Source organism: Balaenoptera musculus, chromosome 14, assembly GCF_009873245.2.
Source record: "Balaenoptera musculus isolate JJ_BM4_2016_0621 chromosome 14, mBalMus1.pri.v3, whole genome shotgun sequence".
In the NCBI taxonomy this organism is placed as follows: domain Eukaryota; kingdom Metazoa; phylum Chordata; class Mammalia; order Artiodactyla; family Balaenopteridae; genus Balaenoptera; species Balaenoptera musculus.
The window spans coordinates 69584555-69872912 of record NC_045798.1 but is presented as its reverse complement, the minus strand read 5'-3'; the positions used below and the strand labels follow the sequence as shown (position 1 = coordinate 69872912).

Below are 288358 nucleotides of genomic sequence, written 5' to 3'. Positions count from 1 at the left end.
TGTCTTGGATTACTTGGGTTAGCTTAACCTCAATTAAGGAAATGGGGCATTCACCTGATGAATTCACGGTGGGCAGATGGAGCTGACACAGCTGTCTGGGACGCCAGGTGGAGAGAGGGAATTGAGACCCAAGCGAGAGCACCGTCTTCTCAGGGAGCCACTGTGCCATATGGTACTCTACGATTGTGTTTAAAAGGAAGCGCTTTCACTCTTTCAGGGAACAGCTTTCCAGGACAGACGTTGCTATGCAAATCACCTGAAGGGGTGTGAACGTTTTTAAAGGAAGGGGAGCAGTTGACTCCCTTCCCCTGACAAGAGCAGGAAAAGAACCTGGAGCAGTGTGTGCACGTGGGACGTTGTCAAGACTCACTTGACGCCTGTGAAGAGGCCAGAAAGAGTTGTCTCGTTTTCAGATGGGAAGCTGGGGGAGCTGAGCCAGAGACGTGGTTGGTGTGTGATATAAAATGGAACACAGGGGAGCGGAGAAAAAAAATAACCAGGTGGTTTTAGTTAACTCTGGAGAGTCATAATGAACCAATGGCAGTGCACTTCTCATTTTGCTCCATGGATATGTATGGCTGCTCAGCATTACGGAGTGGAATTTCCCACCTGAACCAGTAGATTAACTCATGTTTATTTTCCTAATCCATTTTGCTTTTGGGTGTCACCTGCTCTTCCATTCAGCAAACTGAGTATTTAGATAAAGCTTCGTGCTGGGTATTATCAAGGATACAAGGACAGATAAGATAAAGTTCCTGCTTGTTTAGGCTGCTGGAGGAGTTAGAGACATGCATCAACAATTCTAATACACAGTCAGATTTTGGTAAATTCTATGAGAGGTCCTTCTTTTTGTGTGCTTTGAGGTTGTCTGAATCTGGGCTAAAGAGTGAAGTGTGAATTCTATTCTTTTCTGATTGAATTTACCCCTGCCATCCCAAATTAAATTCTCTAAGAAACTTCAACTTGTCTAACTCCCAAGTTCCCTTTTTAATAGCTAGAATAGGAAATAGGTAAGTTCTGGGGGAAAAGAACATGGCTGGCTTTGTTGGTGGGGAAGAAGGGAGGGCCAATTGTGAAGAGAGATATGGAGGGATGTTTATATAGAAAGACTAGCTAATATAAATTAAGAAGGGGAATCTTAAAGCCATTTAGTCCTCAGGGTGATTCTGGGGAAACAAAGATGGTTGTGCTGTGGAGGGGACTTATGGGGTGAGCCGAAGATGTGTAGTCCAGGGAGATTGTGAATTACAGGGAGGAGGAGCAGGTCTCCGATCAGTTCTCTGTCTTGCGACAGGGGCTTGGCTCACATGAATCCATCTTTCTGTCTACTGGCTCACAAAGTAGTGTGGAACTGACCAATATAGGCACTCAAGTCCGATGAGCCCTGTTCTGAAATTGTGGACTCTCATGGCAAGCTGGTGAAGGGAGGGTGGGCATGGTGGGTCCCGTCCTTGGGAACCACTGCTTGTAGGAAGTCCAGTAACACAATATACCATAAAGATTTCTGTCACCAGCCTTCCTTCCCTGCGAATGATTTTCCGTTCTGTTTGTACGAACCTCACATCCTCCCTTTGTTTCCTGTGTTTGTTTTCTTCTCCCATGTGTGGTATTTCCCATGCTTTGGTCATGGAGATGGTTTTTAAAAATTTGTTCCTGTTGTCAGACCAAAGCCTGAGCAGAAAATGAATCTCCCTTTAGGCAGAAATATGGATGCCACTTTGCCTTCTATGTAGCACTTTTAAATCATCCTCTTGTCAGCAACTGAGTTTACTGTTTATCCGATTTTCTTCACTTTCATTTGAGCCACATTTGAAAAGTCAAAATGTTTATAGATACAGGAGAAAGGTGGTAATAGAAAGGCCTGCACTTACATTTCCCAACTGTTACCCTACGCTTTGTACTCCATTTTCAGATATGGAAAGCTCCAGAGAACAGTGACAACATAGACCTGGCCCATGTGATTGGTTAGGCTGCAACTTACTAGGGTATATTAGCATCCCAGGATTGTGTCTCTTAAAACATGGGGTTCGGTCTCTATTCGCCCTTACCTTGCCCAGCAGAATGTGGTTGATTGATTGTTCTGAGCTGGATATCTGGCCAAAGTTAAGGAAATATGAATCTTTCTCTTGGAAACTAAAGTTCATAACAATAATCCTCTATTAGATTAACAGATGAGTCATCTTTATAGTTCTCGGGAGGGTCTAGGAACTTCTGCCCCTGAGGTCCCATAGGGAAAAGTTGACTGAGGAGATGAATGATGGAGAAAGGAAGAGAAGGAAGAGAGGCAAGTAGAAAAGGAAAAAGAGGTCTGAGCTTCTGTTGTGTTTTCCTGCTCTCCCTCCTTCTTCTTCTGCCCTCCTTTGCAGTCCCCTTTCCCCTCCCATCTATTTCCTTCTAGCTGACCTCCTCATCTGTTATTATATACATAAATCTGACCTCTCTTGGCTTCTCTAGTTTGCCAGTTCTGTCCATTATCACCAGTCAGCCCAACTGAAGCAGACTGTTCTCTCGGTATGGTTTCCTAGTCTTTTTTGTCTGTCCTTTGGTGGAAGGGCACCTTCTGCACTCCTTGTAGTGTTGGACGGCTGTAAATCATTGGAACCTCCTGTCCCAGGCTGATCAGTTAGACTTACCCATCCCCCTGGCCAGAGATTTTGGCTCAGAGTGGATGTATGATCATTTTGACCCAAGCAGAGCTGTCAAGTCTTCCCTGGGAGTGACTGTAGAGAGAGAAAAGATAAGGTGTTTTTTTTTTTTTTGAGGTGGCTAAAACTGGGACAGGTGAGAGCCTGTCATGGCCATTTTGCCTGGCACATAGGAGGTTGCTCTGGAATGTAAAGTCAAGATTTAAGAATAGAGCTATGAGATGGAAAAAGAGAAATAGTTCTGACACCATGACATCACTGTCTGAATTCCTGGATCTCCGACCATGACTAAAGCCTGTTCAACACCTGAATTCCCCAGATACAGGATCCAAGAAATGTCCTTTTTCTTGCATGACATTTGGTCCTGTCCAACACATCCATAACACATTTGGTCTATACCAAAAGGTCTTTGACATTTGGTTCTGTCCAAAACCACTCAGCATGGACCAAATGTCTTACGGATGTGTTGGACAGGACCAAATGTCTATGAACCATCCTTTTTGTTTAAGCTGATCTGAGCTGTGTTTCTATTGATATTATGAACTGATTAGCACAAGAAGGAGCAAATGGCCGAGGAGTACAGAAGGCTTTCTACATGTTTCCTCAGGTTAACCAGAGTTGGTTCTGGTTAGTTACTACCAATAAAATCCTAACCAATACTTTAGGAAAGTAATATATTTGGAGACAACCACCTAAACTACCACAGCCAGTGCTCTGCTTTGCCAGCTGTCCAAGATTTGAATACAGTCCCACGGAGTTGTTTATAGAGATTGTTTAACTGGCCTCGTGTCCCCTCTGGTTTTCATTTACATAACTCATTATTTGTGTCAGACTTGGTCTGTTGATCTCAGCATTGTCCCTGCTCTTCTTCTTTTCCTTTTGTATTCCAGGGGCTAAAATCCTGGAAATTAAATTTCTCGAATTCCTAACCAAAAGGGTTCCCATTAGATTCTGCAAATAAGAGTCACTTTGGTGAGGTCTGGAAGGCACATCGAAGGGACAGCCATTCTTCTCCAGCATCCGCTGTGGAAAGGTGTGTAGGTGTCAGCAGATGGCAGATGTGGGGGTTTGTGGGTAGTTTCTGGGGTCTTCCTGAAAGTCACTTCATTACTGCAGGTAACCGACATGACTGGCAGCAGCTTTGAGCTGCTTCTAGGCATCTTTCCAAGGACTACCTGTTGGAGCTACAGGCAGCTGAAATCATTGGCAGCAGCCGCACTCTGATTCTTGACTTTTCTGATTTCCCGAGAGCCAGCAGCCCTCCGGACCATCACTCCTACAGCCCTCCCAATGTCTATGTAAGCCTCCAATTTCCTGTATTTAATCCCTTCTTCCCTGAGATATCTAGGGTGGCTTCTGTTTGTCTAAAAAAACCCTGACTGAATCATTTTCTCTTGTATCGTGGTAAGGAGAAGGATCAAGAAAGATCATGCAGTGATGGTCAAAATGATCATCCTTCAACTCTGAAAACTGGGAAACCACTACTGTCTCTCCTCCTGCTAGAGTGAAAGTATTTTTCAAATCCAGTCCACTCTGAGAGGGCTCAAGGGGAATGATCTGTTCTATTGTACACTCAGAAGGCTGAGTCTATATTTTTTATTTTTAACATCTTTATTAGAGTATATTTGCTTTACAATGATGTGTCAGTTTCCGCTTTATAACAAAGTGAATCAGTTATACATATACATGTGTCCCCATATTTCTACCCTCTTGCATCTCCCTCCCTCCCAACCTCCCTATCCCACCCCTCTAGGTGGTCACAGAGCACCGAGCTGATCTCCCTGTGCTATGCAGCTGCTTCCCACTAGCTATCTATTTTACATTTGGTAGTGTGTATGTCCATGCCACTCTCTCACTTTGTCCCAGCTTACACTTCCCCCTCCCCATATCCTCAAGTCCATTCTCTAGTAGGTCTGCATCTTTATTCCCATCTTGCCCCTAGGTTCTTCTGACCATTTTTTTTTTTTTTAGATTCCATATATATGTGTTAGCATACGGTATTTGTTTTTCTCTTTCTGACTTACTTCACTCTGTATGACAGTCTCTAGGTCCATCCATCTCACTACAAATAACTCAGTTTCGTTCCTTTTTATGGCTGAGTAATACTCCATTGTATATATGTGCCACATCTTCTTTATCCATTCATCTGTTGATGGACACTTAGGTTGCTTCCATGTCCTGGCTATTGTAAATAGAGCTGCAATGAACATTTTGGTACATGACTCTTTTTGAATTATGGTTTTCTCAGGGTATATGCCCAGTATTGGGATTGCTGGGTCATATGGTAGTTCTATTTTTAGTTTTTTAAGGAACCTCCATACTGTTCTCTATAGTGGCTGTATCAATTTACATTCCCACCAACAGTGCAAGAGTGTTCCCTTTTCTCCACACCCTCTCCAGCATTTATTGTTTGTAGATTTTCTGATGATGGCCATTCTGACCGGTGTGAGATGATATATCATTGTAGTTTTGATTTGCATTTCTCTAAGATTAATGATGTTGAGCATTCTTTCATGTGTTTGTTGGCAATCTGTATATCTTCTTTGGAGAAATGTCTATTTAGGTCTTCTGCCCATTTTTGGATTGGGTTGTTTGTTTTTTTGATATTGAGCTGCATGTGTTGCTTTTATGTTTTGGAGATTAATCCTTTGTCAGTTGTTTCATTTGCAAATATTTTCTCCCATTCTGAGGGTTGTCTTTTTGTCTTGTTTATGGTTTCCTTTGCTGTGCAAAAGCTTTTAAGTTTCATTAGGTCCCGTTTGTTTATTTTTGTTTTTATTTCCATTTCTCTAGGAGGTGGGTCAAAAAGGATCTTGCTGTGATTTATGTCATAGAGTGTTCTGCCTATGTTTTCCTCTAAGAGTTTGATGGTGTCTGGCTTTACATTTAGGTCTTTAATCCATTTTGAGTTTATTTTTGTGTATGGTGTTAGGGAGTGTTCTAATTTCATACTTTTACATGTACCTGTCCAATTTTCCCAGCACCACTTATTGAAGAGGCTGTCTTTTCTCCACTGTATATTCTTGCCTCCTTTATCAAAGATAAGGTGACCATATGCACGTGGGTTTATCTCTGGGCGTTCTATCCTGTTCCATTGATCTATATTTCTGTTTTTCTGCCAGTACCATACTGTCTTGATTACTGTAGCTTTGTAGTATAGTCTGAAGTCAGGGAGCCTGTTCCTCCAGCTCCGTTTTTCTTTCTCAAGATTGCTTTGGCTCTTTGGGGTCTTTTGTGCTTCCATGCAAATTGTGAAATTTTTTGTTCTAGTTCTATGAAAAATGCCAGTGGTAGTTTGAAGGGATTGCATTGAATCTGTAGATTGCTTTGGGTAGTAGAGTCATTTTCACACTGTTGATTCTTCCAATCAAAGAACATGGTATATCTCTCCATCTGTTTGTATCATCTTTAATTTCTTTCATCAGTGTCTTATAATTTTCTGCATACAGGTCTTTTGTCTCCTTAGGTAGGTTTATTCCTAGATATTTTAATCTTTTTGTTGCAGTGGTAAATGGGAGTGTTTTCTTAATTTCCCTTTCAGATTCTTCATCATTAGTGTATAGGAATGCAAGAGATTTCTGTGCATTAATTTTGTATCCTGCTACTTTACCAAATTCATTGATTAGCTCTAGTGGTTTTCTGGTAGCATCTTTAGGATTCTCTATATATAGTTTCATGTCATCTGCAAACAGTGACAGCTTTACTTCTTCTTTTCCGATTTGGATTCCTTTTATTTCTTTTTCTTCTCTGATTGCTGTGGCTAACACTTCCAAAACTATGTTGAATAATAGTGGTGAGAGTGGGCAACCTTGTCTTGTTCCTGATCTTAGTGGAAATGGTTTCAGTTTTTCACCATTGAGGACGATGTTGGCTGTGGGTTTGTCATATATGGCCTTTATGATGTTGAGGAAAGTTCCTTCTATGCCTACTTTCTGAAGGGTTTTTATCATAAATGGGTGTTGAATTTTGTCGAAAGCTTTCTCTGCATCTATTGAGATGATCATATGGTTTTTCTCCTTCAATTTGTTAATATGGTGTATCACATTGATTGATTTGCGTATATTGAAGAATCCTTGCATTCCTGGGATAAACCCCACTTGATCATGGTGTATGATCCTTTTAATGTGCTGTTGGATTCTGTTTGCTAGTATTTTGTTGAGGAATTTTGCATCAATGTTCATCAGTGATATTGGCCTGTAGTTTTCTTTCTTTGTGACATCTTTGTCTGGTTTTGGTATGAGAGTGATGGTGGCCTCGTAGAATGAGTTTTGGAGTATTCCTCCCTCTGTTATATTTTGGAAGAGTTTGAGAAGGATAGGTGTTAGCTCTTCTCTAAATGTTTGATAAAATTCGCCTGTGAAGCCATCTGGTCCTGGGCTTTTGTTTGTTGGAAGATTTTTCATCACAGTTTCAATTGCAGTGCTTGTGATTGGTCTGTTCGTATTTTCTATTTCTTTCTGGTTCTGTCTCGGAAGGTTGTGCATTTCTAAGAATTTGTCCACTTCCTCCAGGTTGTCCATTTTATTGGCATAGAGTTGCTTGTAGTAATCTCTCATGATCCTTTGTATTTCTGCAGTGTCAGTTGTTACTTCTCTTTTTTCATTTCTAATTCTACTGATTTGAGTCTTCTCCCTTTTTTTCTTGATGAGTCTGGCTAATGGTTTATCAATTTTGTTTATCTTCTCAAAGAACCAGCTTTTAGTTTTATTGATCTTTGCTATCGTTTCCTTCATTTCTTTTTCATTTATTTCTGATCTGATCTTTCTGATATCTTTCCTTCTGCTAACTTTGGGGTTTTTTTGTTCTTCTTTCTCTAATTGCTTTAGGTGTAAGGTTAGGTTGTTTATTTGAGATGTTTCTTGTTTCTTAAGGTAGGCTTGTATAGCTATAAACTTCCCTCTTAGAACTGCTTTTGCTGCATCCCATAGGGTTTGGGTCATTGTGTTTTCATTGTCATTTGTTTCTAGGTATTTTTTGATTTCCTCATTGATTTCTTCAGTGATCTCTTGGTTATTAAGTAGTGTGCTGTTTAGCCTCCATGTGTTTGTATATCTTACAGATATTTTTCTGTAATTGATATCTAGTCTCATAGCGTTGTGGTCAGAAAAGATACCTGATATGATTTCAATTTTCTTAAATTTACCAAGGCTTCATTTGTGACCCAAGATATGATCTGTCCTGGAGAATGTTCCATGAGCACTTGAGAAGAATGTGTATTCTGTTGTTTTTGGATGGCATGTCTTATAAATATCAGTTAAGTCCATCTTGTTTAATGTATCATTTAAAGCTTGTTTTTCCTTATTTATTTTCATTTTGGATGATCTGTCCATTGGTGAAAGTGGGGTGTTAAAGTCCCCTACTATGATTGTGTTACTGTTGATTTCCCCTTTTATGGCTGTTAATATTTGCCTTGTATATTGAGGTGCTCCTGTGTTGTGTGCATAAATATTTACAGTTGTTATATCTTCTTGGATGGATCCCTTGATCATTATGTAGTGTCCTTCTTTGTCTCTTGTAATAGTCTTTGTTTTAAAGTCTATTTTGTGTGATATGAGAATTGGTAGTCCAGCTTTGTTTTGATGTCCATTTGCATGGGATATCTTTTTCCATCCCCTCACTTTCATTCTGTAGCACACATTCTGTGTCCCTAGGTCTGAAGTGGGTCTCTTGTAGACAGCATATATACGGGTCTTGTTTTTGTATCCATTCAGCCAGTCTATGTCTTTTGGTTGGAGCATTTAATCTATTTACATTGAAGGTAATTATCGATATGTATGTTCATATTACCATTTTCTTAATTGTTTTGGGTTTATTATTTTAGGTCTTTTCCTTCTCTTGTGTTTCCTGCCTAGAGAAGTTCCTTTAGCATTTGTTGTAAAGCTGGTTTGGTGGTGCTGAATGCTCTTAGCTTTTGCTTGTCTGTAAAGCTTTTAATTTCTCCGTCAAATCTGAATGTGATCCTTGCTGGGTAAAGTAATCGTGGTTGTAGATTTTTCTCTTTCATCACTTTAAATATGTCCTGCCACTCCCTTCTGGCTTGCAGAGTTTCTGCTGAAAGATCAGCTGTTAACCTTATGGGGATTCCCTTATGTGTTACTTGTTGTTTTTCCCTTGCTGCTTTTAATATTTTTTCTTTGTATTTAATTTTTAGATAGTTTGATTAATATGTGTCTTGGCGTGTTTCTCCTTGGATATATCCTGTATGGGACTCTCTGTGTTTCCTAGACTTGATTAACTATTTCCATTCCCGTATTAGGGAAGTTTTCATCTATAATCTCTTTAAATATTTTCTCAGTCCCTTTCTTTTTCTCTTCTCCTTCTGGGACCCGTATAATTCGAATGTTGGTGCATTTAATGTTGTCCCAGAGGTCTCTGAGACTGTCCTCAGTTCTTTTCATTCTTTTTTCTTTATTCTGCTCTGCAGTAGTTATTTCCACTATTTTATCTTCCAGGTCACTTATCCGTTCTTCTGCCTCAGTTATTCAGCTATTGATCCCTTCTAGAGAATTTTTAGTTTCGTTTATTGTGTTGTTCATCATTGTTTGTTTGCTCTTTAGTTCTTCTAGGTCCTTGTTAAATGTTTCTTTTATTTTCTCCATTCTATTTCCAAGATTTTGGATCATCTTTACCATCATTATTCTGGATTCTTTTTCAGGTACACTGCCTATTTCCTCTTCATTTGTTAGGTCTGGTGGGTTTTTGCCTTGCTCCTTCATCTGCTGTGTGTTTCTCTGTGTTCTCATTTTGCTTTACTTACTGTGTTTGGGGTCTCCTTTTCACAGGCTGCAGGTTCGTAGTTCCCATTGTTTTTGGTGTCTGCCCCCAGTGGCTAAGGTTGGTTCAGTGGGTTGTGTAGGCTTCTTGGTGGAGGGGACTAGTGCCTGTGTTCTGGTGGATGAGGCTGGATCTTGTCTTTCTGGTGGTCAGGTCCACATCTGGTGGTGTGTTTTGTTGTGTCTGTGGTCTTATTACGATTTTAGGCAGCCTCTGTGCTAATGGATGGGGTTGTGTTCCTGTCTTGCTAGGTGTTTGGCATAGGGTGTCCTGCACTGTCGCTTGTTGGTTGTTGAGTGGAGCTGGGTCTTGACGTTGAGATGGAGATCTCTGGGAGTTTTATGCCATTTGATATTACGTGGAGCTGGGAGGTCTCTTGTGGACCGGGGTCCTGAACTTGGCTCTCCCACCTCAGAGGCACAGCTGTGATGCCTGGCTGGAGCACCAAGAGCCTGTCCTCCACACGGCTCAGAGTAAAAGGGAGAAGAAAAAAAAGAAAGAAGAAGCTAAAATAAAATAAAATAAAGTAAAATAAAATAATTACAATAAAAAATAATTATTAAGAAAAAGAATTTTTTTTAAGTAATAAGGAAAAAAAAAAAAACAAAAACGGACAGACAGAACCCTAGGACAAATGGTAAAAGCAAAGCTATACAGACAATATCATACACAGAAACACACACATACACACTCACAAAAAGAAAAAGGGGAAGAAAAAATATATATCATTGCTCCCGAAGTCCACCTCCTCAATTTAGGATGATTCATTGTCTATTCAGGTATCTAGAGATGCAGGTACATCAAGTTGTTTGTGGAGCTTTAATCCGCTGCTTCTGAGGCTGCTGGGAGAAATGTCCCTTTCTCTTCTTTGGATTTCGACCCGCCTCTGCGTGTAGGTCGCCTGAGGGCATCTGTTCTTCGCTCAGACAGGACGGGGTTAAAGGAGCAGCTGATTCTGGGGCTCTGGCTCACTCAGGCCGGGGGGAGGGAGGGGTACGGATGTGGGGCGAGCCTGCGGCGGCAGAGGCCGGCGTGACGTTGCACCAGCCTGAGGTGCGCTGTGCGTTCTCCCAGGGAAGTTGTCCCTGGATCACAGGACCCTGGCAGTGGCGGGCTGCACAGGCTCCTGGGAGGGGCCGTGTGGATAGTGACCTGTACTTGCACACAGGCTTCTTGGTGGCTGCAGCAGCAGCCTTAGCGTCCCATGCCCGTCTCTGGGGTCCACGCTGATAGCTGTGGCTCGTGAGAAGGCTAAGTCTCTTTAGAGGGAGGTAGGATTCTAAGTGTTGCTTGTCTGGATGGGAAGAACTCATTGTGTATATCTATTGAATTCTAGTTGTAAATGAACGGGAGAGTGGGCCATTGGTTCAAATCACAAATTAGAAAGACTGTGCTCTGGGTCTGCGAATTTGCTTGGTCCAACTGCTTGGAAAAGTGCAGTTTTTCTTGCTTCTCTTTGGCTTTGTTGAATTTTGCCTTTGAATGTCATGAACATCCCATTGCTATCCCTTGGTGACTTCTAGAGTGTGTTAGTCAGGGTAGGTTAGGCTATGTTGTGGTAACAACTTCACCATCTCAGGAGCTTATGGTTTTTCACCACTACTCCTGGTCCACATCTGCCTAGGTAGCTCTCCTGCACAGCGTTCCTTCAAGCAGTGATGTGGGGATCCAGGCTTTGAGCATAGTGCGGTGATGCCACTCTCAGTCTTTCCACCATCACTGCAGAAAGGGGTGAGAGAGGACCAGGGTCACACAGGGGTTTTGTTTTCAAGCCTGGATATGGCAAATATCCCTGCAACCTACAATTACGTTGGCCAGATCCCAGTCATAAGGTCCCAATTTAACCTTAAGGGGGGCTTGGAAGTGTGATCTTCCTGTGTTATTAGTAAGCATTTAGCTAGCCTCAGCCAAATTCTGCCAGAAAGCCATCCCTTCCATGTTCCATTTTGCACTCTACATCACAAACATGACCATACTTTAACAGTCCCCCCCAGCCCCCCTGAAGAGTTCTTTGACTTGTGTTGTTTTCTTTATCTAGGTCGATTGGCCCTCCTTCTTCTGATTTGGATGAGGTCAAAATGAACACAGTGTTTAATCATACTGTTTATAACAAGCAGTGATTAATTTTCTTTTATCATCTTAATTGCACTGGGAGAGTAGGAAGTCTGACCCTGCTGCCTCCTTGATGATGTGTTGCCTTGTCGCTCCATCTTCAGCAATCCCCTTAGACTCTCCAGAACCACTAGCATTTGTAGTCCACACCAGAGGTTCTCAAACCTTCATGTGCGTCAGAATCACCTAAAGGGCTTACTAAAACACAAGTTGCTGGGCCTCAGCCCAGAGTTTCAGATTCCATTTGCTATGGAGTGGGGTCTGAGAATTTGCATTTCTAGTAAGTTCCCAAGCAATGCTGATAATGCTGGTCTGGGGATCATCCTTTGAGAACCACTGGTGTATACCAAGTATTTTAACATGAAATTTTGTATCAAATTATTTGCTGTTTTTTCACATTCAAATCAATACATTTTGAGTATCTACTGTGTGCAGGAGCTTTTGCCAGCTGGTGTTCATGGTTATCAGTTATGTTTCAAGGGCATAATTTGAATGTATTGCTCTTTTTTGTCATGTTAGTAGGTAATCACTTCACACTTACTGATTGGTGTGAACCAATGCAGTTGACTTCTATTGTCTCATCTTTACTTAAAACAGTAAGTGATTGTCAAAATGAACATAGACAATGTGCAAACATGGTGATTGGGATTGATTATGAAAACCTGTGATGTAGTCTTTTGACCTCTCAGGTCATCTTTTGGGAATAGACAGTCTTACTCTGTTAACATCATCCTGGAGATTCTGTATGGTCATTTGTCCCTAAATAATGGTCTGGAGCAAGTGCTCTGGTTGGTGGAGACTAGGTCATATGGTCATGCCCTAGCTGCAGAGGAGTCTGGGAAAGTGATATCTTGCTGCTTCAGCTTCTGAAAAGGGAGGGGGCTTTGCCTTCCACCAAGACTCAGTAGGTGTAGAACCTGCCAAACATAGAAAGTGGGTCAGATGCTGGAAGGACATAATGTTCAGGAAAATGTTCAGAAATAGTGACACATATCCACCCACCTTAATTCTTTTGGAGAGTACCTCCCATTCCATATCACAACAAGAGCCATTAATGAAGCAAAAGACTTTTCTTCTGTCACCAAATTTTATTCTCTTTGCATACAACCATCAGAATATTGGAAATGTCAGTTTCAAGAAGAAAATAATTTTTTCTTTTGCTTATTTCATTGTCTATATATTTTTTACAGGTCTTAAAAATGTTAGGTTAAGCAAAATAAGCACTAACCTTTTTCTTATAAAACTAGAATCTAGTATGAAATAAGAGGCACTCTCTGTACTTATGACCTCAAAGACTGTATCTACAGATTTAATGCAATCCCTATCAAAATACCCATGATGTTTTTCACAGAACTAGAGAAAATAATCCTAAAATTCATATGGAACCACAGAAGGCCTTGAATTGCCAAATCCATCTTGAGAAAAAAGAACAAAACTGGAAGATCATGCTCCTTGACTTCAGGCTATACTACAAAGCTACAGTTATCAAAACAGCATGGTACTGGCACAAAAACAGACACATAGATCAATGGAACAGAATAACAAGCCCAGAATAAACCCTTGTGCCTATGGTCAATTAATCTATGACAAAGGAGGCAAGAATGAAGAAAAGAGAGTCTCTTGGGAAAGCTGGGCAGTTACATGTAAAACAGTGAGATTAGAACATTCCTTCACACCATATACCAAAATAAACTCAGAGTGGTTTAAAGACCTAAATGTAAGACCTGAAATCATAAAACTCCTAGAAGAGAACATATGCAGAACACTCTTTGGCATAAATCATAGCAGTATTTTTTTGGATCAGTCTCCTTAGGCAAAAGAAATAAAAGCAAAAATAAACAAATGAGATCTAACTAAACTTAAAAGCATCTACACAGCAAAGGAAACCATGAACAAAATGAAAAGACAACCTACAGAATGGAAGAAAATATTTTCAAATGATGTGACTGACAAGGGGTTAATGTCCAAAACATATAAACAGCTCATATGACTCAATATGAAAAAAAAAACCCAATCAGAAAACAGGCAGAAGACCTGAACAGACATTTTTCAAAAGAAGACATACAGATGGCTAATAGGCACATGAAAAGATGCTCAACATTGCTAATTATTGAAGAAACACAAATCAAAACAATAATGAGATATCAGCTCGCACCTGTCAGAATGGTTATTATCAAGAAGTCTACAAATAGCAAGTGTTGGTGAAGATGTGGATGAAGGGAATCCTTGTACACTGTTTGTGAGAATGTGAACTGGTGCAGCCTCTATGGAAAACATTATGGAAGTTCCTCAGAAAAACTAAAAATAGAACTACCATATGATCCAGCAATTCCACTCCTGGGTATATATCTGGAAAAAATGAAAACACTAATTTGAAAAGATACATGCACCCCAGTGTTCATAGCAGCACTATTTCCAATAGCCAAGACATGGAAGCAACCCAAAGTGCCCCTCAACAGACAAATGGATAAAGAAGATGTGAGGTATATTTATAAATGGAATATTATTCAGCCATAAAAAGAATGAAATTCTGCCATTTACAGCAATGTGGATGGACTTAGAGAATATTATGTTTAGTGAAATAAGTCACACAGAGAAAGACATTTACTGTATGATCTCACTTATATGTGGAATCTAAAAGATAATACAAATGAATGAATATGCAAAACGGAAAAAGACTCACAGATATAGAAAACAAACTGGTGGTTACCAAAGGGGAAAGGGAGTGGGGGAGGGACAAATTAGGGCTATGGGATCAAGAGATACAAACTACTATGTATAAAATAGATAAGCAACAAGAAAATGTTGTATAGTTCAGGGAACTATAGCCATTATATTGTAATAATTTATAATGGATTATAATCTACAAAAATATCGAATTACTGTGCTGTATACCTGAAACTAATATAATATTGTAAATCAGCAAAAAAGTGATGTGTAAAAGCGACATGTAACTAAAGCTGCCATATGGAAGAACTTGCATCTGCAGTTATATGTTTCATTCTATTTAGAAAATTATTGAGGACAAGGAACATTTTCTTCCCAAAGGAATCTCCACTTGAACTCTAAATGAAATGGATTTCCTAGAACACTGATCTCATGGATGATTCAAGAGCTCAATCACTTGTGTCTCGCAGATGAGTCAATGGAGCTTTTCATAATGTTAGTTCTTCCATCCATTCCATTCTCCACTGAGCATGTGCTAAGGATTTGAAAGAAACATTTACTAGTTGATCACAACGTAGAAAGCTTTCGCTTATTAGGTATACGACCATAATTGTGAGGCCAGGAGAATTTAAAAAATAATTTTGTTTCATATTCTGTTGTTGTTATTGTTATTATTTCATAATCCAAATTTCATTTGATCCACCCATATATTTACCAGGTTCATTGACTTCTATTCTTGCTGAATCCCTGACGCTCTGTTTTTTGTTGTTGTTGTTTCCAGCCTGAAGAAATTAAGCCATTAAGAACTACCATTAAGCATTGGTTTTAGATAATTCTGCATGTAGCAAATTATCTGAGATTTTACGTCTGAAATGTCTTTGTTTTATCTCCATCCTGCATCAAAATTTTCTTTCAACAGCAAATTCTAAATTGACAATTAGTTCTGTTAGCACCTTACAGATATTTCACATTGTTTTCTAGCTTCCATTGTTGCTTTTAAGAATTCAGCTAGTTCTCTAATTCTTGTTCCAGTAGGGTAATCTGCCTTTTATTCTCTGGCTGCCTTAGTATTTTATTTTTGTCTGTGATTTTTCTGTAGTTTCACTGCATAGGCAGGAGGTTTGTTGGGCTTCTTGAATCACTGGGTTGATATAGTTTATCAGTTTGGGGAATTCTCAGTCATTATTTCTTCAAATATTACCCCCTTCTTGCCTCTCCTTCTAGGACTCCAATTAAACATTGATATATCTTCTCATTATATTGACTATGTTTCTACCTTGCATTATGATTTTACTGTTTTTTGTCATTGTTGTTTTTCTGAAATAACGGAATGGATAGTCTCCTTTGACCTACCTTAAAGTTCACTAGTTTTCTCTTTTCTTGTGTTTAATCTGATGCTAAGCCCATCCAGTGAATTGTTAATTTTGTCTATTGATTCTTTCCATTTTGTAAATTCAGACCGACTCTTCTGTAGCTCAGAAATGTTACTTGTATAGCTTCCAATTCCTTGTTGGCATTTTAATGTTTTGCTTTTATTAGTTATGAGCATAACTAGTACAGTGTTGTTTACAGTTTAAATCAAATGATTCTAATTGTCCACTGAATTCCCACTGGACAATTTTTTTGTCTCTTTTTTCTGTTGATTATGGCTTATGTTGTTTTGTCCAGAGGGGAGTAGTTCTTTGATTATTTCCTGGACATACATTTGCGAAGTTACAAATATAAATAATGTGATACCAAGAGTGATACCGGCTTTCTCAAGAGAGGATTTTTCATCGCTTCTTCCAGGTATCTGAGGGTGCTCCTGTTCTATGAACAAGACTTGGGTTCCTCTGGGTCACCTAGATGATCTCTGGAATTTTCTAAATCCATAACTCCATTTCAGAGTGGAGCCTTTGAGGGATTTTGTGTTAGGATTTATACCTTGGCAGAGTTAAATTCTGACCTCCTCATTCATCCTTAGGGTCAGTCAACCAGCTTACATTTATCATCTCAATCATTTTTAAGGGTGCAGTTCAATAGTGTAAGTACATTCACATTGTTGTGCAGCCAATCTCCAGAACTCTTTTCACCTTGCAAAACTGAAACTCTGTAATGGTTAAACTAGAACTCCCATTTCCCCTTTACCTGTTAACCACCATTCTCCTTTCTGTCCCTATGAATTTGACTACTCTAGGTACCTCATGTAAGTGGAATCATGTACTATTTGTCTTTTTGTGACTGTTTTCTTTGACTTAGCAAAATGTCCTCAAGGTTTATCCATGTACAGCGTAAGTCAGAATTTCCTTTCTTTGTACAATTGAATAATATTCCACTGTATGTATATACCACATTTTGTTCATCCATTCATCTGTTGATGGACATATGGGTTGTTTCTACCTTTTGGCTTTTGTGAATGGTGTTGCTATAAACATGGCTGTTGGCTTTATTTCCCTGACATCAAATGCATGGTGTCTTTCCAACACCAATTCTGTCTTATTCTCTGGCATCAACCGGGTATCCAACAATTTAAATCAGTTCTGACACTAACTACTCAGAATTAGTGCAGATTCCACGAGTTAAGCAGTTCAGTTTTACAAGAACGTTCCCACTTCAGATGCCAGCCTAAGCAGGGTGCCCGGGCTACCCACATTTTGCTTGTCCAGAAACAAACTCAGGGTTTCCCATAACCCCCTCCTCAGGTTCAGTACTTTGCTAGAATGACTTATAGAACCCAGAAAATCACTTTACTTACATTTACCAGTATATTATAAAGGATACAACTCAGGAACAGCCAAATAGAAGAGGTGAATAGGGCAAGGTATAAGGGTCCAGGGGGAGTGGAGCAGAGCTTCCATGCCGCCATCTCAGTATCAGTGTGTTTGGAAACTCCCCGAGCCCCTGTGTTTAAGGGTTTTTATGGACATTTCATTATGTAGGCATGGTTGGTTAAATCATTGGCCATTGGTGACTGAACTCAATTTCCAGCCCCTTCCCCCTCCCTGGAGGTGGGGAGAGGATAGAGCTGAAAGTTCCCACCTTCTAATCAGGGCTTGGTCTTTCTGGTCCCCATCTTGAAACTACTTAGGGGCCTTCTGACTTTGGTCATCTCATTAGTATACAAAAGAGACGTTATGGCTTATGAAATTCCCCAGGGTTTTAGAAGCTCTGTGCCAGAAACCAGAAACAAAGAACAAATATGTATTTCCTATTATATCACAGGTGTCCAACTGTCTCTTCAAGACCCTGCTTCCAGTTCTCTTGAATATGCCCAGAAGTAGAATTGCTGGATAATATAGTAATTCCATGTTTAATACTTCGAGGAACTGCCTACTGTTTTCCATATTTAGCTGCACCAATAACGCACAAGGGGCTTTTGTTTCTTTGTTTTCCTATGTCAGTGGGATAGTTGGTCCTAATCACCTGGTCAGGCATTACTGGACGCCATTATAGATTTGATGTTTTTCCATATGACATACACAAGTTTCTGAGATGAGAATGTTGTTGGTTCAGTTGGCTTCTGAAAGAGCAAGAGTACTTGTGAATTTTTTCAAATGTCTTCTAAAGATCTAGAATCTTACAATCAGCAGATAATTTAAGGAATAAAGGACTCCAGGCTTTATCTAATTTAAGGTCTTTATTTTGAAGACCAGAAAACAAACTTCATGAAGGAAAAGATGAAGAAAAAAACTTTATGAAGGAATTTAGGTTTTATGTGCTCACTAATTCTCCTTAGTAAAAAGTGCGGGGGAAGTTAGCTGATAGTTTTCACTTGCTGGCTCTATTTGTTGGTCTTAGACACTCAACAAACACTGTACAAGCTACAAGCCAAAGGGAACATAACCTGTGAACAAAACATTCTGCTAACATGATTACAAAATATTGAAGTTTATGGACCAGGCCAAGCCTGAGATAAAATATTTCCACTTCTAATACAAGCTCCAAAATAGACTATCCTTTAAAAGGTTTTGATCTACTTTGGGATCATTATGTAGACAAAGTCTTAAAAGGAGACAAAAATGTTTCCTCGAAGTTTCCCTTTGTGATGGATATGTTAGTCAACCTCCTAATGTGTTTAGACACAAACACCTTAAAATCAGGAAGACTTTATTCTTACTTATCTTTCTAGATGTAATGTAAATCCCATTTAATGCATGTCCTAATGTTACAGATGAGGAAAGGGAGATCCTGAAAGAGGGCAAAAAATTGGTACCAAAGCAGGGCTAAAAGCATTTAAAGTGGAGTTAGGTTGAACTGGCTTTGAATTATCTACCTTATATAATACTTTCTATTTTAAAAATCTGTAATGTGTTTTGTGTTTACCACGTAGCTCTGCAACTTTTCAATGCATTCTTCCTATAACAATAGCAACAACAAAATTTAGAAATCACTTGTAGGGGAGCACAATTTGCCACCCCAATATGTCTCTTTGGCATATAGATTCTTTCAAGCTGAAAAGAATCAAGGCCCAAAAGACTCAGGAAGAAACTTTGACCTTTCCCCTAGCTGCCTAAAAGAATTAGATAGAGGGACTGTTCCAGGAAGGGAGTTATCACCAGAGATAACTATAGTTATGAACTAGGTGTGTAGACAGGGAGGAACCTAGCAAAGTCTGTTTGTTAAAATTCCTTTCTGTGTCCCATTGTCTCTGCCTGGCTCAGCAAACGTTTGTTTATCAATCATCTGCTTTTCCATCCCCTTCTAAATTGCCTTCCTCTTCTTTGAAGTCCCAGGCCACTACCCTCAACATCCTCTTCTGTCTTTAGCAGAAGATGGTATTTAAGGTGAGGGTTTTGGCCATTTTGGTGAGTTATTCAGTTTTACTGGGTCTCTCCCATGTGTACATGTTATTAAACTTTTGTTTCATTTTCTTCTATTAATCTGTCTCATGTCAATTTAACTCTTAGACCAGCCAGAAGAACCTAGAAGGGCAGAGGAAAATTTCTTCCTGACACATTCCTTTCTCTCCATTGTTCCCCTTCATGGAATGTCTTCTTTCCTTCACTTTTTCAAAATGACAGTAACGATTATTAAACAATATGACAGTATTGAGCAATTCTCAGGCTATTTACAAGTAGAAAAGATTTCATTACAATCTGGTGTAGTTGCTCATAAACTAGAAAACAATCTGAAAAAAAATAACTTATAGAACTACAAAGTCCCAGTGATACTGTGTATGCACACAGGTGTGTGTAATATTTACATTTGTGATAAAAACAACCCCAAGTTGGAAAAAGATTAAACTTTGTTTCCTTCTCAGAGATATTAGGGCTGAATTACTCAAAAACTTCAACCTGCTAGGGTCCCCCTGTGTATTTATAAAACTGTAACGTTAAGGAAAATTGCTAAGCAACATGAAAGCAGCATGGTGCATCTGTGCTGTCATTAATGGGGTGCCATGGTTATTCTGAGGGGAGATGATGGGCAATTCCACCAGAGCAGGACAGTTAACCAGGGCTTTTGAACTTTACACAGGGCCTAGGAAGTCAACTTTCAACCTGAAACATCCAAAGTGTGTATCCCCTGGTTCTTGGACGAGTCTGTGCTCATTCTTTCCAATTGATTCATAGCAGCATTTGCCAGGTACATGCCACTTTAGGGGGCAGACAGAAGAAGAATTTTTTGGAATAAATATAAATGCTCCAGAGTCTGGTCAGAATAATCCATAATTAATTTCGGTGCCATTCCCATGCAGAAATCCAAGCCCTAAGGAAGTAACATAAATAGTTCAGTGTAAAATTATTCAGCTTTTTAAAGCCATGGTTGGGTAATCAGCACAGGCTCTCTTGTAATGGTGTGTTAAAAAAAGTCAGAGGCTATTTCCCAGGATATTTTCTTTTTTTTAACATTTTTATTGAAGTATAATTGCTTTACAATGGTGTGTTAGTTTCTGCTTTATAACAAAGTGAATCAGTTATACATATACATATGTCCCCATATCTCTTCCCTCTTGCATCTCCCTCCCTCCCACCCTCCCTATCCCACCCCTCTAGGTGGTCACAAAGCACCAAGCTGATCTCCCTGTGCTATGCGGTTGCTTCCCACTAGCGATCTATTTTACATTTGGTCGTGTATATTGTCCATTATATACACTACCACTCTCTAACTTTGTCCCAGCTTACCCTTCCCCCTCCCCATGTCCTCAAGTCCATTCTCTAGTAGGTCTGCGTCTTTATTTCCGTCTTGCCCCTAGGTTCTTCATGACCTTTTTTTTTTTTTTTTTTTTTAGATTCCAGGATATTTTCTTTTCAGTAAAATGAAATAGAAAAAATGGAAAAGATATTATGGGTCTCTAATAATGTACACTATCCTTATAGGAAACAGAAAAATGTAGTGCTTCCCAATCCCCTTTCACATCCTGACATACAGAGAAATTTAGAATTATTTGAATGGCATATCTGGCCAGAGGTGATTGGTCTGGGTCTCTTCTGGCCACCCTAAGGGGTAAGGGATCAATATCTCTGGCATTACTGCAACTTTTTCTCTGTTCTAGAGTCCCACGACTGTGGTGCGAGTTATTAGAAAGGTCTCACCAGAGTTAACACTATGTAATTCTATGTGCCAGGCACTGTTCTAGGAGCTGTATATATCTTAACTCATGTAATTTCCACAAGGCCTACAGCACATGTAATATCATTATCATTCCCAAGTAGCTGAGATGTAAAGAGACTAAAGAATTTGGTCCAACTGCTGGTAAGTGTGGAGCTGGGATTGGGACTCAGTCTTGCTCCCGAGTTTGTGTGCTTTGCCACCTCTTTTAATCTAAACTAGAAGGGATTAAGAAAGACCTCACTGAATCTGTAATTGGGATCTCAGCAGTCATAAAGGGATCTACACTTCTAGAACCCAGTAGTACTTGGATATTTGTCTACTTTGTAAATAAACTACACATCACTTCTGACAGCATTGTTCATTGTGGTGTCAGGGCTATGAGAAAAAGGGTGATTCAGGGAAAAGTATCCAACAAAGTAGTTGTGACAGAGAAAGCAGGAGTTGGGCAGAGAAGAGAAGGATCCACAAACTTAGGAAAAGTTTACTGTAAAGTTTGTTGCCACTGAAATAGGTTTAGAATTTTAAGGCAACTTCTGGAAATTGGTTACTTTTTGTCAGTTATAATTTTGTATTTATGGTAGCTGCCCATTTGGATCTGCTCCAAGCAGTTTTGCCTCTTTAATTCCACAATCCCTGGTTTAGATCACTAAGAATTGAGATTAAATATAACAGCAGACTTCCAGTTTCTGGTCTGACATGTAAGAAGCTTAGAAGTTGTCACTCTTTCCTAACAACAAGGAAAAAGCTGAACAAACTTGAAAATTCAACAGCTCTTCTCAGATCTGTCAGAGAACTGACATCATGGGCTAAACTGCTGCTTCCCAAATTGGAGAGACTGACAGGTGAATACAGAGAGTCACAACTTACCAGAATAGAAATCCCTGCAGGAACCAGTGCTGGGGTAGGAAAACCTGAAATGTAATTGACAAATAACAGGGGGCTCAGTGTGGACACTTTCAAGAGTTAAAAATTCCAAGGGGACTCAGTAATGGGGGAGGTCCACACTTCTGTGAGTTTTACCTCCAGGAGCTTTATTAGGTCCTTATGGTGTCAGAGGAGACACTACCCATGTCAAGACTTACTATAAAGCTACATTAATTAAGACAGTGTGGTATTGGTGAAAGAACAGACAAGTAGATCAATGGAACAGAACAGAGAGTCCAGAAACAGACCCACATAAATATAGTCAACTGATCTTTGACAAAGGAACAAAAGCAGGGCAGTGGAGCAAAGATAGTCTTTTCAACAAATGGTACTGGAACAACTGGTCATGCACATGAAAACAAATGATCTAGATAATCTTTACACCCTTCACTAAAATGAACTCAAAATGGATCATAGACCTAAATGTAAAATGCAAAACTATAAATTTCCTGGAAGATAACGTAAGAGAAAATGTAGCTGACCTTGGGTATAGTGATGACTTTTTAAGTACAACACCAAAGGCACGATTCATGAAAGGAATAATTTGTAAGCTTAACTTTATTTAAATTAAAAACTTCTGCACTGTGAAAGACAAAGTTAGAAGACTGAGAAGACAAGCCACAGACTGGAAGAAAATACTGCAAAAGACATGTCTGATAATAGACTGTTATCCAAAATATACAAAGAACTCTTAAAATGCAAAAATAAGAAAACAAACAACCTGATTAAAAAATGGGCAAACACCCTGAACAGAAACCTTACTAAAGAAGATAAATAGATGGCAATTAAGCATATGAAAAGCTGTTCCACATCATATGTCATATGGAAATGCAAATAAAAACAACAGTGAGAGACCACAATGCACCTATTAGAATGGCCAAAATCCAAAACACTGACAACACCAAATGTTTGTGAGGACAGGAGCAGCAGGAACTCTAATTCATTGTTGGTGAGAATATAAAATGGTACAGCCACGCTGGCAGACAGTTTAGCAGTTTCTTACAAAACTAAACATCCTCTTACCATATGATCCAGCAATGATGCTCCTTGATATTTCCTCAAATGAATTGAAAACTTATGTTTACATAAACAACTGCACTTGGATGCTTATTGTAACTTTATTCACAATTGCCACAACTTGGAAGCAACCAAGATGTCCTTCAGTAGGTAAATGGATAAATAATCTGGTACATCCAGACAATGGAATATTATCCAGCACTAAAAGTAAATGAGCTATCAAGCCATGAAAAACATGGGGGAGACTTATAAATGAATATTATTAAGTGAAAGAAGCCAACTGAAAAGGCTACAAACTCTATGATTTCATCTGTATGACATTTAAAAAAATTATGGAGATAGTGAAAAGACTAGTAGTTGACAGAAGTTAGGGGAGAGGGAAGGATGAATAGACTTAGCACAGAGATTTTTTTAAGGCAATGAAACTACTGTGTATGTTACCGTAATGATATCTTGTTATACATTTGTCAAAACCCATAGGAAGTACAACACCAAGAGTGAACCCAAATCTAAACTGTGGACTTTGATAATGATGTGTCAATGTATATTCATCATTTTTAACAAATGTACCCCTGTGGTATGTCCATGCGGGACATGTGGGATGTCCATGGTAGGGGAGGTTGTGTGTATGTGCATGAGGGTATATGAAAACTTTCTATACTTTCAGCTCAACTTTGCTGAGAATCTAAAACAGCTCTAAAAAATGAAGTTTATTAAAAACAAAACAGAACAAAGAAAGAACAATCCAATTCTTATGTTGCTTTTCTGGAAAACAGGAACTCTCTATTAAAAGAGTAAATATATATGTGCTAAGCATTCATTATCCATATTTTAAAATTTTCATCAGTAGCTACAAAAGTTATTCTCTTTCAAGCAAAATTGAAGCAATACAACAATTAGACATAAAAGACATAAGTTAAAATCTGCTCTTTAAGTTTTAGAGTAGGGATGCCAAATAAGGTTCATCTTTAGTACTAATTCTGCTGGACTAAGAGGGGCAACAGGAGGCTATGTCCAGGCTCATCAAAGAAAAAAAGGAACTAGTTACATCTGTTCTGGAATGGAAGGATGGTGGTATTAACACTTTTTATGGTGAATGTAATCTCTAAGTAAACACTTTGTTATTGTAGAGGCCAACTGTAGCCAATACACTATGCATAACCACTCTCCTCTAGACTGGAGATGTCTTTCAGCTCCTAAGCTCCTTTGCTCTGGGTCACTTGCTCCAGAATATTGGATATCAAGTGACAGGTTTTCTTTCTCTATTTGTCTTCTTGGAGAAAAGGCATTTGTATCTCTTTGCAATTTCAGTTGTTTTTCTAAAATGATCTTGACTTCCAAGTTGATTTCTAAGTGGCTCCTTTTAATTGTGGCCTGATCTTTTTATTTAAGTCAGAATAACTTTAAGGGAAAACCCACACTGGGTATATTCCTATAGGGAGAGCAAGTGAATAATTATAGACAGTATGAAATCTACCACACTGATAGATTGTTAGTCCCCAACTCTGCTCTCCCCTTTGTGTTCATCATTTATATGAAAAATATTTAGAATATAGTAAAACAATTCACTAATTTATTTACCTCTGAATTTTTAGTAGGTGTTCTCAAACTTGGATTTATGAATAGACTTTACTCCTTTCCTCTTCCTCAACAATGTGTGTGTGTGTGTGTGTGGGTGTGTGTGTGTACACTATTATCCTTTCGTTTCATCATCAGTACTTACCTGACAACAGCCCAGGGGGGAGGACACGGGAAATGCTGCTGTGCTTTGATGCAGTAGAGAGAAAAAACATTGCGCAGGCTTCTTACAGACAGCATGAAACATTTTATCTTGCTTGTAGAGTGCTTAATTTTGGTTTCATTAAATTTCTATACCTGTACCATCTTCAGTAACTCAGGGATGCTTTATAAAAATAATCAATTAAAGCATATTAGATGAAACCAATTTCAGCCATATTCTCAGCTACTGGCTTTGCCTCACATGCTCATTAAAAATAAAAAATTATTATTTTCTGTTCAGCCACAAGTGGTTAGAACAAGATTTTGATTGTACTTACTTTACCCGAACCACCTGAATCTCACAATTCCCTTGGGATGAAAGCTGGAGCATTCCAAGTTATGATAAACCTGCTGTAGCTCTGTTAGGGGCTCATACTAGGAAAATATCAGCTAGGAGTTTGCAAGGCATCTATGAAATTTACAAGTACATAGATAACATTCTCCAAGGATGTTTGCACAGTCTTAGTACGACTGCGTATTTTCTGCCTTTATACTGTCTTCACCTTTCATTCAGTATCTTTGAAAAAGTGATCCTGAAATCACTCAGTCAGATTAACAGCTTGACTGCTGGTGTGTGCTCAGTTCCTCTCGGGGTATTTTCTTTGGAAAGCAACAATTTTCAATGTTCTGCAGGATTAAAAAAATCGCTTTCAGGTATGAAACATTTTGGTTATCTAATTTAGATGCCATATATATAGACACACATATATATATATGATCCCCTATATATTTCATAGTTCACATTTCCATATGTCTCTCTCTCTATGCATCTATGTATGGTGTGTATAATATATGTAAATATATATATTATATATAAATATATAACTACGTTAAGTATCTCAAATTGTGTTTTTGTGCTGCAAATAGATTTATAGAATGTGATATGTAATTCAGAGGTGATTTGTTGTGACTCATTCTTTTCAGTTTAGACCAGGACCTGAGGTAATGCTGAGTTCTGATGAGTAGATGTTTGGTTAACAAGTTCCAGTTATAGAGTTTATTCCATTCTTTTTATCCAAGGTTCTGTTCTGGCAGCCTATTTTAAACTCAATGTCACTGTCTCTGTCGCCTTGTCACCTCCACATCTTTGACATGTATGAAGCGTTCTCCTCTTTACCCCCTCCCACCATACTTGCTCTTTGTCCGGGCAGTTGCTACATGTTCAGTTTTCAGCTTTGATACCACTTCTCTGTCGTCTTCCCGGACAGTCCGCCCCAGATTGGGATGAGTGCTCCTTCTGTAGCTTCCCAGGGTATCTCCTGCTGTCCTTTATCTTGGCACTTACCACACTGCATTGTAATTCTCAGTTCATTTATTAAGATAATCTCCCTTCATTAGACCAGTAGCTCCTCTAGAACAAAGACTGACTTGTTCACCATTTTATCCCACAAATCCAGCAGTTTGGCATAAATTCAGTGCTCAGTATATATTTGTTGAATGACTGAACGAAGAATCTGGTTTCTATTAGGCCCAACCTAATTTTTTTACCCTATCAAATTCACAGTACTTTAGGAACACAAGCCAACCAATTTATACTTTTGATTTTTGCCAAGTAGATTTTGAGATGATTGAAAATGTTATCTGTTATTTTTGCCTATTGACGTTCGTGTGTGTCACTTCCATGAAAACCTGAAAGAAACTGTACTAATGTTTGGAGTGACTACTCCTATCTGTTCTCGAAACCATATGCCTTGATATCACAGTTAACTATCTTTCCCATCTGTTCAGCAGACAGGGCTGTTTCTGATGAAGGGAGAACAAAATCATTTCTGAGGGCAGGATCTGCACTGAACCAAAATCAGACAGACCAGGATGTACCATTCAGGGACAAACACCTGACAATATTGACGATGGGATGGTAGCAGCCATGAGCATTGCTTCCCACCTCCAACTCCATATCATACTGGTACCTAAAACCTAGCTTGTTTCTCAAGACTAGGTTCATGTTTGCTTTAAAAAAGGAAGCGCTCGATTCATTTAACTGCAACTAATTGTTTATTAAAAGACAAAAGTATTTGATGAAACTGTTAATGTAATTAAACAAGGAAGCCATTAGACTGAGGTGGCTCCAATGCCTTGGTCGTCTATGTGAGCAAACCAAAGCCTGAAGTCAGTCAATGCACTCGTATCCGAGAAAATGAAACTTAAGGACAACCAGCCACAAACAGCCAACCAGCCTTTGCAAAATGAGGCAACTGCTTAAGCCGAAGCCAATCAAATAATTTACTTGCTTTGCTTCTGCGTCTTCTCTATAAAACCCCTCTCCCCAGCTCCTGTTTGTGGAGCGTACCTAACCACTTTTAGATGGACGCTGTCTGATTTAAATCAACATACGTACGAAGGATCTCTGGAAAATTTCAATGGGCCACAGTTTATCTTTCAACAAAACTAAACCTGGTTTTCTTTTAAATTAACGAATGGATGAATGTGGGCATACACCATACCATGGGTGGTCCCTGAGATGCGGCTCTAGAAACACTTGGCCATGAGTGTGAACAGAGGTGATGGTCAGGAGTCATGAGTGACTTAAGAGGTAAAAGTGAATCCGCCTGCCCCAAAGTTTTAAAGATGTGAAGGGCTTGAAGGATTTATGAAAATAAAATAGCTACCTCGGACAAAAAGGAGTTAGTGAGAGTAAAACAAGATATGACTGGTCATTCACCTTGGTTGAGTTTAGCTTATTAGAAGAGCTAGGCATTCTTGGATTAATGAGACATTGAAGGTGTAAGTTTTGTTAGGTTTGGGGAGGCTTGGTGATGCAGGCTAAGAGTTCCCGGGTTCCCAAGCCCTGGGTACTTAGAAGGGGTGCGGAGGGTGGGTGGGATGCTGCTATCAAAAGGGCAGATGTGGGCACCAGGAAGGAAAATAGGCTGAGGATGAAGAGGGCGTGATTCCTTGGGTTTCGAAAGGCCAACCTATGTGATACTTTACAGCCCAGTAGGCTGACGTTCTAGTTTCTTGGCAACAGGCACAAAGGTTTCCATAAGCACTTCTATTATTTTAAAGCATCTCTGGACATTGTTATGAAAATGGGGGAAAAAATAAAGGAAACACTGACCTTCCGCACTGCACCCTATATAGGCTTGAAGCAGAAATAATGTTTTGAATTTTCTCTTTCTGATTAGATTTCAGGTTTGTGATTATGCTTTCCAGTTCTTTGTATAGAGTTGCCTTTCATGAAGCATGTAGGCTGGAATTAAAGATAGCCATATCTCACAGCCTCACTTCTCTGCAGTTACAAAAGTGTGGCTGTTCAGAATAGATGCACAGACATTTTGCAGTACACAAATTCTGTCAACATCCCAAACTCTCTCAAAGCTCCTGCCAAGAAAATGCATCTAAGCAGGCTGGGTGGGCCCACATGCCAGCTAAATGCTGTCACTGGTCCAGTTTAATCAGACATCTTGCTAATTTGCTAATTTACATTCAGAGATTTTTTTTTTTTTAGCTCATTAAATAAATTGGAATAAAAACCTGGCTTGTCAATTCTTCCATTCTGTGTTTCTGCATAACCACTTGAAGAAAAATGTAGCTTTGCAAACAAGGATTATTTAAGTTTTGATAATTCACAAGTGGGGATGTGTGAGTTTTTAATGGGTTAGTTTAGTCATCATTTCTATTTTTTTCAACCAGGGTTGAAGATGTATCTGTGTGTGTGTGTGTGTGTCTGTGTGGTGTGTGTGCTATTTGTGTGTGTGTTGAAGTGATTGTCTCAGAATATGAGGTGGAAGGTGCCAGGAAAATGGGCTTCCAGGAGATCCCTTGGAGAACTTTATATGTGTCCTATTGACCTTGGACCAAAAGGGGTTGACTGTTACGGCAGCAGGACAAGGAACACGCACTGCCCTGGGAGTGGACCCCCTGCGTACGGGCCTCACTGGGCCAGATGGGGCCACAGGTGCAGAGAGATGACCTGGGTCTTACCCACGAGAGCCTCCTGTTGGGGCGAGCAGACCACAGCAGAACAGATTTGGAAGGTCTCTGGGAAGAGTAAGAGACTAGCAGGAATATAGATGCAACCACCCAGGAATTGCTGGGTGAGGAACTTCCAGCAACTGAGGCATGAAGAGTGCCTTAGAGGAACCCCTAGGAGGGCCCTACCACTGTAGTGTCAGTAGATAGTGTTAATAACAAATGAAAATACCTAAATAGATACAGAATGCGCAGTTCAATTTGATAACTGCGCAGATAAGCAGTGAATGGTTTTCTGAAGTTCAGTTTTAACTGGGTGTCCTGTGTTTTATCTGGTAACTTTGGCTATCAGAAAAAGTCAGATTTCAACATCTGCCAGGCTAAGAGAGCACAACTCTAGCTGAAGACCGTATTTTTCAAGAACGAAATTTACTGCCATGGCTTTATGATCTGGAGGGGTCAGAAGTTGAGTTAGAAAGAAAAGCGAGGTAAATACACAAGGAAAAAAGAGGCTCAGCCGATTGCTGCCTCCCCTCCCCCTAACACAACAAGTTTGAGTTGGGAAGGTGACCTGGCATAGCCTGTCTGAAGGGCAATGGTGAGAAAGAAGAAAGTGTTTTTTTTCTTTTCTGTCCTGTCATATCCGTCTTGCTCAATAAACTGGTCACCTGTTTCTTTCATGCAACCAAGCTGGTTGTCTCAAGCAAAAACAAAAGGAAAGGATTTGGGAATTTGTTCTTTCTGGCTCTTTCTGTTCAAGTGCATAACTAAGACTTAATTATATTGTTCAGGTTTCAAAAAGAAACAACTCATCAACTGAAAAGTCATACCTTGTATTTTGAGGGTAAAATGCTACTGTAGAATAAATATGAGAAATGGCATTCTAACTGATTTCTCTTTCAAAGTAATTTACAAAGGCTATTTCTTGGCCAACGTCATATTAAAGCGACTGTCAGAACTTTGTTGAAGCTGAGATTTAGCATGGACAGCATGACTTTCTACTCACTACTTATACATACGAAATATGTATAATAAGTAGCTATAATAAAATAGTATAAATGATGTTATATTTTATTTCTGTATAGTAGCACATTTATGAGAAATAGACATAACAATAATGATAATAATTCATGTAACATTTTAATTATTGCATTACTGCATTATATTTGAAGAGCACTTTATAGTCTTATGAAAGTTCTTTCACTGTATTCTCTCAATTGTCGCTCACAACAAGCCCATAGGACAGAAAGGACCAGGATCATACTTATTTGAAAGATGCAGAAATTGAGGATCAGGGTGAGTTAAGTGATTCATCCAATGTTGTCATATAGCTGGGAAATAGTGGAGTTTGGATCAGAACCCTTGTCTTTTGATCAGGCTAATATCCTCTCTCTCTCATGTCCTATGGTTAAGGAATATCCCTAAATAAAAGATTATGTGCAAAACTGAGGAAACTATCTGAGTATTTAAAGCAAAAATAAACCACTAAGTTTTGACTGGCTATTTTTGGTTCTGAAACCTAAATTATTGCTATGATATTGTGATTTGGAATTTGGGAACCAGAAGGGACTTTAAAAGTTATGAAGGGCAATTCCCTTGTTAAATGAATGCATTAGTAAATGATATTTAAAGAGGAGTGTAACATGCTGGGTTCTAGGCTGCAAAGAATCATGAGCTGAGGTCACTGACCCTTGAAGGCTAGTAGAGCACAGAAGAGGAGCTCCTGATACGGTTGGGACCAGGTTGGCTTCCTGGAGGAGAGGACTCCCCAGTTAAGTCTTCAGTGATGAGAAAGACTGGTGGGTGGGAAGGGCATCCCAGGTGGGGGACACAATGGAGGCTACTATCCAGAGTGTTTAAATGACTTTCCAAACACTACACTGTTAGTGACATATTAAGACCTGAATCCAATTTGGCTTTCTAAGTTCACTGTTTCTCTCTATTGCTCTTCTCCGGTTCACTTTGCAAACGTAGAAATAATTTCATTCACATCAAAATTGTCTCTGCAGATATTATAAGGATGCCCACTAGAGGTGCTATTCTTTAATGTTATTCTGAAAATTTTAGCAAGTGCCATAAGGCGAGGTGAAAGAATAACCGACACAGAGGAGTCTTATTTAACAAGTATTTAAGTTATGTGAATTCAGCTCTACGTGCTCAGCAAAATGGGAGAGAAGAAAAATGGAATACTGCTATCTATCTCATCCACACTGTGAGTTGAAGTTGAGAGACAGAGCCTGTTGTTTCTTTGCTCGGTTTCACTTACTATAATCCTATTAAAGCATGAACATCTTCCCTGATAACTGTGATTCTAGAGTTTAAAGACACATACTTTTTGAGTCGTGGCACCATGGCTTATGTAGGCTATGGTCAGATTTTTCTTCAGGGTCAAAACAGTTGTTACTTCCAGATGGAACAGTTATCTTGCTCGTAGTGGTGATGTGAAATTCATCTGGAAAAAAAAAATGGTTGAGAATAGTTAAGAAAATATTGACAAAGAATAATAAGTTGGGAATACTTGCATGGCTCAATATAGAAGTGTCACATCAATAAATGAAATGGAATAAAGATGCAAATATATACAAATATTTGCATATGAAAAAACTGTCACTTCAAATCAGTGAGAAGCAGATGGATTTTCCAGCAAATGTTATGGTATAACTAGCCAAATATGTGAAAATAATGAATTTTGATTGCTAAAGAAAAGATTGGTAGGCATGACCACATCAAAACTTAAAGTTTTCCACTGTCAGAAATACTGGAATGTGAATGCAAATGAACTAGGAAAAATATTTGCAGCATGTATGAGAACCATAGGGTGCATAGGATGTTTATCAGTTGGTTTGTGAGGCTGCCCCTATTTCCTTCTCTGAAAATGAAATAAATCGGCAGAGGCCATTTGAGCTTCTTCTGCCCTTCATCCCTCCCCCACCCCAAACTCTGCAGCCATGTCTAATTTCACAAGAAGTGTGCGTCTAGCTCAAAGCAAGATAATCCAGGAGTAAGGTTCTCAGACTCGCATATTTGAATGTGGAGACACAGGTATGTAGCTGGTTATAATACACTCAAGGGAACATTCATGCTTTAATTCCTTGGCGAATAGGGCTCAGAGTTGGTGCTGTACAACCTCAAGGCTCATGAATATATAACCCCATGAATATATAAATGAAGTCTTATCAAGAGAACTAGTCTATGAAAAGCAGAAAGGAAGCGCTGTGTAGAGAGAAGTAGAAGAGGCTAGTAGTCCGAGAGAGAGGGAGAATATCTAGATGCCTGATAGCTTTCCAGTTCTTGGGAGATCTTGTTCTACTTTCTGGTTGTGGGTTCTATGAGATTATCCTTTTCTCTAGCTATAAGTTCTCTGCTTCCCGAAATAGATTGAAGAGATTTCTGTTTCAACAACCACATTATTCCCATGAAATAGGGCTAATATATAAACTATTACTTTCTATCACTACTGTTTTAAAGTGAAATGGGCAAAAGTTACAAATAGGAATTTTTCCAAAAAAGCAATACAGATGGCCAACAAACATGGAAAAACTTCAACTTCATTAGGGTCAAAACATAGAAATGTTAAAGCAATCTAATATATTTTTAGCCTATTAAGTTAACCAAGACTTTTTTTTAAGGCTTCGGTATTGAAGAAGGACAGGAACAATAGGTATGTAAGAGTATAAATTGGCTGAACTTTTCTGGAAGTAAGGTTTACATGCTCTTTGATAGAGCCAGTCTACTTCTAAACACTAAGATTAAGCACTAATTAAGTTACAATGATATAAAATTTTTATAGAATCTTAATGATGAAAATGTGTATATACATATTTCTGAATTTCTTTTTAATAGTGATTATCAGTGACAATATTACAAGTCATTGTTCAAAGGTAGAAAAAAGTTAAATACAAGAAAGTAAAATGCGAAGATAAAAAATCCATAATTCTACTACTCAGAGGTTTCCACTCTTGTTATATAAGTCAGACATAGTTCAAGTTATTGAGCTGGCCATCTGATAGATGAAACCAAAGACCATCTCCTTGGATTCTTATCCTGATCTTGGTCACCCAGCAGTGTGTGATAGAGTGTGACACATTCTTGACTGCTGTGCCCCATTCCTTTCCTGATTCCTTCTGAATTTCAGAGTTGTCCCTCTCATTCTCACTGACAACAGACTCTTCTTCTGCCATTTAAAAAAATATTTGTTTTAAGCAAGTTAACCTGTGTTCATCCTACTTGTCTCATTTTTGAAATAACTTCCTTTATAATTTCTTCTTTCTGATTTCCTTTCCTCTCATCAGTTCTAGGCTCGATCCCCACTGAACTGATTGTTCCTTGAATGTGTTGTGCTTTCTCTCCCCTTTGATGGCTGGTCTCTCTGCCTAGAACTCTTTCCTCCTACCTTTCTTTTCTCATCATGGACATTGCTATGGAAGATTATTGCAGTAATGGTGAATCAAGCCTCTGTCCAAACTCTTCTGCAGTGGAATGCTGCAATTCCTCCTATCAAGAGGTGGCATCCGCAGTTCCAACTCTGTGAATCTTGGCTGGTCTTATGGCTTGCTTTGACCAGTAGAATATGGCAGGTAGTGACGTTATGTGAACTCCAGAGCATAAGAGTTGGAGGCTTTGTAACTTCTGCTTTCAACTTCTTGGAATACTGATGCTACCTTGCTGTGAAGCCTGGTCTAAGCTACTGGAGGATGAGAGGCCAAGTAGAGAACTGGGCCACCCCAGCCAATAGCCAACAGCATTTGCCAGACACATCAGTGAGGCCATCTTGGATATTCTAGTAGGGAGGTTGGATTACCATAGTCATGTGTGTGATTCCAGGATAGAGCAGCAGAAAGACTGCCAGGATTGCCAACTCAGAGGATAATAAACCACAGTTATTTTAGGCCACAGAATTTTGTAATGGCTTCTTAGACAGCAAGAGGTGACTGATATAATCACTTTCTTCAAGGGAAGCATCTTTAAGTGTCAGTCCCCATCCTCCCAGCCACTAAATCCCTGTCCCCTCTGTCCCATGTAATCTGGGTTTAGTTAGTTTTGTTTTACTTCTTGACATCTCTGCTGCCCCCTCAACAAATCTTACACTCTATAGTTATTGCATATTTACTTGCCTGCATCCTTGACTAAAATAAATCCCCAAGAGGGGCAAAATAACTGTGTCTTATTATTGACTGTTGTGTCCCTAATACCTGGTAGGATGCCTAACAAATAACAGACACTCAATTAAGTTTTTAAAATTTATAAACAAATATTCTTGAATTGTATTTTGTGAACCTGCTTTTATATTAAATAGTACAGCATGGACATATTTCCAGGGCTATCATTAATCTTCTGCAACATTATTTTTAATAGTGCTAGGCTATACTTTTGTTGGGATGAATCATAATTCATCAAAACTAATACCCTAGTTTTGACATGTAGGTTTTTTTAAATCAATTTTTCACTATTATAAAAAATACTGCTGTGAACATCTTTTAAACAAGTCTTTGCCCACATCCTTAATTCTTTTCTTACAATAAATTACTAAAAGTGAAATTGCCTTGTCAAAGATTGTATTCATAGCCTGTTCACTATCGTTACAAAAGAAAGAAAAATTTTGGTGAGCAAAAAGGGAAAATAAAAATTGTGAGGATTATTGGTGATTTTATTTATCCATAGTTTCTCCTTTTTCTAAAATAAACACTACTTATGCACTTTTGGTAAAAAATATCAGAAAGTACAAAAGAATATAAGGTAAAAAATAATTCTTCCTCACATGCCTATCCATCAGACTCCTGATTCACATTACAAGTCTTCTGTGTACCATCCAAGGTATTCTGTGCACACATACATTTATATTCAGTCCTTTCCTCCCTTCCTTCCCTCTTTCTCTCACCCTGTTTCCTTCCTCCCTCACTCCCTCCCTTCCTTCCTTCCTTCCTTTCGCACAAACAGAAGTGTTTAATACACATTTTCTACCCTTCTTTTTCCCCTTACTATATCTTGGGAGATAATTTTGTATAAATATATAGAAGTAGCTTCATTTAAAAAAAATCATCCAAGCTTGATTTATTTTATCATCCTATATAATCCTCTGTATATTTCTCATTTTGTTTCTTTTTACTTGTTCTTGAAGAAGATAATACATTCTCATGGTTTAGCAAGAGACCACCAAAAGGTTTTTAGTGATTAATCTTGCTCCTACTTCTGTTCTCCATGACCTATTGAAGGTCCACACTTAGATTGCTTTCTTGTGTATCCTTCCAATATTTCTTTATGTAAATTCAAGCAACCACTAATCAATTTTTTTTTTTTTGTTCTTAAGTAAAAGATCGTATACCATGTAAATCAGAATCCCAGCAGGAAACAAAATTCCACTAAGATAGTTCAACTGAATAGATTTAACCAGACAAATTTTTACAGAGGTTGATAGTGTTAATGGAGAAAAATGGAGGCTGATGCCCCTGGAGACTAGTGGGAAACCTTTATTGGCCCTAGACCTGATGGAGCAAGGGGATTAGAAAGGGTTACCAGCTCTCCAGCAAGGGAGAGCTGGAGCTCAGAGGCTTGTTTTCCAGGCAGGAGTCACAGTCATGGTGAGCTGTCAGAAGTTTGGTAGGCAAGTGAAGAGGAAGGTGGGGAGGAACTCTTTTGGTCTTCTCTCACCCCTGTCTGTGACTCCACTGGTCAAACCCACCCAAAATGAGACAATAAAGGGGCCCTGTTGATGCAGTTCTCAGGCGTCAGGCTTTCAAGGCCCAGAACAAGGCTGAGAAGCGTGGAGTGTGAATTTTAAATCTGGTTAGGGATAGACGGAGAACAACCCAGATGCATTCTATAGATACTGTTCTCAACCTTGCTTCTTTCCATTTCTTATATCTTACAGATCTTTCCATATCAGGGTGTAGGGAAATTTCTCATATTTTTTTTAACAGATGCAGAGTATTCCATTTTTATGAATTTGCCATAATTTATTTAGGCTGTCCTCATCATAAACACTTAGGATTTTGCCAGTCTCTTGGAACGCTTCAATAGAAAACCTTGTACACCCATCATTTTGCATATATGCAGCGATCTCTGAAGGATACAGTTTCAGAATATGATTGTGGAGTCTGTCATTTTGGGAGATATTGCCACATTCTCCCCCATAGTGATTGTACCACTTTGCACTGAATGAGTGGCCTCACAGAATGTTGTTGAACTTTGGTATATTTGCCAAAATAATGGGTGAATTATGTAATCTCAAGATAATTTTTTTTCGGCATTTCTCTTATTCTGAATGAAATTCAGCATTTTTTTGTAGGTTTAAGTATTTCTCTTCCTATGAGCTATCTGTTTATGCGATTTGCCTTTTTTTTATTGGGTTGTCATTTTCTTTTTGATTTGAGAAGTTTTTTTATCCATTAAGGATATTAGTCCTGGGTGTATTAGCTAATGATATTTTATCCCAGTTTTTTTTTTCTTTCTTTCACTTGGCTTTTTTTAAAATATAGAGTTATTTTTATTTTTAGCATCACATTTATCAAATTTTTTATGGCTTCTAGATTTTTGAATCATGATTAAAAGGCCTCCTTTATTCCAGTGTTATAAATAAAATTGCTTCAGCTTTTTGTCTAGTGTCTACGATTTTATTGATTACGTTTAAATCTTTGATCTATTACAGTTTATCTTACTACCTCCTCAGACCCCCCGATTCTTCTCCCAAGGCAACTTCATTGTCCCAACACCCTCAATTAAATAATCTACATTAACACCACTGATTTGAGGTTCCACCTTAATATTTACTAATTCCTTTATGTCTTTGTAACTATTTCTGGACTTTCTAATCTATGCCACTGATTTGTCTAGTCATATGCCAGAACTGCGCTATTTTAATTATGGGGACTTCATTAAATATTTTAGTATATGATGGGGCAAGTCTCACATCATTGTTCTTCTTCTCGCAGAATTTCCTTGGCTATCCTTCTTTGTTTATTTTTCTATAAGAATTTCATAATCCATCAGCTTATGTAATTCCAGAAAACAATTTGTGGTGCATATATATATATAGGAATGGTGTTAAATTCATTAATTAACTTAGGGGAAATGGACATCATGATCTGTTGCTGATTGAGAGCACTGAATTAGAATTCCCAATTACCAGTTGTTGTTTCTTATTATAGCTCCTGTAATTTGTTTTAGGAAGTTGCTTATATATTATTTTGTGTATGTGTATCCAGAACTGTGTGAGTGTCATTGTGGGTTATACCCATTATCCTTATAAAACACCCATCTTTGTGCTTGTTTTACCTGAATTTCATTTTGCATGGAATTAATATCGTAACTCCTGATTCTTTCTGTTTACATTTTCTTGAACACTTTTTCCCCATCTTTTCTTTTTCATTTTGAATGACTTGTTTTGGGTGTGTCTGTTGTATACAGCACAGAACTGAGTTTCCAAATGTGATCTAATTTGAAAATTATTTCCTTTAAAAGATGAGTTATGCTTATTACATTTGTTGATATGGCAGATATATTCAGTGTGAATTATATGTGCTTATTATTTTTAGATAATGTAAAGGTCTTACACTATATAGTCTGTTTTCTTTGCTTTTGAAACTTGTAATTTTTCTGATGTTTAAGATTTTTTTTTATTCTAGCTATAAATGCATATTTGTTTATAAATATACCTTAACATAGTGGCTTTAGTTCCTTCTTTCTTTAAACAGATTCAATAAGTTCACTACTCTGAGCAATGATTTTACTGGCTTACATAATTTTTCTTTGGCCATACTCTCTTCTATATTACCCAATTTTAGTCAAGAGGATGGTCTAAGCTGAGCATTTATCTTTGTATTTTGAAATATGCATATTCTTTTATTCTTGATTTCTTACTTTTGTCTGGTATACTCTGACTGCCATTAGGTGGAGAAGAGGCAAGCAGTGAGCTTATTTTACCTCTCCTCTTTCCCCTTTCTTTCTTTTTTTTAAGTCATACATTCCTACCTTGTCAGATTATTTATGACCCCCTTTCCCACCTTTGTTTTTGTCTTAGTTTTGCACTTAAATATATTCACTTTAACTGCCAAGTCTTTTGCCAGAGTTTTGCCCACCATTTTGATGGGCTGGGGTTTTCTCTCTAGTGGTAGTTTTCTCAAGAAGGATTCAAGGAAACAGTAGTCCCTGATTTATTACATGTTCAAAATTCTCAGCAGCCTTTATGCTTCATGAACTAGAAGTGAGAAATACTGTCTCATACTTTGAGGGATATAAAATCCTTGGCTGTATATAAATTCCTTTACTCACACTGTCTTGTTTCAAGTATATTGTAGGTTTCCCTCCCTTGATTTGTGGTATTGAATTTGCTGGGTAGAAGCCTGATGCCAGCTTAATTTTCTTTTTCTTATACATGCAACTTGAACATTTTGCATGACTGCCCAAAGAAGTTTCTTTATAGCTGAAGTCCTTTATTATGATGGTATGTTTGCTAGCATGTTTTTTTTTTAAATTTAATTTTATTTATTTTTTTATACCGCAGGTTATTAGTTATCTATTTTATACATATTAGTGTATATATGTCAATCCCAATCTCCCAATTCATCCTACCACCACCCCACACCCCCCACCACTTTCCCCGCTTGGTGTCCATACGTTTGTTCTCTACATTTGTGTCTCTATTTCTGCTCTGCAAACCGGTTCATCTGTACCATTTTTCTAGGTTCCACATATATGCGTTAATATACGATAGTTGTTATTCTCTTTCTGACTTACTTCACTCTGTATGACAGTCTTTAGATCCATCCACGTCTCTACAAATGACCCAATTTCATTCCTTTTTATGGCTGAGTAATATTCCATTGTATATATGTACCACTTCTTCTTTATCCATTCATCTGTCGATGGGCATTTAGGTTGCTTCCATGACCTGGCTATTGTAAATAGTGTTGCAATGAACTTTGGGGTGCATGAGTCTTTTTGAATTATGGTTTTCTCTGGGTATATGCCCAGTAGTGGGATTGCTGGGTCGTATGGTAGTTCTATTTTTAGTTTTCTAAGGAACCTCTATACTGTTCTCCATAGTGGCTGTATCAAGTTACATTCCCACCAACAGTGCAAGAGGGTTTCCTTTTCTCCACACCCTCTCCAGCATTTGTTGTTTGTAGATTTTCTGATGATGCCCATTCTAACTGGTGTGAGGTGATACCTCATTGTAGTTTTGATTTGCATTTCTCTAATAATCAGTGATGTTGAGCATCTTTTCATGTGCTTCTTGGCCATCTGTATGTCTTCTTTGGAGAAATGTCTATTTAGGTCTTCTGCCTGTTTTTTGGTTGGGTTGTTTTTTTTTAAATATTGAGCTGCATGAGCTGTTTATATATTTTGGAGATTAATCCTTCATCCGTTCATTGGTTTGCAAATATGTTCTCCCATTCTGAGGGTTGTCTTTTCGTCTTGCTTGTAGTTTCCTTTGCTTTGCAAAAGGTTTGAAGTTTCATTAGGTCCCATTTGTTTACTTTTGTTTTTATTTCCATTACTCTAGGAGATGGATCAAAAAAGATCTTGCTGTGATTTATGTCAAAGAGTGTTCTTCCTATCTTTTCCTCTAAGAGTTGTATAGTGTCTGGTCTTACATTTAGGTCTCTAATCCATTTTGAGTTTATTTTTGTGTATGGTGTTAGGGAGTGTTCTAATTTCATTCTTTTACATATAGCTGTCCATTTTCCCCAGCACCACTTATTGAAGAGACTCTCTTTTCTCCATTGTATATCCTTGCCTCCTTTGTTATAGATTAATTGATCATAGTTGTGTGGGTTTATCTCTGGGCTTTCTATCCTGTTCCGTTGATCTATATTTCTGTTTTTGTGCCAGAACTGTATTGATTACTGTAGCTTTGTAGTATAGTCTGAAGTCAGGGAGTCTGATTCCTCCAGCTCCTTTTTTTCCCCCCAAGAGTGCTTTGGCTATTCGGGGTCTTTTGTGTCTCCATACAAATTTTAAGATTTTTTTGTTCTAGTTCTGTAAAAAATGCCACTGATAATTTGATAGGGATTGCATTGAATCTGTAGATTGCTTTGGGTTGTATAGACATTTTCACAATGTTGATTCTTCCAATCCAAGAACATGGTATATCTCTCCATCTGTTTGTGTCATCTTTGAACTAACACATTTTTGTATTGACTGATATGAGTCAGTTTTCATTGATACATGGTATGCACTTTTGATCTATAGATTAAAGTCTTCTTTTATTCCAGGAAAACTTTCTTGTGCTTTAAAACTTTGTGTTCTGTTGCATTCAGCTGTTTTTTTTCTTCCAGGAACTCCAAATATGTTCAATGTTAGAACTCTGTTTATTGTCTACTATATTATTGTCTCATTAATCGTTTTCACTTAAAATTTTTTGTTTCATTTTGTTAATTGTCTAATTTCCATCTTGTATGTCTCTTAGTTGTCCTTCCAAGCATGTTTTCTCCCTTGTTCACTTTACAGTTTTGTCTTTAAATCTGTAATGATTTTCCTTTTATGTTTTCCTGATGTCTGTTTATTCCTATTTCATTTCTTCCTGTTGTGATTTTCCTTCATAGCTATAGTTGCTTCATTAAATTTTTAATAAGTTTGTGGTAGACTATATTAAAATTTTGTTCTATTTCATGACAATTTTTTTTTTCTGGTGAGTTCTCATCACCGATAGGAAAGTTGGATAGTCATTTACACATATTTTTCTTTCTGTATGGAGTTTAAGTGTATAAGATTTTTGTTACCCATATCCAAATGAGTTGAAATTCCCTGGACTCGTGTTTATAGGATATTTCTATGGTGATAATAGAGGGAGGGGACAGAGAGGGTAGCCTTTCTAGTTTTTAAATGACAGGTTCTCTCTGCTCTTGCTACCATGATAGACTATTTCTTTTATATATGGTGCATTGTTTAGGTATGTCTTCTTGGCCTCTCCAAACCTAACTTTGGGAGGATTTTCACCACCAGTGCATTCCACTGGTATCTTTTACTGGCTCCCTCTACCAGAGGACACAGATATGCCATTCCGAGGTTATTCTCTCACTTTTAAAGGTATGTTTGTGCTGGTGCTATCTGAGATCTCCCGTTCTATTTCTTCTGCTGCTGTATATTTACTAGTGATTTCTGTGGCTAACCACAGCTAGCTACTCTGAACTCCCTGTTTTCTGTTGCCACGTTTTCGGAGTCTTTCTTCGTCATAACATCTCAGTTGCTTTTGGCAGCACTTGCTATAATTTGGAGGCTGGGGTTTTCTCTGCCTACTTGTTCCATTGAAAATGATGATTATTTCCATTTCCCTTCTTCCCTCTGAATGGTTTTTGGAAGTCAAGTGGGATAATTTAGAACCAAGTAGTCCCCACTGATGGATTTAACTCTTTAAAAACCATCCCAACAAAGTTGGCTTTTGAGAAGCCTGTAAAAATACTGCAGAAACACAAACAGATGAATAGAAAGACCATTATAACATAAGTAACAGTGTAAACATATATAATTATGGTGTCAATTCCAGAAACATAATTAAGCAAGCAGTTATATATGCAAAATCTTAGAATTCTGCTTTGAATGAATAGGGGGAGTAAATAGAAGCTGGTTTCCCTTGATCCCAGAGACTTCTGATTTCATGAGGAAAATTAATTTGTGGATTTCCAGAAAAATAGACGTTCTGTAAGAGAGAGCTGTGGTTTTTTGGTTACCTTCAATGTTAAAAGGAAGTAGTCCAAAAAATATGCCATGTTGAAGTCAAATTTATGCTGAAAGGAACATGGTGGCTAGATCAAACCATGCCAGAGCTGTGCCCACCTTCTCAAAGAAATTCAACAAGATAAGTCAGAGGTGCATGAGTTACTGCCTTTTCATGTAAAGTTAATAAGCAGGTCATCAAAAAAGAATGATCATAAATGTTAGAAATGTATCCCATTCAAATCATTTAACCCATACAGTAGTTGAATTTTATGGATCTAGAAATTCAGATGTTTATATCACTGTCATTCTAGAAGGTTGCTTGTCTCTGTAGCAGAGAAGGTTTTTCCCATGAAGCTCATGAAGCTTTAGCTCTAGAGACCCTCAAAGTTGTGGGACCATTCCACAGCTCAAAGGAGGGACCTAGTAATGTGACTACATGAATATATGGTTTTGTAAGGTTTGCAAAAGTAAGATATTTTAATTTCAATGTATTAAGATCAGATTTCTTTCCAGTCCAACTTCCCCTTTATTATAAATACTTACCATTATATCAGATGGCTTTGGGTGCCCACAGGTATTCTGAGATGAGGCTGAGAGGAACTTGTGCTGGTAATACAGTTAGTTTGTATTCACTGGGATATATTTATGTAGTTTTCCATACAAACTCTCTCCCACTGTGCCAATCCCACCAGTGTCATGGCAAAAAAGTGATGGACCAGAGGTCATATTATGATACGACTAGAAATGTATGCATAGTAGAAGACAAAGAAAGCTTGAAATGTATGAAGTTGGAAGTCATCAGATGTGTAAAAGGTTATTGTAAATGGAGGATTAGGTTCCTTATCAACACCTCGTCCATTCAGAAGTTCTCTCTGCCAGAAATATTTGATAATGGATGTATATAATTACATACCACTGGGCCTCAGGGATCCTTCATAGTGAAGAACTTTTCTTAAAATTTTCTAAGTCTCTTTCCAGTACATAGAATGGGCTTCAGCCAGAACTTCAATTCAGGCAGGAAGATCCAAGTCCAGACCTGATCGTGTATAGGTTCCAGTCTCCAGAAAAACCTACTTCAATAATTTGTAAATCTCTTTCTGGTGGCTGGGTCTGACCAGGGCTGGCAATACCATCTGGGTAAGTTTTCCTGAGCCTGGCCCTGGACCCATGTGGCCTTTGGTCTCCATTTTTCCTCTCCATGGTTTACTCCCATCCTCTACCCCATGGTTTGATGGGATCTTCCCAGGGCTCCATGGATGAGCCCCAGATGCAGGAGGACAGTTTGGCAAGATGGTTGCTCCTTCTGGCCAGTGCAGAATTCCTTTCATAGAATCACATGAGACTGGACTACCAGAATGGTGCTGATGTGCTGATTTTGGATGATTCTCACTCACCCTTGTATTTGAGCCTTGGGTGTGTGTGTGTGTGTGTGTGTGTGTGTGTGTTTATGTGCATGCAGTATGGCCCCTGAGTCCATAGCATCTGAGGATGGTGGGAGGGGCAGCAGCCCTCCTTTATCCTGAGGGTCCTTAGCACTGGCACTCAGGGCAGTGACCCACCTCCTCTGCCAGTTCTGTGCCAAGGTCAGGCAGTCCTCCAGGGGACTATCTTCTCCAAGGGCTTTCCAGATCATTGCTCCCCCAAAACAAGAGGCCCTTTGGATAAATGTCCTCTCAGAGTTACCTCTGACTGATATGGTAACATCGAGCTTTCCTGGCTCAGTCTAAACTGTGCTGGACAGGAATAGACTCCTATGTGAATGGGAACCACTTTCTCCTTCCATTCATGGATCTAGTGGCAATATCTGGAAGATTGGGGCTATATAGTCAACTTGAAAGAGATTACATTCTAAGAGTGCAATGCAAATGGTATAAAGAGCTCAAAAAGAGACATGGTGGAAAATGGGTTGTTTTACATGCACACTATAAAAATTTGAACTGTAAGTTCAGTATAACTAGACAAGGAATTATTCACATTTCCTACATATTTTGGATGTCTTGAATTTGCGTCTCTCATCAACTAGCACAGTAATAACCTGAGAGAGAGTTGTATGAAGCCAGTATTCATAGATAATGCAGCACCATGAGTAATGATGCAACCGGCATTGTATAAAACTTATTATGGGCTGGCCCAGGCAAGATCAATATTGTTTCCATACAAATGGTTCCAAAGAGCCATAGGATTTTGAGGAATAGCAACATTTTTACCTCATTATTGAGGTGAGAGAGAGAAATTAGCCAAGAATGACACACCTGACAAAACCCACAAAGGAATAGTTCCTGGATCTGAAGAAGAAGAGATGGTGTCTGGACACTATAAAGGACCTTTTCATTTACTATTGGGCACTAAACCTCTTTTTTTCCCACTATTCCAAATCTTCATCAATATATCACTACATATCAAAAAGGTTCACACGTTTTAAAGACACTATTCAATCAAATTGTTCATTTAGATAGAAACCCCACAAAATTATTTGCCTGTGGCCTCATACACCCTAGGGGTGGCCCTGGTGGAGGAAATGTATAAGATTTATAAGACCCGATCTCTGCTTATAGACAACTTTGAATCAGCCTGCACATATGTAATCCAAACTTTTGTAATTCATCTCTCTCAGGAAGGCTTCTTCTCTTAAATGAAATCTTAGCCTGCTTGATCATTCTCTTCTTAATTTCATTCTATCATACAGAATTAGAAGCTTATGAAGTGTGATGAATTATTATCATATTCTCTAATTGTTTATAACTGCATTTTTACTGTTTATGAATTAGCACTGTTTCATATACCATAGTGCTTGCGTGTTTATAAATTATTTCATACATATTTACTTGCTGTCTCTGAATAAATGATCAAATCCTTCAAATCAGATACTATGTTTTAAGTCTTTGTTTCTCAGTGTGAAGCAGATATTTAATAAATACTATGTTTATATTGTCAGAATAAAAATGTAAATAATAAATTGATGTAAGTGATAATGCATTCTGTAAGAATAATTGTAATGAAACATGAAATCTAATTTCAAATACAGTTTGGTCAGTTTGAATGTGCTTTTAGTAAACGGTATAAAGTGAGTCATTAAATGTTGATCTAGTGAAAAAGAGGATGATAAGGTCTCTTTGCATTAAAAGATAGTAATTTCATCCTCTGCTCCTACTGACTTTGAGAGTCTTGATGGAAGGTAGAAAGATCCCCACCCTCTCCAGCTCAGGGAAGCCACCATCGCTTATCATGCAGCTGGTTTCTGTTCTGGCACAGTCAGTCAAGTTAATGTCAAGTACCACTGACAAGAGTGTTCATGATTCAGTCACCTGGAGGCATTCGAAGGTTTGGTGCACTGATTTGGATTAGAAAATAAACAGAAATAAAAGTCCTTTAGTCTGAACTTTCCTGCAAGCTAAATGGCTTCCCTGGAGCTGTGACTCAGAGACACAGTCGGTGAGGTCCTTTTCATTTGAAGATGACATCTCGGACCCACCCATGGTGGGTGGGTAGCAGTGATCCATGCCTGGATGGAGATGAGTACTCTGTTTTCAGTTTTAGCCCAACAGGTTTAGTTACATGTTCATGGCCTACCTCCACTGTCCCCTCTCCCCTCACCCCTGACTCATCCTAAATTTCCCGTGGGGTCGGCACTATATCTGTCTTCTCATTGACCATTCATGTTCCCCTCACACCTACTGCAGGGGCGTCTGGCTTGTAGAGGACCTCACTACATGTTTAATGACGGTCTACTGACATGTGGCTAAATTCTTTAAGGGGCTTATTTGAAAGTTATTGTTATCACACTTCATGACATGAAAAGGCCTCTAATGATATTGCTGTCCCTGGGATGAAAAGTGCTATATCACTTTCATGTCCATGAATCACTGGAAGTGAGATAAATTCATTTAAAACTGTTTCCTGGCTTCAGATGGCTAACTGAAGACTGTGCAAAAGAACATATGGTATAAGAGGACATAATTTTCTTTTTACCTTATGGTGTATTCTTTTTAATTTTATTTTTTATACAGCAGGTTCTTATTAGTTATGTATTTTATACATATTAGTGTGTATATATCAATCTCAATCTCCCAATTCATCCCACCACCACCCGTACCCAATTTCCCCCCTTGGTGTCCATAGTTTGTTCTCTACATCTGTGTCTCTATTTCTGCCTTGCAAACCGGTTCATCTGTAACATTTTCCTAGATTCCACATATATGCGTTAATATAAGATATTTGTTTTTCTCTTTCTGACTTACTTCACTTTGTATGACAGTCTCTAGGTCCATCCACACCTCTACAGATGACCCAATTTCGTTCCTTTTCATGGCTAAGTAATATTCCATTGTATATATGTACCACTTCTTCTTTATCCATTCATCTGTCGATGGGCATTTAGGTTGCTTCCATGGCCTGGCTATTGTAAATAGGGCTGCAGTGAACATTGGGGTGCATGTGTCTTTTTGAATTATGGTTTTCTCTGGGTATAAGCCCAGTAGTGGGATTGCTGGGTCATATGGTAATTCTATTTTTAGTTTTTTTTTTTTTTAACATCTGTATTGGAGTATAATTGCTTTACAATGGTGTGTTAGTTTCTGCTGTATAACAAAGTGAATCAGCTATATATATATACATATATCCCCATATCTCCTCCCTCTTGTGTCTCCCTCCCACCCCCTAATCCCACCCCTCTAAGCGGACTGAGCTGATCTCCCTGTGCTATGTGGCTGCTTCCCACTAGCTATCTATTTTACATTTGGTAGTGTATATATGTCAGTGCTACTCTCTCACTTCGTCCCACCTTACCCTTCTGCCTCCCTGTGTCCTCAAGTCCATTCTCTATGTCTGTGTCTTTATTCCTGTCCTGCCCCTAGGTCCTTCATAACCTCTTTTTTTTTTTTTTTTTTTTTTTTAGATTCCATATATATGTGTTAGCATACAGTATTTATTTTTCTCTTTCTGACTTACTTCACTCTATGTGACAGACTCAAGGTCCACCCACCTCACTACAAATAACTCAATTTCATTTCTTTTTATGGCTGAGTAATATTCCATTCTGTATATGTGCCACATCTTCTTTATCCATTCATCTGTAGATAGACACGTAGGTTGCTTCCATGACCTGGCTATTGTAACAGAGCTGTGATGAACATTGTGGTACATGACTCTTTTTGTATTATAGTTTCTCAGGGTATATGCCCAGTAGTGGGATTGCTGGGTCGTATGGTAGTTCTAGTTTTAGTTTTTTAAGGAACCTCCATACTGTTCTCCATAGTGGCTGTATCAAGTTACATTCCCACCAACAGTGCAAGAGGGTTCCCTTTTCTCCACAACCTTTCCAGCATTTATTGTTTGTAGATTTTTTGATGATGGCCATTCTGTCTGGTGTGAGGTGATATCTCATTGTAGTTTTGATTTGCATTTCTCTAATGATTAGCAATGTTGAGCATCCTTTCATTTGTTTGTTGGCAATTTGTATATCTTCTTTGGAGAAATGTCTGTTTAGGTCTTCTGCCAATTTTTGGATTGAGTTGTTTTTTTGATATTGAGCTGCATGAGCTGTTTGTAAATTTTGGAGATTAATCCTTTGTCAGTTGCTTCATTTGCAAATATTTTCTCCCATTCTGAGGGTTGTCTTTTCGTCTTGTTTATGTTTTCCTTTGCTGTGCAAAAGCTTTTAAGTTTCATTAGGTCTCATTTGCTTATTTTTGTTTTTATTTCCATTACTCTAGGAGGTGGGTGAAAAAGGATCTTGCTGTGATTTATGTTATAGAGTGCTGTATGTTTTCCTCTATGATTTTATAGTGTCTGGCCTTACATTTAGGTCTTTAATCCCATTTTGAGTTTATTTTTGTGTATGCTGTTAGGGAGTGTTCTACTTTCATACTTTTACATGTAGCTGTCCAGTTTTCCCAGCACCGCTTATAGAAGAGGCTGTCTTTTCTCCATTGTATATTCTTGCCTTCTTTATCAAAAATAAGGTGACCATAGGTGCATGGGTTTATCTTTGGGCTTTCTGTCCTGTTCCATTGGTGTATATTTCTGTTTTTGTGCCAGTACCATACTGTCTTGATTACTGTAGCTTTGTAGTATAGTCTGAAGACTGGGAGCCTGATTCCTCCAGCTCTGTTTTTCTTTCTCAAGATTGCTTTGGCTATTCGGGGTCTTTTGTATTTCCATACAAATTGTGAAATTTTTTGTTCTGGTTCTGTGAAAAATGCCATTGGTAGTTTGATAGGGATTGCATTGAATCTGTAGATTGCTTTGGGTAGTAGAGTCATTTTCACAATGTTGATTCTTCCAATCCAAGAACACGGTATATCTCTCCATCTGTTAGTATCATCTTTAATTTCTTTCAACAGTGTCTTATAGTTTTCTGCATACAGGTCTTTTGTCTCCTTAGGTAGGTTTATTCCTAGGTATTTTATTCTTTTTGTTGCAGTGGTAAATGGGAGGGTTGCCTTAATTTCTGTTTCAGATTTTTCATCATTAGTGTATAGGAATACAAGAGATTTCTGTGCATTAATTTTGTATCCTGCTACTTTACCAAATTCATTGATTAGCTCTAGTAGTTTTCTGGTGGCATCTTTAGGATTCTCTATGTATAGTACCATGTCATCTGCAAACAGTGACAGCTTTACTTCTTCTTTTCTGATTTGGATTCCTTTTATTTCTTTTTCTTCTCTGATTGCTGTGGCTCAAACTTCCAAAACTATGTTGAATAATAGTGGGGAGAGTGGACACCCTTGTCTTGTTCCTGATCTTAGAGGAAATGGTTTCAGTTTTTCACCATTGAGAACGACGTTGGCTGTGGGTTTGTCATATATGGCCTTTATTATGTGGAGGTAAGTTCCCTCTTTTCCTATTTTCTGGAGGGTTTTTATCATAAATTGGTGTTGAATTTTTCTGAAAGTTTTTTCTGCATCTATTGAGATGATCATATTGTTTTTCTCCTTCAATTTGTTAATATGGTTTATCACATTGATTGATTTACGTATATTGAAGAATCCTGGCATTCCTGGGGTAAACCCCACTTGATCATGGTGTATAATCCTTTTAATGAGCTGTTGGATTGTTTGCTAGTATTTTGTTGAGGATATTTGCATCTATGTTCATCAGTGATATTGGCCTGTAGTTTTCTTTCTTTTTGACATTTTTGTCTGGTTTTGGTATGAGGGTGATGGTAGCCTCGTGGAATGAGTTTGGGAGCATTCCTCCCTCTGCTGTATGGCGGAAGAGTTTGAGAAGGATAGGGGTTAGCTCTTCTCTAAATATTTGATAGAATTCGCCTGTGAAGCCACCTGGTCCTGGGCTTTTGTTTGTTGGAAGATTTTTATTCAGTCTCAATTTCAGTGCTTGTGATTGGTCTGTTTATATTTTCTATTTCTTCCTGGTTCAGTCTCAGAAGGTTGTGCTTTCCTAAGAATTTGTCCATTTCTTCCAGGTTGTCCATTTTATTGGCATAAAGCTGCTTGTAGTAATCTCTCATGATCCTCTGTATTTCTGCAGTGTCAGTTGTTACTTCTCCTTTTTCATTTCTAATCCTATTGATTTGAGTCTTCTCCCTCTTTTTCTTGATGAGTCTGGCTGATGGTTTATCAATTTTGTTTATCTTCTCAAAGAACCAACTTTTAGTTTTATTGATCTTTGCTATTGTTTCCTTCATTTGTTTTTCATTTATTTCTGATCTGATCTTTATGATTTCTTTTCTTCTGCTAACTTTGGGGTTTTTTTGTTTTTCTTTCTCTAATTGCTTTAGGTGTAAGTTTAGGTTGTTTATTTGAGATGTTTCTTGTTTCTTGAGGTAGGATTGTATTGCTGTAAACTTCCCTCTTAGAACTGCTGTTGCTGCATCCCATAGGTTTTGGGTCGTCGTGTTTCCATTGTCATTTTTTTCTATGTATTTTTTGAGTTCCTCTTTGATTTCTTCAGTGATCTCTTGGTTATTAAGTAGCACATTGTTTAGCCTCCATGTGTTTGTGTGTTTTACAGATTTTTTCTTGTGATTGATATCTACTCTCATAGCATTGTGGTCAGAGAAGATACTTGATACAATTTCAGTTTTCTTAAATTTACCAGGGTTTGATTTGTGACCTAAGATATGATGTATTCTGGAGAATGTTCCATGAGCCCTTGAGAAGAAAGTGTATTCTATTGTTTTTGGATGGAATGTCCTATAAACATCAATTAAGTCCATCTTTTTTAATGTATCATTTAAAGCTTGTTTCCTTATTTATTTCCATTTTGTATAATCTGTCCATTGGTGAAAGTGGGGTGTTAAAGTCCCCTACTATGAATGTGTTACTGTCGATTTCCCCTTTTATGGCTGTTAACATTTCCCTTATGTATTGAGTTCCTCCTATGTTGGGTGCATAAAGGTTTGCAACTGTTATATCTTCTTCTTGGATTTATCCCTTGGTCATTATGTAGTGTCCTTCTTTGTCTCTTGTAATAGTCCTTATTTTAAAGTCTATTTTGTCTGATATGAGAATTGCTAGTCCAGCTTTCTTTTGATTTCCATTTGCATGGAATATCTTTTTTCCATCCCCTCGCTTTCAGTCTGTATGTGTCTCTAGGTCTGAAGTGGGTCTCTTGTAGACAGCATATATATGGGTCTTGTTTCTGTATCCATTCAGCCAGTCTATGTTTTTTGGTTGGAGCATTTAATCCATTTACCCTTAAGGTAGTTATTGATATGTATGTTCCTATTACCATTTTCTTAATTGTTTTGGATTTGTTATTGTAGGTCTTCTCCTTCTCTTGTGTTTCCTGCCTAGAGAGATTCCTTTAGCATTTGTTGTAAAGCAGGTTTGGTGGTGCTGAATCCTCTTAGGTTTTGCTTGTCCGTAAAGGTTTTAATTTCTCCGGCAAATCTGAATGAGATCCTTCCTGGGTAGAGTAATCTTGGTTGTAGGTTTTTTCCTTTCATCACTTTAATTATGTCCTTCCACTCCCTTCTGGCTTACAGAGTTTCTGCTGAAAGATCAGCTTTTAACCTTATGGGGATTCCCTTCTATGTTATTTGTTGTTTTTCCCTTGCTGCTTTTAATATTTTTTCTTTGTATTTAATTTTTGATAGTTTGATTAATATGTCATGGCATGTTTCTCCTTGGATTTATCCTATATGGGACTCTCTGTGCTTCCTGGACTTGATTGACTATTTCTTTTCCTATATTAGGGAAGTTTTCAACTATAATCTCTTCAAATGTTTTCTCAGTCCCTTTTTCTCTTCTTCTGGGACGCCTATATTTCAAATGTTGGTGCATTTAATGTTGTCCCAGAGGTCTCTGAGACTGTCCTCAATTCCTTTCATTCTTTTTTCTTTAATCTGCTCTGCGGCAGTTATTTCCACTATTTTATCTTCCAGGTTACTTATCCATTCTTCTTCTTTAGTTATTCTGCTCTCGATTCCTTCTAGAGAATTTTTAGTTTCATTTTTTTCTGTTGTTCATCATTGTTTGTTTGCTCTTTAGTTCTTCTAGGTCCGTGTTAAACGTTTCTTGTATTTTCTCCATTCTATTTCCAAGATTTTAGATGATCATTTACTATCATTATTCTGAATTCTTTTTCAGGTAGACTGCCTATTTCCTGTTCATTTGTTAGGTCTGTAGTGTTTTTACCTTGCTCCTTCATCTGCTGTGTGTTTCTCTGTCTTCTCATTTTGCTTAACTTACTGTGTTTGGGGTCGCCTTTTTGCAGGCTGCAGGTTCTTAATTCCCATTGTTTTTGGTGTCTGCCCCCAGTGGCTAAGGTTGGTTCAGTGGGTTGTGTAGGCTTCTTTTTGGAGAGGACTGGTACCTGTGTTCTGGTGGATGAGGCTGGATCTTGTTCTGGTGGGCAGGACCACATTTGGTGGTGTCTTTTGGGGTGTTTGTGACCTTATTGTGATTTTAGGCAGCCTCTCTGCTAATGGGTGGGGTTTGTGTCCTTTCTTGCTAGTTGTTTGGCATAGGGTGTCCAGCAGTGGAGCTTACTTATTGTTGAGTGGAGCTGGGCCTTAGTGTTGAGATGGAGATCTCTGGGAAGGCTTTCACTGTTTGATATTATATGGAGCTGGGAGGACTCTGGTGGTCCAATGTCCTGAACTCAGCTCTCTCACCTCAGAGGCACAGGCCTGACACCCAGCCGGAGCACCAAGACCCTGTCAGCCACACAGCTCAGAAGAAAAGGGAGAAAAAAAGAAAGATAGAAAAAATAAAGTAAAATAAATTTATTAAAATAAAAATAAATTATTAAAAAAATTAAAAAGTAATAAAAAAAGAAAAAAAAAAGCAAAAAAGAAAGAAAGAAGAATGGGATGAAACCAAAAAACAAATTCACCAATGATAACCAGTGCTAAAAACTATACTAAAAAAAAAGAAGATGAAAAGGACACACGGAACCCTAGGGCAAATGGTAAAACAAAGCTATACAGACAAAATCACACAAAAAAGCATACACTCACAAAAAGAGAAAAATGAAAAAAATGTATATATCTATTTAAAAAAAAAGAGAAAATGAAGAAAGCAACCAAATCAATAAACAAAGCTACCAATGATAATAAACTCTAAAAACTAAGATAAACATAAAACCAAAAATGAATTAGATGCAGAAAGCGAATCCCAAGTCTACAGTTGCACCCAGAGTCCACCGTCTTAATTTTGGGATGATTCGTTGTCTATTCAGGTATTCCACAGATATAGGGTACATCAAGTTGATTGTGGAGATTTAATCCGCTGCTCCTGAGGCTGCTGGGAGAGATTTCCCTTTCTCTTCTTTGTTTGCACAGCTCCCGGGGTTCAGCTTTGGATTTGGCCCCGCCTCTGCATGTAGGTCGCCTGAGGGCATCTGTTCTTTGCTCACACAGGACGGGGTAAAAGGAGCCACTGCTTCAGGGGCTCTGGCTCACTCAGGCCGGGGGGAGGGAGGGGTACGGATGTGGGGTGAGCCTGCAGTAGCAGGGGCCAGCATGGCGTTGCAACAGCCTGAGGCGTGCTGTGTGTTCTCCTGGGGAAGTTGTCTCTGGATCACGGGACCCTGGCAGTGGCAGGCTGCACAGGCTCCCAGGAGGGGAGGTTTGGATAGTGACCTGTGCTTGCACACAGGCTTCTTGGTGGCTGCAGTAGCAGCCTTAGTGTCTCATGCCTGTGTCTGGTGTCCGCGCTGATAGCCACAGCTCGCACCCGTCTCTGGAGCTCGTTTAGGTGGTGTTCTGAATCCCCTCTCCTCACGCACCAGGAAACACAGAGGCAAGAAAAAGTCTCTTGCCTCTTAGGCAGTTCCAGACTTTTTCCTGGACTCCCTCCCGGCTAGCTGTGGCGTACTAGCCCCTTCAGGCTGTGATCATGCCACCAGCCCCAGTCCTCTCCCTGGGATCCGACCTCTGAAGCCCGATCCTCAGCTCCCAGCCCCCACCCGCCCCAGCGGATGAGCAGACAAGCCTCTCAGGCTGGTGAGTGCTGGTCGGCACCGATCCTCTGTGCGGGAATCTCTCCACTTTGCCCTCTGCACCCCTGTTGCTGCGCTCTCCTCCGTGGCTCCAAAGCTTCCCCCACCACCATCCTTCCCCCTCCCCGTCTTCACCAGTGAAGGGGCTTCCTTGTGTGTGGAAACTTTTCCTCCTTCACAGCTCCTTCCTGGAGGTTCAGGTCCCATCCCCATTCTTCTGTCTCTGTTTTTCCTTATTCCTTTGCCCTATCCAGGTACGTGGGCAGGTTTCTTGCCTTTTGGGAAGTCTGAGGTCTTCTGCCAGCATTCAGTAGGTGTTCTGTGAGAGCTGTTCCACATGTAGATGTATTTCTGATGTATTTGTGGGGAGGAAGGTGATCTCCACGTCTTACTCCTCTGCCATTTTGAAGGTCTCATAGTTTTTAGTTTTTTAAGGAGCCTCCAGACTGTTCTCCATAGTGGCTGTATCAGTTTACATTCTTATGGTATATTGTTTTACAGTTCCCTGAGTGCTTCTCCTGTACCTTCTACCTCTCCCGTCTTATCTCTTCCTGTTGGCTATGAAATTCTTTAAGCCAGGTCCTGCCACATTCCAAATCATGCCTTGTCTAGGTTTGTGTATCATTACTTAGGTACACAAACCATCACCCAGAATGAGAGGGGAAAATCAGAGGGGCAAATGTAGATGGCTGAGGATTTATTTTAGCACTCTCTCTGTTCCCATCACTAAAGTTCTCTTTCTCTACCTCTGTATATTTGTGCCTTTGGTAGGAGTACTAAAATCTCATTTTGGCTTCAGTAACCTCATTCTAAATCCTGTAAATGCTCACTGATTGAATGAAGGGATACATGCATCGAGCAGAGCGTATTATTTCCTTTGATACCACTTGGCATCACATTTCCTTGGTTTTCTATCAAGAACTTTTAGCAACAAATTCATTGTTGTGTGAAATGGCCTTTGAAGAGACTTCTCTACTTGAAAGACTGTGTACCTGACACATTTTGACCAATTACTGATGCTTCTCCTCACTGGGCTGTGCTGAAGAAGCTTCTGGGCAGAGAGCATCCTGTAATTAGGTAAATTGGAGCAGATTTGTCTGAAAGCAGCCGAATAAATGACACTCTGCTTGTATTGGTGAAATCTCCTTTAATCAAGGGGAGGCAAGGGTTTGTATTTCCTTGTCCCGTTAATCAGAAGCAGTATGGATGTGCTTAATTTGACCTTTAAGCAGACAGAGCTCAGGCTCAACTGTTTTTTTATATAACTATTTGGCAAACTCTGTCTCTCTTTTAGCTAGCAGGGATTCCTGATTTCCTAACAGCTTCAGTCTTTAAACAATGGTGAGATTTTAGGGTGTCCAAGCTGTGAAACATTTAATGAGTACCAATACAGTGGAAGGAACAGGGCCAGTTGGAGCTATAGTTTTCCTAGAATCTTATTCCTAACTTCAGGCCAGTCATTCACAAGCGGGTTTGGCCATTGTGTACACAGTGTGATTTCACAGCTATCTCAGGAGAGCCCTGATTTAGTTCTCTTTCTGTAAGGCCCCCCTCCACCTGCTGGCTGCTGGGGGAAATTTCACTTCAGCTTTTGTTGACTCAAGTATCCCGGGGAAGGATCATGCAAAGATATCCTCCAATTTTGCTCGGTCAGAGAACAGATTTTTGGAGGTATAGGAGAAAGAGTATGGGGCTGATATAAGAAACATAAGCAGGGCTTCCAAAGTGGTTAAAATGAGGCAGAAGTGGAATTATGGGGGCAGTTTCTACTAGAACCAGTCCTAGCAAACACAAAGTAGAATCGAGATTTTCTAGATGCCTCCATGAGACAGTGATGACCGAGGCTGTAAGTCACAGAAAGTGACACCAGGTCACGTGTATCTTTTGCACTCTCACCATTGTCCCACTCTATGTAGGTAGAATGAATATGCGTGAGACAGACAGAAATGGTCTCCCTTAACAGGATGTTCTGAGCAGCGCTAATAGCATGCTTTTTCCTCTTTTGGTTTCCAGAGTATTGAGTGCCCAGCAATATTTAGGTGATGTAATTTTTCTAGATATCTACTAATAGTAATAACTAGAGGGTTGACCTATGCTATTATGTGTGGTGCATTCTTCTCATTTACGTACATCATTCTTGGTGATGTTTGTGTTGGAGCAACGTTTTACCCTTCCCACCATTTGGAGAAAAGAGTGTCTTTTTAATAGCAATACAGGGATAACACTGAACAGCACACCGAGCAGAACGAATGAGGTAGTGACACTTCTTCTGATACTAAACATATCCTCGTAGGAGTAGTTCTGTGTTACTCCTTAATCCTTTACTCTTCAGAATCAGGCAGAACTTAAGTTCAGAATACCTCTGTGATTTGTGCAGTAAAGAATAGGAAAGTTATCATATGAATTTCTCTCAAATGTCTTGATGGAGTGTCTATGGATATCAGAAGTAGGGCTTTCATGATCCCAAAAGGATCATGACAGTTTGCATCAGGGTCCTTCTTGCTTCATGATACTTGGAACAATGGTTAAAATCTGCTTGTACACAAATACTTTTTTGAGTCTTGAGTAAATAACAAAATTATCCCCACAATTGTTACTCTGTTTACTAATCACAAATAAAAAGGACTTTCCTGGCATCATCAGCTCTATTTGTCTGAACCTAGCAATATTTTATGATACATGTCTTGGATCATGGAGGAGTGTTTTGTTGATTCATTATTGAATCAGCCCTTCAGGAAGTAGCTAGAATTGATCAGGTTTTCAAGGGTCATCATTTAACTGCCTCACTGACATCAAGGAGGCTGGAAATTACTCTCAGAATGATGTGAAGGACGTGGAAGGGGAATGGAAGGTATTTCTTTTCCTGAGCTTCTCCAGGGAAATCCAAGTTGTTTCTTTGTGAAGACAGTTTGCAGAGATGAGTGAGGTTGCCCAGCATACCAAGGCAAAAAGAGACCTCCAGAATCTTAAGAAGGGGACTTCGAAGTCATTGCTTTGAATTCTTGAGGGAAGTTGGTAATAAGGGACTGACAATTTTATGAAGAATTATCGGAGTCTTTTTAAAAATTTTTTTTATACAGCAGGTTCTTATTAGTCATCAGTTTTATACACATCAGTGTATACATGTCAATCCCAATCGCCCAGTTCAGCACACCACCATCCCCACGCCCCCTTGGTGTCCATACGTTTGTTCTCTACATCTGTGTCTCAACTTCTGCCTTGCAAACCGGTTCATCTGTACCATTTTTCTAGGTTCCACACACATGCGTTAATATACGATATTTGTTTTTCTCTTTCTGACTTACTTCACTCTGTATGACAGTCTCTAGATCCATCCACGTCTCAACAAATGACTCAATTTCATTTCTTTTTATGGCTGAGTAATATTCCATTGTATGTATGTACCACATCTTCTTTATCCATTCATCTGTCGATGGCCATTTATGTCACGGCCATGACGTGGCTATTGTAAATAGTGCTGCAATGAACATTGGGGTGCATGTGTCTTTTTGAATTATAGTTCTCTCTGTTTTTGAAGTATAGTTCTCTCTGGGTATATACCCAGTACCGGGATTGCTGGATCATATGGTAATTCTATTTTTAGTTTTTTAAAGAACCTCCATACTGTTCTCCATAGTGGCTGTATCAATTTACATTCCCACCAACAGTGCAAGAGGGTTCCCTTTTCTCCACACCCTCTCCAGCATTTGTTGTTTGTAGATTTTCTGATGATGCCAATTCTAACTGGTGTGAGGTGATACCTCATTGTAGTTTTGATTTGCATTTCTCTAATTATTAGTGATGTTGAGCAGCTTTTCATGTGCTTCTTGGCCATCTGTATGTCTTCTTTGGAGAAATGTCTATTTAGGTCTTCTGCTCATTTTTGGATTGGGTTGTTTGTTTCTTTAATATTGAGCTGCATGAGCTGTTTATATATTTTGGAGATTAATCCTTTGTCTGTTGATTCGTTTGCAAATATTTTCTCCCATTCTGAGGGTTGTCTTTTCATCTTGTTTATGGTTTCCTTTGCTGTACAAAAGGTTTGAAGTTTCATTAGGTCCCATTTGTTTATTTTTGTTTTTATTTCCATTACTCTAGGAGGTGGATCAAAAAAGATCTTGCTGTGATTTATGTCAAAGAGTGTTCTTCGTATGTTTTCCTCTACGAGTTTTATAGTGTCTGGTCTTACATTTAGGTCTCAAATCCATTTTGAGTTTATTTTTGTGTATGGTGTTAGGGCGTGTTCTAATTTCATTCTTTTACATGTAGCTGTCCAGTTTTCCCAGCACCACTTATTGAAGAGACTGTCTTTTCTCCATTGCATATCCTTGCCTCCTTTGTCATAGATTAGTTGACCATAGGTGCGTGGGCTTATCTCTGGGCTTTCTATCTTGTTCCATTGATCTATATTTCTGTTTTTGTGCCAGTACCATGTTGTCTTGATTACTGTACTTTGTAGTATAGTCTGAAGTCAGGGAGTCTGATTCCTCCAGCTTCGTTTTTTTCCTTCAAGACTGCATTGACTATTTGGGTTCCTTTGTGTCTCCATACAAATTTTAAGATGATTTGTTCTAGTTCTGTAAAAAATGCCATTGGTAATTTGATAGGGATTGCATTGAATCTGTAGATTGCTTTGGGTAGTAGAGTCATTTTCACAATATTGATTCTTCCAATCCAAGAACATGGTATATCTCTCCATCTGTTGGTTTCATCTCTAATTTCTTTCATCAGTGTCTTATAGTTTTCTGTATAAAGGTCTTTTGTCTCCCTAGGTAGGTTTATTCCTAGGTATTTTATTCTTTTGTTGCAATGGTAAATGGGAGTGTTTCCTTAAATTCTCTTTCAGAGTTTTCATCATTAGTGTATAGAAATGCAAGAGATTTCTGTGCATTAATTTTGTATCCTCCAACTTTACCAAATTCATTGATTAGCTCTAGTAGTTTTCTGGTGGCATTTTTAGGATTCTCTATGTATAGTATCATGTCATCTGCAAACAGTGACAATTTTACTTCTTCATTTCCAATTTGTATTCTTTTATTCCTTTTTCTTCTCTGATTGCCGAGGCTAGAACTTCCAAGACTATGTTGAATAATAGTGGTGAGAGTGGACATCCTTGTCTTGTTCCTGGTCTTAGAGGAAATGGTTTCAGTTTTTCACCATTGAGAATGATGTTTGCTGTGGGTTTGTCGTATATGTCCTTTATTATGTTGAGTTAGGTTCCCTCTATGCCCACTTTCTGGAGAGTTTTTATCATAAATGGGTGTTGAATTTTGTCAAAAGCTTTTTCTGCATCTATTGAGATGATCATATGGTTTTTATTCTTCAATTTGTTAATATGGTATATCACATTGATTGATTTGCGTATATTGAAGAATCCTTGCATCCCTGGGATAAATCCCACTTGATCATGGTATATGATCCTTTTAATGTGTTGTTGGATTCTGTTTGCTAGTATTTTGTTGAGGATTTTTGCATCTATATTCATCAGTGATATTGGTCTGTAATTTTCTTTTTTGTAGTATCTTTGTCTGGTTTTGGTATCAGGGTGATGGTGGCCTCATAGAATGAGTTTGGGAGTGTGCCTTCCTCTGCAATTTTTTGGAAGAGTTTGAGAAGGATGGGTGTTAGCTCTTCTCTAAATGTTTGATAGAATTCACCTGTGAAGCCATCTGGTCCTGGGCTTTTGTTTGTTGTAAGATTTTTAATCATAGTTTCAATTTCATTACTTGTGATTGGTCTGTTCATATTTTCTATTTCTTCCTAGTTCAGTCTTGGAAGGTTATACCTTTCTAAGAATTTCTCCATTTCTTCCAGGTTGTCCATTTTATTGGCATAGAGTTGCTTGTAGTAGTCTCTTAGGATGCTTTGTATTTCTGCGCCGTCTGTTGTAACTTCTCCCCTTTCACTTCTAATTTTACTGATTCGAGTCCTCTCCCTCTTTTTCTTGATGAGTCTGGCTAATGGTTTATCAATTTTGTTTATCTTCTCAAAGAATCAGCTTTTAGTTTTATTGATCTTTGCTATTGTTTTCTTTGTTTCTATTTCATTTATTTCTGCTCTGATCTTTATGATTTCTTTCCTTCTGCTAACTTTGGGTTTTGTTTGTTCTTCTTTCTCCAGCTCCTTTAGGTGTAAGGTTAGATTTTTTATTTGAGATATTTCTTGTTTCTTGAGGTAGGCTTGTATAGCTACAAACCTCCCTCTTAGAACTGCTTTTGCTGCATCCCATAGGTTTTGGATCGTCGTGTTTTCATTGTCATTTGCCTCTAGGTATTTTTTGATTTCCTCTTTGATTTCTTCAGTGATCTCTTGGTTATTTAGTAACGTATTGTTTAGCCTCCATGTGTCTGTGTTTTTTACGTTTCTTTCCCTGTAATTGATTTCTAATCTCATAGCATTGTGGTCAGAAAAGATGCTTGATATGACTTCAAATTTCTTAAAATTACTGAGGCTTGATTTGTGACCCAAGATGTGATCTATCCTGCAGATTGTTCCGTGTGCACCTGAGAAGAAAGTCTAATCTGCTGTTTTTGGATGGAATGTCCTATAAATATCAATTAAATCTATCTGGTCCATTGTATCATTTAAAGCTTCTGTTTCCTTATTTATTTTCATTTTGGATGATCTGTCCATTGGTGTAAGGTGTTAAAGTCCCCCACTATTATTGTGTTACTGTCAATTTCCTTTTTTATAGCTGTTAGCAGTTGCCTTATGTATTGAGGTGCTCCTATGTTGGGTGCATATATATTTATAATTGTTATATCTTCTTGTTGGATTGATCCCTTGATTATTATGTAGTGTCCTTGCTTGTCTCTTGTAACATTCTTTATTTTAAAGTCTATTTTATCTGATATGAGTATAGCTACTCCAGCTTTCTTTTGATTTCCATTTGCATGGAATATCTTTTTCCATCCCCTCACTTTCAGTCTGTATGTGTCCCTAGGTCTGAAGTGGGTCTCTTGTAGACAGCATATATATGGGTCTTGTTTTTGTATCCATTCAGGCAGCCTGTGTCTTTTGGTTGGAGCATTTAATCCATTCACGTTTAGGTAATTATCGATATGTATGTTCCTATGACCATTTTCTTAATTGTTTTGGGTTTGTTGTTGTAGGTCCTTTACTTCTCCTGTGTTTCCCACTTAGGGAAGTTCCTTTAGCATTTGTTTTAGAGCTGGTTTGGTGGTGCTGAATTCTCTTAGCTTTTGGTTGTCTGTAAAGCTTTTGATTTCTCCATCGAGTCTGAATGAAATCTTTGTCAGGTAGGGTAATCTTGGTTGTAGGTTCTTTTCTTTTTTCACATTAAATACATTGTGCCACTCCCTTCTGGCTTGTAGAGTTTCTGCTGAGAAATCAGCTGTTAACCTTATGGGAGTTCCCTTGTGTCTTATTTGTCATTTTTCCCTTGCTGCTTTCAATAATTTTTCTTTGTCTTTAATTTTTGCCAATTTGATTACTATGTGTCTCGGCGTGTTTCTCCTTGGGTTTATCCTGTATGGGACTTGCTGCACTTCCTGGACTTGCGTGTCTATTTCCTTTCCCATGTTAGGGAAGTTTTCAACTCTAATGTCTTCAAATATTTTCTAGGGTCCTTTCTCTCTCTCTTCTCCTTCTGGGACCCCTATAATGCGAATGTTGTTGCGTTTAATGTTGTCCCAGAGGTCTCTTAGGCTGTCTTCATGACTTTTCATTCTTTTTTCTTTAATCTGTTCCGCAGCAGTGAATTCCACCATTCTGTCTTCCAGGTCACTTATCCATTCTTCTGCCTCAGTTATTCTGCTGTTGATTCCTTCTAGTGTAGTTTTCATTTCAGTTGTTGTATTGTTCATCTCTTTTTGTTTGTTCTTTAATTCTTCTAGGTCTTTGTTAAACATTTCTTACACCTTCTCGATCTTTGCCTCCATTGTTTTTCCGAGGTCCTGGATCATCTTCACTATCATTATTCTGAAATCTTTTTCTGGAATGTTGTCTATCTCCACTTCATTTAGTTATTTTTCTGGGGTTTTATCTTGTTCCTTCATCTGGTACATAGCCCTGTGTCTTTTCATCTTGTTTATCTTTCTGTGAATGTGGTTTTTGTTCCACAGGCTGCAGGATTGCAGTTCTTCTTGCTTCTGCCCTCTGCCCTCTGGTGGATGAGGCTATCTAAGAGGCTTGTGCAAGTTTCCTGATGGGAGGGACTGGTGGTGGGTGGAGCTGGCTGTTGCTCTGGTGGGCAGAGCTCAGTAAAACTTTAATCCACTTGACTGCTGATGGGTCGGGCTGGGTTCCCTCCCTCTTGGTTGTTTGGCCTGAGCCAACCAAACACTGGAGCCTACCTGGGCTCTTTGGTAGGACTAATGACAGACTCTGGAAGGGCTCATGCTAAGGATTACTTCCCAGAACTTCTCCTGCCAGTGTCCTTGTCCCTATGGTGAGCCACAGCCACCCCCCTCCCCCCCGCAGGAGACCCTCCAATACTAGCAGGTAGGTCTGGCTCAGTCTCCCCTGGGGTCACTGCTCCTTCCCCTGGGTCCTGATGCACACACTACTTTGTGTGTGCCCTCCAAGAGTGGAGTCTCTGTTTCTCCGAGTCCTGTCGAAGTCCTGCAGTCAATTCCCACTAGACTTCAAAGTCTGATTCTCTAGGGATTCCTCCTTCCATTGCCAGATCTCCAGGTTGGGAAGCCTGACGTGGGGCTGAGAACCTTCTCTCCAGTATGTGGACTTCTGTGGTATAAGTGTTCTCCAGTCTGGGAGTCACCCATCCAGCAGTTAAGGGATTTGATTTCACTGTGATTGCACCACTCCTACCATCTCATTGTGGCTTCTCCTTTGTCTTTGGATGTGGGGTATCTTTTTTGGTGAGTTCCAGTGTCTTCCTGTCAATGATTGTCCAGCAGCTAGTTTTGATTCTGGTGTTCTCGCAAGAGGGAGTGAGAGCATGTCCTCCTACTCCGCCATCTTGGTTCCTCTCCTGGGGTCTTTTGCCACTTGGCAAATCTAGTTATTTTTTTATCCTATTGATGTGATTATCCTTTTCACAGTTTAACATTTGTGTCCTGGGGAGACAATGCCGTATGCAAATCAGTGCTTCTTTAACTGCACTTCTTAAAGACAAGTTTTTCTTTTCTTCCTTTTGTAAGTTTACCACATAGTTCAGTGTGTAGAACACAGTTATTGCTTAGTAAATGGTGGTCAAAGGAATTTATGTTAGAAAGAAATTATGATTTAATTGTGGAGCAAGTCAAAGTATGCAAAATATCAAATTAACAGTTCAAATTATACAGGCTAATGCCCAGTGAGATTCATAGAATGAGAAGGTTAGAGGTTCCAAAGGGGAAAAGGTCTGAGAGGCTTAAAGAGGAATTCGTGGAGGGAACATACCTTGAGCTGAGCCTTGAATATAGTTAGAATTTAAAGTACTAGTGGCGGGAACAGACTCCTTCTGTATCCCCTTTGCTACTTTTGTAGTGCTCCCTTTTCTCAGGGTGCAGGATTGACCAGAATGAAAATCCAACAGGAAATTTGATGGTCTGGGAGGAAACAAGGGTATTAAGGCTGGTGAGCAGAAACATTGAGGTCAGTAAATTCAAGGAAACATATATACAAGTCACTGGTACGTTTTTGGAGAGACTGACAAGTTGGAGAAATTAGCATTCTTTTGACTTTTTAGACAGGGGAGCCGAGAACACAGTTATATTCGAGCTGAGTTAGGATTTTAATAGAGGTTGACTTGTGTATATTCCCATCCAGGTTGCCCTGGCAATAGGGTTCCCAACCTTATGATGATGATAACCTAATGGGAAAAAAAATCCTACATGTTCATTAAATATATTGTAATTAGAGACAAAGCAACATGTGGTCCAAATAGCTCCACCTTTGGAAATGGTCTAGGGAAGAGTTTGGGGGGTGGTTCATGAGCTGAATAATTTGTATAGGGACAAAAGGATTAACTTAAGCCTGCTTACCTGAGTTCACTTTTGAGCTATTGCAGACCTGCTTTGTGTTCGCTGGTTTAATCATAAACAATTAAATCGTAAGTCATATAGTGGCGTGCCCACCAGCATTGCTCTTTGGAAGGAACTTTAGACAGGTGAAAGCTAATTTTCTGACGACCAGAATAAATTGGTTTGGAATCAGTGCCCAGGGATGGGGATAAAGGAGTCTCTGAAGATTTGGGCCATGGACAGATAAACAGAATGCTGGAGAACTGCAATAAATCATCGCTGAGAGTTGTCTTCCACACCCACTCTGAAAGCAAAAGCAAAATATCTACAGCGATCTCCTTCGAAATGGGAGCTAGATATTTCCACAAAGAATATAGAAAAAAGGAAGGGCTTCTGCTGCTTTTTTCTATTCCCCAAAGGAAAAATAATTGTGAGGATATGGAGACTGTGAAACTTGAGAGCTTGATCTCCCTGTCAGTAAGTCATGGTCACCCTGTACCTACCTGCTTAGTCATCTACTTCAACACGATTAACTGCGTGCTGTGGGGAGAGTGAAAACCACCTGTTCTGGAAGGTATTTTCCTACCTGAAGATCATAATCTCTGACAAATAATTTTGGCCAGCCATGTTTTTGAGCCACCACCCCCCATCCTTGATTAGAGTAGTGAGGGAAGTAGGAGAGGATTAATAGGATAGAGTGACAGGAAAATCGCTTGGCATATTGCAAGGTCCTCTGCCCTCAGGAGAAAATGGGAAGAATCTCTGAGATATGGAGATTAAAATATAATAATACAACTCTATAACTACCAGGGATTTTAGACAAATTATCATGGTACTTGGGTTGATTTTGAAGTCAGCTATCATATCATAAGAGAATGCTTTAAAGGTAATACACTGGGCTGGTTACAAGTCTAGGGTTTTGACAATGAATGCACAGGTTTCAAAATAAATATAGTACATCTCTTTTCTTGTAGGGTGGGGAACCAAAGTGAAGTTTCTAAAGCAGTTTGGGCCCCACCATTCTGGTCCCTACACCGCCAGCATCTTACCTGCACTAAGCCTGCTGTTCAGGTTGTTCCCCTCCCCCTTCCAGGTGCCTGGAGTGTTGGGCATGCCCAGAGATAGGTAGTGAGAGTAAACAAGGCATCAACAACCATCTTCTCCTCTCATTTAGACAAATACATTCCCAGGAAAGGACCTGACGTCACGCTTTATGCCTCTATGTGATCTGAAGCCACATTAATTGCCAAACACTCTACTAAAAAATTACCTCATTTAATCTCTGTCAGTCCTTGAAAGACTATTCTGTACTTACTGTCTTCACTTAACTCCTCATCCATTTACTACAACCTGGTGTCAACCTGGACCAGTGCATTGAAGTTGTTGCCTTTATATCTCCATGCCCTTCTCATTTCTAAATTCCAAGGATACATTTTACTCTTTCTCTCACTTGACAGCCATTACATCCTTATCAATCTTCATTCTCCCCTGACTTTGTACTAATCAGTTCTTCTTGTTAGTTTTTTACTCTTATTTCTCGGTTTTTTCTTTTTTCTTCTGTTGGCTTCTGTCCCACTACTCATCCTTTATTGTTATTCTTCAGGATTCCATCATCAACCAACGAGTATATTCTCACCGACTTTTCTCCTTGAGTAATTTCAACATTCTTGTGGTTTTATTTTACACTACACCTTAAAATCATTATCTCCAGCACAGGTATCTCCTACCAGCTTGAAAATTATACATCCAGTAGCTCACTAGATAGCTCCACCTGCCTGATATGTGAGCACCTTGCCTTAACATGACCCCATTTATTATGTTAAGTTGAAGTAACCCTATTTCCTCCAAAATTTTGGTTTTTTGTTTAAAGATTTTCTTTGGTAGCACCAATATCCAATGAGTTATCCTAGCTGTAGACCTTTGAGTCATTTATAAACAATGTGTTCCACATGACTCTTGCTAGTGAGTACAAATATATAGTAAGATGCATAGTAATTCTCCAAGTATAAACTATCCCCATTTTCTTAAGCAAGAAAGTCATTTATCCTAGTTCTCTGCTTTTGCAATGATTCCCTTTCAATTACTAAGGGGTGGGTGTTGTGATCAGTCCTCACTTGACAGCTCTGCAGACCCCATGGTCTCTTGTCTCTCACTTTAGCCCTCTTTTGCTCCCTGGATTCCTCACACTCTGTTGCTCATCCCTAAACCTTTTCTACTTCTCTTCTGTACCATTGGCCTCCTTCAGATCTCTAATCTCCATGGACCACTCCCTGAATCACTACTAACCCCCCACCTCACCCTAACAACTCACACGCTGTGTTCTTCTCCTTTTCTGGCCAGGATGACCACCTCATTGAGAGAGGTATTCCTAATGGTTGTTGGAGTTGTCTGGTGGTGGGAAGAGAGGGAGTCTGGCTGGTGAGATGGTCAGGCAGAGACTCACTCTTTACCTGGAGTCAGTCTCTGAGTCAAGGTACCCAGTATACTCAGTCTGGCATATTTGGATAAATTTCTTATTATCTCATGGTAATATTCTCTCAGAGACTTCATTCTCTCAGTCTCTAAAATGGACTCCTAGATGACACACCCAGATCATAACAAAATCCATAAGGTCTGGTAATATGGCTGAGGTCAAGTGTTTTCTCACAGAGCTCTTGAGCCCCTTGGGCATCCATAATCCCACCTCAGTTCATGATAGAAAAGAAGGTCCCCACCTTTGGAGACAGAAGCCAATGGAATGTCAACCTGCCTCAATCACCCAGAACCCAACACTCTCATCTCTGTCCCAGCAAAATATGGGTTTCATGGTTCTGAAATTGGGATAGCTCTGAAAATGGAGAGGTTTTCATTATCCACTTGGTAATGAAACTTGACCTTGTCTCAGTTCATTTGCGTTAAAACCTGACTGAACTGAACTGAAGTTACTTCAATTTTTTATTTGTCTCACTTGTTATGAATATTCATATACTTCATTGAAAAAATATTAACATGTTGGAGCATGGCACTGGTGTACACCTTCCTGCTTTTGTTCTGGAAAACATGATATAGACACCATGTTATTTTTATTAAATTGGAACTTTCCATATCCTTTAGCACTTCTGGACACATGGGTTTCAGATGAAGGATTATGCCTATGTACTTTAATAACTCCTTCTGATTTCTGGCTTTTGGCACCTTCCACATTAACCAGCTATCAGATCCTGACAATTTTATCATTATTTCTAGAATCTATCTCTTTGCCTCTATTCCTGCTCACACTAATCTAGCCAGAGATCAGGACTCCTGGTGGCTGTAGGATCAGTCTCTCCTCTGTTGTCCAGAGTAATCCAGCCCTGCTCCAAGCTTTGTGTCCACCCCAGCAAAATAAAAGCCCTATACTTGTCTGAACATACATTCTTTATATAAGGTATGACCCCTTGGGAGTTGGACAGTTTTCTTTCCCACTCCAGTCGTCTTATCAAAGAATTCCTTCTAAATGCATATACTTCTATGCCCAAAAGTAGATTGGAAAATATACGATGCTCAATCATAGTTACATGTCCAGTGTTGTTTTAGTGCCTGTAATAGAGTGTGTCTGATTGACTCCCTTTTTTTTTTTTGCATTGGTCCTAATTTAGCTTTTCACTGTCTCATTCCAGAGCTATTGGAAGTTTCCTAACTGGCCTCTCTGCTCATTTTTTACCCTCCTCTCAAAGCCACTCGACATAACACGAATTTGATCACACCACAGCTGGACTTCAAGCTCTTAAGTATGTCCTCTTCTAGTAGGTTGATGTCTAAACTTTTTTAACAGGTTAAAGGATGCCTTTGTTGCTCTGGCCTCTGCCTCTCTCTCTTGTCTCATTATTTTCCTTGAGTTTTATTCTCCAGGATTTAAAACTGCTGGCATTATTCTCTATGCTGTATCTGCTCTCTTGTACTAGCTTTTATTTCTTCCTGAACTTATGAATTCTCTCCACCCCCAATCTTTTACTACCAATTGCCTGGCTAAATCTCCCCATGGTTGAAGACTCAAGTAGGTATCACTTCCTTTAGAAACTCTTTCCATTCTTCCCAGAATTATTTAGATAACCCCCGCCTCTTCTTGGTGTGATATTATGTGACCCTGTGCATAGAGTTGGCATTAAACTGTTATTACAGTTCTCTGTTTAAATATGTATTTATGTAATCATGTGAAAGAGACTGTACTTAAAGTAAACCTCATGTCCACAGTTCGATTAATACCCAGCATATAATAGCTCAACACATAGTAAACACTTACAAACATGAATATAGCATCAAGCCACTTATTTATGAAGGTGAAAGCTGTAGCTCAGACAGGTTATGTAACTTTTTATAATGGCTATTTTGTGTCGCTCTCTCCCCTGTATGTCAGAAGATGGAAAAGCCTAGAAACTACATTTCCTAGATCCACTTGCTAGAAGGTTTGGTTTAGGTTCTTTAAACAGGAGGCTCTCCCTTGGGATTGGAAACAGAAGGAAGGTAGAAGCTATTCTTCTGGCTTTGGCAGCAGCAATGGCAGTACACTTGGGTGACGGCATGAGAAATGTGGGCACCTACAGCAGGGGTGAGGGTAAGGGAGCATGTGATGGGAGCTTGGCTTGGGGGCTCCCGCAGCAGCTGAGGCAGTGCAGGGGAGAGGGGGGTGGAGCAATGGCGTCAGGCTTCCTACAGCTCCTGAGCGCTGGATAACACCACTTTTCCTTCTCCCCTCTTTTCTACTACCCTAGTCCTTTCAATGTTTTTTAAATGTACTTTCTTCCTGCTTGAAATGCTTAGAATGTTTTGGCTTCTCTGATTAAACTCTGATGATAGTTTTGCTTAAAGTCACACAGTAATTAAGCAGCAATCTGTGCTGGAACCTAAGTCAGCCTGATTGCAGGGTTCATGTTCACAGCCTTTGAGCACACTGCCTTCCTCTAATTGCAGAAGAGAAAACTCTTCCTTTGTGTTCTTTGTAAGGGACTTAGATTTCAGCAAAGTGGTAGAAACATTACCTTGTAGAAGGAAGGACCCTTGTCACAGATGGCAGCTTAATCTGTATACTCATAAGGGCAGTTCTACACAGAGAATTTCCGTGTATTTTGGGGGGAAGAAAAGTCTACATGCTCTTTCAGGGAATCATTACTGAGCTGCTCTCTTTGGTGAATGACCAGGTTCAGGCTTTCTCTGCCCAGCAAGTAAATAATGGGAAAACAAATCAGGGAAATGAGCAACTTGGACATCTGGTGACAAGAGAGAATCTCAAATGCACGTGGAATGAGTCTCTCACATGTCAACTTCTGGCACAGTATTCACAGAGGCAAAGCCGAAGTCAAGGTCAAAGAAAACCTAGGCTGGGCAACTGAAGAAACCTCCTTTAATTTTCAGAGCAGAGCTTTCCCCACTCACCTCCAGGCAGAGCCAGGAGGGAAGTCATGAGGGAATACTAGTAAAGAGTTAGTAGATGGTTCAGTAAGTGCACCTGGGATGTTTCCTTTAGGTAGGAGACGTGTAACTGTGGAGGGGAAGATGGCGACTTGAATTTGTTATCAAACTTCTAGTTTCAACATCCAAAACACCTAGCTTACAGGATTATGTTGAAGAACAAGATGCTCAGTCCGTGTCGGCACGTAGTAGATGCTTCACTAGTGTTTATCTGCCTAGAGTCAGTCACAGTATTTATTGAGTGGTTTTCTAATTGCCAAGGAGAGTTGTAAATGCTGTGAGCAAGAAAGAGTGCCTGCCCTTCAGGAGCTGACATCTGGAATACACTACTCTCATGTTTTTGGAATGGGGACTGTCCGTACCTGTTTTCTCCAACCCTCTCAAGACCCCGAGTTGTCTTATATCTCTTGGCAAATTAAATGTCAGTGGAATGGAGGATAATCAGATTAATGGTTACGGTACCTAGTAGAAAGGGCCTTGAAAACACCTGAGCAAGAAGACATTATCAAGGGGTCGTTTGTGGCCTCTTCTAAAATTTGTAGGAATCAAGCTGGGTGAATTGCTAAATCTGAGGATATGAGAAAAAAACTTAAAAATTCTCAGTTATTTTGTTGTGTATGACTTTTTATCATGGACACTGTATCTGAGAGCATCTTATGAAATCAAGGGTTGACGTGCTCTTGTGATATTCAAGAGATCTCCTAGTGCGCTGCTGTCGGATCCGAGTTGCCCGACTCTGTGATACATTTATGCAGGGACTACAGTTGCCGTGTCTGGGTTGAACATGTTTTGTTTTGTTTCAAAGGGAAGGGGAGAAATCTTTAATTCTTCTAAGCAGGATTTTTTGGTTTTCATACTTTGGCAGAGTGAACAGTTATGTGCTAATGAACTGCCAAACTGGATTACACTTAACTCCAAATTGTTTCTTCTCATTATTATCAAGCAGCATTTACTAATTTTTCCTTTCACATTTCCAGGCCAAAATATATCACACATCCAATTTAACCTAGTGGGGGGCTGGGTTAGCACCCACTCTAATGGAGACTTCGACCAGCTCCTCATGTAAACTCGGACTTGCACAAATTCTGTAATTTTGAAGCTGGTTAGATAGAAATTTTACAGATTTCCACATGTTACAGAAATGGAATGTTTCTATAGAGTTAGGGGTCTAGCCCATTCCTTTGCTTGATATTTAAACTGGTTACACATTTTAAAAGATTTAGATAGAGCTACCCTTTAGGTAGGGATAAGAAAATGGAATACTTGGAACTTCCCTGGTGGCGCAGTGGTTAAGAATCCGCCTGCCAATGCAGGGGACACAGGTTTGAGCCCTGGTCCAGGAAGATCCCACATGCTGCGGAGCAACTAAGCCTGTGCGCCACAACTACTGAGCCTGTGCTCTAGAGCCTGTGAGCCACAACTACTGAAGTCTGCGCTTCTAGAGCCTGTGCTCCGCAACAAGAGAAACCACTGCAATGAGAAGCCCGCCAACCGCAACAAAGAGTAGCCCCCGCTCACCGCGACTAGAGAAAGCCCGTGCGCAGCAATGAAGACCCAATGCAGCTAAAAATAAATAAATAAACAAATTTATAAAAAAAAGAAAATGGAATACTTTTGTTTTCCATTAAACACTGGCTTTCAGTAAGTATATATGAAACCCACAAATCTCTGTTCCTGTGGATATCAGAACTAAGCATTAGGCTCTCCAGCATTGTACATCTCAGTGTGTTTCAAACTGTTGGTGGTGAAGATCATATTCCCAACATCTCAGACTGACAATTTTGTAAGGTTATCTACAAAAATAAATAAACCTGAAATAAAAGAACACAGAGACATACAAAACACGAGCCCGTTGAAAAAGATTAAATTCAACAGATGTAGAATGACTCTGTCAAACTGTATAAAAGTTTCTAAAGAGGTACCCTTAATCTCTGTACTTGTCATGGACCAGTGACAGTTTGCAGGCTAGTGTCATCCTGTGAATCACACTGGGCATAACCCTATGCAACCAGTTCTATCCCTAAGCTTTTACGTGGTTGTTCAGACCAGATCAACAATTGAATCTCTGTAATCCCGTTCCTTCTTGGTTTATGCTAACCTCATAACTCCCCCATCCCCCAAATCCTGTAGAGCAATGCTGTCCAATAGAACTATAATATGAGTCACCTATGTAACTTTAAATTCACTAATTAAAAAAATAGGAAGAGCTAAAATTAATTTTAGTAATATATTATATTGGACCTGATATGTCCAAAATAACATTTCAATGTGTGATTAACATAAAATATTGTTAATGAGATGTTTTATATTCTTTTTCTCGCAGTAAGTCTTTGAAATCTGGTGTGCAGTTTTCACTTCCAGCACATTTTAGTTTGGACTAACCACATCTCAAATGCTCAATAGCCATGTGTGACTAGTGGCTACCGTATTGGACAGGTCAACTATTGAACTTCCTCTGAGCTATCCCAGAGCAAGTAAGACACATCTACAACATTGTGTCTTAGAAGGAAACTATCTCCATATAAAGGAAATTTCAAACTCTTTTTGGGAACAGCAAAGGGTGCTGGATATGTTTAGGGAGACATCCATGGCAGAGGAGCTGCATTCCTTTACTTATCTATCTATGGTAAAGTCACCGTGAAGTAGCTTCAGCTCAGCATTTCTGGAATCTCAGTTTCAAATATGCTGATTTTGTGTCCAGGATTTTTCAGTGCTGTTACATTCAGCCTCTCTGGGTTGTGTACTCTTCATATTCTCAAGTAAAGATAACAGTTTGATTCTTCCATATCTCACAGTTATTTGATAACCATAACAGAGATTTGGAACATTATCAGTATATTTCAAAAGTATTCTTGTTGGTTAGGTCTTAACTTTGGTCTTCTACCTCCTTCAGTTTTGTTCTGTAGAGATGATGTCCTCAAAATCTGCCACTTCCATACTGATTGTTGTTGTTGTTGTTTTGAGATAATGATGGCCACACTGTTTGATCTGGGAGTGAATTACATGGGAGAACATCTCTGCTGCCAGACGGAACTGCATTCACGTGCACATAATCTCCTTAATGACATTCACAGCGACAGTTTCAGCCTGGTCCCCTCATCGTCTCTACAGGCTCATCAATCCTCTTGACTCCATTTCAAGTTATGTCCATGGGGGAAGGGAAATACTTCCAGTCACATTCATAACGTCTTGAATGGTCAAATACTTATAGTTAACCTCTTGATAGCTTTTCCTTTACAGTAAGACACAAACACCCACTAAATGAATTCTGTATTATTCCAGTTTAGTTACAGTCTAGAGAAAAGAAGACAGATCCACTACACTTGACCAGAGAGAGGGATAACAGCTTAGTTAGATGTCCCACCTTTATTTCATGGGCTTTGAGAGTATTGAGTACTACAGCTGGATTTTCTTTGTTCTCCCTCTCCAAGCTCAGTCTATCATGAATATTTTTCTGGATCATATTGTCATAAGGATGGGGTCTTTAGAAGAAGATAAAATTTTGCCAAGCCTAAATCTAGGGCTATTTAATATTAGGATTTCCGTTTTATAAGAATGAAGTTAAAGTGAGAGGTTCAGCCCAAGACAGTTGAGAGCATGAAGCACTCAGGGCAAAATCAAGTCTCAGTCTGTTAAGGAAGGACAAAGGTTGACCATGAGAGATCAAGTACACTGACTAAGTGTAAAGGCCAGAGGAGGATAGGGCCTGGAGTGGGGTGTAAGGAAGGTAAAAGGGTTCCTTAAGTGATTGCCACAGACACTTGAGGGTGTTGTGTTTCACCTTAATGAAGGATGGTGTCTGGTACGACGGCAGGGCTGCTGACTTGAGGAGCCAAGAACCGGAAGCAAGGCTGGTATCATTCTTTTATGCCTTCCTTGTAGGCAAAGTGGAGTTAAGTCCCTTGGGATTGTCTGGTGGTGGGCTCTGGTTTGTTGTGCAGTGTTACTGAGGTTGGAGAGAAGATCCCAGGGTTACTTGCCCATGCAGCACCAACCGCTGCATCAGAGATTGATACTGACATGATGTCCTTTGAAACATGGTACTTCCAACTCCCCATTTCTGGGAAAATATATAGGAGAATAAGATGTAGCAGGAAGTATAAGAAGGTTCTCTATATCTCTATGATCTAGGATACTCAGAGAAGGAAGTTTGTGGGGTTTTTTAAGAGTTCCATTTTATTAGATAGGCAAAAGGGGGTATTGATATCATAAACAACTATTAGTCAGTCTTCTTGGTGTATGCCAGGCATATTGCCAGATCTGGGAGAAGTAATAAAAACATGCGCATATTATCTGGAGGAGCTACTATTATAAAATACCCATGGGACATATTGGGGACATAAGGATGACAGTCTTTTTTTTGCTTGTGGTAGAAAGTGACACTGGAGCAGTGTGGGCACAGTGGCATGTGTGAACCCGCATGCTCTGTTGGGAAATACTGAATAGTTTATTATGGCTGGAGTGTAGAATGGAGACATGGAGAATGGTGATATACTACTTCCAAATCATCTTAAATCCACCTTCTGTTTATCTCCAATGCCACCACTTAAATGAAGATGTTCTTTAGTATCACATGTACTATTCCAATAGCTGGTGTTCAGGTATCCACATTCTTTCCCTAGCAATTCTCCACACAGAAGCCAGGATAATTTTTAGAATACATGTCCTAACCCCACATCCCATTAAAAGATTTCTTGAAAAGCCTACACTCAAGTTATACCACTTTTCTATTGAAGATCACACTTTTCTTCTCTCTGTCCCTCAAATACTTCAGATACCTTCCTGCCTCAGGACATTTGCATATCTTGTTCCTTTTCTCTGAACCTCTTTCTTTGTTTAGCAGAAGACAACCTTAATAGAGTGCCAAATGAAGCAGAAAATGAGGGAAGATATTTGTTTATATATAACAGACAAAACCCTCATATCAAAAATATATAAAGAACTCTTCCAAATTATCCCAAAGAAGAAGTGGGCAAATAATTTGAACAGCCAGTTTACAAAAAACAATAATTAAATGGCTGATAAAACTATGGAATATCTTAAGATATCATATAGCACCCACTTCACTGTTAAAGAAAAAAAAGTCTGGCAATGCCAAGTTTGAAGAGGCCGTGGACTCAGAGCCACATTGCTAATGGGAGTGTAAAATTCTGCAACCATTTTGTGAAAAGTTTTAGCATTTTCTCCTAAAGTTGTGCATCCATAAGCATTATGACCCAGCAGTTCCACTTTTAGTTATATCCCTAAGAGACAATCTTGCATATGTACAAGAGGAGACATTTTATTTATTTATTTATAACATCTTTATTGGAGTATGATTGCTTTACAATAGTGTGTTAGTTTCTGCTTTATAAGTGAATCAGCTATACATATACATATATCCCCATATCCCCTCCCTCTTGCGTCTCCCTCCCACCCTCCCTATCCCGCCCCTCTAGGTGGTCACAAAGCACCGAGCTGATCTCCCTGTGCTATGCGGCTGCTTCCCACTAGCTATGTATTTTACATTTGGTAGTGTATATATGTCCATGCCACTCTGTCACTTTGTCCCAGCTTACCTCTCCCCCTCCCCGTGTCCTCAAGTCCATTCTCTATGTCTGCGTCTTTACTCCTGTCCTGCCCCTAGGTTCTTCAGAACCATTGTTTTTTTTTTTTTTAGATTCCATATATATGCGTTAGCATACGGTATTTGTTTTTCTCTTTCTGACTTACTTCACTCTGTATGACAGTCTCTAGGTCCATCCACCTCACTACAAATAACTCAGTTTCGTTTCGTTTTATGGTTGAGTAATATTTCATTGTACATATGTGCCACATCTTCTTTATCCATTCATCTGTCGATGGACACTTAGGTTGCTTCCATGTCCTGGCTATTGTAAATAGAGCTGCGATGAACATTGTGGTACATGACTCTTTTTGAATTGTGGTTTTCTCAGGGTATATGCTCAGTAGTGGGATTGCTGGGTCATATGGTAGTTCTATTTTTAGTATTCTAAGGAACCTCCATACTGTCCTCCACAGTGGCTGTATCAATTTACATTCCCACCAACAGTGCAAGAGGGTTCCCTTTTCTCCACATCCTCTCCAGCATTTATTGTTTGTAGATTTTTGATGATGGCCATTCTGCCTGGTGTGAGGTGATACCTCATTGTAGTTTTGATTTGCATTTCCAAGAGGAGACATTTTCAAGCATTTTATAGCAGCCTTGTTTACAGTACCAAAAGTTGGAACTAAATCAAATGCCACCCATCAGAATATAGATGAATATATTGTGGATATGCCCACAGTGGAATAGTGTATTAATGAACTTCAGTGATAGGAAACAAGATATATTTATGTTAACAATACAACATTTGTTGAATCTTAGCTGTATAACTTAGTTTAAAAAGGAACTCCTGATATGCACGACACCTTTGTAAAGTTTAAAATAGCTAAAAGTACACACATATACACACACATACTTTTTAAATACAAAAGGAAATGCAATAAATATTTACAATAAATAACCTAAAAAGGAAATTTTAGGCAAGGGAACGATGAACCCAGAATTCAGAAAAATGATTACTTCTGAGGGTGGTGATGAACCAGGAGGATGGAATGTTGGGGGAAACATATAGTAAATTGTTATTCATTGTGAATATTATAACTTTGATTTTGGGCTGTGACGATTTTTACATTATTAAAAATAACTAAATTACAAACTAATTAAAACTCATTCATACAAGGGAATGAAGGAAAATTTATGTTTAATCCAATTCTGTGCACCTGAATTCCAAAAGATAATAAAGTACAACAAGAAATGTACTACAAGAAAACACAGTGATTTTTCCATAATCTTGGAATAAGCAAAAAAGATAGAAATAATATAGGAAAAGGTTAATAAACTTAACTAGATAAAATTAAAAATTTGTTCAGCAAAATAATACTATATACAGTATCAAAAACCCAACACAAACTAAAGGAAAAGTTTACAACATATTTGACAGAGAAAAGACAAATTTTCTTAATATTAAAAAAGTCCTTGACAGTCAATGAAAAAGGATGATGACTCAGTGGATAAATGGAGTAAATACATGAGAAGGCAGTTCAGAAAATATTCATGGCTTATAAACATCTGCAAAGATGCTCATTTCATTGGACATCAGGGAAATACAAAACACCATATTTTTAGGTTATCCAACTGACCGAGATTAAAAAGTATGAGACTAATAAACCCTGTTTGCACCTTGAAAAAAAAAAAAAGTATGAGACTAAAGGGTGGAACGTAAATCTTCCACTTTTGGAAGGTAGTTTGGCATCAAAAAATCAAGATTTTAAATGTATATGCTCTTAGATCAAGGAATTCACACAAATCTGTATACTCACACATGCAAGAAATGATGAATTTTAAAGGATAATTATAGTAAGAGAAGGAAAGCATCCAAAATGCAGCAGTTAAAAATGGAGTCATATCTTCATTTGCTGATACTGAAATCTTTGTAATAATTGAGAAAAGTAGGATACAGAACAAGGTGTTGAATTTGTTCATATACATATATATATAAAATCAGAGAAAATATCTAGAACTGCACTGTGTACTACAATAGCCAATGACCACTGATGATTAAGTCTTTGAAATGTGGCTAGTCTGAACTGAGATATGCTGTAATGTAAAATACACACTGGATTTAGGAGATTTAGAATAAATCATGCAAAATACCTCATTAATATGCTATTCTGTTGATTACATGTTGAAATGATGGCGTTTTGGATATATTGGGTTAAATAGAATATGTTATTGAAATTAATTTCACCTGTTTCTTTCAAATTTTTAATGCTGCTACTAAAACATTTAAAATTGCATATGTGGCCTGCATGATATTTCAGTGCAGACAGTAGTGATCTAACAAATACACAAGAAACTTAAAAGCAGTTACATGTGAGGAGTGGAATTGGAGATTTAGGATGCAATGAAGACTCACATTTCATTGTTTATACTTTTATACCTTGTGATATTTTAACTCTGTAAATGAACTATTTTTGTAATAAACAGATGTATGAAACATATCTGTTAAATAATTGAGCAAAAGAATTAGCTGCTACCTTGGTCCTGGATTGGTTTCTATGGGTTAAGTAGTCCCTTCTGCTAGCCCTTGGACACAAAGTACCTGTGGCTTTTTAACTGTCCGTCCCATAGTAGCTTGGCATCTTCAGTAGGGTTTGCAATAGTGGTCATTAGGTTTGGCCTGAGAGATATCTGCTGCTCCTTGCTCTCCCCAAACTATTCTTCCACTTCAATTTATCCTGTCCAGACTGACCAGAGAGAAATGAGGAAGACAGAGGGACAGGAAAGGACAGTAAAAAAGAAAATCAGTACATAGACTATTTTTGACACTTCTGAGAAGGTTAATAATCTAAGAGATGTCTTTACAGTCTCAAATACAAAAGGGTTGAACACACTTCCACATCCACCCCCAAGACCCCTAAAATCTGGCTGTAAGATTGTCTCTCTGAGTGTGTGTTTATCTGAGAAAGGACCAAGAAAGCACAGAAATATAAAAGAAATCCATCATCTCCCCAGGTCCCTCATGGCCCACATAATAGATGTTTCTGAGATTTGAAAAATGCCGCGCATCTGCCATTTAAAAGTCACATCTGAATATACTTGCTACCTTGTAAGTAATCTTTTATTTTTAATTGTAATATTATTTATGAGTTTTTGCTCACTAGGAATTCTGTGTCGCTTTCAAAGAGATGGTATGAAACACAATACATCAGGAGAAAGACATGTGCTGATGAATTATGGTCCTGAATGTCATCGTTCCGGTGATGTATGTTAGAATAGGGATGGAGGAGTGAAGGTGAGGGATTAGTCTGTGTGCTGTGCATTCTTGAATGATCCCCAAGAAAACTGTGATACAATTATTATCCATGTTTAGCATCATGTAATCCCAAAGTATTTGCCTGCAGAGGGAACCATTTTGCTAGGTAACTAGGCATATACACCACCAACACCCTGGGCCACATCCATTTTTAAAGGACTAAAATCAAACAAAGCATAAGAAAAAAAGTAAATCGATTGCATCTGAGTAAAAATAATCCAAATTCCATCCTTATAATTCAAGTAATTTCTAACTACCTCGATTTGGTGGACTGGTAAGGATGGGCTTTGTGTATGCTAGTCGTCGTTTAGAAAGTTCTTCAGGTGATGTTAAATTCTTCTTAGCTCCAAAAATGCTGGCTATATGTAATTATGCTGCAGATTTCTTGCATATCTTCATATTCATAATTACCTGGTATTTAACTTTCAATAACGACATTATTAAATCTGAGGGTGACAGCCCTTCTCTTGTGACATTTAATTTGCTTTTCAATTTCCCTTCTTCCCTTGATCCTTTAAATGGTTCTTAAAGGCAAACAGCTGAGGAGGTACTGTCAGTCCCACAGAGCAGCAGCCGTGATGATTTTCCTTGAGAAATGTCTTCAAAATAAATGTCCGATTCCGAGTTTCAGTTAACGCCTTCTCAGGCAGTATACAGGTACCTATATTTCGAAGTGGTGTCTTTTACGCGCAAAATAGCAGTGATGAGATGCTAAGTATCTTTTCATGAGTTGCTTAAGAAAGAGTGCTTTAGGATTTGGTTGCTTCTAATCTTGCCACAGGCCATTATTTACCCAGCAAGTTTCCCTGCTGTCTGCTTTTTCCTGATGATAAAGTCACAAAAGGTTACCTTTCTACCTGAAGGTGAGATGAAGAACAAATCTCACTTACTTATTTACTTTCCTGCAGATAAATCTTCCCTTCCAGTTCTTTTGCACACATGTAAGAATTTAAAAGAATACCCATAATGATTTTTCAAACAGTGTAGAAAATATTTTAAAAAGAAACAGATACAGTGAGTAAGGGAACATAATTGATGTGGCTTTGGGATTTTCAAATTGGGGAATTTTATCTGGGAAGTCATTAAATTCTAGTGAAATCGAAGCTGGATCTAGAAGCCAATACGCATATTCTCATGATTTTATAAAAGGTATAATACACTCAGTGGTAAACATTATTTATGATTGCTCAGCTAATATCTTCTGCACAGGCAATAGCCCTCCATGGTGTCCTCTGAAAAGAAAGTTTTCGTTTTGCCGCGAAGGTTATAAATGTTCCTGCAGTTGGCACTACTCCTTTAATTAACATATTGTTCAATGCATCTTTATAAGCCACTTATCTCCTATTGTACAGAACTCATTCTAAAGGTGGAAGAAGGAGCGTTTCACTTTGGGGACTCTATGCCAATGATTTTTTATTTTTCTACTGGTTAACATAATAGAAAACTGTTGCTGAAAGAACAGAGGGCATGTCCCTAATATTAAACATAATGCAGGGACCCATTTTGCATTATTAACTCATGATTCACTTGGCTTCTGGGATTTCACCCTCTTTTTGGTTTTTCCTCCGTCTTTCTGATTGTTCCATCCTGTATAGAGGCTGTGGCCTTGCCCATACTCCATCAGGTCAGTGTGTTCCAGCTAACTTTCAGCTGTCAACATTTGAGCTTTTTTTGGCTGCTGGAGCCCACTCAGTTCAGAAGCATGGGAGGCTCAAAATATCAAAATTCCAAATATTTATGCCTCCTGGGACCACCTTCCAACTAAAGACTGACAGCAGTTGGTATCTAAATACTCTAGTTTCTTTTCTTTATGGAAGGATAACCTTGAGGCATGCATTCTATACTGATTGACAGGTTCTCCAGGGGAATTAAGCCCCAGCTGTGCACAATGATAAACTGGCTTGATAAGGCACCTTTATTGGCTGCTTTCCCTTCCTCGTCTCTTGTTCTGATTCCACTACTGTTTCTTGGGGTCACCTCTCAAGTAAATTACTTGTACTGAAACACCTGCTTCAGGGTCTACTTCTGGGGAAACTCAAACTAAGACACTTCTCTGTCTCTTTTTCTTGATCCTTATCTTTCGGATATCTAAATGTTAGTATAGCCAAGGGCTTAGTCCTTGGACCACTTTTCTGAACAAAAGTATATTTCCTAGGTGAATTCAACCAAACTTAAGATTTCAAATATCATCAAAATTAGGCCTCAAGCTGTCTTCTTTTCAGAATCTCAACTCTCAAATTTGTGTGTGTGTGGTGTGTCTATATATATCTACATTTGTGTGTGTGTCTGTATTTTCCTATCTGTCTGTCTATCCCTATCTATCTATCTACCTATCTATCTATCTATCTATCTCTATCTATCTCCATTTAAACGTCTACTAGGTATCCCAAAATTACATTTCCCAAACCTAACTCTTTTTTTTTTTTAAGATTTTTAGAAATTTCATGTAATGTCTGAAACATTTATATTAACATATTTCCATACAAATAACCCAATGAAAGTTTTGTATTAGTTGTTTTGTTTGTTTGTTTTTTATACTGCAGGTTCTTATTAGGCATCAATTTTATACACATCAGTGTTTACATGTCAATCCCAATCGCCCAATTCAGCACACCACCATCCCCACCCCACCGCAGTTTTCCCCCTTTGGTGTCCATATGTCCGTTCTCTACATCTGTGTCTCAACTTCTGCCCTGCAAACTGGCTCATCTGTACCATTTTTCTAGGTTCCACATACATGCATTAATATATGATATTTGTTTTTCTCTTTCTGACTTACTTCACTCTGTATGACAGTCTCTAGATCCAGCCACGTCTCAACAAATGACTCAATTTCGTTCCTTTTTATGGCTGAGTAATATTCCATTGTATATATGTACCACTTCTTCTTTATCCATTCGTCTGTTGATGGGCATTTAGGTTGCTTCCATGACCTGGCTATTGTAAATAGTGCTGCAATGAACATTGGGGTGCATGTGTCTTTTTGAATTATGGTTTTCTCTGGGTATATGCCCAGTAGTGGGATTGCTGGGTCATATGGTAATTCTATTTTTAGTTTTTTAAGGAACCTCCATATTGTTCTCCATAGTGGCTGTATCAATTTACATTCCCACCAACAGTGCAAGAGGGTTCCCTTTTCTCCACACCCTCTCCAGCATTTGTTGTTTGTAGATTTTCTGATGATGCCCATTCTAACTGGTGTGAGGTGATACCTCATTGTAGTTTTGATTTGCATTTCTCTAATAATTAGTGATGTTGAGCATCTTTTCATGTGCTTCGTGGCCATCTGTATGTCTTCTTTGGAGAAATGTCTATTTAGGTCTTCTGCCCATTTTTGGATTGGGGTGTTTATTTCTTTAATATTGAGCTGAATGAGCTGTTTATATATTTTGGAGATTAATCCTTTGTCCGTTGATTCGTTTGCAAATATTTTCTCCCATTCTGAGGGCTGTCTTTTCGTCTTGTTTATGGTTTCCTTTGCTGTGCAAAAGCTTTGAAGTTTCATTAGGTCCCATTTGTTTATTTTTGTTTTTATTTCCATTACTCTAGGAGGTGGATCAAAAAAGATCTTGCTGTGATTTATGTCAAAGAGTGTTCTTCCTATGTTTTCCTCTAAGAGTTTTATAGTGTCCGGTCTTACATTTAGGTCTCGAATATATTTTGAGTTTATTTTTGTGTATAGTGTTAGGGCGTGTTCTAATTTCATTCTTTTACATGTAGCTGTCCAGTTTTCCCAGCACCACTTATTGAAGAGACTGTCTTTTCTCCATTGTATATCTTTGCCTCCTTTGTCATAGATTAGTTGACCATAAGTGCGTGGGTTTATCTCTGGGCTTTCTATCTTGTTCCATTGATCTATGTTTCCGTTTTTGTGCCAGTACCATATTGTCTTGATTACTGTAGCTTTGTAGTGTAGTCTGAAGTCAGGGAGTCTGATTCTTCCAGCTCTGTTTTTTTCCCTCAAGACTGCTTTGGCTATTCTGGTTCTTTTGTGTCTCCATACAAATTTTAAGATGATTTGTTCTAGTTCCGTAAAAAATGCCATTGGTAATTTGATAGGGATTGCATTGAATCTGTAGATTGCTTTGGGTAGTATAGTCATTTTCACAATATTGATTCTTCCAATCCAAGAACATGGTATATCTCTCCATCTATTTGTATCATCTTTAATTTCTTTCATCAGTGTCTTATAGTTTTCTGCATACAGGTCTTTTGTCTCCCTAGGTAGGTTTATTCCTAGGTATTTTATTCTTTTTGTTGCAATGGTAAATGGGAGTGTTTCCATAATTTCTCTTTCAGAGTTTTCATCATTAGTGTATAGGAATGCAAGAGATTTCTGTGCATTAATTTTGTATCCTGCAACTTTACCATATTCATTAATTAGCTCTAGCAGTTTTCTGGTGGCAGTTTTAGGATTCTCTATGTATAATATCATGTCATCCGCAAACAGTGACAGTTTTACTTCTTCTTTTCCAATTTGTATTCCTTTTATTTCTTTTTCTTCTCTGATTACCGTGGCCAAACCTAACTCTTGAATTTCCCCCTTAAGTTGTTGGGAACTGAATATCCCATAAGATGTTTAGGTTTTTATGTTGAATACATTGGTCCTAGTTTTGTCAAGAGGCATGTAAAACATGCCACTTTCATATTTGTAGGAGATTTCTTCAAATATTTAAAGAAAATGGACACACTTCTTTTCCAGACACACCTCTTTTCCTCTAAGATTCTCTGGAATCCTGGTTCAATAAACCTACTTCACTCAAATGTCCTCATGTAGCAACACTCTTAGACTGATCACTTTCTTCTCTGTAAATATCCCAGTTTTCATTGTTCCTCTCAAAATATGACAACTAGAATTAAATCTTATATTTTTGATATGGTCTAGTCAGTATGGGATATTCCTCTCTCCCACCCCCTCCCCCTCTTTCTCCCCTGCTCCCACCCCACTCTCACACACAATTTATGAGGATATATGCATTGTTTTCAGGTCCTTGTATTGAATGTGTTTTTATATGTCAGCAGTGTTACTGTTTTGTTGTTCTTTTAAATAAAACTGGACAATCATACCTAGAAAAAATCCAACACATCTTGACAGATTTTCACAGAATGGGCTTGTTATTTTAAATGTAATTTTAAGATACTTTCTAAATTCAGGAAAAGGCATTGTGAGAGGATCAAAAAAAGAATATAAATCTGTCTGAAGACAATGAACACTGTGGTATTTATTTTGAGTAGTTTTTTCTTTGTGACATTTATCTCAATGGCCTATTGGCCTGTTCATCCTTTCTTTGGGGGAATCTGCAAGTCTGAGTGAGGTGTGAAATTTGAAAGAAAACGGAGACTACTTTCTTTTCTTTTTTTGTTGAATGGAAAAGCTTTTTATTCCCCTGTCAGCTAGACTTAGGTACACAACAGTCGTTCCTTTTGCTTAAGAAGATGGATTTGTTTTCATGTAAGAATTGTCAGGCCTTAAGAGAAGACAGTTAATTCAGTCCTACTGAGAGAGCAAGACACAGTATCCTGAAGAGGACATGCTCTAACTGCAGTTAATCACATAAGATCAGCCACTTTCCTGGTGCTTATGAAAATGATAATTATATTGAGCATTTATATATGCATGGAATTTACAGTTTTCAAAGCACTTTTTTTTTTTTTTAAACAATGGTTTCATGAGCAGTGATGGGGGGACCTCTGTGTTTTGTTTTGTTTTTTTTTTTTAAATTAATTTATTTTTATTTATTTATGGCTGTGTTGGGTCTTCGTTTCTGTGTGAGGGCTTCCTCTAGTTGTGGCAAGCAGGGGCCACTCTTCATCGCGGTGCGCGGGCCTCTCACTATCGCGGCCTCTCTTGTTGCGGAGTACAGGCTCCAGACGCGCAGGCTCAGTAATTGTGGCTCACAGGCCCAGTTGCTCCACGGCATGTGGTATCTTCCCAGACCAGGGCTTGAACCCGTGTCCCCTGTATTGGCAGGCAGATTCTCAACCACTGCGCCACCAGGGAAGCCCTCAAAACACTTTTGAATACCAACTCTCCTCTCCCTCCCCCTTTCCTCCTGCCCCCTCCCTCCCTCCCTCTCTTCCTTCCTTCCTTCCTCCCTTCCTATCAGGTGCTTGATGTGTGCCAGGAACTGTCCTGGACACAAAATAAGACATTTCCCCTAACTGTCAGGAGAAGCAAGTCAAAATTACAGAGGCTGTCTTTGTAACAGTCCTGACCACAAGGTAGTGTAACCATTCTTAAGGTGATTGTTATAAACTCCATGAAAACTCACCACATTTGCGCAACAAAGCTGATATCCTTCACATCTCCCTCTAAGTCATTAGGTATATTAACAATTTAGTGTGTATTTTAGACATAAGCCTGTTGTTCCTCAATTGTGTAACAGAAGATGATCTAAAACAATGATTCTCATCAAAATTAAAATCAGAAACAATATAAAAGTTAAACTCAAAATATGGAAGCTCATGTCAGTGTTCCAGAGATTGAAACTGATGTTTTAAACAGAATTCAGTTTCTCAGTAAGAATTCAGCCAGAAGAGACTTTATATCAATGCTTAACATGAAAATATGACCCATTATGGAGTACGACAACCAATGAGAAATTGGTGTGTAAAATTAGCTTTATAATGCCAAGAGTTTTAATATGATATTGGCAGAATATGAATGTTGGTTATAAGTTCACAGGGGGCTAAAATTAGTAATGATGCCCGAACTTCTTAAAATCTATGCAATTTATTGACTCTAATTCCATGATGTGGCCAGTTGAAAAATTGGGATTTCACCATTATTAATTTTTAAACACTGCAGAAGAATAAGATAATAACTTTTTCATGTATATTTGAGGACTTTCACATTGAGATGGCAAGAGCTGATATAACTTAATTACAAAATTAATGAATGAGGCTACATTTAAGTGAGGTTTTTTAGATTGAGTCGTGAACCCAGCTGTTTCAGAGAACTGTTAATATTTATCCCAGCTTGATGAAGAAAGGTGGAGGGATAATATCAGTAACCCAAGACAAGGGAAGAAGTACACTAGGATATACTAGGATTTGCATTTATTTGGGCCTTACGGGTCACTTCGTGAGAAAATACGTTATTATTTTCAAATTCTAAGACCAATGGAATCTTTGTGTTTCTAAAGCTCATTTTGTGGTGTGAACATCTGTAACCTTTAACTGCAGAATTATGGGATTTAGGAGGATCAGCATCATTTTGAGGAAACCAGAGTCAAGCATTAGTGCCAGGTTTCTTTTCCTTATCTAATGATGTGAGAATCTACATGGGCTTTAATATCCTATTTTCAGTGCTAACATGCTGCATTACCTGTTTCGGTGGGAGGTGTAGAAGAGCCGGCCACGTCTCTTTGGTATACAATCACTATGATCACCGTCTCTGGGAGCTTGGCTTATTAATTACTTGATAGTGAGTGATAGTGAAATGTGATGAGCTGCAATGATTTTTCTTTTTTTTTTTTTTAATTTATTTTATTTTATTTTTGGCTGCACTGGGTCTTTGTTGCTGCGTGCGGGCTTTATCTAGTTGCGGCGAGCAGGGGCTACTCTTCATTGCAGTGCACGGTCTTCTCATTGCGGTGGCTTCTCTTGTTGCAGACCACGGGCTCTAGGTGCGCGGGCTTTAGGCGTTGTGGCTCGCAGGCTCTAGAGCACAGCCTCAGTAGTTGTGATGCACAGGCTTAGTTGCTCTGCGGCATGTGGGATCTTCCTGGCCCAGGGCTCGAACCCATGTCCCCTGCATTGGCAGGCGGATTCTTAACCACTGCACCACCAGGGAAGCCTGAGCTGCGATGAGTTTTCGGTGGGCAGTCCCTACTCAATCAGGCTTCCTGATGTCTTAAACCTTGAAGGAAATGGGAAGGATTTTGTTCCATGTATATGCCTTCTTTGTTGTTTTTTAAACATTCAGCCAACCTGAATTTGTGGAGAGCAGCGTTGTTGAAAGTGTTCAGTATAATTCAACAAATATTTTCTAAGCCCCATTTTGTGCCATTTCCTGTATTAGCTATTTAGCATTGTATAAGAGCCTTGACTACCTACTTTACATGTTCCATTGACTTGAATTGGCAATGTGGAAATAGTTTAAAAAGTTAAAAGCTGACTATCAAAATCAAAATGAAAATGTTTTATTGAAGCAAACGTGTAATCAGAGAAGAATTGGTTTGTATGTATAATATGACTACAGCCTCAGTACAGGGCAGTCTGGCTGAGTTTTTAGAGCCCAGGCCCTGATGTCTGACCACCTGGGCTTAAATCTCTGATCTGCTTTCACCAGCTCTGTGGTCTTTGCCAGGTGCACTGTGGTTGGATTGCAACATTGAGTGGTTATGTGGATGAAATAGGTGAGGTCATTCAGAGCACTTAGAGCAGCAGTCTGTGTTAGCAACGACCTTTACTACCTTCCATTCTGCAGTGTTGCATTCACAAATGGCTTGGTCTTCTTGATTTACTCTGCTTTTTCAAAATATATCAGACTGCCGTGTCTGTCAGACAATATATGAAGTCAGGTTTTGTTTTTTTGGAGGCTGGGGTGTGGGAACCATATCTAATCCAAGAGCTTTCAAAGATAATATTTTTATTTGTCTTTATAACTTATTCTGAATGTAAAAGTAGTATTCGTATTGAAACATATTCAAACAATATAACAATGTTCTAAGGCAGAGATTTCTTTGTGGAAATGTACATACACCTGCATATGCACATGCTATTACTATACTGATCAGTATTTTGCTTTTTTGTCTCTAAGAAGCAGCTTTATTGAGGTGTAATTTATGTATTATAAAGTTCACAAAGTGAATTCAGTGATTTTTAGTAAATTGACAATTAACTGTACAATCATCACCACAGTTCAGTTTTAGAATATTTCCATCACCTCAGAGATTCCCATGTCCATTTGCAGGCAAGTGGTGCCCACCCCAGTCCCAAGCAACCAGGGATCTGTTTCCATCTCTATAGATTTGCTTTTTTTGAACATTTCACGTAATTGGAATCATACAATGTGTGATTTTTACAGCTGTCTTTTTGAACAGCATAATGCTTTTGAAGTTCAAACATGTAGTATGTATTAATAATTTGCTTTTGTAACTTAATATGCCATTGACATTTTCCTTTGTTGGTATATACAGATTTGCCTTATTCTTTTTAGTGACTACAGATGATTTTACTTTATGACTATGCCATAATTATAAGGTACTCTTAAGGAAATATTTTAAAGTTCTTTAGATGATAATTCTTTGTTATAAATAAGTCTACACAAACATTCTTGTATAACTATCTTGGTAAACTTGTATTAGTACTTCTGTAGGATAAATTCCTTAAAATAAAATTTCTGGGTCAAGGGTACAGTAAATTTTAGATTTTGATATACACTTCTAAATTACTTTCCAAAAGGTGGTACCAATTTATATGCCGACCAATAAATAATATGAGTACCTGCTTCCCAACCTTTTCACATATATACTGTTGTTATTTTTAAATCTTTGTTAATATGATAGGTTAAAAAGTGATATCTCTGTTTTAATTAATATTCATTTGATTATTAGTGAATCTAAGCATCTTTTCATATTTGAATGAGCCAAATGCTTTTATGATTTAATGGATGGATTACCAGGTCCTGGGTTTTTTTTTTTAATACCATGTTTTCCTTTTTAGATTTTTCCTGTCAATGTATGGGAAATATTTATATATTTAAAACGATTTTTTCTATCATTTATGTTGTTTTTCTGTTGACCTTGTCTATGGTGTTTTTCAAGTTACAGAAGTTTCAGTTTGTTCTTTAGTGCTGTTAAACCTGTTTTTTTTTTTAATTGAGGTATAATTGACATAAAATCAGGTGTACAACATAATGATTCGATATTTGTATATATTGTAAATGATCACCACAATAAGTCTAGTTAACATCTATCACCTTACAGAGTTACAAAAATATTTTTCTTGTGATGAGAACTTTTAAGGTTTATTCTCTTAGCAACTTTCAAATATGCAATACAGTACTATTAACTGTAGTCACCATTGCTGTACACTGTATCCCCATGACTTGTTCATTTTATAACTGAGTGTTTGTACCTTTTGACCCTCTTCACCCATTTCTCTTCCAACCCCTCCCCCCATCCCACCTTCTGGCAACAACTACCAGTCTGTTCTCTGTATCTATGAGCTTGACTTATTTTTGCCTTTTTTTTTTTTTTCAGTGTCTACATATAAATGAGATCATACAGTATTTGTTTTTCTCTGTTTGACATTTCATTTAGGATAATACTCTCGAGGTCTATCCATGATGTTGCAAATGGCAAGATTTCATTTTTTTAATAGCTCAATAATATTCTAGTGTGTGTGTGTGTGTGATGTTTTTTAAATCCATTCATCCATCAGTGAGCACTCAGGTTGTTTCCATATCTTGACTATTGTAAATAATGCTGCATTGAACACTGGGGTGCATATTTCTTTTTTTTTTTTTAATTTTTATTTATTTATTTATTTATTTATGGCTGTGTTGGGTCTTCGTTTCTGTGCGAGGGCTTTCTCCAGTTGCGGCAAGCGGGGGCCACTCTTCATCGCGGCGCGCGGGCCTCTCACTATCGCGGCCTCTCTTGTTGCGGAGCACAGGCTCCAGACGCGCAGGCTCAGTAGTTGTGGCTCACGGGCCCAGCTGCTCCGCGGCACGTGGGATATTCCCAGATCGGGGCTCGAACCCGTGTCCCCTGCATCAGCAGGCAGATTCTCAATCACTGCGCCACCCATATTTCTTTTTGACTTAGTATTTTTGTTTTCTTTGAATAAATATTCAGAGGTGGAATTGCTGGGTCATATGAGAGTTCTAATTTTAATATTTTGAGGTACCTCCATACTGTTTTCCATGGTGGCTGCACCAGTTTATATTCTCATCAGTACTGCACAAAGGTTCCCTATCCTAATGGGAGTTTCAGGAGTGACCAACACTGTCTTCATCTTCCCTGTAGGGTTCCTAGAAAGTTACCATTGTGGGACTAACTTGATAGTGTGCCCTTGTTTGCTTCCTTCCCCCACACCCCAGTCCCATTGACCCACTCTGCCCACATTTTTCCTGGGAATACTTTCAAATAAATCTGTTTCACATGAATTCTCATCTCAGTGTCTTAGAAACCCAACCCAAAACCCACTGAAGGGTTTAAGCAGAAGACTGGCATATCTATTGTATCTGTTGGTATTAGTTGAACTGAGCCCCACTGTTTTTTTTTTCTTTTTTGTGTGTGTTTCAAAGTGCTTCCAATAGGATTTTCCTGTTTTGCTTATCTTCTTTATTAAAAATAGACATTATTTTTAAGAGCAGTTTTAGTTTCACTATAGAATTGAGCAGGAAGTGTAGAGTTCCTATACACCCGCTACCCCCATACATTCATAGCCTCCCATATTATTATCCTCCACCAGAATGGTACATTTTTTATATTTGATGAACATACATTGACATGTCATTATCACTCAAAGCCCATAGTTTATATTAGGATTCACTCTTGGTGTTTTATGTTCTATGGGTTTGGACAAAGGTATAATGACATATCCACCATTATAGTTTCAGACACAATAGTTTCACTGCCCTAAAAAGCCTCTGTGCTCTGCCTATTTATCTTTCCCTCCCTCAACCCCTGGAAACCAATACTACTCTTATGCTGCCTCCATAGTTTTGCCTTTCCAGAATGTCATATAGTTGGAATCACACAGTATGTAGCCTTTTCAGATTGGCTTCTTTCACTCAGTAATATGCATTTCAGTTTCCTCCATGAATTTTCATGGCTTGATAGCTTATTTCTTTCAAACACTGAGTAATAGTCCATTATCTAAATGTACCACAGTTCATTTATCCATTAACCTATTGAAGGCTATCTTGGTTGCTTCCAAGTTTTGGCAATTGTGAATAAAACTACTATAAACAGTGATATGCTGGATCTATGGTAGAAGTATGCTCAGTTTTGGAAGAAACCACCAGACTGTCTTTCAAAGTGCCTCTACCATTTTGCATTTATACTAGCAATGAATGAGAGTTCCTGTTGCTTCTTTTTCTTGACAGCATTTGTTATTTGTCAGTGTTTTTGGATTTTGGCCATTCTAAGAGCTGTGTAGTGGTTATCTCATCGATATTTTTTCTCTTTTCTTTTTTTGTTATTTTTTTCTTTTTGCTACTGTGGCTTTCTTCAGTATCTCAGCCTGTATTTCTGCTTGTGATAATAATACTTGCCCATTTCTGACAGAATAGAAATTTCAAAATGTAATTGTCCTTAACCAGAAATTCTGTAATCATTACCGGAAACTGGAAATGCTGTTTTTGCCCTTGCTGAACTCAGTCTTCTCAAAGGTAATATTTTACCACTGGGATTTAAGTCTCAACAGAACTGAGAGATGTCCAGGTTGTAGGGTCATTGTCACTGTGTCACCCACTGTGTGTAGTCCTTGGTGTGTGTGTGTCCCATGGGAGGGATGTTTAAGAGTTTAGTGAGAAGGCTCTTTTAATTCATGTTCACAGGTATTTTCCCCAGCAGTTCTCAAAGGTAGGCAGGGTAGCTGGGTCAGGAAGGCTTTCAAGACTCAGAAACCATGACCTTGACTGCTTAGCTGAATCTGGCTACTTGAATCAGACTCCTTCCATCACTGTAGACTTATCTTCAAGACTTCAAATTCCCTCTTGACACATAGCCCCTGTTCACCTTCCCCTTGCTTCCAGTCACCTGACACATCTGTATGTCAGGTGACAACTGGGTGTCTGGTCCCCAGCTGTGAAATTTAAAAAATATATCCATATGGCTAATAAATATTTGGAAAGGTTCCCAAACTTATTAGTCATCATGATACTCAAATCCACAGTGAGATGTCACTATATACCCAGCAGAGTTAACAAGGTTAAACAGATTTTTACTACCAGATTTTGGTGAAGCAAGTAAAGCTCTCAAACTACTGACAGAAGTGTAAATTGATGCAGCCACTTGGCAAAACTGGTTGGTATTGTCTACTAAAACTGAACATACACTCAACTATGACACAGAAACTCCACTCTTAGTTACATACACAGCAGAAATGTATGCAGATGTATATCAAGAGCCACCTACCTGATTGTTTGCAGCTGCGCTATTCATGATAGCTAAAGATTAAAAACAACCCGTGTGCTCATCAATAGTAGATTAAATAAACAATTTTTTCACATATTCATATAACGAAGTACTACATTACTATATTACAGTTAAAGTGAATGAACTTTTTTTGCACACAACGTGGATGAAGGTCAAAAACATAATATTAAGCAAAAGAGGCCAGATAGCAAATAATGCATACTGTGTGGTGCACAACTAAATTATAGTGTTATAAATAATAATGATTGCCTTTGGGGAAGAAGATGGGAGGTGTTCATTGGGAAAAGGTATGAAGGGGTCATCTGGGGTGCTAGCAAAATCTTATTTCTTTACCTGGCTCTGAGTTCATGGATGTTTATTTTCTGAAAATTACTGAGCTGTATGCAGATGGCCCTTTTGTGCACGTGTGTTATACTCCATAATGATTTTAAAGTAAAAGAGAGAGAGAGAACATTTTAGCAGCTGGAGAGTGGAAGGACTGAAATCAAGAAAATTAGTTAGGAAGTAGTTGCAGTAATAGTGATAATAATCATGACAATGAACACTTATTGAAGGCTTATCCTGTGCCCCACATGGCAACTCCATGAGGGAGATATTTTATTATCCCCATTTTATAGATGAGAAAACTGAGGCATAGGGTTATTAAGGACAATGTTCTAGGTCGCACAGATATTGAGTGGTATAGCTGGAATTTGAAACCAAGCCAGCCAGTTGAATTCTAGGATATGTGCATTTATATGACAGACTATATACTCTTGTGATACTGGTCTTAGGAAAAGATAATTTTGGTGTTAATTAGTGGAGTTGGTGAGAAGTGGTCAGATTTAGGACAGATTTTAGATTTGCTCCTGGCTCTGCTGTTTGGTGAGCGGGAACAAAAGAAATTACAGGTGACTTGTAGATATTTTTGTTATGCACTTAAGGGGATGTTTTTTCTGACTTGTGACAGAATGGATATGGAATAGGTACTAAGATGAAAAGGGATATCAAGACATTTAGTTAGGCCTTGTTATATTTGAGATATCTGTTGGACATCCAAGCATGCAGGTCAAATAGCCAATTGGATCCATAGGGTCCACAGGTGTGGAGGCAGGTCAGGCTGGAGATATAAATTCAGGAGTCATCAGTATAGGTGAAGTTAGGCCACAGGTGATGATGAAATTATCTAGCGAGAGGTGGCAGATAGAAAAGAATATAGGGATAGAACTGAGTCTTAAATTTAGTGGAGAGAATAAGACTAGGCTTTAGCAAATTTGTGGAACAGAAGAAATCAGAAGAAAATTTCCCAGAATCAAAAAAGAACACAAGTGCTCAGAATGAAAAGGCTCAGATAGGACTAAGCACAGGGAATGTGTAAAGAGACTCCTAGAGATATATAATTGTGACATTTTAGAACACCAAAGATAAGGAGACCCTCCTAAAAAGTGGGTCATGGAGAGGTTAAAAAAAAGTTGCCTACAAAGGAGTGAGATTAGATTCCTTACCAACAGCACTTTATATTCAAAGATAATAGCCAGTAAATCAAAGGTGATAGTAGAATGAATGTTTTCAGACCAAGATGCCTGAGTACCCTTTTGTAGAAAGTTCCTGAGGATATGCTCCAGAAATAAAAGAGACCATATCAGGAAAAAATATACAGAATGCAGGAAACAGAGGATCCAAACCAGAGTGCAGTGATGGGAATTCAGTGTGCTAGGCCTAAAAAGCAACTAATCCATATTAGGGAAAGAGAAGGAAGACACCAAAACGGTGGTCTCTGGTAAGGAAAGAAAGGCAGAATGAAAGGATAGATAGTATGATTGTGAGTCTAGAAATGTTTGAGGATATGCCAAAGGAAATTGATAAACTGTGAAGAAGAGAATCCAATTGAACTGATTCTAAGTATATTTTAGTTTAATTGGAAAACGACACTGGAAAAGAAAATGGAGTCCTAGCTTATGACGTAGCTCATTATTGACATGACCACAGTAAATCAAATACCACTTATTGGTTCTCATCTTTTAGAATTGGCCTATAGACAAATTATGGAAAACTGTAGGAAGATTATAGGACAGATTGTAAACAGTATCCACTCTGCTATTATTAAAAGCGTAGATATGGCTGACGGAGATGAGAGATGGAGGAACGGAAGAGAGGAGGAGACAAGGGTGAGAGTTTTTGTGTCCTGTCATCTTATAAAGTAGGGAGCCAAGATGTATTGCGTATAATTTATGGGCCAAGAAGTAGTGTTTTAACTAATTTTGTTGTTATTGCAGATGTCTTCAGAGGAGAAACTATGGTGATAAAACTATAGAGAGAGAAAGATTTGGGGAGGTGGGGAATGATGTAAGTGAGCAAAATCCTCATCTACCATAGCAGGAGGCCAGTAGCCAAGAAATCATGGTGTAAATGTGCTAATTAAGTGTTTGAAGGTGAGCCCCAGAAAAATGAAAAGGAAGCAGTTAAAAGTGTTTGCCTCTGGGGATTAAGACTCTGTGGGTGGGGAGACATGGAAATAAGAATTGTTGGTTTTCTGTTCTTTTTGTTTCGTAAATCATATGCAGTTATGACTTTGAATAAAAATGAAGAAAATGAAATGAAAAATTATAAAATGGAAATTGTTCTAAAATAAGGACATTAATTAGGAAGATGTTGAAAAGACAATTTAAAACAAACAGGAAAAACCCCACAGGAAGCCTGGAGTCTGTGTTTAAAAATACCACAATTGGAAACATAGACCTAGACAAGTTCTTTGAACTGAAATCCTATAGGACTCATTTGCAAAAAAAAAAAAAAAAAAGACAATTGCAAGAAAAAAGTGGTTTTTGAAAATGAAAAGAGGAGGATGGAAATACTGCAAAGTTGTAGACCAGAAATTTAGGTGTGTAGGCAGACCCCTCCCCACCCCATCTCCACGGCCAAAGTTTATAAAGCATTTTGAAATGAGTTCAGAACCAATATTGAAAAATAATTAAAACATAAAAGGCAAGAAGGCACCAAAGAATTAGTGGAACTAACTGCAGATCATGGATAAAAAGGAGATAATACAGTAAGTAAAGTGTTTCTTAGGTCTTTATTGAGGAAGTGATTAAAGAGATTCGCACTCTTTAATTGTCTTTTGAAGCAGGTAGATGAAAAGGAATGGATCAAATAGTAACAAATAAGGAGAGAGAATTCAGATCAAGGATGGAGATAATTGGCACTAGTGCCATCAATTTCTCCTCCTGTGCCCATATGGAGGCAGCCTCAGAAACTTCCTCTACAGTTTTCCAGAATAGCCACTGAAATTGGTACGTGAGACAAAAGCTGTGATCCAGGTAAACGTAACTGAAACAGGGTATAGTGAAATCACTTAGCTCCTATTGAATTTATTAAAAAGTTGGACCCAAACTTAACAGGTTTAAGAGAAAGAACATTTATTGTTTTGGGTGACCCACACAAGAAGTATCTTCTAAAAGGCAAGGAGTGCTCTGAGCATTAGTGGAACTACCGACACTTTAGCCAGAATGCTATCCTCTGACCTATATACGACCTTCATCTTAAGTTAGTAGACCATGGTAGTGGCTGAGTTCAAGTGAAACTTGAGATAGACTTAAAAGGCATTAACAACTAGTTATACAGAATAAGTAAATTAAGGTTAAAAGATTTTAAGTGACATTTCCAAAATCAGGAATCAAACTAATAGAAAATCTGACTCTAGATCTCAGGTTCCTGGTGTCCTAGTCTAGAGTCCTTACCTTAAATGACTCAACATTCACATCATGTGAAGTACGTTTAAGATCCTAACACTAGAAGTATTAGATTTAAGGAGCCAGTTGTGATAATTGAAAATGTTTACCTTGGGCACTGTTATCTTTACATACATCTTGGTCCGTAAAGAACTGGTGGCCTTCATGTTATTCCTTCAGATGGCAGATACTATAGAATTAGAATATGTGGCAGAGACTGCTAGGGATCCACTAATGTTAAGATGAACATATTGTCCTGGTTTTCCTGGAGAAGTCCCGGTTCATTCTGTTGTCCCAGCATAAATAGTGATAGCGTCCTGTGTCTTTCTTAATAGTGTCCTATGTCGGGAGACAATTGTCCATGGGTCTCTTTCATTTCTGAACGTCCTATGAGTCAGGTAATAGCTCACTGTTACCTGGACTATATATTTAAAGATGTTTATAGAGAGAACAGCCTTGGAAGATAGAGAATGTGACTCTCTGCAGCACAAAAGGCAAGCACATTACTGCCACTGTAAAAGATTCACTAAATTCAAAATTCTTCTCCTGTAGTGCGACCAACTATGTGTGCATGCACCCATCCAAGCCCATCACATTGCCCCTGTGGGGCTTGGGAGGGCAAGGTAAACTGATGCAGATATGGTGACGCTCATGCTACTTGCAGTACCATGAGTCATAAACGATTGTTCCTGACCCAGGAGTCCCATGTCTTTTGTCAGTATCCATGAGACTGTGCCAGGGAAACTTATTATCTTGCAAATGGCATAAAATCTCAGACCCTTCAGAGTTAACATTCTAAAAATTATATGTTGTACTAAACTAATGAAAGAGCATCTGAATTTCCACTGGGCACCCCAGTAGAGACTACATTTCCCATCTTTATTTTCATGGCCATGTGATCAAGCTCTGGCCAATGCAATGTGAGGCAAAGAGTTACTTCCAGATCACAGTCATAAGAGGAATGGGTATGCCCTGCCTTTGCCCTTTCCTTCATTCATCTGGCTGGGATACAGACCTAATGGTGGCAGCTTGAGAAGACGTTTTAGACTCAGGATACCAGTCATCTGTTGAGGATGGCAGGACCATCCCTTTAACCTTGGGCTGGCTACTTCTGGACTGTAAGGGAGATATACATTTTTTATCTTACTTAAATCAGTGTATTTTTGGCTCCCTTTAATGGCAGCTTGAATGTACTCTAAGAAATGTAGCAGCAAACTTAAAGATCTCTTTGTTATTATCATTTTAAATAAATGAAGAAGTTGAGACCTAAAATCAATAAATGACTTGCTCATCATTACAGAGTTGAGAAAACTAAAAATCCCATTGATTCCCTCCTCCCCTATTCCTCACATTGCCCATATCCAGTATTATCGGATGATATTGAATATACAAGCACAAGGTGTCCAGAGAAGCAGGAGTATAGGGAAATCTTTACAGTGAGTACAAGTAAATGGATGATAACTTATATCAATTATCCGGCTCCGGATGAAGAAAAGCATATGGAGATATAATTTGAGCTTTGTGAGTTGACAGTCAAGGTAAGACTGAGAAAGTGCAAGGGTAAAAAGTACTTGGTGGAGGAGAAATAATTTATACTAAAGTGACATGTTCGGGCTTCCCTGGTGGCGCAGTGGTTGAGAATCTGCCTGCCAATGCAGGGGACACGGGTTCGAGCCTTGGTTTGGGAAGATCCCACATGCCGCGGAGCAAATAGGCCTGTGAGCCACAATTACTGAGCCTGCGTGTCTGGAGCCTGTGCTCCGCAACAAGAGAGGCCGCGATAGCGAGAGGCCTGCGCACCGCGATGAAGAGTGGCCCCCACTTGCCGCAATTAGAGAAAGCCCTAGCACAGAAACGAAGACCCGACACAGCCATAAATAAATAAACAAATAAAATAAAAAAAAAAGAAAAAAAAATAAATAAAGTGACATGTTCGACAGTTTCTTTCAATTTTCATTGTTATGTCCCCGATGTCCAGTTCACTGCCTTCTTGGAATGGCTTCATTAAGCAAGTGAAATTTGAAGAGGGATCTGAGAGAGTTGAAATAGTTCTCATGGCAAATGGGTGAGGGAAAACTGGCTAGGCACTGACTTCATAAATCAAGCAGTATCTGTATGTTAGACACTCATGAAATGCTTGTGGGTGTGGTGAAGATACCATGATTTTGAAGGCAAGGTTTGTAACCAAAGAGAAAATACAATTTTGCAGGGCTTACAATACCAACATTAGAAATAGCAATATGGTTTTGTAGGGAGGAAGGAAATAGGTAGTTTTATAGAGATTATGGGGCTCGAGGTATGCCTTGAAAAATAGAATGTTGGGAAGTTGAAGTCTTGTTAATAGTTGAAGAATTGCCACATGGTTCTCATTTAACTGGAATGTCTTAATGACGAGTGTTTTGTTATTGTTTTTTAACTTTTTGGTGAGCTTAGTAAAAACTTCTTCCTTAATCTTATCTCCTTGGAATCTCATGGTTTTATAGATTGGTGCAGAAGTGATCTTAGGGCATGAAAGTATCTGAAGATGAAATGGAAAAACTCTAATAAAGCATTGGATTTGGGATGGACATTATTCAGAATTCTTAGGTGCCATATACAATACTGAAATGGGAAAGATTATTGTAGGCTGAGATTCATCCGATATGTTCTCTGGAGAAAACAAGGAGTTAGGCAATTGTTTGAAGGAATTGAGAATCAATTGTTTGAAGGAATTGAGAATCAATGTGGCACAAAAAATCCCTTGGGCTAGGCTCTGCACCTCTGCTACCACACATTTGTTTAAATTAAATTTTTTAAATTTTAAATTAATTGTGGTAAAATGCACATAACAGAAAATTTATCATCTTAACCATATTTAAGCATACAGTTCAGTAGTGTTAAGTAAATTCACATTGTTGTACAAACAATCTCCAGGATTTTTTCATCTTGCAAACCTGAAATTCTACATCCATTGAACAGTAACTCCTCATTTTCTCCTCCCCCTATCTTCTGGCAACAACCATTGTACATTGTTTCTATAAATTTGACTAATCTAGATACCTCACATACATGGAATCATATGGTATTTGTCTTTTTGTGACTGATTTATCTCACTTAGCAAAATGTCCTCAAAGTTCATCCATGTTGTAACATGTGTCAGATTTTTTTCCTTTTTAAGGCTGAATAATATTCCACTATATGTATATACCACATTTGTTTATCCTTTCATTCATTGATAGACATGTGGGTTGCTTCTACCTCTTGCCTATAATAATACTGCTCTGAACATGGGTATACAAATATCTCTTTGGTACCCTGCTTTCTGTTCTTTTGGATGTAAATGCAGGAGTGGAATTGCTGGATCACATGATTCTATGTTTAATGTTTTTGAGACATTGCTATATTGTTTTCCATAGTAGCTATACCATTTTACATTCTCACCAACAGTGCATAAAGGTTCCAGTTTCTCCACGTCCTTGCCAACACTGGTTATTTTCTTTCTTTTTTTTTTTTTCTTTTAAAATAGTAACCATCCTAATGGGTATGAAGTGATATCTCGTGATTTTTTTAAAAAAGTAATTAATTTATTTTTGGCTGCATTGGGTTTTCGTTGCTGTGCGTGGGCTTTTCTGTAGTTGCGGCGCACAGGCTTCTCATTGCGGTGAGAAGCACAGGCTTCCCTTTGTTGTGGAGCATGGGCTCTAGGTGCGTGGGCTTCAGTAGTTGTGGCTCGTGGGCTCTAGAGCACAGGCTCAGTAGTTGTGGTGCACGGGCTTAGTTGCTCTTCAGCATGTGGGATCTAACCGGACCAGGGCTCAAACCCGTGTCCCCTGCATTGACAGGCGGATTCTTAACCACTGCGCCACCAGGGAAGTCCCCTCTCATTGTGATTTTGATTTGCATTTCCCTATGATTAGTGATGTTGAGCATAATTCTATATGCTTATTGGCTATTTGTTTATTTTCTTCAGAGACATGTCTTTTCAAGTTCTTTGTCCATTTGAAAAAAATTATATAAACTATTTATTAACAATGCCCACAAATTTATTTCTTCTTGGACACATGCATGGTGCAACCATGGTGGCCTGTGGTCTTGGTGTGTTGGCCTCGGACACAAAGTCCCCAGAAGTGGCACAGCCCTCTGTGGGCCCAAATCTTCTTCGTTTGTTCCAGGTTTTCATGAAATTTGTTGTCCAGACCATTGGCCAAGACTTGGCTGTGTTTTCCATCCTTCACATTGAAGAACCAGTCTGGGATCATGTACTGGTGTGGATTCTGCATAGTGGTGATCACACCTTCTACGTCTTCCTCAGTGAGCTCTCCTGCCCTCTTGGGGAGGTCGATGTCTGCTTTCCTCAACATCACATGAGCAAATCTTTGCCCCACACCCTTAATTGCTGTAATGGCTAAAGCAATATTATGCTGCTCATCAGTATTGTTGTTGAGTACTTGCAAAATGTGCTGGAACTTCTCAGGGATTACTAGAGACGTGGCAGCAGCCCCAGTAGCCCTTTTGTCCATTTATAAAATTGGGTTGTTTTTTGTTGTTGAGTTTTAAAAGTTCTCTCTGTATTTGGGTTATTAACCCCGCATGATACATATGATTGCAAATTTTTTCCCATTCTACAGGTTGCCTTTTCACTCTGTTGGTTGTGTCCTTCACATGGAAGTTTTTAATTGTGATGTAGTTCAGTTTAGCTATTTTTACTTTTGTTGCCTGTGCTTTTGGTGTCATATCCAAGAAATCATTGCCAAATTCATTGTAATTAAGTTTTTCCACTATGTTTTCTCTTAAGAGTTTTATTGTTGAAGTCTTAAGTTTAGGTCTTTGATCCATTTTGAATTAATTTTTCATATGATGTAAGGTAAGGCTTTAACTTTATTCTTTTGCATATGTCTATCCAGTTTTCCTAGCACCATTTGTTGAAGAGACTGTCCTTTTCCCATTAAATGGTTTTGGCATCCTTGTCAAAAATAAGTTTACCATATACTCAAACATTTATTTCTGGCCTCTCCATTCAATTCCACTGGTCTGTATATCTGTTTTCATGCCAGTAACACACTGTTTTGATTACCATAGCTTTGTAACAAGTTTTGAAGTCAGAAAGTGTGCGTCATTAACTTCATTCTTCTTTTTATAGATTGTTTTGGCTATTTGGGGTCCTTTGAAATTCCATATTAATTTTAGAATGTATTTTTCCATTCTAAAAATTTGCATTAAATCTGTAGATCATTCTGGTTTGTATTGACACCTTAATAGTATTAAATCTTCCAATCTATGAGCACAGGATGTCTTTCCAATTATTTGTGTCTTCTTCAATTTCTTTTAGCAGTGTATTTTTGTTTGTTTTTAACATCTTTATTGGAGTATAATTGCTTTACAATGGTATGTTAGTTTCTGCTTTATAACAAAGTGAATCAGCTATACATATACATATATCCCCGTATCTCCTCCCTCTTGCGTCTCCCTCCCACCCTCCCTCAGCAGTGTTTGGAAGTTTTCAGCGTATAAGTCTTTCACCTCCTTGGTTAAGTTTTTTCCCAAGTGTTTTATTTTTTAAATGCTATTATAAATGGAATTAAAAAAAATTTTTCCTTTTCAGATTGTTTATTTTTAGTGTATGTAAATGTAACTGATTTTTACATTTTGATTTTATATCCTGCAATTGCAGAATTTGTTTATTTCTAACAGTTTTTTAATGCAGTCATTAGGGCTTTCTACATATAAGATCATGTTGCAACTAGAGACATTTTACATCTTCTTTCTGATTTGGACGTCCTTTGTTTCTTTTTCTTGCCTACTTATTCTGGCTAGGACTTCTAATACTGTGTTGTATAGAAATGGCAAAAGCAGGCATGGCATCCCTGTCTTGTTCCTGATCTTAGAGGAAAAGCTTTCAGTCTTTCACCATTGACTATGATGTTAGCTGTGGATACTACTCATTTTTTCACTCAGGGTTATGTTCAAAGAGAGTCTGCTCTGATGAAAAATAGTCTTATCTCTTGATGCAGTTAAGAGGAATACTGTGATTTGCCAAGTTAAGTTTTATATTTTCTTCAATTTGATCTACTCATTTAATAGTTAAGGAAAGGCCCTGGGGGTAGGCGTGGCCACTTGATATTTAATGACAATGATGACAATGAGAAGTGGCCGGAGTCTCTTAGCTCTTGAGACAGTCCTATTTCAATGACTCCTGAGTGCTTCTTCAGTTGTAAGAGTTGCAATTGCCAGTTGAATTTTGTTGTAAGCAGCTCTTACCCTAGATCAATTAGACTCAGCTCTCCCCTCACCTCCTGCAATGAATTCCCTTTTCTCTTTCGATCCAAATACTGTGATGCCTACTCTATGTTACTATCTCCTCTGTAAAAACTTTTCTGCCTCAGAATTCCAATGGGCATATTTTCTAGAGCTAAAATTGTGCTGAATCACAAAGGTTCTCAACTGCACAGGCAATGTTATTTGTAGTTTCAAGAAATACATTTCTCACGTGTCTGTGACCCTATTTTCCAAATGGATAAAGTGCTGCTGTAATGAATGAAATATAAATACACTAATTGAGGGTCCTCTGAAGCCAAAACATTGGGTATCATATTTTAATTGTAACTTTAAAGCAGGTGGGTTAGAAATCTGAGTTAAGCACGAAAAATATCAAGAGAACACTATATCAAATTAATTTGAATTGGTATTTCCACATTTCATTTCATTCTTGAGTAATGGTTTTGACAACATGCTGGTAAGAGTATTTTCTTAATATTCATAAATATGGAGATATGTATCTCCTTATTGGCAAGAGTATTTTCTTAATACTCTTGCTTTTATCTATGGATATAGCTATAGATATAGATATATGGCTATAGTAGAAGTTATCAGCTGTCTCAGTGAACATGCTAAGTGACACTTTGTCCAAACTTTAGCATACATTAAGTTCCACAAGATGAAAAGAGTTAGGGGGATGGATGGTGGTGATAGTTGCACAATAATGTGAATGTATTTAATACCACTGAGCTTTACACTTAAAAATGGTTATTTTATATTATATATAAATATTATATATTTATTTATTATATATAAATAATAGTTATATTATATAAAATGGAAATTTTATATTATGTGCATTTTACCACAATTTTTAAAAAGTGAAAAAAAATGTACGCTTACTCCGACCCTCTGTCTAACCTCCCTTCCAGCCAGCAGTAGCAATAAAGGCCCAGGGTGGTTGGTTTCCAAAGATAAAAAGGATGAAGGAATGTCATTTGTCTTTTAGGTTCAAATGCAAAATGCTTACACATACCTACACAGGTAGGCAATTATGCATAACTTTAGGCAAGTTAGGATGTTACAAGAAGTACGTGCACAAAAAACTATTCAAGAAAGAGAAGTTGAAAGAAAAATATGCCGTTCTCATGCCCTAGGCTGCTTTTGATAGGGAAGCAAGTAACTACTGTAACCAATCGCCTGTATTTAGCACCACCTGCTTTGACAGCACAGGGCTCTCTTCCACAGGCTCATTTGTGTTAAAGAAAGCAGTTCTGCCAGATACAGACTTATGGAAATGTCAGGAACATCCTATGCAGCTACTTCTAACAAGTGGAATAATCTCCAGACCACTTTTGGAGAGTTTTCTTCTGCTTGAGAGGGGAAAAATAGTAGTGGGGGAGATTTCTCTTTGATAGATTTCAGATTTGTTAAGAGTTGAGGACCATAAAATAAGGCGCTCCCTCATGTTTCTTATTGGAGCAAGAAAGCTGGAAGGTGGAGATTTATCAGTGAACGGTCATATCTTGAGGGGCTAGAAGGGTTTTGGATTTCTAAGAGACCCAAATTTCCTTGCCCCAAACATACCTCTGTGCTTTACATTCTGTAGTAAAAGATATGAGCAGCGTGCTGTGGAAGGCACACAATTTCCTGTCCATCTGTGCTGTGCTACCAATCATCGCCCACAAGCTCAGAGTGTGTCACCCTCAAAGATAGTGGTTCATCTGAGGAAGGCTGCTACCAAACTGTAGCATGTGGTTATTTGAATAAGAACAGAGTGATAAAATCGTCATAGGGAAAAGGGGCAAAGGGATCATTTTTATGGACTCGAGAGGTAGCAAACAGACGAGAACTTTCTAGGATTCCCAATAATTGTAACCAGCAGCCCAACTTAAGGTATTGAGCCGTTAGAATTGCCTATGAATCACCCAGCCCTTTGTATTTTACAGGCGCTCTTTTCTGCCATTAGTGAGACTGTGAGTTTTGATGTTACGTGGCCTGCTCTTTCACAACCCCAAGGTCATGGGTGTCTCTTGGATGCAGTCAGGAGGCACCAGGAATTGTGCATTCTAGCTCACCAAAGATGAACACTTCCTTTTCCCATAAGGGTCCAGAAAAAAACTGAGATCAAGTGGACAGTCCTTTTTCTTATATAGTTAGCTTTTCTGAACCAGCTCACTGGATTGGAACTGAAGGCTTAAGATACCCTCAGAAGGGATTTATAAGAATATTATAATTTACAACTTGTTACAGTGCAACAATTTAGAATTCAACACATGTGGTGGCTGAAATTTCAGTTAATCTGGACTTTTTTCTTTCTTTTTTTTTTTTTTATGGACTTTTCATTGTTTGACAAAAGTGAAGGCTCTTCAAGACTGGGGCTTCCCTAAAGGGTCCTTCATGGAATCCTCCACCTCTGGTTCATTAACTCTTCTCCAGAGTCATCAGTTTCCCACGTGCACTGTCCTCTTCAGGTCACTCAAATACCTCTTTCCTCACTCTAGAAGAGTCCACAGGTAGAGTTTCTAGGTACCTGTACACAGAGTTTCTAGGCTTCTCTCTGAATCCTCATGTCAAGTGCAGCCCTAGATTTTGTCTAGATAAACCCTGAGCTCTGTTCTAAACCATCAGAGACTCTGGGTGGAGAATGGGATCCAGTCCAGGAGAGACGGTACAGATAGGCCCTCAATATTTTTTTTGGCATCTTCTTAACAGTTGTCAGGATAATGCTGCTGTTTATCTTTCCAGGGAACTTGACAAATAACCATGTCACTTGAAACATTAATTCTTTTCAAAAGCTACGTAGCCTACTCCCATATTATTGAAAGAACTTTTCTCCTATTAGCAGGGCTATGACGCTGTCTTGTAAAACAAGGTATTTTCATTGTTGCCATAAGGACAGTTGGTTTGTTCTGCTCCAGCTGAGGTCTGGTGGTACCAGAAAAAAAAAATTACTCTTTTACTGGGTTTCCTTTTTTGTTTCTCAAGGAATGACTCCAACTCCTATTAGTTTATTTGGATTCAGAGTCTCCCTCCTGGAGCGGATTTATGTCTGTAGCATCTGCGGCACGGAGTCTTCTCTTAACAATCAAGCTGCCTGCCAAGCACTCATTGTGTTATTTCTTTGTCGGAGGCAGTCTGTTAAAGATCTCTTTAAAAGATTTAACGCTATCCTGAAGTTTTTGAGAATCTCTGAGGCAGTGTCTTATCCCCTGCATTGGAGGGGATTCTGGTCTTCTTAACTTTAAGTGGGAAACCTGGGTAAAGGGCTTAGGCGGTCTCTGCTCAAATGGGGTGAGAGCCTGCCTGGCAGGGGCCACGCTGGTGACTGTGACATAGCGATATTCTCACTGTGTGTGCTTCAGTGGTTTAACAATACGTTTATGAGTCTCACAGTGACTTTCCTGCTGGCAGCCAGGCTAAGCGAATGGGTGACAAGAGACTCTGCCCTCCAGGCAGCCTGGTCCTGGAACAGGGGTCAGCTCTCTCCCCCCCTTGCTTTCTTTGAACACCTCAACCCTTCCCCCAACAGCACCAAAAAGTTGGTCGGGAGCCTCAAGCACACCTGCCCATCTCCGACAACCTTACACCTACCTCTCAAATCAGGCAAGATGTGGACGTGGGGCTGTTTCCTCTCGGTTTTGGCTGACTTCCAGGTCTGAATGCTCGTCACGTTCGGAGATGAGACGTCAGAGTGCCCCGGTGTGCGTGACCCTGGTCTCCTCATCTGCTTATGAGTATAAATTGGTTAACACTGGAGAGAGTCCTTTGTGCTTTTCCCTGACCTCAAGACTGTTGAGGGAGATTTCAAGGGCGCTAATTGAGAGGCTTCAAGGAGGTTAGTTGGAGAGCTTTTGTGCATCCTCTGCACTGGAGCGATGGCAGGCTGTGGTTTGACTCTTACATAAGAAATCTAACGGGCAAAGTGGGCTGTGGCCACAGTGCAGAATCTGAGGTTCGGGACCGCAGAGTCAGGGGTTGCAGATGTATGTTTCCAAGGGATCATTGGTCATGGAGAGCCAGTCTGCCAGGGGTCTAGAATCATCTTGCAGGGCCTCTTCCAAGAGGGCTTCTTGAAGGAGAACGGAACCCCTAAAGGAGAATGTGTGAGGAGGAGAAGCACAGAAGAAAACCAGGAGCCTGAGAGGGGTAAAAAGGGCCCGTGGGGATTGTATCACTGAGGCAGGGAATGGCAGGTGACAGACCACAGCAATGAGGGTTGTGCAAAAACACACAAGGTGCCCATGAGAGAGAGAGCTTTAAAGCTGTAGTCAGACAGATACAACTCTAGATGATTCTAATTAGGAAAGATGTTTCTACACTCTTATCCGTTCACCCCTTTCTTCCCATCGCTGCTGTCGAGGAATTTTCAAATGCTTCACTTAGAGCTCCAAACCTATTCCTATTGCTTCCTGCTGGCAGCAGTCTTGAGATAAACCTGGAATCAAGTTTGGAATTTTGATATGGGATTGCGCCAGATTTTTTTATTCAACTGTGACTATTTAAGGGACCAAACTAAAGGGCAACATTACATTATCAGAACGTATGCATGTATATTGAGGAACTTGCACAGGCTTTCATGGAGTAGGGGAAGAGCAAAGCCTACATATTGGGTTTGAGAGGGTCATGATGAAAAAGAATAAAGGAGTTTCTGATGTATTATAAGCCTAACTTGCTTGATGTATTAATTACATAAGGTATGATCTAAGTAAAAACTTGGAGCTTGCTTGCCATTCAATCGCAGGTTCAAGATCAGTCACCCAGACCTGCCTTCCCCACGCTATCGGACGCTGCCTTAGTCTAAACTCCTTCTAATTGCAAAGACCAGATTGCAACAGACCCCCTCCCATGCTATCCATTCCTCATTGCAGGTAAATACCTAAAAGGAAGAACTCTGATGTCACACCTACGAAGTGACGGGAACTAGTGTTACTGTTATCTGGGAGGTTGCCAAAACGTTGCTGTTTAAAGCTCGCTTCTTCAGTCCCCACCTTTAAGCTCTTATTCTGGTCACTGCCTGTTCTTTTAAGACCTGATCTTGCTGGTCTCAGTCAACCAATCCCTTACCCCAGCACAGTAGCCCAGGTCCTATTACCCATGGTAGCAGATCTCCTGAGAGCTAACCCCCTTTCTTCCTGGACTCCTAAGAATCCCCTACACCCACTTCTCATTGTAAAGAACCTTCCTTCCTTTCCAAGCCCAGTCTCTGTGACCCTTTGCTCTTCCTGGAACCACTGGTTGCTGGCACTTGCCTGACCATGATGGGGGATTGCACTCCTGCTTGGAGTGGCCTGCTTGAAACTATTGTCGGTGAATCCACCAGCCCCAGAACTTGTTCCGCCACAGGGAGAAGTTTCCAGCTTTCTCCTCAGGATAAAATAAACTTATGTAGCAAATTAAGTCTAGCGAGTATCCGGGGATAGTGTAAATTTGGCCTAACATTCCATACCAGCTTTACTTCTCAGTGATGCTGGAATTAAAAATGAAACCTAAAGATGATCTTGAGGCTGAAATTGAGATTTAACTGTTTCATAGATTTTACTTGCTGATAATAAAACAGCTACTCCTTTTAAAATAGCTAATATGCTCCAGACACTTTGCTAGTACTTCGCATCTATTACCTTTCAACTACCTGCAAAAGCAGGTTTTATGATCTGCTTTTTACAGATGAGGAAACTGTAAAAACTCAGCAGGCTGATTCCAAACCCATGCACTTGCCCTCACCTATGCCATCACTATATCACACTGGCTTCTTGGGAGCTACACAGTACTAGAGGGGTTTCTTTCTATTAAGTATGACCTGGTTTTGTTTGAACAGTGGTTCTCAACCAGGGGTCATTTTTGTCTTCCAGGGGACACTTGGCCATGTCTAGAAACCATTTTGGTTGTCATGACAATGGGGAGGTGACTAGTGGCATCTAGTGAGTAGAGGCCAGTGAAGCTGCTAAATAGCCTACAATGTCCAGGACAGCTTCCAGAACACAAAATTCATCCAGCCCCAGTGTCAGTAGTACCACGGTGGAGAAACTCTGGTTTAAAGCAATTTTAAAAAGCAGTTTGCATGACTAAATAGAACAGTTGGATGTGCAGTTTTAGCTAAATATGTTGCTAGATCAATGAGTGACTGGGATAAAATTTTATGAGAGAAAATATAAAATTATTCTTATTTTGTTCCAAGTCCCTAGACATGTTACAGATTTTTAAATATCAGTAAATATGGGCTGCCTGAGCAGGAAAGGTCCTCCAGGAGCCCCTCCTGCCTGGAAAGGATCTAGGTAAGAATGGTTATGTTAGGTGGGTTCTGATGATTTTTGGCTTACACAGAGTGTTGGTGAGTTAAAGAATCCACAGTGAGGAGCCTAGCAGATTACAAAGCACAATAACCAAACACTTTACTAGCTGGTATGTCATCAGGGACTCCCGCATTATTTTCCAGAGTTTCTGCCTCCTTGCCTGTCTGTTAAAAATCCCAAACAAACCTCAGAGTAGAGTTCTGAAAAGCCAGGTGAGTAACTTATTTCATTTATTTTCATAATAGGAAAGTCATGCAGGTTTGCTCACTGGAGCAAATTACACACTTACTGAATCAGGAAAGGACAATATTATTTACAAACTGTTCTCTGCTGGTCCTCATAGCAGAGGAAAGATTGTTCTAGCATAATATAATGGCATTCAAAATATTATAGCATTAATTCAAGTAACCAGACAGTAAGAAAACAAGTAGCAGGCCCTGGGCTTCCTTGGTGACGCAGTGGTTGAGAATCTGCCTGCCAATGCAGGACACACGGGTTCGGGCCCTGGTCTGGGAAGATCCCACATACCGCGGAGCAACTAGGCCCGTGAGCCACAACTACTGAGCCTGCGCGTCTGGAGCCTGTGCTCTGCAACAAGAGAGGCCGCGATAGTGAGAGGCCCGCGCACCGCGATGAAGAGCGGCCCCCGCTTGCCGCAGCTAGAGAAAGCCCTCGCACAGAAATGAAGACCCAACAAAGCCAAAAATAAATAAATAAATAAATAAATAAAAACTTAAAAAAAAAAAAAAAAAAAAAGTAGCAGGCCCTGAACAGCAGTAATGTTCTGCTCCTGGAGCTGCTTAGCTATTTAAAATACAAAACAGCAGAGAAACCCAGAGACCAGAAAGTGAAAGCAAATACACTTAATGATTTAGGAAAAGAGCTTGGAAAGGGAGAGGTAATCACCCATTGGCCAACTTAACTCTTGACTTTTAAAATGAATCGGAAGTGGGAAGAAACACATTTCCTTTTAATGTAAGAGTCCAAGTGTAATTCTTAATGGTGCTTTCCAAACTGCATTCATATTGTTGCTGCTGCCCTGAGAAGTATAAATGATGCAAACATCTGTGCATACCCCATGCATTTGTGCACAACATGGTCATGCTGTAAAGCTTCCCATAAAACAAAGCAGCCTGAATATTACTCAGGCTTATTTTATAACGCTGCCTGGATTTGAAAATGGTTAGAGAGAGTTATTATGTACTCGTAAATTCAGGCCAGTTAGGCAGAGAAACATTCCAAATATCATGCCACATGTTGCTGCATCCTATCACCTCCTTTCGGTACTGTTCTGTGGGAGAAGAAAGCCTCAGCAGACCTTTACACACAACTTGTTTTCCTGGCAAGTAGAGAACACGTGTCTGTAGGATTTTGGTGGGTGTAAACTGCTCTTTCATATGAAATGATGTCCACTAGCTCCTAGATTATCTGTGTTTCAAAGGGATGGAAAGTAACGTAATCACAGCTTGGGGAGAAGTATTATGGAGACCGAATTAAAGGATGAACAGTTTGTGAGGGTAGATTATCCAAAGGTAGAAAATAATACACATTAGAGATAGTAAATGTGAAGATCCCTAGATATCTTAAGCTCAGTCTTTGAAGCTTTAAAAGGTTTTAAATTTATTTTAGGAAATATCAATTCACAAGGAAGTTAGTAAATATTAGTTCATCACTACTAACTTATGCATTTGTTTTTTTTTTAATTTTTATTGGAGTAGGGTTGATTTACAATGTTGTGTTACTTTCTGCTGCACAGCAAAGTGCATCAGCTATACATATACATATATCCACTCCTTTTTAGATTCTTTTCCCATATAGGTCATTACAGAGTGTTGAGCATCACTACTTACTTATTAAGAGTAGAACTTAATTTACTGAGTACCTATTATGTGCCAAGTATTATGTAAGGTACTCAGGACATAAACGTAAGAGACACAGTCCTTGATTTCATGGGACTTCAACAAGGGTGAACAAACAAACATAATAAATATCTTGATGCAAGTTGATAAATGCAACTAATTAAGTCTAGGGAGGAGATGGAGATTAGAGAGGTATTGAGACTGTAGTGTGGTTGAATTAGTTACTAACTGACTCAGACTGCGTGTCGAAGGAGAGGCACTCCTTGAGTGTGCCTGTTAGCCCTCCAACACAGGGAACTAGATGGATAGAGGTGCTGGGAACCAAGATGGTGGCGGTGCAGGCAAAGAAACCAGTTATAAGGCAAGTGGAAGAGTTAAGTTTTTAAGAAATTGAATTTAAGGTTTCTGATTATTCAGGTAGATATTTCTAGTAGCTAGGAAGAAATATGGGTTTGGCTATTAGGAGAGAGAGTTCTGAGTTGGAAAAAATAGATTCAGGATACCTTTAGGTTAAGTAAAGCCACCACATTTTGCTGCTTTTTTGATGGGCACTGAGACGATTTCTGGTTTTGTGTCATTTCCCTACCGGGCTATAAGCTTCTTGAAGAGTACCATGTCAAATGCATAGAGTCTATTTTCATTGTTAATTTAAAAGAAAACCTGTGGTTAAAAATCAACTGGTGAATGAGTGAACTGTATGATATGTGAATCTATCTCAAAGAGCTTATAAAAAAGAAAAAGAAAAAGAAACAATTGATGCAATTTTCCTTTTCCAAAGTATTTCCCATAAGAAGGAAGGAAGGAAGGAAGATAGGAAACAAGGAGAACAATCTTACACATCGAATTCATGGAATGAATGAACTGAAAACATTTGATTCCATAAGAGATCATTCCATTTGATTTGATAAGAGATCATTTTATTCTGTCTCCTACTTTTACTGATGAGGAAACAGACCAGAAGAATGAAAATGTGCTTATTTAGAGTCACACACACGGTTGCCTGTAACACCCAAGCCTTCTTTCTCTGTGCTTTTTGTTTGGTTTTGTTTGGTTTGGGTTGTTTTTTTGTTTTTTAAATATATTGTCATGATATTTATTATTATTAACAGTATAATAAATGAATATTGGTGTTTAAAAAGACATATTGTCAGTAAAAGCGAAACAGAATAAAGGAGTGACCTTTCAGAAAGAAGAGAGTCAGAATGAGACATAAGGAAGGAGTAGGCTTGGCCTAGATTGTGAACCATGTATTCAGGGAGGCTGATTTTCTCTGTTTCTATTTTTAATAAAACCCTTGAGTTCTGGCAGCAAGTGTTAACAAGTCCACTTAATATCTGTCAAAAAACTTAAGGTCCTAAACTAATTAAAAATTCCTGTCTTTTTGCATTTGACATTTTCATATCAACTAGAAACTTTGTAGACTAAATTATAGAGTTTGAAGTAAAATTTTACATAATTAAACTCTTAAAAACCAATACTTATGCATTTCAAATAGAGAACCAGCCCAGAGGAAAGCATAACTTCATGTTTTTTGTTGTTGTTATCTTTTTTTTTTAATTTTTGAATTTTATTTTTTTTATACAGCAGGTTCTTATTAGTCATCAATTTTATACACATCAGTGCATACATGTCAATCCCAATCGCCCAATTCATCACACCACCACCACCACCACCCCCGCGGCTTTCCCTTTTGGTGTCCATAGGTTTGTTCTCTACATCTGTGTCTCAATTTCTGCCCCGCAAACCACTTCATCTGTACCATTTTTCTAGGTTCCACATATATGCATTAATATACGATATGTGTTTTTCTGACTTATTTCACTCTGTATGACAGTCTCTAGATCCAACCACGTCTCAACAAATGACACAATTCCATTCCTTTTTATAGCTGAGTAATATTCCATTGTATATATGTACCACATCTTCTTTATCTATTCGTCCATCGATGGGCATTTAGGTTGCTCCCATGACCTGGCTATTGCAAATAGTGCTGCAATGAATATTGGGGTGAATGTGTCTTTTTGAATTATGGTTTTCTCTGGGTATATGCCCAGTAGTGGGATTGCTGGGTCATATGGTAATTCTATTTTTAGTTTTTTAAGGAACCTCCATAATGTTCTCCATAGTGGCTGCATCAATTCACATTCCCACCAACAATGCAAGAGGGTTCCCTTTTCTCCACACCCTCTCCAGCATTTGTTGTTTGTAGATTTTCTGATGATGCCCATTCTAACTGGTGTGAGGTGATACCTCATTGTAGTGTTGATTTGCATTTCTCTAATAATTAGTGATGTTGAGCAGCTTTTCATGTGCTTCTTGGCCATCTGTATGTCTACTTTGGAGACGTGTCTATTTAGGTCTTCTGCCCATTTTAGGATTGGGTTGTTTGTTTTTTTAATATTGAGCTGCATGAGCTGTTTATATATTTTGGAGATTAATCCATTGTCCATTGATTCGTTTGCAAATATTTTCTCCCACTCTGAGGGTTGTCTTTTCATCTTGTTTACGGTTTCCTTTGCTGTGCAAAAGCTCTGAAGTTTCATTAGGTCCCATTTGTTTATTTTTGTTTTTATTTCCATTACTCTAGGAGGTGGATCAAAAAAGATCTTGCTGTGATTTATGTCAAAGAGTGTTCTTCCTATGTTTTCCTCTAAGGGTTTTATAGTGTCCAGTCTTACATTTAGGTCTCTAATCGATTTTGAGTTTATTTTTGTGTATGGTGTTAGGGCGTGTTCTAATTTCATTTTTTTTACATGTAGCTGTCCAGTTTTCCCAGCACCACTTATTGAAGAGACTGTCTTTTCTCCATTGAATATCCTTACCTCCTTTGTCATAGATTAGTTGACCATAGGTGCATGGGTTTATCTCTGGGCTTTCTATCTTGTTCCATTGATCTATGTTTCTGTTTTTGTGCCAGTACCATATTGTCTTGATTATTGTAGCTTTGTAGTATAGTCTGAATTCAGGGAGTCTGATTCCTCCAGCTCCGTTTTTTTCCCTCAAGACTGCTTTGGCTATTCTGGTTCTTTTGTGTCTCCATACAAATTTTAAGATTTTTTGTTCTAGTTCCATAAAAAATGCCATTGGTAATTTGATAGGGATTGCATTGAATCTGTAGATTGCTTTGGGTAGTATAGTCATTTTCACAATATTGATTCTTCCAATCCAAGAACATGGTATATCTCTCCATCTGTTGATATCATCTTTCATTTCTTTCATCAATGTCTTATAGTTTTCTGCATACAGACCTTTTGTCTCCCTAGGTAGGTTTATTCCTAGGTATTTTATTCTTTTTGTTGCAATGGTAAATGGGAGTGTTTCCTTAAATTCTCTTTCAGAGTTTTCATCATTAGTGTATAGGAATGCAAGAGATTTCTGTGCATTAATTTTGTATCCTCCAACTTTACCAAATTCATTGATTAGCTCTAGTAGTTTTCTGGTGGCATCTTTAGGATTCTCTATGTGTAGTATCATGTCATCTGCAAACAGTGACAGTTTTACTTCTTCTTTTCCAATTTGTATTCCTTTTATTTCTTTTTCTTCTCTGATTGCCGAGGCTAAAACTTCCAAGACTATGTTGAATAATAGTGGTGAGAGTGGACATCCTTGTCTTGTTCCTGATCTTAGAGGAAATGCTTTCAGTTTTTCACCATTGAGAATGATGTTTGCTGTGGGTTTGTTGTATATGGCCTTTATTATGTTGAGGTAGATTCCCTCTATGCCCACTTTCTGGACAGTTTTTATCATAAATCGGTGTTGAATTTTGTCAAAAGCTTTTTCTGCATCTATTGAGATGATCATACGGTTTTTATTCTTCAGTTTTTTAATATGGTTTATCACACTGATTGATTTACATATATTGAAGAATCATTTCATCCCTGGGATAAATCCCAATTGATCATGGTGTATGATCCTTTTAATGTTTTGTTGGATTCTGTTTGCTAGTACTTTGTTGAGGATTTTTGCATCTATATTCATCAGTGATATTGGTCTGTAATTTTCTTTTTTTGTACTATTTGTCTGGTTTTGGTATCAGGGTGATGGTGGCCTCATAGAATGAGTTTGGGAGTGTTCCTTCCTCTGCAGTTTCTTGGAAGAGTTTGGGAAGGATGGGTGTTAGCTCTTCTCTAAATGTTTGATAGAATTCACCTGTTAGGCCATCTGGTCCTGGACTTTTGTTTGTTGGAAGATTTTTAATCACAGTTTCAATTTCATTGCTTGTGATTGCTCTGCTCATATTTTCTTCCTGGTTCAGTCTAGGAAGTTTATACCTTTCTAAGAATTTGTCCATTTCTTCCAGGTTGTCCATTTTATTGGCATAGAGTTGCTTGTACTAGTCTTTTAGGATGCTTTGTATTTCTGTGGTGTCTGTTGTAACTTCTCCTTTTTCATTTCTAATTTTATTGATTTGAGTCCTCTCCCTCTTTTTCTTGATGAGTCTGGCTAATGGTTTATCAATTTTGTTTATCTTTGCAAAGAACCAGCTTTTAGTTTTATTGATCTTTACTATTGTTTTCTTTGTTTCTATTTCATTTATTTCTGCTCTGTTCTTTATGATTTCTTTCCTTCTGCTAACTTTGGGGTTTTTTTGTTCTTCTTTCTCTAATTGCTTTAGGTGTAAGGTTAGATTGTTTCTTTGAGATTTTTCTTGTTTCTTGAGGTAGGCTTGTATAGCTATAAACTTCCCTCTTAGAACTGCTTTTGCTTGCATCCCATAGGTTTTGGATCGTCGTGTTTTCATTGTCATTTGTCTCTAGGAATATTTTGATTTCCTCTTTGATTTCTTCAGTGACCTCTTGGTTATTTAGTAATGTATTGTTTAGCCTCCATGTGTTTGTGTTTTCTACGTTTTTTTCCCTGTAATTCATTTCTAATCTCATAGTGTTGTGGTCAGAAAAGATGCTTGATATGATTTCAATTTTCTTAAATTTACTCAGGCTTGATTTGTGACCCAAGATGTGATCTATCCTGGAGAATATTCCATGCGCACTTGAGAAGAAAGTGTAATCTGCTGTTTTTGGATGGAATGTCCTATAAATATCAATTAAATATGTCTGGTCTATTGTGTCATTTAAAGCTTCTGTTTCCTTATTTATTTTCATTTTGGATGATCTTTCCATTGGTGTAAGTGAGGTGTTAAAGTCCCCACTATTATTGTGTTACTGGCGATTTCCTCTTTTATAGCTGTTAACAGTTGCCTTATGTATTGAGGTGCTCCCGTGTTGGGTGCATATATATTTGTAATTGTTATATCTTCTTCTTGGATTGATCACTTGATCATTATATAGTGTCTTTTCTTGTCTCTTGTAACCTTCTTTATTTTAAAGTCTATTTTATCTGATATGAGTATTGCTACTCTAGCTTTCTTTTGATTTCCATTTGCATGGAATGTCTTTTTCCATCCCCTCACTTTCAGTCTGTATGTGTCCCTAGGTCTGAAGTGGGTCTCTTGTAGACAGCATATAAATGGGTCTTTTTTTTTGTATCCATTCAGCAAGCCTGTGTCTTTTGGTTGGAGCATTTAATCTATTCACATTTAAGGTAATTATGGATATGTATGTTCCTATGAGCATTTTCTTAATTGTTATGGGTTTGTTTTTGTAGGTCCTTTTCTTGTCTTGTGTTTCCCACTTAGAGAAGTTCCTTTAGCATTTGTTGTAGAGTTAGTTTGGTGGTGCTGAATTCTCTTAGCTTTTGCTTGTCTGTAAAGCTTTTGATTTCTCCTTCGAATCTGAATGAGATCCTTGCCAGGTAGAGTAATCTTGGTTGTAGGTTCTTCCCTTTCATCACTTAAAGTATATCATGCCACTGCCTTCTGGCTTGTAGAGTTTCTGCTGAGAAATCAGCTGTTAACCTTATGGGAGTTCCCTTGTATGTTATTTGTTGTTTTTGCCTTGCTGCTTTCAATAATTTTTCTTTGTCTTTAACTTTTGCCAGTTTGATTACTATGTGTCTCGGTATGTTTCTCCTTGGGTTTATCCTGTATGGGACCTGCTGTGCTTCCTGGACTTGGGTGGCTCCTTCCTTTCCCATGTTAGGGAAGTTTTCGACTATAATCTCTTCAAATATTTTCTCTGGTCCTTTCTCTCTCTCTTCTTCTGAGACCCCTATAATGCGAATGTTCTTGCGTTTAATGTTGTCCTAGAGGTCTCTTAGGCTGTCTTCATTTCTTTTCATTCTTTTTTCTTTAATCTGTTCCGCAGCAGTGAATTCCACCATTCTGTCTTCCAGCTCACTTATCTGTTCTTCTGCCTCAGTTATTCTGCTATTGATTCCTTCTAGTGTAGTTTTCATTCAGTTATTGTATTATTCTTCTCTGTTTGTTTGTTCTTTAATTCTTCTAGATCTTTGTTAAATATTTCTTTTATTTTCTCGTTCTTTGCCTCCATTCTTTTTCCGAGGTCCTGGATCATCTTCACTATCATTGTTCTGAATTCTTTTTCTAGAAGGTTGCCTATCTCCACTTCATTTAGTTGTTTTTCTGGGGTTTTATCTTGTTCCTTCATCTTGTACATAGCCCTCTGCCTTTTCATCTTGTCTATCTTTCTGTGAATGTGGTTTTTGTTCCACAGGCTGTAGGATTGTAGTTCTTGCTTCTGCTGTCTGCCCTCTTGTGGATAACTTTATGTTAAAGTGGACCAATTACCAATTGAGAACTTCAGAAGCAACTTGCTTATGATGCCTTAAATGAAAAAGATTTTAAGTGGCTGAGTTGTCAAATGGAGGAGCCCATGAGGTTTACATGTGCCACAAGGATTTCTATTATTCACAAAATAAATACATGATCTGGTCTGCAAATTTGATTTCTTGTGTATGAATCCTACTGCTGTTGTACTGCTTCCAACAATTTTATTAGTGAGAGTTTGTCCTTGGTCCCTGGGAAGAAAGTCAGTTCTAGGAAGTAAAGTGGTAGACTGGTGGTGGCTTTAAGAACTAACAGGATAGTCTCCTCTTTTTTCATCTTTTCCCCCTTTTGACTGAAGTGTATGTTTTTAATAGATCGCATATATGAATCATTTACTCTTTTAAAATCATTCCATTTTCTTAGTGTATGTTCAGGGAGATATGTGATTTCAGGGGAGTGCTTCTGGTTCTGTTCCTTCTTTAGCTTAGGATATAATGTCTATTGGAAGTATTTTTAGCCACAGTGTTTGACATGTAGTAGTTGTTCATTAAAAATCCAATGAATCAGATTTACCTGGTGGTGCAGTGGTTGAGAATCCGCCTGTCAAAGCAAGGGACACGGGTTCAAGCCCTGGGCTGGGAAGATCCCACTTACCACCGAGCAACTAAGCCCGTGCACCGCAACTACTGAGCCTGCACTCTAGAACCCGCATGCCACAACTACTGAAGCCCGTGTGCCTGGAGCTAGTGCTCTGCAACAAAGAGAAGCCACTGCAATGAGAAGCCTTTACACTGCAATGAAGAGTAGGCCCCGCTTGCCACAACAAGAGAAAGCCTGTGTGTAAGTGAAGACCCAATGCAGCCAAAAATAAAATAAATTAAAAAAAAAAAATGAGAGACAAGTCTCTAGAAAAAAAAAAATCCAGTAAATTAAATCAATGAAGGAGATTATTCGATGCTGCTTTGGTAAATAAACATGTGTAAGCCAAGGGATTTTTTTCTTTTTCTGTTAAAATGCCTAGGTCAAGTGACATTCTCTTTTAGAATTTGTGTAGTCTGTAGTGCCTGCAAGAGATATTATAGATCATTTGTTAGCCTGTACGACAATTTGGTGGGTGAGTCAGTCTGTTGCTAAGGGAACAGCTCTGAGCAGCTGCATGTTTAACTCCAGAGTGTTCCATGCATGTTATAAATCTGTGCCTTTGAAAGACAGGGCTACACAGTTTTACTGTGCTACATTGGGTGTGAAATGGTTAAAGAGTAATAAAATCCTGATCTTTATAACAGGAATAAATGATTAATAATATTATCTGTAAAGTAAAATTTTGATGGTGTTTCCATTTACTGGATGATGGCTTTTTAAGTTCGGACTTCAAATCTGGAAGTTACTCTTTTCAGCCAAAATGAGAGGAGGTTGGAGAATGAATCAGTATAAATCACGTCATGAGTGCAGACATATGTAGAGCAGGTAAGGTCTGGTGGTGGAAAAGAACACCTGAATATAATGGAAACATCTTTAGGAAGCAAAGGTGGTAACAGTACAGAGGCTCATGACAACCCTTATTGCTGTAGTTCAGGCAGGACACAGAGGCAGGCTGATTAGCAGAGTACTACAATCAGAAAACTGAGTCTGCAGCAGCATGAAAAGTCAAAGAGAAGTCCTTCTCCAATAAGAAACCAGTGGCAGACATTTTTGCAATGGATGTTGAAGGGGAAAGGTCTGTCTTCTTAACAATAAAATTAATCAAGATCCTTATGGAAAGGCAGCTTTGTGCGTGTGCAGTGACTTCTATAGTACATGAGATGAGAACAATATGGAGGAAACCTAAAAGCAGTACCTAGATCAAGAGAAATATAGACTGAACAAAATTCCTTCCACTAGGCATACCATTTCACCCCTTTTTCGTGAAGAATTGCAAATTACTATGCATTACTATGCATTTGTTTTATACAAATATACTAAAATTAACTGCATCATAACTCATAGTCCTCATTGTGTGGGTTTAGTCATTCCCACCTGTTGGAGACATGCTGTCCTCATAAATTCCCAAGTTAAAGAACCATTGCCAGTATTGCTACAGATGCCAATTTGAACTGGGCAGAGAGTCACTGATTGGCACCCAAGATACCAGTGCAGAAGTGGGCATCCCTGGGTAAGAATGTGTTACTGCAAGAAGACTTGCTTTTCCCTGGCTGTGCTACAAATACATCTCCTTACTTAAAAGTAACCCAGAGACATGTCCTATTAATGACATTCCAGAAACTATCTTCACACAAAAAACTTACGCATGGTTGACCGTAAGGCTACATTCAGGCCTTGAGAATATTATGAATGCATCCAGTTTTTACAATGGCACTCTGAGTAGACCAAGAGTAGTATTCAAAGTTTTGAAAAATTCTCTGTGAGGCTCAGCCTTTTTTATGCTTGCTTTTAATCATGTTACTTCTGCATGTAATAACCTACAATTATTTCACATTGTCACTGTGCCAGACCTAAATTAACTGTGAGCTTTTCATGACCCCCCAGAATCTGACACCACCTTTGCTTTCTGAAGATGTTTCCATAATAGTCAGATACTCTCTCCTACAGGAGACCTTCCCTGCTCTGCACATTTCTGCATGCTTCACTTGATTTACACTGATTTCATTACCAGGAAGGCACTCTTGCTTATCTCTACCATACAGACTATGGTCTTCCACATCTTGAGGTACTTCTGTCCCAAAGACCTCCCCTGTTCTGAGCTTCTATAGTATGAATGTTGAGTACCACATAGTTTATCACTATGTTTATTTACATAGTTTATTTACTACCTTCTGGAGTTTTCTCCTTTAATTTTTGTTATTCTTATTTTTCTGATTAGAATTGTATTTCTTGAAGGCAGGGATTTTTCTGGTAGCTCCATGACACCTAGTTCAGCAATGAGTGAATGGCAGGTCTCAAACTATTTTAAACCTATCCTTTTTTAGTTCTATTTAGAAAGTCTCCTTAATAGAAGCACTCTTTCATAGAGCTGTGATGCTCTATTGTTTTGTGATCCTGCTGCCCTTTCCTTTGTTCATTTTATCGCTCCTCCCTTTTCATCCCTTACATTGCAATGGTAGCTTGAAAGTAACATATGGATCAGTTTTGGAAATTAAGATTAATTGCGTTTTGAGAACTTTGCAGCACCCCTTTCAATATAATTAGCATTTCTCCATGTCATTGCACAGCTTAATTTGAGAAACATTCTAGAAATTACCAGCAGAGCTTGTGTGATGTATTGGCAACAACCCATGTCAATTAAGCTCATTGGCTAATATGGTCACAAAGTGCCATACGTAAGGAGCATAAGGTCAGAATTCAGGAGAACAAGGACTGTGTGCTCAGTTAATGGTTTGAAACACCTGGATAAAGACAAAATGAGAGAGATTTGACAATGGTGAGGCATCACACAAATGTAAGGTAATACTATATCATTAATATTATTTTAGTAGTTTGATTATCATGGTATTTTGCACTCAGTAATATTGGAAAAAAAAAACCATGTGTCAACTTTTGGAAGCAACATCTCTTGTTCCGTTGCTTTTTAAGAATGTGGTTTGAGAGTGGGCAAAATTTTGCAGGATTTTATTAATTAATTGATGTTTTAAAACTGCCTGTTTTATTTCCCCATGCTGTCATGATGAGTGTAAATTTTTTTTTTTTTACTGCGGTAAGAACATCTAACATGTGATTTATCCTCCTGACAATTTTTAAAGCATACAACACAGTATTGTTAACCACAGGAATGATGTTATATAGCAGCTCTCTAGAACTGATTCACTTCGCGTAGCTGAAACTTTACACAAGTTGAAGAGCAACTCCCATTTTCCCTCCCTCCAAAGTGCAATTTTTATTAATGCTCCAATTATCCCCCAAAGAGTTATACTGTACTAGAATGTTGATATCAATTTTTTTCTTTCTTTTTTTTTTTTTAAATTTATTTTATTTATTTATTTTTGGCTGTATTGGGTCTTCGTTGCTGCGTGTGGGCTTTCTCTAGTTGCGGCAAGTGGGGGCTACTCTTCGTTGCGGTGCACAGGCTTCTCATTGCAGTGGCTTCTCTTGTTGCAGAGCACGGGCTCTAGGTGTGCGGGCTTCAGTAGTTGTGGCTCGTGGGCTCTAGAGCGCAGGCTCAGTAGTTGTGGCGCATGGGCTTAGTTGCTCCGCGGCATGTGGGATCTTCCCGGACCAGGGCTTGAACCCGTGTCCCCTGCAGAACTGGCAGGCAGATTCTTAACCACTGCACCACCAGGGAAGCCCGATATCAATTTTATTTATTGTCTTTTTCTACTCTTTCAGGAAGTCTTATGTTACCAAATTATTCACTGGCTTAAAATTTCTTTTCTAAAATTTGTTTATAATCTAATCCCATTATTTGAGAAAATCTCTCTACAAATTCTGAGTCGTCAAGGCCCAATACCCCCACATTTTTTGGGTTTTTTTGATGGCCACTCATATTTTTCAAAACAGTTATGTTGGGCCCCAATCATTGTTCCCACAGGCAGAAGCTCTCAGCCCTTATTTAACTTCCTTCCTTCAGAGATTTTCAGTTCAAATCTTAAAAAAATTTTGTTCTCTCTGTCCTGAATGAACTCTGTGTCCTTTTAATTTCTCTTTTGGATATTGTTTTGAAAATAGAATACAGCAGAAACTAACACACTGTAAAGCAATTATACTCCAATAAAGATGTAAAAAGAAAAAAAGAAAATAGAGTATATAATCTTGAAATAATTGTTATGTATGTGGAGCTGGTAATATTTCTACTTATCTTACTTATCAAAGGCATTTGCCTTCTAGGAGTAGAAGGAGGGCAACATTCAAGATTCATCTAGTTCATCGCAGTCTGAATGAATCATTATTTCTGGGACTGTGACTTAGTTTAAATGTTCCGTATTATTGTTCATTTTGTATCATTGCTGTGTTCTGTAGTTTTTCAACCTTATTTGACCTTCATTGTGTGGATTTCAGTTTCTCCAGTTTATCCACATGGTATTTTATTATAACCCAACCTTTTGTAACTTTTAGAAATCTTTCCCAGCCGTGAAATGCCTTCACACACTAATAGTTGCATTAAGTCAGTCTTTAGATAAAACCAGCAGGTTCTCTGTAGTCACCTCTCAGTTAAACACCAGGTGATTCACAATTGTACTTTAATTTCAAGTACTTTAATTAGGAGTGTACTTTGGCATTATTTATCATACTTCCTATTTGAGTGTGCAACATGTAATTTGCATTCTCTTCATATGTCTCTTAAATTTAGAACATGAAACAGTGAACTGTCCAGGAAGGCAACACTTCTCCTAATATATTGTTGGAATGTCTGGAGGAGAAACAGTTGCCTGTTGGTATAATTTTTTAGAATTCCGGGAAGACTCCTTGGTCTAAAATATGTCTACTCAGGAGCTAACTGATTCTGACAGTTCCATCACTGCAGATTTGGGTTTTATTTTTAGCTCAAGTCTTTGATTACTATTAAGATGCAAATTACTCTGGAAGTTTTAGTGCTCAAGCCTTTTCAGCCACTTGTACTTAAGGGTCGTCTAAGATAGCAGAATCTTGCTCTAAAGAAGTTTTTGGTAAAAGGCAAGATCATGGGGGTAGATGGCCCTTGACAAAGAAGATGAGGTGCAAGTAGGACAAACAAGAAACAGAGGTATAAGGGACCCTAAACATAAATATCATATGTTTTATTTGTGGTGGAGTGACATTTTGATATTAAATCTGTGCTTTTCCTTCTCTTTCTTTTATCCAGACTCTGATCAAGTAGCAGGGAGGACCACTATCCTTGGCAAAGTGTTATTGGAGAAATGTAAAGTGTGAGAAGCAAGGAGATGTATTATAAGGCAGAGGCAATGGTCTTGCGTGCTGGGGCATCTGATTTGTACAAGTTGGGTGTTTTAAGAGAGCTTTGTAATTTCCAAAAGCTTATTTGGGAGGATCAAAATCAAAGCCCCAAAGGAATCAGTTCACAAAATTTGTGATATATGTGTCGTACCAGCTCTGGAAAGAAATCATTAATCTCATCCAGAAACACTCCCACAGACACCCAGAATAATGTTTGACCAAGTGTCTGGACACCTCGTTGACACATAAAATTAATCATCACAGGGAAGTTAAGTAAATGTTTGTGATCATGTAGCTAGAAAGTGGTGGGAATTGGAGTTTAATCCAGATCTGTAAGATAAAAAAGACTTTGCTTTTAGTAACTATGTGACATTATCAATATTCCATTCATATTCAATCGGCTATCAGGATCTTCCTTTGTAATGCTTCTTGCTTCCTTTACATCTTTACAACCATCCCAGTTTAGCACCTCTTTGTCTCATACCCAGACCACTGAAATGATCTGGAAACTGGTAAACTTTCCTCCATTTGCTTGCTCAAGAATCTTTGTGACCCCCCGACATTAATGGACAAAATGTCTACCTCAGTCTGGACATTAACGCTTTAATGTCATGGCTCCACATTTCCAGTCCTGGCTCCACCTGCACAGGTGATGGAGATGCATTGTACTTGTAGCAGAGATTTCAAAGTCTAAGGTATAAAGCAAAGTTGCATATGGTCAGAATTGCATAACAAGTAGTTCTTATGTGAGCTAACATTTGACACACACTGAGCCAGGCTGAGGGGATGAACTAAAGGAGAGTCCATAACAGAATTTCGGAATGCCTGCAAACGTGCTTTAAAGTCCCTGCTAATGAATTGGGCATTGGTGGAGAATTCTGAAGTATTCCTGCTTGCTTCCTGGGTGTATTCAATTTGTTTTATTGTTCAGTCTCTCTACCATTAATACACGTTAAAAGATTTGTTTGTTATTGTGAAGATTAAATGAGATAGTGGGGTTCTCTTTCTGGGGGAGCGGGGGGAGGAGGGTCTTTCTAAAGTCATCTGTAAGTGAAATGTACTTAGGACTTGACCCCATTCTGCTGCCTTATTTTAGCTATATTTGTGTATAGATAGTATATATCCTTTTCCAGTTGCTCAAGGGTGCAGAGCTGTAACTCACACAATGCTGCCTAATGACACTCCTGATTCGTATGAATTTCTCTGCCCACAGCAGAGTATTCTGATTGTGACATGGACTAAATATCTCAAAGGACACATGAATAATGGGATTTCTAGTTCGTTAGACAGGCTTGTCCAGAAGCAGTGGCCTGGGACTTTCCAGAAACTCTGCATCTGTGAGCTTCAACCTGCCCTTGCTCACATTCCTTTACCCTCAGAAGTCATTGATCACAAGTCATTGATCACATTTCCTTTTTCCTCCTCATCAACTGGCAAGTGTTAGGACACCTCATCATTTCTTTATTGGTGATAACAACAAATCTAAATAGCACAACAGAATATTTGGGGGATTGGTTTTGTAGGGGAGAAGGAAATTTTTGAATGATATTAACATTACTCAAAGAAGGACAACAGGACATGATTTTAATTTTGACTAGAAGCTAGTTAGACAAGTATATTGATATACAAAGAGCCCTGGATCAGAGATATTCTGCTCCTGGCTCTGCCACAACTGGCTTCCTGGTGAGACCCTGGGAAAGTCACCCATCCTCATTTACCTTTAATTTTCTTATCTTTAACAGAGGAATTAGGTGCTCACCAAGGCTCCTTCCCCGTGTCACGTTCTGTGACGGCAACACATTCATTAACAAGTGCAGCAGATGGTAGGGTGTATTCTTTGCATATCTCACATTCAGAGAATTACCCGCACTGTTCTTGTTAGTGGAAGTGGATGCTGTGTCCTCACAGGCTTTTTGAGAGCATTGGAATGCCTGTATCACGGTGCTGGCGGAATTGACAATATAGCACAGATCTAAAGGGAATTATTTACGTGAATTATCTTGTGAATATATGCACAAAGTAGGGCCCTCTCTGATGGCCTCCAGTTGGGAAAGATAAGCCTGTATTTCACTGCTTTAGTTCAATCAAAACACACCGAACACAATAAAATCAGAGTAAGAGCCTCTGCTCCTGTCCTTGGCTTTGAGCTGAAAATGACTCTATGAGAATGGATAAATTAACCATTCGAAGTTTCTCTTAGAGTATCTGAATGAAATCTTTTTCTTGTTCAATATGAACACCTCTTTTGCTCAAACTCACATGTGTCTTTTTTAATTCTTTTATCTTTGACTTAAAGAAATAAAGGGTAAGAAAAGAGAATAAGGATATGGAAGGCCCAGAGATAATATCCTGACAGAATTTCCATTGACCAAAAAATGTATTTGGGAAATGAAAAAAAAGAAAAGGTGTCAGACACAAGATGATAGATGACTAAGGCAACTATCAGTTTGCAGGAGAATAATATGAGTAAAAGACAATTTTATTTTTAAAATTAAAGAGTTTTCACGTTCAGAGAGAAGTTAAGCATTTTTAAAAACTTGAGACTTAATTTGTACACTATTTTTAAATTGGTAAATAAGGAAGAAACTATTTTATGAAAGTAACCTAATACTTTAGAATGCCTTAAAAGTCCTTCAGCTGAAGTTTAAATACCTTACGTTCTGATCTGCAAATACAAGGGAAAACTAAAATCTAAAGAGAATACAAAGTGATTTTTTTAAACGAGGTTCGGATGGTAATTCACCTGTGCTAATCCTTTCCTTTTCTTTAAAGCCATGAATCTGTTCATTGCATTTTTGAGTTAGAAATGAAAATCATTTTACTTCTTATTTTCACATTTCTTGTACTTTTCAATGTTAGAACAATACAGCCTTTAAAATACTAAGCTGTACAAGGCAATATTGTACCAAAATAGTTAGAAAGTGTGTATGAGATACTAAAACATCTGGTTGAAAAAAAAATGAAACATTAAATCAACTGTCAGGCAACTGTTTTGTTTCTCCAGTGTTAAATATCTGGGTTTTTTTTTTTTTTTTTTTGAATCCTCTGAATGTTTACTGTCATGCTGAAAAAAACTTCCTAGTGGTAGAAGGATCTTTTTTTGTTGTATCTGAACGTATCAGGATGATTTCTGTCTGGGATCAAGAGTAAAAAACATGAACAGTTCTGGTAATGAGGCTCATCTCCTGAAACAGAAGCTTTCTAGGTGGTTTATGATCATTTAGAAACACCTTAACAATCACGCACATATATCTATCTCTTCATTAACTTCTTTTTTTCCCCAATCAACCCATTTTACTGCTTATCCTCCAACCCCAACACAACCATGCACTTTTAATTTTGCTCTCATTGATGAGCCTTAACTGAGAAAGCTAACTGATAAGTCTATCAGGTTTTCCCTCTTGGTATATGAGATCTATTTTAATCCTAAATTAGAGAACTGTCTGCTGGGATGCCAGTGACATTCACTGGGAAGCTTCCCAGGGGAGGAAGATGGTATTGAATTCACTAGGAAGCCATGACCAAAAAGCTGTCACTAGGAAGACACTAGGAAGCTCATGGAACTCACCTTCAGAAAGCCAGCTGGGGGACCTATGGAACTCTCTTGGAAATTCACTAGGGATGAGTTTCCCTGGGCGTCGTGACCTCCAGCCCCGTGCAGCAGGAGCAGGAAAAATAAAAGCACAGCAGAACGTGGAGGAGAAACTCTTCCTTCTCCAGGTCCCTTCCCATATTCTCTACTGACAGAGATTAACATCGTGTCACATGACAAGGGAGAAATGTTTCAGTTTCACAAGCAGGCAATGAAGGGTGGATTTGGAACTGAGAGGTAATAAGCTGGTAACTGGCACATTCCTTCTTGTTGTAGAGGGTGAAATCACATTCACATATAATGGAATTGTAAAGTAAATCACAAGCCAGGATCATGTAGCCTTACAGGGTTATTTAGAGGATCAGTCCAGTCTTCACTGCTTCTGTGATTTAGGTTATAAGATGATTATACATTCTCTGTATCTTCGTATATAAGATACCATCGACTGAAGAACAAACCACTGAAGACCATGATGGTACCATCATAATAGAAAATCAGGTGCCAATTAGACTAGGACATGCTATTGACTGTAATTTGCATCCTCATTTCTGAGACATTAAAATATGAAAAAAAGATCTTAGAAATTTTAAGTCTTAATTGTTTTAGAATCAATGCAATATAAGAAAAAAAGGATCATAGCTTTGGTTAGCAACCCCAGCAAATGATCTCTGTTCTCCCTCTTCTGTGACCTTCTACTTACGCAAAGCTTAATGACCTTTCCATATGTCTGTCGTATTTCTCCCACCTCCATGAAGACTTTGATACTTTGCCTTCCATCCTTCTCATCACCTATAAAGTTGTCTTCTGACTATACTTGATGATATATGCTCATAATATTACCTGATTGTTTCATATGTATTACACTTGTTTCCCTACCTCCCTTGTAATTCCTTGAGAAATCTTATTTGCAACTTTGATACATTCGTATAAAGTTTGGATGATTTGATCAGTACATCCGGTGAGCAAGGTAAAATCATTCTTAATCTGGGGATTGAAAATAAGTAACCCAATTACATCGATGCTTGTGAAGATTTCTATTCCTCTTTGACGTCATACAACAAAATGTGGTTCGTTGAGAAATGTTGATAAATAATAAATATTTACATTTAATTTGCACAGGAATTGAACTTTGGTTCTTATTTTCAAAGTAAAAGCCAGAGCATGATAGTATAAGATGAACATACATTTGAACTTGGGCGGAATTGAGTGAATCTGTTAGATCTTCCACCAACACATTTGCCCAAGTCTCTGGGATGTATATTGTTACCATTAAAATCAATTCAAGCTCATTGCATCTTCCTTTCCCGGAGATCTAGGTCAAAGGTAACCTCCATTGGCCAGCAGATACTGCTTGAAACCAAGGTCATTTCAAGCATCTTAATTAACAAAAAGGTAACCTCCATTGGCCAGCAGATACTGCTTGAAACCAAGGTCATTTCAAGCATCTCAATTAACAAAGACATTTCAAAAGGCAGGCAGGGAAAGGATCTGATACATGGCTTTTCTCATTAGAGAAATTACTCACAGCAAGTCACATCAGAGGAAAATATATTTCAAAAAGAATGTTTTATAAGAACAAATTTTAAACATTTGCAGTAGTGACGAGGGGAAGGTTGTTTTGCAATTTAATTTTCAACTATAAGCGTACAAATTAAAGTCTGATGATACTTAAACCTTATTAGAGGTCTTTTGGACAGCAAAGGGTAGTAAAAGAGAGAAAGAGGAAGAAAAGAAATCATCAGATTTTTTGCCTGAGTAGTAAATTAATCTCTTGATTTACTTTCTTGCAGAAGTATACTGTAACTACGGGGTGAAGTTTGTATTGCTCTTTTGCTCTCCTATTTCCCCCCATTAAATGTGTTATTAGTAAGAGTGGTGAATTTGAAGAATTGGGGTAGCCTTTGTATTGCACCCATTATGTCATTGGGCCTTACTTCTGTCCGATCATGCTGTTGGCAGTTCTATCTATATCCTGAGAACAGAGGGCTAGAAAGTATAAGTATTTCTAACTCTGATTTCTTTAGCCTGGGATGTTTCCCTTTTAAATCAGTATTTTGAACAAGCTTTATTTGAATTTAATTTTGGGAATAGGAGATTGATGATAGTGAGAAGTTACCAGAGCTACAATGATTGCCTTCGTTCATTCAGACTTCAATTATGTGAAAACCGTAACTATTAAAACTTAAGGAAAAATTATTGGAAGAAGGCTTTGGATTGCGAGATAAATTCATTCAAATTATTTTCCAAGCAACTTATCCCAGTTGATCAAAACTTTATTCTTTTATTTGTGGTTACATCCCGAGTCACAGGATGGCGAGAAGTGATGTAATTCTTGGGAAATGTGGGAGGTCTGTGAGTGATTATTGAAATATTAGCTAGTATCATGAACTAAAGGACCAGCCTCACCATATATGCCTGAGATGGCCAGAATCTGACCCCTGTGTGATAATTCTCAATTCATGATGTCTTCACATAATAGATTCATTGTATTTTTCCTTGAATCCTGGGTAAACACAGATACGATTGCATTTAATAAAACCATCCTCTAAAGTATAAATGAAGAACTGAAATATATACACTTTGCTTAAGTTTACTCAAACCCAGGACTTTAGTTTTTTTGAAGATTTTACACATTTCGCTGATACTTTGGGAAACTGAGAGAGGAAGCAGGCCTTTCCAAGAGCTGCATTTTCAGGCTCCTCCATATTAGATTAGAGAAAGAAGGGGAGATTCCTAAAAAAAATAGAATCATGGTGTCCCCTCCTCAACATGCTTTTGTGACTGAGGGAACATTGCTTGAGGATACTACATGTCAGCTGAAAAAAATGCACAACCTGAAAGTTAAGAATTATGTTTTATTTGACGGACAAAACTGAGAACTTCAGCCTGGAACACAGTGTCTCCGATAGTTCTGAGAGACTGCTCTGAAGAGGAAGCGGGGAGCCAGGATATATAGGGGTTTCTGCAACAAAGACCAGGTAGTCAGGACTTCCCTGGTGGCGCAGTGGTTAAGAATCCACCTGCCAATGCAGGCGACACGAGTTCGAGCCCTGGGCTGGGAAGATCCCACATGCTGCAGAGCAACTAAGCCCGTGCACCACAACTACTGAGCCTGTGCTCTAGAGCCCACACGCCACAACTACTGAGCCCGCGTTCCTAGAGCCAGTGCTCCAGAACAAGAGAAGCCACCACAATGAGAAGCCCGCTCACTGCAGTGAAGAGTAGCCCCTGCTCGCCGCAACTAGAGAAAGCCCGTGAGCAGCAACGAAGACCCAACACAGCTGTAAATAAATAAGCAAAGAAATTAAAAAAACAAAAAACAAAAAACAGGTAATCAGAACATCAAAAGATTACTGTTAATTGGAGAAAACCAGACATCTCAAGTTAATGAATTTTGCACTTTTCTACGCATGGGAAGATGTAAAAGTCTGGGCTTATTGAAATTGTTCCTTTGATATGCACCTCAGCTCTCTGGGGCCAGTATCCTGTGCTTTCTCTTCCTGAGTCTCTTCAGGGTGTGCCATTTGGGGGTGGCTGCAGTGGCTGATGGCTTGATGGCGGGCATTCTGTTTCTATCCTGAGTTCCCTCAGGGCTTCCTGTGGGGCGGCTGTAATGTGATGGCCTGATGGCTGCGACATCATTTGTTGACTGATATGGCAGGCAACATTTTTTCATTGACATACACAACCTACCAAAAAGATCGCTGGAAAAACTGGTAGGAAGTGAAAATGCCAGGACACACTGGGGACTTTCAAAAGCTGAGGGCCAAGAATGATTGGTCTCTTTCAGTGTCTTTGAATGTATAGAGGCAGCAGCTGTGATCTGTGGTGAGACAGAAAGAGCCAGAATCAGATCAGAAGCTCTGAATTGCAGAACTGCCTCCATTCCTTACTGAGCCTCTCTGGGAACCGGTAAAGTAGGTTTCTCATTGTAAAGTAGACGTAGCTGTATTTCGTAAGTTACATCATCAAACGAGACAATATTGGGTAAATAAAAACTTCTTTGTAAGCTCCAAATTGCTGTGAAAATGTTAATTATGGGTATTACTTTGTGGCGTATTCGGCAGCATCTGTAAATGATGATTCTCTGCTTTCTTGTAAAAGCATCTCTTTTACTCTGTCTCTTGTAAATAAGTTTCAAAATATAATAAAAATACTACTCCTCTTGCCACAAGATTTAGCATCAGTTCAAATACAGTGTCATCTAAGTTTATATGAAAAAAAATTTTTTCGTATCAATTTCTCATTTTAAAAGAAATGAACAATTCCCTTTCTAGCCTACCCTCTCCTCATAAAACAAAACAAAACACCCCCCCCCCCAAACAAACAACAAAAAGTTTTCTAAATACAATGGTTTATTGACTGATACATCAAATAGTGGCCCCAAACGTCTGCATTTGGATTAATGGTGCCAAGGGTGTTTTTTCTAAGAATACTTGCTTGGATAATTAATCCATACAGGGAGGGAGCTGGCTCTAAGCAAACAAGCAGCAAGTCTTAAAGAAGTCTCCATTCTAGAATATGGAAAATTTTGCTGCTTCAGATGACAGGCTTTTTATCATAACCTGGATATTTTAGTTTCAAGTAGAATACTCCGATATTTAGGCTCATAACTTTTTTCTGCTTTCATATCAACTCCTTTACTAGGTTAGAAACATTGACCTTAATCTACATACATTTGCACCAGCAAACTCCATTTTAAGGAGCATGGGGCTTAGAATTAAAAGACCTGAATTTCAGTCTCAGCTTTATCATTTAAGAGGTGTTTATTGAGAAAAATGAATAGGCCATATGACAAAGTTTTCTTTAGATGTTAGAACTCCTTGTAATTCTTAGCTATTATTATTTGTGACAGGTAGATGGGAAAGTTGCTTAAAGAGAAAAATTAAGGAGGTCTTTCAAAGGAAGACCTTTTCAAAAATTTGCTTTACCCCACTTAGCTTTTACAAAAGACCTACATTAGTACCTGTTCTCACTAACTGAATCCAAAGGGGATTTCCACTTTTATTAAAAAAGGTGAAAAGTGAGAAAAGCGTTCATTGTTTGTTTAGCAGGGAGCAGTTAGAGAGGCACTGGGAATCCGGAGAAGCAAGAGTGGTACTGCCAAAGCTCCTTCTCAGGGAACTGCATTCTACATCTCAGTATCAAGACACCATAGCTTTGAACAATGTGTGTGCATCTGTGCTTTATCTCCATTTATTTTGTGCATCCCTTAGCAAGATGGTTCCTAAGGTAATTGCTTCTGCATTTTATGGCATTTCAGCTTAAGAAAGGTTTCATAGGTGCTCTACTTTTGGGTAGTCGGGAAACCTATTCTTATATGGGAAGACTGTATACATTTTCCCCTACCCATTACGAGGAAGCTCTGTTCTGAACTTGTAAGGGCAGCTGTCAAGGTGAACAGTTTTGCACTTGACCTTTAAAAACGTAGCACATTCTCACAGAGAAGTTGGGATGTAAAATATCCAACCCTGATGATACAGGAAAATTATGTGGGTAAAGATACTCAAGTACAATCTGTGTAAGGTTCAAAAAGATACAAAAATGTGTTGTGCATTAGAACCCATTTTTGGCCTGGCTTATTTGCATGCTTTCTAAAGCTCATGGGAGTATTTGGGCTTGTCGACTATTTGTAAGGCTGTATCTCTTCAGGAATAAATAGGGAAGTACTATGAAGCTGTGTTAAACAGTCCTTCTTGGTTTTGGTATTCACAAGCATCCAGCAGTAGTAGAATCTGCTACTCAAAATTTCAGTAAGATCAGTCCACGGACTGTGCTTCCGAACTGCTTTCTAGGACCGTAGGACACAAAGACAATCTCATGCAGAATTGTAAACAGCCATTAAATTAATTTTCCTGGTGATGAAATCGAATGAGGTACCAGTAACAGAGTGACAAATCATTTTAGGACTGGAAAGAAAAACAACTTTAGCTTCACGATGGCTATGCCTTTGAAAGCATCTTGAGAAAGGTTATTTCAAGACATGCATATCTGGAAATATATCCAAATTTACATATAGATAGATAGATAGATAGATAGATAGATATACTTGTGTGTGTATGTGTGTGTGTGTTACAGATTGGGAGAAATCATTCTTTTTCTCCACCCCCACCCCAATTTCTCTCTCTCTTTCTTTCTGTCTCCTTCTTGCTTCCTCTTTTTATCTTTCTGCACACACACACACACACACATACACATGCACACCCCTTTCGTGAGCACTTCTCCCAAACTGCTGCATTAAAACTATGTTCCTCCAATTACTCATATAATACACTTAAAGTATGGTTTCAGAACTGGACATTTTTAGGGGATAGTGAGATGTACTAATTTACAGCAACATCACTCAGTTCTGTCTCAACTCCTTCCCTTCTTGTTTCAGAGGGCGACATCCTATAATAGGTAGAATAGAATAGAATACAAGGAATCATCAAAAGGTTTGGTATTAACATATCTAGGGAATATCCAGATTGTCTAATAAATATTTTCCAATGTTTAATTCCTTTCTTTCTCTTTGACAATAAGCCCACTGGGAGCCAAGTAGCTGGAAGAATAAATCCGCATGATGATAAACTCCATGTCTAAGACCCCAGGGTAGTAGGATTCCAAACAGATAGTCTTGGAGAAGCCATTGACAGGCTTTAAACATCAGAATGACGATCTGATCTACATATTAAGAGATCATTGTGCCCTTTGACCAACATCTTCCCATTTCCCTCACTCCCCCAGCCCTTGGCAACCACCATTCTATTTTCTGTTTCTACGAGTTTGGCTGTTTTAGATTTCACCTATAAGTAATATCATATGGTATTTGTCTTTCTCTGTCTGACTTAGTTCACTTAGCATAGTGCCCTCAGGAGCCATTCATTTTGTGGTAAATGGCAGGATTTCCTTCTTTCTCATGAGTGAATTTTGTATATATGAATATATACACACACAGACATATATATTTTATAATATATAAAACACATCTTCTTTATCCATTCATCCTAGACAAACCCTTAGCTGTTTCCATGTTTTGGCTATTGTGAATAATGCTGCAAAGACCATGGCAGTGGAGGTATCTCTTTGATATCCTGTTGCATTTCCTTTGGCTATATAGCCAGAAGTAGGATGGCTGGATCATATGGTACTTCTATTTTTAATATTTAAGGAATCTCTATGCGGTTTTTCATAGTGGCTGTACCAGTTTACATTCTCAACAACATTGCATGAGGGTTCCCTTTTTCCCATGTCCTTGCTAGCACTTGTTATTTCTTGTCTTTTTGACAGTTGCCATTCTGACAGATATGAGGTGGTATCTCATTGTGGTTTTGACTTGCATTTCACTTAGGATTAGTGGTGTTGAACACCCTTTTCATGTATCTTTTGGCCATTTGCGTATCTTATTTGGAAAAATGTTTGTTCATTTTTTAACCGGATTGTCTTTTTGCTATTGCTGTTGAGTTGTATGAGTTCTTTATATATTTTGAACATTAACCCCTTATTAGATATTTGTTAGTGTTTACTCCCATTTTACTGGTTACCTTTTAATTTTGTTAATGGTTTCCTTTGCTGTGTAGAAGCCTTTTAATTAGATATAGGTCCACTTGTTTATTTTTGCTTTTGTTGCCGTTGCTTTTAGTGTCAAGTACAAAAAAGTCATTGCCAAGACCAATTTCAAGGAGTTTATCCCCTATATTTTCTTCTAGGAGTTTTACAGTTTTATATCTCACATTCTAGTTTTCAATCTACTTTGATTTAATTTTTGTGTATGATGTAAGATACGGTCCAGTTTCTTTTTTTGTAGGTGTATATCCAGTTTTCCTGCCATCATTTATTGAAGAGGCTATTCTTTCCCCTTAGTATATTCTCTGCTCCCTTGTTAAATATTAGTTAACTGTATATTTGTGGGTATTTTGGTGCTCTTGATTCTGTTCTGTTGGCCTATGTGTCTGTTTTTATGCCAGTACCATACTGATTTGATTACTATAGCTTTGTAGTATAGCTTGAAATCAGGAACTGTGATGCCTCCAGCTTTGTTCTTCTTTCTCAGAATTTCTTTGACTATTCAGGGACTTTTGTAGTTCCATACAAATTTTAGGTTTTTTCTATTTCTGTAAAAATGCCATTGAAATTTTGACAGAGGTTGCATTGATTTATAGATGGCTTTGGGTAGTATGGACATTTTGACAATAATAATTCTTCCAATTCATGAACATGGAATATATTTCCATTTTCTTGTGTCTTCTTCCATTTCTTTCACCAAAGTCTTATTGTTTTCAGCGTACATGTCTTTCACCTCCTTGGTTAAATTTACTCCTAAGCAGTTTGTTGTTTTTGATGCTACTGTGAATGGGATTGTTTTCTTTACTTCTTTTTCAGATATTTCATTGTAGTTAGAAGATGAATAAGTTCTGAGGATCTTGTTATTGTTATTATAATTAACAAAAATGTGTTATATACTTGAAAGCATTGTTATTATAATTAACAATAATGTGTTATATACTTGAAAACATTGTTATAATTAACAATAATGTGTTATATACTTGAAAACATTGTTATTATAATTAACAATAATGTGTTATATACTTGAAAGTTGTTAAGAGAGTAGATCCTAAAAGTTCTTATCACAAAAAGGAAATGGTAATTATGTGACATGATGTGTCAGCTAACACAATGGTGGTAATCATTTTGCAATATAGAAATGAATCAAATCAACCCACTGTACAGCTTAAACATTCGCAATGTTGTATATCAATTATATCTCAATAAAGCTGGGGAAAAATAGATCATTCTCGTTACTTTGTGGTGAAAAATGATTAGAGGGAAGAAGGAGAGGAAAACAGACCAGTTAAGAGGTTATTCTTGTGTTCCAAGTGGGATATGAGGAGACTTGGCTTGAGTTATAGACATGGAACTGATGTGAAATGATTGGATTCTGAATAATTTTTGGAGGTAGTGCTGGCAGGACTTGCTGATGGCTTGGAAGTGGAAAATAAGGAAAATGGCAGAATGCAGGATGACTCTTAAGTTTTGGAATTGAACAGCTGGGTGGATGGTATTACCATTTACTGAGATGGGAGGAGCTTTCTGGAGAGGGATGGATTGGATGGGGTAAGCAAGTGTTCTGTTTGGTGACATTAAATTTCAGATGCTTGTTATATATCCAAATGGCAGTAGACAGTTGTATAGTTGATTTTGTGTCCTTAGAATCCTGAATTTTTCATTCACTGTTTTATAAAATTAACCTATTAATTAAATTGGAATCTGGCAAGTAGAAAGTAGCTCACAGCTGGATAAAATTCAAGTCCTTAGATTAGCATTCAAAGCATCTCTTTGCCTACTTTCTTAGCCTCATCAGTCTCTATTCCTCTTTCACAATCTTTGCTGTAGCCATATCAAGCTATTTGTGATTCCCCAGGCACATTATGATGACATATGTTCCCATGACTTTGCTTGTGTTCCAAACTGCAATTCCTTTTCTATCTCTTTCCCTATGCTAATTCCTAACTCATCCTTAAAGACTCTATTTTGGTGCATGTCATCCTTGAAAACTTCCCTAACCTTCCTAGCTAATAGATTCTTTTGCTTCATATTGGCACCCAAGGCCTCCTTCAAATATAACATTTGTTATGCAGTACTATAATCATTCAAATGTTTGCCTTCTAGACTAACCTGAGAACCCTTTGAATCCAAAAGTTGTTTTGATTTGTATACCCCTAGCAATCAGAATGGCTGGAATTAGTAGGTGATCAAACTGGTTGTTGAATGAATAAACATTTCTTTTTGAATGTTGAGCCTCTCTGAGGAACCTGTAAAGTAGAAAAATTTACACAGTTCAGATACTTGGAAATTTTTTCTGAGTAGACAGGACCAGGGAGGTACTGAAAAGAAGACGACCTCTTCCAAAAAATGATTTACAGGTGTCCAGAATGTCTCCTTGTACAACTTTTAGTGATTCATTTCTTGAGGTTTATACACTTCCCTCTTACTTAGGTTCTCTTAAAAATGTGGGGCTTCCCTGGTGGTTCAGTGGTTAAGAATCTGCCTGCCAAGGCAGGGGACACAGGTTCGAGACCTGGTCCAGGAAGATCCCACATGCCACGGAGCAACTAAGCCCGTGTGCCACAACTACTGAGCCTGCGCTCTAGAGCTCGTGAGCCACAACTACTGAGCCTGCGTGCCACAACTACTGAAGCCCGCATGCCTAGAGCCCGTGCTCCACAACAAGAGAAGCCACGGCAATAAAAAGCCCGTGCACCACAAAGAAAAGTAGCCCCCGCTTGCTGCAACTAGAGGAAGCCCGAGCACAGCAGCGAAGACCCAATGCAGCCAAAAATAAATAAATAAATTTTTAAAAAAATGTGTATCTTGGGGACAGAGTTACAAGTTAAATCATAGCATGAAGGTAAGGTCTCATAGTAGAAGGAACACTGAGCCAGGAGTCTCGAGTTCTGGGCTACATGCGGTCTCAGGTTCTCTCCTTAACCGAAGGCAGAAACTCAGTCCTAAGGAGTTGGCTAGGATGGCAAATGGCAAACAAGGGGAGTTCTGTACTTTTTTGCAGTTTCAGCAGTGAAATTCAGTGCTTAGAAAGTCAAGACATATAATTAAGTGGTAGAATTGTGAAATACTCTTGAAAGTCTTGGAGTAATAGTAGAAGGGTGTGAAAATTAGGATGAGAAGAAACAATTACTATTTAGAAGGGAGTAAAATGGTACAAGTGATTTCAGTGGATCATTATCTTTGAAGAAAAATAAAAGTCCTTATTGCTGTCAGCCAGCCATAGAGTAGAGGACATTATGCTTTGAGAATGACATTCCTGATGTTGAGAATTTTCCATGTTCCGTGTTCCTTGGTTTTCAAGTGAAACCTAGCCAACTGCGAGGTGGTGTTTACAATCCCCATTCTTAATTCATAGGCTTGACGTGGATTGTGTTCTAAGTTTCCTAATTGTCTCAGGAAGGATTTGTTCAAATTATTCAAATTTGCATGTCTAAACTGATTTTCAGGTGCTGAAAGCTTACAGCCAGCTCCTTCCTTGTGCAATTTTGAGACAGAGTTGACTATTATCATTAGTAATACCATGTAATGGGACCATTAAGAATCTTGGCACCAATCTCTCATTCATTTTCAGTGTCACAGGAGAGAGATTTATTTGAACTCCTGCAGAGCTACCTAAGCCCTGCATCTTTCAGAAGGAGGCAGAAATGATTGCTCTAATGCTGTAATCTGTAATGGGTCTGTACGGATCTCATGGACAAGACTTTAGCAGAGCCTTTTAGCCTTGACACCCAAACCTGTTTTGTAAGACTCTTCATATTTCCTAGTACTAGTGGCACTGGGTAGCTTATATGTGTTGAAATATAATGATTGGAGTCTTATCCCCACGGGAATGAAGAGGGAGCAAATATAAGCCCTTCCTGGGATGCAAAGGCTGAAAGAAGGAAAGTAAGAGGATTTCTTGTCTTGCCTGGTATCTCAGGCCCTGTATTCCAATTCTCGTTTCCTTTTACTGCTTTTTCCCCTTATTGCCTTCCTACATGAATTCTCCGCCTCCACCAGGTTTGTCTACTCATTGTCTCTCAAATAGAATTTTTCTGTTCTCACCGTATTAGCTTTCCAAATGCGATTTCATTTTCCCCAAATGCTCTTCTCTTTCCTCTCCATTTATTCAAAATCACTAAATCATCCAAGGGCTGGCTTTCATTCCATCTTCTATGTAAAGTCCTTCCTGGTTCCTATTATTAACAATCACAAAGCCCCTCTTCTCTACCACCTGGACTCTTTCATTTAGGTAGTATTTACCAAGGTCTTATGCTGCTGGGCACTGGGCCTGGTAATAGCGATGAAACTGAGCAAATCAGACGAACCTTTCTCTGCCCTTAAGGAACTCTCAATCTAATGGGGTGGAAAGATGTTAATTAGTTGTCAAATTATAGCTAATATTTGTGGTGTTTACTATGTTCCAAGAATTTCACGTGATATGATTTTGGTTAATCCTTACAACAACTTTATGGGACTTTCTATTATACTTTATGAGATAGCCTCTGCTATTTTTCCCATTTAACAGATGGGAAAATTGAGGGTAAAAGGGTTAAATAACTTGCCCAGGGCCATCCAAATGCTGGAGCAGTTTCCGAACTCAGGCAGTCTTAACCACTAAACACATTTCTCCAGGCCTCCAGGTACTTTACCTTCACCTTTATTATTACCAAATGCCTTGTGCTATAATTCACCCATCTGTATACATACCTTGTCTCTTCAACTACATTATGATGCAAGATCCCTGAGGAAACTGACCGTGTCTTAGGGAACAGGTAGGAACGCAGACTTTGGAAACAGATCTATATTAAACCTCCAACTCCCTGGCTGTGTGTCAAGGGAGAAAGTTAATCTCTTCAATTTTCTATTTCCTTATTTGTGAAATGGGAAAAATAATAACCACAGGGAGGTGATCAAGGATTAACTAAGATAATACATAGAGTCTTAGCACAATGCCTTGAATGTCTAGTACTCAGTAAACAATAGCTAATATTATTCTTTGGAACATCTACCCTCGTCTATTAGCACAATGGTTGACACACAGCACTGCAAACATCTTTCTTAAATAACTGAACATAGTGAAAACCTAAAAACTCAAAATAATCCTCAAGAAAAACCCCTTTGACAGTTTATTTTTATTAAAGGATATATTTATAAGACATACAGTTTGATTATTGTAAGGTATGTAAAGTGGAACAAACTAATCACAAAGTACAGGAAATTTAAAAAGTACGTATTTGATAAGGACTTGGTTAATTGCAAGTGAAAATTTGATAACTTACTTTGATATAAATTTAATGAATAATAAATATTTATAGTCTTAGCACATGCATACTTTTGACTATATAGCATGCAAAAATAATAATTTTTCAATGTGTATTCTATTAATACAAAACTAATGAGCGTATAATATGTGCAATATGTTCAAAAAAACTTACAAATAAACATTTTTTCCCCAGTAGTCTCAAAGTTTCCCAGATTACTTAATTCTTATTTAAATAATCATATAATGGTCAGCCCAGACTTAGTCTGAATTATCACTAGTATTTATTTATTTATTTATTTATATTTTTAATCTTTGTTGGATATAAGTGCTTTACAATGTTGTGTTAGTTTCTGCTGTATAATAAGGTGAATCAGCTATATGTATACATATATCACCATATCCCCTCCCTCTTGAGCCTCCCTCCCACCCTCCCTATCCCACCCTTCTAGGTGGTCACAAAGCACCGAGCTGATCTCCCTGTGCTATGTAGCTGCTTCCCACTAGCTATCTATTTTACATTTGGTAGTGTATATATGTCAATGCTACTCGTTCACCTCATCCCAGCTTCCCCTCCCCCCAACCACAAGTCCATTCTCTACATCTGTGTCTTTATTCCTGTCCTGCCCCTAGGTTCATCAGAACCTTTTTTTTTTTTTAGATTCCATATATATGTGTTAGCATACGGTATGTTTTTCTTTCTGACTTACTTCACTCTGTATGACAGACTCTAGGTCCATCCACCTCACTGCAAATAACCCAATTTCATTTCTTTTTATGGCTGAGTAATATTCCATTGTATATATGTGCCACATCTTCTTTATCCATTCATCTGTCGATGGACACTTAGGTTGTTTCCATGTCTTGGCTATTGTAAATAGAGCTGCAATGAACATTGTGGTACATGACTCTTTTTGAATTATGGTTTTCTCAGGGTGTATGCCCAGTAGTGGGATTGCTGGGTCATGTGGTAGTTCTATTTTTAGTTTTTTAAGGGACCTCCATACTGTTCTCCGTAGTGGCTGTATCAATTTACATTCCCACCAACAGTGCAAGAGGGTTCCCTTTTCTCCACACCCCCTCCAGCATGTATTGTTTCTAGATTTTTTGATGATGGACATTCTGACTGGTGTATCACTAGTATTTAAATGGCTATGTTCAAATAAATAAAGTACTTTTTCTCAAATATCCCCCTTTCCCTTTTAGGGACCTACAAAGGAAGTAAAAATTTAACCTAACAACAAATTTCTAAATATTTGGAGATTTCCTAGATATCTTTCTTTTTTTCTTTTTTTTTAATATTTATTTATTTATTTATTTATTTATTTATTTATTTATTTATGGCTGTGTTGGGTCTTCGTTTCTGTGCGAGGGCTTTCTCTAGTTGTGGCAAGCGGGGGCCACTCTTCATCGTGGTGCCGGGCCTCTCACTATCGTGGCCTCTCTTGTTGCGGAGCACAGGCTCCAGATGCGCAGGCTCAGTAATTGTGGCTCACGGGCCCAGTTGCTTCGCGGCATGTGGGATCTTCCCAGACCAGGGCTCGTACCCGTGTCCCCTGCATTGGCAGGCGGATTCTCAACCACTGCGCCACCAGGGAAGCCCCTAGATATCTTTCTGATAAAGATTTCAGTTTAACTCCAGTGGGTCCAAGAACACACTTTGCATTATTTTCATTCTTTTGAAATTGTTAAGGTTTATTTTATGACCTATAATACGGCCTACCACTGTGAGTATTCTGTGAGAAAATTCTATTGAGAAAAATGTGTCTTATGCTGTTGTAGGGTGAAATGTTCTATAAATGTGAATACGATGCAGGTAGTTGATGGTGTTGTTCAGATCTTTATTAAATAATTTTTTTCTACTTATTCTCAATTAGTAAGAGAGGAATATTGAAATCTGCAGCTGTAATTATGGATTTGTTTATTTCTCCTTTCAGTTGCTATCAGTCTTTGCCTCATGTATTTTGAAGCTCTGTTGTTTGCTGTATATGCACTTAATATTATGTTTTCTTGCTAAATGGATCCCTTTACTACTATGTAATACCTCTTTTGATTCCTGGTAATATTCCTTGTTTTGAAATTTAATTTGTCTAATATTGACATGGCCAACATGGATTTCTTTTCGTTGGTATTTACATGGTATATCTTTTCCCCCATCCTTATTCTTTTAACCTGTATGTGTCTTTACACTTAAAATAGATTTCTTGCAGATGGCTATTTTTAATCTGTTGTTAGATCATTTATATTTAATTATTGATACAGCTAGATTAAAATCTACTATGTTTACATTTGTTTTCTATTTGTTCCTTCTGTTCTTTGTTCCTTATGCTCCCTTTTCTGCCTGTATTTAGATTGAATATTTTATTTATTTTATCTCTACTCTTGGTAAATTATTTATAACTGTGTTAAATTTTTTTTGTATGGTTGCCTTGAGTTTACATCTTCAATTAACCATGGCCTCTCTTCTAATAATATTAACTGCCTTATGTGTTGAGTAAGGACATTATAACAGTATTCTCCCTATTCCTCCTTCCCATTTTTGTGCTATTGTTTTCATATATTTAACTCAACTCATAAACTCAAAAGACATTGCTACAGTTTTTGCCTTAGACAGTCAGTTGTCTTTTGTGTCAGTTAAAATTGTGGAAAAAAAAGATTTAATATTTACCCTCATTTGTTTTTCAAGATCTCTTTATTTCTTTGTGTACATCCAAGTCTGTCTGGTATCATATTTCTTCTGTTTGAAGAACTTCTTTTAACATTTTTTTTGTTTGTTTGTAGTGCAAGTCTGCTGGAAACAAATTCTATCAGTTTCTGTTTGCCTGAATAAACAAACACTTTATAAAGTTTATTTATCCTTCATTTTGAAAGATATTTTACTTGGTATAGAATCCTAATTTGATAGTTTTTTTTTTCTTTCAGCACTTTAAACATTCACATCATTGTTTTTTGGTTTTGCACAGATGAAAAATCTGCTGTAATTCTTATCTTTATTTTTATGAATGTAATATGTTCTTCTCCCACACCCCAATGGCTGCTTTCAAAAATTTTTCCTTTTGTCTTTGTTTTTCAGCATTTGAATATGATTTGTCTAGGGATTTGTGTGTGTGTGTGTGTGTGTGTGTTACTTTTTACTTTTCTTGCTTGGGAACCTCTGCATTTCTTAGCTATATGATTTGGTGTATGTCATTATTTCTGAAAATTTCCAGCCACTATAACTTTAAATTTTCTCCTGCCTTGTTCTCTCTTGTCCTTCTGAGATTCTAATTATGTATTTATTAGGTCATTTGATATTGTCCAACTGTTGCACGTTTGTTAATTTTCTTTTCCACTCTTTCTTCTCTTTGTGTTTCAGTTTGGGAAGTTTCTACTCACCTACCTTCAAGATCATTTGTTCCTTCCTTGACTGTGCTGAAATCATCAAAGGTATTTCTCATATCTGTTAAAATGTTTATTTTATTTCTAATATTTCCATTTTACTTTTAGAGTTTCCACCTCTCTGCTGAAATTCTCTGTCTACCTATCCATGTTGTCTACCTTTTCCACTAGCATATTTAAAATATGTTAATCATATTTATTTTAAATTCTGTTTGTTATTCTAATATATGGTTCATTTTTGAATCTGGTTTTGTTGGTTATTTTGTCCCTTGACCATGAATTGTTTCTTTTTCTTAAATTTTTGTGTATCTCACACTTTTTGCTTGAAAGCTGGTCATCCTGAGTGTGACAGTAGAGACTAAGATAAATGTATTTAGGCCTGGAAAGGGGAACACTTCATCTTTTGCTAGGTCTACCAAGTGAAGGGTTGTATTACTCTTGTTAGGAGTTGGACTGAATTTGAGTTTTGTTGTTATTCTGCTTACCTTCTGTTCACCACCAACTTCAAATTTCTGTATTGCTGCCTTGTACTTAGGTTGGGGACGGGTTTGCTGGAGAGTTTTTTCTCAGGGTCTGTTTCACCTTAAGCTTTAGGCTTTCTCTTTATACCTGCACCTCAGAGAGGTCTCTCTCCACACTCTTGACCTTCTCCTGGCAACAGACTGCTCTTGCTTGTTACTCAGTGCCTGATAGCCTGGTGGGTGGAGAGGTTCAACTCTAGACTCAGTGTTAGACAGGCCCTGTGTCCCTCATATCTGGTGGGCTTTTTCAGTGACCCTGTCCTTTTCCCAGAACTAGAATACCTCTACCTTTCTCCAGGGTAGAGAGTTTTTCCATTTTCCCTTCCCATAATCACGGTGGGTCTTCATATATGTCCTGGCAACAACAGGCTTTGCTGCCCTTCCTCCAGCTACTTAAGGTGTTTGTTCCATAATGGAAAAGATCCAGATGGGACTTAGTGTATCTTTTAGAGAGAAAGCCACTCCCCAAATCTAGGCCTGTGCCACAGTGGTGGCTTCCTCTTGTCTTTTGCCACGACCTTGGTCTTTCTTGTGATCACTGTTGAAGGTCCTGCCAATGGGGCTGTAGCTTCCAGAGATTCTATAATCTCATACTAGCTCACATTCAGTCTTTAGCCATTAGTTAAAGTAGTCTTCTAAGCCATTTATAGGGAAGTCCTGTTTTCATCCTATGCACTGAGTTGGTGCTTGTGTCCCATTTTTCCGTGGAGGTACCTGTTTTTCCTTAGATCTCAGGTGTGACTTTAGCACTTGCTGGGTTCAAAAAAAGTTAAGATTTTGTCGATTATCCATATTTTTCTTGTTAGAGTGAGAGTGATACCCTTTTACGTTTGCTCTATCCCAGGTGGAATGTAATGTCACTTAATTAAAAGAAAAATACAATTATGCAGCCTTGAGTGAAGGATGCCAGCCTAATAAGTTCTATGGGATAAAGAGACATCTTAGAATTTGAGTAAAGGGTGAATTCAGTTGCAAAATCTGTAAGGGGAAGGGCAAGGAATAAAGCTACGTGCTCTGAAGATGAGCCAAATAATAAGAAACAAGCACCAGGAAACTTGAAGGGGGGAAGGCACAGGGTTTTACTAAAATGTCTTGTTGTTTAGGTGGGTCAGCAGTGAGCAAAGGTCAGAAATATTTTTAAATGGCACATCCATGTGTTAAGGTTCACTGACACCCATAAGGGAAAAACATTATGTTCCAAATGTGAGAAGACTAAAAATGAGAGATTTAAGAGACTCTCAGAAGGTTAATAGCCACTGCTATCCTTGTACAACCAGACTTAGTCCTAAGAATGTATGAGCATGAAGCAGAAAACAAAACCAAACAAAGCAAAACCACCAACTAGTTCAAAAAAGAGTCAGTAAATCTGTCTGGTGATAGCATGCGTGAATGATGAAACTACCTCCTATAACAGTAACTTATTGTTAATCAATTGAGGTAATATCTGTAAAACTACTCTCTGAAATGTGGAGTGGAATAAAAATGTGAAGTATTAGGATTGTAAATACTGCTTTGTTTAGGAATAAATATAACCCGGTATACATTTCAGAATGAGCTCAAGATACGTCCACATCCAAACAGATATCGATTATATGGTCTTCATGAAAATCCTGATAGTTCTGATTCTATTTTTGGTAATTTAAGTCGTTCGTGATTGACGGGTTGATGTCATGCCTCCTCCATGAAGTTTTGCCTGACTCCTTTGACCAGTAGGGATGGTCTCCGATTTCTCTGATTTCTTCTTGAGCTTGCATCCCTCCACATTGCAGTACATTATTTACAGTGTGGCAGCACAAGATTTTGAAAGCTATGTTCTTCTACTCTGCTTCTTATTGCATTTCTTCTCCCAGAGAGATAGACATTAGTCACCCTTTGCCTTAGGGAAAGTCTGACAGTGTAGAAACTCAGAACATAAGTGTCAGACTCATTGAGATTTAAAGTTTATTTTAGAAAATGTTTGAAGCAATACCTGGTCTAGTTTTGTGTCCCTGTAAGAGAGCTTAGTCCGGCCCTGAAGATGATCTGGTCTCTACTTGAGTGAACCAGTCTTCGCTTCAGTGAGCGTGGTTACACCAGCCATGCTAATAGGCTGCGTCATCCTTCTCATTGCTGACCAGTGAAGACTGCAGTCAGCAGGACCAGGGATCCTCCAGCAGGAAGCCCACACTTGTTGGCCTCAGGACTGCTCAGCTTACTTTCTAAATCTCCTCATGTGGACAACCACTCTTTCACAACTGACCAGAGTCCTTGGAAGACCCAGGAAAGGAGAACTGGGCTTTGGACATCTAAAGTAGTAATGGTGTTATGAGAACCCACATCATCTGTGGGCACTCAAGTATATAATAAATATTCAACAGACATCCTGAAGGCAGTGCTATAGAACTGGAAAGCACACAGTGTTCCATGGAGGGTTAAATCAGAAAATGGACATGTTTCATTTATCTATTCCTATGTACAAACCACCCCCAAATTTAGTAGCTTGAAACGAAAATCATTTCTCTGCTTCTGATTTTGTGGCTTAGCAATTTGAGTTGGGATCAGGTAACTGTTTTGTCTGGTGGCCTTGCTGTGGTGTCTCCTGTGGCTGCTGTCTTGCGGCTCAACTGGGACTGGATGGTCCAAGATGGCCTCATTTTTATGTCTGGTGGTTGTTGCCTGGATCTCTTTCTCTCTCTCATTCTCTCTGTCTCTCTCTCTCTCTCAAACCCTCCACCTGGTCTCTTATCTGCCAAGAAACTAGGCCTGGCTTCCTACACGGTGATTTCAGGGTCACAAAACTGAACAATGGAAGCTGCAAAAGCTTTGAGACCTCATGTGACTAAGGTTCAGGACTCACAGAAAGTCACTTCTTCCACATGCTACTGGAAAAATCAGTGCAAGACCAGACTAGATTCAAGAGGAGAGGAAGATAAACACTGCTTCTTGATGGGAAAAGTGGTAAAGTCACACTGCAAAGGCACCTGCTCATAGATATGGGTACAATTGTGACCATCTTCGCAAACAAACCATAGTATGTGTATAAAAGCACTTACATAGTGCTTACACTTACCTAAGTAGGCAGTGAATCAGTGGAAATGATGGTGATATTGATAACGGTGATGGTGATGATTTTAATACATGAATTACTATTGAATTACTTACTGAAGATTCAATCCTTGTTTGCAATATCAAAAATCACTCTCCATAAGACATAGGAAGGCTCATTCACTCTTTCATCATGCTCTGTCGTTTCCTTGCTATTGAATAGCTCTGAAGGTTCCCTGAGCAGACAATCAGCAGTATGACTTAAGATCCCAAATTCATTGCCAGAAGTTCAAGAGGGTAAGAAACAACAGTAACTTATGTCCTCATTCTTACTTTCTGAGGTAGTAGTACAGTCCTCACAACTTCAATTTCAAGGCTTAAATTCATTCATGTACCAGGTATCGGATTCATGGGTTCAAGAATGTATTACTGGAGTATCCCTTTAAAAATACTGAGGATAAGCCAGTATTCTAATGAAATTTTTTCCCCAAAAGGCAGCCTGTTAGCAAATCCTCCCAGAATATCTCTGGTTTTGATGTTTGAGGTAATAGAATCTTACATATTCAGTGTTAATGATATACTTACATGCCAGCTTTTATGAAGGCAGTTATCTATCTATAAAATGTGCCATTTTTTAAATAAACCAGAATATTCATTTGTTTTGATGGTGAGAAATAAAAATGTAGGAAGTGACACAAATATGTGAGTTGCACTGTTGTTGTAACAGTAATTGAAATTCTCTGAGTGAAGAACAAAACAAAAACAAACCTAGCTTTGAAGTGATGAAGAGATAAAAACTGCCAAGAGCCAGTGTACAATGCACTAAATTCAACAGTCCACAACTGCTCAAACCCAGAGTGCTTGAAGGCTCAGGTAGACAGTGAAAGGTATGCATTTGTGGCCCATCCTTTATTTGTCAGTGTGACAGGCCCCAAATGAGACCCACTGATTTTTGTGTCACAAATTTTGTGTCTTATTAATGAAAAAAAAAAAAGTTGCTTTCAGGAAAGACATTTTCTTAGCACAGATATTTATAAGGAATGTAATGGCTGAGTGATCATTTCTGAGGAAGAATAGGGGCTAGTCTTTGTTTAAAATTAGTTGAATTTTTGGTCAAGGTGATGGCAGTACATATATCACAGTATCACTTTGCAAAGATGGAATGTTGTTCAGGGTGGAAAGAGGCTCATTTGTCATCTGAATTCCTTAGGGAAGCATTTCTTCTTCTGTGTTTGAAAGGTACACCCTTTATAAAACAGGTCCTGAAATTCCACATTGGAGGTTGTTTGCTTCTAAATATTCACACTCTGTTTTATACAAGCTTTATTCAGATTCTCTATTCTGATCAACGTGGGCTGATTAGAGGACTAATCTTGAGACAGCTGTATTAATTAACATTTAATTGATGGACCTGTTGTCTGCACATCAGACTGGATTGTTCTAAGTCCACTTGATTAAGTGGAGCCAGTTTTACAAGGTCTATATCTACAAGGGCAATGAGCAGCGAAGAGTTAAGGGGAAACCTAAATTACTACCCTCCATGAAATATTGCATCACCTGCTTTCTTACTGCAATTACCAATAGCAATGAATTTAACAAGTCTATCGCAATTTAACTGATTGGTTTTACGCGTTGTTTTAAAATTAGAAGTCATTGATTTCCTAACCCCTACTTTCTTAACCGGAGAGGATCACATTAGTATTACCGCTGTTAGCTAAGGCTATTTTCCAGTGTTTTCAGAGAAAAGATATTAAGAAACCGTAGGGACCATCCAGACTAACACTCTCATTGACAAATGAGAATTGTATTTTATGTGAATTATATCTCAATAAAGCTGTTACTAAACAAACAAGTAAAAACTAGAGAAGTTTAGTGCCACTGTCTCAATTTATGCTTAGGCACCAAAGTTTACCCACGATTACTTTTGCACCATCAGCGCAAATGTTAACATAGTGAAAAGTGAATAATGTTTCAGTATTACGAAAATGATTTTGACCCCATGGAACACCTGGAAAGGCCTTGGGGTCCCCTAGGCATCTACAGACCACATGGTTTAAGACAATAAAGGTGTCATATAGGGCAACTCTCACATCGTGCCACACCACACTTCCCACGGAGAGAGCTCCAAAAGCAAGGTTTCACTTGGATCTCATTCAAGGGAGCCAAATGCCATTTTTATAAATTGTTTTCCCCTATAGTATAATTGAGTGTCATGGGTCCCAAGAGAAGAAGACAAACAGATCTCTGGTGTATGTCATTTTTCTGTGTGGAATTACACCAGTAACAATAAATATTTGTTGTGAATGAATCTATAACCCCCTATAAATTACTCTTTGGTTGCGTTTCTGATTGCTTTGTTACAGGCAGTAAACACTGCCAGACAGAAGATCTCTGATGCTTTTTAATCAAATAACAGAACCCTAAAAATGTCAGAACTGTAACTTATAAAAGCACTTTTCACTGGTTGTCCCCAAAGGAATGAAAGATCAAAATGTGAGTGATTCCCTAAGCAGAAATGTCATCCAAACACAAGAATCAAAAACGCATTGCTTCACAGTGGGACAGCATTGGCAATGAGTTGGAAAAAGACAAATTTCTCCTGGACCCTGGACCACCTTCTTCCATTTTCTTTCTTTCATCTAGGTTTCAGAAATTAAATTATTTTCATAAATTTGAGAAATCTGATCCTCATATCAACAAATAGAAGAAACCATCATGCTACCAACTAGTTTAATAAAACAATTTGGCCCATACCATATGGAATTTTGTTTACTTTTGTCAGTAATTTCCCCCAGGATAGTTATAACTCTCTGACCATCCACTGCATGCAATTTTATCTGGGAGGTAGAATCAAAGACAAAGAGATACATTTGCTTGGTCTTGAGGTAGTTTCTTGAGAACACTTGTTGCCTTTATCAGCCAGCTTCCCTATTTAAATACACTCTATCACCTTCATTTATTCTTTGACTCCTTATAAATACATCACTTGACCACTGATTGTCCAGGAATAAATATATAGAGAGAAGAGAAAGTAGCAAACTAAATGAAAACATTCAGGAGTTTAATGCCCACAAAAGGATGAATTGAGATATTGTTAAAGTCTCATTTGCCACACTGGCAGCAATATCTGCAACTAGAAAGAAAGTAAAGGTGGAAGACACACACAATATGAATATCTAAAAGTTACTATTTTTCATCCGCTTTTTATTCAAAGTTATATATATAAATAGCCATGCAGTTCTATAATGCTTGAGCTAAAAAAATTTTCTTGCCACCGCCATTTCCCACTTCCCAAAGCAATTATTTTCAATTCTTTCAGTTGATTTGTTTCATATGTACCTCTGTATTTATGAATAACATGCATACACTGCTACTTTTTGACTTACCAGTTTTAAGCATTACCTGTTTACTTCCTACTATGGAAGATGAGAATTAAATTTTGTTTTATCTTTTCACTCCCTAGCCTGCACATGTATATTACTTGTCCCCGGCCACTAGACTCCCAGTATATTTATATCATGATTTTAGTAAATATTTAGAATAATATTCAGTATTTATATAGGTAAACACTGTACCTGGCTGAGCAGGTAGTTTACTGGGATTACTTTTTCTTTTTTGTACAACATCCTTTTGTTTCCCAGAGTTAATAATTGTTTGTTTACCCAATTCTCTACAAAATGAGCAGTAATTTAATTTTCTGTCAATATATTAAAACACCTGAGATATTCTATCAATTTCATTTTATTGGGAAAAAATCCAGGGCTTTCAGATCAGCTGTTGTTTGAATTAATTGGTTTCTAGATGTATTGTATAGTTGTCATCCTGAGAGCTCCTTTAACCATCAGCCTAGAGAATCCCTTAGCCTTTCTTTGGTGATAGAATCTCTGTTTCCTGGAGCCCATGTTTTTCATTTTGGGTTTACTTCATTTTGGTAGAGCGTGTCTTTTGATATCTTCTTGAAAATTCATGCATGGGAAAAACATTTTTAAAGATCTTTAAGGGGCAAAAACATCTTTATTCTCTCTTGCACCATAATTAAGAGTTTGACTGGGTAAAACATTGCAGATTGGAAGTTACTTTTTCTCAGAACTTTGAAGGAATTTCTCAGTTTCTGTAATGTTTAGCAGGCGGCTTTGGAGAAGTCTGATGATTTTGAAACTTGATCCTGATGTGATACCTGTTTTTTTTCTCTCTCCCCAAATTGTATGATCTTCTCTTTGTCTCCAATATTCTGGAATTTCCCAATGTGGGTAGTTTAATTTTATCCACTGTGCTATCACCTTCTTTTTCTTTTTTTTAAAACATCTTTATTGGAGTATAATTGCTTTACAATGTTGTGTTAGTTTCTGCTGTATAACACAGTGAATCAGCTATATGTGTACATATATCCCCATATCCCCTCCCTCTTGTGTCTCCCTCCCACCCTCCCTATCCCACCCCTCTAGGTGGTCACAAAGCACCGAGCTGATCTCCCTGTGCTATGCAGCTGCTTCCCACTAGCTACCTATTTTACATTTGGTAGTGTATATATGTCAGTGCTACTTTCTCACTTCGTCCTAGCTTACCCTTCCCCCTCCACGTGTCCTCAAGTCCATTCTCTACGTCTTTGACTTCACCTTCTAATCCTCCTATTGCATGTCTTATTTCTGAAAATATTTCTCAGAATATTTATCTTTTGGAATGGAACTCTGTTCTGTTATCTATGAGGACGTGATTTTATTTTTATTTATTTTTCTTCTGTATCTCTGTGACTCCTTCAAATTGATTAGTTTTTTCTGTAGTTTTGCTTTGGTCTCTGACTTTCATATTAAATAATTTCCTCAAATGCCTGGTGTTCCTTGATAATCTGATCCTATTTAAGAGCAAGATGCTAAAAAGACAATTAAAACCTCTGTGCACGTAGGTGCCATTAGCTAAAGTAAGGTTTGGTCCTAAGAAGCTGTCATTTTCTCCTTCCTTCTTTATGAAACCCTGAACTTACCTTGAAAAGAGCCTGTGCCACCATGTTGCAGGGTGTTGGGGAAGAGAGAGAGAGAGAGAGGGAGAGAGAGGGGAGAGAGAGGGAGAGGGAGAATTTGAGATGCCCAGCCAAACTCCACTTGTCCCAGCCTTCCAGCTGAGAGGTCAGACGCAGGAGTGAAATCATCCTGGATTTCCAGCTTCAGTCAAGCCTCTAGATAACTGCAGCTGCATGAGTGACCCCAGGGAATGCAATAGAAGAATCACCCACTTGAGCCCAGGCAAGATTAGAGAATCATGAACAAATAAATTATTTAAGATACAGAGTTTTGAAGTACCCTGGATGCTGAATGGAAACATCCACCATAGGAAAAATTGTACCACACAGGGAAAATCACCAAAACAATATAAAAAGGGAGAGGAATTACTAGAATTTTACAAAAAGAGGAAAAGTATGAAATAGCTCTCTAGCGAAGATGCTACTCAAATGCTTCATGGAGAAGATACGGAGAACTGAACCAAGGCAACAATGCTGGAGTAGAGAATTATGAGGAGTAATTGTGAGGTGTCATCTATAGGAATTTATGATCGATTAGATTCAGAGGTAAAGGAAGAGGAAGAAATACTGGATGATACACAAGTTTCTGACTTGTGCAACTAAGTGAAGGTATTATCATTCCCTGGGATGGAGCAGTGAAATCCATTTGTCCAGTTTGGAAAAATTTGAATTTCAGGTGCATTATTTTTTCTTATTAGTACTACCATATCTGATACCCCGGGCACAAAGTATTACCTACAATTGACTGTTTTTGAGTGTGAAAAAGGTGGAAGAACCTACTCAAATCCAGCTATAACTTCCTAGGGGAAGAGTTTGGTTCTCTCACAGAGAGTGATGAGTGCTGTCCCTCTGGGGAAACACAGAAAGCAAGGAAGGTGAGTGGAGAGAGAGCCCTGCTCCCCAGGAAGTGGCTTGAAAGGAAAGTTCTCCGAACCTGGGTTCTTCATCATTGCTCTGAGCATTAATGGTGGAGTGACCTTGTCCACTTGAGTCTAGTTGTCCTTGACTGGGGAAGAAAGTTATGAAATGAAGACAAATCCAAGTTTTAAGCAGTGAAGCATTGTTTATTATAATAAAAAAAACACAAGAAGTTTAGTTTTTTACTTAATTCACTTGAGCCATCCATTTTTCATTTGATCTGCCTCAGCATCATAAAAAACATTTGCATGAAAATCTCTTGTTCTGCTGTTTACAAGATGCTTCTGTAACTTTCTCCCCTTTTCTTTCCAGTCAGAGAGCTGGTAGCACATCTGTCCCTCTGTGGGTGCCAGGATCTCTTTCCCGAGGTTTGGCGGGTACCTTGGACAGGGAATGCATCTTCTCCCTCATTGGGGGGAGTGTCGATTTCACAGCTGTCCTGTGTCTGGCACGGCGGGCCCAAGTGTGCCTCCACAAAGGTGGTAAACATCTAAGTTTTCTCCTAAGTCTTGCTGTCACGGAGGAGAGAGAGGCAACTTTTACGAGGAAATATTTCTGTGTTATGGAGCCTTGGGTCTCCACATGAGGAACTGTAAAATTAGTAGAAACAAAAACAAAAACCTCGTCATAATTTTAGGACTTCAAAAAATGTTAACGCTGAATTTGGGTACATCGAGGAAATACTTAGATAACAATGGCCACTGAGCTCCCCTGTGGCCTCGCAACAGTGCTTTCAGCAACAGACGGACTGTTCTCTAAATTTGATTCTGCACTGACAACTCAGCGCACCCAGAAACAGCAGTGTGCCCTGTTAGAGGCAAAAACAGAAACTTAGAAAATATTTACACACAGCTGGTAACTCTTTCTTGCTATAAATGTGAAAGAATTGCATATTTTGTCTTGCCTTTCCCCCACTTTTTATTGGCAGTGTTATAAGGATGTTACTTTTAAAATCAGCCAGCGTGTACTAATGACCTGATGCTTTGCCAAAATTATTGGAGGAAAATTGAATTCATCTGCATGGTCAGATAAAAGACGATAAATGAATAAATCTGAAATCATAAAAAATAGAAATGGGTTAAAAAATTTGGGCATTCCAAAGAGGTATGCAGATCGATCTTTCTATTGGCAAGATCACCTGTTGTTTGCATTTTTCATCTTAGCAGATTCTCCCCTCCACCCCCAACTCTCAGTCTGACAATATCACCATGTGGTGCTGATACTGAGATAATTACATTTGTAACATCTTTTGGTCTTTCCGGATGCCAAGTGATTTTCTCTGTAAACATACAATTTTGATATTCTTTTCCTGGGCCAAATTCATCAGGAAAAAAAAAGCGTTTCTCCTTCTTCTAGCTTTGGCCAACAAATATGTTTTCTATTTACTACCAGATGAAAATAGCTAAAATAAAGGATAGTTTTAGTGATGAATTTTTGAATTTCAATACTTATAATAATTGGCCCACAATTCACAGAGAGAATAGCACTGCTAATTATATGTGAAGTCTCAGTTTTCTGCAAATATTGACATTTTGTTATTTAAAATGACCATCCATCCTTGTTTTGAAGCCACAGCTTCTATTCAACCTAATTACTTTCCTTTGCAGCTTTACATTGAGGTTAATTTCAGAATTCTGGTAGCTGCTTTTATGACCTGCGTAGTTAAGGTTCAGTTGTAAGTGGAGAATGCTATGTTTCTGAATTTGAATTTTAATTAATAAGAATGCCATTTATTTGTGAATACTTGAGTAATAAGAAATATCATTATCTCTTTGATTAATCTTGTTCATCACTTGTAAATATACTGCATGTAGAATGTGCATGTAAAATTTTCTGCATCTTAGCTTAATTAGCAGTTTTCTCAAAGAAGCACTCCTTTTAGATGATTTTAAATGTGCTATTAGGACCTTTCTGGTACTGGCTTCTGGATTTTCAGATCATGGGCTTTGTTCTGAAGAATAGTCCTTTCACATTCCTGGAAGCCAATGGAAGAAGTTGATCGGAATTGTAAACCATTTGGGGGAAGAAAGGAAAAGCTATTAAAGGAAAGAGAAGCAAGAAGGAACTGAATTGTATTCTTTCCTCCAAGTTAGAGAGGGTGTCAATGACAAGGGGGCCGTGGGTCATGAGTATGTAACATGAGTTAAGCAGACTGTGGGGTTTTTGTGGTCACAGCTTCCTGGAGACAGAAAGTGAAAAGGTGCAGGATCCACCAGGAGTTAGGGGTGGACATAACTGAGAAAAGTGGCTATTCACTTAGACCTGGGATTTTCTGGCTGTGTTTGTATCATGGTGAGCGCTCATCCTAGGTAAGAGGAACTCTGTCTTAGTAGCTTGGTGATGCATTGCGTATGCATTTTGTTGAGTGTAAACGTTAATGTAAACAGTAATCTCAGAAAAGTATTCTCTGAACAGGAAACATTGTGCCCCTAAACTACTTATGTTCCAGCTAAAGAAAGGACAAAGCATCAAAGATGGCAGGTGAAGGGTGTGTGTTCCTAGGCTGGGGTTACACAGGTATTTTCAGGGTTTCTTTGTACTCTAGAGAATCCCAAAGAACCTTGGTCCCTCTGCTAACCTTGCTAGAGAAAAATTATAATTGTTACTGGGAGCATAGCTTCGACTTTTGGAACATTCTTTTGCCATCTTTATTAGAAATAAGTGTTATATTGTTTGAAATTTACACTTCTATTAGACATGACTTTGTTCTTTGCTAATAAAAAAGCAATAACATAAGTAGAAAGTGATATTGAAAGTAAGTTTAAAGAGACATGACGGAAGTTCAACAAAGCTATACATTCTGAGATAAGGGTACTTATTATCTCTTTAGCTACAGAGACACTGTCTACTATCCTATTTCCTGTGTGTAGAAATTAACATCTAATATTCTAAGGAGAAGGTTATAAATAAGGAGATAATAATCCAGAGATGAATAGAGAGTGACTCCATCTATGTTATGATACATAAATGAATCTGCATAGGCAGTACTTGCCTGGTAACTAATATATGATAAGATGAACTGTAAACTAAAACTTAGATGATGTAGTTATGTCAGGTGCAGTAAGTAGTGACTTGAAATTGTTATTCACAGTATCTGAACCAAAAGATTTATTTACCTAGAATTCCCAGATCATTAAAACAAATGATTTTTTTTTTCTTTCTTTCTTTAAAAAAAAAAAATCTAGAAAATTAAGTAGCAATACAGGCAGCACTACAAGAGCTATGGTAAGGCAATACATGTTTACTATTCCAAGAAGGCAGTAAACACTGTGAGTTCAGAAGAGAGAAGGCCACCGTGGTCTGGGAATATTTCATAAATGAGAAAGAACTTATCCTAGACGTTATAGTTCAAGGAGAAGGGGCTTTGGGTAAGCAGACAAAAAGAGGGACCAGTGTTCTACAGAAGAAAATAATATATGAGAATGAAAGTGGGCTATTTTAAGATGTGCTTGGGTGGCAGTAAGCAGAGAGATAGTAGTTCTAGTGGGAGTTGAGGTTGGGAATATAAATAGGAGACTGTGTGGGATCTTAATTTTTGGCTTAGGAAGTTTAGGTTTTATTTTAAAGGCAATTAGAGATGCTGCAGATTTTGAAGCAGAGAAAGATCTTTGGAGAAAGCATATATGGCACTGGTATGCAAATGAATGTCCTGTGGAGGAAACGAGAAGCCGGAAGACTTTGAAGAGACAAACATAAGATGATACAATAGCAGGAGTGAGGAAACCACTAGATGAAATCAGAAGAAAATAAAAATAGAAAAGTGGATAGAGATCTCATCTAGGACAGTATCTCAGCTAGGCTTGCATCAGCACATGGAAAGCCTTAAATGGAATTGAACTTTTAGCATACTGAAAGATTTTATAGCCAGGAGAAGAAAAAGATCAGATCTACTCTTGTGAGCAAATTGATCTGGTGATTACCAAAAGCAGAATTAGTGATAGCCTGGAGGTCAAGGGACATCTGGCTCCCTAAAACTTAAAGATTAAGAGGGGATTTCAATAGTCAAAGGTTAAGTTCTTGGGGAAGAACTTGAATAGTTTTAGTGGGGCTAGAAACAACAAATATCTGGGGGAGAAAAGTTGGTAGACTGATTGGTAAAGCAGAAGAGTTAAAGGCATTCATTGCAGTTTATCCTGTGTGGTTATCAGATAATCTGTGTTAGAATTAGTTGGAGATAGAACAAACACAAAACAAAGAAACAAAAAAAAACCCCTATTAATCAGAATCTCTAGGGGGTGGGTTGTAGGAATGTGAATGACAAGCTTCTAAGAGGATCCCTAGGAACACACCTAAAACTGAAAACTGGCATAAAAGAAATAACATGGATTTGGAAGTCAGTGAGGTTTAGGTAATACGCCATCTTTGTTGCTTAATAGTTCTTTTAAATTGTGTGCTGGTTAACCTACATTCTCCAAGTCTTGGTTTTCTTATCTATAAAATGAGGATAAATGAAATCTAACTCATGAAGTAATTGTAACATTCAGTTAAATAACATATGGGGAGTACCCAATCCATGCTAAGGACACGGTTGATTCTTATCAATTGCAGGTGTTATAATAGGAAAATAAAACTGTTCAGAGTAGGCAGATATAAGGAGATTTTGCTTTTGGATAAATATTGATTAGGTTTACTAAATTAAAAAAAAAAGATCTTTCTAATTAATCTGTTATTTTAGTGCTCTTTTTAGTACTAGTAGGTATAGAAAACATGGTTTATAAAATCCTGTAGCTCAAGGATCTTAATCTAGGAAAACATTTGCCAAACAGTGAGTTAAAGACGTATATGTATTTTGAGGGATTTATAACCTTAGAATAGATGTTTGATTTTAGAGGGTGAGTTTTTTATACCTGAACATGTATTTATTTACTAAGAGGGAGATGTGCAATTGAGGTAGGCTGATCAAAAGTACAGTAGAAAATATTCAAAATTTACCAGATAATATAGAGAATTAGCCATATTTTGAAGGGAATTTGATTGACATATAACTCTGCCTATCTCTCATCACAGACCAAGATGAGAAAGCAGAGCAATCTATTTGCACACAGGAAGCTTTCAAGTGTTTTATTGACCTTCTGGCTGCTCTCCTTGACTTAATCAGATCACAGCACACTTCATCATTACTGGGTTCCATGCAAAAGCACATTCATGACGCCTTAGGACTCTTCAGAGTCATGCTAGAAGTCCATAGGCAATTCAGCCCTATTCTTACAACATACTCTGGCGGGAGCAGCAAGAAAGAGCCTGCCAGATTTCCTCAGCCAAGATTAAGAGTAAGAAAGCAGACCAAGACAATACAGGAAACTCCATTAAATATCCAAAGGGGTAAGGTGGTATATTATCTCTGGTTGCCATAACAAAGTACCACAGGCTGAATGGCTTAAACAATAGAAATTTAACAGAAATTTATTTTCTCACAGGTCTGAAGGCTGAGAAACTCCAGATCAAGGTTAGGGAGGGTTGAATTTTGGAGAGGGCTCTCTTCCTGACTTACAGATGGCCACTTTCCTCTGTGACCTCACATGGCTTTTCCTTGGTGCACGTGTGTATGTACACAGAGAGAGTGAGATCTTTCCTCCTCATTTTATAATGTCAATAGTCCCATCATGAGAGCCCCATCCTCAGGGCCTAATCTAGCCCAAATTACCTCCCAGAGACACTGTCTTCATCACATTGGAGGTTAGGGCTTCAACATATGAATTTGGTGGGCTGGGGGAGTGGGGCTACAAACATTCAGGCGGCACGAGGCAGGGATCAGACTTTTTAGTTGGCATGTTTTTTGAACTCAGTGTATTTGACTCATAAATAAGGAGGCTGGTTCAAGGAGATATAAGGGACGCATATCCAAGCTGTCTTCTCAAGCAAATGAGACCCTGAGGCTCTGGTCCCAGCTGGGTTGCACTATCTCAGGAATTTGACAGAGCAGGGGAAGCAATGTTTATAAGCTTCAGTGGAGCAGAGGAGGTAACTACATATGTGACCACATCCTGGGAAGAAAGTGAAGATGAAAACCTAAAAAACTACCCAAACAACATTAATTAGAAAGCACTTGGCAGTGAAGACAAATCTATAAATGAGACAAAAGACCTGAAATCTGGGAAACATTTGAGAACTGAGTTGCACATCTGTAGTGGAAGGAGGAATGCGGAGAAGTTCCTTTTTAACAAGTGGTGAATTAATCCCTAAGCCCAGGGCCATGAGGGAGCTATTGTGGGGACAAAGCCTGCTCAGATATAATAGAAACAAGAAAGATACCCTGACTCTGGGAACAGTAATTGGCAAGAACACGGTGAAAGGCAATTAAGCAGGTTGTACGCAGGATTGGTTTTCAGCCCATGGGGGAATTAAAATAAGAACGAAGTACTAGCAGCCTAGACTGGCCACGTGTGGTAGAGATGTGTCAAAGACGATGCAGACTCGTGTCCACAGTGCTTTAAACTCAGCTTACTCGAGGCAGAGCCTAGGTATGGGAGCGGCGGGCAACATTCCTGTCCCAGGTTTAGACCAGGCTTGAGGAGCCTGCAGGGACAGAATGAGGGGCACATGGACCAAAATAACTGTTGACCAGTCGCCTTGGGGTGGTCTTTGCAATGTCTACGCAAATTTACAGTAATAGAAAGGGAGGACCAATTTCATCTACATTCCTGAGCGTTCATTTTAGAAATGCATTTATTTGCTTTTGTGGACAGTTGGCTTCCCTTTGCTGTTTTTCTGGGCGTGGAGTCCAGTTTGATTAAATCCTTATTTGTTATCACACACAGCAATCTATATCCTCCCAACCTCTTCTTTTCTCCTCGCCCCTACTTGCTTCTTTTAGGAGTGGCCTCTGTTTGGATTATTATCAAATGAAATAGAGAGTGCTGGTAATTAGTATGTGGCTATAACACTGAAGAAGGAGACATAAATGGGAAACTCAGAGGCAGCAAGCTGGGATAATTCCATTTTAGGCTTTGCTTCAGTGGGGCCTTTGGATTCCAAGGACGTAATGAGACAGTAGGGGGTCTGCAGTTTCACTGACTGAGGGTCTCTCTATGATGTGCCAGACTTAGTGAATTAGATTTGAGATCCATCATTTTATCAGTAACCTTTTCTCAGAGTAGATAAGTGCCCAGTCACACGGTTCTCTAGATTAAATCAATGCATTCACCCTTAATGACTTTCTACCATCCCTAATCAGCAGTACTTTTCCACAGAGTTCTAATTTAGTTGAATAATATTGTGTTCCTGGTAACTTCTCCTTCCCGTCACCTCCCTTTCTCCCAGTTGCATTAGAAACAGGTATGATTTTAAATATAGAGGCAAATTAAAAGTAAACTAAGCCAACTAAATGTAAAATGCAGTGATTGCTGTTTCTCCTAACAGGAATGCAGACATCATTACTATACTTTTCCCCTGTGGTAAAGTCCCCAGTTAATATTGCAGCCTGAACAAACTGAATGTGGGAAGTGGAAAGTTCCCTAGGATTAGAGATATAAGATGAAAAATATATATATTTTCAGAGAATTTTATTAAGACAACAAATGCACTGACTTAGCCAATAAGTGTTTGTAAATTGCCCACCATGTACTCAATGCTGTGTAAGTGTGTTCTTCAAGCTAAAGTAATATTTGGATTGGTTTCGGAGCACTTTGAAATGAACTTTCCCCTTGGAGACTGTGGCTGTTATTCCGCCAGGAGGATTGGGAGAAAACGCGTGCTTTCTCATTTCATCTAAAGATCAGCACTTGCTCTGGAGTTCCCTTCTTAACCCAGGGTTGTGTCTGTAACAAGAATATAAAAGAGTCAGGATCAGGAATCTGCGTGGGAGCAGATGGAAAGATTGGAAGACAATTAATTATAGAAAACCTCCAAGCAGGTTTATAAGGCAGATATTAGGCACATGGTAGAGGCAGGTTAATAGGAATTTCTTGGTTTTTCATGTCAGGGACCTTAACAGGCAGCACGGCCAGGTCTAAGAGCAAGAGCTGAGACTAAAATTTGTGGTTGGGAAACATCACTATTGAGTAAGACATACATAAAATAAAACATACACGTTTTAAAGGTACTGCTTGATGAATTTTTACAAGGCGGTTACATCTGTGAATCCACTGCCCAGGTCAAAATATGGAACGTTAGCAGCAGCACAGAAGCTTTCTTTCTATTGCCCACCAATCAGCATCCCTCAAAAGTAACTACGATCCTAACTTTTAATTCTATAGAATCATTTAGCCTGGTGTTGAATAGTATATAAATGGAATCCTATTTTATGTATTCTTTGGTGTATGGTTTCTTTGGCTGTTGCTGAGATTCATTTTGTTACAAATAGCAATCGTCCATTTTCTCACTATTGAACCATATGCGGTTGTGTGATTCCACTGCAGTTTTTTATCTTCTGTTGATGGATATTTGATTTGTCTCCAGTTTCATCTATCATGAATGATGCTGCTATGTGCATTCTTGGTGCACATATGTATTCTTTTCTGGGTATATGTCTAGGAGAGAAATTGCTGTGTCGTAGGGTTTGTATATTTTCAGTTTTAGCAGATACTGCCCAACTGTTTCCTGCTAAAGAGTGTATGAGTGTTCCATTTGGTTCATAACTGAGTTGATATTTGATCTTATCAGTTTTTCTTTCTTTTTTTTTATAACTAGGTATTCTAGTGCAAAATGGTATCTCATTATGGTTTTAATTAGCATTGTCCTGATAACTGATGATGCTGAGACTATTTTAATATTCTAATTGACCATTTGAATATATTTTTTTGTGAAATGTCTATTCAACTTTCTGAGACAGTTTCAGTGGGATTGTCTGATTTTATCTTACTAATATGTTCCAGCTCCCTATATGTATATTGGAGATGAGTTATTTGCAATATTTATGCATTCCAAGTATCATTTTCCACTCCATGGTCTGCTATTTTACTCTCCCCTGTAGTCTTTTGATGAACAGATGTTCTTAAGTTTAAGGGAGTCTAATTTTCTTTTTTCCCATTGTGATTAGTGCTTTTTATGCTTTACATATATAAGGTCATAAAGGTATTTCCTTATGTTTTCTTCCAGACACGTTATTGTTTTAGATTATTCATCTGGAGTTGTATTTATCCATATGGATATGGATATCAAAAATCCTTTTTTTTTTCCTACCTGGGTATTGATTTGATTCAGCACCATTTAATGAAAAGATAATTTTCCCCTTTATACTATAGTGGCATCTTTGTTATAAACTAGGTGACATTATATGAGTAGGTTTGTTTCTGGTCTGTTTTGTTCTACTGGTCTATTTATCTCTGCAAAATATGTATTGTGACAATATATATTAAATAATTTTCTGTAGCTTTATGATGAGCATTGATGTACAGTAGTGTTATTACACAGCTTTGTTGTTCTTCATAATTGATTTGCTCTTTTTGGCCCTTGGTATTTTCATATATTTTTAGAGTCAGCTTGTCAATTATAATACATACTGGCATACATATGCAAAGAAAGAGCTTGCTACTATATTGATTTGGATTTCAATCTATCTATAAATCAATTTGGAGAAAATTGAAATCTCTATAGTATTGAACATTACAGTCCTTGAATATGGTATATCCCTCCATTTATCTGGGTCTTTTTTAGTTTGCTTCAGTTCGTTTATAGATTTTTTCAATAGCTGTATTATATATCTCTCATTAGATATTTTTAGATATGTGAGTTTTTTTATTGCTCTTGTAAATACTGTTGTTTTTAAATGTTACAGTTGAAGTGTTTGATGCTAGTATATAGAAATATAATTTTTTATGAATTTATCTTTTATTCAGAGATCTTGATAAAGGCATGTATTAATTTTAATAGTTGATTTGTAAAATATTTTGGATTTTCTCATACACAATCATTTTATCTGCAAATAGTGAGAGCTTTATTTCCTTCTAAATCTTCACATTTTATTTATCCTTTTCATTTTCCTCCCTCTTTCTCTCCCTGTTCTTTTGCTATTATTGTCTTCTTATTGCAGTGGCTAGGTCTTCCAATTTAATGTTGAATGGATTTGATGATAGCTGACATTCTTGTCTTTTTTTTCTGGTTTCAGTATTTCAAGGCCAGTCTCATAATTTCTAGTATGTTTTAAAATATTTCTGATTCTCTGTTATTTCTCTGCTCTTTTTGCAAGTGCAATTTCATTTATGTTAGACCTTTACATTATGTCTCATATTTCTCTTGCCCTCTATTCTCTGTACTTCATCCTTTTTATCTGTGCGTCAATTTTACCTATTTTCCAGCTAATTAATTCTCTTTTCATCTCTGTCTAGTCTGTTGTTAAATGCATCTATCAAATTCTTAATTTCAGCTATTTTATGTCTTAGTTCTAGGGTTTCCATTGATTTTTAAAATATTCCAATTCTCTAGTGAAATTTCCATCCTTCAGTTTTTTTCTTTAGCATATAAACTATAGTTATTTCAATACCCATAAATAAATCTGAATCACTGTGAGTTTCTTTCTTTTTCCTTTATATTTTGCTCATGTGGTGTTTTTTCCTGGCATGTCAGCTAATATTTTGACCAAGTCCCTGAAGTGGGTATTAGAATATGAGGAGGATCTAGATAGTAACATTTCTCCCAGAAAGGATTCAATTTGGCGGTGGGGGTGGGGGGGGCAGGTTGTTAGAGTTTAGGTAGATCAACCTTGATCTAGTCAAGATGTATCTATTTCAGGCTTTTCCTTTCTCCTTGAGGATGACCCTTCAGTGGATCAACTGAAAAACTGGAATTATTTTTAGTGTTTCTCCGTTTTGGCAAGTTCTGTATTCCAGTTTTATTTCCCCATCACTGTGAGACTGGGAAGTATCTACGTAGTTCTTTAGCATCTCAGCACCTGTGTTTTGTATGGTTTTGTGTGTCATGCCAGATATATTCCCAGCCATGAATTGGCAGATGCCTCAAGGGGAAAATTGTGCCCAATATGTCAAGCTTACTTCCCTGGAGTTCTCTTTTTTCCAGAGGTTGGCCCCTCAAGTCCTGGCTGCCTTGATAATTCTGAATTCCAGTTTTGCTTTCCCAGTCCAATGAGACTACCAGAAACTCTTGGCTTCTATGCCCTACTGTGATATTGGCATAAGTCCTGAAGGGTAAAAGTAGCTGCATTTTTTAAACTTTTCTTTGTGTTTGTGGTGAGAACACTTAAGATTTAGTCCTTAGCAATTTTCAAGTATACAATACAGTATCTATGCTGTACCTTAACACCTATAACTTATTCATCTTATAACTGAAAGTTTGTACCCTTTGGCCAATACCTCTCTATTTTTTCACCCTCCCTAGCTCCTGAAAATCAACATTCTGTTCTCTAAAGTAGCAACGTATTTTTGGACTCGTCTCAGTGTCTGGATGTCTTGGTGGCTCTCCAGTGCCTTCATTTAGCTGTTTTGTATTTCACCCAACTTTTACAGTTGTTTTGGGCAGAAGATGTTGTATGATACCAGATACTCTGTAATAGCCAGAAGTATCGATAGAAACCTGGGATAAAGAATGACTCTTTCACTCATTGGCTTTGCAACTGGGCAACTTGCTACTCTTAATGAACATTTGTTTGTTCATTTCTGAAATAGATTTGATACAAACTACCTTATTGTTAGAAAGAATAAGTGATATATGCACACAGAGTTAGCACAATTCCTAATTAACCACATTTTTTTCATATTCTTTTTACTGATGATAACATAAATATGAATAATCATCCATCTTACACACTTGTTCCAGACAGGGTTGAAAGAATATTCAAGATGTTGTGTATGGTACAGTATCTAAGGGATTTTGTGTTAAAATTGCTCAGGTAAGTAGTATATGATGGGGAGTCAAAATAAAGCGTAAGACAATTGTAGGAGAAGCACAGTAATGCGGAGGCAGTGATTGGGAGTCTTAGCAGATAGATTGGTGAGCTGTCAACATGAAAAAGTCGTTTACCACCAAGCTGGTCCTCTGGCTGTAAGTTAGAGTAAAAAGTCAGAACACAGGTCTCGTATTTCTAGATGTGGACTGGCATGGCCAAATTGGGGCCATGAGCTGAATAAGTAGTGTGTAAATATATAAAAAGTTTAAAAATTTTTTCAAGCCATTATTAAAAGTAACTAGATGGAGAGAGAGCCTTGAGATTTGGGCAGAGGCCAATTACAAGGCTCTAGCATATGTTTATTTGGGCTTTGACAGCTAACCACGATGACCCCGAGTTAGTGGGGTCAGAACTTCCTCAAAGCACACTGGTCAGGTCAAGATTGGGAACTGGTAAGGGACTGAACTTGTTAAGGGGAATCTGTATCCCAAACAGTGGAAAGAGAAAGGATGCAGAAACTGGAAGAACAAGCAGGTCAAGGGGTCAAGGAGTCAAGGAAGTAATGCTACCTTCAGCCTCCCCACTCTTATGCCATGGCGCCATGCTACAGACAGATGTAGTGAATGACAGAGACTATTGAATCTCTGTCCAGCTTTATATCACTTCTTAGGTATAGGGGATCATGATCCAGAGGCATTAATCTTAGAGAGAAGAAAACTAGAAGTCTCAAATGAACACTACATTAAAAGAGGCATACTAATTAATTCTTCATTGGAGTAATTCACTCCTCCAGGTCTGTTACCATTGAAAATAAATAATAGAACTTGTCTTTTGTTTTTCTCTCATTGCAGTATTTTGGACATGATCATGTTGAACCAATGAATCAATCAACACAGATTCAGTGGCACATACTACATGCCAAACCCTATATTTAGAAATTCTCTGATAAAACCCCAGGTACTTCATTCATAAGCCAGATGAAACTCTCCTGGCTATTTTACTTCTTTGTACTTCAGCATCCTAATAGGCAAAAGGGTGATAATAATACTACTTATTTCATGAGGTTGTTGTGAAAAGCAAATGAGACGTAAAGTGCTTAGCTTCGTCTCTGATGCGTAATAAACATTCCTTATGCTATGCTTTAGTTATCTATTACTGTGTAACACAGTTATTCCAAAACTTAAATGCTGAAGACAATAACATTTATTATTGTACAGTTTCTGTGGGTCAGGATGTCAGAAGCAGCTTAGCCCAGTGGTCCTTGTTCAGAGTTTCCCATGAGGTTTCAGTCAAGGTGTTGGCCAGGGTTGCTGTCATCTCAAGGCTCAGCTGGGGGAATGGCTTCCAGACTCACTCAGGTGGCTGTTGGTAGCATTGTCCTCAGTGCTGTCTCGTGGCATGGCAGCTGGCTTCCCCTGGAGCAACACAGTCCAAGACAGAGCGAGAGAGAGAGAGCACCAACAACAGAAGACAGAGTCTTTTTATAACCTAATCTCAGAAATGCCATCCCATCTCTTCTGCTATATTTTCTTCATTAAAAGCAAGTCAAAGTCCAGCCCACTCTCAAAGGAAAAGGATTATACAAAAGTGTGAATATGAGGAGGCAGCTAGCATTTGGGCCATCTTAGAGGCTGACAACCACATAATATTCAGTATTTGCAGCATTTCTGGTGAGCTCAGGGTTGGCAAGAAGAAAGCATACGCACTATAGATTACACTTCAATTTCGTTAGGCAAGGGTGGCAAAATCTTCTGTGACATGAAGTGTGCAAAGCAGGAGCCTGTGTCTTTGTCAGGTAGCTTCTCTTTGTCCTGAGTTCCTGACTGAGGGTGAGAGACCCTAGTAGTTGGATGGATGAGGAGATGGCCCACAGCTACTGGTGATACTGTGCATGTGAATCAGTCTTTTCATATCTGAGAAGCTTAATCTCTCCCTGCACTATAGACATGTGACACCAGGGACTTACTTTGGGATCCACGGGGGTGGTTTGGCACAAGGGCTTAGAGCCATGCTGATCAGGTTTAAATTTTCCACCACTGACCAACCAGCAGACCCTGGAAAAGTTATCTAACCTCAATAAATCCCATTTTCCTCAATTGTAAAGTGAAAACAGCAACAGTGCCTACTTATATGGTTGTTGTGGGAATTAAATAAAGCAATCATGTAAAGTACTTTAGAACAGAGCCTGCCTACAAAAAGTTCTCAATCAATGCTAGCTGTTAGTATTTCCATAAACATAAAGGGAGAAATTGCACCAGCAATTTATGCATTTTCTTTTGTGAGCATGTTAACAAAAACTGCAATTTCTAGGTACTTGGACTAAACTCAAGAGTCACACAGGCCTCATCTTTCTACAGGGAGAAAGCAGAGTTATTGCCTAGGAATCTTTGAGTGTTACTGCCTCTAACTTTCTGGGATTAGACAGCCCTCAGGAAATCCATTTCCCATGTATTAAAATCCTGCAACATGCTAGCGACTCGAAAACTATCAATTGCCTCCCCATTTATCCCTTTACTTCTACTTACGATGAAGTAGTAAAAGATACCTCTACATAGATTGCAACTGGCAATAGAAAGTGATATCTGCCGAGTGAGGGGTTCGGGTGGCAAACGTTCTAAGATGCTGGAGGACGAAATGACTTCAGGGGTGGAGTGGCGATTACCAAGGGGGTTCAGTTTGTAGGGCCAGCCAGACGGTCTAGGGCCGGGACTCATTTTCTCTCAATTACCTGACCGGCTAAGGTGAAATTGGGCTATTTGTGTGAAATGTTCTGCTACTGGAACCTCTCTCCCCATATTTTCCCATGTAGCCTCAACCTTTTGGGTTTTCTATTGGTGAAAATGATGTTAATTAAACCTATTTTCTCCTGAGGCTGGAAATCAGCATCATTTACATCTTCACAGAGTTTTCAATTCTTCAGAGGCAAGTTCTTGACAAGTAGAAGGAAGTTCACCCTTTTAATGCTCATATGAATTAAGGGAAATTATTCATTACGGTGGTAAATGCTAGTCACTTGGAGGCCATCCCTATTACATTTTCATTAGAAGTAATTCTGCTTAAAACAGGTAATCTACTATATTAAATGTGAGAATAATTGAACGTGGAAGTATGTACATTTTACACTTATTCCACGTAAAGAGTTTGATATCATTAGAACATTAACTTTTCCTCTTAATTTGTAAGCATTGAATGAGAGAAAGTCAGAAATTGGGACAGAATTTTCCTTTTTTGTGAAAAACCTTGGCAGAGTGGAAAAGGATAGCTTTTCATTTCTGAACTAACAAAACCTCAAAGTAGAACAAAATAATCAAAGGTTCCAGGCCCAACAACTCAGACTTTTAACTAAATAAAGTCTTCAATAAATTAGATATTGAGGATGTAATGTACAACATGATGACTATAATTAACACTGCTTATGGTATATTGGAAACTAGCTAAGGGGGTAGATCCTAAGACTTCTCATCACTGAAAAAAAAATTTTTTGGTAATTATATGAGGTGACAAATGTTAACTAAACTTATTGTGGTTATCATTTCATAATATACGTATGTCAAGTCATTATGCTTACAATTTAAACTTATACAGTTCAGTATATTAGCTCAATAAAACTGAAAAAAGTTTTTAATGAATTAGAGAACTTAATTATAATTTGTAATGCTGTGCAAGATATACAATACCTGTTGTGGGATGTTTTTGGTATAGGCTTTTAACTGGATTATTGTGTTTTCAAGGAATTACAAAAATTATTATTTATATATTTATTTCTAACATTTTAGAAAACTATGTTATGATAGTAGAAAATATCACAAGACATACTTAAAAGTGATATAATTTCCTTTTTAAATAGCAATTGCAATTGTAATCCTAGTTAAGTTGTTTTCAAAAACAATTTTTTATCGCTGAAACATGAGTCAGTTTGCAATTTTGTGTGATGCTTTCTGTTGCAGTGGAAGCTCACAATTCTCCTGATAGATAATGGGCAAATGTTGGTAGCAATCAAGTAACCTAAACCTAAAACAAATGGCTTATGCATAATCAATGAAAGGTTTTATTCTTTCTCATGGCCCATTGTATAAATGCAACATATCACAGAAAAAAAGATTTGCAATAGCATTATTCTTCTTTCCTTTATGAGTTTTATAGTATCTGGTTTTACATTCAGGTCTTTAACCCATTTTGAGTTTGTTTTTGTATATGATGTTAGAGAACATTCTAATTTCATTCTTACACATGTAGCTGTCCGGTTTTCCCAGCACCACTTATTAAAGACACTGTCTTTTCTCCATTGTATATTCTTGCCTCCTTTGTTATAGATTAAGTGAATATAAGTGGGTGGGTTTATTTTGGGCTTTCTATCCTGTTCCATTGATCTATCTGTCTTTTTTTGTGCCAGTACCACACTCTTTTGATGACTGTAGCTTTGTAGTATAGTCTGAACTCAGGGAGCCTGATTCCTCCAGTTCCATTCTTCTTTCTCAAGATTGTTTCAGCTATTCGGGGTCTTCTGTGTTTCCATACAAGTTAAAAAACGTTTTGTTCTAGTTCTGTGAAAAATGTCTTTGGTAATTTGATAGACATTGCATGAATCTGTAGGTTGCCTTGGGTAGTATGGTCATTTTAACAATATTGATTCTTCCTATCCAAGAACATGGTATATCTTTCCATCTGTTTGTGTCTTCAGTTTCTTTCATCAGAGCCTTATGGTTTTTGGAGTACGGGTCTTTTGCCACCAACTTAGGTAGCTTTATTCCTAGGTATTTTATTCTTTATGATGAGATGGTAAGTGGGATTGTTTCCTGGATTTCTCTGATATTTTGTTGTTAGTGTATAGAAATACAACAGATTTCTGTATATTAATTTTGTATACAGCAATTTACCGAATTCACTGATGAGCTCTAGTAGTTTTCTGGTAGCATCTTTAGGATTTTCTATGTATAGTATCATGTCATCTACAAACAGTGGCAATTTTACTTCTTTTCCAGTTTTGATTCCTTTTATTTCTTGTTTTTTTCTCCTCTGATTGCCATGGCTAGGACTTCCAAAACTATGTTGAATAAAAGTGGCAGGAGTGGACATCCTTGTATTATTCCTGATCTTAGAGGAAATGCTGTCAGCTTTTCACTGTTGAGTATGATATTAGCTGGGCATTTGTCATATATGACCTTTATTATGTTGAGTATGGTCCTCCTAGGCCCACTTTCTGAAGATTTTTCATTATAAATGGATGTTGAACTTGATCAAAAGGTTTTTCTGCATCTATTCAGATGATCATATGGTTTTTTTCCCTTCAATTTGTTAATGTGGCGTATCAGATAGATTGATTTGTGGATATTGAAAAATCCTTTCATCCCTGGGATAAATCCCACTTGATCATGGTGTATGATCCTTTTAATGTATTGTTGGATTCAGCTTGCTGGTATTTTATTGAGGATTTTTACATCTATGTTCATCAGTGGTATTGGCCTGTAATTTTCTTTTTTTGTGATATCTTTGTCTGATTTTGGTATAGGGTGATGGTGGCCTCATAGAATGAATTTGGAAGTGTTCCTTCCTCTGCAATTTTTTGAATTAGTTTCAGAAGGGTAGGTGTTAACTCTTCTTTATATGTTGGGTAGAATTCACCTGTGAAGCCATCTGGTCCTGGACTTTTGTTTATTGGTGCTTTAAAATTACTCACTCAATTTCAGTACTGGTAATTGGTCTGTTTATATTTTTTATTTATTCCTGGTTCAGCCTTATTCCTGTAATGTTCTAAGAATGTGTCCATTTCTTGTAGGTTGTCCATTTTATTGGTATAGTTGCTCAAAGTAGTCTCTTATGATCCTTTGCATTTCTGTTATGTCAGTTGTAACTTCTCCTTTTTCGTTTCTGATTTTATTGATTTGGGCCCCCCTCCCACCCTTTTTTTGATGAGTCTGGCTAAAGGTTTATCAATTTTGTTTATCCCTTGAAAGAACCAGCTTTTAGTTTCATTGATCTTTTTAAGTGTGTTTTTAGTCTCTATTTCATTTATTTCTGCTCTGATCTTTATGATTTCTTTCCTTCCACTAACTGGGTTTTGTTTGTTCTTCATTTACTAGTTGCTTTAGGTGCAAGGTTAGGTTGTTTGAGATTTTTCTTGTTTCCTCAGGTAAGCTTGTATTGCTATAAACTTCCTTCTTAGAACTGCTTTTGCTGCATCCCATAGGTTTCGGATTGTCGTGTATTCGTTTTGATTTGTCTGTAGGTATTTTTTGATTTCCTTTGACTTCTTCTGTGATCCATTGGTTGTTTAGCAGCATATTTTTTAGCCTCCACCTTTTTGTGTTTTTTGCAGTTCTTTTTTTCTTGTGGTTGATTTCTAGCCTCATAGTGTTGTGGTCAGAAAAGATGCTTGATATGATTTCAGTTTTCTTAAGTTTAACAAGGCTTGCATTGTGGCTTAGCATGTGATCTTGGAGAATGTTTCATGTGCACTTGAAAAGAATGTGTATTCTGTTGCTTTTGGATGGGATGCTCTATAAATGTCAATTAACTCCATCTGGTCCAATGTGTCATTTAAGGCCTGTGTTTCCTTATTGATTTTCTGTCTGGATCATCTGTCCATTGATGTAAGTGGGATGTTAAAGTCCCCCACTATTATTGTGTTACCGTCAGCATCTCCTTTTAGGTCTGTTAACATTTGCCTTATATATTGAGGTACTCCTATGTTGGGTGCATATATACTTACAATTGTTATGTCTTTTACTTAGATCGATCCTTTGATCATTATGTAGTGTCCTTCTTTGTCTCTTATGACAGTCTTTATTTTAAAGTCTATTTTGTCTGATATAAGTATTGCTACTCTGGCTTTCTTTTGATTTGCATTTGCATAGAATATATTTTTCCATCCACTCACTTTCAGTCTGTTTGTGTCTCATGATCTGAAGTGAGTCTCTTGTAGGCAGCATAGGTACAGGTCCTGTTTTTATATCCATTCAGCCAATCTGTGTCTTTTGGTTGGAACATTTAGTCTGTTTCCATTAATCCTAGGCTTCTTGAGAGGAGAAACTGAGGCAAATATTAATGTCATTTTATTTTATATAGATGCAAGTTTAGGACAATGAGGGCAGCGGGGAGGAAAGAGGAACTGAGACAGGGGGAAAATGCAGAACAATGTTGCCTAATGTATTACTGTACTGGCTACTGCTTCATGAAGAGCAGCCCAGGTATGGCACTCAATAAGAGGGATGTCTCCTGAGGTACAGCAAAGAGGAAGTTCATCTTGGAATAGTCCTGCAGGCCTGCTGAGTCACCAGTTTTGTATCTTAGACCTTGTGAAGTGGTAGCCAGTGTAATGTATCACATAACATTGCTTTGATCTTCTCATGATTACTTTCCCTTTTCTCTCCCCTGTCAAGGGTTTATACCTTACAGATAGAATGCTACCACTTTAATTCTTGCTTTAGGTTATGTTTTCAAGAGAAACCAGGCTAAGGTAATTGGTACCAGACATGGGGTTATAAAAACTAACCTTCAGGGTATAATTTTAAGTGAATATATTTATTCCTGAACCAATAACTCTGGCTAGGAGTATGGAATATCCTGTAGGCTTACACTAATCAAGGTCCATTCCAGTATCTCGTGGTAGGTCAATTCAGGCTAACACCTGGCTGAACTTTCTGTAGGAATGGGAAATGGAGGCTGGCATGACAATTAATAAATATCTTCTACTAACAATATGCAAATAACTTTAGAAAAAGAGAAAGGAGAAAAAATACACTACTGCATCATGCCAGCACAACCATTTTTAGGTTTGTTTATACTCTGATTTATATCTTTTACCCTTAGGTGATTTATTTGACATAGTTATGAAAATAGTGTGTTTTTAATTTTATGTCATACCTTTTTGTTTTATTATTTTATATCCTTGGTTAATTCTAATAACTAAATAATATTCCATTGAGTAGAACATACCATATTTACTTAACCAGTCTTATATCATCGGACATTTAGTTTATTCCTTCCCCATTGTTGTTTGCTTCTTTTGTTTGTTTTGGTTTATTTATTTAATTGCAATTATAGATGATGTAAAGGAAATCTTCATGCATGCTTTTCCAAGTTTTCATCTAAACATGCCAAAAAAATGATCTAGTCTCAGTGTTTATATTTATCCCAACATATCAACAAGATGAGAGATAAAACTTGCAGATGTTATGTACCTGGCACTCTTGTTAATGTCAGTATATTTTTCTATCTGCCAGTTTATTTAGAGTCAATCAAATTAAATGCTTAATGTTGTCCATATATAAGAACATGTTGTAGCCTCCTTGAAGAAGTTAAAGATAAGAGAAATTTGGTTACCTTCTTTGGATTATTCTAGTGAAATCTCTAGGTACTGAATTTATTCAGATACTTATTGATACCCAGTGTATGCCAAGCACAGTTCTAAGCACTGAGAACTAAGTGATAGATAAAAGAGACATGATCCCTAGTCTTATGAATGGATGTGATTAATCATCTATGGAAGCAATTTAAGAGATTATGTACTGATACTTGAGTCTAGCATTTGGGACAACCCTAAGCCAATCATGATAACTTATTTATAATTTTAGAGAGTAAGGATATGAATGAATAAGTTAGAAGTTAGAAACCTAGTTGATTATATCTTATCCAGTTTGAAGATTGAATATTGGAAGTATAGAGCTGAGATGCTCAAAAATATAAAAGTCACTGTCTATCTCCCATTTGTGCAGGCAACAGACTTCCCAATTCTATGGATTTATGAAATCTGGTCCTTATGAAAGGGGCATCTCTACTTGATCATGGAACCATTTCATTTTGTTCTGATTTCACACTCTTAACTGATATTTCTACAATAGATTGACCTCCTGTGGTCTGATCACAGCCTGATTGAGGGTGTATCTTTCAGGCATACCAGATTTACCTAAGAGAGTTAAATATATACATTGCCAGGGAATCACCTGAATCCTGCTATAGCAGAATCTTTCAGGTAGGCTATGTCAGGCCATGTATGTTTGAAAAACTTCTTTAAGTCATTGTTTCTCAAATTGTGGGTCAGGATCTATTAAATAGGGAATGAAATTAATTAAGTAGCTTGTGAATAACATATTTATAAAACTATGAAGTAGAACAGAGTAGAAAATATCAGTATGTTGCACTCTAACAGTAAAGCATTATGGTAGTCAGGTGCTAGCTTTTCCTGTCAACACTCCAGTTTTTCCCTTTTATTTGAATTTTAATGCTCATCAATTCAGTCAACCAATTAGTTAATTAAAAACCATGAAGCCGGTTTTGTGAATGATTTATTAATTAATAGGTCATTAATTTTCCAAACTAGTTATGCATAGACATCAACTAGAGTATTTCTTAAAATTCAGATTTCATACATCTACTCTTAGATATTCTAGTTCAGTTATTTTGGAGTGGGGTCTGGGACTCTATTTAAGCAAGGGCCCCAGATGACTTTGATCTAGTTAATCAAATAGGTCCTGAGTTTGGGAACCAAGGATTGGATGACAGACTCATCACAGGGAGACTCTCTTTTGTCTACTCATTTGAAGCTCTGAGACATTTGCACCATCAATACTTGAATGTTTTAGGTGTACCAATAAAGCTAATACAAGGTAGCTGGCAGCATATATGCAGTTTCTCAGGGGACACAGAACAAAAGCTATGCTATGGAGGGAAAAATGGTGTCCCTCCCTAAGATAAAAAATGCAAGACTGATTTTTCTCAGAACTCAACACAGTTAGCATTATGTTGTTTCTCATCCTTTTGTCAACAGCAGCCTGGGAATTTACCAGAACATGTGACTCCCCAGAGGTGGACATCCAGGTTGGGAATAACTGAAATGATAAGCTAAATAGAATTGATATAGAACAGCGTTCCTCTTTGTTTAAATTTTTTTTTTTCTGCTGATGTGATCAAGTTGCCATGGGAACCTAAAATCTCATTTACCCTATGTGAATGCACAGTGCTATCAGTTTTTTAATGAACTCCAAAAACTTGGTAAAGATCAATTCAGTTTACCCTCAGAATGATAGCACTTTATAAAAACTAACAAGTAATTTAATTGTAGATAGTTGTTTGTTTAAATGTAAAATTTGGAAAAAACTCCAGACTTGCAAATGACTTTTGATTTTGGAAATTTAAGCTAGAGTACGAAGTGATCTTTGTTTATTGAAATGTTTTTCTCTAATAATCTAGATGCTGTTGTGCATAATTCTTCAAAGAGGGATGATATTTAAATACATTATGATGTAATTAATCCAGATGGACACTGGCAGTAGTTTTACAGGGCCTTGTTCTAGGGCTAGGCATTAACCCATTTTTTTTTTTTTAACTGGATTCTGGGGAAGTTCCATGAATTACAGAAGAGTTGGTATGGGTGGGATAGGCGAGGGAGACAGAAAATTTAAACAGCAGATGTTTTCCAACTAGTATAAAAAATTTTCAGTATTTTAACAGTGTGTACTGCCTGACTGCCAAACCTGCTTCAAAGGGACTTTTGAGTTTTTGATTTCAGTGGAGCTTGGGTTAGTAAGGTAGTAATTAGATGTTGCTAGGAAGACCATAGGTGCAGTTTAGAATGAGGAAATACAGAACTGCACAAGATAATCAAGGTGATTTTCCAATGAACCAAAAAATTGGGTTGCATTGAATAAAATGATTTGTTCATTTAGGACTTCACTGATATGTACATAGAGAGAAACACACACACACAGATACACACACCCAGGGTTTCACATGTTTACACATATATAGATGCAGATATACTCATGCACAGGCAAAAAGTTGGAAGTGTCTCAAATGAGAATGAATGAGAAAAGTTTCTTTTATTTTTTTCAAAAGATATGTCCAACTTGGCTTTGTCAAAATTCCTTCACCACCAGATAGATCTTAGCGATATTTCAGTCCACTTTGAGAATTTTCCAGTCATTTTTGGTAACTACGACCTCATTTCTCACTATTTCCTCCACTAGAATAGGCTTGTCTTGCTCAGTTACTGGGAGTAGCCTGTAGAGGTAAACGGCCAGCCAGCGGTTGTCTTTGCCTTTCTTATAGAGGCTACAGGCTGTGGTCCAGCAAACACCCACCTGATGGGAGAAAGATCCCATCATCCTTCTTGCTCCCTCCCTCTGGCTAGTCACAGCTCTGTGTACCCCCAAAGCGAACCTCTCTCCCCTTTCCTAGGCTTTTTTATATCAAGTGGGGAGAGGGGTATTGCAGTGGTTATTGTGCTAAATTTGAACAGGCAGCTGACGAAAAAATGGACTTTTCCCAAAATACAGTTAAAAACTGCAAGTCATAACAAGGATAGATTATTTGGCACCTATTATAATTGGCAAAAATTCTAATAGTCATATATGACCTAGTGTGGGGTATCAGGAACATTTATGCCCTCTTGTGTGCAGTGAAAATTGGTCTAATCTCTTTGGAGAAACTTCCAGCAGTATCTTTTAATTTTAAAAGATGCATATATCTTTTGGCCCTAGATTTTTATTGGTAGGAATTTACCATGTATACACACTGCACAAATCCAAGGGTGATTATTGCAGCACTGATGTAATGGGAAAAAGGGACCAAAAACAACCTAAATACCCTCAATAGAGCACTCTTGGAATAAATTATGCATATAACAAAATACTGCAGAGTTTAAACTGATCAAGGTAAATCCATATATGTTGATACAGAAAGATCTCGGAGAATGTGTTATGAGAAATTCCAGGGTACAGAAGTGAATAATACCTAATAGGATGGCATTTTTATAAGTGAACGCTACGTATACAATTGTTTCTCTTTATATTCTGTTTATTAAAATATTTATTTTTGTATATGCATGCAAATTCTGAAAGCGTGTATAAGAAACTGTAAACAGTGTTTAACCCTGTGAGTGGCACTGAGAATTGCTAGGTGTGGAGCTACATTGACTATCAATTTACATATTCTCTCCTATTCAAATGTTTTTAAACCATTCACCTGCATTACTATTATAATGACAATAAAATAGTAGACAACCGAAATACTTCCAGTGTGACGAATGGAGGTTATACCTCAAGAATTAGTTTTTCTCGCTCCTCTACAGGCCATCCAACTGAACACACTGGGAAGAGGAGCCCTGGGGGAACTGGGGAACCTGTTCTATGAGCTCTTCCTCTGTTGTCCATTCTCCATTGCTATTCACCGTTACAGCGTCTGTGCTGGTGCCTGCCCCAGCTCCCTTCCCAGGGACTCCCATCTCCTGCTCATATCACCACTGGTCATCTTTGCAGCTCCCAGAAAACCCACTGCCTTTGAATTAAGGCTGTATTCACTGAACAAGTGTCACCTCAAGGGGAGGATGGGCACAGAGTTTGTGAAGCATCATCTGTGCCTTGCACCCCATCTTCAGCTAGGCGTAGCTATGGATTTTCCTTTATTCTTTAAATACCACTGCACAAAACTGCGTTTTTTATGTACCCAATATTAACGAAGGGTGTGAGGAATGAAAAGGAATTATGTTTGTAGGGTAAGGAAAATATCTAGAGCTGGAAGTCATGTATGGCTTTTCTTTCAGTCCAAGGAAAAAGCAGCCAAAAGTTACACTTTTCCCTGGGTATCCCTTTTGTACATCTACTCTTCCAAAATTGGCTCTGCTGCCTGCTCTGCAGGGGTACTTCCTTCCTCTCATGCACGGTGCCAGTGTCCACCAAACCTGGGGAAAACCTGTCCTCTTCTCAGTGTGCCTGAGATGACTAATTGTTAAGCAATGAGCACCCTCTCTTTCCTCCTTAGGGACACGACCCTAAATTTATTTGATGTGTTAATATGTCCTGCTGAAAGTTTATATTTCCTGCACCTCCTTGTATCTAGTGTGGCCAAGGAGAGGTATGTAGAAGTGCTTGGGTGGGACTTTGGGAAACATTTTTAAAGATGACTTACTCAAATAAGAGCCATGTGGTTTTTGCCTTTCTTCCCTCCTGCTGCTTCTTGCCTAGTGCACAGTTGTGATGGCTGAAACTTCAGCAGTCATCTGGGACAATTGTGGAAGTTTCAGGAAGAAAGCTGACACTGAGAATAGTAAAATAGAAAGGTTGGAAACACCAGATACTGTAAATCCACCCTATCAGCTCTGGCAACCTGCCTCTGGTACATTTTATTTGATGGAAAATTAAACTGTTATGTATTTGCATTGTGATAATTCTTTGCTCTTGCCAGTAAAACCTAATTCTAATAACCTGTATCTACCTAAGTAACTCCAGGATAGTTTCCAAGTCTGAGTTGTTCAGCAGTTAAAAAGCATGGTTACCTTGGGCAGAACAACAACTGCTGAAGAAATGGGGTCATGGGCCTGCTTTGGTTTCTAAATTCCTGCAGAAGGGTATAGGGTGGACATAGTTTGGTTCCCTTAGAATTCTGTCTTCTGGAATGTGTTGGAGACATACTTCTTTATTTTGTCAGTTACTCAGCAGTAACTTAAAAATATATTTTTATGGCTGTTGTCTTATGGAATACTTCTGGGTTGAGTGCATTTTGCTCACATTAGTTAGGTTAATCCCCACATCAGCCCTATGAATAACTATCACAACGGAGATAAGTGTTTCAAGCCATTACGGGTTCCTTTCATTTGCATTTCTTCCCTCCTACTTTATACATTGTATAATTCATGAATTTCTGGCATTTAAAAACATGCCCAACCCTGACCCCAAACTATGTAACGATCACTTCCTAGACCTAGTGATAAACTACTCTTTTATTTATTTATTTATTTATGGCTGTGTTGGTTCCTCGCTTCTGTGCGAGGGCTCTCCCCAGTTGCGGCAAGCGGGGGCCTCTCTTTATCGCGGTGCGCGGGCCTCTCACCATCGCGGCCTCTCTTGTTGCAGAGCACAGGCTCCAGACGTGCAGGCTCAGTAGTTGTGGCTCACGGGCCTAGTTGCTCCACGGCATGTGGGATCTTCCCAGACCAGGGCTCGAACCCGTGTCCCCTGCATTGGCAGGCAGATTCTCAACCACTGCGCCACCAGGGAAGACCTAAACTACTCTTCAGAGTGCTGTTTCAGGTCTTAGGCAAGGTCTATGTTTGTGTACAGTCTCTGAGGGTGGTGCGGTATGGTGAGTGGATGCGTTCCAGGCTTTCAATCACATATAAGAAGGAATATTTTGAGAATGGGTGAATTGTTTGCCTTTGACCTTACCAAGCACATACAGATATAAAATACATGTGCCAAATGTTCAAGGCTCCCTTCATGCATCCTATAAAGAGGCAGTTCCTTCTGACTATGGGAACCTCTCTGTCTTTGAGTGTCTCACTGTTAGGCTCTATAAATAATTATGTGTTATATGAAAAATATTAAAATGTTAAATAACTTTTGATCTAGAAACTTTATATTTAAAATCTAGCTATCAATTTTTTTGAAGCAAACAGGCATCCAAGGGGATGGTCAAGTAAACTTATTTTGGTGGTAGGAAACAGAAATGTGCTCATGCCTTGTATACTTAGCATCCTGGGCAAATGAAAGTAAGGAGGGGCAGTGTGAGTATACTTAGTACTTGCAATAGGTCTAAAGGGCAATAGAACAAAAACTCATGATTTAACTATAAGTTGGCTCTGCACATACTTGTATGGACTATATGTTCAGTTGATTTGAACCCTATGTTGATTTATACCCCAAGCAAGATTATGTGAGTTGACATAGAAAGTATTTTATTAATAATTTTAGAATGCATGTCCATTAATTCCTTTTCTTTGATGTTATTTTATTTCCTCTAATGCAAGAAATTATTTTTTAAAAGCCTAAAGATCCAACTTTAAGCATCAAGATTTTTTTTTTTTTTTTTTTTAAATTCACGTTCTTTTATTTATTTATTTATTTATTTATTTATGGCTGTGTTGGGTCTTCGTTTCTATGCAAGGGCCTTTCTCTAGTTGCGGCAAGTGGGGACCACTCTTCATCGCAGTGCGCGGGCCTCTCACCATCGCGGCCTCTCTTGTTGCGGAGCACAGTCTCCAGACGCGCAGGCTCAGTAATTGTGGCTCACGGGCCCAGTTGCTCCGTGGCATGTGGGATCTTCCCAGACCAGGGCTCGAACCCGTGTCCCCTGCATTGGCAGGCAGATTCTCAACCACTGCGCCACCAGGGAAGCCCAAGATTTTTTTAAAATACGTTTGAGATATTATTGTCACTTACTATGCAGGATGAATGAATCTCCCCAAATTTATTTTGTGCATTTAATCTTTTTGAATGCATACAATTCAATCTTGAGTTGAAATAATGTACCTGTTTGGACATTATTTCTGGATAAAACATTTATAATTGGATGTTACAGGTCACAGATCTGTGATTATCTATCAGTTTCATGCTTCAGGAAAAATAGCTTCTTATAATACTTGATTACCAAATTATGTTGTATATAAAAATAGATAAATGTGAGTGCTAGTGTTGTTTAAATGCTGGGAGAAGAGAAACTGGATAGACTAGAAATGCGACATAAAAAGCAAAATCAGTACCAGTTGTTTAAAAATAATCTATTTGCCTGTTTTAAACCTTATTGATGACTTAGACAGAAAATGATCCTGTTAAATTATGAGTCATGTAATAGCTATGGGGAGAGTTGGTTTCTCTGATCCAAACCGTTTTAAAGAAGTGGCTTAAAAAAAAAAATTAAAACAAAAAGAAGTGACTTGTGAAATAGTTGCCACAGGGAAGAGCCTACAGTGGTGCATTGCTGGCGGCTGTGTGAGTGGGCTGCTGCAAAACATCTTTTGTGGATGTAAGTTACAGGGTTAAAATATATCCACAGAAGAGCACAAGGACCACGGATAAGAAAAAAACTTACTTAAAATAGCAAAACAACAGAAAACTAAAATAAAATTGCTTCCTGATTTCAGTTTGTGTTGAAAAATCAATGGCTATGGCTAGTTGCACCAAATATGTAGTAAAATAACTTGCTTTTCCTGATGAAGAGTGCTTTATGCTTCTGGGAACTGTGTTGGACTATTCACAGGCATGTTGAAATATAGCCTGATGTATCTTCAATCTTAAATTTGGTCATATTTTTTGCTGGTATGATCCTTGAAGCTTTTGCTGCCAGAATCTAGTGGAAGAGTAAGTTTAATGATTGCCAAAAGAGAAAAACAAACAAATACACACATATGCATATCAACGTCAATATCATAATATGGAAAGCACCCCCATTTTCCCTGAAATTCCTCTAGGTTTTATCACAAGCTATAGCAGAGAGCTATAAAGTGGTTTTCTCTGCTGTCACTTTGGGAGATAGGGTGAGAGAGCTATGGAATCAGAAACTCATGGAACAAAGGCAAAAAGTTTCAAAAGTGAGGAAAGAAGAAAGGGCTGAAATAATTTGAAGAGAGTGTTTTGAGTGTATGTGTGTTTGAAAATAGAGCCAAAGGCAAGCTCTGAAAATCCTTCAGAGTATGGCAGCATCTAAGCAAATGTTCTAATCAGAAAGAGTGCTGGCCTCATGGCAATGAATTGGTGTTTACTCTTGGATCCTCCCTTCACTAGCTGAGAGCTCTCTTAATTTATTTTCTTTCTGTTTTAAATTTTTTATTTTTTATTTGTATTTTTGGCTACATTGGGTCTTCATTTCTGCATGCGAGCTTTCTCCAGTTGCGGCGAGTGAGGCCTACTCTTCGTTGTGGTGTGCGGGCAGCTGAAAAGATGCTCAACATAACTAATTATTAGAGAAATGCAAATCAAAACTACAGTGAGGTATCACCTCAAACCAATCAGAAGAGCCATCATCAAAAAATCTACAAACAATAAATGCTGGAGAGGGTGTGGAGAAAAGGGAACCCTCTTGTTGGTGGGAATGTAAATTGATACAGCCACTATGGAGAACAGTATGGAGGTTCCTTAAAAAACTAAAAATACAACTACCATTCGACCCAGCAATCCCACTACTGGGCATATACCCTGAGAAAACCATAATTCAAAGAGAGTCATGTACCAGAATGTTCACTGCAGCACTATTTACAATAGCCAGGACATGGAAGCAACCTAAGTGTCCATCGACAGATGAATGGATAAAGAAGATGTGGCACATATATACAATGGAATATTACTCAGCCATAAAAGGAAACAAAATTGAGTTATTTGCAGTAAGGTGGATGGACCTAGAGTCTGTCATACAGAGTGAAGTAAGTCAGAAAGAGAAAAACAAATACCGTATGCTAGCACATATATATGGAATCTAAAAAAAAAACACAAAACATGGTTCTGAAGAACCTAGGGGCAGGACAGGAGTAAAGACGCAGACATAGAGAATGGACTTGAGGACTCAGGGAGGGGGAAGGGTAAGCTAGGACAAAGTGAGAGGTGGCATGGACATATATACACTACCAAATGTAAAATAGCTAGTGTGAAGCAGACGCATAGCACAGGGAGATCAGCTCAGTGCTTTGTGATCACCTAGAGGGGTAGGATAGGGAGGGTGGGAGGAAGACGCAAGAGGGAGGGGATATGGGGATAAATGTATACGTATAGCTGACTCACTTTGTTGTATAGCAGCAACTGACACCTCAATGTAAAGCAATTATACTCCAATAAAGATGTTAAAAAAAAACATATACCCGTAGTCAGGCTCCACACCGAACCTACCAGATCAGACTCTCAGAGGATGGGTCCCTGGCACCCATATGTTTTCAAACACCCCCCTGCCCAGGTTGTTCTAAATGTGCATCAGCCATGATCAAGAATCCCTAGTTTGGGAAATACACTTTTTATTTTGGAAGGAGCTGGCAAGAATGAATTTCAGCTTTCTAAATTTTCCAGAGAAGAAAATGAAAACAAAGAAAACCAAAAGTTTCATCTGATGGCTTGGATTTCCTTTCTTCAAAAGAAGAAAGAGAAAAATATAAAACAGGAAAGAAAAGAAAGGAAAAAGTGATTGTCTCAGCTATTTCCAAAACTTAAAACCCTTAACATATAATCCAAAAAAATAAGACCCCTTAGAAAAATCATTTTTGTTTCTCACTTACAGTGATTTGAAAGTTAGAAAAAATCTCCACTCTTAGCAGAGTCAAAGATCAAGCAAGGTAATTAATACTCTTAGACAACATATTCCCTTTCTGATTAATTGCTTGCTGAAATACAGGACTCATATCCCAATAAACTTTTTTTCCTCACGTTTATTGTTTTGTCTCCTGTTCCCGTTTATCTATTCAAGAAAAAAAATTAAATTACCTATTCTTGTAGTAAAAGTTTTACTAGAAATTAACAAAATTTGTTGCTTAAAAAAACTTCCTATTACTATCTATCCCAGAATTTAAACATATTAATACTCACATCTTGTGCCATTGGAGTTATTGTCTGCTTTGCTGGAGCACTCCTAGAACTTGTATGTAGTTTAAAGTCATAAGTGGTAGCAGATTCTAATTTTAAGATCTCAGAATTTACAGGTGGAAACGTTTCTGGGATGTTAGGGCAGATTTCTCCAAATAGATGGATTTGCTTCCATGATTTGGAGCAGCTTCTAGCAGAGCACATGTTGAATATTAGAGGGGAAAGGATGATTCATCATGAAACTGCAGCTCTCTTTGAACATAAAAGTAGAAAGGTCAGGAAACTCCATCTTTGTAGTAATATCTCTTGGAATCCCTTACAGGAAAGCTGAAATCTGTGCTACTTAGCAGTTGGACCCCATGAGTGCAATATTCTTTTTGCCTCTTAAACAGGACATAAAAATGGTTTTCTGTAGACCTGCCTTAATAAGTATATTTCCCATGTTTTAATTTATCTGTGTATCTATCCATATTTTAAAATTTCTATACAGTCTTTCCATCAACACTCCACCCATCATCAATTATCAATCTAATCTATTATGTATGATAGATATATACATTTTCACCTATAATCCATGATTTATTCCTTTTTTTTCAATTTACAGTCTAAGCTCTATACTTATCTGAATTCTTTATCCCTGTAAACTATCTAAATTAATCCCCTCTTTCCTTCCCTTCCCTTTTATAAGTACCTTCTGTGTTTGGCTTAAAAATAACTAGCAGTGCTATGTGGTTTGGACTGTAAAATTGCTTATGTCAACATGCTTTATTTCCCTCTATCTCAAGGTTACTAGTCTTAAAAATCTTATGTGTACCTATCCATCTCTTATCAATTCTACTTTTGCAGTAGACTGACAGTGTAATTAAAGTTTACTTATTGCATGTCCAAACATGAATAGATATCATAATATTCTGAATACCCTATAGCTTCCTTTGGGTAGACCAGGAAAAGTTAATCCTTTGTTTCCTTGTTCCCCCATTTCACACATGCCAAGAGGACATCCAGAGAAGGTTTACCTTTGAGTGTAGGTGAGATAAGGGAGGTTCCTGCAAGTGTCCTTTCATCAAGATACAGTTCCCCTCTGCTCAACACTATGCCTGACTGCTTCTGCTAATACCATCCCATCCTGTTGTGGAAAGTTAAGCCCATACACCCAGTCTTGCAGGAGAGATACTTTGGAGCCATCCATGCTTCTTGCCTTTCCTTCACTCTATGTCTAATATTTGACACTATAAGTCTTCAGTGTTCTTTTTTTTGAAGCACCTGTAAAAGGTAATTCTTGCTTTTCAGCTACACTGCTGCCTTTCTAATTGACATGCACTATTTACTGTTTGTGCAAGAAAATGCCAAACAAATGTTGGTGTAAATAATAGGTTGTTGTATATATACACACAATACATTGTTGCATAATCATTATGTAATTTGTATTTGTATGCATTTATATATTTACACATGGAGTTGCATGAACAAGCATAATGAAGTAAAACTAACACCTTATTCTAATATTTAATGATGATCTGTGTATGGTGATTAAGCACACGTATTTTTGCAATTGGAGTAGTATTATTGCAAATAGTATAATACTACTTTTACATGAACAAACCAGATTTTGAGTTTTCTTATTATGTTATTCCTATAATACATGTAATTTATGCTAATATTGACTATTCCCTCTGATTCAATGTACCATTTATAATGATCTTTGACACCCATTACTCCTAACACACACACATGGTAGAAAGTAAAGAACTCACCTTAACTTCTCCACTTGGAGTTCTCTGTTCCCTGTTCTGCCCTTACAGCTCTCATGTCATGAACACTTTACTCATTTGAGGGATCCTTGAACAACCGACTCCTTCCTCCTCCCTCCCCTGTGGCTCAGGATGACAGAGGGATGGAAACAGTGACCTGTTTGCAGTGACAACAACTCTGGAAGTGGCTGGAGGAGGGATGGAAAATGGATTCAAACAATAACTGCTTTAGACCAGGGAGTAGAGGGAGGAGAAGAGAGAGGTTAGGCAGAAGAGGAATGAATGGAGGGGAGAAGGGGGCCTGCAGGAGCCATTTCTGCTGGCAATTCTGAACCATTTCCCAGATTTAGCTGTAGAGCAGAGAGAGCTATAGTGGAATTTCAGAGACAGTCACATTCAACAGGTCTTTTCTGGGCACCTTTTATTTGCGGGCATTGCGATAGGTACCTGAGATGAACAGTGATTGAGGTATAGGTCCCACTCTTAAGATCAGATCGCTTGGGGAAGAGAAAGGCCTAAATCTGCAGTAGTTAAATGTGGTTAGTGTCACAATGGGGGAAATTATCTTTGTGCTATGAGAAAGAATAGGGGAGGGAATCAAACTCAGACTCGGGGGCTTAAGGATGGCATCCTAGAGGAAGTGATGATTTCATTGAGATCTGAAGTGCAGGTTGAAATTAACTGGGTGAAATGGTAAGGGTCTGCCCTAGGGAGGGCGCAGGAGAGAAGCGAGGTTGCAGCAGAGTTAAGAGCGGGCCACAGGACCTGGATGTTTGAGATGGAGCCTGAATAGCGGAGGAAAAGACTACATACTGCTTTTCAATCCTCCTTTTTTCCCAGGCTTTCTTCCTTCTCTGAAAACACATCAAATCTCATATTTCTGCTGATATTGCCTGAACTTGCTAGAATAGTGACACATTATCAGGAGATCACAGGCTTTGAGAAAAAAATCTCCTGGAGAGTTTGTGCTGGCTTTCCTGAATTTTTGTCAAAGGATAAATTATAAGCTTCCTCCCCATCTTAGCGTTGAGGGTACATAACAAACAGGAAGTCACCTGATGCTCAAATTCAGACAGAAACGGAAGTAGGTCTCGTCAGAGCTCTACTCATTCAGCTTATTCTTGAACGGAAATAAGCTGCTTGAAACCAAAGGGGAAATACTCTGGCTTGTTCTTTTTCCAGGATAGGAGATACCCATGGGTGTTAAATAAAAGAATATTTGGTCCTCTAGAAAAATGATTTTCAAAGTGTTAGACTTAAAAGAGAGGGTGTAGGGAGGGAAGGGGAGAGAAAGAAAAAGAAATAGGCTGATTTTTTTCCACTGTAGTTTTTCAAAGCTTTGTTGTGACAAAAGCTTTGTGAATCTCTCAGTGAGGATGACTGAGCCCCCTTTCTCAGCCTTGCTGACTATGTAGCCTTTTTATCATGGAATTCCCATTAACTGCTCACTCAGTGTTTTGCAACCTTCTGAAGAGACATTATGCTTTTTGATTTTTCCCTCAATGCCATACTGTATTGGGAATCATTTAACTTCACATTGGGTCAGTGTGTGTATTTCTATAAAATGTTGCAATTTGTTTGTTTGTTTATTTATTTATGGCTGCATTGGGTCTTCGTTGTGGTGCGCGGCTTCTCATTGCGGTGGCTTCTCATGTGTGGAGCACCGGCTCTAGGCGCACAGGCTTCACTAGTTGTGGTGCGTGGGCTCAGTAGTTGTGGCTCACAGGCTCAGTAGTTGTGGCACACGGGCTTAGTTGCTCCGTGGCATGTGGGAGCTTCCCGGACCAGGGCTCGAACCCGTGTCTCCCTCATTGGCAGGCGGATTCTTAAGCACTGTGCCACCAGGGAAGTCCCTGGAGTTCTCTTTTGAAATGTAAATCTTATCACTGTGTAACTGTTCTAGGAATAGAGAATAAACTACTTCTAGCATCTACTTGGTCCTCTTAAAACTTTGGGCCCTTCTTGTTTATTAAGAAAAATCAGGATCAGATAGTGTTCTGAAGTCCATGTGTGCTTTGAGTAATATTATAAACATGAGATACTTCCAAATGTGACAATCTTTTCTTTAGCAACTTTGTTATAAGTCTCCATTCTTTGGTTTCCCATCAGCATACTAAATATAATCCACAAACCTTTAGTTTAGGATATTCTAAATTTGTACCCAAAAGGTTCAGCAAATAGATTACTGTATGGGGATTTTTTTTCTTTTTTATGAAGACAAGTGTTTGTTTTTGTTTTCCTAGTGCCAAGACATTGCAATAACATCTGTTTGGTGTAAATAAAACCTACCAGGTACTAAGGAATTTCTCATAATGCCTCACCCACCCAGTAGCAGAGAATATTAAGCAAACCAGGAATTAATCATGTTGGATCAGTTTATTTTAATGAGGAAGGCATTGATCGGTTTTTTACCTCCTCAAATTCTGGCACAAACTATTTCAGTTACTGAGATAATCATGTTTGTGAGACTGTTAATGAGAAAACTGTCCTATCTCAAGACTTAGTTTAGGAGAAGGGAGCGTTCTGAAGCTTTAGACATGGTAGTTATGTAGATCTCAGCTCCTGGAATCTTAAATGAATGTGAAACAGCAAGCAAATAATTAGGACAAATCAGATGAAGTGTTAACACTCCTCCTCTTCTTTCTTACAATAGCTAAGAGGCTCCTATTCTTAGGTAGATGTAATATATATGTATTTCTGTAGAGAGGGAGAGAACCTCTCTCTCTCTCTCTCTCTCTCACTATGTATATATACACACACACATATATATAAAAATCTAGATGTATCTAGATTTATCTAGATGTATCTATATATATACCCATATATATTTATATGTACATATATCTATATATCATAGCTACTATTAAAAAAGGATTTATGATATTATATTTTCAAGTGATATTTCTGACAGTGTTTCATGTTTAAATATAGCTTTGAAAATTTTAAGGAAGAAAAATTATATTTCTAAAAAGGCAGCTGTTATGGGTTGTTTTATCTCCCTTCAAAAGATATGTTGAAATCCTAACCCCCAGTAGCTCCAAATGTAACTTTACTTGGAAATAGGATCTTTACAGAGGTAATTCAATTAAAGTGAGTTCATTAGTTTGGGTCCTAATCCAATATGACTTCTTTTTATAAGCCTTATAAAAAAGGGCAAATTTGGACACAGACAGACATGTACACAGGAAAGATGATGTGAAGACAGAGAGGGAGAAGATGGTCATGTGACTGGAGAGTTGCATGTCCAAGCCAAGGGATGCCAAGCATTGCCAGCACACATCAGGAGCTGGAGGAGACGAGGAAGGATTTTTCCTTAGAGCCCTTAGAGAGAGCATGGCCCTGCTGACACCTTGATCTCAGACCTCCAGCCACCAGAACTGTAAGATGATACATTTGTGTTGTCTTAAACCACCCAGTTTGGGGTACTTTGTTACGGCAGACCTAGAAAATGAACACAGCAGTTCTGTGGTTGAAAGACGGGCTTTAGGGTGTTAGATTCCTAAAATTGTACTTCCAAAAGGGGAGTTCCAAAAATATTTATGGAATTGCAGCATCACTGCGATGAGGGTTTGTAACCTATCCTGTGGTACCTCAGATGTAAGAACTAACAGTATTTTACAGAATTTAAATCTACTTATATTGTGTGTGTGTGTGTATGTTTGTGTGTGTGTGTGTGTGTATGTTTGTGTGTGTGTGTGTGTATGTTTGTGTGTGTGTGTATATACTGTTCTCTACTTCTCAATAAAACATCAACCTCCATAGGGGACACAGAAAAATAGATGAGAGAGGAAGTGAGGGAAGAAAGGAATTGAGGGAAGAAAACAATTGATAACACCTTGTGGGAAAAATACATTTATTTCAAAACAAAATGCTAAAATTGTGGAAAATTGTTCATTTAGTCATCTCCTTGAAAAAGTTATTAGTTTTCAAAAATATGCTAGCAGTGCACTGTCAGTTGGTCACAGTTAGTCTAGAAATGTGTGGCATAACTTGCCTTTTACTATGTGGAGAGATCTTTGTGCCCAATGGCATTCAAGCTGTCAAAGCCAATAAAAGTAATCTCCGTATCAAAGATTTCAATGTATTTTTGATTTAGAAAACTAACAGATTGACTTGTATTTTTAACAGCTTAAGGAAATATGAACATTCATTTTCTGAAGGAAACTGGTACTTTTGTTATTCATATTTGTTTCAGTAACTCCCCTACTGCCTCAGTCACAAAGCTTGCAATTTCACCAAGAAATCCTTAATATTTAAACTCCTAGACTTTCGCTGAATATTACAGTCTGTATGTAAATAGCACAGCTCCTAATGATTCCCTTCTGAGATATAACGTAAGCCCATTCAGAGGCATAGAGTGGGTCCCCAGGGCTCAGTCACATAATTTGGGTTGGCATTTAAGTATAGGTCTCCAGAAGATGAAATACGGTTCACAATGTCAGGAAGTAAATTGTGTTTTCATTCTTTTTTTTTTTTTCTCAAAAATATTATATTACATGACTAGAAGAGCCCGAACTAGGAGTCATGTCTTGAACAAAGATTTGGCCTCAAAACCAAACTCTGTTACCAGCAACTAATGCTTCCTAAACAGAACTAACATCCATGGAGTATTTTCTGTGTGCCGAGCAGTACACTTCATTTCTAACATAGGTAGCTTATTTAATCCTTATGTAACCTTCTAAAGTGGGAGTTATATTTTACAGATAGGGAAATTGATGGTGAGGGGTTAGAAAATTGCCCAGAGTTTTGGTTCTGGTGGGGCTTGATAGCCGTTCAGTTCCTACTTCTTCCCACTTCCTACTACAGAGGAAAGAGAAGGAAAGTAAACCCCAGGGCTCTGGCATGGGAGGGTGCATGCCTTACCTGTGTGACTGGAGTAGAGTGAATCAGGAGAGTTGTGGAAGGTAGAATCAGAGGTAGAGGGGGAAAATCATATAGGATCTTGTAAAGTCTTCAGTTTCGATACTCAGTGAAATGGGGGACCACCCAAGGTTTCTGATCAGATGAGTATGAAAGTAGAGCCAACAAATTTGCTGATGGATTATTAGGTCATGGGAGAAATAGAGGCGTCAGTGATGAAAGCTATGACTTTTGGCTTGAGCAACTAGAAGTTTCACTTTCTAAGAAGAGGAGGTCCTTGGGGGGTGTCACAGAGGCCATGGGAAGGTGTGCTGGTAGCTGAGATCAGGAGTTCAGGTTTGACCCTGAAGCCCAGCTGCCTACTGAACATCCAAATGGAGATGTTAGTACTGTTTAAAGATACAGTACTTGAATTTCAAAGGAAGTGTTTGGGCTGCAAATGCAAATTTGTGTTAGTGTCTATAGATGGTCTTTGCAGCCATGGATCTATTAGATTACCTAAGGAATGAATTAATAATGGGAAGAGATCTGAGGACTGCGCCTGGGGCACTCAAAATGTTATGATTTGTGTTGAGGAAAACCAGCAGAGCTTGAATAAAACTGAAAGAGTAGGTATCATAAAAACCATAAAAAAGTGTTTCAAGAAGGAGGAAATAAATTCATCAAATTCTGCGGATAGGTGGAATGATATTAGGATTATCTAAGTGTTATGTAATGTATTTGTAGAGAATGGGGCCAGTAGAATAGCAATTTAACTGGTCTCTTGGCCCTTGGTATCTTGAAATTCCTGCCACATTGCTGATATTAAGTGTCCTGAAAGTCAGGTGTAGTCTAGAGAAAGTAGTCAGCTGTCCACAATGTGGTAACAAGGCAGGAACAGGAGGAGCACGATTTGGGGACCTTGGTGGATTTTATGGCATTGAGCTGTGTGGCTACAAGTCCAGGAGCTTGCTGGAGATGCACAAAAACCTGGAACAATATTACATCTAAGCTTCTTTCTTCTCTCTTCTGGGGTTTCTGGAGCTCTTTCGTGCAGTTGTTGGCAAGCAAAGGCAGGGAAATAACCTTGGCAGCCTCTCTATTCTTGCTTATCTCCTTTTGCTTTTAGCTGAGAAAGATCATAAGTATTGAAAAAAGGTAATGCTTTTTAAGTGGAAATTTGAAAAAAATGCACTTAGACACAAAACTTCTTCCAGCAAAAGTGTAAAGCCTTCTTTAAAGAAATTTTTCTAAACGTAAATATATTATTGTTCTGGAATGAATAAATGTAAAGGTGACTAAGTGAATGTTTGAAAGATTCTTACCTTTATTTTTTAAATGGATTCCAACTAGTCAACTTAAATACAGTCAAGAAATTAAACCAATAATTATGGTTTTCATTGTAATCTTACACTTACAATGAAATTTAATTTCTGAATGACTTTTTTGGAAATTGAAAGCACACCTTAAATTGGAGAACATGCATATTATGACAACATGCTGAGAGTGTAGATGACACTGGATGTTAAAACTCTTTCCGCCCATCCCCAAAGCTAAAATTTTGGGAAGAAAAAAAATTGGGGTGCCACTTTTAAATTGTATTTGAGCCCCATATCAGAGACTCAACTGCCACGTCACTTCTTTGGTAAATACAGTGAAAATTTATTTTGAAGGTTTCTGATTCCCAACTTAGAGAATTTTTAACTAAATGAAGATAAAAATATGTGTATGACAAATCTGAGAAATTTATGACTTAACTTGAAGATTTCCTTAACCAATGCTTCTAGAATAAAACTTCTAGCATAAAACAATAACATGTTTATTGATCATTTAAATTTTTTGGAGAATCTTAATTTTTCAGATGGTCTTTGTTTCATTACTGAAGTAAAGGTGCCTTTTTCACAATGCAAAATCAGGTGTACAAATGTGATGTTTAATTTATGAAGACTCAGACTTTTACATAAAAACTAAAACTTGTAAGTTGTGGCCATTCGCTGTTGTTTTTAGTTTACTTATTGATTCATTCATTCGTGCATTCATTCATTCACACAACAGATTCTTATTGAGTGACCACCATATGCCATGCCATATGTTAATTGGGGAAACATTACTGGAAAAAGCTCTCAAAATGCCCTGCCTTTGTAGAGTATTCATTGCAGAATGTAGAGACAGACCAAACAGCAAACCTATTAAACAATTGCTTTTTTTATATTGAAAGAGGATAAATGCTTTGGGAGAAATATAGCAAGGTAAGGCAGATTGGGAATACTGTGGACAGGTTGCAAATTTTCATGGTGTGGTCAGGTTAATCTTATTAAAAGGTGACATTTGAGCCGGAACTTAAAGAGAAGGACAAGGTAGATAAGATGTATCTTGAGAAAAAGTGTTCCAGATAGAAGAAACAGTCAGAATAAAGGAAATGTTATCTTTATGAAAATATCTTGATTATCATTTCTCAATCAGTAAGAAAAATATCAATGTGGAACATTTCAGTAAATGTTATTTAAATTCCCTATGGCCGAAGTTCCCTAATAGTTATAGCACATTTAGTAAATTTCTCTCTCCTAGGAAGACGATAGCAATAAAAAATAATGGTGATAAACTCTTGTCCTCAAGCAGATCTGACAGAGATCTGTGTGAATGCTTCTGAAAGAGATGACTTTTACAGTTGTTGAAACACATGGAGTTATAAAATGTTTGCAGAGTTTCAATGAGAAATCTGTAGGCAACATCTGTGCCAGATTAGTGTTTAATGTTGTGCCTGAGGAATGGCCTGATCCTTAAATCCTCTTCAAAGGAGGTAATGGAGTTCCAATTGGAAATCATCCTCACAATCATTGCTACCATACAACGGGTCATAAGAGGGATCTGGGATCTTGAAGCACGGTGCCTAGTGGGAGGCAAGAACTCCTCAAGGTTCTGCCTCACAAATTGGTGGAGGGTCTAGTTTGGATTGTAGGTGTGAAAAAATGTTCAAGCCACAAACAGACAGGTGAAACCATATAAGAGAAATGCTATAAACAGAAGGGGTTTGCCAAACAAAATGTTGTTTGATCTTTGGGTAAGAAAAAATATGGGTATCAAAAGAATCCTTTGAATAGAAGTATCCTGACATATATGCCTTTTGCCTGTTTAAAAAAAAAAAAAACTAAAAACTAAATCTAGCCTCAAATATTTTAACTCAACCAGCCATGCAACAGCACTCAAAATATTTGTCCTTGCCTATCAGCCCTCTCTCCCATTTTTCGTTTCTGTGTGTGTGTGCATATGAGAGAGAGAGAGAGAGAGAGAGAGAGAGAGAGAGAAATCTAGCTACTTAGTTACCAAACGTTTAGGAAGTTAAGCCTGTCTATCTTAACTAGGATTTAGCTACAGAGTTTCCACAGAAAAGTTGCCAGGCCATCTATTTCTATGTTGGGGGTATCAAGATTTCCGAGTAAATGTTGTATTATTATTTTTACTGGGAAAAAGCTCTCAAGTTTCATTTCAGTGTTACAAGGCACATATGTACCTACATTTTTGGAGGAAAAAGTACAACAGGATTTCTTTTCCTCATGTCAAAGGACTAGCCTTCCTCACACCATGGTGTGTGGAGCTCCAAGGCTACACGCACCATGGTGTGAGGTAGGTAAGTTCCCATAAGGAGCCAAGAAGTTTGGGAGAAGAAAAGGACTAAGACCTTGACACATTTTTTTTTGGTGGAGGGAGACTGAATATTTGAATATTCCAGAGTAAAGCCTCAGACATCAGCAGATGGGAAAGGACACCGAGCAAATTGACCAAGACCCAAAGAGAAACTAACCATGAGAGCTTGTGAGGAAATAAGGGCTTAAGTTATCCCAAGAAAGAGCTACAGTGGCCATGGTGTGAAATTGATGGAGAAACACCCTCTGTCCCCTCTGCCCTGGAACTTTGGTCTAAGCCTCTTCATGTGTCCCACCTATGAATCAGAGTGAACGTGACTCATTCTGGGCCAGTGAAACAGAGTGAGTATTAGCACATGCCAGGGAGCTTTTAGAAGAAACTTCTCGCTTTCCGGTGGCGTTCAGACACCGTGAGTCTGAAGATAAAAGGTCTGTGATAACCCAGCCGGCTCAGGGGAAGCAGAACTGAGAAACACTTTGTACCCTTCCCAACTCCCTTTTCTTGTTCCTTCTCCAGTATCATCTGTCCAGTGTGTCTGCAGGCTTGAAGGAAAGGGGAGCCGTTGTAGGCATGACCTAGGGCACCCCTTTAAATGTGGGAGGTCTGGCTCATAACACAGGAACTTCATCTGTTTCAGAGAATAAAGTTTTATTCAAAGGGTCACTTTGTAGTTCCACTTTGATTTATTCACACCTTCTTTACATGTTTTGTTTAATGAAAACTGGGTGTGGACCTAGAACTGATTCTGTTCAGACTTGTCTCTGCTAACCTTTGTCTCCTGGTGCTGCATGTATGACACTGGCTTTGGCTACCACTGTTTAGTGACAGTGATGATAGCGTTATTGGTGGTTGGTGTATATTTCTTGTGAAGAACAGAAACAGAAAGTTAGAAATGCATTCTTGGGAGACATTTTATTTTTAAAAATAACTGCAGTATTTTTTTGCTTTCAGAGTGCCTAAGGCCAAAGGAAATGTCCCTGGCATCAAATATGCTATAGATGAATCAAATATACTATAGATAGCTAGTGCTTTCTGGTAAACAAATTAATGATAAAATTTCCAACGTGTTCTCAGGTAAAGTGCCTTACCTTCTTTAGTTTTCATTCCACTTGTTGACTCACAGATTTCTCCCCTTCTTTTTGAGAATTCTGGAAACAGGTTTATGATTTTCACGATAAGCAAACAGGCATCAGTGTTTTGAACTATGAACTCCACAGTACAAAGAATGCTTTAGCTCCTGATATTCTAAGATGAGCTAACATTTGCCTGGAATCAGCTGGTTGATCTAATTCTTCCTGTGTTTTAAGTAAAGGCTCTCTGAGGTGAAAACAAATTTCTGGTCGGTCATAGGCATGTGGGCAAGTTAACATTTGCCATTGTGAATAGGAGGAAAAAATGAAGGATTTCACTAGAGCTGGTATTAGAGAAAACACACAGGTGAAAGTTTCTTGTTTTTTCTTTCCTTTTTAAAAAAACTCCTCCTCATTTCAATATACACTTGAACAACCAAGATTATCACACTGACTCTTAGCCCATCAGGATCCATGCTGAGCACTCTCTCATTTTCAGAGACCGTCTTTTGCTGTGATTTTTCTTTTCTGCCTTCTTAATTTTCTTTCCCCTTCACCCAATACCAACCATTCTTGTCCTCTATCCCATTCTCTCAAAGTGTTACAAGGTATCCAAAATTAATCTTATAAGCTAAGGTGTTGATGGATAATTGGTATATTTTCCTCATCACAAAGGTATTTGCATTTTAAAGGAGCAATTCTGGAGGTGTAATGCCCTATTCCAAATTAGAATCTTTAATTCTGGGATATTAGACACCATGGACGGTAAATTGGAGATTTTTGTGTGTGTGTGTTGGAAAAGGTTTTCATGGTCTTTCTTGGATAACACTACCTGGGCAGTGACTTACTCTGCTTATGTTGCCCATATATAAATGGGCATATAATGTGTACCTATAAAACTCTGGGCCACTGAGTCAAGTGCAGTGGTGTAGCTATACAGGAAGTAGTACAGATGATGACTTCTACACAGTACGCAGACTTCTTTGTATGTCTCTCAACCTTGAAGATGTTTCATATGAAAGGTTAGAGAAATCGATATAATTTCTTCTTCAACAACAACAACCATAAGACTTAAAGGAGGCTCCCAGACTTTGTGCTGTGAATGGATTACAGGTGTTCCCTAAAATATTGATTTCTTTAGCCCAGTAATTCTCAAACTTGAGCATGAATCAGAAGGCTTAGAAGGCTGTTTAATACACACAGTGCTAGACCGCACACCCGGAGTTTCTGATTCTGTAAGTCTCGAGTGGGGCCTGAGAATATGCATTTCTAATAATCTTTTAGTTGCTGTTTCTGCTCTTCTTAGTTTGGGGACCACACTTTGAGAACTACTACGTTAGTCTTGGGGGTACCAAAGTTGGCTCATCAGGCAGGAGCTCAAGGAGCCACACCTGGCAGTCTTTCCTTGCTCCAAAATGCCTGCTGGGTGCTATGGGGATGCTCTAGCTTGTAGAAATCTACTTTGGCCTCCAGCTAAAGCAGCCCAGGTTGCTGCTGGAATAGTTCACGTTCAGAACGCAGAACAGAGAATGCAGCTCATGCTGAACTGCAGTCAGGGAGGCCATGAGCAAGCTCCTGGAGGGTGTTATTTTAGGAGTGAGCCCCTGAGTTTGTCTGTTTTGGTCTGGTGTTTTGTTGGTGCATACAAACTAGCTGCTGTATGGCCTCTCTAAAAATGAACCCATATTCTGCAAATTCAATGTTCTCCATTATTTTGAAATATCTCATTTACAAAAGTTGATGTGGGTTTGAAGTCCATTTGCATTACTATAAGAAATTTCAAGATTATGTTAGTAAGTGACAGAAAAGGACGTGCATTTAGATTTTTAAAATATAATTCAACTTGTTAGTTTTTAAGCACTATAAATATGGAAAAGTGGTTTTAAAATTTTTTATTATCTCTATGTGAATAAAGTTTTTTTGATATGACTCTCAAGGATTTGAAAAAAGATCATCATTAAAATCATGATTAGGAATTGCCTGTAGCCAGCTCAATCATAAAATCAAACATAAAATATCTGTTTTTAGGAAAGCAAGCTCAAGTTTCTCATTAAAGAAAAAAAAATGGAAAGTCTATATTTAGAAGTTTTATATAAACTTAGTCATGAATACTCTACCACTTTTATTCTATTTTTCTAACATTGCTATATTACATTAAGAATGTAACTTTTTTTTACCAAGCCCTGTGTAGACACTCTCAAATCCATTCCAGTTTATCCCAGTGCATCAGATGGATATAATCACTTTTTATGTGTATTCCAACCTGAAAATAGTTGGGGGGAAGTGCAGTGGTCTCTGATGAATGTTGACTAGCAAGGCAGAATTTAAAATTACACTCGCCACTTCTGTATCTAGAGCTGTAGACAGTAAACCACCTTAGAGCAGATTTCTGCTATTATGGGAAGAATCAACTGCAGTATCCCTTTTAAAAATAATTTTAAGGTACGTACTCATTGCTTCAGGGGGAAATATGTAAGAGCATCTTTTTATGGTTTGACAAAGAGTCTCTTTCCTCAATTTTCCTTATATAGAAAATATATAAGTATAAAGGAATGGGCATGGGGATGAAGTAGATATATCCTCACAAAGGTTAACGATCCTCCTGGAAAGAAAATGATCAAGACACCAATTGATTTTCTTTTGAGATTCACTGCTTTCATAATGAACTTCTGTGATAGGTTAAGATGGCTCTAACTAAGGCCCCCATGGACCTTGAAGAGGAATTCCTCTTATAAGAAATGGAAATCCTGATTGGTGATTTGGATTCATGACTGCCTTTGTCATGAAGGGAAGAATTATTTAGGCACAGCATTTTTCAAAAGCAAGAGATCTCCTTATCCAGATGCTCTGACATGGAGACCAGTATTTGAGAATAATGAATACATTTTGAGCATATAAATTAAGTATGAATCCTTCCTTAGGAGTTGAATACTTGGGAGCCCAAATAGAATACTTCCTTAACGGATTATAATATTAAAAGCAATGTGGTCATTTTTCCTGAAAACAAAACAAAATAAAACAAAAATTCACATACCAGGTTCAGAGAGACCATCTCCAGATCTTTGTGAGATTAGTTTTCAATGGCAACAATGGCAGACTGAAACAGGGCCCAGTGTTGATAGATCAGACTCTTCATTTCTGTTTGCCTGGCATTTGGAAATGGATAATTTCTTTGTCCTAAGCAAGTTTCTTTGGTTCTTAGAAAATTTCAGTAACTGAAGGGAAGGAAAAAATAGAAAGGGTTGGGCAGGGAAGAGGGAGAGAGAGAGATTGGTGTTGGATAGCTAAGTTGGCCAGGCAAGGGCTTGAGTAATGAGTTAAAATATTGTAAGGAGATTTGACCACAAGGTAGTGAAAGGTACCAACTAAATAATATAATAATAGATATCTATGATATGATAGGCATTTTTAGAATTAGAGTTATTTCTTCATTATAGGAATTTCTAACTTGAGAGGCAAATTAGGAAACCAATAACTAGAACTTTAGAAAAATATATGAAGGACACTGTAAATAAAATACAAACTTTAAGCAGTTTCAGACAAAAAGATTTAGTACTGAAATCTCCATAGTTCCTCTACATACTTAAATGCATGAAAATGAACATTTCTTTTTTTTCCCTTTTTTTAATATCTTTATTGGAGTATAATTGTTTTACAATGTTGTGTTAGTTTCTGCTGTACAACAAAACGAATCAGCTATATGTATACATATATCCTAAAAACGAACATTTAGATGCAGAATGGCAAGGGGTAAAGAAGTTGACATACTTAGTGCAAGAGGTGGAAAAAAACCCCAAAACAAAAAAACTTGCTCCAGGACAGAGATATTTCCTTTAACCATACCTGAGGTTGTAGCTGTACCAGTTCAGTATTTTCTTTTGGTAGTTTCAGATATTTATCTCTCTCTGTCTCTGTCTTTGTTTACACACACACACACGCACATATACCTTCTTACATGTGTACGTGTGTTAGTATATATGTTTATACTGAATTTGGTTGGTAAATAGAATGTGGCTTATTCTACAATATGTTGATTGCTTCTCAGTGAATTTTTTTGTATGCTTATTTGTTTCTTCGTTTTCATCATATAATATGTAGGTAAGAAAATTTCTTACCAGATTCGCAGTCCATACAAGCAGCACCTTTCAAACAGTGTTGCCTTAGCAAGGTTTCTTTTTGTCTGTGGGCCGTATGCCGAATGCAGCCATTGACTGCATTCTCCTTATCCCTGTGTATTTCAGGGAAGAAGAAATGTTAGAGATGTTGTATATACACGTTTTGCATTTGAGTTTTAAAGGGTGGGCTTTCTTCTCTGAGAAGTTCTGAAGGCCGCAAGCATCAACTGTACTTAACTCTTGCACTCAAGGGAACATTAGATGTATGGGAGTTCATTACAGTGTAGACTTGGGCCTGAAGTCTTTAACATCAACACTGTTGGTTTTGGCCTAGGGCTGCAAACTGTGTGAAAATACTCTTGGCATTCTTTTTTTTTTTTTTTTTAATTAAGTACAGTTGATTTACAATGTTGTGTTAGTTTCTGGTGTACAGCAAAGTGATTCAGTTATACATACATATGTGTGTCTATATATATATATATATGTGTGTGTGTGTGTGTTCTTTTTCATATTCTTTTCCATTATAATTCATTACAAGATATTGAATATAGTGCACTGTGCTATGCAGTAAGACCTTGTTGTTTATCTATTTTGTATATAGTAGTTTGTATCTACTAATCCCAAACTCCTAATTTATCCCTCCCCCTTCCCCTTTGGTAACCATAAGTTTGTTTTCTGTGTCTGTGTCTGCTTCTGTTTTGTAAATAAGTTCATTCGTATCATATTTTTAGATTCCACATATAAGCAATATTGTATGATATTTGTCTTTCTCTGACTGACTTCACTTAGTATGATAATCTCTAGATCCATCCATGTTGCTGCAAATGGCATTATTTCATTCTTTTTTATGGCTGAGTAGTCTTCCATTTTGTGTGTGTGTGTGTGTGTATGTGTCTATGTGTGTGTGTGAGACATATATATATTTTTTACATCTTCTTTATCCATTCATCTGTCAATGGAAATTTAGGTTGCTTCCATGTCTTGGCTATTGTAAATAGTGCTGCTGTGAATATTGGGATGCATGTATCTTTTTGAATTACAGTTTTCTCCAGATATATGCCCAGGAGTGGGATTGCAGGATCATATGGTAACTCTATTTTTAGTTTTGTGAGGAACCTTCATACTGTTTTCCACAGTGGCTGCCCCAATTTACATTCCCACCAACAGTGTACTCTTGGCATTCTTAATCAGGGTTAATTAACCTTGGTAGCTAGGATTATACAAAAAAGTGATATCAAAATATTAGTACTGGGACTTCCCTGGAGGTCCACTGGTTAAGACTCCGCACTTCCAATGCAGGGGACGCAGGTGTGATCCCTGGTCAAGAAACAAAGATCTTGCATGCCGTGCAGTGCGGCCAAAGAAATAAAATAAAATAAAATAAAATAAATAAATAAAACATTAGTACCTATCCTTGGTACAAGCAGTAGCTTTGAGTAATTTAGGAATGGGCCTTTTCTTTTTTCTTCAGAGGCTCGCTTCTAAGGAGTGTCATGAGTACTTATCAATCATTGTAGCTTGGATTTGGAATTAATAATCAATGAAGGGCTCATCATATTTTTATTTGGTTTTTCTCTAAATTTACAACTAAACATATGCTTCCTATTTCCATTTTGAAATGGAAACAGCCCAGCCTTAATCTTCACACTATGCCAGGAGTAACTTATATCAAGCTGATACATAAAAACATTTGTACTTTGAACAATAGATCTTCCTTGTAAGAGTAGAGGTTACTTAGATTTTTAGAAGAATGCAGAGGGTTGGCAATTTATTAAATGAGTCTGGGCAATGTGAAATATCAATGCAATAATTTAGTCTGAAGTTACCTTCTTTTCTTGATTGCCATCATTTCTCTCATTGGCAGTGGAAGACACTGCAGATGGGTTTACCTAGTATAATGAATAGGAATGTCATAAAGAGTTGTGTCCAATTCTCAGTGGTCTGCAGTGCACATGTTTCCTGAGTGTGAGAGAGTGCTAATGTGAGGTGGGGACGGGGAGGGTTCTCCTTCTTACTCACCCATGGAGTCTCAATTCCCCCCGGCTTACACCTTGCAGATTACAGGATTTACTTCCGGGACAGGAATCTTCCAATGCACTTTCATCAAACATACTTGGCAACTTTCTGCTCTCTGAGATATTTCAGCTCATATTTATTATAACTCACTTTTTCTTCTCATCCCAATGTAATTTATAGTAGAGGAGAACAACAGGGGAGATAGATGGAATCATTGTTCTTTTCTTCATGAGTGAGTTGTGCCTGTGAGTCTGTCAATATGACCTAAACCCCTGGTATTTTGATAATATAACTAATATTTGAAACAAAACTCAGAAATGAAAGAAAAATCTTGAAAACAGGCCAATCCCTAAATATGATTATTTATAATTGGAGATATATAGATTTATATAGCTAAGTCCCCACTCTAACAACCTTAGTCAGCTGTTCAAGAATTTATTTTCCTTTAATTTTTACCATTTAAACTCTATAGTTCAAATCCTTGACTATGAAATTGTTTCATTCTGGAAAGTGTAGAAACATTATTATACCTTACAGTAGATATTCTGCTGGCTATTATCCTTAGCAGCCATTAACTCCCACAGGAAGTGAGGAAGTTATGAGGTTTTTCTCTTGAACATTTTCAATAGGAGAAAAATGGGAAATGGCTCTAAAAGAAGAATAAAAATACAATTGTAAAATGGTAACCTGATGCCTTATTTACATGTACTGGAGCTGAGGGAGCATGGGGAAAACCCAAGTGATGAGCAATTTTGCTTTTTTATAGACTGAGAAAAGATAGTTTTACCAACTTTATTAGAATATGGGTAAACAAGTAAAGTTCATAAAGAATTTTAAGGAGGAAGTTAATTTATATTACAAAATACAAAAGCCACTAGATAGACAGACACACACACACACACACACACACCATCTTGTTCTTTTTCTTTTTTAACTTTAACACAAACTATAGGACTGCAGTCTTTTCTATAAATGGATTTGAAAACCATAATTACCAAATACTTTTCTATTTCACTCAAAGGAAAATAATTACATCTGAAGGGTTGGGAGCTCTCAAAACACATATGAAACTTGATACTCCCAAGAGATTGCACTGGCTGAAAGTTTAAATGGGTTAAAGAAAGGTTTAGATAAATCTGGATGACTGAGCCATAATCAGTCATTTAAAGGCAATTAGAGTTTTAGAGGTAGAGGTCTTGGGAGGGTTAAAACACAGCAAAGGCAAGGGTCCTTTTAGGGCACTTGAAGAGCCAAGATTCTGCTTAATCTTTTATTCTTAAACAGAAATTCTAGATACCTTCATACTCTGGACTTCAAATATATTTGAGTTTTTAGAATGGTCCACAGGGAAACACAGTAGTGGATCCAGGTTAAATGTAAAGTAGCACTAGATGGTCTCATCCCAACTCATGAATTCCAAATTAAATGTTATGTACCAAGAAAGATAGCAAATCATTCCTAGTGTTGATTTTGTGAAAAATGTAGGTTTGAGATTACCTTTCCGTTCTCTTTTCCCTATTTTCTCTATAATTTCCTCCATTCATATTATACTTAATTACAGGGATAATTTAAATATAATTTCATTTTACAAGTAAGAATAAAGAGGAAGGAATCATGTAACATGACTGGAAGTAAATCATTTTGGCCCATTCCTTCCTTTTCTGTTACACTGCAGGTCCCAAAAGATTTGGTTATGCGATAGACTTTTTGCAAAAATGTCCCAAATTCTTTATCTTTCCCTCTATTTGCACCCTTTGCAATGTGATTTTGCAGTTCCTCCAATCAAGAGGTGTTCTATTTCCCCAGTTCTTGTTTGGTCTGGCCTTGTAACTAGCTTTGGCCAATACGTTCAACAGAAATGATGCTGTGCCAGTTCTAAGCTTAGGCCTCAAGAGGCCTGGCACTATTTCAGACTTCTCTTTGAACTTCTACCACTGGCACAGAACAAGCCTGCTGGAGAATGAGAGACCTCATGGAGAGAAGACCTGTTCATCTTCAAGACTGCATAGCTCACAGACCATCGGTCAGCTGACAGCAGATGCATGGGTGAGCCTGGAGAAAATCAGAACAATTGTGCAGATGATCTACAGATTCATAATTATTAATAAATGCTTATTATTTTATGATATTACCTTTCACAGTAGTTTGTTATACAGTAAGAACTAAATAATAAAGGGATGAAGCATGTCATTGAGTTACTTGTTAGCTAAATATTATCATAATAAGTATGTGGTTTCACACTCTCTTCCCTCAGTAGTTCCTTGGTGATCTTAAATGATTTTGAAACAAGTGGTCCCTTGTCAAATCCAGGAGAAAAAAAGAGAAAGCTATACACCAAACTTAAGGAGATGAATCTGATGAAACTATCATTCTTTTATTGGGTAGATTATCAGGAAAATACAACTGTATATTTGTATGTACTTAACAACCTCTCCTTATATACAGAGCAAAAACAGTGGTAAACTAATTATGATGAGATATTTTTAACACTCTACTCTCAATAGATAAAAGATATAAATTTATTTGAAGAGCAAGATTATAAAAATTAACCTAATATTCCACTCAATAACTGCAGAATGTACTTCCCTCCCCTCCACACAAAATATTTATAAAAATTGACCACAGACTGAGTCATAAAGCAAATCTCAACAAATTTCCAAGAATTAGAACCACACAGAAGAGTATATTCCCTGATTTCATGGATGAATGCATATATATATACATATATATGTATATGTGAAGTTACAGAAAGAATAGCCATATGAATTTTGGACAAAGCCAACTTCAAAGCAAGGAAAATTATTAGGGATAAAGAAGGGCATTACATAATAATAAAGTGGCCAGTTCTCCAAGAAGATATAAGACTCCCTAACATTTAAGTGCCTAAAAGCATCAAAATATGGGAATAAAAACTAATAGAACAGCAAGGAGAAACAGATAGATCCACTATTATTGCCAGAGATATCAACACCCTTTTTTTTTTCAAAAAATAGATCCAACAGGTAGAAAATCAGTAAGGACATAGTTTAACTCAACAACACCATCAATCAGCTGGATATAATAGGTATTTATGCTCTACTTCATCTAACAGCAGCAGATTACACATTCTTCTCAAGCTCAAATGAAACACTCATAAAAATAGACCACATTCTGGGCCATAAAACATACCTTAACAAATTTGAAAGAATAGAAATCATATACTGTCTGTTGTCAAACAACATTGGAATTAAACTAGAAATTGATAATAGAAAGATAGCTGGAAAATTTAAAAAAATATGGCAGTTAAACCACACACTTTTAAATAATACATGAATCAAAGAAGAGATCTCAGGAGATTTTAAAAATATTTTGGACTAAATAAAAATGAAAATTAACTTATCAGTATTTGTGGGATAATATTAAAGCAGTGTTTAGAGGGAAGTTTATAGCATCAAATACATATATCAAAAAAAAAGATCTAAAATCAATAATCTAAAAGAAGAGCAAAAAAAAAAAACAAAAAACTAAAAACAAAAATACCCCAAACAAAAAAAAGAAGAGCAAATTAAATCCAAAGTAAGCAGAAAAAAGAAATAATAAGAGCAGTTATCAATGGAATTGAAAACAGAAAATCAGTAGAGAAAAATCAATAAAATCAATAAAACCAAAAGCTGGTTCTTTGAAAACATCAAAAAAATCTAGTCACACCAACTAATAAAAAAAAGAGTGGACACATAACTAATATCAGAAATGAAAGAAAGAATGTCATTATAGATTTCATGTACATTAAAATAATAAAGGAATGTGAACAACTCCACACCCACAAATTAGATAATGTTCAACATAAAATCTAAAACTATAATGTTTTCTAGAAGAAAACATAGGGTAATAGCTTTGTAAGCTTGATATAGGCAAATATTTATAAGATTTGATTTAAAATGCACTAAACAAAAAATAAGAATCATTTTTAATGGAAATCAACGTTTGTGCTCTTTGAAAGACGTCATTTAAAAAATGAAAAAGCAAGCAAGGGAAATGGGAGAAATATTTGCAGCACTTATATCTGATAAAGGATTTATATCCTCAAAAATTGTAATAATATGAATCTCTTCATTATATTCCATATACTCTTTTGTGCAAGAATTAAAACTCTCAATTAAAGGTTAAACAAACGAACAGAAATAGCAAAAAGATTCTAAGTTTCTGGCATCATGTTTCAAGTGGAAAATTCTTAAAGACAGCTTCTGAGATGATACAGAGATGTGTTCTTGCACAAAAATAGCACCCTTTTCACACTGGATCAAACAGCTGTTTTCTTGTGTACCTACTGTATAAACACAGTCTCCTTTTATGAAAATATAGGCAGAATGAAATAGAAATTTCCCAGTGAAATATTTCATAGACTACCAACTGAGGGAGCATAGAACAACCCAGAAATGTGTATTCATTCAGATATACATACATATGAACATATGGATTAAAAAATTCTAGTCTTTATGTTACTTTTTATTAAGATGCAGTTCTAGAACCTTCTCTTCAGAACAAGACAAAGCTTACTGGATGTCTGAGATGCGTCATCAGTGAGGCAGTCACTTTTTTCCTGCATCCCGTACAACCCTGGAGGAGAAAGCCAGTACCGTGTCCAATTGTTAGAGGCGTAGCAAAGCCCAGTTGTGCAACTGTGCTGCTTAAAGGTTTCTTGATGACAAGTTAATCCTACAACTCTAATATGTTTCTTTGGCAGTTTAAATGGAAAATTTAAGATATCTTCATATATGTGAAGTTTTGGCTGACAACCATACTGGGCATCCTGTGCACTGAGCTCCTATATTTTTGAGTCTTTTTTACTTTCAAAGATGGTGCTCACTGCTATTGATGAGACTGAGGCCATATCTACCATGGAACAACCTGCTGCTTCTGCCTTCATTGATTATCGGCTTGTGCTGCTTACCAGGGAGTAATTGTTAAAATCTCCTGTGGACCAGGGAAAGTGTGCCACCCCAGCGTTCAGACACCTTCTATCACCAGGGAACTGTTGGCACCTTTCCATAACCTAATTGTACCCATATTCAAGGAAAGAGGATATTTAGTTTGTCTGGTCAGAAAGGAAAATTTACCTTAAAAGTTTCCAACATTGCAACATTAAAATGTTTATCTATTCTTTCAGTTTGGTGTTTCTTTAATTGAAAAGTACTATATCAATGTGGAAAGCAATTTGAACAATGTAACAATATACCTTGGGACCTGTAATCTTCTTCCTTAGTGATTACCATTCTGAACAGTTTCTTGTTTATTGCCAGAAATGGTGCATATACATGTACAACATGCATAATTGTGTGAATTTTATGATACATATTATAGATGTATATATAATACATATGTATGACATCTGACTTTTGGTATATGACATATATATACCAAACACAAAGGGGAAGCATATAAAATACACTCTTCTGCCTAATATGTTTTAAATTTATTTTAAATTTTCATGTGGTAAAATTCACTCCTTTTGATGTGAAGTTCTATGAGTTTTGGCAAATGCAGAGAGTCATGTAAATAGCATAATCAAAGTACAGAACAAGTCTATCGTTTCTTTCCCCCCAAATATTCCCCTATGCTATCTCTTGTGGTCAAATCTTCCCTCAACTGTTAACTTCTGACACTCACTAACCTGTTTTCCTCCCTATGGTCTTACCTTTTCCAGAATGTCTTATAAATGAATCATACAGTATATAATCTTTTCAGTCTGACCTCTTTTACTTGGCAATATATATTTAAGATTCATCTATGTTGTATGTATTGATAGTTTGTTTCTTTTTATTGCTAAATAATATTTCCTTGTATGGATGTACCACAGTTTCTTTATCCAGTTCTCAGTTGCAGGACATCTGGGTAGTTTCCAATTTTGGTGATTAAGAACAAAGCTACTATCAACATTTCATGGATAGATTTTTGTGGGAACATAGGTTTTTATTTCACTTGGGCAAATACCTAGGAGTGGGTGCATATTGCTTTTAACCTAATATTTTTGGACATTATTTAATATTAGCGCTAAAAACACACATAAATACACACATACCCCCCACAAACCTACTTCTCTGGAGAGGATGTAGCTCAGACTCTAGCTCCTCTGACATTTCCCAGAAATACCCTGTGGTGTTAAGAGGGGTGTGAGTTTAATTTCTCTTCTTTGCTGTAATTTTCTAATTTTCTAAAATGAACAACTGTGTGTTTATCTAATAAGGAAACAGCAACAAACAGTGATTGGGTCCAATTTTTGAAAATGCTTTTAAAAAAATGAGTCTGAATTTTATTGGCTGGCTTAATTTTTTTTCAAATATTTTAAGACTTTATAACTAAATTCAAGCAGCAGTTTCTCAAGTCTGTTTGAGTTTATAATCACAAGCTGCCTAACTTATTGGAGCATTTTGCTTATTAAAGTTTTTGGCTAATGCTATTGCCCTATATCGATATCCAAATAATTCATATATAAACAAGCTTGGCCAATGTCTCTGACTTGGCTAGTTACAGCAATTCAAAAGCATTTAATTAAATGAAATAATTGGTTATGTGGACCAATGACAGGAAATAGCTGGCTAGATGTTTAAGCACTGTTTAAATAGCCATTGTGTAATTTTTCAAAGAAGAAAAAATAATAATGAGCACGAGAAGTTTAAATTCAAAAAACTTAAGTAGAAGTTTATAAAGTTTTTTTAGCACCTAACTCTGTCAAATTGCTGCTTCCTTAAATATACTTGTGTGCATCTCAAGGCATCTGGCCACTTTGACTTATAGATATTGTAGTATGGAGATTAAATTGAGGCATTTACCATATATATAATATAAATATATATGGTAAATCATATCTATATATATATGCTTTTCTTGTTAAAGAAAATTCCCTGACATGGATTGTCTTGTGGTATGGGTTAAATTGTGCTCCTCCAAAATCCATGTGTTGAAGCTCTAACCACCAGTTTCTCAGAAAGTGACTGTATTTAGAAATAGGGCATTTGAAGAGGTATTTAAGGTTAATGAGATCATAGGATTAGACCCAATCCAATATGACATGTCTGTATGAACAGAGGAGATTAGAACACACACACATGAAGAGGTGACCATGTGGAAACACAGCAAAAACTGTCCATCTACAAGCTAAGGAGAGAGGCTTCAAAAGAAACCAAACCTGCCGACATCTTGACCTAGGATTTCTAGCCTCCAAAACTGTGAGAAAATAAACGTCGGTTGTTTAAGCCACCCTGTTTGTGGTATTTTGTTATGGCAACCCTAGCAAATGAATGTGGTACTGTCTCCACTTCCGGACAGATTTAAATATCACAACCTGAGCATCTGCTATAGAAACTCTGCTTAGAAAGAAATAGAAAAAAATAAGTTACCTCCATGGTTATAAAATAATGCTTAGCAAATACAAATAGATTGGCAACATCCACACAGGAAGTTTGATATCAGAATATTTACTGTAGTTTCGATTCAGTTCACTTTAACAAACATTTCTTGGGTCCCTGCTAAATAGACTGTCTGTCAAGACTTAAGGCAGAAGTGGAGATTTAGGGACTCAAAAGTCCACATGTGCTGGTCCTTATCCTTATAGGGTAGCCAAGGAGATATTGTCATTAAAATAGGTAACCACAGGAGAATACTTTCAGTGTCATGAGAGAGGCACAAATGAGTACAGTAGGAGCACAGCTAGAAGCTCCCATCCTGAGGTGTGTGTGTGTCTGTGTGTATCTGTGTGTGTCTGTGTGTTGGGGGGTGGTGCAGAGGATCAGAGAATGATTTTATGAGAAATCAATGCTCTAGCTGAGACATAAAGGTAAAGAGTACATTAAGTGGCCTGAGGGTAAACAGGATGTTTCTGGTAATGGAGAGAGCATGAGCAAAGGCACGATGGGGGAAGCAGCATGAAAAATGTAGGGTATTGCAAATAGTTTGGTTTCACTAAAGCACTGAACCAGGGGCAGGAAGTGGTGAGAGTGAGAGTGGAGAGGTGGGCATATGCAGGATATGGAGAACTTTTTAAACTGAACTACAGACTTTAAATTTCTCTAATGGAGAAATAGGGGAAAAGGATGGGTTTTAGGAAGGAACTGGTACAGTCATATTTGCATTTCTAGAGAGCGCCTTCTGGCAACAGTACTGAGGGTAAATTTCACAGGGTCAAGACTAAAGGCACAGAGACCGGTCACGGGGTCATGTATGTAGTCCAGAAAATAAATAATGAGATCTAGAAGTGAGGAAGTCATGATTGAAAAGAAGAAACAGAAATTTCATGGACTAGGAAGACAAACAGGTTTCCTCTTGAGTGTCAATTCCAGTCACCTGGTGGTGTCTGCAAGGAATGCTGTTTTGAGGAATTGGGTGATGGTGAATTTAGGGTTAGCGGGAATGGGTACTGTTACTGTTTAATAATGTCTGTACAGGCTCAGCAGGGGGATGTAGTGGTCGGGTGCTTTCCGTGCACTTTCCTGCCCTGATTTCAGATGGAAACATCAGGAAACCTAGAGGAATAATTGGATGTTTGATAAAATAAGTCAAAGGTGACTCAGATTTCTGCCCTGAGTAACTGGATAGATGTAATGAACTATTGGTGAAGTAGAAGCAAAGAAAGTTTTGCAGTGTGTGTGTGTGTGTACATTTGTGCACATGTGCAGGTATTTGGGGGGATAGTTCCATTTTCATTATCTTGAGGTAGAATTCCCTGCCAGATGTTCAAGTAGGGGTATCAGTTAGGCAGTTAGCTGTATAAATGTGTCTGAAGCTAAGGAGAGTTGGATAATCATATTTAAGAGTGATTAGCCCTCCAGTTTAGTTTAAAAAATCAGGAAACCTAGAATGAAACAAAACATGAAAGATTTGCACAGTATGTCAAGTTTGCCTTAAATTTCTTAAAATAGCAAAGAACAGAAGTCAAATCCGTAGTCTATTTCTATTTTCTGGTGTTCTCCAGGGAAGATAATTAACTCTCCTTGGGCTCAACACTTCTACGTTCAAAATGGAAATGATATAACCTGTTTTTTACTTCTATCTCAGCAGTCTTCAGCAAGATCATTCCAATGCCTAATCTTTTAATGAATCCCCTTTGCAATTGGGTTACTTCTTCCTAGATGCTTTGCAAATGCTGTGTTAACAATTCACAGCCCTAATTAATGATATATTTATAAAAGTTCCTACAAACCCTAACATCTTTTAGAGAGTACATGTACCTGTCATCACAATCAACAATCAGATCAGTCAGACCAGACATTATGAATATTACATTTTAATTGATGACATCAATCTTCAGTAAAAGGATGAAAATTAACCTTTTCTCCCCTACTCTAATTCTCAATTTCTTAGGATTCCCCTTAAGACAGAATACTTTCTTGATTACTCTGTGATTAGTTATCCTCTCATTAAGGGTCATTTTCAGTGCTTCTTGGACCAGATATAGTATTCTCATCTATCTTCATGTATCCTGCTCATGGTGCCCTAAATTTCCAGAACTTACTTTCTTCTCAGAATTTTAAGAAACTTTCCCATCAATCACCACCACGCTCATCTTCTCAGAGTGTGTCTTTTATTAGACAATGTGAGATGGCAAAGAAAACAATCTTTAGTTGTGACAATAATGGCTTGGTTTTACTTTTTATTATTTACTTTGTATTTGTAGATTCTTTTTCTTAATAAGCACTTCTCTCAACTATTGGAATTCCCAATGTCTACAACATATTCACTATTATGATTATTAACATATATAGAAGCAGTTTATTTGTCCAATTATTTTAATATTGTTACGGTTTTATGGAATATCAATGTAAGAATTATTTATATTGCCAGATATTACAGACTTTGGCAGGAAATGGAGCTTGATAAATACTTGATTAATTATAAGGATGAATAATAATAAATGGGAATTAGTGTGATTTGAGGTTTAAACTTAAGGGAAAAAAAAGCCTTGCACCTACCACTGAAATTAAATATATAAATGTTAATCATGGTGTTATTAATGATCTGATTCTTGGATGTACATGTGTGTATATCATAAGCCAGGGAGATCAGTCATTTCAGAATGATCACTCTCTCTTCAGAGAGATTGAAAGACTCTGGCAAGTGGCAGATATTAGTCTGTAAATTTAGTTCTTTGAGTGATCACTCACTTGGTAAGTGAGCAATGAAAGATAGAACTATTTTATAATGAGAAATAAACACACTTAGCCCTTAAGATAAAAAAAAAAAAAGCCTTATCAGTAATGGCTGGCATTTCAGGTGCAATTACAGGTAAAAACCAAATAATCCTTTGCTTTGAGATTGCAAGTCACCATAGAGGGCTGTAAAGTAAAAAATCCAGTAAATAATCATGTATAAAATAATGTAGATTTTTCTAATCTAACTGCAGATGAAGAATCTTTGATGATACTGAGATTAGAGCTGCAGGACAATGTAGCATTTAACAATTAGAATAAGATTATACATTCTCAGAGAAACTAATAGTTTCATAGTGTGTGGATAGTATTTCTGAAACCAGTTAATTTGTCCTATCTCAAATTTGCACTGCCTTTTAAACTATAATTTCTTAAGTGTAATCAAGGAAATTGTTAGAAAGCAATATTACAGTGAACCCTCACTAGCCCAGTTCATGGATCCAGTTCTAGTCTAGTTTTCATTCATACAGATAGATGTCATTAATAATCGTGGGACCCTTGAGAGGTGACTGTTGGGTTTACCAGTGGCCAGAGACATTGCCACAGTGATATGGAGCATGAAAGGTAGGCAATGACAAACATCATCTAAGAGGTGAAGCAGCCAGTTCTCAGGTCATTTGTGAGATACCCCAGGGGACACCCAGGACTATTTGGGAAAAAACTTTTGGAGAAGCTGGAGTTTGAAAAGAGTGAAGCTGACCCAAGACAGAAAAATACCCTATGGTCCCTTTACTTTTACTGACTTAGAATATATGATTTTAGAAAAACTTGTAATAGGTAGAAAGTATATTATAGTCATATTATCATAGTCCAAGAGTATTAGTTTCCTGTGGCTGCTGTTACAAGGTACCACGAACTTGATGGGTTAAAACAACTGAAACTTACTCTCTCCCAGTTCTGAAGGTCAGAAGTCCAAAGTCCATTTCACAGGTTGGCAGGACCCCACTCTCTCTATAGGCTCACTGGAGAACCAGTTCCTTACCTCTTCTAGCTTCTGGGGGCTGCTGGCATGCCTTGGCTTGTGGTTTCATCACTCTAATCTCTGCTCCAGCTTGACACTGCCTTCTGGTTTTCTGTCTGTGTCAAATCTCGCTCCGTCTCTCTCTGGTAAGGACATCTGTGGTTGGATTTAAGGCCTATCTGGATAATCCAGGAGAATCTCCCCATAGCAAGATCCTTAATTTAATCACATCTACAGGGATCCTCTTTCCGTATTAGATAACATTTATAGGTTCCAGGGAAGAGGACCTGAAGACATCAAGTGACTATTAACCAAGTAAGAAAAGACAATGGCAACAACTAACTGAAAAGAAGTAAAATTGGAAATCGTAAGCCAACAACCTGAACTTCCACTTCTTATCCTGATTTTCTGTTTTTAAGTTTATTTTTATCGTCATTATTTCAGGCCACTACTTCCACTTAATTTAGTTTTGTCATTCTAGCAAATGTTTTCCACCCTGACTACACATAAGAATCACCTGGGCAGCTTTATAAAACCATGAATAGTCAGACCCAGCATCAAATCAATCTAAATACAATCTCTGGGAATGGGACCTGGGTATCAACATTTTAAAAATGTTTTTTGGGTGATTGCAACATGAAGCCAGGGTTAAGAACTACTGCAGTAAAGGGATGCGAAGTATGCTTGGCTTATGGAACTGTGTGTCTTATAGTGGAAATCCTTGGCTTTGAAACCTGAATTTGAATCTTGTCTCTGACACTTACTAGCTATAGGACCTCAGACAATACACTCTAGCACCTAGGTTTATTGTAAATAGTAAATTAATACATTTATTCATTTATAGTATACTTAATATTTCTGCATATCCATTTATAATATAAATACAAAGAATATTTGTTAAATGAATGTACAAATGTCAAGAACTAAGCTAAATGTAACACTGTGTTAAATGATAGTGATAAAGAGGAATACAGACATGATTGCTGCCCATGTGCAATTTATACTATAGCGGGGGGAAAAAGAGACATTAATCAAATAAAGTCTCCCAAAGAGGGATATTGAGAAGAAATAGTGCTCTAAAACTCTACAGTGGTATTCGTAGTATTTTTACTCAGTCAAAAAGGTTATGAAAAACTTCTCTAATGACATGATAGTTGCACTGAGATCCCAAGAATAAGCAGGAGTTACTCAGGCAGTGTGAGGAAGGAAAATCGCTCTGGGAAAAGGGATCAGCATAGGTAAAACCCAGAATGTGTGACAGAGAATGGTGGGCACATGGTCTGGAGGTAAGCCAGGGACCAGCTGAGAGAGTACAGTGATGTGGTCGGGTTGGGGGGCGATAAGACCAGGCTGGGTAGCTAGCACTAGTTATGGCTCATGTAGGGACCATGTGAAAGAATCCACGTGAAGGAATCCATGCCTTTATCCTGAATGCAATGGAAAGCCCTCAAGAGTTTTAGCCAGGGATAGTCAAGAAATTAGGGTGGTAATGTTACCCTGGGACTCAAAGAGGAGCCAGAGGAGATGCAAGTAGATGAAACAATGCACTATTGGAGTAGTCAAGTAAAAGGTGGTGGCGGCTTAGAGCAGGGTGATAATGGGAAGGTAATGAGGTATGGGTAGATTAAAGAAATCTATAGGAGATGAAACTCACAGGGGCTGGTGAAGAAAGGTGCGATGGAAACTGATGATGACTCTTAAATGTCTGGTTTGTACAGCTGGCTGAATGGTGAGCCATTTACAGTGATGGGAAACTCTGGAAGAGAGTCAGTGTCAGGGAAGAAGATCAGGAGACTTGGTTTTCACCTTGCTTACTTTGACATTTCTATGAGTTATTTAAGAGGAATCACAAGTTTACGTGTGGATAAGCAGGTCTGTAGCTAAGAAAAGAAGCTTAGGATGAAGATAGGTATTTGTGAGTCCTCTGAAAATGAGCAGTAATTAAAGCTGCAGCAATAAATGAGATTTTTCAGGGGTGAAACATTGAGAAAATGTATGAACTCAAGGCTGAGTCTTGAAGAAGTCTGGTATTTACTGGCCTAGGTAGAAGAGGACAAACTTGAAAATTGGGCAAATACTATCAGAGAGATAGGAAAAAATTCTGGAGATTTTTGTTTTGTATTTTATTTAATTTATTTTTTTATACAGCAGGTTCTTATTAGTTATTTATTTTATACATATTAGTGTATATATGTCAATCCCAATCTCCCAATCTGGAGATTATTTATCAAGAAATCCCCCAAAAGATTATTTTACTTACAAGGGAATACTTAAGAAATTTGAATGTTGATTCTAAGTGAGGTAAGATGAGGACTAGGCAAAATTCGTAGGCTTACTTAACTGTCCATCGACAGATGAGTGGATAAAGATGTGGTACATACATACAATGGAATATCACTCAGCCATAAAAGGAACGAAATTTAGTTATTTGTAATGGGATGGGTGGACCTAGAGTCTGTCATACAGAGTGAAGTAAGTCAGAAAGAGAAAAACAAATACCATATGCTAACGCACATGTATGGAATCTAAAAAAACAGTACTGATGAACCTAATGGCAGGGTAGGAATAATCATGCAGATGTAGAGAACGGACTTGAGGTCACGAGGTGTGGAGGGGAAGCTGGGACGAAGTGAGAGAGTAGCATTGACATATATACACTACCAAATGTAAAATGGTTGGCTAGTGGGAAGCAGCTGCATAGCACAGGGAGATCAGCTCGGTGCTTTGTGACCACCTAGAGGGGTGGGATAGGGAGGGTGGGAGGGAGGCTCAAGAGGGAGGGGATATGGGGATATATGTATACATATAGCTGATTCACTTTGTTGTACAGCAGAAACTAACACAACATTGTAAAGCAATTATGCTCCAATAAAGATATTTTAAAAACCCCCAAAATTCATGGGCTTTAATGACATGGAGATCATTGGTGATCCTTGGAAGAACAGTACTGGGAAGATAAATAAGCAGGAAGCCAGACTGACAGTTATTGAACAATGCATGGAAGATGAGAAACTGAAATATAGGGTGTTGATGAGTGTTTTGAAAAATATGGTTGTGAGAAAGAGTGCATTACCAAATGGGGTTGAAAGGTTGAGGAATATTTGCTTCACTTCTTATTTGTTTTAATGGGACAGATTGAGAGCATTTAATAACTGTGAAAAGGACCTACAAGGGAGGGAGAAGTTGAATTATAAGAATCACAGTGTATGTTACTAAGAAGGAACTAGATCGGTCTGGGATAGAAGCAAGTTCTTGTCCAAAATAGGAGAGAGAATGGATACAGATGAAGAAGGCGTGTATGCTTGGTCTCAGGGAAATGGACATGTTCCTATCTGAGAGCTTCTATTTATCTACAGATTCATCTACTGAATGCATAATAGAGGGAGAAAGGAGGGGAGGATTTGCAATAGGCATGTGGAGAGTTTAGAGGAAAACTGAGTTGTCCCGACAAAACTAACAGGATTTCTACGTATAGGGAGGCCTCAGTGAAGGTCACTGTTTTTTTTTTTACCCTCCCCTCAAAGTTCTAATCCTCCTCTTCCTTCCACTGCCCTGTCAGAAGATGAAAGCCTCCTTACTTTGTAGAGAAAATAGAAGTGGTCTGAGAGATACTTACCCATTTTCTTGAGACCAAACATTCAAAGTAGTGATTACCATGGAATCTGACCTTCATAAGGGAGACAGTGAAGAAATGAGAGGGGCTGATGGATTGCAAGTCTCTTTCTCCACTTACTTTTTACATAAATATTTATAATCTTTCAAGTTTCTATGAATTCTTTTTAATATAATTATTCTATTGCTTCAGATAATTAGAAAATTGCTCTACTAATATTTTCTCCTTGTTTTACTTGACCTTTCGCTGACTTGTTTTAGAGAGTTTTCATGGTGAATAAAGAAGTGTTTTCAAATAGCTACTACATATATATAGTTTGGTCACCCCTTATGTCCTAGGGTCATGACAGTGACTGTTTAGCTCAGTTGTTTAAAGGATGATCTAATGAGGCCAGGTCTGTTTCGTGTCACTCTCCTCCCTGGCTTCAGACTGACCTTTTCCTCCTGTTCTTGCCAACTCTGTCACATAAATAGACTAGTAATTTCACAAGGTGGATGAGGGAGAGTGGAACAACTGTGAATAAAAACATCAACAGTATGGAAAGAAAATCCAGCTCTCATGCGTTCTTGATGGGCTGTTCTTTATAAAATAATAAAATATCTTCATAAATGGATTTAATGTTTTCAAAGTACCTTCACACCTGTTATCAGCCAATTTTTTGAGGTTGAAAAGAGAATTTTGTTATCTCCACTTGTGAAGTCTGAGATTCAGTGATGTCAAGGGGCTTGCCCATCAAGGTAGTTGTATTAACCATGTCTTTGATTTTCTGTATTTCTGATGCTTTGATATCTGGGGCCATGCTGACCATGGAGGACCCCTCCCAGGGATTGGCAATTCCTAGGCAGAGTGAACAACTAACCTGCGAGTGCACTTTTCAAATATAGACCAACCCAGCTAGAGCCCACACCCCAAACACCACTTCTATGAGGCTCTTGCACTCTGAGCCACTCTCCACCTAACATAATCATCCCAGAGTCAGATACCAGACAACTAGGGACTATTCCTATGCTCCAGGGTCTGCTGAAATTATTCAAACTAGCCAACCCTAAACCTGCTTACCCTGCCTCACCCATTCCTTCCTGAAGAAACCACAGTAAAATCTCTTGTCCACAGCTTTTGCTTCTCCCCTTGCTTTTAGCCAACTCTGGTGCTTTCCAGGGTGGCTCCCTGTGGCATGTCATGCCCCTCCCCTTGGGAGCAATGAGTAATAAGGCATCTTTTCAGTGGCAGTTTTCTCCTCATCTGTTGGTTTTACAATACCTCAAATTTTCTATTAATGTACTATATTTTAAAATAGTAATATGGTGTTTTTTTCAATTTTATCACTCTACTGCACTGTAGGTAGTGGGGCAAGAAAATTACATCTACTGTTCGTTGGATTCATTCACACATTGAATATGTATGTTTGGAGCACCCATAACATGCTAGGCAGTATGCAAGCAGTTGATATATATTGATGAAATAAATTATACAAAGTGGAGGCAGAAAATGAATAAATAAACATATGAATATATAATTACTAATTGTGACAGTGCTGTTGGTGAAAAGGAAAACTCTAATGTATGGTTGTGCACTTTGGATTGGAGGTCAGAGGAGATTTTCTGAGGGGGTAATATCTCAATTATGATCTGAAGGAAAGAGAGGATCCAGTTAAGCAAAAGATAGGATAATACAAAACCTCAAAACCCCTTAGACAGGAATGATCTTGGTTTCTAAGAGTATGGGAAAGAAAGTCTGGGTAGCTATAAGACAGGAGAGAATGACAGAAATGTGAGATTGAAAAACTAAGGAGAAGTCAGATTATATCAGGGTTTTGTAGGATATGGAGTTTGAATTGCTTGCCAGGACAATGAAAAGCTGTTGAAAGGTTTTAAGCAAGGAAGTGGCATGCTTCCTTTCATGTCTAGAAAGTTCACTTTGGAAGCTGTGGAGAAAGGATACAAGAAGGGTAAAGGAAGGAGACAAGGTAGGAGACTATTTTAATGGATCAGAAAAGATGTGCTGGCAGTGGCTAGGTCTAGGGTGATGGCTATAAAGTTGGAGAGAACTAGACAGACATAAGATATATTTTGGTGATGGACTGATTTTATGTGTAGGGGTAAATGAGGAAACCAGAAGGGACTAGGGTAACAGGAAGTGAATAGTTAATAGTCAGATGATGGTGATGCCATGTGCTCCTATGGAGAAGGCTAAGGTAGAAACATGCGTGTGTGCATGTAATTGGGGTGGAAGAGGAGGAAATTGAGAATTCTTTTTCAGAAACACTTGTTTGACATGTCTCTGAGCTCTTCTAGTGGAATAATAATAGACAATTGTCTATGAATCTACATTTCAGATATCAGAAGGCTGAGCTGAACATATATTTTGGGAAGAAAAAAACACAGAGCTATCATTTTACAATGCACAAAAAGATGAGTTCATCTGGCGCCATTTATATAGAGAGAAGTAAAAAGATCCACAACTGATACCTAAGAAGCGATAACATTTTTAGATAAAGTTAAAGGGAAAAAAATAGAAAAGAGTAGACAGAAGTGGCCACGAAGAAATGAGGAAACCGAAAAGTTGGACCATTTTGTAAGGGAGGAATTAGCACTACTTAATAGGCTCAGAAGCTAATCACTAGCAAGTGATAGAATTGGGATTCAAACTCAGTTTGTCTGATTTCAAAGTTTCTATTCCGGGTGCTCTACTAAGCTGTCTTTCTGAAAATAAACAACAAAACAACATAACTAAAGATCATATATTCTCAATGTTTTCCAAACTGCCAGCCTATAAGTATCTCTTGGAATTCTTATTAAAAAACAGATTTTATAATCCCTCTCTTTCTGATTAAAAAAAATTCCCTTTTTTTATCTTGTAGCCACAACTAGATATAAGTTGATATGAAGATTAAAGAATATCATGTAGTTTTTCCCAAACTTGCCAGAATCAGAGAGGTTAGAAGACCTGCTCAAGGTCACCTAGCTAGGAAGAGTTGGCATTGGAACTTAGAATTTTTTGTCTCAGAAGTTCTACTTTACTGCTGTACCTCCCCAGTATTGATACAAACATCAATCATTTCCCATGAGTGTGGAATGCACCCCCCAACCCCCTGGCTCTTTGTTGAAAAGTCATCTAACCTCCTTCAGATTACATACGTTTTCTCTATGAAGCTTTGACTTTGGTGTTTTTCCCTTCCTCTGGATGCCCATAGTGTTTATTATCTACAGTGTTAAATTATTGCTCAACATATGTTGCTTTGTATTGCTGTGTCCTGTCTCTTCTTGATTGTAAACTCCCTGTGTTTGTGACTTACAGTCTGTGGCAGAATCTCCTAGCTAACCACCAACGTCTATTCTCCCTTTCTTCCTAGTTGCTGAGCTTGACTGAATTCTCAGCTGCCCTTGCAGTTAAGTGTGACTTTGAAACAAAGTTCCTGCTAATGGAGTAGAAGTTTAATATGCTTCTTCCAGGCCTAAGCTATAATAATTTCCATGAGTGCTCCACCATGATCTTTTCCCCTTTCTATCTGCTGAAATGGTGATAACCAGTGTTAAAGGTGATGGAGTCATTATTAGCCTGGGTTCCTGAAAGACTGCATGGAGCATGGCTCCCTGCTAACCTGAGACGCTCCAGGCTGTATGCAAAGAGAAAATAAGTCTTAATAGTACTGAACCCTTGCACTTGGGCATTGATAGATATTTGTCAGTTTAGCATACCCTAGGTATACAATCCTATACTTCTTTTGTGCTCTACCACATTATACAATGTTCAACATGTGATAAATGCTTACGACATGGTGATGATATGTCTATACGCTGAATAGTGACATGAAAAGCTGAGTAATATAAAAACAAGGGATTCTTATAAGTTATGTACCTCATCAAACACTGTGCTAAATTTACCTCAAATTTATTATGATCATTCACTTGATTTTCAGATTTTGAAAAAGTATTATCTTCATTTTTTCATATTCCTATTTTTATAGGGCAATATTTTGATTATATTTGTGTGATAAAAATGTTCTATTTCTAGTGCAGGTGGGTCATAACAGCTACAAATTATTAGTTAGTCAATGCTGGGTTCATAGAATATATCATTTGCAATAGAAAGGGTGGGTTTAAATGTTGTTTTATACGAATCAGGGGAAATATTACTTTCTGCCATTTATATAATTTATTTACTTTACAAGTTCAGTATGGTCCTACAGAGGACCAAGGACTTAGATCACTCTCATAAATAATAAATAGATCATTCTCATTAATATTTTCAATAATATATTAATGTTTAACACATTAATAATTGATTAGTGGTTACGGCTTTGAAACAAACCAAAGTAGATCTAAAATTTTGAGATATATGTTACAACAAGAATAGTAATTTTATAAAGTAGTCGAGGGGAAAAATAAACTATAGAATCAACCAACCAAGAAAAATGGATTTTCAGGTTCCAATGATATTACTTGGAGAAATAATTAGAATAAGGTATGGAAAAAGCATTGGAGTAAATACTTTCATTATTTTCTTTGAATTATAGATTATGTTGATAGAAAAGCAGATAAAAGAATAAACAATTTTGCTCTATTGACTATCGACTAAATTCTGATTTAACCAGAAGAGTAATTATGTTGATTTGTATTTTGTATTATATTATGAAAGTAGTAGGCATTCAAGTTGACTGTTAGAGTTTAATGTGACTAGTATATACTTCATCCTATGAGTAATTTGTGAGACTTCAGAACAGGAATCCAAGAATTCTCCTCCTCCTTTCTATTCCCTCCCAATTCTGATATATCATTTCTTCTGAGGCAAGTATCTCCTGGGACCTATGGGTAATTGGGTGCAAGTGGGACCTTGGACTGTGGAGGGAAGTCCAAGACAGAACTGGTTCACAGCTTTCTTTTCTGAAAGCTAGATGTGTATCTGTATCCTTCTGTCAGGAAATCTAGGTTAGGACCAAAAGTGGTTGGCTCCTAGGAAGAGTTTGATCCACATATAACTCAGGGGGGATCATTGTCATTGGACAGGATCTCTGGGGGAAGATTGACATTGGACACATACATGATCTTTCTGGATCCCAAATGTCTAGAAGAAACAAGATGAACAAGCTAAATCCTTCTTTTCTTGAAGTTGAGACAATAATTAGTGACCTGAAATTAGCAAGAATTCCTCTAGGTGGTTTAGGGGGAGGTAGCTGCCCACTTGTTTCTACACTAAGAACATATAACTTTATTTTCCCCCATCTGTAGGACTACCACCACTCAGAAAACTCTAATCCAATTTGACATCTAATGACCAACAAAAAAAGAGGAAGAAAAAATTGACTACATAGTATCCACAATCATTAAATAGAACTGCTGAAAAAGACAGACTGCACTCTGAATAAAAAAATAATAGGAATACTTAGGGAGAGCCTTAAGTGAAGCATTCCACACATGCATACAAACATTTTCTTTAACTTATTCTTAGAGATTCTTGAGCTCTCCATGAGAATATTTGTATTTTGAATTTTTAGGCCAAAAATAAAACTCAATATAAGCACATACAGAACCATACAGAAAATCATCTTGAAACAGACTACAGCCATACAATTTCAGTGCCTGCATTTTCATTTATATTTATGATTACGATGAAGCTTTTAATTGATTAATTTATTATCACTTGCTAATAAGAAAAATATTAAAGAGATACATCTAATAATATTTAATGATTCACTAAGTGAATTTCATACGAAAAAGGTTTTACAATAAATTGAATGGGAAATATCATTTAAGAAAATGAGTCATCAGATGGCGCAATGTGGAATAGACAATTCAAATCCAAATGATTCTGTACAAATTCTCATTCCGTACAATATTTGCTTTGTAAATGGTGATGTAGCTGCTGCTAAGCATTGTACACAACATTAACTTATTATTAATTTGATTTTTATTGGTTTTGTAGCTCTATTTTAAATTTATAAATTTTTTTGGATTTATAGTTGCATGAGAATTGAAAACGTAAGTTTAGTTTTATGTTTCTATGTATTTAACTAATTTATACCAACATTAGCAGTCTATATTTCTATTTTGAGAAATACAGCTTTCTCTATATATCTCTAATGTATTTTGGGGTTTTTTTAACATCTTTGTTGGAGTATAATTGCTTTACAATGGTGTGTTAGTTTCTGCTTTATAACAAAGTGAATCAGCTATACATATACATATGTTCCCATATCTCTTCCCTCTTGGCGTCTCCCTCCCTCACACCCTCCCTATCCCACCCCTCTAGGTGGTCACAAAGCACCGAGCTGATCTCCCTGTGCTATGCCGCTGCTTCCCACTAGCTATCAAGTTTACATTTGGTAGTGTATATATGTCCATGCCACTCTCTCACTTCGTCCCAGCTTACCCTTCCTCTTCCCCATGTCCTCAAGTCCATTCTCTAGCAGGTCTGCGTCTTTATTCCCATCCTGCCCCTAAGTTCTTCATAACCATTTTTTTTTTCTTAGATTCCATATATATGTGTTAGCATACGGTATTTGTTTTTCTGTTTCTGACTTACTTCACTCTGTATGACAGATTCTAGGTCCATCCACCTCACTACAAATAACTCAATTTCATTTCTTTCTATGGCTGAGTAATATTCCATTGTACATATGTGCCACATCTTCTTTGTCCATTCATCTGTCGATGGACACTTAGGTTGCTTCCATGTCCTGGCTATTGTAAATAGACCTGCAATGAACATTGTGGTACATGACTCTTTTTGAATTATGGTTTTCTCAGGGTATATGCCCAGTAGTGGGATTGCTGGGTTGTATAGTAGTTCTAGTTTTAGTTTTTAAGGAACCTTCATGCTGTTCTCCATAGTGGCTGTATCAATTTACATTCCCACCAACAGTGCAAGAGGGTTCCCTTTTCTCCACAACCTCTCCAGCATTTATTGTTTGTAGATTTTTTGATAATGGCCATTCTGACTGGCGTGAGGTGATACTTCATTGTAGTTTTGATTTGCATTTCTCTAATGATTAGTGATGTTGAGCATCCTTTCATGTGTTTGTTGGCAATCTGTATATCTGCTTTGGAGAAATGTCTATTTAGGTCTTCTGTCCATTTTTGGATTGGGTTGTTTGTTTTTTTGAAATTGAGCTGCATGAGCTGCTTGTAAATTTTGGAGATTAATCCTTTGTCAGTTGCTTCATTTGCAATTATTTTCTCCCATTCTGAGGGTTAACTTTTCATCTTGTTTATGGTTTCCTTTGCTGTGCAAAAGCTTTTAAGTTTCATGAGGTCCCATTTGTTTATTTTTGTTTTTATTTCCATTTCTCTAGAAGGTGGGTCAAAAAGGATCTTGCTGTGATTTATGTCATAGAGTGTTCTGCCTATATTTTCCTGTAAGGGTTTTATAGTGTCTGGCCTTACTCTAATGTGTTTTAATGTGTTTTTCTGTCTCATTTGCAGTTCAAAATATCTGGTTTTCCATTTTATATTCATAAAACATGTTACTCAAGGTATTTCCTAAATTGCATTTTCAGACATTTAATCTGTAGGCTTTGGAGACCTGTTTGTTGTTGTTACTTTTTGCAAGTAAAGCAAAAAAAAAATTAAGTAATAGTTTATTTAATTCTGCATCCCAAGATTCAGAATTGTGATGTCAAGTCAATATATCATGTGCCTGTGAGGTTTTATTCTTCCCCTCATGTCCAGGCACACTGTCACATATTCCAACGACCTGTAATAGAGTGAGCCCTTCAGGAATATGAAAAGCATTTTCTCTAGTCCAGCTGTTGTGGGATCAAAAAACCTCAGTTACAACCAAATTTGTGATTGTTTATAAAATACAATGGAAAGGGAATTCTTTAGAGATGAGGTTGAATGTCATTTATTCAAATAAAAACTACAGGAGTCCATAGGAAATATTATGTTTAAATGAGAGGTGAAAGAAAGACAAGTAGTGCTTAAAGTGATGTCTTTAATAGAACTTGTTATTTTCATGCCTATATTCTCTCTTAGTAATAGATTATAAAACCATACTTTCAGAATTCTTTATGAGGACTTAAAGGAATAATGTTATCATATATTTTTTTCCATTCTTGCTTGTATTCCTATTCTTGGCCTTTCCCTCACCAAAAGTCCTATTTTAATGACAAGAACAATTGAGGAAGGCTTTCCTTGAATTTAACCAAGATTGAAATGTGGTCTCTAAGCAAGTCTAATCCAAGTGGCAATGATTCTGCAAATGTATCTTTTTCAGGATATTTACCTTTATTGAGACCAGCTGGGAGGGGAGTAAAAGCATTTTGACCAATTCAGATAGTATAATTGCAGGATTATATTCTAATATCTTGGTCATCAAACATTGGCCCACTAAATGTTAGATTGACAGGAAGCAATATGTACTTTCTTTAAGAAATACTTTTGAGTGGTTGCCATCATAGATTTGAAAATGGAAATACCTAAGAAGTCATCCTAAGGAACACATCAGAGCTGTCACTCTAGCTCTCAAAAGCTCGATTCTCTGTTGACATTAATGCAGGCCATCTGTAACTTGTTCTTACCTCTTTTCAGTCTTATCTGGCTGGTTAATATGTCTTGGGTCTGACGCTTCAAGAGTCTTCAGTGTGTATAAAAGAAATTGATACATCTTGATTCAGCTGATGGAGCATAAGATTGCTCTCATAGATATATTGCAAGTTTTCAGAAAAATTTATGGAACTTCCACAGAATGAAAGAAACTATAAATTTTACACAATGAATGAAACATGTTTTCTCAGCTCTTTCCATTTGGTAAAAAATTATGTATAACCTATTTCAGATGGTACCCACGCTACAATCATCTATTTGATATCTGGTTTCATTTAGCTAGTGGGGAAGGGATGGAGAAGGGTAGAAATTCCACTCATTTGTTCATCTGTTAGGAAGAAAGTCTGAGACAGTTACAAAAGGCAATTTGGTCTTTTTTTTTTTTTTTTCTTTATATGAGGTTTTGACTTACGACTTCCATTAAGAACCCCATCAGAACTCAACAGTTCAAAGGGGCTTGTCCTTGGGCCCTTTTTGATTGCCACCTACTTAGAGTAAATAAGTGGACACTTCTAGGAAATGTATTTCCTTTCACTGCTATAAGATTCACACCATATTATGAGATAAAGAGGAATATTTTGAGAAATATAAACTACAATGACAAAGAAGAATCGTTGAACTTAGTAGAAAAGAAAGATTCTTCTTTAAAAATGTAAAAGTAGACAATATACTGTTCTGGTATGGTTTCAATTTTATTTATAAGCAGCTTTCAAATGAAGTTATTTTAAAGAGAATTGAAATAGTGAGGCTATTCTCTCATATTTTGAATGAGCTATTTCTGAATCTTTTCCTGAAGGAACTTTTCTTTTTTTAAAAAAAAATTTCTTTATTCTTTTTATTAAGGTATGATTGACATATAACATTATATTAGTTTCAGTTGTATAATGGCAGGAACTTTTCTTATTTATTTATTTATTTTTAAGAATAATCTTTTATTTATTTATTTATTTTTATATTTTTTATTTTTGGCTGTGTTGGGTCTTCGTTTCTGCGCGAGGGCTTCCTCTAGTTGCGGCAAGCGGGGGCCACTCTTCATCGCGGTGTGCGGGCCTCTCACTATCGCGGCCTCTCTTGTTGCGGAGCACAGACTCCAGACGCGCAGGCTCAGTAGTTGTGGCTCACGGGCCTAGTTGCTCCGCGGCATGTGGGATCTTCTCAGACCAGGGCCCGAACCCGTGACCCCTGCATTAGCAGGCAGACTCTCAACCACTGCGCCACCAAGGAAGTCCCCAGGAACTTTTCTTATTTAACCCTGTCCGCCTTGCCTCACTGTCCTGCTCATAATACTGATCAAGATAATGTTCATTGGCTCTCGTTGGATCCCTGCTGAATGCGTTACTTGCTTTCCCAAGCTTTTGACCTAATTGCTTCCACTAGATTGGCAGCTCTTTGAAGATCAATGTGCTGTTTTCCAATTTTTCCCAATCTGCTTAGCCCTTCTTTGCATGCCAAAGAACTCAGAAAATGCTAGGGCATGATCACTTGGATGGTCTTTACAGGTAGACTTGGCCCTGTTCTGCACATTCGTTGTTGCTTAAAAGCAGCTACAATTTATGGCTCTGTCACTAAGTAGATGGTTGTAACACTGGGCAAATCTCTTCCTGATGCTGTCTCTTGGGCTAGCTGTCATCTAGGGACCCCTTCCAGGGCTGCTGTAATTATTGTTAATAATAATTATAATAGTGAGAGTTTCCGCTTATTGTCTACTATGTGCTACTATGCTATGGGTTTTTAAATAAAATTGCTTTAATCTTTATAATAATCTGGTTAGGTAGGTACAGTTATCTTCATTTTGTGCACGAGGAAAACTGAAGCTCAGAGAGTGTAAGCAACTTGTTCAAGTACTAGCATTGACCCACTCCTTCCTGATTTCTCTTCTCTCACAGCTAGTCATCACTGAATCCTGCTGTTTATACCTCTTCTCCATTCCTACAACCACTGCCCTGGTTTCAACTCTCAGCTTTAGTCTGGACTTGTTAACCCCTTCCTAACTGGCATCCCTGCCTCCGGTTTTATACTCTTCCTCTAATGTCTGTCAGTTTTTAAGATGTAACTCAGGTACCACCTCTTCCAGGAAACATCCCTTGACCATCCCTCCACTGGATGATGTTACCGCCTTCTGTGTCCTGTAATGCCTCACACAATCCTGGTCTGCTTCATTAAAAATATTGTAATTGCCAATATTTAATACATGTCTACTATCTCCCAAGAACTGTTCCAAGCTCATTATATGCATTAACTCATTAAATCATCACAACCATACAAAGTAGGTACTGTTAACACTGTGTTTTATAGATGTTCAGTAACTTGCCCATGACCATGAAGTTAATACAGGCTAGAGGTGGAATTTGAACCCCAGACGCACTTACTTGAAAGCCTGGTCTCTCAGCCTCTGCTCTGTACCGTCTTTTGCTTCAAGTCCTGCCCTCACTAGAAAGCCTTCTATGGGTCTTTCCAAAGTTACTTTTTAAAATAATTTGGATTTCTGAAAGTCCAAATTAACGTTTGAAGCGGAAAATGAAGAGTTCTCAGGCATTTTTGAGAGACTTGAAGTACTAAAATGACCCCAGGGTCAGATAATCCTCCATTTATTTAAAGCCGAAGACTTTAAAATATTTTTACTTCCATGAGACACATGGTTCCTGTTTTCCAGGTAAGAAAAGTGAGGATAGAGTGATGAGAAGTGATGGCCTGAAGCAGAGTTTCTAGCCGTGGTGTTACTGCCATCTGGGGCTGGATCATTCTTCATCGTGGGGGGCTGTTCTGTGTATTATGGAATGTTTAGCAGCATCTCAGGCCTCTATCTTCCCCCAGCTGTAACAACCAACAATGTCACCAGGCATTGTCAGATGTCCCCTGGAGGGTAAATTTACCTCCTGTTGAAAATCACTGGTCTGAAGCCTTATGTTGTCAAGTGGCAGTTTGTAAACTGGCTTTCTACATCTCAGTTCAGTTCTCTTCCATTTCTCTGAGTTAGCTCCCATTTTCAAAAATCAAATCAAAACAAAGCTACAACTTAGTCCTCATTGTCTTTCACCCCTCTTTCTGTTGGCGATAGTGGGTATGTCCCTTTGGTTGCTGGCAGCAGTGCATAGCTGATTGGCATTTTCCTGAACCAAGGTGTCAGAATTATCAAATGAAGAAATTAGGCCTTTGTAAAATGTCAAGGGCACCTTAAGATTATGACACGTGATCCAGAGAAGCAGCACAGTCTACTTCACTAAAGCCCATCAGGCAACACTGCACAGCACTGGATGGTAGGATGGACACAACCTGCACACGTGCTGGGTCCCCAAAGATTTTAAAAAACACCGTGGATAGTAGCTTCCAGAAGGTGTATTCTGGACTTTGATACCAGCCTCTTTGATATATTTAGGCAAGGGATTCTGGTTTGGGGAGTCTAACAGGGAAATGACCCATTGCTGCTCTTCTCAGGGGAATGTTTTAGGGATTGATGTTTTGATGTGGGTGTGGCAATTTGAAATGCTCAGCAGAAAAGCAGAATTCTTATAGAGCAGTAATGATTGATTAGGTGACTTGAGGATCTAGAAGTGAGATACATTGCAAGTGGCTGAGTGTATTTGCTCTCTTTTCTTTCCCTGTCTTTGCTTGTTGGATGGATGAACTTATCGTGACGGTTAATTTTGTGTGTCAACTTGACTGGGACATGGGGTGCCCAGATATTTGACTAACCATTGTTTCTGGGTGTGCCTGTGAAGGTGCTTCCGGATGATATTAGCATTTAAACTGGTAGACTGAGGTAAAGCAAATTGCCCTCCCCATTGTGGGTCTGTGTCATCTAATCCCTTGAGGGCCTGAATAGAACAAAAAGGAGAAGAAGAATTAGCTCTCTAACTGACCAGTGGAGCTGGGACATCAATCTTCTGCCTTTGGTGCTGCTGGTTCTTAAGCCTTCAGACTCAGACTGGAATCTACACTCAGCTCCCTGGCTCTCAGGCCTTCATACCTGATCACCGGCTTTCCTGGGTCTCTGGCTTGCAAACAGCAGGTTGTGGAATTTCTCAGGTTCCATAATCACATGAGGCAATTCAGTACAGGGTTCTGTTGACCCCTACCTAATACAGTTATCTTATGTGGCAAATATAAGATGATGTTTATCTTCCTTCAAAATTTAGAAAGCAAGAGCATTTGTTCTCAATTCCTGTGATGGTATAAAATGTGCTTAAGCCAGAGAGAATATATTGGAGCAAAATTATTTTCAAGGGCATAATAAATGAAATAATAGCTCAGATAAATACTTGACTGAGCATAGGAACAAACTATGATATACTGCTGACTCTGCTCCTAACTAGAGGTGTAAATGTGATGATAACTCTTCCTTGTTCTGGATTTTAGACACCTTATCTGCAGTGAAGAGGTTGGACTATATCAGTGGTTATCAACTTGGGCAGTGTTGCCCTCAGGGCACTGTTGGCAATATCTGCAGTGCTTTTGGTTGTCACAAGTAGGGGTAGTGGTGATACTGGCATCTTGTGTGCAGAGGCCAGGGATGTTGCTAAACACCCTACAATGCACAAGACAGCTTTCCACAACACAGAATTACCCAGCCTCAAACACCAGCAGTGCTGAGGCCGAGAACCCCGGCAATAGATTCTCTTGCAGCCCTAATTTTATGAATCTGTCACTCTGCTCTCGTTAAATCTGTTAAAGTATTCTACGTTTGAAGGGTCTTTTATAGAAAGTTAAGACAACCGATGATACATAATTAATATGAAAGAAAATTTTACGAGGAAGAAATATAGTCTCATTTATAAAATACTCCCCTGGATTTATTAGCTTGAGGGTCAGGATCAATACCAACCACTTTCCCTTGAGAAGTGTCTTCTTTCATGGATCTCTATATACATAGCTTTATAGTACCTTAATTGTGTTAAGGAGGGAATTGTATTCTCTTTGTCTGTAAAGCTATTTTTGTATTTGTCACTGGTGATGAAACCTGTTGGAGAAAAGGTAAAGTACAGAGGCTTGAAATGACTTAAGTGTCTGAAAATCCCCTTGCTTAAAAAATTTCCCACACCGCCTCTAATTGAGAAATCCAGGTTGATGAGCAAGCTCTTCCTTGGAAATTCAGATGGCCCCTGAGAATGGACAGATATCACTCTATGTTAGTGTGAATCTCCTTAATCAGAACCACACATAGGGCCTTGTAGAACTTTGTTTGGAAATAGGAAATTCAGAGATGGTGCCTGGATGGGAGAGGCTGCTTGAGGAATTGACTCTCTGGGGGCAGGAAAGAGGAGGTGAGGAATAGAGGCTTCAGGGAAGAGGGAGAGTGGATGAACACTTGGCCCTTGGCGTTTCTGCTGTTGGAAATCACTCGCTAGGGTGGGAGAGCCTTAGGGAAGACAAAGAGACCCCAACATTTCTAGCTTGAATATCCCTTCATCACTGCAAATTTCCCTAGTGCACTGCCCAGACTCTCCAGACAAGGAAAGGGGAAAGAAATGTACTGTGAACTCCTCATCTCTTTCCCTTTCTTCTTCTTTTTTATTGTTAATAGATTTTCATTTTCAGAGAGCCTTCAAAAGTGTTATCCAGGGACACAGGAAGTTTCTGTGATAATCAGAGATGACTTTCAGTCCTTTCTCCTCTGTCATCTTAGTGAGTCACCTGACTTCATTGAGCTGGTGGATCATGTTCCTTAGCTCATGAAGATAGTGGGGTGCTATTTCCTACTTCAAGGATCCACCTGTGAATATATGTGTATTTTAAACTATAATAATAATAGTAATTATTATATAATCATAATTATTATTATTATGTAAATATATATGTAATTCTTAGGAGAACCAGGTCAAGCAGGCATTGTTTTGATTGCAGAAAATATCGTCAGTGGTATTTCTGACCCTTGTGCTTTAGACCCATTGAAACTGGGGTGACTTTCTCTTTGATTTTGGACAACAGTAAATGCCTGGGGCAGATCTACTGATCCCTGTGTCTTAGATGAGCCGGCTGGCCTCACCTTTTGTTTTTTTCTTTTATTTAAAAATGTTTTTAAATTGAAGTATAGTTGATTTACAATGTTGTGTTAGTTTCTGCTGTACAGCAGAGCAATTCAGTTATACATATATGTATTTTTCAGATGCTTTTCCATTATAGGTTATTACAAAACATTGAGTATAGTTCCCTGTGCTATACAGTAGGTATCTAGTATCTATTTTACATATAGTAGTGTGTATCTGTTAATCCCAAACTCCTAATTTACTCGTCCCCCACCCTTTCACCTTTGGTAACCATAAGATTATTTTCTATGTGCGTGAGTCTGTTTCTGCTTTGTAAATAAGTTCGTTTGTATCATTGTTTTTAGATTCCATAAATAAGTGATATCATATGATATTCATCTTTCTCCCTCTAATTTACTTCACTTAGTATGATAATCTCTAGGTCCATCCATGTTAATGGCATTATTTTATTCTTTTTTATGGCTGAGTAGTATTCCATGTATATATGTACCACATCTTCTTTATCCATTCATCTGTCAGTGGACATTTAGGTTGCTTCCATGTCTTGGCTATTGTAAATAGTGCTGCTGTGAACATTGGGGTGCATGTATCTTTTTGAATTATGGTTTCCTCCAGATATGCCCAGGAGTGGGATTGCTAGATCAAATGGTAATTCTATTTTTAGCTTTTTAGGGAACCTCCATACTGTTCTCCATAGAGGCTGCACCAGTTTACATTCCCACCAGCAGTGTAGGACGGCCTCCCCTTTTAGCACAGTTTCTAGTTTCTGTCTTCCACAAAGGCACTTCGTCTATTCTATCAGGCAGTGGATTTACTTCTGAACTCTCCTTTTCAAAACTTACGCTATGGGCTCTCAATGTTTCCTTTCTATGGTATCTAGGGTCTATTTCAAATCAGGAAAAATTAAAAGAAATTATAGAATGAGTTAAAATTGTTGAATTTCAGACATCAGGAATGGATAGCTGAGCTATAGAGGCTTTCCAAGGCCCCTAAACCAGCTCATATTGACGACTTTTCTTTCCTAAGGTTGGCTAACTAGGCGAGCCTTTCTTTTCCCTTTCCATTCCAGAGACTTCTAGCTCTGAGTTCCATGGGAAATACAGGTCTACCATACCGTATCTGAAATCTTGGAGCCTGATGTTTTTCAGAATTCATTTTTCAAAGAGAGGTAATATAATGAATAGGTGGAGCTCAGAGGAATTTTAGGGCAGTGAAACTACTCTGTATGATACTATCATGATGGATACATTTCTCCAAAGCCGTAGAATATACACACCAAGAGTGAACCCCAAAGTAGACTATGGGCTTTGGACAATAATGGTGTGTAGGTTTGTTGATAGCAACAAATGTCCCACTCTGGTGCCGGATGTTGATAACGGGGGAGTCTGTGCATGTGGGGGCAGGGAGTACATGCAAAATCTCTGTACCTTCTTCTCAGTGTTGCTGTGAACCTAAAACTGCTCTAAAAATAAAGTCTGTTTCAAAAATTAAAAAAAGGCAATACAATATATAGTCACTAGAAGAGTCTGAACCAATACCCAGTAACCAAAATTATATCTTTATGGTGAAAACTAGGCTCCTGTATGCTGAGTGGGATAAACATAGTTTATAAATAGCCTAAAGTCAATTCAGGTCAAATTTTTGCCTCCAAATGAGTTTGCCTCAAAGTTGCAAAAACTAAAATAACAGTAATTGGATTTCTGAAGTCTTTGGATTTTGAAATTGTGATTAAGAGAGAAATTCTCCACCCACTCTACCCAATTCCTGATAGCAGTGGTACAGGCTTTCTTGTTTAGTTAGAAGGCTCAGAACTGCAATCTCATCAAAGTTACCCCGTACCAGCAGTGCTACGTGGGTGTATTCCATGGACCCGTCCTCTGGGGTGTGCAGAGCTACAGATGGTGCCAGGTTAATTCTTTTCCTACCAGGCCCTCTCCATTATAAATCATTATAAAGCTGCCACTAGATTTCAGAGGCAGCAGTTCATTGCTGCTATTTCTTTCTCTCTGCTCTTAGAAAAGTGCAGCTGTACCCACACATTTCTGGGCAAATAAATGTCTCTTTGCTTTTTGGGTAATCCTAGACTTATCAAAAAGATAAAAATCAGAGTTGAGGTATTGCTGATCACCAAAATAACCCAGAAAGTAAAATGCCAACTTTCCTTATTTTTATATTCTCACTTGCAAGCTCTGATCTATTTCTCATGAAACGGAGTGCTTACAGGTATACCTTCTTTTATGAGTTAGTCAACTTGATCCTTTAAGGGTAATTTTTTTTTAAATGTAAATATACCCCAGGAGTGTGCTACTCACATAAATCCCCAGAGATTTTTTTAAAAAATAACTAGTCTCAACATTTATGTTCACTGTAGAGGAAAAAGTGTTAATCCAGGAAAAAGTGGGACTCCAGAGGCAGATCTGACTTCTAGTCACATTTCTACTAGTAAATATCCATTTCACCTGAGACAGGTGTCTCTGATTCTCCATGCATGAAATGAGGACGTTGAATTCAAGTCCCTCTCTCAAGTTTGTGCTCATAATGGGTCCTTCTTCAGATGGGTTTTGGGAGGTGTGTGAAACCATCGCTAAGTAAAAGTGTGTGTGTGTGAGAGTCTTGACATGAAAGTATCATAGCCTTCATGAAATTCTAAAAAGGATGCATTTATTTTTCCTTAAAATCTTTATGCTTTGATAAGTTTGAATCTTCATATATCTGATTTGCTTAAAATAAGTTATACTTTCAAATTTATGGCAGCCTTAGATGTGTGGTTATTGAGTCTGTAGGGTCCCAGCAAGAAATAGATGCTATGCATGGTGATGGATATTGAAAGGAAGGAAGGAAGGGAGGGAGAGAGGAGGGAGAGGGGGAAGGAAGGGAAGGAAGGAAGGAAGGAGGGAGGGAAGGAGGGAAGGAAGGAGGAAGAGATGGCATACTCAGGGTACTTTGAAGAATGTTTAATAAGGAACTATTTATCAATACAAATGTTTACAGAACACTTATAACATTTTATAACATATTACAAAAGCAAAAGAAATAATACAGCATCCCAGGCCTAGTAATGGAGGAGGAGAAGTCATTAGCACACTTAGGCCTGAACTGGCAAGGGAAGGGGGCCATTACTACAATCCCAAATAGAGTCATGACCTTGAAAGGAATGGTGACTTTTGGCCCAGAGTTGCAGCTGTTCTGATGTGAACACTCAGAAAGAGAGTTGGAAAATAAATGCTCCAACCATCATCTCCTCCTTCCTTTGGATTTCTCCCCAGGGCTCTACAATAGCCAAACTCAAATGTAAGACAGAGATAGGGGAATCCATTGATATGGGCCAGACCCACTCTTCTCCCTGGGCAGACGAGAATGGATCTGGATAGGTAAATGGCAGCTATCCAGCCAAGCAATGTAGAGTAAATCAGACGGAAGCAGTAGAAGCCTGGAGACAGAATCATTCTTGTCCCTGCTGTGTGACCCAGACCTTCCCTATGGCTCTGTTTCTTCATCCATCATCTAAGGGTGACAATACAAATGTACCTTGGAGAGTTCTTTTCTGAAATGACCAGTAAAAATGAATATAAAACATTGTGCAAATATAAAGTGCCATATGGATGCTCAACATTTGTGGTTATTGGTTTTAAATTCTGTAGGAGGAATGACAAAAGGAAGGGTGGTATGTGCACTGGTCTGAATGGCCCTGAGGCTCCAGCTGGGACAGAGTCAGCTGCGGAGAAGGATACATTGGTCGCTTCATGGACATTTCTGCAGAGTGAGATCTGTCCTTGATATAGTTCAGGCAGAGATAATACAGTTAGGGGACTCGAGGACAACAAATTGATTCGATGACAATATCAATAACAGACTAGTCAAATCAGCTATTCACTTCTCCCAGTTTAAAAACGTCCCTTTTTAACTAATTGATGGTGTGTGGTACCAGTGATCCCCAAGTCAAAATGCAGATTTCCAGACAATAGCCCTGGAGACTCTGATTCTGCTTATGAGACATAGATCGTGGTAGCTCTACAACAAGCTCCCCACCGGTTATTTTTATGACTGGGTTGGATGGGGACACATGATACAGGCAAATCATATCCATTCATTCTTCTGTCACCAAAGGGGATAATTTGGAGAGAAGAAGGACCAAATGGGGAGTTGGTTTACTACTTATTGAGGTGATGCATGCTTCTGATGCAGACTATTGGCAGAGCCAGTGGATGTGGGCTGATTATTATTTGAAGGTGCTAAAAGATTCTGCTGAAAAATGCCTCTCTCGCATCTTCTATTACAAACCCAACAATCCTCACATGACTCAGTCTTCTGCATTAGGCCTTTAAAGCCTCCTGTTGAAGTGCAATCATTCTCTATGAGCTAACATGGCAGATCGGAAAGGTCACTGGACTAGGAGTCAGGAACCTGGCTTTGTGATTTATTGTATTTCTCACCTCTTTTCATCTGTCTTTAAGGCTACAGGAGCCTCGGTTCCTTCTTTATAAAAATGAAACAGATGAGATTAGTAGCTTTCTGGGCTTTTTACTTAGTGGTAGAACTCTTGTCAAATTAAAGCTTGCAGAAGACCACAATATGTCAATTTTTTTTTTTTTTAAGCTAAGATGTTTTCATTGAAAAACGGGCAGATGATACAGAAAGAAGCCTGTTCTCCTTTTTCTTTTACCTATCATTGTTCCCATTGTGATGCTTCCCAGAACCCTAGGAATCTACCATGCACATTTAGAAAATCACTGCAAAAAATGAGCTCTAGATTCTATTCATCTTTTAAAAAATTTTTTTTCCACTTGGATACATTTTAAACTATTAACAGCAATTGTATTTTGAGCCATCAATTCAAAGTAGCTTCTCAGAAAATGTATTCACCTAAAAATATCCAGAGAAAATAGAAATTTAATAAAGATATTTTGATGAAACATAGGAGTTAGGAAAGAAGGGACAAACTCTAAAGAGAAAGGGGCTGAATTCAAGAGGGTGAGACATCCTGAAAAGTAGCGTAAAGACCTTGGGTTCCTTGTCGGGGGAAGGAATTCTAAGGCTAAGTGGAAATTAATAATATGGTAAGAATAACAGTGTCGATTACATAATTTTGTGGTTTCCTAAAATATTTGTCTCCTTTTCCCTTTTATCTTCATAACAACTCCTCAGTGCAGGCAGGGCAGGGTGTACATGTCCAACCGCTATATCAGGGTTTCTCAGTCTCAGCACTCCTGACATTTGGGGCCAGATCATCCTTTGTTGGAGGGGCTGTCCTGTGTGTTGTAGGATGTTTAACAGCAGCCCTGGCCTCCGCCCTCTAGATGCCAGTAGCACACTCTCTCCCAAATTGTTACAGCGAAGAATGTGTCCAGACATTGCCCTGTGGTGCAGAACCATTCCCAGATGAGAATCACCGGTCTACATAAAATAATTGAGATATGGAGAAGCTGTGAGAGTTGATTGAAATGATACAGCTGTTGAGTTAGGCTATTTGTTCCCAATTCTGGGTTCTTTCCCTGTGCAGTTGTTACTTGAATAGAACCATTCATTCTGTTCATATTTTGCTTCTTCTTATATCTGATCCTGGCAATGATTATATCTCCCAACCTTCCATACCGTTTCCCGAAACTATCCTTCTAAGGCTTGTTTTTCTAAAAAGAGAGAGCCCTGACTTTCTGCCGGGGCAAATTTAGGTCAAGGATAGGGTCAGGTATGTACACACTTAGCACTCCTTGCTTGAAGGTATATTTGCTGTAGAATTAAGCCCAAGGCTTTTGGGGGATGCTGATCTTGACAGTTGATATAATTATAAAAGACATTCTTTGGTCTTAATTGTGCTGTCCTTCAGAATTGATGCCTCCTGTATGTTCCTTCTTTAATACTTTCTGTTGAATCTTTAATGACCATTTAGAGAAATTAGCCATTAGTTAAAAAGCTTATCATGTTAATGAATTTCTCTACCCAGATTAATATAATGGTTTATAATTTTGAACCGTGATTGGTCTGGTATTGGAAAAGGAATTTATTGCTTTGAAGAGTTACAAGATCAATACACTTGGAATAATGTGTTGGATAACCATGTGTGTTGGGTAACCATGCCAACACAACTGACATACAAGATTGGAAGGCACAGTGGTTTTAAAATAAGTGATAGAGAGATAATCAAGTCTAGTTGTGACAAGACATAAGATAAATGATGATCCACTTGAAGCGCTCTGGTATTTCTTTAGCTGAAAAAAATAATGCTAGTATAGCAAACATTAAGTCTAGTAAATGATTCTCTAAACAAGGTTTCCCAGAGTATTTCCCTAAGAGGATACTTTTCCCCTTATTTTATGTTTCTCCTTTCACATTTGAGCTCATCTCAGTCTCCTCTCAAGGACTGCAAGGAAATCATTTGTTTCATGCTTAAGAGTACAAAGTGAATAAATATGCAGCAGAGTAGTGGCAATCAGTGTCAAACATAATGAAACTAGGATAATTATTGAGCTTTTCTTTGGTGAACCCTTCACCTGTTCAGTACCTCACTCCTTTCTGAATCTTTTTGTATTTAACATGGTCTTCAATTAATATCAACCACTCCCAGCAAAAAAAACCCCTCCAGAATGCTTTCCTAGGTTATACCCTTTACCAGCATTTCAAGCTGAGATACTCCTATTCCTAGCAGTATATGAAAACTCTCTTAGGAGTACCTTGGCATGCATAATATTTAGTGAATCAATTTCCAGAACTTCAATTTCCATATGTAGTTTTTCCTAAAATTGATTTGCGTAAAGTATCTGCATTTGAGATGCCAATCAGTTCTTCTTTTCCACACTCCTTTTCCCCTTGCATCTCACCCATCCAGAATCTTACTATGGCTCTTTGCCCAATATGCTTAAAAAAAAAAAAAAAAAAAAAAAAACACCAATAAAGGGACAATTTAAAATACTGGTTTCTAGGAAAAGTTTTTTAATCAAGACACTACAATCTCCACTTCCACCGTATCATTAAGAACAACTTTTCCAATTCTATTTTTGGGTTAAAAAGTACTTATAGTATATAATACATTTATTTGTTTTGAATAATTGTATTGTAACAATAATTATCATAAAACTCAATCTACATGAGTTTTTCATAACATCATAGAGCCTTAGGCTCAGAGGAAAAAAATGTATAGTTATTGTTGCAAAGAAATGTAATATGATAGGTGCTCATTAACACTTTCAAATATAAATATTACATTAGAATAGAATTTTGTGGAATAAGTAAAATCAAAATATGAGTTGAGGTGTACAAATAAGATGTAAATTTTTTCATGAATTTATCTAAAATGGTTGATGTTGAGTATCAAATTACTATGTTATTTACGGCCTATTGAATACATTTAAAGGAGTGATTCTGTTACTTTGTGTTTTTTTTGTGGCTGTTGTGAATGTTTAAAAAATTTTTTTTTAAATAGAAATATCGTTGATTTATAGTGTTGTGTAAATATATATATATTCTTTTTCAGATTCTTTTCCATTATAGTTCATTACAAGATGTTGAATATAGTGCATTACAAGATGTTGCTATAATGGTAAGGCCTTGTTGTTTATTTTATATACAGTAGTTTTTATCTGCTAATCCTAAACCCCTAATTTGTCCCTCCCCTCCACCCCTTTCCACTTTGGTAACCATAAGTCTGTTTTCTATGTCTGTGAGTGTGTTTCTGTTTTGTAAATATGTTCATTTATATCATTTTTCAGATTGCACATATAAGTGATATCATATATTTGTCTTTCTCTGTCTGACTTACCTCACCTTAGTATGATAATCTCTAGGTCTGTCCATGTTGCTGCAAATGTCATTATTTCATTCTTTTTTATGGTTGAGTAATATTCTGTACTTATATATGTGTATGTGTGTGTATGTATGTGTATATATATATATATATATATATATATATATACATACACACACACATGCACATACACACACACATATATATATGTATATACCACATCTTCTTTATCCATTCATCTGTTGATGGACACTTAGGTTGCTTCCATGTTTTGGCTATCATAGATAGTGCTGCTATGAACATTGGGGTGCATGTAACTTTTCAAATTATAGTTTTCTCTGGATATATACCCAGGAGTGAGATTGCAGGATCATATGGTAACACTACTTTTAGTTTTTTAAGGAACCTCCATACTGTTCTCCATAGAGGCTGCACCAGTTTACATTCACACCAACAGTGTAGGAGGGTTCCCTTTTCTCCACACCCTCTCCAGCATTTATTATTTGTAGACTTTTTGATGATGGCCATTCTGACCTGTGTGAGGTGATACCTCATTGTAGTTTTGATTTGCATTTATCTAAAAATTAGCAATGTTGAGCACCTTTTCATGTGTCTATTGACCATCTGTCTGTCTTCTTTGGAGAAATGTCTATTTAGGTGTTCTGCCCATTTTTTGATTGGTTTTTTTTTTGTTGTTGTTATTGAGTTGTATGAGCTGTTTGTATATTTTGGAAATTAAGTCCCTATCAGTTGCATTGTTTGCAAATATTTTCTCCCTTTCTGTCAGTTATCTTTTCATTTTGTTTATGGTTTCCTTTGCTCTGCAAAAGCTTATAAGTTTGATTAGCTTCCATTTATTTAGTTTTGCTTTTATTTCTGTTGCTTTGGGAGACTGACCTAAGAAAACGTTGCTGTTATTTATGTCAGAGAATGTTTTGCCTATGTTCTCTTCTAGGAGTTTTATGGGGTCATGTCTTATATTTAAGTTTTTAAGCCATTTTGAGTTTATTTTGTGTATGGTGTAAAAGAGTGTTCTAACTTCATTTATTTACATGCAGCTGTCCAACTTTCCTAACACCATTTCTGAAGAGAATGTCTTTTCTTCATTGTATATACTTGTGTCCTTTGTTGAAGATTAATTGACTGAAGATGTGTAGATTTATTTCTAGGCTCTCTATTCTGTTCCATTGACCCATATGTTTTTGTGCCAAACCATGCTGTTTTGATTACTTTAGCTTTGTAGTATCATCTGAAGTCTGGGAGGGTTATGCCTCCAGCTTTGTTCTTTTGCCTCAGTATTGCTTTGGAAGTTCTGGGTCTTTTATGGTTCCATATAAATTTTAGAATTATTTGTTTTAGTTCTGTGAAAAATGTCATGGATAATTTGATAGGGATTGCATTAAATCTGTAGATTGCTTTCAGTAGTATGGCCATTTTAACAATATTAATCCTTCCAATCCAAGAGCATGGGATATCTTTCCATTTCTTTGAATTATCTTCAACTTCCTTTATCAGTGTTTTACAGTTCTCAGCATATAAGTCTCTTACCTCCTTGGTCAGATTTATTCCTAAGTATTTTTTTTTTTTTGATGCATTTTAAATGGGATTGTTTTTTTACTTTACCTTTCTGGTATTTCATCGGTAGTGTAAAGAAAGGCAGCAGATGTCCTGCACGTGCTGAGCTTACAAAGCTGCTGGTGGCATAAATGCACCGAGGTCCGCATCTGCTGGGACACAGCTCAGATTTCAGCCCTACTTCCGTGATTTCTCCTCCTAGAATTCGTAGAGGTGGAGCTGCACCTGCTGTGAGCACGTGGAGAATGAGGCTGCTATGGCAGGGCCCCACCCCTCCCTTCAGCAGTGCATTAGCAATGGTGCTCCTGTGGCAGACCTGGGCTCTGTCCTGTGCACATGCCAGCTTGTGGCCCAGACAACACTACAGTCCCTTCAGGCTTTCTCCGCACAGCCAACCCCATTCCTCTCCCCAGGTCTGTCAGCTGAACCCTGAGTTTTAGAACCCAGCCCCCATGTGTACCAGCAGACATGCATCTTGGGCTGGGGAGTGTAGTGAGGTGGTCAGGACCATATGTGCTGGTCTGTTTATATTATGCCCGCTGCAAGCCAGCTGCACTTGCCTCTGAGTCTCTGAAGCTCCCTATCTGTCCCGGCTGACCTCCCAGCCAGTGAAGCCTCTTTCACAGCTCCCAGGGGCACAGGTCCTATCCCAATTATCTTTTTTTTTTTTTTTTTTCCCTCTTTTGTCCTTCCTGGTTACATGGTGATCTTTCATGCAACTTTGGCTGAATGAGATCTTCTGCCAGTGTTCAGTAGGTATTCTGTGAGAGTTGTTCCACATGTACGTGTATTTTTGACATATTTGTGGGAGGAGGTGAGCTCTATACTCTTCTATTCCACCATCTTGATCTCTGCCCCTATTACTTTAAAATATGACTTCTTACAATATGCTGGAAATTACATCCTCATGATGATGTATATGAGTGAAATGTTTCAAGCCTTTTGCTTTATACCATGGACCACTTCTTCTTTCAAAGCCTGCCTGTCTTGTGACCTAATATCTCATGGAATGTATACAACTGTTTATTTTTTTGATTAATGTCAACTAAAATATTAATTATAGGTGAAATGTAACATACATTTGCCTTTAATAGTGCCTTGAACCTTGGAAATATTATAACACTTTTTCCCTGGTGGGTATGGTGGGCACTTTGTTACCCTTCACGTCACATATAATTAACTCACTGCACTGTGAATACTTGAAATCATCTGTGAAGGATCAAATAATTCTTCAGAAAATGTGTCTATCCTGATTTTTATTTTTAATTTTAGGTGTTAATTTTTTAACTTTTTAGTATTACAATTGTTTTAATTTTTAGGATTTCAAGTCTCTATAGACTGTATTACTTGATGAAATAAGGTAAAAAAAAATCCTCCAACAGTAAGTTTTCTGTTTCTTCAATTCTTGAAGGAAATCTACAATTAACAGGACTTCTACTACAGAGAAAAGAGAGTGAGAAATTATGAATTAAAATGTTTTGGGGAAACATATTTTGGATTTTAATTGTACTAAATGTGTCCAGGCAACATGGAAGAAATCAATCCTATCCAAACATAACTGGTGGTTCTAAGTCACTACTTAAATATAGCCAGCACTTCATTTATTTAATGACACACTCAAGTTACTGATATAATGAAGACAGCAATAAACATTTTTCCTATCCTCTTAAGATGTTTTTACCTCTGTGTAGAAAATAATTGTCTTTAATTTTATGTACAGCAATAAAATTTCCCTCTTGTCTTTAGTCCATGGCCCTGAACAATGAAAGCTGTTACTAACTGTCTTTAAATTAAATGTATCTATGACTTCTCTAAACATTTATTCATGGGCATATATAGAATATGGAATGGAGGACTTATACAAATAGACTCTGAGCTACTTAAAGGAAGGCAGTGTCTCATAAAACTTTGTATTTCTAGTGCTTCACTTAGTAGCAATATCATAGTATGTAAGAAATAAAATTGTGTTGTTTCCTAAAACAACATCTTTACTCCAAGGACCAGTTTTAGTATACCAAATAATTGTCTACCAGTGCATGAGCTACCCAAATAATTGATGAAAACTCTCAGAATCATTCATATCATTGCTCAAGGATCTGTTTTCAGTTTTACTATATATAGACTCACCCCTAAGTTCAAGATTATTGCAAGAACAGCTTACTGTTTCTTTTTAAAAGCGCTTGGTGAGGTGTACAGATCAGCTGCTTAAATATATTCTGCTTATTCAAACTGGCAAATAATTCACAACCAAGGACAATAAAAAGTAATCAACAAGGGTTTAATCCTTACTATTCTCCCTGGCACCATTTAAAATGAGGCTGTGGTGCCCATGAAGACTGAAGTAATTATATATGTGTGTGTGTGTATATATATATATATATGTATGTATATATATGCACACACATGTATAATTATTCTTATAAACAATTATATATTATACATAATATACAATTAAAGATATACTGTATCCATATCTATCTATCTATCTATCTATCTATCTATCTATCTATCTATCTATCTATCTATCTATCTATCTATCTCCTATTTTTCTTAGTCCCTGCTTGTTTCTAGTAAAGAAAACCATTGTCTACTCTGACCAAATCTAAACTTTGAGGTGGTTGGGAGAGGGGAGAACGCATTGCAGAACGTTTGCACTCTGCTGAGGAGAGATATCTTATATGCACTTGCTGATTTTTTAATAAGACCTTTGTTTGTCAAAACATATTTTCTTGAGTTGTCATAAATTATACTACATAATGGTTTGGGTCCCAAGTTCAATCTGTAAACAGTGTGTTCACAGCTGGCAAATCTGTTACATTTTGCTTCTGGCTTGCAGCCTTTCATTTTATTTAAGAATCACATCTGCTCAGAGCTGGCACTGGGGCACAGACTTGAGAAACCTGGTACACTTAAGTTAAACCTGCAACCTGAACTTTCTAACTAGATGTGCTGAGTTCTGAGTTTTGGTACACCTCCCCCCCACCCCAACTGAGGATGCACACACGTGCACACGTGTGCGCGTGCACACACACATATACACACACTTCTTCTCTCAAATGGCCATATGGGCAGAGCTGGCTGTTACAAATTACGCTAGTCAGTAACACTATAAAATCTGAGCTTGATTTATTTTCTCCTTATTTAAAAAAAGCACACTGTGGTCTGTACAGTGTTTATGCTGTAAACAGTAACTGCAATCACAACAAAAAATCCTATGTAAGGAAGTTCTCTTTTATTGTTAGGGAACCAAAAGGAAAGGTCTGGAGGACAAGAGTTTCAATCCTCAAGAACTGGGGTCTGGAAGCTCTAAACCATTTTCAGGATCCAAGATGAACCAGTGTCCCGAGAAGAACGGGGTTGTGAGTTCGTTCTCAAATGATACTAAAAGTCAGGCCCAGAAATTAAGAAACTCTCCCCAGTGGTATCATAGAGAAAGTGTGCTGCTGACCACCACCACCCCGTTGATTTTGCAGAAAATCCCAGACCAGTTTTTTAGGGAGCGTCCACATCTCTCAGCCTCACACCTCACACCTCACACATCCTGAACTGCAAAGGGGATGAGTGTGGTCTAATAAGCACATTGGCAAGGCAAGCTGAGTGCCAGGTTGTCAAGCTTTTTGAGATTCTATTCAAACTAGAAAAAAAATATCACTTACTAAATACCTATAAATATGTGCATTTCACCCCTGCTCTAGGGACTATAAACAAGTTTGAAGTGTCTCTAACCTCACAGAGTTTATTGTCCAGATGCAGAGAATAGATACGCATTCATGAAACAGTGGCAGAAAGAGAGACATACATAAGCTAAAAAAGATGAGAAAAGACAGCAGAGGATGTTATTAAATTCTAGACCACATAAAACAGTTTCCAAGAAGGTAAGCATTGTAGGGCAGCAGGATCATAGAAAATGTCATGAGTCTTGAGCAAAATCTCCAAACTAGATAGTTTATAACTAAGCAAAATAAAGGAAGACTTTCTGGTTGGGAAAAAAAGACCCAGGAACTGCAGGCTTGAGGTTCAGTAGTGAGACCAGGCTGACCTTAGCAGAGAGTACTTGTTATAATGTTCTTTATTGTTCTGTTTAGTTTCCTTAGCAGGACCCAGCAGGAGTTTGACAGGATATGGATGCCTGAACCATGAAACCAAAGATGAAAGTGAGTTTAATGTTGAACAGGCATCCTGATAAATTGCATGTATTACAAAAACAATGATAGCTACCACTTTTTTTTTTTTTTTTTTAATACGGGAGCTTAGTTCCCCCAACCAAGACTCCGAGCTTCCACTGCAGGGGGCGTGTGTTCAATCCCTGGTCTGGAAACGAAGATCCCACGTGCCGCATGGCGCAGCTTAAAGAGGGGGTCGACTACCACTTATTATTTACTACCCACCAAGTTACTCTTCTAAGTATTTCACATGTGAATTAACTCATTCAATTCCTCAATGAATCTGTGGCATAAATTCTATTATTTTACCATTTTACAGATTACAAATCTCAGGCACAGAGAATTTAAATAACTTGCTCAGAGGCAAGCAGGCAGTTAGTGGTGAAACTGGAACTGCAGGCAGAGTTCCTTCCCCGCCCAATCTTTCCACTCAAATACAGCTCCCAGCAAGATCCTGGGGAATATCATGAGCATCTCACAAAACTCTTCTCTGATATCTTAGACTACCTAGATCCACAGGCTTCTTTGATTGCTAAATATCTTTATTATTTTATCTTATTTAGTTCTTTTAAAAAAAGGTCTTTTCTGGTTTCCTCTCTTTCTCTGGCGTAGACTTTTATTATCATCATTTTATACTTAATTTTTTCTTAAATAACTCTGTGTGATGAACATTAGCCATTCAATCTTTGTACCCAAATCCTTAAAGATAGATTGTTTAACAACTTATACTAGTATATATATGAGCTTGCTAATTTGCTTTCCTAAATCAGGTTGGGACATCTGTTTTACCCTTTCCTTCTCAGCACACATACATATTCTAAAAAGTGGTTTGTAATCCTTTTGTAACAAAGTGAAATACAGGGATTAAGAATTCAAGAACAAGAATACCTGCCCTAAACTCTTCAAGAAATCAGTGTTACTTTAAAAAGTAGGGAGTGAGGGTGGTTGTCATAAAGTAAAAGAAACCAAAAAATACAGCAACCAAATGCAACGTATAAACCCTGACTGGATCCTTGTTTAAAAAAAAAAAAAGTATAAAATGTATAACTCTATTCAAAATTGCATATGCAGCAGAGGTATAAAAGCTATGAAAGGAATTTGGGGTTTGATTGATGAAATTTGTATATATAATAGATATTGAATGATATTAGGAAAAATTTTTTCTTAGGTGATAATAGAATTGCAGTTTAGTAGGAAAAAATAGCTTTTTTAGAAAATACATGCTGAAACAATTAGGTGTGAAACATCATGATGTCTAAAATTTGCCTTCAAATAGGTTATCAAAAATATGTGGTACCTACACATGATAAATACATCAACATGTAAACAAAGATTGGATCTACGTGGTGGGTACACTGGTGATTATCGTACTATTCTTTCAACTTTTTCTGCATATCTGAACTTCACAATGAAACGTTGGGGGAATGACTTCAGAGACGTAACAATGAGTTGAAATATATTGTTCTGCTGTGTATAATGAATTAGATAAAACATTCATTTACTCAGTTATCAATTTAAGAAGCTTGATAATGATAAAATAAGTTTAAAAATGATTTTATCAATAATAAATTTTAAATTCTTTCGTAGTTTCAAAGGATCAAAAAAATTCAAGACCTTTAGCTTGGTATGGTCAGTTGTAGCCATTCTGGGTGGGCATGTTGTTAGAACATATTCAGAGTGGTCTCCTCAATCTGCTGGCTGAATTTAATGCATCTCCACTGAAAAGTTTCTCCCAAAGTGTACCGCTGAAGGGTATCAGGTGTAGGCATCCTGTGAGTGCTGAAAGAGGATAGTAAAAGAAAAGAAAGCCTTTACGTGTTATCAAAGGGGCTAGAGTAGGTGAGCGAGTGTGTTTTTGTGATTCCCTAGGATGAGAACTAGATCATTAGTCGATAATTCAGGAAATACTTATTTACCTAGCCTTGTGATAACTACCTATACAGAAATATGAAATTTGGTTTATTGGTATAATGTATTCCTCCTCTAAATCCAGATAATCTGATTTTATTTTAATACATTTTATATAGCGAGAATATTGTCAATTCTGTGGAAACTACCAGTTTACAACATACTTTTATATTCAGGGGAGAAGGCAGTGAAATAATTTTTAACTCCCATTTTATATGTGATGTAAATGAGGCATGGAGACTAAATGATGTACCTAAAGCCACACAACTTCTAGCAAACAGGAAAGCTCAAACTTGGGTGAAGGCTACACGTCCACCTTCTTTCCTTCTTCCAGACTACTTTTTGAAACAACCGAATCTCATCAAATTCATTTGTACTTGTAGATCCTGGCTAAGACTCAACTTGACTGGTGAGAAGTGAAGAACTGACATTTCCCAATAATGAATTCTCTTTGCTGAATGTGCTTTGCAGGATAATACATGGCTACGTGTATTTTTTCAGGTTGCAAATGGTTGTTTGGTCCTGAAGATCTATTTTGGGCTTCTTTTTATTTTAATGATGGTCAATATTCACATTCTTTTCATTTCACATCAGAAGAGTGGTGATATTTTCCTGTTGACTTTGTTTGAATATGAAACACCTTAATGAGCTGCGGCACTGGGAGAGCATGTCTGCCTTCGGTGGCTTCTGAACCTCTATGGAATCCTTTGCCCCTGTCGAGCTTTCTAGGTTCATTGCTCTGTATAACGAACTGTCAGAGGAGCCCGAGGGCCCTTGAACTTTTGATGCTGATGCGTAGTGAGAACTCTTTTGGCTTAATAAGTTCTTTCCACGATTGCTAGACTGTGTTTGTTTTTCAATACCAGCAGGCTGGGATATACAGAGGGGATGTTTGTATATAATTCAGAAGACAGTCTCTTTTCCTGCTTGTTGTTTTATAGTTCTTTTGCTTTGTTTTTGTTTGTTTGTTTCATTTCAGTTTGCAGCTATCTGTGCATAAAACACTTGGTGTGTTTAGCTAATGTCTTAGAATGGAAGGTAAATGAATGTTTTCAGTCTTTCCTTAGTAGACCATCATTTTCCAGACCAAGAATTCTACTACAGGGGAAGGCAGGAGTTCATCTTTGTATCTGCTTCATTTAAAGGCATTGAACTCATTCACCCCATCCTAATAGCCACCTATGACTCACCCCTAGTTTGTGCATGTGTGTGTGCATGTACACGTTCATCCACACATGTATTCTCCAGTCTACTTTTATAGACTAAGATCTTTGATGCATTTATGATTTTCAGCTTCAAAACAATAGCTGCTCAATCAAATGACATTTCTCTTTTATTTTTTAAAAATTTTTATTGAAATATAGTTGATTTACAATGTTGTTAGTTTCAGGTGTACAACAAAGTGATTCAGTTATATATATATGTATATATGTATGTATTCTTTTCCAGATTTTTTTTCATTATAGGTTATTACAAGACACTGAGTATAGTTCCCTGTGTTATACAGTAGGTCCTTGTTGGTTACCTATTTTATATTTAGTTGCATGTATATTTTAATCCCAAACTCCTAATTTATCCCACCCCACTTCCCCTTTGGTAACCATACATTTCTATGTCTGTGACTCTGTTTCTGGTTCGTAAATAAGTTCATTTTTATCATTTTTTTAGATTCTACATATCAACAATATCATATGATATTTGTTTTTCTCTGATTTACTTCACTTAGTATGATAATCTCTAGGTCCATCCATGCTACCGCAAATGTCATTATTTTATTCTTTTTTATGGTGGAGTAGTATTCCGTTTGTGTGTGTGTCTGTGTGTCTGTGTGTGTGTGTGTATTTATATATATGCACACACATACCACCTCTTCTTTATCCATTCATCTGTTGATGGACACTTAGGTTGCTTCCATGTCTTGGCTATTGCAAATACTGCTGCTATGAACATTGGGGTGCATGTGTCTTTTTGAATTATAGTTTTCTCTGAATATATGCCCAGGAGTGGGATTGCTGGATCATATGGTAGTTCTACTTTTAGTTTTTTAAGAAACCTCCATACTGCACCAATTTACATTCCCACTAACTGTGTAGGAGGGTTCCCTTTTCATCATACCCTCTCTAGTATTTATTATTTGTAGACCTTTTGATGATGGCCATCTTTTAAAGTTAAACAAATTAAGCTTAAAAATCATTTACTCTGTAGTATACATAAGATTGTGTTTTACTTATTTTTGGCAAAAGGGATCATTTCTTTTCCGTTGTTCTACCAAATGGTGTAAGAATAGAGTATTCTGATAGGGGAAGTAGTTGACAAGAATTGCATGTTTGTATGTGAAAGGAGAGCCAATTTTTTGATAACAGATTTTTGAAAAAAATCATGGTCTATACTAGCAAAGTAAAATGGAGAGGACAGGAAGTAAGAGAGAGGGAGGAAGAATGGGACAGAGGAAGTGCTTTAAAATATAGTGTATTAATAGAAAATTCGAGTATAGTAAGACCAATAGGTGTAAAAAATGACTGTTATTGAAAAGATTGTTGCTCACAGGCAAGAGATTTGGGCACATCCAGCCATGGGGAGCCACCCAGGGAAGCAGGGAGAGGGAGAAACGGTGAGCAAGAGCCTGTATTGTGGTTTCTTCAGAAGGACAGGCAGGCAGGGTGGGCAGGTTTAAGACTGGCTAGTTTGAATAATTTCAGTTGGCTCTAGGGCATAGGGGCTGTTCCTTTAGTTGTCTGGCACCTGACCCTGGGGTGATTAGGGCAGGTAGATAATGGTTCAGAGTGTGAGAGTCTGATAGAGGGGGCGGATGGGCTCTGTATTGGTTCGTTTGTGTTTGAAAAGTGCAGGCTCCACTCTTGATTGAGTTGGTCCCTGTCTCTAGGAATTGACTATACCTGGAAGGGGCAGCCCCTCCAGGGTCAACAAGCCTCCAGATGTCAAAACATCAGAATATAGGCAATAAAAGATATGGTTAATGCAGGGAGAAAAAAGAAGGAGGGTTGGAGGGAAATTAAGAAGAAAGATATACAAAATACCCTCAAACCAGTAATGACGTTTTAAAAATTTAATTTAATAGTGCAGATGAAGACATCAATATTTCCCCGGGCAGATGCAAAAAGTTTTATGCACTCTCTCTTCTTGGCCCCTGCAGTGTTTTAAAGTTTCTACTATAACAGTACTATCGCAATGCTATAATTCTAATTATTTGGGGGATATCTGTTATCTCCACTGACTCAGTAGCCCTGAAAGTTGGGACTTTTTTGTCTCCTCTATGTAGCTACTTTAGCAGTTTCCACATCCTTTTAAATGTTTAAAGGAGGAAGGGAAAGAAGATAAGAATAAAGGAAAGTGCTAAGGTTTTAACGACTGCTAGTATAAGAAGGGGACTTGAAGCCCAATCTCTAGGGAAACACCAAATGACAGAATTATTCTGTAGGGAGGAGGCTAGCAACACGAGTATCTTCCAATAAAGTATGTCATTTAAATCACTGGTGCCATCCAGCTTGGATGATACCTGTGTCCTTGGCCTTACCTTATGATCAATCCGCAGATTAATACTTAACTGTAATTGTGGAGGAACATAAGAATGGAAAATGAAGATGAAAAGAAACTCATCATGAGCCGAAGTGCTCATAATTGTCTAATATGTAGGAATAATGATAGGAATGAAAAATGAGAGTGAAAAGCCTACGTATGTGTTGAGTTGCTTTGCTAAAATTTCAAGATAGAGGGATACAAACATAGGGACCAAATGAATCAAGATAGATATCTACGTTTCTCGCCGTTTAGAAGATAAACTATGATGTGCTGTGCTTAAGAGAGAATGTATCAGCAGAGTGGTTATAAGGGGCTGACTTCATGGGGCAATATCTGCCACCATCAGACAGCACTGACTGCAGTTTGAGAGAAGGATGCATATGAAGGGAAATACTGCATCTGAAATAGAGTGGTTTTAGAGGAGGTGGTCTCCCATTGTTAGAAGCACAGTCTACCCTCCTTCAGTAATGATTTGGTATCATAGGCCCCTGTTTGTACCATTCCCCTACATTATCTAGGGGAAATCACTGTAGAAATGTTTTTTGTGTGTGTGTTTCATGAGAAAAACTATGCACTGTCTACAGCATACCTTTCCCAGTTATTAATTCTAGCCCTATTCATTGTCTTCAAACCACTTTGCAATTATTTGTGAATTATAGGTAACTAACAGATATGTAAATGCTATCCTGTTTGGTAGTGATTTTAATTGATTGCCTCCCTTCTAGGGAATCCAGTTTTGTCCCCATTTGCAATTCACCTTGACATTTTTTTTTTTTTTTTTTTACTCCATATCATTTTGTGCCCTTTTGCCTTTTCCTTTGAACCAGTAATAATATCTGCTTAGTTCCTTCATATCAGATGAGTAAAATAAAATCTTTAACACATGTTCATTTTTATATATGTGTGAGAATCATGATTTACCAATTTCTGAAAACTATCTTTAATACCACATTTAGAGGAATAGTACCTTCCAGTTTTGGCTTACTTTTGATGAACTATAAGTAGGGTAATAATTAGTCCAAAGATAAGACAAGTCATTCTTGAGGCAGTTTAGAATTTTCAAATTTATTTCCAATAAGCTATTCCTTCTTTTCCTCTTTCTCCTCCTCCTCCTCTTCTTCCTCTTCTTTACTGACAGAATCAGTTAAGTTGAACAGATGCTTTCTTAGTGACAATGTTAGATTCAAAATGAATGTTTTGTTTAAAGTGATAGCACTATAAATATTCAAAAAATGTTAAAGTCTCTGTTGATTTACTACAGTAAACAAGAATTTTTTTTTACATTGTAAAATTAACCATAATCTCCGTGATAAAGTGCTAAATTATCTTGACAGGAGAATAGTCTGCCGGCTTTATATCTTTCCATTTTCCCAGAGCTTATCAGAAACTAAGCAGAAGTTTTCTCTAAGAGGAGAGAAAACAAATTCTGGGTTTAATTTTAAAATATTACCTGGGAAAAAAATAAATGGAATGCCACTACAGCAGTCGTGAATAGACAGAAAGACATTACTTAACAAAAATACCGACACAGGGCTTCCCTGGTGGCACAGTGGTTGAGAATCTGCCTGCCAATGCAGGGGACACGGGTTCGAGCCCTGGTCTGGGAAGATCCCACATGCCGGGGAGCAACTGGGCCCGTGAGCCACAATTACTGAGCCTGCGCGTCTGGAGCTTGTGCTCCACAACAAGAGAGGCCGCGATAGTGAGAGGCCCGCGCACCGCGATGAAGAGTGGCCCCCGCTTGCCGCAACTAGAGAAAGCCCTCGCACAGAAGCGAAGACCCAACACAGCCAAAAATAAATAAATAAATTAATTAATTAATTAAGAAAAAAAAATACCGACACAAAATAAAGGATCATGCCATCTTTCCCCTTTCACATTCCCTCCCAAGAGGAATTCTGGATCATTCTTGCCATTTGAGTTTCACAGTTCTGCTTCAATGGTGAGAAAACACTAGCAAGGTTTTTGTTTTTGTTTCTGTTTTTACAAGCTTTGCTAATCCTCCCTACCCCTGACACCCGTTAAGTGTTAGGGATTCAAGTTGTTCCGACTTTTCCCAAAATTTCATTTTTATTTTTAAGTTAACATTGCTTTATACAATTCCTTTTCATTGCACTCACTGTATTTGTTTTTCCTGCCCCCTCCTCCACCATGGGCCATCATGTGATAAAAGTAGGCTTGAACGTTTTGATTTAACTGACCAATTTTCTTTTCTTTTCAAAGTGTGTATAGTCACAAATCTACCTTTAAAGTTTATATTCATGGTTAAATTTACCAAATGTTTATTGAGCACATGTTATGAACTGTTGCGGGCCTGAGAACACACCAGTGAAGGCTGCAAGGCCCTCAGGATACATAAATCACTAGTCACAATTTCAACAAAGAATCGGAGCCACAAGACAATTTGAATTTTTTTTTCAGTTCTAATTGTATTCAAAATTTCTTGAATTTGTGACCTGCATGCTTACAAAGTAGTATCTTCTTTAAGGTAAAGAATCTTCTGATATATAAGAATTTTGAGATTACTGTAAGCCTGACCCAAGTAAAAAAAAGAGCTCAGAAAAGTGATATTGATGACAAAGAATTCAGAAAAAGACAAAGTCTTGACACATACAGATATAAAAATGTTTTACTCCTGTGATATGATCTTTTACTCAGGATATGAAGGAACCCAGAAAAATGTTTAACCTGCTCAAGGAAAGGTCAAAGGAACACATATTTATGTGGAATAAAGGAATGTTGAAACGAGTTGCAAATGGAGACAAAACTGGCTTTTCCATAGGGTGGAGGAAGTCAATTAGTTCACATCAGTTGCCTACAATTTACACAGATTTGACAAACGAATAATGAGCAAAGACAATGAACACAGCTGGAACCTGATGACTGAGAAGGGTGTGCTACAGATGAGGCATAGTTTTCCATGGAAACAAAAAGTTTTCGGCAGAAGGAAAAGGAGATAATACCAAGTAAACACATTAAACCTAGTTAATTTCTGCAGATCATTTTGCTCTCAGGTGGCCTTGGCCTACCGTGGCTTGAAGAAGGGTTTTGGTTCCCGGCCAGTGATTGAGGTTGGGTGGCGGCAGTGAGAGCAACGAATCCCAGTCACTAGACCAGTGGTCAGTGACAAGTCTGGGCCCTACGGCTTTGCAGAAAAAGAATTCCCACAAAGACGGAAAGTAGTGAAACAAGTAAAGTATTTATTAGGAGAAAAGAGTACAGTACGTGTGGATAGGCACACGGGCGGTTGAGAGAGAGTTGCGCCCTCGTGGCAGTTTAAATCACTTATATGGGGCATTTCTTCCATGTTTCCTTTGACCAATCATTCTGATTTGCCTGGTTCCGAGTCCATATTTGGTGTATCTCAGGATCTTCCCATGCGTGTGCGCGCATTTCTTAGCCAAGATGGATTCTGCCGAAGAGGCCTATGGGTAGTGAGCGTCAGCATCACTCCCCTTTTGACCTCCAAGGAGCTTTTCTGTGCATGTGTAGTTGGAGCGGTCTCCTGACTTTGAGAATGAGAAATATGTGGTCTCTTATTTTCTATCTGGGCAGGGCCTAGCCTCGTCTCTCAATTGTCCTGTTATTCCCGTCTCGGAGTATGGGTCCACGGGGAACGAACTCAAACTTTTTGCCCCGGGGGCCCATCTGTCTCCTGCCTCAATGTCATCTGTAGGCTCAGAGTGCCACAGCCATGCAGGAATGGATACATAGAAGGAGCTATGGTCAACGGCAACACAAAGTACAGGAAGCATCTTGTTACATCTGCCCACAGCCTCCCCACGGAGTACCCACCATTAACCATGACCCTGGCACCTTGACCACAGATGGTAGACCAGCGGTCAGATGCTGACCCAGGCTAAGTCAGTTAGATCCTCGCTCAAGAAATACAAACTTTGAACTTGATGCCAGCTCCTGTCTGGGTTTATCCATTTGAATGTAGGAAATGCCAGCTGCTGGGCTCTGTCCCCGTAATGTTTAACCATGTGCATAGTGAAGCAATGAAAACTAGTCTCAGAGAGAAAGAAGGAAGAAAATCCTCAAAAAGAAGCAGAGCTGAAGGCGAGACAGCTTCTTGATGAGCTGCCATCTTTTGGTCCCAGTCCCTTATGAAGGTCAGTGTTGCACAGAGTAAAACAAATGATATAAGGCCCCTCTCTGAAGAGAGAACATGTGTAATCAGAAATGTGAGCATCTTGAAGAAGGGGATTAGCCTTTAAGTAAAGGGAAACTAGTATTAATTTTCTTAGACATTAAGGTGATTGGTTTATTCGGATACTGTGCTGTAATGTTTTTTGCTGTCGACTGAAGAACAGGGTACAACCTAAAAGTTGAGAATTATGTTTCATTCAGCACACTTGCTGAGGACTTAAGGCCGGAAGACAGCCTCTCATATAGCTCTGAGGGACTGTTCCCAAGAGGTATAGGAGTTTTTGCAACAAAAACCAGGGAGGCGGAGCAACAAAAGATTACTGTTAATTAAAGAAAAACGGACATCCCAAATTAATGAATTTAGTGCTTTTCTATTTATAGGAAGATGCAGGAGTCTAGGCTCATTGAAATCATTCCTTTGATATGCACCTTAACTATCTAGGGCCATCCTGAATTCTTTTATGCTTTCCCATCCTGAATTGCCTCAGGGTACACACCACTGCAACATTCTTTGTTTACTGATGTGGCAGGCGACATTCTTTGTTCACATTGTTCTGATAAGAAAATCAACTTTATGACCAAGTAAACTGCAGTTAGTAGGGCAATCAGATTAAAATACAGGTTTTAAATAAGGTTAAGTTTGGCTATGCTGTGTTATCATAATTATGGATTTCTGTAGTGGTTTCCTTCTTTCTTTGTAGAGAAAGAAAGATGTTCTTGCTGACAAATTGTTTTACTCCAGCATTGTTTTGACCCATTTAAATAGTAAATCTACAAGAAGCCAGAGTTTGTGAGACATTCTTAGATAATTTTATAATTGTGAAAAATCACAAAATATGGCTAGTATGCGGGGTAGTGACAGTTTATGAGTTATTTTTAATGTCAGTCACGTCAGATTTAACTGAACTTAATATTCAACAGCAATTCATTTTGAGGATCTTTTTAGTGTTTCCATTTTATTTATTGTGATTCTTAGGTATGTCCCTGGAAAAGTTGATTCTTTCTGATTAAGCCAAAAAGAGTTTTATTTTTAATATCGACACTTCTGGCTTCTACCTAAGGGGTAGAAAGCTGGAAAGAGCATGGCCTCCAAGTAACCACAGAAAAACCAGATTATGTACAAAATGATAGCTTTTCTTGAACCCATTAAAGAGCTGAGATTGCGGTGCAACCAACTAGCCTGATTTATTAGGAAAGACGGGCACCTCCAAGGACAAATAGGATGTGAGCATCATTTCTTCTGTGGCAGTGGGAAGAAGTCAGGGTCTCCATGCAAGTTGTAAGAAGAAATTCAAATAAAAATTTTTTTTTGATTCGATAAAGGCTGAGTGTGGCTGGCCTGAGGGTAAAGAGCCACTGGGACGTTAATCCATGAGGGAAATTCACACCTGCCCTCAGGCTGTCCTGGAAATCAGTGCATTCATGAGCAAGACTGAAAGCAAGGCTGGCGAGGAGGACAAATCCTCCAACAGCGGAAGGCTCTGAAGGAGGAGCAGAAGTCCACTTGGCTCCTTGGCCATCGAGGAACAAAAACCACGAGCTTCTTGGGGAAGGGCTACCCTGTAGCCCTCCGAGGCACAGGTGAAAACCCATTGCACCTGGAGCAAGAATAGAAAGGAAACATCCTATACCCTTGGAAGGCCCAGACTGTTTAAGTTCTCAAAACACTACAGGAGGAACAGGATCACTGAGAAAGCTCCACCTCCAAAATCCAGGGATTCAGTGCCAATAGAAACAGGGCTGGGTTTCAATTGCATTATGCTCTGTGAAAGAATTCAGACTCAAAAGGCTTAAAAAAAACCCATAGGGGGAGAAAACAGACCAGTGTTTGCAAAAGGCTGGGGTTAGGGGAAGAGGACTAAAAGGGGCATATTTATGAAGGAATTGTTGGAGGTGCTGGATCTGTTCTATATGTTCATTGTGGTGGTGGTTACATAACTGCATGCATTTGTCCAAAAAATACAGGCTGGTATACTATATAAATTGTATGTAAATTATACCTCAATAATCTTGCTTAAAATAAAATATTTGATGTAGGATTCTTGGATTATGATAACAGCTAGGTAGAATTTGAATCTGCCCAAATTCCTCTCCTTATAAAAATATACATACAGACTTGATTAGCAACTCAAAACTCCATGGATAACATATATAATAGAACTGGGTGACAAGGTGTCCTCATTAATTCCCAAATTTGAGTGGATAGAGACAAATCAATGACAGCTACAAGACATGCATTGTGTCAGTATCTATATGGAGAAAGCACTGGGGCTTTCTAGCTACAGACTAGAATCCCAAAATAGCCATCATATAATCACTGAGATGCTAAGAGGCCCAGTTTGTGAACAGCAGCTGAACTTGAGAGAACTGCTGCACTCAATAGTGGATGAATGCAACAAGTCTTCAGAAATGTCGGAAGGGGCTTGAATAGTTCCTGCCCTATGAATTCTCAGAATGAACCAGCAAAAGCTCCCTTCCTGGACAAAGCCCCACACTAAGAGAAACTCCTGGGAATAGAATTTAATTCAGTAGTACAAGGTAAATGAAGACAGAATGGGAGAGAATGTTCAGGTCAAAGTTGTGGAAGTTAAAATCAAGTCAAAATGTGTGCTACCATGTTTTGTCACACTTCAGAAAAATAAAAGGAAGTGATATAGCTGTGAGTTTTGAAATGCTGTCCAGAACCAACTTTTTCATTTCAGTTCAAGAAGAATAAATTCACATAAAGATGAGCAAGAAAAAAAACTGAGATCAAATTCTTTGCAATGTATTAAAAGAAGAGAAGTAGAATAGCAACCCCAACCACAGCTGGTATAAGACCGGCCATAAAGATGTGTCCACAAAAAATATAAGTACACGTTATTATTTCAAAATTAGCTAGATGTTAAGAAAATGAAACCATGTGAAAAAAACCAACATAAATCTGAATTAGAAAAACTCAAAAGTGAGGTACTAATTATCAGGAAATAATTAGATATAAAATAATTAGAAATGGAAAGAATCAAAGACTAAGCTAAATGGAACACCTGAGTATATAAACTCAAAGATAATACCTCTAGAAAAATACAAAGTGAAAATAAGAAAGGCTTCAAAAATCAGAAGGTGATGAAGAAAAGTGATAAAAATATTTGAGAGAAAAATGATGAGCAAAAAAGATCTGAAGTATGTGTTGTAGTAGTCCTTCCAATGCTCCCTCCTACCACCCAAAATGAAAGAAAACAGAACATTACTAAATGCTATAATTTTTTTAAAATTCCTAAAGTTAAAATACAAAAGGAGAGGACAGACAGGAGAAGCAAGAAGAACTATAGTCCTGCAGCCTGTGGGAGAAAAACCACATTCACAGAAAGATAGACAAGATGAAAAGGCAAAGGGCTATGTACCAGATGAAGGAACAAGATAAAACCCCAGAAAAACGACTAAATGAAGTGGAGATAGGCAACCTTCCAGAAAAAGAATTCAGAATAATGATAGTGAAGATGATCCAGGACCTCAGAAAAAGAATGGAGGCAAAGATCGAGAAGATGAAAGAAATGTTTAACACAGACCTAGAAGAATTAAAGAACGAACAAACAGAGATGAACAACACAATAACTGAAATGAAAACTACACTAGAAGGAATCAATAGCAGAATAACTGAGGCAGAAGAACGGATAAGTGACTTGGAAGACAGAATGGTGGAATTCACTGCTATGGAACGGAATAAAGAAAAAAGAATGAAAAGAAATGAAGACAGTCTAAGAGACCTCTGGGACAACATTAAACGCAACAACATTGGCATTATAGGGGTCCCAGAAAGAGAAGAGAGAGACAAAGGACCAGAGAAAATATTTGAAGAGATTATAGTCGAAAACTTCCCTAACATGGGAAAGGAAATAGCCACCCAAGTCCAGGAAGCGCAGAAAGTCCCATACAGGATAAACCCAAGGAGAAACACGCCGAGACACATAGTAATCAAAGTGGCAAAAATTAAAGGCAAAGAAAAATTATTGAAAGCAGCAAGGGAAAAACAACAAATAACATACAAGGGAACTCCCATAAGGTTAACAGCTGATTTCTCAACAGAAACTCTACAAGCCAGAAGGGAGTGGCATAATATACTTAAAGTGATGAAAGGGAAAAACCTACAACCAAGATTACTCTACCTGGCAAGGATCTCATTCAGATACGATGGAGAAATCAAAAGCTTTACAGACAAGCAAAAGCTAAGAGAATTCAGCACCACCAAACCAGCTCTACAAAATATGCTAAAGGAACTTCTGTAAGTGGGAAACACAAGAGAAGAAAAGGACCTACAAAAACAAACCCAAAACAATTAAGAAAATGGTCATAGGAACATACATATCGATAATTACCTTAAATCTGAATGGATAAAATGCTCCAACCAAAAGACACAGGCTTGCTGAATGGATACAAAAACAAGACCCATATATATGCTGTCTACAAGAGACCCACTTCAGACCTAGGGACACATACAGACTGAAAGTGAGGGGATGGAAAAAGATATTCCATGCAAATAGAAATCAAAAGAAAGCTGGAGTAGCAATACTCATATCAGATAAACTAGACGTTAAAATAAAGAATGTTACAAGAGACAAGGAAGGACAACCATAATGATCAAAGGATCAATCCAAGAAGAAGATATAACAATTATAAATATATATGCACCCAACATGGGAGCACCTCAATACATAAGGCAACTGCTAACAGCTATAAAAGAGGAAATCGACAGTAACACAATCATAGTGGGGGACTTTAACACCTCACTTACACCAATGGACAGATCATCCAAAATGAAAATAAATAAGGAAACAAAAGCTTTAAATGACACAATAGACCAGATAGGTTTAATTGATATTTATAGGACATTCTGTCCAAAAACAAATTACATTTTCTTCTCAAGTGTGCACGGAACATTTTCCAGGATAAATCACATCTTGTGTCATAAATCAAGCCTCAGTAAATTTAAGAGAATTGAAATCATATCAAGCATGTTTTCTGACCACAATGCTGTGAGAATAGAAATGAAATACAGGGGAAAAAAAAGTAAAAAATACAAACACATGGAGGCTAAACAATACGTTACTAACTAACTAAGAGGAGATCACTGAAGAAATAAAAAAATACCTAGGGACAAATGACAATGAAAACACGACGATCCAAAACCTATGGGATGCAGCAAAAGCAGTTTTAAGAGGGAAGTTTAGAGCTATACAAGCCTACCTCAAGAAACAAGAAATATCTCAAGTAAACAATCTAACCTTACACCTAAAGGAACTGGAGAAAGAAGAACAAACAAAACCCAAAGTTAGCAGAAGGAAAAAAATCATAAAGATCAGAGCAGAAGTAAATGAAATAGAAACAAAGAAAACAAGAGCAAAGCTCAATAAAACTAAAATCTGGTTCTTTGAGAAGATAAACAAAATTGATAAACCATTAACCAGACTCATCAAGAAAAAGAGGGAGAGGACTCAAATCAATAAAATTAGAAATGAAACAGGAAAAGTTACAATAGACACCGCAGAAATACAAAGCATCCTAAGAGACTACTACAAGCAACTCTATGCCAATAAAATGGAAAACCTGGAAGAAATGAACAAATTCTTAGAAAGGTATAACCTTCCAAGACTGAACCAGACTGAAATTATGAACAGACCAATCACAAGTACTGAAATGAAACTGTGATTAAAAATCTTGCAACAAACAAAACTCCAGGACCAGATGGTTTCACAGGTGAATTCTATCAAACATTTAGAGAAGAGCCAACACTCATTCTTCTCAAACTCTTCCAAAATATAGCAGAGGGAGGAACACTCCCAAACTCATTCTACGAAGCCACCATCACCCTGATACCAAAACCAGACAAAGATGTTACAAAAAAAGAAAACTACAGGCCAATATCACTGATGAACATAGATGCAAAAATCCTCAACAAAATACTAGCAAACAGAATCCAGCAGCACATTAAAAGGATCATACACCATGATCAAGTGGGGTTTATCCCAGGGATGCAAGGATTCTACAATATATACAAATCAATCAACGTGATACATCTTATTAACAAATTGAAGGATAAAAACCATATGATCATTTCAATAGATGCAGAAAAAGCTTTTGACGAAATTCAACACCCATTTATGTTAAAAACTCTCCAGAAAGTGGGCATAGAGGGAACTACCTCAAAATAATACAGGACATATATGACAAACCCACAGCAAACATCATTCTCAGTGGTGAAAACCTGAAAGCATTTCCTCTAAGATCAGGAACAAGATAAGGATGTCCACTCTCACCACTATTATTCAACATAGTCTTGGAAGTCCTAGCCATGGCAATCAGAGAAGAAAAAGAAATAACAAGAATACAAATTGGAAAAGAAGAAGTAAAACTGTCGCTGTTTGCAGATGACATGATACTATACATAGAGAATCCTAAAAATGCCACCAGAAAACTACTAGAGCTAATCAATGAATTTGGTAAAGTTGCAGGATACAAAATTAATGCGCAGAAATCTCTTGCATTGCTATACAGTAATGATGAAAAATCTGAAAGAGAAATTAAGGAAACACTCCCATTTACCATTGCAACAAAAAGAATAAAATACCTAGGAATTAACCTACCTAGGGAGGCAAAAGACCTGTGTGCAGAAAACTATAGGACACTAATGAAAGAAATTAAAGATGATACCAACAGACGGAGAGATATACCATATTCTTGGACTGCAAGAATCAATATTGTGAAAATGACTATACTACCCAAAGCAATCTACAGATTCAATGCCATCCCTATCAAATTACCAATGGAATGTTTTACAGAACTAGAACAAAAAATCTTAAAATTTGTATGGAGACACAAAAGACCCCGAATAGCCAAAGCAGTCTTTTTTTTTTTTTTTTTTTTGCTTGATATAAAAGTTTATTAACCATAATAGGATTGGAGTAATGAGGGATTGGTAAGAAAGGAAGAAGTAAACAACATAGGAATCGCAGATACAAAGAGCAGCCACCACTCCTGGGGATGAGTGTTCAGGGAAGGAGACTCCCAGGGTTGAAATCTGGATCTTGTTGCAGAGTGAAGCTATGGCTCACTGAATGGCAGAGATATGGAAGAACTTGCTGGAAATCCACCCTCTAGGATGCCAGGCAAAACTGTTGACAGGGAGGTGTCTCACCATAGGCACTCTGCTATAAAACCACCCCAGGGCATTATCCAGGAAAGCTGCTCCCACTGGGTGCTATGGGAGCCAAGTGCTGAAGAAGCCTGGCTCCCAGGACTAGGTGGTGGGAGAAGCTGTGAGCACTGTAGGAGGCTGTCTGAACTGCAGGAGCCTGCCTCGAGAGCACACCAAGCCGGTGGAAATGCTCCTGCCTCCTGAAAGGGCTCTCCAACACACAGCGCTTCCTACTGACAAAGCTCAACATCACACGGGCTGTTGAAGGAAAGATATTTAAATGGCCCATCTTCCTTTTCATAGACACAAGGAAGAGTGGATTTGGAGCTGAGACAATGAATGGATAATTGGCACATAAGCCATTATTCTTTCATATCTGAGTGAAAGCAAAATACCATATACTGAATACTCTTGCTGGTTGTTTGATCAGCTTTTTTTTTTAATTTTTTTTTTCCTTAATATCGTTTATTATGCTGTTCATAATTGAATTTCTCCAACTATATCATAATTGTTGTTTTTTTTTTTTTAAACATCTTTATTGAAGTATAATTGCCTTACAATAGTGTGTTAGCTTCTGCTTTATAACAAAGTGAATCAGTTATACATATACAATATGTTCCCATTTCTCTTCCCTCTTGCATCTCCCTCCCACCCACCCTCCCCCTCCCACCCCTCTAGGTGGTCACAAAGCACCGAGCTGATCTCCCTGTGCTATGCGGCTGCTTCCCACTAGCTATCTATTTGACATTTGGTAGTGTATATATGTCCATGACACTCTCTTACCCTGTCACATCTCACCCCACCCCCTCCCCATATCCTCAAGTCCATTCTCTAGTAGGTCTGTGTCTTTATTCCCGTCTTGCCACTAGGTTCTTCATGGCCTTTTTTTTTTTTTCCTTAGATTCCGTATATATGTGTTAGCATACTGTATTTGTTTTTCTCTTTCTGACTTACTTCACTCTGTATGACAGACTCTAACTCCATCCACCTCATTACAAATACCTCCATTTAATTTCTTTTTATGGCTGAGTAATATTCCATTGTATATATGTGCCACATCTTCTTTATCCATTCATCTGTCGATGGACATTTAGGTTGCTTCCAGGTCCTGGCTATTGTAAATAGAGCTGCAATGAACATTGTGGTACATGACACTTTTTGACCTATGGTTTTCTCAGGGTATATGCCCAGTAGTGGGATTGCTGGGTCGTATGGTAGTTCTATTTGTAGTTTTTTAAGGAACCTCCATACTGTTCTCCATAGTGGCTGTATCAATTTACATTCCCACCAACAGTGCAAGAGTGTTCCCTTTCCTCCACACCCTCTCCAGCATTTATTGTTTCTAGATTTTTTGATGATGGCCATTCTGACCGGTGTGAGATGATATCTCATTGTAGTTTTGATTTGCATTTCTCTAATGATTAATGATGTTGAGCATTCTTTCATGTGTCTGTAGGCCATCTGTATATCTTCTTTGGAGAAATGTCTATTTAGGTCTTCTGCCCATTTTTGGATTGGGTTGTTCGTTTTTTGTTATTGAGCTGCATGAGCTGCTTGTAAATCTTGGAGATTAATCCTTTGTCAGTTGCTTCATTTGCAAATATTTTCTCCCATTCTGATGGTTGTCTTTTGGTCTTGTTTATGGTTTCCTTTGCTGTGCAAAAGCTTTTAAGTTTCATTAGGTCCCATTTGTTTATTTGTGTTCTTATTTCCATTTCTCTGGGAGCTGGGTCAAAAAGAATCTTGCTGTGATGTATGTCATAGAGTGTTCTGCCTATGTTTTCCTCTAAGAGTTTGATAGTGTCTGGCCTTACACTTAGGTCTTTAATCCATTTGGAGTTTATTTTTGTGCATGGTGTCAGGGAGTGTTCTAATTTCATACTTTTACATGTACCTGTCCAATTTTCCCAGCACCACTTATTGAAGAGGCTGTCTTTTCTCCACTGTATATGCTTGCCTCCTTTATCAAAGATAAGGTGACCATATGTGTGTGGGTTTATCTCTGGGCTTTCTATCCTGTTCCATTGATCTATATTTCTGTTTTTGTGCCAGTACCAAACTGTCTTGATTACTGAAGCTTTGTAGTATAGTCTGAAGTCAGGGAGCCTGATTCCCCCAGCTCCATTTTTCGTTCTCAAGATTGCTTTGGCTATTCGGGGTCTTTTGTGTTTCCATACAAATTGTGAAATTTTTTGTTCTAGTTCTGTGAAAAATGCCAGTGGTAGTTTGATAGGGATTGCATTGAATCTGTAGATTGCTTTGGGTAGTAGAGTCATTTTCACAATGTTGATTCTTCCAATCCAGGAACATGGTATATCTCTCCATCTATTTGTATCATCTTTAATTTCTTTCATCAGTGTCTTATAATTTTCTGCATACAGGTCTTTTGTCTCCTTAGGTAGGTTTATTCCTAGATATCTTATTCTTTTTGTTGCAATGGTAAACGGGAGTGTTTTCTTAATTTCACTTTCAGATTTTTCGTCATTAGTGTATAGAAATGCAAGCGATTTCTGTGCATTAATTTTGTATCCTGCTACTTTACCAAATTCATTGATTAGCTCTAGGAGTTTTCTGGTAGCATCTTTAGGATTCTCTATGTATAGTATCATGTCATCTGCAAATAGTGACAGCTTTACTTCTTCTTTTCCGATTTGGATTCCTTTTATTTCTTTGTCTTCTCTGATTGCTGTGGCTAACACTTCCAAAACTATGTTGAATAATAGTGGTGAGAGTGGGCAACCTTGTCTTGTTCCTGATCTTAGTGGAAATGGTTTCAGTTTTTCACCATTGAGGACAATGTTGGCTGTGGGTTTGTCATATATGGCCTTTATTATGTTGAGGAAAGTTCCCTCTATCCCTACTTTCTGCAGGGCTTTTATCATAAATGGGTGTTGAATTTTGTCGAAAGCTTTCTCTGCATCTATTGAGATGATCATATGGTTTTTCTCCTTCAATTTGTTAATATGGTGTATCACATTGATTGATTTGCGTATATTGAAGAATCCTTGCATTCCTGGGATAAACCCCACTTGATCATGGTGTATGATCCTTTTAATGTGCTGTTGGATTCTGTTTGCGAGTATTTTGTTGAGGATTTTTGCATCTATGTTCATCAGTGATATTGGCCTGTAGTTTTCTTTCTTTGTGACATCTTTGTCTGGTTTTGGTATCAGGGTGATGGTGGCCTCATAGAATGAGTTTGGGAGTGTTCCTCCCTCTGCAATATTTTGGAAGAGTTTGAGAACGATAGGTGTTAGCTCTTCTCTAAATGTTTGATAGAATTCACCTGTGAAGCCATCTGGTCCTGGGCTTTTGTTTTTTGGAAGGTTTTTAATCACAGTTTCAATTTCAGTGCTTGTGATTGGTCTGTTCATATTTTCTATTTCTTCCTGGTTCAGTCTCGGCAGTTTGTGCATTTCTAAGAATCTGTCCATTTCTTCCAGGTTGTCCATTTTATTGGCATAGAGTTGCTTGTAGTAATCTCTCATGATCTTTTGTATTTCTGCAGTGTCAGTGGTTATTTCTCCTTTTTCATTTCTAATTCTATTGATCTGAGTCTTCTCCCTTTTTCTCTTGATGAGTCTGGCTAATGGTTTATCAATTTTGTTTATCTTCTCAAAGAACCAGCTTTTAGTTTCATTGATTTTTGCTATTGTTTCCTTCATTTCTTTTTCATTTATTTCTGACCTGATCTTTATAATTTCTTTCCTTCTGCTGGCTTTGGGGTTTTTTTGTTCTTCTTTCTCTAATTGCTTTAGGTGCAAGGTTAGGTTGTTTATTCGAGATGTTTCCTGTTTCTTGAGGTAGGCTTGTATTGCTATAAACTTCCCTCTTAGCACTGCTTTTGCTGCGTCCCATAGGTTTTGGGTCGTCGTATCTCCATTGTCATTTATTTCTAGGTATTTTTTGATTTCCCCTTTGATTTCTTCAGTGATCGCTTCGTTATTAAGTAATGTATTGTGTAGCCTCCATGTGTTTGTATTTTTTACAGATCTTTTCCTGTAATTGATATCTAGTCTCATAGCGTTGTGGTCGGAAAAGATACTTGATACGATTTCACTTTTCTTAAATTTACCAAGGCTTGATTTGTGACCCAAGATATGATCTATCTTGGAGAATGTTCCATGAGCACTTGAGAAAAATGTGTATTCTGTTGTTTTTGGGTGGAATGTCCTATAAATATCGATTAAGTCCATCTTGTTTAATGTATCATTTAAAGCTTGTGTTTCCTTATTTATTTTCATTTTGGATGATCTGTCCATTGGTGAAAGTGTGGTGTTAAAGTCCCCTACTATGATTGTGTTGCTGTTGATTTCCCCTTTTATGGCTGTTAGTACTTGCCTTATGTATTGAGGTGCTCCTATGTTGGGTGCATAAATATTTACAATTGTCATACCTTCCTCTTGGATCGATCCCTTGATCATTATATAGTGTCCTTCTTTGTCTCTTGTAATAGTCTTTATTTTAAAGTCTATTTTGTCTGATATGAGAATTGCTACTCCAGCTTTCTTTTGATTTCCATTTGCATGGAATATCTTTTTCCATCCCCTCACTTTCAGTCTGTATGTGTCTCTAGGTCTGAAGTGGGTCTCTTGTAGACAGCATATATATGGGTCTTGTTTTTGTATCCATTCAGCCAGCCTGTGTCTTTTGGTGGGAGCATTTAATCCATTTACATTCAAGGTAATTATCGATATGTATGTTCCTATTCCCATTTTCTTAAATGTTTTAGGTTTGTTATTGTAGGTGTTTTCCTTCTCTTGTGTTTCTTGCCTAGAGAAGTTCCTTTAGCATTTGTTGTAAAGCTGGTTTGGTAGTGCTGAACTCTCTCAGCTTTTGCTTGTCTGTAAAGGTTTTAATTTCTCCATCACATTTGAATGAGATCCTTGCTGGGTAGAGTAATCTTGGTTGTAGGTTCTTCTCCTTCATCACTTTAAGTATATCCTGCCACTCCCTTCTGGCTTGCAGAGTTTCTGCTGAAAGATCAGATGTTAACCTTATGGGGATTCCCTTGTGTGTTATTTGTTTTTTTTCCCTTGCTGCCTTTAATATGTTTTCCTTATATTTAATTTTTGACAGTTTGATTAATATGTGTCTTGGCGTGTTTCTCCTTGGGTTTATCCTGTATGGGACTCTCTGTGCTTCCAGGACTTGATTAACTATTTCCTTCCCCATATTAGGGAAGTTTTCAACTATAATCTCTTCAAATATTTTCTCAGTCCCTTTCTTTTTCTCTTCTTCTTCTGGGACCCCTATAATTTGAATGTTGGTGCGTTTAATGTTGTCCCAGAGGTCTCTGAGACTGTCCTCAGTTCTTTTCATTCTTTTTTCTTTATCCTGCTCTGCAGTAGTTATTTCCACCATTTTATCTTCCAGGTCACTTATCCTTTCTTCTGCCTCAGTTATTCTGCTATTGATCCCATCTAGAGTATTTTTAATTTCATTTATTGTGTTTTTCATCATTGCTTGATTCCTCTTTAGTTCTTCTACGTCCTTGTTAAATGTTTCTTGCATTTTGTCTATTCTATTTCCAAGATTTTGGATCATCCTTACTATCATTATTCTGAATTCTTTTTCAGGTAGACTACCTATTTCCTCTTCATTTGTTAAGTCTAGTGTGTTTTGACCCTGCTCCTTCATCTGCTGTGTGTTTTTCTGTCGTCTCATTTTGCTTATCTTACTGTGTTTGGGGTCTCCTTTTCACAGGTTGCAGGTTCGTAGTTCCTGTTGTTTTTGGTATCTGTCCCCAGTGGCTAAGGTTGGTTCAGTGGGTTGTGTAGGCTTCCTGGTGGAGGGAACTAGTGCCTGAGCTCTGGTGGATGAGGCTGGATCTTGTCTTTCTGGTGGGCACGTCCACGTCTGGTGGTGTATTTTGGGGTGTCTGTGGCCTTATTATGATTTTAGGCAGCCTCTCTGCTAATGGATGGGGCTGTGTTCCTGTCTTGCTAGTTGTTTAGCATAGGGTGTTCAGCACTGTAGCTTGCTGGTCATTGAGTGATGCTGGGTCTTGATGTTGAGATGGAGATCTCTGAGAGATTTTTGCCGTTTGGTATTACGTGGAGCTGGGAGGTCTCTTGTGGACCAGTGTCCTGAAGTTGGCTCTCCCACCTCCGAGGTACGGCCCTGATGCCTGGCTGAAGCACCAAGAGCCTTTCGTCCACACGGCTCAGAGTAAAAGGGAGAAAAAATAGAAAGAAAGAAAGGAAGGAAGGAAGGAAGGAAGGAAAGAAAGGAAGGAAGGAAGGAAGGAAGGAAGGAAGGAAGGAAGGAAGGAAGGAAGGAAGGAAGAAAGAAAGAAAGAAAGAAAGAAGAGAAAGAAAGAAAGAAGCTATAATATAGTGAAGTAAAATAAAGCTATTATAAAGCAAAGCTATACAGACAAAATCTCCCCCAGAAGCATATGCATATACACTCACAAAAAAAAAAAAAGGAAAAGGGGAAAAATTAATATATCCTGCTCCCAAAGTCCACCTCCTGAATTTGGGATGATTCGTTGTCTATTGAGGTATTCAACAGATGCAGGCACATCAAGTTGTTTGTGGAGTTTTAATCCGCTTCTTCTGAGGCTGCTGGGAGAGATTTCCCCTCCTCGTCTCTGTTCGCACAGCTCCTGGGGATCAGCTTTGGATTTGGACCCGCCTCTGCGTGTAAGTCGCCTGAGGGCGTCTGTTCCCCACCCAGACAGGACGGGGTTAAAGGAGCCTCTGCTTTGGGGACTCTGGCTCACCCAGGCCGCGGGGAGGGAGGGGTACAGAGGAGGCGGGGCGAGCCTGCGGCGTCAGAGGCGTCGTGACGTTGCAGCAGCCTGAGGCGCGCCGTGCGTTCTCCCGGGGATGTTGTCCCGGGATCACGGGACGCTGGCAGTGGCGGGCTGCACAGGCTCCCGGGAGGGGCGGTGTGGAGAGTGACCTGTGCTCGCACACAGGCTTTCTGGAGGCGGCAGCAGCAGCCCCAGCGTCTCACGCCCGTCTCTGGGGTCCGCGCTGACCGCCGCGGCTCACGCCAGTCTCTGGAGTTCGTTTCGGCGGCGCTCTGAATCCCCTCTCCCTGCCCGCCGTGAAACAAAGAGGCAAGAAAAAGTCTCTTGCCTCTTAGGCAGCTGCAGACTTTTTCCCGGTCTCCCTCCCAGCCAGCTGTGGTGCGCCAACCCCTTCAGGCTGTGTTCACGCCGCCAGCCCCAGTCCTCTCCCTGCGATCCCACCGAAGCCCGAGCCTCCACTCCCAGCCCCGCCCGCCCCGGCGGGTGAGCAGACAAGTCTCTCGGGTTGGTGAGTGCTGCTCGGCGCTGAGCCTCTGTGCGGGAGTCTCTCCGTTTTTCCCTCTGCGCCCCTGTTGCTATGGGATCCGCGCTGTTAGCCGCGGCTCACGCCCGTCTCTGAAGTTCGTTTAGGCGGCGCTCTGAATCCCCTCTCCTCGCGCACCAGGAAACAGGGAAGAAAAAGTCTCTTGCCTCTTCGGCAGCTGCAGACTTTTTCCCGGTCTCCCTCCCAGCCAGCTGTGGTGCACTAACCCCTTCAGGCTGTGTTCACGCCGCCAACCCCAGTCCTCTCCCTGCGACCGAAGCCCGAGCCTCAGCTCCCAGCCCCGCCCGCCCCGGCGGCTGAGCAGACAAGCCTCTCGGGCTGGTGAGTGCTGGTCAGCGCCGAGCCTCCGTGCGGGAAGTGCGGGAATCTCTCCGCTTTGCCCTCCGCACCCCTGTGGCTGCGCTCTCCTCCGTGGCTCTGAAGCTTCCCCCCTCTGCCACCTGCAGTCTCTGCCCGCGAAGGGGCTCCTAGTGCGTGGAAATCTTTCCTCCTTCACAGCTCCCTCCCACTGGTGCAGGTGCCGTCCCTATTCTTTTGTCTCTGTTATTTCTTTTTTCTTTGGCCCTACCCAAGTACCGGGGGAGTTTCTTGCCTTTTGGGAGGTCTGACGTCTTCTGCCAGCGTTCAGTGGGTGTTCTGTAGGAGCAGTTCCACGTGTAGATGTATTTCTACTGTATCTGTGGGAAGGAAGGTGATCTCCGCGTCTTACTCTTCCGCCATCTTCTCACCGCCTCCCGCCAAAGCAGTCTTGAGGGAAAAAAACAGAGCTGGAGGAATCAGACTCCCTGAATTCAGACTATACTACAAAGGTACAGTAATCAAGACAATATGGTACTGGCACAAAAACAGAAACATAGATCAATGGAACAAGATAGAAAGCCCAGAGACAAACCCTCGCACCTATAGTCAACTAATCTGTGACAAAGGAGGCAAGGTTATGCAATGGAGAAAAGACAGTGTCTTCAATAAGTGGTGCTGGCAAAACTAGACAGCTACATGTAAAAGAATGAAATTAGAACACTCCCTAACAACATACACAAAAATAAACTCAAAATGGATTAAAGACCTAAATGTAAGACCGGACACTATAAAACTCTTAGAGGAAAACATAGGAAGAACACTCTTTGACATAAATCACAGCAAGATCTTTTTTGATCCACCTCCTAGAGTAATGGAAATAAAAACAAAAATAAACAAATGGGACCTAATGAAACTTCAAAGCTTTTGCACAACAAGGGAAACCATAAAGAAGACAAAAAGACAACCCTCAGAATGGAAGAAAATATTTGCAAACGAATCAACAGACAAAGGATTAATCGCCAAAGTATATACACAGCTCATGTAGCTCAACATTAAAAAAACAAACAACCCAATCCAAAAATGGGCAGAAGACCTAAATAGACATTTCTCCAAAGAATACATACAGATGGCCAAGAAGCACATGAAAAGCTGCTCAACATCACTAATTATTAGAGAAATGCAAATGAAAACTACACTGAAGTATCCCTTCACACCAGTTAGAATCGGCATCATCAGAAAATCTACAAACAACAAATGCTGGAGAGGGTGTGGAGAAAAGGAAACCCTCTTGCACTGTTGGTGGAATGTAAATTGATACAGCCGCTATGGAGAACAGTATGGAGGTTCCTTAGAAAACTAAAAATAGAATTACCATATGATCCAACAATCCCACTACTGGGCATATACCCAGAGAAAACCATAATTCAAAAAGACACATACACCCCAATGTTCATTTCAGCACTATTTTCAATTGCCAGGTCATGGAAGCAACCTAAATGCCCATCAACAGACGAATGGATAAAGAAGATGTGGTACATATATACAATGGAATATTACTCAGCCCTAAAAAGGAACAAAAATGGGTCATTTGTTGAGATGTGGATGGATCTGGAGACTGTCATACAGCGTGAAGTAAGTCAGAAAGAGAAAAATATCATAATTTAACGCATATATGTGGAACCCAGAAAAATGGTACAGATTAACTGGTTTGCAGGGCATAAATTGAGACACAGATGTTGAGAACAAATGTGTGGACACAAGTGGGGGAAAGAGGCAGGGGGATGGGGGTGGTGGTGTGATGAATTGGGCTATTGGGATTGACATGTATACACTGATGTGTATAAAATTGATGAGTAATAAGAACCTGCTGTATAAAAAAAAACAGTTTTGAAATAATAGTTACTACTTGACAAAATTGACCCAGAACAATCCATATCTTGATGAATTCTAGTAAAATTATAGGACATTAAAGAAAAAAGAAAAATAATTATTGGACATCCAGAAAAAATACCCAGTTACTTGTAAAGGAAAGAAACTCAGATTGTCATCAGCTTTTAAGTAGCAAAACTTTAATCAAGATCATTGGAGTATTACGTTCAAGATACTCATGGGGAAAAAAAAAAATGTGAGCCAATGATTGGATCAAGTCAAATTGACTTTCCAGTAGAAAAGTCACAAACTCTTATCTGTAGGCAAGAATTCAGGAAATATTGTCTCTCAGGTTCCTCCTATGGAATTTACTAGAATGTGAGCTTCAAACAAAATGGCCAGAGACATTGATATAAAGATTGAGGGTAAATTTTAATTATATACTTGCTCATGCAACTAATACTTTTTCCTTTATAGTCCTTATTTAGTATGTTGTGACAATGTAAATATTAAGAAATTGAAAGAGAATGGAGAAAATATGAGCAGAAATAGTTAACTGCTTTCAGTGATCACTGTGATTGATGATGTATGGGTATTGTTTTTCTGAGGTTGTTGTGAATGTAATGTGGGATTGAGCAAATATATAATTATGTGACATTTTACTTCTCTTCCCTAGTGATCTTGAAAACCAGCTTCTCAGGAAAGAGACATGAGATACAGGTATAAGGTAGACAAGCTTAAGTCAACAGCCCACCATTCTAAAATCGAATTAAAAGCATTATTATGAAGTTGTGAGGCACTTCCTCATTAAAAACGTGTGTGTGTGTGTGTGTTCTAGTTCTGCCCACTGAAAATACCAAGACAATGACTAGCCCAATAGCAGTGACCATCCCTGGAGCCCAGATGGTACTTAGTAAATACGATTTCCCTCTTACAGCAAACAAATAAACAAAAGGCATCTTGGAGTAATGTCTGACTGCAGGGGCCTGGGTCAAAAGTTTCCAAGATAATCCTGAGATGTCTTGTCACTGCAGACATGAACAGACCTATCAGAGACTACAAGGGTCAAAGCTGGCGGCCTTAAGAGCCAATTTAAGAGGCTCCCAGTGTCTAAAGATGTAAAAATTTGTATGTCAATAGGTGTAATAACCATAATGGTTTGTAAACCATCAAATATGTTTAAATATTTGAGTTCATAATGATTCTTTATAAAGAAACTAATTGTTCACATTTGGAAGATGATAGGAAACCAACTCAATATTTTGAAGCCTGGTAAATAAAGGAAAAGACCTAAGCATTATCCTTATTATGAGTTGTTTTGCTGGGTAAAACAAAAGCATTTTGCAGCTTTTTATAGACACATTCCCGCTAATAATCGGAGAAGCAGGGATGAATTAGAATATCACCATTTTGCAACGCCTAACAGGCTTTGAGAATCAATTGCTGGTAAACTCATAAGACGAAAGACAACTTCATGTGCCTCTTGATGGAAGAACACAATGCCAACTCTGAACTAATTCTTTTAAAAAATCATCAAATCAGAATATGACTAATTCTTTTTTTTTTTTTAATTTTATTTATTTATTTATTTTATTTTTGGCTGTGTTGGGTCTTCGTTTCTGTGCGAGGGCTTTCTCTAGTTGCGGCAAGTGGGGGCCACTCTTCATCGCGGTGCGCGGGCCTCTCACTGTCGCGGCCTCTCTTGTTGCAGAGCACAGGCTCCAGATGCGCAGGCTCAGTAATTGTGGCTCACGGGCCTAGTTGCTCCGTGGCATGTGGGATCTTCCCAGACCAGGGCTCGAACCCGTGTCCCCTGCATTGGCAGGCAGATTCTCAACCACTGCGCCACCAGGGAAGCCCCAATATGACTAATTCTTTACATGTAAGTTTCAATTTATAGGAAATACAGAGAACAGTACCTATAGCATGGAGATACAGTCAGCAAAACATATACTGGTTTTTTGTGTGTGAGACTCAATGGGCAAAACAAGCCAGTTAATGAATGTACAAATTGTAGAGAGAGAGGAGGGGCAGCGGGGGTGGGGGAGAGGTGAGGGAGATGGAGAGACAGAGAGAGAGAGGAGGGGGGAAAGGAGACTTAAATGTTTTCAAAAACAGGTAAACTATACTATTTAGGGATGCACATTCCTAACAGAAAATTCCTAAATAAAACCATAAAGAAATCAAGGAAGTAATTACTTTAAAAGTCATATTAGTGGTTACTTTTCAGGAGGAAGGGAGGCTGGTGATGCCTTCTAGGGCATACAATAAGTTCTCTTTCTTACCCTGGGTAGAGATTACAAAGCTTATCCTCATCATTTACTAAGTTACAATTTGATACGCATTTTTCTGAATTACATTTTACAACAGTAAAGGTTAAAAAAGATATTGATTGGATCACAGAATTTTGGGGAAAGTATAGCACTAACTTGAAGTTAAACTTCCAAATATAATGTTACAACGACACCACAGATCTGATAGGGAAATTGCTGTTGCTACTGCTTTTTAAACCCAACAAAAGGCTAGATGCATTCATCTGTCCTGTTGTCCTAAACTCTACTTTATGGCATCTATAAATGCCGCCCTTACCAAGGTCACTTCTACATGGGGAACCTGGCCTTACAGCCCACTTGCTACTTCCCAAACTACAGCAAGCAGAGTGCATTCTGTACAGTCTCCTTCCTCATGTTGCTCACGTCCATGCTGAAGTCTCAGGTGATGAGAATAATAGCGGAGCCTAAAGTCAGAGGGGTGGGCATAATCCTTGGGAAATGATTGACATGCTACGTGAGAAAATACTTTTCCTTTTTTCCTGTTTATCATCCTATTTATTTTTACTGTAGAGCTTACAAAATGGAAACACATAGAAAATACATGAACAATTTTATGTTCTCCACCCAGAGTTAATGAATGTTAATATTTTATTTTATCTTCAAATATTTTACACATAAAAGCTGTAAAATGTAATAGTTGACAGTCACCCTTGTTTTCTTCCCAAGTTGCAAAGTTCTGTCTTCCTTCCAGAGGCATCATTATGACAGAGTTTACAAGTATTCTTCCAGTTTACGTGTACAGCACTTTAGCAAGAGTTTTGCTAAGGGGCTACAATTAGAAGGAATGTTTTGAGATTGCATTGAGATACAGTGCCTGCTTTTATACACAGTCAGATACAGCCATATCTAAAATGGATGGACCAGCATTTAAGATTCCTGTTTTCCCATTTCCCTGCCTGCTTGATATTTTTAGACTTTTCAATTTTTGCCAATTTGATGACTGTTAGTTAGAATTTCACCTTAAATTGCATTTTTCTGATGCTCATTATAGGATCATCTTTGATCGTGAAACCTTGGATTTTTTATGTGCAAACCATACTTTGGTCTTAATGGATACACAGATGCTAAACTAGGCCATAGCACAGAAGGCATACTCGTTTCGTTCACTTGCCAAAGAGTAAAGCATCTAGTCTGATCATTACAGTGGATACACATCAAATCAGTTGTAGAGTCTTGACCTGAGCTGACTCTCTGGATTTGTGCCTCCTAGAAATTGAGAATTTGAACATGACAAGGATGGGTTACTTACTTGAAAACGCTGGACTTGTAAGTTGACATTGGGACTGAAGTTGCATCCTTGAGTGGCCATTATGGGAGCTATGGGAGAGAGATCCTGGTGATGCAGAGGAAATGGAACCCCTGGTGGCCCTGAGTCAGGTCAGAGGACTTCAAGGTACCTTGTAGCCTTCCGATTCTAGTTCCAGGTCAGAGACAGACCCACCTGCAGTGCTTGCCTTTAGGCTCTGGAAAATCTCCACCGAGTGCTTATAATAAATCACCCTTTATTTATGGTCTGTTAAGTGGGCAGTGACCTGGACCCAGCCAAACCCTGTTATTTTTTGTTTGGATATAGCAATCACTCTTGTTAGTGTAGACATTTTTCCTTTATGGCCAATAAAGGACCAACCTAAGGGACAGGCACTTTTGTACCTTTTGGGAGATGTTAAACAAAGGCTTAATCAGCATGTGTTCCTCTAGCAGAGTGGAAAATAAATCAGATTTGGAGTTATAAGATACGAGATAGAGCCTCTGCTGCTCCCTAGCTGTTTGAATTCAGGCAAGGAACTCTTCTGAATATAAATTACTGATCTATGAGATAAAGACAGTAATATGTATCTCTCAGGATTGGGGTAAAGACTTAATGAGATTAATTGAAATAATAGATGCAAATGGGCTTTATAATACATGTCGCCATAAAATAGAAATAGTATAATTTGAGGAAAAAAATCAAAGTCAGAAGGTCAGAATAACACAATTTTCCTGTGTATTTGCCTCCTTTTATCTTCTGTGGGTTAGAAACACATAGCTCAGTTTCCAGGGCAGTTTAAACTCTATGAGAAACAAACTTTTTAGTGAGGATTTTTCTAGGGTAAGCCTAAAACTAGGAAAGAAAGAAAGAAATCTTAAGCATAAACCATGCTTTTTGGCAGTTTATTAAGTCTCTCCTTTCTCATTGCTACTTCTTTTTCTTTCTCATCAATAACCCAGCAACTTCACATTAAGCAGTAAGAAATTCCTAAAGAAAGAGAAATTCTTAACTGATGGAGATGAAAGGTAGCTTTGCCCCTGATTGCTGGGCAACCTGGAAATGTCAGTTCAGTAGTTCATTTGGTAGGAGATTGGTGATGAGGTTTAGAGATGATTTCCAAGATTAATGAAAGACCAGCAATAGACTTGGATTTGATGAGCTCACATGACTGTGTACACATGGAGGGGGAGGGACATCAGGGGCTTTATTAAGCTAGTAGTTATTAAATATTTCTATTCTAATGATTTTAGTTTTTATTTTTTAATTATGGTAAAATATACAAAACATAAAATTTACCACTTCCAGCATTTTTAAGTGTACAGTTCAATAGTGTTAAGTACATTCGCATTGCTGTGCAACCACCAATCTCCAGAACACTTCATCTTGCAAAACTGAAACACTGAACCTATTAAACAAAAACCGTTTTACTTATTTTAGAACTTTTTTCTCTGGAATTGCTTGGCAAAGTACATTAGAGATCAGAAGCAATATATCCTGTGCCTTGTGTATGACATGTATATACGTCATTCTTAGATTACAGAAGCAGAGCTGGCACCAGGTCCAAAGTATTTGTACCAAAGTTGACACAATGTGCTTTTAATAACTAATCATAATTAAAAGGATTCTGATGACAACAGTGATGTATGTCCAAATATCAAAAACTGTCCTCAGATTTGATTTAAGGACTGAATTTGAGTTGATTTCATTTATTGTGCTGGTTGATGAATCTGTCCTTTAAAATGATAAGAAGTGGTAGCAATTATTAGGACTTTGATTTCGTGGAGCAACTGATTTGGATAGGAGCCCCTTACTTGGCTGAGCTCGTGAGCACTGGCCTCCTCTGCTTATCTTGGGTGGTGAGTGTGGACCCTCAGATCCAACAAGAGACACATTATTGATTCCTTTCTGAAGGAGAATTTGGCTGGCATTTCTTCCATGACATACACTTGTATGGTAATAGATTTTCCAAGTTCATTTTTATGCCTACTTCAAGCAATTGTCAAAAAAATGTCTCTTTCTCTATTGCCTTTCTAACCTTAACACTCAAAACAACTGGAGGTTAAATTAATTTCACAAAGCAGCCAACTGTTGGGAAGGAAATCAACTAGATGTGCAAATGGCAAAGGCTTTTTGTTGTCATTTTTCTTAGACCTAGACAAATACTTGGAATAAAAAAATTAAAATTAATTGATCATATAGCCTCTCTTATCCTTAATCAATTCATTAGGCTCTGAAATTTTAATAGAGGTAAACAAAGTCCTGTGTTACTTGCACGATGAAAATGCACACATGATAACTGATGCTGGAGCTGTAGAAAAGCTGGAAGGGTTTTAACAGATGCTGCTTCTCCTTGCATGACATGGATTATTATTCCTATTATCATTTACTCTTCCATCTGAGAACAGGCAGAACTGTCACAGTAGGAGAAAACAAGGAAGCAATAAAAATGAATGTTCTTCCCCAGCTGACAAGAATTTATCTTGCAGAGTTTGAAATACTATTTAGGTAGAGTGAAAAACAGAGTAGGTCTGAAACTATTCAACCAAGGTACTTCAGATTATCATAAATCAGTTCAGTTGTTCCACTGACACCTTTATGAAAAACAGTTGAATGCAAAATATTTGGAGATGTATTAGGAATGATTTAAACTAATGTTTGTTCTTAATTAAATCATATGAATCTGCTGAAAGTAAAATGGTATAACATAGTATCAGTTTCACTGAAAAATACACTGTTATGACTAAGAAAAGAACTCTTGCCAGACATTTATTTAAAATAACCAATTAGGTAGCAGTTAATATTTAAAATAAGAGAATCAAAGAAATTAGCTACTGATTCCAATTTCTTATCATCTTTATTAATCACTCATTTTATATCTTTAAAAGCAATGCATTAAAATAAAGATACTTATACACATATGCAAAAAAGCAGGAGCAAATCCTTTACCACTTATGGAAAGTTGCAGTGAAATAATTTTGATACCGCTCAAGTTTTGTGACATTATTATTTATGCAAAGAGAGTTAGAAATTAACTTGTATAATTCTGTCCAACTGTGGAAATAAATGAAAGCTAACCAAATGAGAACAAGTAGGAGTCCGAGCTTGATATAGCAAGAGTCAGCCACAGACACTAGCCTTTAAGGACAAAGACTCAAAGGCAGGCAGAGGAGTGGGAAAGCCTTATAATGGAAAAAGGAAAGGCTTCAAGTATGCCCTGAATGGAGATTGTTGGCAAGGGGGGAGGCATGCTGACTAGAAGCAGGGCATCCCATATGATTAGTTAGGGATGGGTGGGTATTTGGCTTTCTCTTGTTGGTCTTAAGTTGGAAGCAAGAACAAAAACTGACAGGAAAGCTGTCAGGTATTAAGTCCTGGCCGTTTGGGGCTAATTGTTACAGGAGTTATTGTTTGGCTTTCTGAATTGTTGCTACCAATAGCAGTCTGATTTCCTACAAGTCTGGCTTATTAGCAGATTGATTTCCTGGCCTCGTTATTGCAGATAATGAGGTGGTTGGTTTCTGGGACAGGCTGCTGCAGCTTGTGGGTCAGAGTTCTGTTTCTGTGTAGGGTCTTGTCATTGTTCATTTGTATATTCAGTCTCTCAAAACAAACCCGTGTGAAAGACAACTGCACAGGACAAATAAAGAGATGCTTTCATTTAGGCCATTACTATAGGGATACTATTTATTAGTGAGAAATGTCTCAAAGAAGAGAGAGAAGATCCACAGTTTTATAAAGGCCAGTAAATAAGAGAGTCACGAGGAAAAATGGAGCTGGGTCTCATTTGAGTTACTGAGAAAGGATGGAGATTTGACTTATCTTGGAAAATACTACAGCAGGTGGTCATTTGCTATTAGCTCCCATGACATAAGTCAGTGGGGGAATTTCTCAACCTTGGTTGCCTTCCGAGCCCAGGACTGTTCAACATCATCACTAGTAAATAGCGGATTGTTTGATATAAGTCAAGTGCTTATATGTAATTAGTTGCTTGATCTAACGTTCCCTCTTGCTATTATCTATACACTGGTTCTAGCTTGAACCAATTCATAGTGTATTTGTAGGAGAACTCTGAGAAGAGCACCATCACTTCTGACAGGAGTGATGTGGGGAGGCTTCATGGATATATGTTCACATCTAGACTGGTCTGGAAAGATGACTAGAATGTCAATGGGCCTTGCAGGTGGGTAAAATGGAATGCAATGTGATCCAAAGCATGGAAGCAGGAAAGCTGTCATGGCCTTTTTGGGGTTTTGTGCAGGGAAATTTGGCCAAGTTAACCTGGAAACGTAAAGGGAAAGACAGATCAGAAAGGGCCTGGGGAACTTGGATATCATTTATCAGACAGTGCAGAGCTAGTGAAGATTTGGGGGCAAGGGATTAATGTGTCAAGGTGATTCTTTAGGAAGATCAATCTCATGACAATGCAAAGGCTGCATTCTTAGAAAGAGACTAATGAGAAATTAAGGAAATGTCAAAAAATACGTTGGCCCCCCGAAGGTAAAGAACTAAAATAGAAGGGGCAACAGTGGCTTTTAAGAGGAAAATCAGAAGGACAACTGCTATTTTTTGCTTCTCCAGCTTGCATTCTACCTTCCTCTAGTGATAGCACATAAAATTTCATTTTTCTTTGAATCTTCCTTCCCATACTTTCTTGTGAAGTGTAGACTTATTTATTTTGAGGTGCCTATGGGATGACCACATGGAGAGGTCCAGGAAATAGTTTAATATATATGTTGAGAACTTAACTCATATTTTTGGGCCCAAACCTCCTCTCATTCTGGCTTGCCATGTCAGTGACCAGTGCCAACATCCTACTTGGACTCCTGGGTATGTTTCTTGACTCTTTTTCTCTCTTTTATCTTACAAATTCAAGGAACAATGAAATCTTACCCATTTTATTTAGTAAATAAGATCTGAATCTATCTTGTATCCTTTCTTTCCCAACTATAATGCTCTTAGCCTCACCCCTCATCATCTCTTGTATGGACTTCTGAATACCCCCCTAGTTGTTCTACATCTCTCCCTTTCCCTCTCAATCCAATCCCTGTATTAACCTTGAGATCTTTATAAAACATGGAAATATGTGCAAATATGGTCATGTAATTCCTTTGATTGTTCTTATTTTCTATTACCCTTAGAATAAAGTCCATATTCCTTTATGTAGATTACAAAGTCTCATATGACCTAGCTCTTTTATCTCATCATCCTGATTTCTCAGTTCTACCCTTTCTCTATTATACTTCAGTGAAATTGGTCTTCATTTAATTCTTCGGATATATCACTTTTTTTTTTGGCTGCCTCCAATCTTTTAAATGTGCTTTTCTATCTTCTTGTAATTTTCTTTTCCCCTCCAGATATACTTCCATCCATATCTCTTCACTAATCTTTATTTATTCTTTAGATATTAATGCATATTTTATTCCCTTCATGGAGACAAATGATCCTGAAGCTTGTGGGAGAGGTCCGGACTAGAGGTACATAGGCAATAGTGAAAACTCAAAATAGATAAAATTTCCCTGGGACAGCATGTGAAGCAAAAGAGAAAATTGTTGAAGGTGGCAATTTTCGGGAATACCAATACTTAATGGAGAGGCAGAACAAAGTGAAAAGTTGAGGGTAGATAGCTAAAAGGCACTAAGTGAAGGGGTTCAAGATGAAGCTAGCAATCAATAGAATTAGGTGCATCCTTGAGGTCTTTTAGGGTTAAGATCTGAAAAACGTTCTTTGGAGTTACCGTTTAGGAATTGATTGGTGATCTGAAAAGAGTAGTACAAGTGACCCTTGAACAAGGCGAGGGTTAGGGATGCCAAGCCCATGCAATTGAAAATCCACATATAATTTTATAGTTGACCCTCCATAGCCACAGTTCCACATCCACAAATTCAACCAACCCCAGATGGTGTAGTACTGTAATATGTATTGAACAAAAGCCACATATCAGTGGACCTGTACAGTTCAAAACCATGTTGCTCAAGGGTCAACTGTGTTAGCACAGAATGGAGGATAAAAGTGTGAGTTTTATGCCTGGTCATCCAAGAGGCATAAAACTTTATTTTTATGCTTCTCCGATGAGTTAAAGACTAGAAGAGTGGCAAGGATGTAGAGATAGCAGGAATAAAATAGTTTTTTGAGAATTAAAGATGACAAAGAGTGGAAAGAAGAATTATCATTGTAGTTTTGGGAGGATGAAGATGGATGAGCAAGGGTTCGTGTATGTGTTATGAACTAGAGGTAACTCTAATAGGGTACAGAAGAAAAGAAGATTAATTTCTTGCTACATATTTAGGCTTCCTCTTACAGGTGGTATCACATAAAAAATGACAGCATGAGACTGCAATATGGCTAATCACAGATAGTGTCTGTAGTCATCTTTTATATTGGTATTGGAAAAGCAGTTTCATTCATATTGATACATGGTTGTTTATGATATTATGAACATTTCCTTTATTCTGTGATTATTTTGAAGGTTTGGGCTTGTATTCATTAAAACAATCGGAATAGGGAACTGTCCATTTCCCTACTTAAATGCTCTCAGCTCCTTCCTATAATACATGCTGGGCTAGGAAATGAGAGTTTGTGTATCGGACTGGCATAAAAACACAACTATTATTTTCCTTTTTCCTAGAGCAAGGACTCAGTCCAAAGATAGAATAGGTTGCTTCAGGGAGTAGTGAGTTCCACATCACTGGGATTGTTCAAGCTTCTGTGAGTCATTCAACATTGATGAAAGGCTAGATGACTTTTAAAGGCACTTCCATCCACAATAATCTATGAATTTCACATTATTAAATGACTGGAGAACTTGAATGCAAGCTGCACGCCAAGTTAAGAGTAAATAGATGTGAGCTGTTAAAAAAGTAAGCAGTGAAGTGGAATCTTGTTTTTGCTGGCAAGATTTGCCAAGAATAATCTTCTTTAAGAGAACTGAAAGTTGATTCTATTAATGTTCGTTGTTGCTCTTTTTAGATAGATTTCCATCTTGTGCTTAACTTCCAAGCTATATTTTCAAGAAGAATGAGAAGATAGGATGAGACCTGTATCATGTGATATCTGTCTAGAACCAGAACAGTCAATACAGCTTTGTATTCACGGAGTGTTCCAAAGAAATTGGCTGGGGTTCACTTTACCCCATCTCTATGTGTTTGGTCCATGTTGTCATCTTTTCCCATCATTTCCCTGTCCCTTTTATCATCCACCCCCTTTCAGATGAGAAAACTTAGAGCAGTTGTGAAGGGTCCAAGGTCATGGAGGGAATCAGTGGTGAGAAATCACCATATATGTCAGGAGAAAACATCAATAACAGAATGATCAATGATGATTCATCCAGATCCTGTCTTGATGCTGGCATTTGTCCTTATGCTTAGCATTTCTGCATGCCCATCACTGTACGTGCTTTTTCCACTCAGTACAAATTGCATTACTGTGGATGCCCATATATTGTTACTTGTAGAACAACTAAACAAATACCAGAAATAGTAAAAAGTCAAATTTATATTAGAAGGCTCATTTCTCCTGTCAAAACATCTGATCATTGCCTTTACCAATGATGAATTCCTTAATAATTTTGTTATTCAGAAAAAGTATGATTAAAAAAAGACAGAACCATGAATTTGAAAAAATAAACCCATAACCAACCTCAAATATTTTCTAAGCTTTATGCTTCATTAAAGACGGCAAGAGAAGGAGCCACAGCAAAGAGACACAATATTTCAGGGGGGTTTATGTATTTGACCGAAAAGTGATCAATAGAATTATTCAACAATTTATTTCACAAATGCAAATAATAGTGGAAAATCTCAAATAATTTGACTTAGGTTTTTGTCCAGATGATTCTATTTTTACTTCCTTTTCTGAAGTAAGAATACTTTTAAATTCTTACTGTGGGCAACTAAGTGCATTTTAAAATGAGATACTTGAACATAATCAAATGTTTAATTAGATATAATATGTATCTCTCCGACGACCAGGCATGATAGAGTAGAAAGTCCTTTTTCCCATCCCTGACCTGAGGAGAATTCAATGGAATTTAATTCAACAAATATTTATTGAATGTGTACTCTGTTACAAACACTAGTATAGGAACCTGACATACATAAATGGAAAATACAGTCACTGTCTTCAAGGACATCTGTCTCGTGGAGGAATTCATAGCCTTGTGAGACAGTGTTTCTTAAAGCTCTTGAGTCCCATTAGATTCTCATTTTTAAAGCCATTTCTGTTTTCAAGATTGCATTAATTTGTTTATCGTGGTCGAAGGATCTCACCAATTCTCTCTCAATTCTCATAGAATAATATAAAGAATGGGATCTGAAAATGTTTTGATGAGAAAGCCTGGCAGCATTTCCCATAAATACACAGTGTCTGTGTTACACTTCACAACTTCTTAGTGGAATGAACATTTTCCCAGTCTGCAGCCTTTCTCAACTTGCTTCATGTATTTGCATGCATTTTGATTGGCGTCTTATTTCTGAGTTAGCTCACATCTTTTCTTATAAATAATATATAACAGAACATCAGAAGGCTCAACAGTAAGACAAGAAAAAAGACTCCAAATTTAGAGTTTCTAGTTACTTTCTTAGTAGTCTTTGTGAACGTTGACTGTGGATCTGGGAACAAAAGGAAGAGCTGATTATTATTATTATTTTTTTTAAAGAAATTCACGTTTATTTATTTATTTGTTTGTTTGTTTGTTTGTTTGTTTATTTATTTATTTATGGCTGTGTTGGGTCTCCATTTCTGTGCGAGGGCTCTCTCTAGTTGCGGCGAGCGGGGGCCACTCTTCATCGCGGTGCGCGGGCCTCTCACTATCGCGGCCTCTCTTGTTGCGGAGCACAGGCTCCAGACGCGCAGGCTCAGTAATTGTGGCTCACGGGCCCAGTTGCTCCGCGGCATGTGGGATCTTCCCAGACCAGGGCTCGAACCCGTGTCCCCTGCATTGGCAGGCAGATTCTCAACCACTGCGCCACCAGGGAAGCCCAGAGCTGATTATTTTGTGGGAAACCAAAAAGAAAATTAGAGCGTTTCTAGAAAATCAAGATGATGTGTTTTTCCTACTATTAGATAATATCAAGTAATTGACTCTTGCCTTTTCTCACAAGACTCAGACATCAGTATTTCACTATCCTGTAAATCAATTCAGTATTTTGTACTTGTACAACTGTGAAGCCAAAGATAGTTGAATAGGTTAGGTAGTGCTTCTCAAACTTTGAGTTTACAGATCACCTGGGGGATTTTGTTAAAGTGCAAATTCTGATCCAGGTTCTGGGCTGGAAACTGTTCTATATCTGTTCTAATACTGTAGCCACCAGCCACAGGTGGCTACTGAGCATTTGAACTGTGTGATGAAAATTTTAATTTAGTTTAAACAGCCACAAGTGACTAGTGGCCTACGTTTTGTGCAGTACATGATTAGTCTGTCAAGAAAAGTCAGACAATTGACAGATCAATGACAGTCTTTAAGATCTCTTATATTTTCTTTCTATTTCTTTTTTCTTTTTATTTTCTAGATGGTAGTCTCTTTTGCTCATTTGATGGTATTGAATTTTCTGGTAGAATCTTTGAAAAGCATATGGAGCTTTTTTTGGTAAACCTATATAGCTGTGTCTGAGGAAAGCAAAGTCAGTTAACCTTTTGTTAGCTTTTCCATCCAGGGTACACCCAACAAAGCATAGAGTTGATGGCACATTAAAATGCTCAATGAGAGCCAATGTGCTTCATTCACTCATGGAAAAATCTCTTCCTGTGCTAGATATTAGAATAAGTAGGTTTGCTTTTGAATATATTTTATTTCTTCATTTAAAATTAAAAAATTCTTTATGTCTGTCTTCTGTTAAGATGGGAGTGTAAGACACTTTAATACTGAGGGTAGCAAGTACAATCAGTGGGTAAGTCATCTAATTAATATTTACTCTGAATAAACATAAAGATCCTTCCTTTGAGTGATTTATCCTGAAAAATAAATCTTCCCTAGGGGTACAGACAAAATCTGCTAACTTTAGTACATTAAATGGGCACTGGCTGAGGTGACTGTACTCCCATAGATTTTTAAGATAGTTTATTATTAATAAATATTTACCTAGTATTTTTATGCAGCAGGCACTATTCTAAGTGATTTTAGTAAATACTTATTTATTTAACCTTAACAACAATTCTGTTAGGTATTAGTGTCTACCCCATTTTATAGATGAGAAAACTGGAGCACAGATAAGTGGAATTAATTTGTCAAAGGTCAAATGGCTAAAAAATAGAAAGCATGTTTGCAAATTGCCAGAATCCATGCTCTAACCCCCGCCCCCTGTGCCGTGCTGTGTGACCGGTTCAGTATTGGCTTTGTATTAAAAGATAGCCTTTCTAGTGTTAGGCTGTGTATTTTCAGAGTATTTCAAGAATCACTAACTCATTAGCAGTCTTTAAAAGTGGAAGGCATTGTGACCATTCTTATTTCTGTTTTTCCTTATGGTCAAGCTGTTGAATTTTGTATTCGAATTTGAAAAGGTGTTGGAATTCGATTTCCCAGCTCTGTCTTATAGTACTTGTGTCATTTGGGGCAAAATTCTTCATCTCTAAACTTCGACTTGCTCATGCCTCCATGTGGTTAATCACAGAGCCTACCTCACAATGTTTTCTGTTAGAATAAAATGAGAAATATATAATCCACATAAAACACTTAGCCCATAGCCCTTCAAATGTTCATCAAGTCCCCAAGAAATATTAAAACAAAAAGAAATTTGAACAAAACTAATGTCAGTATGTGAAAGTATTGACTGAGGCTGACTCCATGTAATAAAGTCAAATACAAAAATTGCCTGTAAATTTGATGAAATTCAAATAGCTTAATCACACTTGTACACTAAGGTAGGACATTTTACTAAAACTATCTATTTGGAAAATAGAAATTAAATGTATAAATTGATTAGTTTCTCTATTCCGTATATGAGTATTTTATAATGTATAAGATGTGTTAATTCTTATTTGTGTTTAATATTTTAACGAAGATTTGGGTGTAAAAATGGGTTTAGTATAATATAGTGTCATCATATTCATTCCTTTCTAAAAATGTCTAACACCCTTGACCTCAAAATGTTGCCATGAATAATTGTCCTCACCAAACAAATCATGTGGTTGAAAGATACTTGGGGCAAATATTACAATTGGTTATATATAGTTAACTGTCAATGTAAGCTTTCTTTTTTTTTTCCTTAAAAGCTTATTGGTTAGTTAGGGTTGAGGTATGGCTGTAAGGTAAGAGGATTTATTTTACTTTTAAAACTATAATTTCACATTTGAATTATTTTGGCCTTTTAAAATGGTAACTTGAGAGAGTTTATTTTTATTGCAACGATGTTGCCATAACCGCAAATACTTTTGAACTTTAAAAAAAAATTCCTTCATATTTTTTGACACATTCATAACAGTTTAGCAACTGTGTGTACTCTTCACCTATTTGCAAATGGATTTGACTTTTAGAGAGCACTCAATGTCATTCAGAACTAAATCTATGGAATAAGATGGATGATTAAAAATTATTTATACTTTCAATGACAAGAAGTAGACTTGAGATACAATTGTGAGACACAGTTACCAAGAAATAAGATGTTGTCAACCACCCTGAGGCTAATAATGCTAGTATCAGCAAGAGCTTGCTAGGGTTCTAATATTTTCCAGCCACTGTTTTAGGTAATTAATTCATACTATTTTATTTAATCTTCATGGCAACTCAGTATTGTTTTTTTTTTTTCTATCAGTCAGTTGAAAATAATGATGCTTAAAGGCTTAGGTAACATAGTCAAGGTCACATAGCAAAAAGCAATATAAGGTTTCAAATTTAAGATTGTATAAATCCAAAACCCATGCTCTCTCCACTACTTACAATGTTCTGAAGTAGTATCTCCCAAATGCTTGAATTATAGTAAGTAAGGGCAACATTAATGGAGAAAATACCTAATCTAGCTCGGTAACGAAATTAAGGGCAATGTTTATTTGGATGATGTATTTGTAAAAAGAGGTCCTATTACTTTTAGGACATGCTTCTTATGTTCTGGCAATTTTACAGATTCAAGTGCAAATCACCAAGTACTAATTTTATCTAATATTATGTTGAGTAGAATATTTGCTCAACTGTAAGCCATTGAATTTGATAAAAATGTAACATGCCTTTTAATATGGATAGTTTTTGTTATGATTAAGTTGGTGAAAATCTTTGTAGTAATTTATTTATTTAAAATTTAATTTTTTATATTGGAAGTATAGTTGATTTACAATGTTGTGTTAGTTTCAGGTGTACAGCAAAGTGATTCAGTCATATATATATACACACACATACACATACATACATACATATGTGTGTGTGTGTATATATATTCTTCTTAAGATTCTTTTCCCTTACAGGTTATTATAAAATATTGAGTACAGTTTCCTGTGCTATACAGTAGATCCTTGTTGGTTATCTGTTTTATATATAGTAGTGTGTGTATGTTAATCCCAAATTCATCCCCCCCAACCCCTTTCCCCTTTGGTAACCATAAGTTTGTTTTCTATGTCTGTGGGTCTATTTCTGTTTGCATATAAGTTTATTTGTATCATTTTTTTTTTTAGATTCCACATACAAACAATATATGATATTTGTTTTTCTCTGTCTGGCTTACTTCACTTTAGTATGATAATCTCTAGGTCCATTCATGTTGCTGCAAATGACGTTAATTCCTTCTAATCCAACACTCCAAGTAGGCTACTGGATCTACCTAGTTACTATTCAGGAAAGGGCCAACTGCTTCTAAATTGCCCAAAGCCCTTCATAGTTACGCCTGTCAATTCATAAAGGGAGAATAGGTGGGTGGGGAAATTGGAATGGCTCATCTAAGTGGTATTCAGTCTAAACCTGTATGTGGAAAGCTTCCTTCTATACATCAAACCTAAGACCATTATTATTCTCTATGACTGTACATCTGGCTACTGGACTTGATTCAGTAGGTAGAAGGAGATAATGGATATTAAGTAGGCAAGTCACAGCATCTCCAACATTACCCACTCGTAACCCACAGTCATGAGTGATACCACTCATTCCTTTTTATGTTGAAAAAAACTTTGTCATCTTTCTGGTTCTATTAACTCTCACGATACGTGGCCTAGTGTAAGTGCTTAATAATTTCTTGTTTGCTGAATAAACATTTGAGCCTAAAAAAAGCTTTCATATATTCTTCCCAAATCAGCTTCAAAAAATAGCCTCAAATGGGAGTTGAAAGAAAGAGAGAAAGAAGCAGAAGGAAAGTAGAATGAGAGAAAATGGGGAGAAGAAGAAGTAATATTTTCAGTTGCTAGCCAACCTGAATGGAAAGAAATTAAACCTCTGAGCTAAAGGACTCGAATCTATTTCAAGGTGAGAACTTTGACTTTGCAGCCCTTGGGTCTTGGCCATGACTGTGGGGAAACCTCAGTGCGTGATTGCCCACACTCTTTTCTGCACTGGGGCACCTGACAGCACCTGCAGACACGCTCAGTGTTGGGATGGGCATGGGTGAGCGTCACGAGTCACGTCAGGATCCTTTTCTAAGCTTCGTTCTGGAAGCATGCAAGAGATGTGAAGCTTTAGGGTCAATCATAACTTCTCTAATGAGGAAATACACCAGTACATGTTTTGTTTCCTTCCCCCCAAATACAAAAAGGTTGCTGTGTCCCTCTCAATTTAATTTGTGGCATACCATTTAGGAAAGACCTATTTAATATAGTGCCCCTATGAAAAGATAAAATTCTGGATGGAACTAGAATAAATATCCACAGTGAAGATTATTTTGGCCTTACAGCTCCAAGTCTCTTCCTCTTTTTCTTGCTTTTTCACAGGTGGTAATCAAGGCACTCTGCACCAGAGTGTTTGAAAGGGTGAGGTGGCCAACGACAGGGTGGCAGAGAAAAGCGTTTGTATTTGTGCATCATCAGAGCTAGGTTGCTGCCAGCAATTCAGGAGAGGACGGTAGCCTGGCCTGGCTCGTCCCATGGCTGTTCTGCCCCAGTTCCAATAACCACGAAGCCCATTGGAGTATAAATAGCAATATGACAAGTCTCCATTCAATGTACAGTGTTTTTGTTGCAGGCTGCAGTAGCAAATGATTTATCTAAGGTAGAATTCCCTAATGAGCACAACCAGCCACAATGTACAGACCAATTTAAAGCCAGTGTTTACAAATTGCAAAATACTTGGAAACGAAATCAAGAAAGATTGATTCTTTGGTTATAAATTAGTTCGTTCCCAGACACTAAATGTACGGATTTTTAAATAGCCATATGGCTTAAACAAAATAAAGCAAGAAAGTCCTCTCCCAGCAAATCACAGAGAGGAGATCTGCCTTGGCTTGAATTATCTTCCTTAGGGCTTGATCAGATAGTAAGTTTCCAAGTCTGTTGTTTTTCAGTAACAGTCTTTTCCTGTAAACTTCCATTTGAAATATTTATGCCAGTGCTCTAGTGGTTTCTTTAGTGGGGTTTCAACAATGAAAAGTGGGGTGTGAGTACTGCAGATGGTGTCTGTGTTTTGAGCTATGGTATCTGAACAAAACCAGCTAATTCACTCTGTGCTCTCCCTGCCTTGAGAATTCCACCTTCTCTCATTACTGGCTGTGGCCAGAAAAAGAAAAGTTAGTTATTACTGAATCACAGCTAAGTTTCTTGAATAGAAACATACTTGCCCTAGAGTTAAGAGATCTTAGAATTTCAAGGCTGGGAAAAAAACATGAAATACACAAAATCACAAAATTGCCTCTTGAAAGAGAATCATATTGAGAGCTTGGGAGAAATTTGCATTATGAAAACAAATATTCATGGGCCTGGGATACCTAAATTCAAGAGTGAAAGAATTGTTTACCTTGACTAGACAGAATTATCCTGGTAATTGGATTCTAGCTTGTGCCTTTCCTAGGTCAGCTGCTACCTGGAGGCCACACTGAACATTGATATTTTAAAGTTAGAACAGACTAAATTGGTAGGAACATTAGACTGCTACTCTCTAGGAATGCCTGTTGTCTCATTAGAATGAAAGGCTTTTCCTAGATTTTCCTTAGTATGAGCTTCCTGCAGGCATGGGAGGCATTTTTAGGTTTTAGCCTTCGAGCTTCACATATTATTATTAACCAATATTATTGAATGCCTATTATGTGCTAAGCCTGTTCTAGTCACTGAACACAGCAGTTAACAAGAGACCACCATCCCTGTCCCATGCATCTTCTATTCCAGTGGGAGGAGATAGATCAGAAACAAAATAAACAGTCAATAACGTAATGTATTAGGAGGTAAAGTATACCAGGTTATAAATAACAGAAAGAAAAATAGGGGTGGTAAAAATGTAACTACAGTATTTTAAAAGGTGGTCCCTAAATGCCTCCCTGAGAAGGTGACATTTGAATAAAGACTTGGAAGAAGTGAGGGAATGTCATGTATGAGGAAGACCATTCCTGGGACAGGGTACGCAAATGGCAAAAGGCCCTGGGGTGGGAGCTTGCCTGATCCATTGAAGGAACAGCAAGGACACCAATGTCACTGGAGTTGGGTTAGGGAGAGAGAGTAGGAGGAGGGATCAGGGAGAAAAAAGGGGTAGAGCCTGTGACCACGGTAAGTGGTCTGATTTTAGTCTGAATTCTCAATGAGAAGCCATTGGAAGGTTTTGCTTACAGGGAAGACATGTATTAATTTATGTTTTAAAGAGGCCACCCTGATTCTATGAGAATCAACTGAAAGCAGGCAAGAGTGAAAGCAAGGAGACCAGTTGGGAGGCCATGGTAATAACACAGGTGAGAGGAGGTGATAGCTTGGAAGATGATGACAAATTGTCAGATTTGGATATATTTTAAGGTGGATTTAAGAAAATTGGCTGTTGCATTGGATGTTGGGGATAGTTAAGAAGAAGAGTCAAAGATGAACCCAAGATTTGGGGCTTGATAATTGCACAGGTTTGTGTGTGTGTGTGTGTCTCATGTAATTGCCAAAGGAGAGATGGGAAACCTACAGGTAGATCAGGTTTGTGGGAGAACCATGAAAAAGTCTCTTCGGTAAGTTCAGTTTGAAATTAGACATCCAACTGAAGTTGTTTAAGAGGAACTTGGGTGTCATAAGTATGGAGTTCAAGAGAGAATTAGTGCTGGAGATACAAATTTGAGGTCCAATTTTATGCCTCAGTGTTAGTTTTAAAAAGTGAATTTTGGCCTCAACTGAGTAGTGTAAGTATTTTAAGAGATTTTCCTCTTTTGGAAAGCAAATCTCTTCCTACCTCTATGTTTATTCATGCTTTGACTCATCAAATAATAAATGAGCATTGCATGTTCCTGATAGTGTACTTGTATGTACATTGATTAATGTGATAGTTTTGATCTGTGCACTCACGGGGTTCATGGCAATAAAGGAGGGAGACAAGAGATGGATCATCACAATACTTTGTGTCAAGTGCCTTTTATGGACAGTAGAATATCTCATGGTTGCAGAGAGCAAGGGAACCACAGGATCAGAGGAATCTTCTTGGAAGAAATTATAAATTGAGATCTTAAGGAACTGTAAACACAGAAGGGAAAACTCTTCTAGGCAGAGCAAAACAGTCTATGAAAGGGCTTAGAGTTGAGAGAAAGCCCAGTGTATTTGAAAAAAGTAAACACTCTAGTTTTCTTGGACATAGAGTATGAGGTTGGAGTGGGGTGAGGTAAGAATGACTGAAAAGGTAGAGGACCTTTTTGTATGCTAGTGTACCTGTTAATCTCATACTCACAATTTATCCCCTGCCCCTTCCCCTTTGGTAACCATAAGTTTGTTTTCTAAGTCTGTGAGTCTGTTTCTGTTTTGTAAATAAGTTCATTTGTATTATTTTTTAGATTCCACATATAAGTGATATAATATTTGTCTTTTTCTGTCTGACTTAGTATGATAATCTCTAGGTCCATCTGTGTTGCTGCAAATGGCATTATTTCATTCTTTTTTATGGCTTTTTTATGGCTGAGTAATGTTCCACTGTATGTGGAACCACATCTTCTTTATCCATTCATCTGTTGATGGACACTTAGGTTGCTTCCATGTCTTAGCTATTGTAAATAGTGCTGCTGTGAATATTGGGGTGAGTTATCTTTTCTAATTAGAGCTTTCATCTTTGTCAGATATATGCCCAGGAGTGAGATTGCAGGATCATATGGTAACTCTATTTTTAGTTTTTTAAGGAAACCTCCATACTGTTTTCCAAAGTGGCTGCACTAATTTATATCCCCACCTACAGTGCAGGAGGGTTTCCTTTTCTCCACACCCTCTCCAGCATTTATTATCTGTAAACTTTTTGATGATCGTCTTTCTGACTGGTGTGACATGATACCTGACTGTAGTTTTGATTTGCATTTCTCTAATAATTAGTGATGTTGAGAATCTTTTCATGTGTCTGTTGGCCATCTGTATGTCTTCTTTGGAGAAATGTCTGTTTAGGTCTTCTGCCCATTTTTTTAAACTTGTAATTTTATATTGGAGTATAGCCAATTAACAATGTTATGATAGTTTCAGGTGCACAGCAAAGGAACTCAGCCATACATATCCATTCTCCCCCAAACTCCCCTCCCATCCAGGCTGCCACTTAACATTGAGCAGAGTTTCCTGTACTATACAGTAGGTCCTTGTTGGTTATCCATTTGAAATATAGCAGTGTGTACATGTCGATGCTAAACTCCCTAACTATCCCTTGCCCCTACCCTTCCCCCGGTAACCATAAGCTCGTTCTCTAAGTCTGTGAGTCTGTTTCCATTTTGTAAATAAATTCATTTGTATCATTTCTTTTTAGATTCCACATATAAGGGATATCATACGCTATTTCTCTTTGTCTTTCTGACTTCACTCAGTATGACAATCTCTAGGTCCATCCATGTTGCTGCAAATGGCATTATTTCATTTTTTTAATGGCTGAGTTATATTCCATTGTATATATGTACCACATCTTCTTTATCCATTCCTCTGTCAATGGACATTTAGGTTGCTTCCATGTCTTGGCTGTTGTAAACAGTGCTGCAATGAACATTGGGGTGCATGTATCTTTTCAGACCATGTTTTTCTCTGCATATATGACCAGGAGTGGGATTGCAGGGTCATAAGGTAGCTCTATTTTTAGTTTTTTAAGGAACCTCCATATTGTTCTCCACAGTGGCTATACCAATTTACATTCCCACCAACAGTGTAGGAGGGTTCCCTTCTCTCCACACCCTCTCCAGCATTTATTGTTTGTGGATTTTTTGATGATAGCCATTTTGACTGGTGTGCTTCTGCACATTTTTTGATTGGATTCTTTGTTTTGTTGTTATTGGGTTGTATGAGCTGTTTATATATTTTGGAAATTAAGCCCTTGTCAGTCCATTCGTTTGCAAATATTTTCTCCCAGTCTTTAGGTTGTATTTTTGTTTTGTTTATGATTTCCTTTGCTTTGTAAATGCTTATACATTTGATTAGGTCCCATTTGTTTATATTTGCTTTTATTTTTATTGCTTTGGGAAACTCACTTAAGAATACATTGCTATGATTTATGTCAGAATGTTTTGCCTATGTTCTTTTCTAGGAGTTATATGATGTAATGTCTTATACTTAAGTCTTTGAATCATTTTGAGTTTATTTTTGTGTATGGTGTAAGGAAGTATTCTAACTTCATTGATTTACATGCAGCTGTCCAGCTTTCCCAACACCACTTGCTGAAGAGACTCTCTTTTCTCCATTGTATAT

At 38.0% G+C, this 288358-nt stretch overlaps 1 protein-coding gene across 1 annotated transcript; it reads right to left on the bottom strand.

Annotated features, from left to right (window-relative positions):
- Positions 1-97482: 97482 nt before the first annotated feature.
- On the bottom strand, positions 97483-97959 carry LOC118906733 (40S ribosomal protein S18-like). Its single transcript, XM_036874300.1, has one exon. The coding sequence runs from the start codon at positions 97957-97959 to the stop codon at positions 97483-97485; it is 477 nt and encodes a 158-aa protein (XP_036730195.1).
- Positions 97960-288358: the final 190399 nt, after the last annotated feature.

Coding starts and splice junctions, on each gene's coding strand:
- LOC118906733 (XM_036874300.1), bottom strand. CDS start 97,959: ATGGACAAAAGGGCTACTGGGGCTGCTGCCACGTCTCTAGTAATCCCT.